General features: G+C 45.7%; 3 protein-coding genes, 5 long non-coding RNA genes and 3 pseudogenes across 17 annotated transcripts, besides 12 other annotated features; 7 read left to right on the forward strand and 4 right to left on the reverse strand.

Moving 5' to 3' along the window:
* Positions 8,338-8,625, forward strand: LOC100996284 (Fc receptor like 4 pseudogene; annotated as a pseudogene).
* LOC105371458 (uncharacterized) lies at positions 9,242-32,346 on the forward strand. Its single transcript, NR_135760.1, has 4 exons — positions 9,242-9,319; positions 12,806-13,066; positions 28,931-29,036; positions 31,744-32,346. It is a non-coding gene; the product is annotated as an uncharacterized LOC105371458 (long non-coding RNA).
* Positions 32,347-62,580: 30,234 nt separating this feature from the next.
* Positions 62,581-69,458, forward strand: LOC105371459 (uncharacterized). The gene is made up of 3 exons (XR_922186.2): positions 62,581-62,668; positions 66,510-66,612; positions 69,334-69,458. It is a non-coding gene; the product is annotated as an uncharacterized LOC105371459 (long non-coding RNA).
* Positions 69,459-76,919: 7,461 nt separating this feature from the next.
* KIRREL1 (kirre like nephrin family adhesion molecule 1) lies at positions 76,920-183,537 on the forward strand. 5 transcript variants are annotated; one of them, XM_047424310.1, is made up of 16 exons: positions 76,920-77,003; positions 157,082-157,278; positions 159,388-159,537; positions 161,266-161,415; positions 167,697-167,854; positions 169,871-170,021; positions 171,030-171,135; positions 171,281-171,429; positions 171,602-171,729; positions 172,729-172,903; positions 172,993-173,093; positions 174,633-174,831; positions 176,614-176,721; positions 176,898-177,037; positions 177,588-177,665; positions 177,919-183,537. In XM_047424310.1, exons 3-16 carry the CDS (start codon positions 159,519-159,521, stop codon positions 178,393-178,395), a joined length of 2,139 nt encoding a protein of 712 aa, XP_047280266.1. In that variant the 5' UTR covers positions 76,920-77,003; positions 157,082-157,278; positions 159,388-159,518; the 3' UTR covers positions 178,396-183,537. The 5 variants fall into 5 exon arrangements, with proteins under 5 accessions (XP_047280266.1, XP_005245362.1, NP_060710.3 ...); XM_005245305.6 differs by lacking the exon at positions 157,082-157,278; NM_018240.7 differs by lacking the exon at positions 157,082-157,278 and having other exon boundaries at positions 172,777-172,903.
* Positions 102,612-103,297: an enhancer, noted in NCBI's record as "OCT4-NANOG-H3K27ac hESC enhancer chr1:157989127-157989812 (GRCh37/hg19 assembly coordinates)". NCBI's record gives its function as "activates a minimal SCP1, AML or CMV promoter by ChIP-STARR-seq in naive H9 embryonic stem cells {active_cell/tissue: H9 hESC(naive)}" and the evidence as "EXISTENCE:reporter gene assay evidence [ECO:0000049][PMID:30033119]".
* Positions 102,834-103,128: an enhancer, noted in NCBI's record as "tiled region #389; HepG2 Activating non-DNase unmatched - State 10:DNaseD". NCBI's record gives its function as "activates a minimal TATA promoter and a strong SV40 promoter by Sharpr-MPRA in HepG2 cells {active_cell/tissue: HepG2}" and the evidence as "EXISTENCE:reporter gene assay evidence [ECO:0000049][PMID:27701403]".
* On the forward strand, positions 108,825-115,373 carry KIRREL1-IT1 (KIRREL1 intronic transcript 1). The gene is made up of 2 exons (NR_145471.1): positions 108,825-108,961; positions 113,992-115,373. It is a non-coding gene; the product is annotated as a KIRREL1 intronic transcript 1 (long non-coding RNA).
* Positions 128,863-129,395: an enhancer, noted in NCBI's record as "OCT4-NANOG hESC enhancer chr1:158015378-158015910 (GRCh37/hg19 assembly coordinates)". NCBI's record gives its function as "activates a minimal SCP1, AML or CMV promoter by ChIP-STARR-seq in primed H9 embryonic stem cells {active_cell/tissue: H9 hESC(primed)}" and the evidence as "EXISTENCE:reporter gene assay evidence [ECO:0000049][PMID:30033119]".
* Positions 139,064-139,638: an enhancer, noted in NCBI's record as "H3K27ac-H3K4me1 hESC enhancer chr1:158025579-158026153 (GRCh37/hg19 assembly coordinates)". NCBI's record gives its function as "activates a minimal SCP1, AML or CMV promoter by ChIP-STARR-seq in primed H9 embryonic stem cells {active_cell/tissue: H9 hESC(primed)}" and the evidence as "EXISTENCE:reporter gene assay evidence [ECO:0000049][PMID:30033119]".
* Positions 176,761-177,960: an enhancer, noted in NCBI's record as "BRD4-independent group 4 enhancer chr1:158063276-158064475 (GRCh37/hg19 assembly coordinates)". NCBI's record gives its function as "activates an origin of replication core promoter dependent on BRD2, P300/CBP, MED14 and CDK7 cofactors, and independent of BRD4, by STARR-seq in HCT116 cells {active_cell/tissue: HCT116}" and the evidence as "EXISTENCE:reporter gene assay evidence [ECO:0000049][PMID:35650434]".
* Positions 198,481-198,530: an enhancer, noted in NCBI's record as "active region_1896". NCBI's record gives its function as "activates an Ori minimal core promoter by ATAC-STARR-seq in GM12878 lymphoblastoid cells {active_cell/tissue: GM12878}" and the evidence as "EXISTENCE:reporter gene assay evidence [ECO:0000049][PMID:35858748]".
* Positions 208,355-208,524: a silencer, noted in NCBI's record as "silent region_1448". NCBI's record gives its function as "represses an Ori minimal core promoter by ATAC-STARR-seq in GM12878 lymphoblastoid cells {active_cell/tissue: GM12878}" and the evidence as "EXISTENCE:reporter gene assay evidence [ECO:0000049][PMID:35858748]".
* On the reverse strand, positions 210,562-211,576 carry SMIM42 (small integral membrane protein 42). The gene has a single exon (NM_001395415.1). The coding sequence runs from the start codon at positions 211,347-211,349 to the stop codon at positions 211,137-211,139; it is 213 nt and encodes a 70-aa protein (NP_001382344.1). The 5' UTR covers positions 211,350-211,576; the 3' UTR covers positions 210,562-211,136.
* Positions 211,577-215,318: 3,742 nt separating this feature from the next.
* Positions 215,319-223,915, reverse strand: LINC01704 (long intergenic non-protein coding RNA 1704). Its single transcript, NR_033946.1, has 3 exons — positions 223,773-223,915; positions 216,390-216,468; positions 215,319-215,931 (listed from the first exon to the last, which is right to left on the reverse strand). It is a non-coding gene; the product is annotated as a long intergenic non-protein coding RNA 1704 (long non-coding RNA).
* An 84-nt stretch (positions 223,916-223,999) lies between these two features.
* On the forward strand, positions 224,000-256,489 carry LOC105371460 (uncharacterized). Its single transcript, XR_922187.3, has 5 exons — positions 224,000-224,272; positions 243,693-243,809; positions 246,037-246,233; positions 247,222-247,400; positions 252,825-256,489. It is a non-coding gene; the product is annotated as an uncharacterized LOC105371460 (long non-coding RNA).
* ELL2P1 (elongation factor for RNA polymerase II 2 pseudogene 1) lies at positions 257,628-261,158 on the reverse strand (annotated as a pseudogene).
* On the forward strand, positions 261,305-269,702 carry CD1D (CD1d molecule). 6 transcript variants are annotated; one of them, NM_001371763.1, is made up of 7 exons: positions 261,305-261,343; positions 264,094-264,437; positions 264,730-264,996; positions 265,307-265,585; positions 266,153-266,431; positions 267,211-267,310; positions 267,404-268,171. In NM_001371763.1, exons 2-7 carry the CDS (start codon positions 264,377-264,379, stop codon positions 267,423-267,425), a joined length of 1,008 nt encoding a protein of 335 aa, NP_001358692.1. In that variant the 5' UTR covers positions 261,305-261,343; positions 264,094-264,376; the 3' UTR covers positions 267,426-268,171. The 6 variants fall into 6 exon arrangements, with proteins under 6 accessions (NP_001358692.1, NP_001757.1, NP_001358691.1 ...); NM_001766.4 differs by lacking the exon at positions 261,305-261,343 and adding an exon at positions 263,222-263,437 and having other exon boundaries at positions 267,404-269,702; NM_001371762.2 differs by lacking the exon at positions 261,305-261,343 and having other exon boundaries at positions 264,170-264,437; positions 267,404-269,702.
* Positions 263,179-263,228: a silencer, noted in NCBI's record as "silent region_1449". NCBI's record gives its function as "represses an Ori minimal core promoter by ATAC-STARR-seq in GM12878 lymphoblastoid cells {active_cell/tissue: GM12878}" and the evidence as "EXISTENCE:reporter gene assay evidence [ECO:0000049][PMID:35858748]".
* Positions 264,641-264,700: an enhancer, noted in NCBI's record as "active region_1897". NCBI's record gives its function as "activates an Ori minimal core promoter by ATAC-STARR-seq in GM12878 lymphoblastoid cells {active_cell/tissue: GM12878}" and the evidence as "EXISTENCE:reporter gene assay evidence [ECO:0000049][PMID:35858748]".
* Positions 268,964-269,477: an enhancer, noted in NCBI's record as "NANOG hESC enhancer chr1:158155479-158155992 (GRCh37/hg19 assembly coordinates)". NCBI's record gives its function as "activates a minimal SCP1, AML or CMV promoter by ChIP-STARR-seq in naive H9 embryonic stem cells {active_cell/tissue: H9 hESC(naive)}" and the evidence as "EXISTENCE:reporter gene assay evidence [ECO:0000049][PMID:30033119]".
* Positions 275,863-276,569: an enhancer, noted in NCBI's record as "OCT4-NANOG-H3K27ac hESC enhancer chr1:158162378-158163084 (GRCh37/hg19 assembly coordinates)". NCBI's record gives its function as "activates a minimal SCP1, AML or CMV promoter by ChIP-STARR-seq in primed H9 embryonic stem cells {active_cell/tissue: H9 hESC(primed)}" and the evidence as "EXISTENCE:reporter gene assay evidence [ECO:0000049][PMID:30033119]".
* Positions 276,570-277,275: an enhancer, noted in NCBI's record as "NANOG-H3K27ac hESC enhancer chr1:158163085-158163790 (GRCh37/hg19 assembly coordinates)". NCBI's record gives its function as "activates a minimal SCP1, AML or CMV promoter by ChIP-STARR-seq in naive and primed H9 embryonic stem cells {active_cell/tissue: H9 hESC(naive and primed)}" and the evidence as "EXISTENCE:reporter gene assay evidence [ECO:0000049][PMID:30033119]".
* On the reverse strand, positions 278,851-279,442 carry RPS10P8 (ribosomal protein S10 pseudogene 8; annotated as a pseudogene).

The raw sequence follows: 284,945 nt of genomic DNA on the forward strand, positions 1-284,945 counted from the left end.
CTGGGTCTGTGCAAAACTCAGTATTTAATCCCCAGAGGCCATAACCTCAGACCTTGTGATGGAATCAGACCAGATTTTAATAATAAAGAACACTGAAAATTACAGTAGCCCAGTGTCTAGTACCACATTACATAGCTTCCTGAAATCTTGACTTCCATATTTCCTTATGGTTCTACCAGTCCTGGGAGAAGGAGACTTTTGTCTTGCCTGAGTTGACTTTTTTATTTGATGGGGGACTAAATCAGCATAATGAAATGCTAGAATGAGGCATTCCCCATATAGATGTTAGGGGTTTTTTTAGAACTATGGGGTCATTTCCCAGACAACTGCAACTTGCTGACATGTTCTGGGGTGGTTTCCCAGACAGCTGGAACATGCTGACATGTTCCCATTTACCCTCCCTGGCAGCAGAAAGATGGCCATGAACACCAGTTTAAATCCTTTAACTTTGTGTTGGGTATCTCTACTCTTGGGAGCAGTGCTTGGGTATTCCCTGTTCCAAAATGACCTCAACTTCCTGGGCAATCAATACATGCACCTGCTTCTGCAGCCTGAATCAGAGTCTTTGTGCTTACACTTGTACATTTTCCTGATCATTCTCAGTTCTGGGGCAAGACAGGAGTTCCTGTTAGTGCAGAGGAACATTAGAAAATTGATGATTTAGGATATTACTAAATAGCAGTCATGAATATGACCCAGTTATAGTGACTAACTGCACCCTGGCTCTCTCCATATGCATGGTAGGCTGATGGCCAGACCTAGCATACAGCTGGGAGATGCCCAGCACGACCATCACCCACCTGCCAAATGTACCACAGATTCTAGGCTGATCCTTCACAGGCTATGCTAGACTTAGAGACACCACCCCACTTCACTGTTTGAAAATCATTCTATGTCAGTATTAACAACCTTTCTATGTCAGTATCAGTGATCAGTCATATGGGGTTCAGGATACCAGTGAGATGCGCCATTGGAGGCCAGAAAGTCTGCCACCCGCAGTACTGCTGGAGGTCCCTTGGGGACCTTTGATTGGAAAAGTAATCTTTCCTAGGACCTCCAGCAGTACTGCGGGTGGCAGACTTTCTGGCCTCCAATGGCGCATCTCACTGGTATCCTGAACCCCACATGACTGATCACTGATACTGACATAGAAATGTTGTTAATACTGACATAGAATGATTTTCAAAGAGCGAAGTGGGGTGGTGTCTCTAGGTCTAACACAGCCTGTGAAAAATCAGCCTAGAATCTGTGGTACATTTGGCAGGTTGGTGATGGTCGTGCTGGGTATCTCCCAGCTGTATGCTAGGTCTGGCCATCAGCCTACCATGCATATGGAGAGAGCCAGGGTGCAGTTAGTGACTATAACTGGGTCATATTCATGACTGCAATTTAATAATATCCTAAATCATCAATTTTCTAATGTATCTCTGCACTAACTAAGTGTTGTTTCACATTTGATTGGATTTGTTGCCTGAAGCTCCACAGTCTCCCCGCTCCAGTAGGAGTGACAGATCTCTTGAACATGGCTCACCACCAAGGGATGTTACCTCAGGACTCTTCCCATTCTGCAGGCAATTTCCTCCAGACTGGAGACATGAAGGAAAGACAGCAGGGCATGCATAAAATTTCTCAAAGGATTGCAAGATTTAAAGTATAAGAAGTCCTGCCTCGGCTAATCTCAGAATCTTCACCCACTAGTGTGTATGTAGTTAGTTATGTGGGTTCCTCTTCTTTTTATTCTTTCAAACCTCTGGGTCTATGGTATCAGAGGACAGAAAACTATTAGATGCCCATTTCAGTGACCACTGCCTGCCCTTCCCCTTTTGCCAAAGGCTTCAGGGATGAGCTCTCCTGCTTTTCCCGGTGTGAGATCTTCCTGTTCTGAGGATATATCAATCCCTGCCCTGACACTTGCCCATTCTCCTGGGTGAACAAATCCTCACTCAACCTGGGAAAGCCCAAAGCTGGGAGGAAGACAACACACCTATGGAGGAAAGGGTATCTGTGGAGTTGAAAGATGTTGGAAGAATCCCTTTACGGCAAACTGAAAGATACTCCAAGATTTCTGATTTCGCCAGTGGGGTGTCCTCTCCAGAGGATGCAGGATGCTCTAGAGAACAGAAGCCATAGCAGATCTGAAATCTGAGAAATCCTATATTCTCAGCTTGGTTAATAAACTGGCAAAAGCTCACCATGTTTCCCCTCATGGCTTAAAATTCTAACATAATTAACAAAGAAAAGAGTCAGCTTTTACCATCCACTGCAAAAGTCATATTTTTCTGGAACCTGTCCTTTGAAAATATAATTGATCATCTCTATCCTGCCTTGTCTTTGCTGCTGTACAGAAATAGGCTAGTGGCTCTTATCTGATTTCCCTGGACCACATCTGAAAGTGTTTGAACCTCCAAAATTGCCTGAAAAAAACCTTTTTACCTTTGTATGTTTGTAGTATTTGAAAGGATAAAGTGTCTGTATATTATAACACAATCTCAAAGGAGCATGTTCAGAATGATGAGCCATGATTCCAGATAGTACCAAATTTGGAGTCCATCTGCTGCTGGACAGACCCATGTCTTATAGTTTAAGCCTTGGTTCTTGTTTGAAATATCCCAGTAAAATCATTTCTTCTCTGCTTCTAGTCCTGCAATTTATTCCCTTCTTGGTCACAGAATCTTGTTCTTTCTCAAACATGCCTTTGACTTAAACCATTTAAATTTCTACTTCTGATTGAAAGCTTTCTGGGAACATTTACTTGTCCACTGTTCTAGAGGGTGAAACAACAAAGGTATTACAAGATAAAATGCATATGGATGTGATTTCTTCAGTACCCTCTCTTCTCGCACTCATGCAGCAAGGCAAGCCTGGAGTGTGTACCTTCATATGTCAACCCTCCTGCTTCTGCTTCCCCACAGACCCCAAATATAAACCCATCAGCAGAGAAAGACTTTACCTGGTAGCCTAGGCAAGTTCTGGTTTGCTTCACCTCTTATGCTCACATCTTTACTCCCGGGGTAGAATGACTGAGGGAGAAGAAGTTTGTCAAGTCATGAAGGTCTACAGATTAGACTAAAAATAGCTACCTGTAGAATTCTGGTCTGAAATTGCTAGTAAAAAAGTGTTAATTTGCAGTGTTTATTATTTGGTCAGTATTCCTTTCTAGAGTGGCTGACTGAAGATAATCAAGGTATTATGTTTGCCTGACCTTAATATCTTATTCTCACCTAAACACCCCACACACTGACAGCATTGGGTGGGAATGGGAAGATTCCAACATGGGAAAATAAAGGCTTTTGCTGGGAAGGAGCTCCTAGCACTGGTGTAATCTCTTTTTCCACATTGAGGACTACACTGGATATTCTGCATTAGAGCCACCCCATCCCACTCCCCCACCACATCCATTCTCCTTCATCCTCTGCTGCTCTGTGCCCTAGGAGCTATGCCCTATGGACTGCATCAACCAGCCTCTCTGGCTTACAATTTGGCTCCATCAATAGGAGGCACCAACGAGGGACCAGACAGCAGGAAGGAGAGAGGTCAAGGTATTTCCCCCCTTCCCACTCTCCCACCACCTGTTGGCTTAGCTTGGTGCCTTATCTCTGGCAGGAGCAATGTCTTCCACAATCGCAATTCCACCTGGTGGCCCCTCCAATTCTCACTGGGCTTTTGTAGCAGTCCTTCCTCTCCTTGCTCCTTCAGCTCTGAAGGTGGTGGCAGCTTTCCACCACGGCTGGTCTCTGGATGGCTCACTGTCTATAGTCTATTATTTAAGTCCTGTCCATATCATTCTAGGTAGTCCTTTCATTAAAGTCATTTTTTATTCATTAGGGTGGATTCTATTTCCAGCCTGATACAAGGGATCTCTTCTAAAATTTAATCTTGAACTTTGGACCTGATCTCTCCTGAGCATGTTAAGGCCCTTTACATCACTGCACTGTAGTTTGGAGCTAAAGCTTCAGGTAGCCATAGGGTGTGCATATTACCTCATCCTTTCTGCATGTATCTGGCTGGAACATCTCATGGGCAGAGGTGACTTGAGTTGGGCAGGATTTGTGTCTTCCTGAGTCCCTGGACCACACACAACACCTCTAATATCATACCAATCCCATCATCATTTCTGACAAATGCCTGCTTGTCTCTTGATGTAGTCTGAGTAGACCTCTGCAGAGCAGCATTGATGTGGTATTGACATGGTGTCACAATATTAGAAATTGTGTAACAAATCATGCATCTTGAATGGTAAAGGGGTTTTCCCTTTGAAACAGACCAAGCAAGTGACTTGAATCTCAGAAGGCCCAGAACTCGGCGTTCTCCACAAAGTCAAAATGAGTTGGAAAGCTTAGATATAGGATAAAGACACTTGACATTTTATGGAGCATTTCTGATCAATACACAAACATCTGAGCAAGTCTGTAAAGGAGAAACAATTTACTTTCTCCTTATCCATGGGAGTGGGGAAAATGCTGATTGACAGAGAGCTTTTCTACTTCCTTTTTTCTATTTTATATAATCCCTACTGAACCACAGGGCCAAATCCTGGCTTCACGGTCCATGCAGACAAACAGCTGCCCTAAGGACCTAAGCTGCACCTGACAGTTGCTGGTAGAACTTCTTGCCTTAGCCCTTATGCTGCTCTGGACACTACTTCTGGTCATTGGTGGGTAGAATGCTAGAGCAGGACTGAGGTGGGCAGAATCACCTGTCCCTGGGCATCCCGGAAGCTATTCTTGAGCACATTCTTTCTGCTGGGATGAGTACGGTGGGCTTCAGCTCCTAACTCCGTAACAACAGATACTATGCAAATGGGTATTGAGCAGAGCAGGGTTCCTAGGAAAAACAAAAAACTATGAATCTCTTTACTAAATATTCATTACTTCTCATTTATTTAACATCCATTTCTGCTTTGATCTCTAGGAAAACTGGAAAATTTATTAAAAGGACATCAAAGAAATTTTCTGTCAGGGTGAATTCTAGTTCCAGCCCACATAAATCCTACTCTGCCCTAACCCCCACTTCCACTCTAAGCTACTACATATCTGGCTGAACTCTTACTTCCCTAGACTTAGATTTCAGAGAGGCTTCAAATCTTGCTAACCGTAGAGGAGATCATGGCTTCTGCTGATAAATATGTCTCTCTTATATGGACTCAAACACAATGTTAGGCCTAGAATAGGAATGGAAGGATAAATGGTATCAGTGAAATATGAGAGGACACTTCCATTTCCTACATGGGCCTTCTGGGCTTCATGTTGCCCCCCAGGCAGGCAATGTATCTCAGACAAAATAGGATACTTTAAAAAGAGAAGATAAGGCCAGGCGCAGTGGCTCACGATTGTAATCCCAGCACTTTGGGAGGCCAAGGCGGGCGGATCATAAGGTCAAGAGATTGAGACCATCCTGGCCAACATGGTGAAGCCTTATCTCTACTAAAAATAGAAAAATTAACCTGGCATGGTGGCGCGTACCTGTAGTCCCAGCTACACTAGAGGCTGAGGCAGGAGAATCGCTTGAACCCAGGAGGCAGAGGTTGCAGTGGGCTCCGTAGGAGCGTTGTTTGTTATTGATGGAAGGAAGAAAGGAAAGAAGGAAGAAGGAGGAAGAGAAGGAGGGGAAAAGAATAGAAGAAATGAGGGAGGTAGGATATAAGGGCAGAAAAAGTGGAGGTGGGGGGAAGAAACAGAAAGAAAGTTGGGGAAAGATAATTGTTGGAAAGTTCTCAAAGGGCTACAACTTTTTAAAGAGAGTAAGAATCCTGGTCCTGTGGTAACCTCTCTGACTCTGTTCCCTCATAGCTCCTGTCACCTTCCAGTCAGGTGAGTGGCTCTTCTCTTTGTTCTTTTAGATCTCTAGGAATCACACTCACTCTGCTAGGTATGAGAGGTACTTCCAGTTCTAGCCTCTTGGCTGTGGGCTGCAGGGATTTGGGCCAGAACTAGGGTGAAATGAGCTGGGGTCCAGTGCTTTACTCACCTCCCTCTAGTCCTGGCCATGGCAGGGACACTCCAGTATCACATTCTTCTCCGCTTTGCCACCTCCCTGCTTGATGGGCAAGAAGACCATGCCCTGACTCTCTCAAGGCAATGAATTATCCCTTTACTATTGAGCCTTGGGACAGAAAAGGAGAAGATAACTGTGAATGGAAAGTATATCATTCTCCTGGTTCTGGCCACAGGTGCTCAAAGGCCCCCACTGGAAGCACTGGAGGCAACGATGGGAAACATATTTATACTAGAGTGGCAACTAGAGAGCTAAGGAGATGCTCTGCATTAAATAAGAATGCCCCTGTATCTTTTACTTGGATTGTAAACTATCAAATACCTAACTTGTTTTTCTTCTTTTTACTGGAATTCTAATATAATACAGAAAGCTTGGTTTCATATTAGACTGGAAAGTTATATTTTCTTCTTTAATCATGTCTATAATCATTCTATAATCACCTATAAGGGAGGTGATGCTTGTGTACCTAGCTTGTAATTTTAAGCAAGAGTGTTTTTAAAGTGGCTGGGGGAGGGTGGTCTCTGGAGCAGTGTCATGAGATCCAGCAAACTCCCTGAAATTATGACAAAATGTGTATATATGCACAATTGTGCCTTCCACTAGGGAATGAGCCTATAAGTAAATGTCAAAAGTTAAAGGCCACCTATCCAGGCAATTATAGTCAAATCCTTGTTCCAGACTCAGTAATAACTGGTGCCAGCATTTCTTATCTATCTCTAGCCCTGTCGTTATTATCAATTTGATTACAAAAATCTTATTCCTCAAATATTTCCTAAATCAAACTGATTGCATCTTCCTCATCTTCACTGAAAATCTTGCCCAGTCTCAATATAAAGGAAGAGAACATTTGGCCTCCAAGAGGGCTTAGCACTGCTTTCTCGTTATCAATACTTATGGCTCCCACTGTCCACACCTACTTTCTATTCTAATGGTAGAACTTTCAAAGTGGTTAAAAGGTGTAGAACAGTTGTCTTTAAACTTATCTGATCACTTGTGCTATTGAGAACAAAAATTTTGAGCATGTACCTCCAATGTATTATACAGACACTGATACAAATCCTACATTGAAATGTTGTGAATGTGCTAAAATATACACAAAACAGAAAACTTTTAAGGTTAAAAAGTGTTTAATATAATCTGGAAGTTCTCAATGCCTTCTCCCCACTTCCTTATGGATCCCATTTTGAGGACTGTGGATGTAGATCTGGTGAGAGGATGGCCTCTCTTCTGAGACAGGACCCTGGGAGCTACCCCTCCTCCATGGTCTCATGGCTAGAGGGATAGGCTGGGAAGACAATCTAAACAACTTTCATGCCCTTTTTCTGTATTCCATTCTTCCCCCATGTATGACACTGTCTTTCATTACACTGAAGTTAATGATTGAAGGTTCAGGCCTTGGGGTTAGGCTTTTTAGCAGAATGACAAACATTTTTCCAAAGGCTTAAATGCCAGGTCTGAACCCAAGCTGTTATTCTCAGTTCTGGAATAACCCCTTTGATACTCATAAATATCTGGAGAGGAGAAGATTTAAGGAATGTTTACAGCTGTACATGACACTGTTCAGAGCAGTTTAACATTTAGTCCTAGTAGCAACCCTATGATACAGTACTACAAATAGCACCTGTAAAGTAGGTAGTATTATTATCTCCATTTTACAGATGAGGAAAGAGAAAGCATCGAGCTGTTAAGTGGCTTGCCCAAGGTAACTCAACACATAGAGCTGGAATATGAACCTGGTCACTCAGGCTCCAGGGTATGTGCTTTTAACCACCTTGCTACACTTCCAATCTCAACTGTGCCAGTGAAGAGTGGTACCAATAATAGCTACCATTTACTGAACCTCTCCAAAGTGAGGGGTACTTGTATCGCATTTCATCTCCATGAGAACTCTGTAAGGTAGACATGATTATTCACATTTTATACTTGAGAAAACTGAGAACCAGAAATAGCAATTGATTTAGCAAGATTGAGATCCAGAGATAGTAACTGAGTCCATCCCCCTAACCCATGCTCTTCCTACCACTCCTGCTGCCCATGTACATCTGGAGATCAGGAGATGATGAGATTTCTGTGGGCTGCGGTCATTCCAGAGGGCAAAAGAATGTGGAGGAAGTGCAGGGTAGGATTGTTATGGAGCATCAAACAGCAAGGTGGTCCTGTGTAATGTTCCTCAGCGTGCTCTCTCGCTATTAAAAACACTCAGGCAAGTGAGGTGGACCCTCTACCCAAACATTTAGTTCCACCAACCCCACTTGCCTTAATGCCCAGCAGGTGATACTGGCTTCCATCCAGCCCTGCCCTCCTTCACAGCTGGCCCCTCCCTGTGGTCTCATTTTTACATAGGGATCCCTGTGTCTGGGGTGCTCCTGGAGACCCAGCCCTCAGGGGGCCAGGCGGTTGAAGGGGAGACGCTGGTCCTTGTCTGCTCCGTGGCTGAAGGCACAGGGGAAACCACGTTCTCCTGGCACCGAAAGGACACGCAGGAGAGTCTGGGGAGGAAAACTCAGCCTTCCCCAAGAGCAGAGTCGGAGCCCCCTGCCATCAGGTAGAGCCATGCAGGAGGATACTACTGTACAGCAGACAACAGCTACGGCCCCGTTCAGAGCACGCTGCTGAATGTCACTGTGAGAGGTGAGCGGCATGGTCTGAATCTGCTAGCCGGCGGCTCCCTGCTGGGGTCAGTTTCCTTCTGTAGCAGCGAGGATGCTCCAAGGTGACGACAAGAAACAGGGCGTGAGGAGGGTAAGAGGCCCTATGGGCACTGTAGTCTTGTGATGGGGGAGGTGGTGGCAGCGGCAGCGGTGGCAGAGAGCTAGAGGAGGGTGAGAAGGTGGACGCGGGGCCATGTATCCCGAGCTCTTCACCAGAGCCCAGCACAGCTCTGCCGGAAGCACCCCTGCAGGGTTAGACCAGCAGGTGCGAGGTGCGACGTGGGAAAGAGTCCAGGGCCGGCGGGGTGCTATGAGGCGAGGACTTCCTGAGCCGAGGACCGGGTGGGTTGTGAGTTGCGACCAGCCTCGCTGACGGACCCTACTACCTCTTTCAGTTCCAGTGTCGCGTCTTCTCCTCAGCTTCATTGCTCCTGGCGCCCTGGCCTTCATTGGCCATGTGGTGGAGCTTCACTGCGAAGACAGGAGAGCGTCTGCACCCATTCTGTTTTGGTGTTACCATGAAAATGTGACTCTGGGGAAAGCCTCAGCACCTTCTGGAGGAGGAGCGTCCTTCAACCTCTCCGTCGCCGCAGAGCATTCTGGGAACTACTCCTGTGAGGCCGACAATGGCTGGGGATCCCAGCGCAGTGAGGTGGTGGCACTCACGGTCACAGGTGGGACATGGCAAACAGCTCCTTCCAGAGAGCTTGTTGCAATTATACCAAGCAATGGCTGGTGCTTCCTTTCCTTCGGAAATTTCTGCTCCTCGAGGAATCAGAGTTCCTCTAGAAAGCGCCTTAATGCTCCAGGGCTCTCCCTGTAATTGGGTTTTTTGTTTGTTTGTTTTGTTTTTTGTTTCGGCTTTTGTTTGTTTGTTTTGAGGCGGAGTCTCGCTCTGTCGCCCAGGCTGGAGTGCAATGGGGCAATCTCGGCTCACTGCAGCCTCTGCCTCCCGGGTTCAAGCTATTCTCCTGCCTCAGCCTCTGGAGTGGCTGGGATTACAGGCACCCACCATTATTCCCAGCTAATTTTTGTATTTTTAGTAGAGACTGGGTTTCGTCATGTTGGCCAGGCTGGTCTCAAACTCCTGATCTCAGGTGATCCACTAGCCTTGGCCTCCCAAAAGTGCTGGGATTACAGGCGTGAGCCACCGCGCCAGGCCTTGTGTAATTGATCTTAACAGCAGCATTGCTGGCGAACCCCTGGTCTCTCCTGTTCCCTTTCACTGAACTAGTAAAACGTGTGAAATAGATACTGGGTATTGGGCACTGTGCTAGGGTCAAGTCAGCGTTGGGAGTCAGGTCGGTAAGGCAAGAAGAAAGGAGGAAGACTTCCCTGAGAAAAATAAGGAAGTATCTTGCACATGCAGAGCTCCAGGGAGGGAGGAGGTACAACTAACCCTTGTAAATACAAGTAGAAAAACCGTGAACAGACTAGATTCTGGGATTTAAAATTTTACTAGAATTATCTCACTTAATCTCCATAACAACTCTCATTTGACAAATGAGGAAATAAAATTTAGATTAAGTAACTTGCCCAAGTTTACATAGCAAATAGGTACAAAGATGGAACTTTAGGCCAGGGCTGCCTGAATCAAGAAACTGTGCTCTTAGCCACAAAGTTAATATATTATGACCGTTCTGTACATTTTTTTCTTCAATCCATTATTGTGGAGAACTGCATTAATAGATGTCCTAATACGGAACAATCCTTGAATTTCCCCTATAAACCCTTCTTAGTCATTGCAGGTAGTAACTACATAACACTTGCTAATATTTTATTTTAAATTTTAGCATTTTGTTTATAAGTGAGTTTTCTTTTCTAAATTCTACTCATCTGGTTTAGGTTTCAGGGATAGGTTAGCCTCATAAGAATAATTTCAGAAGTTTCCATAGTTTCTGTGCTCTGCAACAATTGAAAACAATATTGGAATTATCTGCTACTTAGTCTTTGGAACTAGCCCAAAAACTTTCTGAGCCTGGTGTATTTTTCTCTCCATTGTCAGATCTTTTTTTATTCACTTTTTTCAAATTTTTCACCCTTTTAAAACACAATTTGAATTCTTTCACTCAAAAAGTTGGGCATTTTCTCTAGATTTTCAAATTTGTCACATAATGTTGACCATAGTATTATTTTCTTCTTCTTTTCCTCCTCCTCCTCCTCCTTCTTTTGACGGAGTCGCTCTGTAACCCAGGCTGGAGTGCAGTGGCACAATCTCGGCTCACTACAACCTCCACCTCCTGGGTTCAAGCAGTTCTCCTACCTCAGCCTCCCAAGTAGCTGGGACTACAGGCATGCACCACCACACCCAGCTAATTTTTGTATTTTTAGTAGAGATGGGGTTTCACCATGTTGGTCAGGCTGGTCTGGAACTCCTGAACTCAAGTGATCCACCCGCCTCGGCCTCCAAAAGTGCTAAGATTACAGGCGTGAGCCACCACACCCAGTCAACCACAGTATTTTCATCTAATTTTTTAAAGCCCTCTAGTTTGTGATTGTGTCCTTCTCATTTCTAACTTGTTTGTGTGGTCTCTTTTCTCTTACCAGATTTGCCAGAGGTTCAGCTGTTACATTGCTCTTTTCAAATACCTAGATTTATTTTTATTGTACAAATAGAAAATTGTTTTATCATTCAAATATATTTGGTTTTGGTTTTCTAATTCATTTATTTCTCCTTTACTTTCAGTATATTCTTCCTTCTTTTTATTTTAAGTTTATTTTATGTTGCCTTTTCTTTAATTTCTTACCTGAAATGCTTATTCATTTTTTATCTTTGTTTTCTAATGAATACATTTAAAACTGTATGTTTTCCTCTAAGTACACTTTCACATTATCCTAAAAGTTTTAATGAATATTTTCATTTGTTTAATATCTAAAGTGTGTGTATAATATATGTTTTCATTTGTTTTTCAACCTGGCAAATTATTATAACTATTATAAAATAATTTCTTATGAATAGATTTTTTTCATCCTTTATTTTCTTAGTTTCTCATAAAGTTCTTTGTTATCCTTGTATTTAACATTTTTTCAAAGTGGCCTGTATAAGTTTTACTTTTTGGGAACTTAGTAAGAATTTCTTTATGGTCTAACATATAGTCAATTTATATAAATATTCTATACAGAAAGTGAAAAGAATATGAATTTTCTGTTAGAGGTACACAGTATATATTTTTCTATAAAATTAAGCCAGTTGCTTGATTTATTCATTCTCTGTAGAGTCTTACATATGTCCTGTTTAATCTATTAATTTTTGAGAATAATATTCCCATTATTGTCTATAATTCTGTTAAGTCTACCTTTTCCCAGGGGCTTTGCTGTGATCATAGTAATTGTGTGAGATGGGGCATTTTGGTTGCAAATGACAGAAGTCCCATACAAACTGGCTTGAGGGAAAAAAAAAAGCAAAGTTGGTGAGAGGGGTCAAGAATGGACAAGGCTTTGTGTGCAAGTGGATGCAAGGTCTCTGTCTTTGTTGTCCACCTTCTTTCCTCTGCTTTCTGCCATTAGCTTCATTCTTAGACAGGCAGAGCTGGCCACTGATAACTCTAGGCTTACATCTCTCCTTTCTGCTAGAGATCCTAGAGAAAAGAGTTTCTTTCCAATGACTGTAGCTTAAAACCATAAAAACAAGACAGGCAGATGTTAGAGATTAACCAGTCCGTGTAAATGTGTCCATCCAACTCCTACCACCCCCTTCCCCAGAGAAAATGGGCCTGCCATTGGTGAAGTCATCAGTGTCATACAGAGCAGTTTTTAAAAGGAAAATGCATAACTCAGTTGACCTTAGGCCTTTCCTACTCTAGGCCTCAGTCTCTATCTCTAGGAAAGATCTAATTCTAGCCTTCTCTGTTTCTAAGCTTTTTTGAGCTTGTGAGAACCAAACCATAAGTCTCTATGTCCCCACGTCCCTTTATCGTCAGAGTGGAAGCAAGGGCTCCTTTTTAGGTATCATTGAGTGGGGGGCATTGGTGGGGCGAGATGCTCGTAAAATGGTGATTGGGATAGGGCAGATCTGAAGCTCTGTACTTCCTTATTTTTGCAAGTACCCTAAGCCCACATCACACAACATCACCAACACCAACATCAAACAACCTCTCTTAACACTGGGAGCTGCTTTAAGAGTAAGTTCCTGAGTGTGCTCTTACCTCTTCTGTTTGCAGAGCCCCCGACCAAAGTCCGTTTGATTAATGGTCCTCACCACTGCAAAGGAAGAGTGGAAGTGGAACAGGAAGGTCACTGAGGTACCGTGTGTGATGACAGCTGGGACATGAAGGATGTGGCCGTGGTGTGCCAGGAGCTGGGCTGTTGAGCAGCCAAGCACACACCTGCTGGCATGTTGTATTCAAGAGTGGCAGAAGAGGCCCAACCTGTGTTCATTCAGGTTGCCCTGTGCCATAGGACAGAAGAGGCACTGGCTGAATGTGAGCAAATTGAGACCTTTGACTGTGGGCATGAGGAGGATGCAGGAGCAGTGTGTGGTGTTGGGTAATGGCAGGGCTTGGGGAGTGGTATTTGTGGGCTAGCCCATCTCCAAGATCCTTCCTTGTGCTGCCACTTCCAATTCTCCTTACTACTCACCATTGCCCCCTCCTTCTTCAGAACCACTCAACCACTCTACGCAAAAATGTGCTCAATGCAACACCATTACTTCACTTAAGCTGGTCCAGAGTTAAAGGGCTCTCCTATAATCTATGCTAATATTATTAGACTTTATCTGTCATCTCAAAAGACAAAACACTGGTATTTTTTGTGACTGTGGGTTGAGGCATAATGCTAGGAAAATAATTATAAAATCATAGAATTATACAATTTGAGTGATTTTCATCAAGATCACACTGCTTATATTGTTCTATAATCTCTTCAGCTTTTCTCAGCTCTCTCCCCTAAACAACTCTGCTCATCAAAATGAATCTCTGGATTCTAATAGGGACTAGGAGGAGTTGGAAGAACACAGAGTCTGTCAAGAAAGCCAGGCCACAAGCTGTAAAAGACAGAGCTACCTAAGGGTAGAGGTAAAATGAAGAAATTCTGGGACCACTGCAGGTTCCAAAGCCTCCATAGAGCCTTGACTGGAGTGGAAGCCAGTAAGATTGACTGCTCTCTCTAGCTGCAGCCCCAGCCCCAGGCTCCCATGGAGCCCTCCAGTCCCATGGGCCAGAGCTAATGAGTGGCCTTTCAGAGGTCCTTGGTGAGAAGAAAAGTCTTTAAAACACTAGGCCAATGCTGAGCTTTAGGACCTAGTAAGAACCTGTGACTTGTTCAAGGAAATTGACTCAGTACTGGGCACTAGCAAGGATCCAAGATTTGGAGTCAACTGTTCAGAGCTAGAGGTTTACCTCCCTGACTAGCCAGCCATGTAGGTAGCAAACTTTTCCAAAGCTTATTATCTTTGTCAGAAAAGTGGGATACCATCTAGCCAAATTTCCTCACAGAGTAGGACAAGATCAAGCAAAACACACTCATAAAGACCTCTTGTGGAGCAAAGTCTGGGAAGAAGTCCCTGGGCTGCTTTGGGATGGTCCGGATGAGGGGATCCAGTCTGAGGCTTGGGGCCAGGATCCATCCTTAATCTGGGCCTCTCTTCTCCTGGGAGATCTTATAAGCTTGCCTGAACAGTACTTTACTGGGTCTCCCCACCTTACCACCTCTCCCCCTTTTCTCTATAGCATTCTTGCTTAATACTCTTTGAAGATCTGGAGACTGGGGATCAGCAGGCCCATATCCTCACTGGCCTCACAGGCCTGGAGAGCACCACAACCCCAGATGGACTTTAAGACTTTACTTGTGGCTCCCCCATCCCCTCTGCAGGACTGTAAACACCACTCTCCTGAGCCAGTCTCAGCCCCACCTGCATTAAGGGAAAAACCCAACTCCCAAAGAAGCTGAGCTTAGTGAAATTGTCCCCCACATTGGCATCTTGGCCAAGCAGGCTTTTCTAGTCTTTTCCAGAAGTGCCTGGCTGGGAATCTCAGTTACTGTCTCCTTGGCAGCCTGAGATGGAACAAGCAAGAAATAACCTGAAATGGGCCCTACATCTGGTAGAAATGTGGACATATAAAACAGACAAAATTAAAGAAAATATGGGTATTTAATCTCCTTTCTTTTTTTTTTTTTTTTTTTTTTTGAGACGGAGTCTCGCTATGTTGCCCAGGCTGGAGTGCAGTGTCGCAATCTTGGCTCACTGCAAGCTCCGCCTCCTGGGTTCACACCATTCTCCTGCCTCAGCCTCCTGAGTAGCTGGGACTACAGGCGCCCACCACCACGCCTGGCTAACTTTTTTGTATTTTTAGTAGAGACAGGGTTTCACCATGTTAGCCAGGATGGTCTCGATCTCCTGACCTTGTGATCCACCTGCCTCGGCCTCCCAAAGTGCTGGGATTACAGGAGTGAGCCGCCATGCCCGGCCTTAATCTCCTTTCTTAATGGCTTGGAAATAAACTAGGTTTTAAAAAAGTTATTTTTTCAATTTTTTAAAAATTACAATGGTAAAACACATTGGAAAAAAAGTGGTATAGAAGAAAGAAAATAAAAGTCAGCCAAAATTCTAACACTCAGAAGTAACTGCTGTTAATGTTCTGAAACTTCCTGAAGGTCATATAAGGAATAAAAATAACACTTATATATTCTTCAGTAAAATAATATATAAGCATATATTAACACATATATTTGAATTTATTGTACCATAATCTATATATTATTTTAGTGTTTATTCAATTTAACAATGCAACATTAGCAGACATTCCATAGATATAGAAAATACATACCACATGCACATATATGTATATATGTATGTATGTGTATTTACAAAACTTCCCTCTCAAGAAGATAAATATTGATTCAAAAAGGCCCTTTACTAGCTTTGGGAGTGCAGACTTAAGGGAAGGTAGAAGCCACATGCTTCATGATGCAACACACTCTATGAGTCATCAAAACTCATTTACTGTTTAATCAGAGGTACATGTTGAATTTTTAAAACATCTTCCCAGTGTTATTTTTGTTTCCTTTTAACAATATGGTGGATTACATTAACATCTCCTAATAATAAATAATTGTTTCAACCCTACCTGGCTGTGATGTATATTAACATCCTGCTGAATTCTCTTTGGTAGTATCTTATATAAGACTTTTACACAGATATTTATTTATTTATTATACTTTAAGTTCTAGGGTACATGTGCACAACATGCAGGTTTGTTACGTATGTATACATGTGCCATGTTGGTGTGCTGCACCCATTAACTCATCATTTACATTAGGTTACACAGATATTTATAATGAGGATTTGTCTGTAGCCTTTCATTCTTTCTTTGAAAAACTTTGATATCAATGCTATATTGATTTCTTATTATGTTAAAAGAGTTCTTTATGCTTAAAAACAATTTGAATGCTACTAAATTTTATCAATTCCCTTGAAGATTTTTAAAAAGTTACCATGAGGCTGGCAGCGGTGGCTCACGTCTGTAATCCCAGCATATTGGGAGGCCGAGGTAGGCAGATCACTTCAGATCAGGCATTTGAGACCAGCCTGGCCAACATGGTGAAACCCTGTCTCTACTAAAAATACAAAAATTAGCTGAGTGTGGTGGTGGGTGCCTATAATCCCAGCTACTTGGGAAGCTGAGGCAGGAGAATTGCTTGAACCCAGGAGGCGGAGGTTGCAGTGAGCCAAGATTGCTCCACTGCACTCCAGCCTGGGTGACAGAGTGAGACTCTGTCTCAAAAAAAAAAAAAAAGTTAGTATGGAATCATCTGCCCTGATATGTTTAGAGGTGTGGCTCCCTAACAGTGCTTCAATTTTTTTCATGACTATTATTCTTTTTATTTAACTGTCTCTTCTTACATAAAATTTAGTAATTTATATTTTTCTAGAAAAGTATCCATTCAATGTAGGTGTTCAGATGTATATTTATTCATTGCCACTCCTTTCTTGATTAGGCTATTCAGTGGCATATCAATATGCTTTTCATGGAAAAGCTTTTGAGTTTATTCATATTCCTTATTGTGAGGGTTTTTTTTATTTTACTCATAATGTCTGCCTTCATCTGAATTATTTTGTTCATATTTTTGTAAGTTCTTAAGATTAATACTGGGTTCATTTATTTCCATTTTTTCTTGGTACTCATTCCAACTGTTTCATTAATTTTCCTGAGAACATATTTTAGTCATATCCTTCAGGTTTGGATATGTAGTGTTTTGGTTATTACTATTTTCAGTCTGCAACATCAATTTTATTTTCTTCTTTGATCTCAAAGTTGATTTAAAGGGTATTTTTTATTTTTTATTTTATTTGGTTTTTTTTCTTAACTTTTATTTTAAGTTCAGGGGTATATGTGCAGGTTTGTTATATAGGTAAACTTGTGTCATGGGTGTTTATTGTACAGATTATTTTGTTAGCCAGGTATTAAGTATTATTACCCAGGTATTAAATATTATTTTTCCTGATCCTTATAGAGGGATTTTTTTTTAATTACCTGGTGATAATCTTTTCCCCTAATTTTGTGATTTAAAAAATTCATTGCATTTGTGATTTTTAAACATTTTCTTTGTGACCTAAAATATGGTTAGTTTTTGTAGGTGTTCCATGAGTAGTTAAAAGAAAGTGAATTCTCGGCTGGGCGCAGTGGCTCATGCCTGTAATCCCAGCACTTGGGGAGGCCAAGGCGGGTGGATCACGAGATCAGGAGATCGAGACCATCCTGGCTAATGCAGTGAAAACCCGTCTCTACTAAAAATACAAAAAATTAGCCGGGTGTGGTGGCGGGCACCTATAGTCCCAGCTACTTAGGAGGCTGAGGCAGGAGGCTGAACCTGGGAGGCGGAGCCTGCAGTGAGCTGAGATGGCGCCACTGCACTCCAGCCTGGGCGACAGAGGGAGACTCCGTCTCAAAAAAAAAAAAAAGAAAAGTGAATTCTCTGTTGCTAGGATCTATTGTTCAATATGTATCTATTAGGAACTTATTAATCATATCACTCAAATCATATGCTTCCTTATTTTTTATCCACTGGATCTTCTAGGTCTACGGGTGTCATTTGTTATTATCATTGTGCTCAAGTTTGTTTCTGTTTTTATTTCTGTTTCCTCCAGTCTATGTGTCGGTTATTTTGATGCCAAGATATTCAATTTCAAAGATTTTTGAGGCCTAGAGACTTCTCATATATTTTAACCTCCTCCACTTTCATTTGGTGCTTTTTGCCTTGATATGACTTTGTCCTTTTTTTTTTTTTTTTTTTTAGAGACAGAGTCTCGCTCTGTCACCCAGGCTGGAGAGTGCAGTGGTGTGAACTCGGCTCACTGAAACCTCTGCCTCCTGGGTTCAAGAAATCCTCCCAAGTCAGCCTAGGATTACAGGTATGCACCACCACACCTGGCTAATTTTTTTTTTTTTTTTTTTTTTAGAGATGGGGTTTCACCATGCTGGCCAGGCTGGTCTCAAACTCCTGTTCTCAGGTGATCAGCCTGCCCCAGCCTTCCAAAGTGCTAGAATTACAGGCATGAGCCACCACACTCAGCCTTCCATTCTTTTACTTTTAACTTTCCTGAGTCACTTTCTTTAAGATATGCCCCTTACACGTAATGTAGAGTTGAGTTTTGGTTTTGTACTGAATATAAAATTATTTTATTTTATTAAGCGTGCTTGCCTTTTTATGCTGTGTTATCTGTTCTCTTCTTAATGCTTCGTTTGTTTTTTGTTTGTTTTGTTTTGTTTTACTTACTCTTCATTTTGTAACCTCAGACATAGAGTTAATCCCTCAGTTCATGGCTCACTCACTTTATTGGTCCATATGAATTTTCGCTCTAGTTTATTTATTTCCTTGTGTCTTTACTTACTATTTCCATTTCCCAGCCTCCCAATAACTTCATGATGATACACATACATGTATCATTTTCCTTGAGACTTTTTAATTTACATATGTTATTGGGCATTTTTCTCTTGGCACTATGTTTTGACCCATCTATTTTGTTATGTGTACATCTAGCCCATTGCTCCTAACTTCTGCAAGTTGTTCCACCATGCTTCCCTTATCTAATCCCAGTGAAGGATATCTAGATTGTCCCCAACTTGTTACTACTACAAACACTGACACCTGCTTTTTCATGTCACACCATAGACCTGTGTGAGAATATCTCTGGATATATACCTGAGAGAGTGATTGATGGAAGAAGTAATGCCAAGTGGTCCCCAAAGTTACTAGTGCCCCCAACAGGGCAAGAACATTCCCTAACCCCACATCCCACTCAACCCTTTAGTGTTCTAACTTTACCAATCAGATGAGGATAAAGAGAGATCTCAGAGATCTAATTGGTGTTTTATTTCCATTTTTCTAATTATCAATAGGCATAAGCATCTTTGCATGTGCTTGTTAGCCTTTTGAGTTTCCTCTTCTATGAAATAACCATTTTGTGCCCTTTGCCCATTTTGTTAATATAATTTCTGGTTTTTCCTATTTGGTATATAGGAGCTACTGCTTTTTCTATATAAGTTTCTTGCTTGTTTTAGGCTTTGCAAACATTACCTCCTACTCTACCATCAGTCAACTTTGTCCATAGTGTCTTTTATTGAGCAGATTTAAAAAAAAAAAAATTAAGCTATAGGCCGGGTGCGGTGGCTCACACCTGTAATCCCAGCACTTTGGGAGGCCGAGGTGGGTGGATCACGAAGTCAGGAGTTCAAGACCATCCTGGCCAATCTGATGAAACCCCGTCTCTACTAAAAATACAAAAATTAGCCGGGCGTGGTGGCTCACACCTGTAGTCCCAGCTACTCAGGAGGCTGAGGCAGGAGAATCACTTGAACCCGGGAGGTCGAGATTGCAGTGAGCTGAGATCGTGCCACTGCACTCCAGCCTGGTGACAGAATGAGACTCCGTCTCAAAAAAAAAAAAAAAATTAAACTATAGAACTCATCCAATTTTTGCTTTTAACATATGTTTTTAGAGTTTTGTTTAGTCCCTCTTGACTCCAAAATCGCAAAACTTCCCTTAATTTTATAGTTTTACTTTTTATGCATTGGATCTTTTGGAGTCCAACTTTACATTTGATATTAGGTATAAGTCCAAATTGTTTTCCCTTAGAGTAATCTAGCACCATGTACTAAATAGGCCAGGTCATGCACTCCCCATTATTTTGTGATGTCAACCTTAAGTGTGTGTGTGTGTGTGTGTGTGCACCCAAGGTCTATGATCTCTCTACTCTGTTCCACTGATTTATTTATTTGATCTTGCACATACATTGTACTGACTTAATTGCCCTGGACTTCTGATCTACCTTAATATCTGATAATATAAAACCACTCTTTGTTCTTTTTTATCAAAGTTAACCTGGACTTTCATAGATTTTTATTATTCTATAAAATTTTAGAGTAAGTATATTAAATGGCTAAAAAAAATCCAGGTGAACTTTTTATTGGGATTTTATTACATTTATAGATTAATTTGAAAGAACACAGGGAGAAATTCCTATCACATCCTCCATTCAACTCACTTATTTGGTTTGTGCAAATGACAGGTGTATTTTGAAGAACAGCAATTGCAGTGGCTGCTCCAGATGTGGTTTTGTTTGACAGAGCAAATCATCTTGCTACTAGCACTCACCATGCAGCTTTTGACCTGGAAAATGCCTTTTTTTTAACCTCAATTCCTGTTAATTGAGACCACCAGAAGCATTTACAATACACTTTATTGTCCTAACTTTGAGCTATATCAGCTTTTCAGCCCTCTGTCATAGAATCACAAAGACCTTGATCAGTTTCTCTTCTTCATAGGACATCACACACTCATCCATTAGATCAATGGCATCATACTGATTAGACCAATTGAGCACAAAGCAGCAACTCTAGACATCTGGGTAGGAAATATACATGCCAGAAGGTGGTAAATAAATCCCATTTTGGTGAAATTTCTAGTGGTCCAGGGTTCTTAGACATGTCAAAACATATTTCCCAGGGTGAAGGACACGTTTTGTAGCAAAGCCATGTCCACCTTTGTAGATATCTAGTCTCCTTTTGAAAACTTAACTTCTGACTTGCTACTAAGTCCTAATAGAGACTGAACCCTTGACCATGGGCCACAAAGTTGCATGTGACCTTAGCTGCCTATCATGAAGTGGTGTTATTTGACTTAGTAAACCAACATGTTGGCATGCACAGAAGCACTCCATTATTGTCCCCTGTGGCAAAGAGCAGAGCAAGGGCAAGGTGGAAAATGGATCTGAGGGCAAAGAAGCCCAGGGTCAATGCAACAAGCAAAGAATTTCTCTCCCCTAAATAAAAGAGAATATGTTGGGACAGTGAGGAATGAGAGGGGTGATGGAATAAAGAATCTGTTTCAAATAGAATTCAAGTGAGTTTTACTAGAGAATGCAGATTAATACCTGAAGAACCCTGCATATTTGCCTTTTTCTCCAAGTAAAAGAGGAAACTCAAGTTAAGAAAAACCCCACTTCTGAATGAAGAATGAGCTTGGAGAGGGAAAAGCATAAGTTTCCATGGGAGTTGTGGCATCCCATGAAAAGTGGTCAGGCAGATGGGTCTCCAGACAGAGAAGTGGTCAGGCAAATGGTTCCTGTGGCTAATGTGGAAGCAGAACATCTTCAGGCACATTGAGGGCTGTGCCTTCTTCTCCTATAGACTCAAATTAGAGGAACTTGAAAAAAGTGAACAGATTGATCTCAAGGCCACACAGTCTATCTCTGATGGAGACACCGCAGCTCTGTGATACCTGGAGGCTCGGGTAAGGAGGAAAAGTTATGAACTACTCTGACTTCCTTAAGATGAAAGAAAGAGTTTTTATTTTAGTAAAAAAAAAAAAAAAAAAAAAAAACCTCAGGCTTTGACAAGTCAATCACAGACCCTAGTGACAAACTCAAGTACCACTGCAGGACATCTCAAAATCTCAAAAACTTCTAAACAATGAGGCTCAAAGCTTAGGGCAAGGCTAACTCTCTTCATGGGCCTGGGCTGGAAGAGGGAGTGGACTGGTTTATAGAGAAAGAGGTGCTGACAAGAGAAATCTCTTTGATTAGCACTCTCCCAGATTAGTCTCCTAAAGAGATATGTGAGCCATGGGTCGTTGTGTCCCACGGGCTGTATGGCCCATGTTCTAGTGCTGAGGACACAATGCAATTCTTACCAGAAATTTGAGCTCATTGCCCTGGGAAATGTGTTTGAATCTTCTCTAGAACTTATTCAACCTTCTGTCCCAAAAGCCAGATACTAGTATCCCATGGAGGAGAGCTCAGGGACCAAATTCTTCCAGATATGAGAGACTCAGCTTCATTTTGGCTTATTTAGAAATGGCAGAGCTCTTAGAGCAAAGCTGATGCAAGTCCAAGAGCTTCACAGTCTGGAGACAGAAAAAAATTAAAGGTTCTTTGTGTACTGATGTCAGAGGGAGAACACGAAGGACACAGGGTATAGGAAGAAAGTCAACAACCCCAGATTCAAGTAAATAATGAGTGTCAGAGGGACCTGTCTGCCAGTTTGAGGGCTAAGCAGAAGGGAAGGGAAGGGGACAGATATTTGTTTCTTCTTTTCTATTTTGTTCCTAGAAACAGGGTTCCTCTTGAAAGCAGCTAGGTCCATTAGTCATCCTGGTGTCCTCCATTTCCCAATGATGCAAAGAACTGGGATGGTTATCATGATATTCCATAAATCCCAAGCTTTATAAGGCCTCTACATCTCTATATCCTTCTTCTTCCAGTCGGTAAAACCACCAAATATTTACACTAGGTAATTATGGGGTGCCCATCAGCTAACCATAGAGGTTGTAGGGGAAGTCAGTAGGGTAAGTGAACTGATCTCTTCTGACACAAAGCTGATAAACAACTGGGAAACATGGTCTACAAACCTGGAACAGTGCAAAAGAGAGAGATTAGTATGGGCTGAAGCAGAGAGAAGACAGTGTCAGGGAAATCATTATGCTCGAGATAAGTCTGTACACATGAGAAGAAAGGGGGATTTATGATCTTCGGTAGTGATCTTCAAGTCAGGGTTAATATCCTCCAGTATCCTCCCTCAGAGCTACCCAGTGAGCCCCCAGACACATGCCCTATGGTGTGTCAGGATTTGCCCACCCTAACCTTTCTGAGTTCCCAAAGTGATCTGCATCTGGAGGCCACATGTTCCTGCATGAAGAGGCAGGGATTTTGCCCTCCTCCACAGAAATATGTTCAAAATTGACTCCTATTTTACGTAATGGATTCTGTGATGCGCCACCCAGATCCCCTGTCAGGAATGGACTTATTGTCCCAGCTGCTAGAATTGCTGCCAGCAGATAATCCTATTATAAGCCCTCTTGGGAAAGGCTTTGGCCACTCCATCCAGGGTCATCCTCCCTTTCCAGAGCATTGTATCCAGTGGCTGTCCACACTAGGGTATAAAGGCAGGGCCCCTAAATCTCAACCCAGGACCACTTTGAAAGATCATCCTAGACTCAGGGTGTCTATAGGGTTGGCTGAGACTTTTGTGGAGATGGCATCAAAGCCCAGCTTCTCCTTCTGTACAAAGTTGTTTCCTTCCTTTCGAGAGTTTTTGATACAGAGATCACTCCATAACAGATTTCCTACATGTTCATTTCTATCTCAGCATCCGCCTTCCTGGAAACCCAGCCTGTGATATCTTGTGTTCACTCAGGGGTCCCCGTACTTACATTGACCATGAGTCCCAGCTCATTTCCCTCCCTAGAGTAGGGTGAGTGATTGAATAATGCTCTTCTTTGGCTCCTTGGTGTCTAAGGTCCGAGGGGACACCACATTCTCCTGATACAGAGAAGGCACAGGGAAGGTTTGGAAAAGAGCACTAGACATTCCCAGAGAGTAAACAGATGACCTCTGTTGTGAGTGGGGGTGATGCTGTTCAGCTGCGAACAGCCAAGGCTGTATGTTTAGTGGGCAGGTAAATATCAATATGAGAAGGATATTTACCTTCATTCATCTCAACCAGCAAATCTCAAAGTATGGTCAATATCCCCAGAGGCATCATGAGAATGTTTCAAGGAGGACCCAGAAGCCAACCCTATGGAGAACAATTAGCCACTTTATGTGGCAGAGCCTGGGAGATAATTTGCCAGCTCCATGGTGTTGCTATTGCTTTTGGTGGTGGTGATGATGACGGTACTACAGAGTCCTAGAAGGATAGCCATGAGGGATTTATGGGAACTGAGGATTCAGGACAGGTGTATGGAATGTTGCTTAAAATTCTTCAGAACAGCTCTGGGGGTGATTCTTCTGAACGTAAGATCAGGAATATGGGGATGTTAGATATGAGAATGGGCTGTTTACCTGTTCTAGCCTCCTTGAGTAGATGGATTGATGGGAAGACTGTGGAAGCAGCAGGGGCCTTCTCTGACAGTCCCATTTTCTCTGTCATTTCCAGTGTCTAACTGTCTCCACACTCTCAGAGCTCCTGGGGTCCAGGCTGACATGGGGGAAATGGTGGAGCTTCACTGTGAGGCCTGAAAAGGATCTCCCAATCCTGAGCCACTTTTTTAAATTTTATTTTTACTTTTGGAGACAGAGCCTTGCCCTGTTGCCCAGGCTGGAGTGCAGTGGTGAGGTCTTGGCTCACTGCAACCTCCACCTCCTGGGCTCAAGCGATTCTTGTGCCTCAGCCTCCCAAATAGCTGGGATTACAGGCTCCCGTCACCATGCCAGGCTAACGTTTTGTATTTTAGTAGAGCTGGGTTTTGCCACGTTGCCCAAGGTGGTCTTGAACTCCTGAGCTCAGGCAGTTTACTTGCCACAACCTTCCAAAGTGCTAGGATTGCAGGCGTGAGCCAAGTGCCTGGCCCCTGAACCACACTTATCACAGGGATGTCCCCTTGGGCTCAGCTCCCTCTGGAAGAGGAGCATCCTTCAACCTCTTTCTGAGTACACAGCATTCTGAAAACGTTTCCTGTGAGGCTGATGATGGCCCCAGGACCCAGCACAGTGAGGTGGTGGCACTCTTTGTCACTGATTGGCTGCTCACCTGTCATGGGCCATAAGCCACTGAGCTGAAACATACTTTCCAACCCCATGGTTCAAAACTGCTTTCTGATTCCAGAATATATAACAGTGTTTCTGATGAGCTACCTGCCTGTGGGATATCCAGGAACAGAATTTCTCAGCATGGTAGTTCTACCTTGTGTCCTAACAAAGTTTCCAAAAGGATCCTTTAAGCCTGGGAGGCTGAGGCTGCAGTGGGCTAACTGTGCCACTGCACTCCAGCCTGGATGACCAAGCAAGACGGTCTCAAAAAAAAAGTTTCCCTAGTCATGCTTCCCTATGTCAGTCAGATTTCAATAAAAGAAACAGACCTACTAGGCAATATAAATAATAAGGGATTTATTGTAGGGATTTGGCATTACACAACTGTGAGATATAGTTAAACAGTCTACAGAAGGCTGTTTCTTCTGTGTCTGGTGTGGCAGCCTGAAGTCCACAGGGCAGGCATTTGGGAAAAGCAAGGATAACCTGGAACCTGCAAGAATGAATGGAACCCATGAGCATGAGCTGGAACCTGCATTAGTCTCTCAGCATCTCCAGGTGACAGCCTCAATGATGAGGATGTCCTGCTTATCAATGAGGACAATGAGGATGTCCTCATCAATGATGAGGATGAAGGTGGCACCTTTCACTACTAAGCGAAACATGAATGAGGCCAGGAGTCAGAGAAGCTGAAGAAGACCCTGCAGAAGCTTGAGTCGCTGCAGGCTGCTACCCTATGCCAGCACAGTGAGCACAGTAAGCTCTGAGAGTCAGCTGCAACAGGGCCTTGGGTGTCGAGGACTCTCCAGGAAAAACAAGTACATGGCTGCTACATCACTTCTACCTTCCAAATCTTGCATAAAAATGTCTCTTGTGGCCCATAGTAATTTGGAACCATGCAGGGCAGGGAATTCTAGGAAATGTAGTTCCAGTTTAGCTAAAATGACACAATAAAAGTCCAGCACGCTTCCTATCCTACACTACCGCTACTCATACTTTCATTGGGAGAAAGCACTATGTGATGGCAATATCATGAAATATGGTAGTCAGATAGACTTAGGTTCAAAATACAACTCTGCCAGATATATGTCTTTAGGAAAATTTACAAATCTTGCAGAGCCCCTCAGCTTCCTCTTTGATGACATGGGCATATTAATTCCTATTTTGTTGAATGGGAGATGGACTTAAATGTAAACACATTCCCTTACTAAGTATTTGTTCCCTTTCTTTTCCACAAATTTTTGGCTCTCTCGGAGGGTAGCAAGGATTGAATAATATCTTTATTGCTCGATCCATACCTCATGTCCTTTCCTTCTGACAACTTCTCAGGACTTCACCACATTCTGGGGAACAACAAAAGGAGCACATCCTGTATCACTCAAGACCAAGCCATGGTCTTCTGTGTGCAGTCCTCAAGCCCACCCAAAGAGCCCTTAGAAGTCTGCATCTCATAGGCCTCTGTTCCTTGTGGACTTCCCAATGTGGCTGGGCCTTTGCTGCCCGATGGACTTTCAGAAACTCTGTCTGTTTCCTCTGGCCTTTGGTGGATGGATTTTTCTTTAGATTGTTGGTTCTCCATTTTGCTGCACATTGGAATCACCTGAGGAGTTTTCTGAAGTCCTGATATTGGAGTTCTACTTCCAAATTCTCTAGGAGTCTGGGGTGATGCCGGGACATCAAGATATTTTCCTTCAAATTAACCCTCAGGTTATTACAGTATTCAGACAAACTGAAAACTACAGCCTTAGTCTTACAGGCCCCCTGCATTGATTGCTGCCCCTGTGAAGAAATGTGGCCATGTTCATTATGGTCTTCCTCTCTGCTACTGATATTCCTATTTTCTTTGGATTCCAGAATAAAAATGATGGGTAAATTATGTTTGGTATTTTTTCTAATTGCTAGAGCTGCCATAACAAAGCACCATGGATAGGCTGGCTTAAACAATACAAATTTTTTTTCTTACAATTCTGGAGACTGAAAGTTCAAGGTCAAGATGTTGGCAGGGTTGGTTTTGTGAAAGTTGTCAATATCAAGATGAAGTCACTTAGGTCACCCTAACAAAAAGTCAAGATTTTAGGAACGGAAGGCCTTCACACACACATTTATGATAAGAACTAGCACAAAGACTGTCTGGAGGGCTCTTATGCACACATACCTGTCACAGAGCTTTTGGTAAGGACTTTCTAAACTGCAGCTTGCTACAAGAGTCACAAGGACAGCCAGTGAGATGCACAGGAACACTTGCCTGACACACTGCCTCCACTAATGAACTGGTGTCAGCTCCTGTGATGTACATGTACTCCTCCTTTTGCCTTTAAAAGCCTCCCCTTGCCTCAACCACCTCAAATACGCCCATAGTTTACTATGGCACACGTGTTCCACATTGCAATGCTTCCCCCAACTAAACTTAGTACTTTTAGAGGTCTCTCTATATTTGTTATTTAGGTTGACAGTTTCTTCAGAGGCCTCTCTTTTTGGCTTGTTGATGGTCACCTTCTCCCAGTGTCTTTACATGGTCTTCCCTCTGTGGGTGTCTGTGTCTTAATCTCCTCTTTTTATCAAGATACCAATCATATTGGATTAGGGCCCACCTTAATGACCTCATTTTAACTTAATCACCTCTTTAAAGACCTTATCCCCAAATACAGTTGCATTCTAAGAAAGTGGGGGTTAGGACTTCAACACATGAATTTTGGGAGCATAAAACTCAGCCCATAACAGGCCTCTTCTATTATATCTTCTTTGACCAATTTAAAGCTTTCTCATGAGCACCTAACATCTGACTACAGGAGTCTGATACAGGCCCCATGCTTTCCTTCTCTGCAGTAATTGACTTAGTTTGCATCCTCAATTTTCCTAGTGACTTTTCTCCCTAGCTCCCACAGTCAGGGCTCAATCTCACTCTGACCTCACATTTGCTCCCCATCCTCGGAGCTCTGTCCTCCTTGGACTTCTTTCTCCCTTTGCATTAAGTGCTTCTCAGGACTTTATTCTTCCCTCTAACTTTTCTACTCCCAAGAATCACATCACCATCAAAGCTTTAACTACGGCTTCCAAGAAAATAATTCAAAAATCTGTATCTCCTCTCTGGGCTCCAGGTTGGTTTTTTAAAAACAGCTTTATCGAAGTATATTGACAAATAAAAATTATGTATATTTAAGGTGGGCAACTTGATGTTTTAATATACATGTACATTGTGAAATAATCACCATCAAACAGTAATCAAATGAAAATAGTTAACATATTATGTCACATTTTTTTCTTCTTTTTTTTGTGGTTAGAATACTTAAGAGCTACCCTTTATCAAATTTCAAGTATGCAATACAATTGTTATCCATAGTCACAATGCATGCTGCTTATCAGATCTCCATCCTGAGCTTCAGGTTTAAAAACTTTTCCACTACTAGAGATTTCTGTTCCATGGTTACTTCAACTCAATCCATCTAAAATCAAAAACTTCTTCTTCCACAGAACTAGTTCCTTTCCTCATGTTCTATTTCTGTCATAGATTTCAACATTCTCTCACTTCCCTTTCTTTACTGCCAGTCAGCAAGAACAGCATCTATCATTACCTCCTTATTGTAGGCTCTCATAATTTTCCTTCGTCACATTTCTCCCCACTTTCCTTTACCATTGTCACTCCTGGAAAAGTGTTCTCACCAGCATAGAGGCTGAAGCTCTCTCTCAGGAGATCAGAGAGTAGAGTCTGACTGTGGTCTCGGACACCTCAGAGCTCCCTTGAATAGACCTGCCCTCTTCCTGTGCAAACAGAGAAAGAAACGCTTTCTTAAACAGAACTTTGCTCCTCATAATTCTGCAAGCAAACTGCACCTGAATGGACACCCAAAGGGAAAGCAATATTTTCAGCACTGGTGGAACACTGCTAAACTTCTGCGGGATGTTCAGAACTGACCTATCAACCATAAATCCCTTGCGGCAGTTGTTATTAAACCTCTATTATATAATATGCTTGACATAAGGCATAGTGGGAGAAAGATTAATCAGACATAGTCCTTTACTCTGAGGAAACTGCAGAAATTTGTATGAGACACATATGTAGAGTCCTCTTTGAACAATACATTTACTACTATGATGGAGGTACAGTCTATCATTATAGATGGTAAGTTTTATTGAAGTTCGCTATAGATTGAATGTTTGTGTTTCCCCTGAATTTATATGTTGAAATACTAACCCCTGAAGTGACAGTATCAGGGAATGGGGTCTTCGGAAGGTGTTTAGATCATGAAGGTGGAGCCATCATGAATGGTATTAGTAACTTTATAAAAGAGATCCCACAGAGTTCTCTTCTCCTGTTCACTAGGTAAGGACACAGCAAGAAAATGGTTGTCTATGAACCAGAAAGCAGGCCCTCACCAGACACGGAATCTGCTAGCACCTTGATCTTGGCCTTCTCAGTCTCTGGAACGGTAAGATATAAATGTTTGTTGTATATAAGCTACCCACTTAATGGGAGTTTGTTATAGCAGCCTGAACAGACTAAGACAAGGTTCTACAAAATTACTAAGAATAGCTCTCTTAGGGCTTGCTATGTGCCCACAGTGAACTGTGCAACTTTACAAGCATTATCATATTAATATTTAATCCTCAGAACTACCCTCTAAGGATGATAATGTTCTCTCCCTTTTATAAAGTCAGGAACCTGTTCAAACTCTCCTAACCCAAGATGATGGGGCTGGGGTTCACACTCAGGCCTGTTCCCCACACTGATAACCACTGCTCTCTCTAGCCTCCCCAAAAGGTACATTTTTAATTGGGCAGCTTAAGAAAAGTTCAGTGTATGGCAGACAGGAATAGGATATTACCACTTTGGATGGGCAGGAGAAAAGCCACAGGCATATGAGACATCACAATGTGTTTAGAGATTAGTGAGTAAATTGATATAGAAACACTAGAATGGCTTGAAAGAGACACTGGAACATTGCACCTTGACTGTAAAGGGCACTGAATGCTTCAGCAAGGAGTTATTTTGTTAGTGCCAGGAAGCCTCTGAGGTTGCTTAATCTTATTTTCTGACATTCCTGTTGGTGGGTGTATGAAGGAGCATCTGAAGGGTAAACAAACTGATGAGGAGGTTGGGAACATGGAAGAGAGACTTCCCACACTCCATACTTTTTCCATGCCTAGGCTGGCACTGCAGAGTCCACGAGACCCCATTACAGTCTTCATACACTAACCCACGTTAACCCATGTTTCATCTATGGGAGGAAGGCACCAGCACAACACACACTTGGAAGATTCCCTGACTTGCTGGGCAGTCAGGCATCGGACTCAAACATCAGCACAGTTTTGGGATAGGGCAGCTTTTGGGACAGGGCAGCAAACAGTGGGCACCACAGTCCCCTTTCCATAACCAAGAAGACTCAGAAATCCCAGAGAATTAATTTTTACTTCCTGTATTTAATCAAAGCAATTGACCTATCAGGTGTGTGACAAATCTTTGAAAGAATTGACCTGTTTTTTTTTTTTTTTTTTTTTTTGAGACGGAGTCTCGCTCTGTCGCCCAGGCTGGAGTGCAGTGGCGCGATCTCGGCTCACTGCAAGCTCCGCCTCCCGGGTTCACGCCATTCTCCTGCCTCAGCCTCCCGAGTAGCTGGGACTACAGGCGCCCGCTACCACGCCCGGCTAATTTTTTGTATTTTTAGTAGAGACGGGGTTTCACCTTGTTAGCCAGGATGGTCTCGATCTCCTGACCTCGTGATCCGCCCGCCTCGGCCTCCCAAAGTGCTGGGATTACAGGCGTGAGCCACCGCGCCCGGCCAAGAATTGACCTCTTATATACATCCTTCAAGAGTGAAGGGGAGATACCAGATGTCTTTTCCATAACAAGACTCAACAAGACCATTTTCCTACCTCACTTTTTTTTTTGCACAAATGTCATTGCAGAGCTTTGTTCTGCTTCAGGAGGATGATTCAGAGAGAAGTATGGTTTTCAAGTCAGACAAGGATCAAATCAACCAGAAATTCTGAAAACAGCAGCCATGCTGTCTTTGCCCATTCAAGGTTTTCCATGTGCAACTGATTGTTCACTTGTTATTCAGAAACAGACTGCCAGTCTCACCCTTAGCTGGGCTCTGACAGCCAGGACCCGAGGGTCCTCTATTGTGAAACTGTCCTCCTCCAGCACTTGCCATGGTGGACGGCCCATATGACCATAAGATCTAGTAACTCAGAGCTTCTCAACTGAAGTCACCATGCAAGTAACAATTGTGTTTTGACAGAGAAGGAACAAGGGGGATTCTAGACCAGCTAGCAGGTCCAAAGGGAAGAAGTTTTCATGGGCTCTGAATATTGAAGCTGGAAGGAATCTTAGAGACTAACTTGGTCAAGGATCATCACCTTTGTGGGTAGAAAGACAATACTAACCCCAAAAGCATCATGATAGACCATAAGTCCTACTGATACGTGTGGGGAGGGGACAAGAAAGATGTATCGGGCTTGTGAGTCAGTGGAACCTCCCCATGATTGACCCTTTGAATTGCTAGATGGATCTGAGGGTACTATTATCACCATGGCTACCAGCTTGCAATAGCACCATCAAGGACCCTTCCCTCTCTAGATGAAGAAAGTGAAGGCCAGAGAGATGAATTGACTGTCCCAAGCTCACATTGTTTTGTGGGAGCAGAGCCAACACTAGTCCTGTAACATCCCAAAGTGCTTTCCAGCATTTAGGATACTTTCTAATCAATCATCTGGATTGTAAGCTCCATATAGGTACTGTCACATCTGCCTTCACCACACCATCCCCAGCACCTGACAGAGGTCCTGGAATATAGCAGAATCCCAGCAGATGTTTGTTGACCAACTCTCATATGCCCTTCATGGGAAAAGAATAGTAGCCAGCATTAATGAGAACTTAACATATGACAGGAAGTGTTGAAGGCACTTTATTTGTATTAATTTATTTAACCCTCAGAATAATCCTGAGACAGTGTTTTTATCATCTTTGCCATCTTATATATGAAGACAGTGCAGATCAGGGAACTTCAGTCCATTGCCCAGGTTTACACAGGAAGCAGCAAACCTGTGACTCTAGCCCGGGCAGAATATTCCAGGTCACACTCTCTTAATCACCACAAAATACTGCCTCCTCATTCATCTCTTCTGTGTCCCCAGCCCTAGAAGAGTGCTAACATACTCAGCACTCAATAAATATTCGGAGGATGAAATGACACGCCGGCAGACAAGAACCCACGTCAGCTGCTCTTCCAGCATCAGGCAGTCCTGCCAGAAGCACCATACAGGTGGCTGTTGTTCCAGCTCTGAGTAAGGCAGCCAGGACCCCTCTGGCTGTGAAGAAGGGCTAATTTGGTTCTTCCTGATTGAGGCTAAGTCTTCCTTCATAAGCCCAGTCTTTCAGAGCAAGCCCAGCCTGTTAGTAAGGAGTGCCCTCTGCTGACACAGACACATTCCTGCTGTCTCGATCCCTGGTGTAAATGGAAAGAGACCATCAATGTTGCAGTGTGAGCTGTGAGAATTCAGCCAGTCCCAGCCTGAGCCCTCTGGCTGGGAGGGCTTCACCTTCTATTGCTGCATCCAGATTAATTTTAAGGTCAAACCAGATGGAGATTTGTGGTCACTGAGTGATGAGCACCCTTTAGCCCTGTGTCCAGTTGCCTGTCTACTCTCCAAGCTGAGATTACCCCTCTGCCCTCTTCCTGTTCCTCCCCACTCTAAGATCCATGTTCAAAGTTCCCATATAAATTGTGTCATCTCATTATCCATGCAGGGCCTTTGTTTTCCTGACAACTGAGTTTCTGAGATTCTCTTTCCCACCCCCTTTTCTTCCCAGCTTCTATTCCAGTCTCACTTACTGTCTCAGTGAACATCTTTTGTTTTTCCTGCTGTCAAGGCATCCACTCAGCCTGAGATGGCTCCCAGCTCTCATCCACCCCAGTGGAGCTGCAGCCAGTGTGCAGTAATGATAATGGTTCCTTTAGGGCTAAACTTCCAGAACTGGACCCAAGGAGGAAGGAAGATGTGAGGAAGGCACCAAGTGAGTGAGGACTGAAGGGGTCTCCTAATAACTCTGGCCCTGCTGAGATTCTTAGGACAAGAATAAGGACACGTGATATTGATGTCACTCATCAGAGTTCTGTTGAATTTTTTTTTTTTTTTTTGAGACGGAGTTTCGCTCTGTCACCCAGGCTGGAGTGCAGTGGCATGATCTTGGCTCACTGCATCCTCCACCTCCTGGGTTTAAGCAATTCTCTGCCTTAGCCTCCCCAGCAGCTGTGATTACAGGCAGCTGCCACCACACCAGGCTAATTTTTTTTTAATTTTATTTTAAGTAGAGACGGTGTTTCACCATCTTGGCCAGGCTGATCTTGAACTCTTGACCTCTTGATCCACCTGCCTCGGCCTCCCAAAGTGGTGGGATTACAGGCATGAGCCACTGCACCTGTCCTAATAATTTTTAAAATGCTATAAAAAAGGAATTAATGGTGAAAGGAGAGAAGAATTGGAAAATATAGCAGCTGGGTGCAGTGGCTTACGCCTGTAATCCCAGCACTTTGGGAGGCCAAGGCAGGTAGATTACCTGAGGTCAGGCATTCAAGACCAGACTGACCGACATGGTGACACCCCTTCTCTACTAAATACAAAAAATTAGCTGGGTGTGGTGGTGCATGCCTGTAATCCCAGTGTAATCCCAGCTACTTGGGAGGCTGAGGCAGGAGAATCACTTGAATCTAGGAGGCGGAGGTTGCAGTAAGCCAAGATCGCACCATTGCACTCCAGCCTGGGCAACAAGAGCAAAAATCCATCAAAAAAAGAAAGAGAAGGGGAGGGGAGAGGAGGGGAAACAGAGGGAGGGAGGTAGGGAGGGAGGGAAGGAGGGAAGGAAGGAAGGAAGGAAGGGTCTCCCCAGCAACCGTGGTCCAGATACAGCAGGACTAGTCAATGACTTGTAGACAGGAGACCATGTTTCCATACCTAGACAGGTCCAGCCCCGATCATCCATGTTAGAGGACTGAGGGAAGGAAAAGGGAAGAGCTCCATGAGGCAGAAGCCAAGAAAGAGGTCAGTGGAAGGAGACCTGATGTGTTTTCTAAATCTCTCTACTGATTTCACCCCATTCTTCTCCATCCCCAACCAGGGTGGAGTAGAGAGAGACCCAGATGCCTGTCTGTTCTGCTCCCTATGCCCATCATGACGCCCCATGCCGAACTTCCACTCTAATGGAAGTCAGTGGGACCGACCAGAGGCTACATCCTGGACCACTCTGCTCTGGGACCTTTCAAGATCCAAGACTCATTCTTTTCATACTTTATTTCCAAAGAGGGAACAGATGAAGTTCTCTCAACTTCCCTTTCCTATCTGATCCCTAATATTGTTCACAAATGCTAGTTGTGCTTATCACCATTCTTAGTTTTTAATATTATTTCTCCATCACTAGACTATAGGCAAACCAAGGACAGAAGCTTCCTCTTGTCCTCTCCTATATCACCTGTAACTAGGACAAGATCTGCCTCATTGTAGCTATTCAATAATTGTGGATGGAGATTTGAAATGTTTGCTCAAAAATAAGTTGACCCTTAGGCTGGGCTCTGTGCTGTTCTGGGGGCCCATTCAAGCACACATTCAAAATCACTTGAAGCTGAAGGTCACATCCCCTGGAGACAATCTGCTCAGGGTTGCCCATTCAGCTTTGCCAAAGAGCAGTTGCCGGGCTCTCCTGTGAATGGACCTGCTCAGTTTTCATCCAGCCACAGGAGCTAAGTTGCCTTGTGCATCATCTGCTTAGGACGGGTAACACTCCTGGTCCCTCCTGGAGAGTGTGGAAGGGGCCTTGTGGCAGCCATAATGGTGCACCAGTCAGATCTCCCTTCAAGGAAGACCCTGCTTCAGGAGTGTACTTAGCTATCAGCCTCCAGCTACATCACCTTCAGGATCTGCTGCAATGTTTGAACCAAAGCTAAAGTCTCCCCAGGCAGCCTCGGCCACTGAGCACGGCGGGACAGCAGGGGTACTTTCTGCTCCACATGGCCATTCTCCTAACATAGACTCCTCTACTGGCAAACTCCCTGGAGCTTCCCACTGGGCTGGATGAGACTTCCTCAGAGCTGCATCAGGGTCAAAGTCTCTTCTTTCCCAACCCTCTTGCCTCCCCGTCTCATTTTACAGGCATCAGACCCATATCACTATCTGAAGACTTTCCCTGACTCCTTTTGTTCCCTCTCTCCCATCTTTCAAAATCTCTTGACCTTACAATCTCTTGACCGTCTTTAGTAACTGCTTCCCAGAGGACCTGAACTGATACAAGCCCTCTTTCCATTGTGGCTTTAATGCTGTTGCACTCACACCATTACTGACATGGTTTGTGTGCTGAACCTGTGAGCCACATAGAACCATCTTCTGCTTAAGGATAATGACAGAGAGAAATCACCCTGTCAGCTGAGGTGCTATTTATGTTTCTTCCTAACAGACCATCCAGTGAGATGGAATACAATAGAAAAAAAAGTGAGATAGAACAGTCTAGCAACTCTGGATCTAGGAACCACCACATGTGCTTGCCCCCACCCTTACATGGCTCAAAACTCATTTCTCTTTGTAGCTCTGAGAGCCTTCCTTCTGAAACCAAATGATAGCTTTATGGAAGGTTGATTAAACCTATTGAATGTCATAGCTAAACTTATGAATTAAAATAAAATCTGGCTAGACACTCCTAGCCTTGTCTCTTAAAGCTTCACATGAAATATCTATAAAGTTCCAGGAAAAGACAAACATAATAATGACACTAAAAATGAGGACTTTTAAAAATCAACTATTGTCAGAGGCAAAAGGAATTTCCATGAACTTTAAGGTCATTAGAATTGAACTGAAAAAAGAAAAAAAGAACAGAAGAGAGGGACACCTTGGGTATGTTGGAAAAAACAGAGCAGGTGGCTTATCTGAAAGTAAATAGAAAAGGTCACTTTCCCATCTCCATATCACACTCCCCTCACCCAGTTACAAAATGCTGAATCTATACCAGAGACCTGGACATCCACTTCTACTGTGTGGGAGCTGCCTTCTGAGAAGTGACAGTGAGGCCCACCCACCACCATCATCAATCTTTTCACCAAAAGAACTCTCTTGAAGGCTGACTTCAGATTTCTCTACACTTAGTTTTCAATGGAAAGGATCTAGAGTACTGTGGAAAAAGAGTTATCCCCCAAGAATGTGTGCCCAACCAAATTGCTCCCTTTATGTGGGAAAGAAGGAAAAAAGCAAACATCAGAAATGAAAGGGTTCAGAACATACACCTGTCATGCATCGGCTAATCTTGAAACAAATCACTTGAACATATTCTCCAGTCAATAAGAGAGAAAGCAAAGTTTAAAAGTAGAGAATGGAGATGTCATGGAATGAAAGACTGATGGATCTTCCCTTACTAAAATTAGACTCAAAACCAAGAGAAACAATGGAACAATGTGCTATCAAGTAGCTTTGCCAGCCTGAGGTCAAAGTCCGGCCCTGTATAGTTCCCAAGATTGTCTTCTGCTTTCCTGTAGATTCTATTTTGATTGTGCTTCCCCCTCCCAACGAAAAAAAAAAAAAAAAACAGTTTACAGATAATCTCTTGCCAATTTGATAAAAGACTACATAAAACACTAACTGGGTCTGTTCCAACTTTGATTAGCATGGCCAAACAATTTGTATGGTTGGGATGCCGAGCCAAGATAGTTATTAAACTAAAAATCTTTGTTTTCACCCCCTTTCTTCCATTTCTCAAAGCAGAAGTGCACAAAAGAGCATAATGACTATTTTCATTACTAAAGAATATTATTAATGACTTTCTACATCTTCAAAGCCAATCAGTATAGCCTGAATCATTTTTTAATTAAACAAGACTAATAAACCACCAGGTGGAAAATGCATGTCACTAAAACATTTACGTAAAATCTGCCAACTAAATTTTACGAGTGTTCCTTTGTTAACTATGATTAAAATTCAAGACACATAGTGTGAGATTATGCAAACAGGTAATTTTTGAGGTTTTATGAAAATATACTAAAATGTAACTAGGTTGTTTCTTGGTGTGGAATTCTAAAATGCTACTTTTTCCTTCTTTGTATTTTGTTCTGTATTTATAGGTGTTTTCTCTAATATGCTTGACTAGCTAGTGTATTCATATATATCAACATGTACAATTTTATGTTTACCACATGAGCACAATTAAATTAAATTAAAATTTGTACTGTAAATAGACTGGTAGGAAATATACTGAAATATTAATTTTGCTTATTTTCAGCTGCTGAGACAAGAGTGCTCTGTTTTCCCTACTATTCAGTATTCCCAATATTTCTGTAATTAGCATTTATTATTTTTCTAGTAGGGGAAAAATTTTATTTTAGGACTGGGCGCAGTGACTCACACCTGTAATCAGCACTTTGGGAGGCCAAGGCAGGCAGATCACCTGAGGTCAGGAGTTTGAGACCAGCCTGACCAACATGGCGAAACCCCATCTCTATTGAAAAAAAACAGAAATTAGCCAGGCATGGTGGTGCATGCCTGTAGTCTCTGCTACTCAGGAGACTGAGGCAGGAGAATCACTTGAACCTGGAAGGCGGAGGTTGCAGTGAGCCAAGATTGCACCACTGCACTCCTGCCTGGGTGACAGAGTGAGACTGTGTCTCAAAAAAAAAAAAAAAGTGTTATGGTGGAGGTAAACACAGCACTTTCAAGATCCCAGAGATCAGTCATTGTTCTAAGTAGATATTCAAGATTAACTTCCTGGGTAGATGGCACCTGAACTGAGTATGAGTTGAGTTATCTAGGCAGAGATGCAGAGACAACACTGACCAGAAGTAGAAATTCAGTGCAACAACACAAGACCTAAAACCAGAGACTTGAGTACCGTTGATCCTCCCTCTCCTGGGAGGGAGATAGTCCCAAGAATAGTCCCAAGAATATTCCCAAGAATTTAGAAATGATGGCACCAATACCAGACTTTGGAATGCTCAAAATCATTGCCTTGGGTGTGTTTCTGATTCTTTGACAGCAGGATTTGGAGAAAGAGTCCAGTGAGACTGTCTGCCAGAGACGGTGAGAAAGATCTGCAATGCAACATGTTGCAGCCCAGGGAATGGAGACTTTACTAATTAGACTCCATGTGTAAAGTGATATGAAGTTTTATTCCCATTACTGTAATTGCCAAAGGTGCTGAAGGTTGTGAGAGAAATGGCAATAGTTTGTGTGGGCAGGAAGGGTGACCTATATCTCCCAGGGAACAGAATATAGCCAAAAAAAAAAAGCCACAGGTCTGGAGGGGCGTGTGTGTGTGTGTGTGTGTGTGTGTGTGTGTGATCAGCAAGGGAGAGCCCCACTCTAGGAAGATGTCTAACAGGGAGAGACATACATAGGAGAGCTCAGCGGATGGGGGAAAGGAGAGTTTGTGAAAATTAGAGGAGAGGGAAGGATTTGTTCTGGACCTTCTGCCTGGCAAAGAAGAGAGATTGAAACTAAGAGGAGTGTCTAAGGTGGACTGCACCATAATAAGTATCTCCTGAGTAAACATTTGAAATGCTTTCAGTTAGATTTTTCTACTAGCCTACCATTTCTTTAAATGTGACTTGACGCAGGTATAGCCTTAAAAAGTAATATTCTGGTCATATTTTGTATGGCTGCCTCCTCCCTTTTACCCTAAGGATTTATAGTCTGGGCCAAGAGTACTTCATGGGATTGCATACAGTGGTTCACACCTGTAATCCCAGTACTTTGAGAGGCCAAGATGGGAGGATCGCTGGAGTCCAGGAGTTTGAGACCAGTCTGGGCAACATAGCAAGACCCTGACTCTACAAAAAAATTAAAAAAAATTAGTCAGCCATGGTAGCACATGCCTGTAATCTCAGCTACTCTGGAGGCTGAGGTGGGAGGATTGCTTGAGCCCAGGAGTTTGAGGCTGCAGTGAGCCATGATCACACCACTGCACTCCAGCCTGGATGACAGAGTGAGCCTCTGTCTCAAGAAAAACCCCCAAAAAACCAGTCCTTCATGAGGTCATATGACTGTCAGGCATAGTGATCTGTGAAGGCCTAACTCAGTGAACAGGAAGATGTGGAAAGCAAGCCCAATTTGCAAGTTACAACCCAGTCAATCTGACTGAGTTGTAATTATGTGCACAACTGTTCCTGGGCTGCCTGCCATTATATAAGGGTGGCTAATGTGCTTCAGGTTAAACAAACATTTATTGAGAACCTGCTGAATGCCCCACACTGGGTCTTGTTCAGGCCTCTGATCAATAGGCCATGAACACACTCAGAGCCCATGAGGTGCCAACTCTAGAGGTATTCCTGGTAAAAAGGAAGGTTAACAAATTCGCCATCCCTCAAAGGTCCCTTCTGGGAACCTATTTGTCCTAATCCTAGCCTTTCTCTCTGCATTCTGTTGACAAAAGGGGTTTCTGGAAAAGTGTCCTAGGGGAAAGGATCACATCTTATAATGTTTTGCTTACTTAAAAACCAATGAGTTAGTGCACAAGAATATAAGATAGATGTTCAGTATAGTGTTATCTATAATTGGGATGAATTGGAAACAGTTAAATGTTCATTAATAGGGGGCTAATTCAGTAGATCATCATACATGCACATGGTGATATATATAGTGGAAATACTGAACCATTTCGAAAAGTTTGTGCTGCTTGAGTAAAAAGATCTACCCCACTGCCACGGAACACAGGCATACTCAAGTTCCCCAACCTTTCTTAAGACACCCAGTGAAAATAAGGAAATACAAAATCATAAAGAGGAAGCATTGCTTGCTGTTCTAGGCAGTACTAAAATCTCTAGTTTAAGAAATGATCATGGGCCGGGGGCAGCGGCTCATGCCTGTAATCCCAGCACTCTGGGAGGCCAAGGCGGGCCAATCACCTGAGGTCAGGAGTTCGAGACCAGGCTGGCCAACATAGTGAAACCCCATCTCTACTAAAAATACAAAAATTAGCCGGGCGCCATGGCACACGCCTGTAATCCCAGCTACTCGGGAGGCTGAGGCAGGAGAATCAATGGAACCCAGGAGGCAGAGGTTGCAGTGAGCCAAGATCATGCCATTGCACTCCAGCCTGGGAGACAGAGTAAGACTCTGTCTAAAAAACAAACAAAAAAAAAACAAAAAAAGGAAGAAGAAGAAGAAGAAGGAGGAGGAGGAGGAGGAGGAGAAGAAGAAGAGGAGGAGGAGGAGGAAAAGGTCATGAACACAAGAGAACAAAAAGAAGTAATAAGTGAGGAAAAATGAGATACATTTTTTTAAATGAGGTAGAGGTAGATCTCCATACAGTGACAAAAAAATATGCCTGAGATACAGTAGTTTGCTTAGAAAGAAAAGCAAATGGTAGAACAATATGCATATAATAATCTTATTTGCTTAATACAATTATATATGGAGACTGTCTTTACATTTCAGTTTGAATGCCAAAGCTGAAAAGAGTAGGTAGTAAATCCCCCTACATTCTAAAGAAAAGTACAAAACACCCCTTGTTGAATTTATGAAAAGAGGACAAAACCTGTCCTGCAGCCCTTACCCAGTTCCAACCCCCACCTTATAGGGGAGGCTATAAATTTAAAGGGACGTTTAGGTTACTCATGTGAGTAGAGTCGTGTGAAGGGAAGGGGAAGTAGGGGGCTTCTCTGCATCTTAAACCACACAGAGGGAAGTCCCAAAAGAATCACTGCCTGAGACTGGAGGTGCCTACAGGAATAGAGGCTGGTTACTTTCTCCTCAACTGCAGCAACCTACAGCTCACCTGGGTGCACCACTGCACAACTAGGGGAGAGTTCTGGGCAAATGACAGCTGCCTACTTACCTTTGGCTGGAGCCACACATGATAGAAGGTGGGAAGAGAGGGGTCGGCCGATGGGTAAGCTGTACTCCTACCATTTGGTAGGTCAAAGATGCCTGAATTTCCCGAGAGCCAAGTGGATGTTGTGGGAAGTAGCAACACTAAAGCTGTTTTGATGAGATTCAACCCAAGAAGGCTGCCTGCTTGGAGATGGGACACCACCAGTAAGTGGCTGTAGATTGTACCTGTAGGGGCTGGACTTGAGGAAGGGTTACAAGAGGTCAGCCAGGAGGAAACAGCAATTAGAAGACTCCAGGTGATAGACCTCCCAAGAACTTGCTGCCATCCTAGAGGGTGTGTAGGTCAACCACCAAGCAAAGAGAGAGCTACAGAGGGCAGCCCCTAAATAAAAAGAGCTTTATGTATCTTTCTCTGCCCTAAGTGGGAGGAGATAGAAGGAGAATGAGCGACCCCACAGCTTTCCCACTACAGGTTTCTGAGCCACAGTTCAGGCCTAAGATTGGGGGATGAGAGGAGCTTTGAAATGGATGTGAGATTCAAGTTTTAAATTGAACTGGACTGCACTATTTTTCCAATGCCTAGAAATGGCCAGAAAGCTATTGTGTCTGCTCAAGCCAGTCCTCAGGGGCAAGTCAGAGGGATTCTATGTAACATGATGGATAGCAGGAGCAGAGGTAAGAGAAAAATAAAGTGGTTTCTTCTTTCAAGTTCAGCCCCATCCAGTAAACCAGTAGACATATAAAATAACGATTTTTCTATCTCTACAAAAGAGTTCAAGAGAGAAACAAACAGAAATGAGTGGATATCTCTGCAACGAGGAGGGATAAATGGACAGAGACCTTTACTTTTCAGGTTTTTTGTCCTGTATTATTTCAATGTTTCATAACAAGCTTGTATTACTTTTATAACTAAAAGAATTAATTTTCTTAAAATGTGGGTGTTAACCACATGTCAAGCCCAGAATCCTGTAGTGTTTCCCTCAGTTAGTGAGTTTTAGGAGAAGACAGTTTGCTCAATGATGTGCTGGTAAATGCGCTGCAGGGTGAGACAGTATGGTGATTTGTAGTGTCTGCTGATATTTCCATGGCATAAAGACTCCCACCACGATTGATTTCAAGCTACCAACAGTTTGACAAGTGGCTCACAAAATTCCTGGATATTCAGCAGCTTAACAGCTGGCTTGCCAAATTCCTGGATATTTAACCATTGGCTTTACCAGCTGTAGCACACCAGAAAAGCATTGTGTGGGAGGCAGTGGCCAGAGCCCTTTCTCTGGCAACTCATATCCAGACTCTGTTAATTACCAGCTGACTGACAGGCCAGCCTCTGCCCAGGAGTAATGAAGGGTCACCTGTTTCAACAGCAGAATGTCAGGGCATTCCGGCAGGCCAGCCCTGTGACCCAGCAAGCTGCTCATCTGGGCCAAGTGGAAGGTTCCGGGAGGGTTGGAAGGACAGAAACAGGCAGAAGAATGTGTCAGAAGAGACAGAGGAGAAGGGCAAAACCAAACCTCAGACGTCAGTGACCTTCTGCAGCTGCAGAGCCCCTTCCACAGCAAGAAGTAAAACAACGTGGGAAAGTGACAAAGTCAAATATTCTTCAGCACACCAATAATTAGAAAAAAATCTAATTATGACTGTAATGACTATAACTACAATGTATTGAATGCTCACTCTGGGTATGTGTTTGTGCTAAAACACTTTACGTCAAGTTCTTCATTTACTCCTCATAGCCATCGCACAAGGTAAACACTTTCATTTTTCCACTTTACAGCAAAAAACACAGCGACCTAATCAGATTAAACAACTTACCCAAGAGCATCAAGCTAGTTTCCGGTAAAACTGTGATTCAACCTGATGTTTTACTCCAAAAGAAAGCTAGATTTCTTTACAGTTTCACTAAGTGAGGCAAAGTCCCCCAACAGTAAACTGGGATCCACCTGTGGATGTTACGATCCGACCTGAAAACATTTAGGTTTACTTGTCACCTCCGTAGCTTCATATAGGAAGGAGGTGTTTGTTCTGGCTGCACCTGCTTGAGGGGCTAGAGTAGAGGTCCTTCCTGAATTGGCTGTATGAGCTTTGGACATAACATTTCATCTCCCCTAGTCTCAGCCTTTCACTATAAAAATAGGTAATTAAGTTAATAATCTCTAAGAATGACAGACCCACATGTAGACAGGCCCATTTTTTTCTGTTAGTCCAAATATCTAGAAAGCCTGGGAAATGAGAAACTTCTTTATGTAACAGCCCTTCCACACATGTGCATTACTAGGTTCTAGCCACTATTCTCAAAGGTATTGAGGATATAAGTCTTTTTATACAAAAAGTTGAGTTCTTCAGGAACCAGGAGATAGAAATAAACCAGTGGAGGAAATTAGCAATCCCACACATATATTGTGTGCTGGATATTGCACAAAGTCTAGGAAAACCACTCAGAAGTCAGACTGCTGCAACAAGAAAGATAAGGTTGACAGGGTGCGGTGGCTCACAGCTATAATCTCAGCACTTTGGGAAGTCAAGTCAGAATTGCTTGAGCCCAGTGGTTCAATACCAGTTTGGGCAACATAGTGAGACCTTGTCTCTCCAAAAACAAACAAAATTAGCCTGGTGTGGTGGTGTGCGCCTGTAGTCCTAGCTGCTTGGGAGGCTGAGGTGGAAGGATCACTTGAGCCCGGGAAGTTGAGACTACAACGAGCAGAGATCACGTCACTGCATTCCAGCCTAGGTGCTGAGTGAGACCTTGTTAAAAAAAAAAAAAAAAAGAAAAGGAAAGAAAAAAGAAAAGAGAAGGGAAGGGAAGGGAAAGGAAGAGAAAAGAAGAAAAGAGAAAAGAAAAGAAAAGAACAGAAAAGAAAAGAAAAAAGAAAAGAGAAAGGTAAGGCCAGTGGAATCAGGCTGACCTGGGTGGAATCTTGACTCTGTCGCTGTGTAACTCTGGGCTGGTCATCTCTGAACTGTTTTGCTATAAGTCAGTAAATGATAGCTATGCTTATTATGAAAAAATAATGTCCTATTTTATCAAGATTCCACAGGCACAGTTGTTCAGGAATGGGAAGAACCTATATGGCCACTTCAATGGGGTCAGAAAGTAGTGAAGCTCCTGGGAGGAGGTAAAATAGTGTCATTTACAGGACTCAGCAACACCTATACATTGCACAGGTCTGGGCACCTAGAGGTTCCAGAGCCCCTTGGGAGAAGGAGGAAAGAAGAGGATATCACTGTCAGGCTTTCTGGGGCTCCACCGAGTTAAACACACATTAGAACCCCTGATGCTCCAGCTAGCTGAACAGGTGGGGAGTCTGCCCTAGATACACCCTTAAGTTTTGAGAATAACAAAGCTAGACAAAACACAATGCAAGCTTCCAGACCTTCACAGTCCTCTGTTCAGTACTCCAAACCTCAGAGCCCTGAGACTCATGGTGTCTAGGGTCTTCATATTATATCCACCCCTGTCTAACCTCCGAGGAGAAGGCCTAAATTTTTTCAGGGCTTTTTCCTCCCTCTTTATCAAAAGCTACTCATTGGCTCCTCATCCTCGCTCTCAGGAAAGCAACACTAGGGAATATACTCTCATCAGGGTGGCACATCAAAGAACTGTGGGATCTCCCTTGCTGCCTCCCACCTAGAGGTTAGAAAGCTTCCCTGGGAGCTGGAAGTTCTCACATGACAGAGTTCTAGACCATGAAAGCAAAGGAGATGTCTGCTAGGGATTTTCTGGAAAATCTTTTGCTTTCTTGACATAAGTAACAGGAGCATTTGATGCCAACTCCTTCCTTCTTTCTGCCTTTAATAGTTGTGTGACACCTGGAGTTGCAGTAGCTATCTTGTGGCCTCAGGTGGCGGTCGTGAGGATCAAGATGCTAAAGATGATGAAGATGATGTTGGAGCCTGGGTCCTTGTTTATGCTGTTGAGATGACATAGACTGCCTGTGTCTGAAATGGTTGTGCATAAACAATAAATGCTCTTTTGTCAAAAGCTAATGTTAGCTGAGTATTCTATTTCTTGCAACCAAAAGCATTTCCAAGGGATAAAATTGGGTAGGCTAGTGATTGAAACATGGAGTATTAGAGAAAAAGAGGCTTAGAGCCAGGGAAACCAACTTGTCCTATTTTGCCCAGGTAGTGATACAGGTAGTGATCAAGACATTGGACCATAAGCCAGATTCCTGACTCTAAATCCAAGGCTTTGTAGTCATGTTGCAAAGCCATGTAAATGTATTGTCCTTCCCAGGAAACAAAATTACCAAAATTGGCCAGGCACGGTGGCTCACGCCTGTAATCCCAGCATATTGGGAGGCCGAGGCAGGTGGATCACCTGAAGTCAGGAGTTCAAGACCAGCCTGGCCAACATGGCAAAACCCTGTCTCTACTAAAAATACAAAAATTAGCTGGGTATGGTGGTGAGCACCTGTAATCCCAATTACTAGGGAGGCTGAGACAGGAGAATCTCTTGAACCCGGGAGGCAAAGATTACAGTGAGCCAAGATCATGTCTTTGCACTCCAGCCTGGATGACAATAGCTAAACTCCATCTAAAAAAAAAAAAATTATCAAAATTACCCCGTTCCATTTGAAGGCATGTGACTCCCTGCGGCTCCTAATTGGAATCTGCTCCATTCTGGCATACAGGACATGGCTTCTGTGACGCTGATGCATTTAGAGGAATGTGGCAAAGCCGTGCCTGTGAAGAGCAAAGCTGGAGGGAGCAAGACCACCTCCTGGCTTCTGGAACGCTGGGACTGTGTCAGAGCCTTCATTCAGGAGGTGTTGTAGCGCATGTGATGATTGGCTGCCAGTATATTCATGTTAATATAGGTCAGTAGTCCCAGGACATGAGGGGACAATGAATCAGCCCGCTCCCTTTCATGGTTTCAGATTCAACAAACGCTTACTCAGGCTGACTGTGAGTTGAACACTGGGGCTGGTGGTTTCACTCATGTTATCTCACTTAATTTTCAAAATAGATGTGTGAGGCAGACACGACTGTATTATGCCCACTTTACAGATGAAGAAGAATTCCCTGAAGACACACAGCTTGGTAACTCCAAAGTCAAAGTCCTCTGTTCTTTCTATTTTATGTGTGTATTTTTCCCTTCTGTATGACCTTCCCTTCCTTTATGCTCAGTCCCCTTGGCCATTCCCCCTCTCTGCACTCTTCTCCTGGCTCCCATTCACCAATCTGCTTCTCCTGCCTTGAGCCTTGCTGACACAGGAGAGCAGATGCCAACTGCTGGCTGTGGCTGTGCCTGTAATATGTGACTCTTAGCCATATGAACCAGACTCTGGGTGACCTCACAGAGAGACACTGAAGCTAGGGTTTGCGTGGAGAGAAGAAAGTGAGATCTCTCCTAAGCACTGACTTTAATATTTCACACTCTGGCATGAGATGAGTCAGAGCTTTCAGATGCCCTTGCAGTACATTCCCGGCTCAATAGCCACACCCCCAAAGTATGATATCATTCATCCACACTAATCTGTGGATTGATAAACCACACTGATACTCGGTTTCCGCATCTGTCAAATGAGGTGGGATTATTTACTGCACATGTCACTATGGGAGAGTACGTAACAGAAACCAGTCAGCAAGATCACCCTCATTCTCTGGAATAAAGGGATAGTAGGCTGGGCATGACAGCTCATGCCTACAGTCCCAGCACTTTGGGAGGCTGAGGCAGGAGAATCACCTTAGCCTAGGAATTCGAGACCAGCCTGGGTTACATAGCAAAACCCCGTCTGTACAAAAATATTTTTTATATTAGCCAGGCATGACACCTGTAGTCCCAGGTGTCATGGGACTGAGCTCGGAGGTCAAGCCTGCAGTGAGCTGTGATTGTGCCACTACACTCCCACCTGGATGACAGAGTGCTCTCTCATAGATAGATAGATAGATAGATAGATAGATAGATAGATAGATAGATAGAATTTTATTCCTAGTAGCCTCTTCCTACAGGCTTTCCAGGAGCTCCTGCCACCTCCATAGGACAGGCAGGGAGGTCTTCAGTGCTTCTGTTTGTGATCAAAGCCAAAGGGCACCATGCCCACTGCCTCAGACCTCCCCCAGCTCTCTGACCTACCCTGGGAGGGTCTGGTTTGACACTCTGTGGGGACTTCACCCCTTGGGAATCAACCGTCTTTTCCCTTTTGTAATCCATTTTCTTCTCAAAGATAGTTATCTGTACCTGCTTCCTTTTATTTTATTTTATTTTTCCTCCAGGAACCTATCATATTAGCCACCTGCCTACAGGAGAGAGTGAAAGGGATTGGATTTAGGAGGGAGAGGTGGACGGTATGTGGAAGTAAGAGAGAGACATGGTAAAGAAAATCCCAGGCCAGGCTGTGGCTCACGCCTGTAACCCCAGCGCTTTGGGAGGCCGAGTCGGGCTATCTTTTGAGCTCAGGAGTTCAAGATCATCCTGGCCAACATGGTGAAACCCCGTCTCTACTAAAATTACAAAAATTAGCCGGGTGTGGTGGCGTGCACCTGCACTCCCAGCTACTGAGGAGGCTGAGGTTGGAGAATCGCTTGAACCCGGAGGCGGAGGTTGCAGTGAGCCGAGATCGTGCCACTGCACTCCAGCCTGGGCGACAGAGGGAGGCTCTGTCTCAAAAAATAAATAAATAAAATAAAATAGAAAGAAAATCCCGCCCTGGCAGTTAGGGCAGCGGGTGCCTCCTGCCAGCAGATGGCAGCACCACACCACAGAACCACAAAACCTGATGAGCACTGAGCGGAGAGAAGGGGAGAAGCAACCCAAAGTGTAGGATGTTTGGAGTGGGAGTGCAGAGTTGACAGAGAAGCTGTAACAGGAATGCACAGCAGAAGAGCCAGCAGGGAGACTGCCAGATGCAGGGTCTAGACTCCAGAGTTCCATCCTGGGATGGAGTCTGCAGGATCTGGTCCATCCATGCTAGCATCCAGTCCTTATTTCACCTGCTATTTGGATGACTTTGGACAAGCCATTTCTCTGCCGTGAGCCTTAATTTTCTCACCTGTAAAAGGAAGCTGTCTCATCAGCTCAGGCTGCAGTAACAGAACGCCACAGGCCAGGTGGCTTAAACAACAGAAACTTATTGCCTTATGGTTCTGAAGGCTGGAAGTCCAAGATTAGGGTACCAGCATGTTAGGTTCTGGTTCCTCTCTTCCTGGGTTGCAGGCAGCTGCCTTCCTGTTATGTCCTCACATGGCCTTTCCTTTGTGCGCGTGAAAGGCAAAAGAAGGAGAGAGAGAGTGAGAGAGAGAGAGAGAGATCTGATGTCTATTCTCTTCTTATAAGGACACCAGTCCTGTAAGGATTAAGGCTCTACCCCTATGAGCTCAGTTCACCTTAATTAACTCTTTAAAGGCTCTGTGTCCAAATAGTCACACTGGGGTTAGGGCTTCAACATATAGATTTAGGGAGGACACAATTCAGTCAGTAATAGAAACTCACAAGAATACCTACTTGACAAGGTTGTTATGGGAGCACATAAAAACGTGTGAATAAGGTAACAAACCATATGGCTCTGACCACTCTACGCAGTGATTAGAAACCTGTTTCAAATTCCCTGAGACCTAGGGAAGAACAGAGCACTGTGCTTAGGAACAACCTTGTTTCTATCTTTTCTCATCTCCCAACTCACCTCAGGCAAGCCCAGGCTTTCCCTTCCTGGAATACAAGTTGCTCAGTATCCTATGCTTCTTCTTGACCATTATAGCAAAACTGCTTGAGACTAGACTTTAGGAAGGATTTCCTGGTGGGCAAGACAGTAAATTATCTCCTGTGTCTTCCCATTGGAGATCTAAAAACTCCAATGGGAAGAGGAAGCCATCTTGCTAAATCTTTCTACCATCTGGGCAACAATTGGTATTGATACAAAGGTAGAAGACCTTATTTAACTGGACTAAACCTCAAGAAGTCAAGCTAATCTCCTTAAACTAGAGGTCTGGGAAACACATTTGGAATCTGTAGGGTCTTCCTGGAAGGTTATGGGCAAGTCAGGTGTGGCTTGGGATGGATCTTCAATAAGAGGGTGGGGCTTGGTGCTTGCACCTGGATTTCCTTTCCCCCTTAACTTGACTCCTCTCTGGTGAGCAGGCCCAAATGCACTCCTCCTCCATCCCAACATAAGTGCCTCTCTCCACTTATGGTATCAGTTAGACTCTTGAGGAACCTTAGAGATGTGATCACCTGCTTCCACTGTCTTTGGGGCCTGGGGAACATGTGGGACAGAGAAGAGAGGCCATGGTGTGATGCTGAGGAAGTCAGCCTGACAGCCATCTTCATGAGCATCCTCCTATTATCACCATCATCAACAACAGCCCATGTTCATTTAACTCACTGTGGGAAAGGCTCTGGGCTAACTTTCATGGGACCATGTTCACTGGGGTCTGAGTCCTGGTGCTGAAGGAGCACCTAGTCTAGCCAGGGGAGCCGGCTAATCAATGGCATGTGTAATGTGCTTCATGTGTGCATGGTACTTTGCAAGTTTTCAAGAACTTCATGGAGGTCGTGAACGTAGCTGAAGTAGTGTAAGAAGGCTTCATGCAGAGATGGGCTTTGAGCTGAAAGCTGAATATTAAGTAGCAGTTAGACAAAAGAAGAGAAGGGCAGGCAGGCAGGAGGAGTGCCACGAGCAAATTCTTGGGGAGCGGGGGAGATATGTGAGATATCAGCCCCCGTGGCGCTGCTGAGATAAGTAATGAGTGATAAGACTGGGAAGGAATGGGGACAGTTCCTGGAGGATCTTGAATGTCAGGCTGGGGCATTCAGATTTCCCCACTAGGCCCCGGAGAGCTAGTGAAGCTGGAGTCTGTCCTCGCTCTGCCTGGAGCTAAGACCTAGCATTTTCAGACCATTCTCTTAATACCTATTTCCTTCCCTCACTGTCTCCCCAAAGGTTAGACTGGGGACTAAAATCCTCCTGTGCTGTAACATCAAGCTGACTTAGAGCAGACGGCCTTTCTACTGGGGCCTGCATCCAGAGGCCTCCACTTCCCCTCCCCTCCCCGGCCTTCACATTCCAATTCCCCGGCTGCGAACTCATGTGAGATCATAAGTCACAGTACCATAAACCACTCCAGAGTGTGTAATAAGTGAATTATTTACCAATGACCCTGGCTAAATGTTCACAGGGATAAATGATTAAGCCGCAGATCTGTCAAAAAGTTCCCATAAATAAGTAATTCTGTGCCGCCTTAATGGGCTTTGTAAATTACTCATTCATGCCACTGCTGGATCACTCTCTGGGGTAAATTCCTCACACCTGCTGATTTACTGCTGAGGTCTGCACACGGTGATACAAATTCTGCTAGCCAGCTGGGCAGACACCCCAGGTGCCAACCCACCTGGCTGAGCCCCCAGGGATGAGGATACCAGAAACAAAAAGTCTCCCGCGTCATCTGACAAAAATGTGGGGTCCAAGGTGGGCTGACCTTCTGGGCCACTTGGAGTTTGTCCTGCAGGGCAACACTGCAGTGTCAGAATCCTTCTCCTACAGGCATCCATTCAGTGAGCATGTACTTAGCATGTCCTGTGTCCTAGGCTCTGTGTTAGATGCTTAGACCCCAAAGACACAGAAGTGTGCTCCAATGGGCTTGGTCACGGGAATGAAAGAAGACTGGACATACAGTGTAACTGATGCCATAGCAGAGTGCTACTTGAGCCCACTGGGGGAATATCCAGGACAGCTGGAGAAATTGAGGAGATGGCAAAATATGGGGTTTGAGTTTCACTTTGTGCTAAAAAAGCCTCACTCCAATTCAGTCAAGATGGGCTGAGCCCTGTTGCTATGATAGTGAACAGCCCTACAATTTCAGTGGCTTACAACCACAAAGGTTTATTTCTCATTATGCAATCTGGAGGGTCAGTTGAGGGCTCTGTTCAACCCCATCATCATCCTCCCCCTAGGACCTGGGCTGATAGCACAACATCACCTAGGTTATTGCCAGTCGCTGTGACCAAGGGAAAAGAGAACATGGCAGAGCATAACTTGGTTCCTAAAACTTCTGGCCAGAAGTGACACTTCCACTCACATTTTATTGGCCAGACAAAGTCCCATAGTCATGCTTTAACTCAACTGAGACAGAAAATTCTAACCTGGGGAAAGAGAGAAAAAAAAAAGGATTTGTGAACAATCTTAATGACTACTCCACATGCAAATTCTGGTCCTGTGAATCTAGGAACTGCTGTGGACTGAATGCATGCATTCCCCAAAACTTTATTTGCTGAAGCCCTAATCCCCAATGTAATGGTATTTAGAGGTGGTGCCTTTGGGAGGTGATTAGGTCATAAGGGTGCATCCCTCATGAATGGGATTAGTGCCCTAAAATACACAAAAGAGATTCTCTCTCTCTCTCTCTCTCCACCATGTGAGGACACAGCAAGAGATCCAGCAAGAAGCTCAGAACCCATCTGCTGAAGCACAGAAGAGGGGTTCAGGACCCATCTGTTGAAGCTCAGAGAGTGGCTCAGGACCCCATCTGCTGAAGCTTAGAGAGCGGCTCAGGACCCCATCTTCTGAAGCTCAGAGAGGGGCTCAGGACCCCATCTGCTGAAGCTCAGAGAGGGGCTCAGGATCCCATCTTCTGAAGCTCAGAAGAGCGGCTCAGGACCCCATCTTCTGAAGCTCAGAAGAGCGGCTCAGGACACCATCTTCTGAAGCTCAGAGAGCGGCTCAGGACCCCATCTGCTGAAGCTCAGAGAGCGGCTCAGGACCCCATCTTCTGAAGCTCAGAAGAGCGGCTCAGGACCCCATCTGCTGGCACCCTGATTTTGGACTTTCAGTATCCAAAACTGTGAGAGATACATTTCTGATTTTTAAGCCATCCTGTCTATGGTATTTGTCATAGCAACCCAATCTAACCAAGAATCTAGTGTATATCTGTGGGCAGGTTCCTAAACTTATCTTTCGTTTTCTTCAGCTATGGAACGGGGTAAGAATAATAAGAACAACCTCTTAGAGGATTAAATGTGGTAATCTGTGTAATGCACTGAGCACCATGTCTGGCACATAGTAAGTGCTCAATCGCTCTGTTGGCCTTTGTTATTACCATTATTATTATCATTAGGTGTGACAGCAGCAGTAGTATCCTGTAGAAGTGGACCTCTGAAGTTGAGTATTGAAGAGCAGGTCACACCCACAAACACGTATGCACACTCACCTTTACTGGTTAACCTGGTCTGAGGTAACAACATCCTCTCCAATATCCCCTCTCCATCACCACCACCGACATCTTTAGTCAGAAGCAGGTGGCAGTGATGGACATTGCAGCAGGCCTGAGCTGCCACCATCTTCTCTCTTCTCTACACACATGGAGCGTTTGCCTCGCTCAGGTCACTCACCCACCTCAGGCCTCAGTTACTTCACTACAAAACCGGAGCAATAATACTATTTAATGACCCGAGAGCTGGGCCAGAGAGTCCTTCAACTTCCCCTTCCGTGCCAACGCCTTTGATTCTTTTCTCCAACTGTCATCACCCCCACTCCTTGTAGCCTTCCTGGACCATATCCCTGAACTGGTCCTACATGACTCATGGCCTGGGTTCCAGGTGGCCTGGAAAGAAGGGGAGGAGCTTCAGATGTGGCCTGAGTTTCCTCTGCCTCCCCAGAGGCCAAACAGACATCTGTTCCTGTGGCTGTCACGTCAGCACAAAATGTGTGCCAAGGGAACAGCAGGAAGAAGAGTGTGTAAATCGGCTGGTTTTCTGTGTGTGTTTCAAACTGCCTTGTAGAGGCACAGAGCCATTGTTGGGAGGAGATCCCTGAACGGTTGTTGACCACTGAGGCGCCCACCCTCCTTCATCAGCTTGCACAGGGGACTGTGAGGCTTAATAAGCTGATTGTCATTTAGATTATCAAGGGTACAATTCTGGGCCCACAGGTCACAGCTCTGCCTGCTCTGCCTGAGCAAGCCTGAGGAGGCTGGGAAGCTTTATGTTCCACTCTAGAAAAGAAGACATGATTTCCCATCTTTCATAATCAAACCAACTCATACTTATTCACAGCTTGGCAGGCTTTCAGCACTGTGTGAGCATCAGTCAACTCTTCATTCGATTCATTCCCTGGCAAGCCTCTGCCATGAGCAAGAGGCAGGTCCTAAGACATGTTTACTGTGCAGTCTGTGCCTTCTAGAATCGTACAGACTATTAGGGGAGATAAGACAGAGGTGCTGCAAAAAGATTGTGTAAAACAACAGGTATTGAATGTGGTGAGGGTCAATTGAAAAACAACAGCTCTCTGATGACAATCAGCAGACAAAGAAAAGACTTGTTACATCAGAAGCTTTCCTTACCCACTTTCCAGCCTGGTGGATGTGGTCTTAGCCTTGGATATGGCAGATGCTTTAGAAAGAGGTCAGGGTTCTGACCACTGAATCAGGGTGAACTGGACAGCTATGGAGGTGAGAAGAGTGCAGTAGGAGAGAGTAAGGATGATACTCACCGTGTAGGTCTGTGAGCCAGTTCGACTGTTTCTAGCACATTTATAGAAGCAAGGAGAGCTGGCCTGGTGGGACAGAGCATAAAGATGGGGAAACTGTGAGGCTTTTTGCTCCTCTCTTGTAAGATTTCTGATATTAAAATCAAAACAAATATTCATTGCAAACCTATTTATATGTGTCATGCACTGGGTTAGGGACTTTCATTCTGTTATTTAATTTTCTCCTCACCGCAGCCCTTTGGATATGTTTTACAATTCCTACTTCCCAGATTATTAAATTGAGGCTCAAAGAAGGAAATGATTCATACACTGGTTAAGTGTTGAGCCAGAATATACAGCCAGGTCTTCTAAAACCTGCCTCCAAATTTCCTCCCCTTGACCATCCTCCACTAGGTGGCCATAGTGAGCCACTTGAAACACCAAATCCCATCATATTGTTCCTTAGCCTACAATCCTGCAGTGGCTCCTGGTGTTGCCAGGACAAAGTCAAAACCCTGGGTATGGCATACAAGACCTTCTACATCCAGCTAATTACATTTTCAATCTCATATTCCATCTAATCCCTGCCTCACTGTCTGCACCCAATGATAAGAAATGCTATCATTTATTGAGCATCTACGATGTGCCAGACACTGTCCCAAGCACTTCACGTGAATTGATTTGTTTCCTTCTCATGACAACCCTATGAGGCAGACACTATGATATTCCCCACTTTATGACTGGGGAAACTGATTCACCTAGTGGTTTAGTAATGTGCCCAAGGTCACATATCTTGCAGAGAGTCTGGGAGTCACACCCAGGCAGTTCAGCTCTTGAAAAGAAATGCTGCTCTCTTTGTGATTTCCACACACAACAAGCTGTTTCAAGCTTCCATGATTTGATTTATATTCTCCCTTCTACTTGAAATACCATTCCCTTCTTTCTTCCCCTGGATAAAAATCACTTATCTTTCAAGACTTGGTTTAGGACTTATCTTTTCAAAGTATTTCTGTTAGTCCATTTCACATGGCTGTAAAGGAATGCCTGAGGCTGGGTAATATATAAAGAAAAGAGGCATATTTTGATTCATGGTTCTGCAGGCTGTATAAGAAGCATGTTACTGGCATCTGCTCCTGGTAAGACCCCAGGAACCTTCCAATCATGGTGGAAAGTAAAGGGGAAGTCAGTGTATCACATGGCAAGAGAAGGAGCAAGAGAGAGAGGGGAGATAGTGCCAGGCTTTTTTAAACAACCAGGTCTCATGTGAACTCACAGAGTGAGAACTCACTCATTGCCACAAGGACAGTATCATGCCATTGATGAAGGATCTGCCTTCATGACTGAAACACCTCCCACCAGGCCCACCTTCAACATTATAGGTCACATTTCACCATGAGATTTGGAGGGGACAGAACATCCAAATCATATCTTTCAGACCCTGGCTCCCTAAATTTCATGGTTTTCTCACATTGCAAAATACAACCATCTTTTCCCAATAGTCCCCAAAAGTCTTAGCTCATTCTAGCATCCACTCAATCAAAAGTCCAAAGTCTCATCTGAGACTCAAGGCAGGTTCCTTCTATTTATGAGTCTGTAAAACCAAAAACAACCTATTTACTTCCAAGATACAATGGTGATACCAGTATTGGGTAAACATTCCACTCTGAAAGGGAGATACCAGCCAAAAGAAAGGGACAACAGGCACCATGGAGTCTGAAACCCAGCAGGGCAATCCTTACCTCTTAAAGCTCCAAAACAATCTTTGACTCCATGTCCTGCATCCTGTGCACATTGATGCAAGAAGTGGGCTCTCAAGGCCTTGGACAGCTCCACCCCTGTGGTTTTACAGGGTGCAGCCCCTGTGGCTGCTCTCACAGGTTGGAGTTAAGTGTCTGTGGCTTTTTCAGATTCAGGGTGCATGCTGCCAGTGGCTCTCCCATTCATGGGTCTAGAGGACAGCGGCCTCCTTCCCACAGCTCCACTAGCCAGTGCCCTAATGCAAACTCTGTGTGGGGGCTCCAATCCCACATTTCCCCTTGGCACTGTCCTAGTAAAGTCTCTCTGTGGGGGTTCTGTCCCTGTGACAGGCTTCTGCCTGGGCACACAGGCTTTCTAATACATCCTCTGGAATCTAGGCGGGAGCTGGCAAAACTCCTTCATTCTTGCATTTTGCACACCTGCAGGCTTAACACCATGTGGAAGCTACCAAGTCTTATAGTGACACCCTCCAAAGCAGCAGCCTGAGCTGCATCTTGGCCCCTTTGAGCCAAGGCTGCAGCTTGAGTGACTAGGATGTGGGGAGCTGTATCCTCAGGCTACACAGAGTAGCAGGGCCCTGCACCTGGTGTCCAAAACCATTCTTTCCTCCTAGGCCTCTTGGCCTGTGATGGGAGGGCCTGCCTTAAAGATTTCAGAAATGCCTTTGAGACCTTTTTCCCATTGTCTTGGATATTAGCACTTGATTCCCTTTTAGTCATGCTAATCCCTCTAGCAAGTGCTTGCTCCACAGCCAGCTTGTGTTCCTCTTCTGAAAATGCTCTTTCCTTCTCTACCATCCAGGGTTGTAAGTTTGCAGAAGTTTTATGCTCTGCTTCCCTTTTAATTATAACTTCTAATTTTAAGTCATTATTTTGTTCTCACATCTGATAATAGGCTGTTAGAAGCAGCCATGTGCATCTTGAATGCTTTGCTGCTTAGAAATTCTGCCAGATACCCTAGGTCATCAGTCTTAAGTTCAACCTTCCCTAGCTCCTGGGCCCAGACACAATGCAGCCAAGTTCTTTAAGGCATAACAAGGATGACCTTTGTTCTAATTCTCAATAAATTCCTTATCCCCATGAGACCTCATCAGCCTGGCCTTCACTGGCCATATTTCTATCAGCATTTTGGTCAAAACCACTTAACAAATCTCTAAGAAGTTCCAAATCCCTCTCATCTTCCTGTCTTCTTCTTAGCCCTCAAGCTCTTCCAACCTCTGCCTGTTACCCAGTTCCAAAACTGCTTCCACATTTTCAGGTATCTTTATAGCAATGTCCTACTTTTTGGTACCAATTTTTTTGTTAGTCCATTTTCCATTGCTATGAAGAAATACCTGAGGCTGGGTAATTCATAAAGAAAAGAGGTGTCTTTTGGCTCACAGTTCTGTAGGCTGTATAAGAAACATGGTGGCAGCAACTGCTCCTGGTAAGGCCTCGAGAATCTTCCAATCATGGTGGAAGGCAAAGTGGGAGCCAGTGTATCACATGGCAAGAAAGGGAGCAAGATAGAAGGGAGGAGGTGCCGGGTTCTTTGAAACAACCAGATGTCAGGTAAACTAATAGAATGAGAGCTCACTCATTACTGCAAGGACAGCACCAAGACATTCATGAGGGATCCATTCCCAAGACTCAAACACCTCCCACTAGGCCCACCTCCAACATTTCTTTCTTTCTTTTTTTTTTTTTTTTTGAGACAGAGTCTTGCCCTGTCACCCAGGCTGGAGTACAGTGGCATGATCTTGGCTCACTGCAACTTCCACCTCTTGGGTTCAAGTGATTCTCCTCCCTCAGCCTCCTGAGTAGTTGGGACTACAGGCACACGCCACCATGCCCAGCTAATTTTTTTGTATTTTTAGTAGAGATGGGATTTCACCATGTTGCCTAGGCTGGTCTAGATCCCTCAACCTTGTGATCTGCCTGACTCAGCCTCCCAAAGTGCTGGGGTTACAGGCATGAGCCACCACACCCGGCCTCTAACATTTCAACATAAGATTCCGATGGAGCAAAACATCCAAATTAGGCTAGAGTTTCAATTCTCTCTGGGGTGCATTGGTACAGACCCCTGTAAACAGCTCTATGTCATCTCTTCTGCCCATGGGTCTGTCTCCCGCTAGACTTAATGGCAACTTGAGAACAGACCATACCATATTCATCCTTATTTCTCCAATCTTAAAGAAAAAATCTTGACCCCACTTCCCTCTGTAGTTACCACCCATTTATTTCCTTCTTTATACAGCATAATGTCTCACACCATTGTCCATACTCATTGTTCCTCATGTGTTTCCTCACATTCTTTTTTGAACCCACTTCAGGCAGGCCTTAGCCCCCACTACCCCACCAGGAAGGTTGCAGTCTTTGACACAGCTGACCACTCTTTCCCCCTTGAAATTCTTTATCTCCTTGGTTTCCAGGACACCACCCTCCCCTGAGTTTGTCTCCACTCTCCTTCAATGTCTCCTTTGCTGGTTCCTTCTTGTTTCCCTGACCTCTAAAGATTGGAGCGCCCCCAATTTCAATCTCTGGACCTCTTCTCTTTTCTTATCCACACTCACTCACATCTTAGGTGATCTCATTCAGTCTCATGGCTTTAAATACCATCTATATGCTAATGACTCCCAAATTTATAACTTCTGCTCAGAATATTCTTTCCTGAATTCTACATTCTGTTATCCAACTATATAGTAGCACTCTCCACTAGGGTGTCTAAGAGATACCTGAAACTTAACATGTCAAAAAACAAGTTCCTGTTCTTTCCTCATGCCCCTCACCTGCTCCTACTGCTTTCTTTTCTGTCGCAACAGATGACACTGCCTTCATCCTTCCAGTTGTGCAGGCTGAGATCCCAGGCATCATCCTCGACTTTGCTCTTCCCATACCTCATGTCTAATCATCAATAAATCATGTCCATACTGTCTTCAAGAGAAATCCAGACCCCAGCTCTCATCCTAACCCAAGCCACTCTTCACGGATGGTTGAGCAGTCCCCCCCATGGCTCTCTGCCTTTGCCCCTTTCCCTTTGCCCTCTATCCTTGACATGGCAGCCAAAGTGTTCCTGTAAAAGCATAAGTCAGGCCATATCGTGATCATCCCTCTGCTCAAACCTTCCATTGGTAGCACATCTTATTGATATTAAAAGCCCAGAGTCGGCTGGGAGCAGTGGCTCACTCCTATAATCCCAGCACTTTGGGAGGCCGAGGCAGGTGGATGACCTGAGGTCAGGAGTTAAAGACTAGCCTGGCCAACATGGTGAAACCCCGTCTCTACTACAAATACAAAAATTAGCCAGGTGTAGTGACATGTGCCTGTAATCCCAGCTATTCAGGAGGTTGAGGCATGAGAATCGCTTGAACCCAGGGGGCGGAGGTTGCATGAGTGGAGATGGTGCCACTGCACTCCAGCCTGGGCAACAGAGCGAGATTTCATCTTAAAAAAAAAAAAAAAAGAAAAAAAGAAAGAAAGAAAAAGAAAAGCCCAGATCTCTACAGTGACCTCTATGGCTGCTAATTGCCGTTCTAACCACTGCCTTTCTGATCATTTACTATTCTCCTCACCCTCTGGGCTTGAGACATCTCCTGGTCTTTGCTGTTACTCAAACACATTAAATGTGCTCCTACTTCACAGACTTCACATTTGCTGTGGCCTCTCTAGAATACTTTCTCCAGATTTCTGGATGTCTAACTCCCTCACGTCCTTTAAGTTGTTATTAAATGTCACCTTTTCAGTGAGGCTTTTCCTGGTAAACCCTTCCCACCTCCCAATATGTTCTTTCCCCACTTTCTTCTTAGTCCCCTTAGTACTTAATATTACCTAACATAGTATGCATTTTACTTATTTATAATATTAACTGTTTATTTCCCTTTCATAAAGTCAGAGATTTGGGGGATTCTGCTTTTATCACTGCTGTTTCTTCCGTGCCTAGCACAATACTGAGCACGTAGTAGGCACTCAATAAGTGAATGAATGAATGAATCTTTGTGGCTTTACACGTACCTCCTTTGTAAACATTTGTTGAACTGAACAAATTCTCCAAAGTCCACCACAGAGTGGTGTTTCTTTATTGGCAGCAAGCACTGCAAATTTTCCAAGCATCAGACGCTACTCCATTCACATGTAAATACAGAAACATAGCCCCTAGCCAGAGAGAAATTGCTTCTGTGTTCTCTCTTATATGTTGATTGCCTAGGCCTCTGTCCCATCCATCAGAGAGAAGAACAGACAGTTGACTGGAATGTGGTTCACTTACAAATAGAAGAAATGACTGGAAAACCAGCTACTTGATGAGCAAAGTTCTGGAAAATGCTCTGTTCAGAAGGAGAGAGGCAGTTTCTTGCTCACCTGGGAGGAAATTTTTGGTTTATTGTGTTTCTCTCCAAAGTTATAGCTTTCCAATCCTGCCAGAAGCCACCAAGGGAGCACTGCCTTTCAGAGTGGGGCTTCCAATTCTGAAAAATTAATTTTAAATAGAGACACATTACACCTCCCCACAGAACACTTAGCAAGAAAGTGCTACTTAGACTGGGCTTGGCTGCCAAGACTGCTCAAGCTGGGGTACTGATGGTAGGTGGCTCTTTGTCCCCTAGCCCATCCCCATAGGCCCAGCCCTGGCCTGGCTCCCAGCTCCTCCTCCCTTCCTGAATGTATACCCACAGTTCTGCCTTCTCTTTTGCCCCTCATCAGTGATTTAAATTCCACGAACATTTATTAAATGTCTGCTTTTTTGCCTTGCACTGTGCTAGGTACAGGGAAAGAGTACGAAGCAGAATGAATGTTTCATCATTTCATTCATTAGCACTGAAAAAGATACATTTTAGAGGCTGGGCATAGTAGCTCATGCCTGTAATCCCAGCACATTGGGAGGCCAAGGCGGGAGGATCACTTAAGGTCAGGGGTTCGAGACCAGCCTAGCCAAGAGAGTGAAACTCCATCTCTACTAAAAATACAAAAATTATCCGGGTGTGGTAGTGCCCACCTGTAGTCCCAGCTACTTGGGAGGCTGAGACAGGAGAACCTGGGAGGTGGAGGTTGCAGTGAGCTGAGATCATATCACCACTTCCCCTTTCTCCCTACATAATGAGTTCTAGACCACCGGGCTACTTATTGCCTACCTCCCCTCTCCCCATTACCATATTCCAGCTTCCACATCTTTCTTTCTGCCCAAATTTTTGACCTACAAAACTGTGAGCAAGTAAATGTATATTGTTTTAAGCTGTTATATTTGTGACATTTTGTTACACAGCAGTGATAACTACTACAAACAGGAAAAAAAAATTGGCCTTTAAGGTTTACTTCTAATCTTAGCCCTTTAACTCAGTGATATCACCAGTCCCAGAGATCTTGAACCAGTAAAGCAGTATCCAAGAAATGTGCCTGGTCTGAGTTTCCGTAGGATCTTTTTCATATAGAAGACTCCTCAGAGCAGAGCAGCCATATCTTTCCCATCAATTTGAAACACCCAATGCCAGAGACCACATCTCCTGTACTTTTGGATCCTTTCTGCTGTCCCTTCTGCCTTCCCCTCAGGCCCTGATATTTCCCAGGTGTTAGGAAGCCTTGGTGGATTAAAGTTTTCAAGATACTCCTCTTAAGAGGACAGGCATAGGAAACAACCCAAGTGTCTGTCTATCGGGGATTGTTTAAATAAATCATTTTACATCCACATATTGAAATACTATGCAGTTATTACAGAAAAAAAGTGAAGCCATCTGTATAGATATGGGGAAACCTCCTGGATATATGGTTAAGTGAAAAATGCAAAGGGTAAATCAGTGAATACTAGCATTTGTATAAGAAAGGAGGAATATACATATATGCATTTGCATGGGCTTCTATTTGCATAAAGAAACACTGGGAAGACACAGCAGAAGCTAATTAAACCTACTCCCTGTAAGGGGTGGGGTTGGAGAAGAAACGGGGCAGGTGGAGGTGGTAAGAAGAAGACTCCTCTATGTTTTCAGTTTTGTGTCATTTTTTGGAAACTTTGAACTAGTCAAAATATATTATTTAAAGGCACTGAAACACTGGGGGCGGGAGGGGGACGGGAAGAGATTTCTAAAGGACCAAAGAAACTGAAGAGCTATGATTCTACAATAGGCAGCCCCCACATCACAGAGTAAGAAGCCAGAGGCCAGCTTTGCTCTTAGGAGCAGGAAGTTGGTAACCCTATGTGCTAGGTTATACTTGCCAGCTTACTTGGGCCTGTGTGGCCAGGTAGTTCTGAGAGGGCCTGAATGTGGAGGGAAAAGTGGAAAAGGTGTTAGGGTGTGTTGGTGCATGTCACAGCATCCAGTCTAAGGAAATCCTATGACCTGCAGGATTTGGTGGCAGAATGTCTAGACATATAAGGCGTTATGGGCTGAATTGGGTCTCCCAGAATTCATATGTTGAAGTCCTAACCCCAGTATCTCAGAATTGACTATATTTGGGGATAGAGTCTTTAAGTTAAAATGAGGTCATTAAAGTGGGTCCTAATCTAACTGATGTTCTTATAAGAAGAGGAAATTAGGACACAGGTATGCATAGAGGGAAGAACGTGTGAGGACACAGCGAGAAGAGGCTGTCTATAAGTCAAGGAGGCCTCAGAAGGAACTAGCCCTGCCAACACCTTGACCTGGAACTTCCAGCCTCCAGAGCTAGGGGAAAATCAACTTTTTTGTTTGTTTGTTTGTTTTTGTTTTTTTGAGACAGAGTCTTGCTCTGTCACCCAGGCTGGTGTGCAATGACATGCGTGAGCCGCGCCTGGCCCCGAGCTCCTCTTTTCAAAGCACCCACCCTTTTCATTTTGTCACAGGATCCCCTGAGCTGTGCTTCCCCAGTGCCATCCCAATACCACCCACCTCTGTCCTCCAAGCTCACCCCTTTCCTAGCAGAGCAATTTCCACTGCCTTCCAGTTCCCTTCTGCATTATAATAATTTTCTAGGGCTATGAGAACAAAGTAGCACAAACTGGGTAGCTTAAACAACAGTAGTGGCTGGGCGTGGTGGCTCATGCCTGTAATCCCAGCAATTTGGGAGGCCAAGGCAGGTGGATCACCTGAGGTCAGGAGTTCAAGACCAGCCTGGCCAACGTGGTGAAACCCCTGTCTCTACTAAACATACAAAAAATTAGCTGGGCATGGTGGTGGGTGCGTGTAATCCCTGCTACTTGGGAGGCTGAGGCAGGACAATTACTTGAACCCTGGAGGTGGAGGTTGCAGTGAGCTGAGATGGCGCCACTGCACTCCAGCCTGGCGACAGAGGGAGACTTCGTCTCAAGAAAAAAAAAAAAAAAGAGGAGCTAGGAACTTTGTGTATGAAGGGGGGTTGCAGAAGACAGAAAGTTTCATTTCTCTCCCTTAAAATCTCATTTTCCCCTGGGCCAGCCCATTTTCCCCAGGGCCACACTCTCAATGTGCCTCTGTTCTGTTCAGGGAGCAGAAGGTTTGGCTCCAAGGAGAGTGTAGAACTGCCCCCGCCCCTCCCCGCCATCTGACAGCCCATTGTGTCCACAGAGTTGGGTGGAGTGATTCCGAGGGGAAAAATTCCCTCCTGCTCCGGGAAGTCCACTGGGTCCCCCGGCTCCTCGGTGCTAACTGGGGGCAAGGGGTGGGCGGCTCTGAGGCTGGAGAGGGGCAACAGTCTGGGGGCTGCAGGCCAGGGATTTGCAGCGGCCTCAGCTGGCGGGGCCTCCTCCCCTGCTTTCGCCACCCGGCGCCTCGCCCCTCGACCCCGCGGCAGCTGGGCCCGGGCGCTCTGCTTCCCTCGGCCCTTTGTGGCTCTAGTTTATTTTCCAGTTAATGAAATGGGAGACTGAGTCCCTGCCGCTGCCCCTGGAGACGCCGGAGTTCTGAAGGCATCTCCTCCGCGAGACTCCAGCCTGCTTCCCTGTCCCCTTCCGCCGCCCCAGGCTGCCGTTGGGTCACACCTGCCGAGCATCCGCTCCACACAGGGCCTCAGTCCGCCGGCAGGGAGCGACTGCGATAGGGCCTGGGCCGAGGCCGGTGTTTGCTGGTGTGGGAGGGAAAGCCCTGCGGCCTGGAGGTCTAACTCTGCCATTTGCCCGCTGTGCATCGCCCAGCAAGTCACTCAACACCTCTGAGCCTTTGCTGCACCCTCTGTAAGACATGCCTAGTAAGTGGGACATTGCTCTTCCTTCTGGAGTCAGGGAAGATGAGGGAGACAGATAGAGGAAACAAGCTTTGCAGCCTCCCAGCTGAATAACCGTGGGCAAGTTACCTAGCATTTCTGGGACTTCAGTTCCTTCACATGTAAAATGGAGACAACATAGTCATAGAGGAGTAAATGAGAGAACTCATGTAAAGCCTTGGGACAGTGCTGATGCATAGCAAACTGTCAGGAAAGGTGAAACCATTGTTGTTATTGTAGTTATTATTATTATTATTATTCAACACTACCTTAATAAAATACCAATGCTGGCCGGGCGCGGTGGCTCAAGCCTGTAATCCCAGCACTCTGGGAGGCCGAGGCGGGCAGATCACGAGGTCAGGAGATTGAGACCATCCTGGCTAACACGATGAAATCCCATCTCTACTAAAAACACAAAAAATTAGCTGGGCGTGGTGGCACGCACCTGTAATCCCAGCTACTCGAGAGGCTGAGGCAGGAGAATCGCTTGAACTTGGGAGGCAGAGGTTGCAGTGAGCCGAGATTGCACTCCAGCCTGGGCGACAGAGTGAGACTCCATCAAAAAAAAAAAAAGAAAAAAACAAACAAAAAAACCCAATGCTGTGGACAAAGTTGAATCCAATTTTATGGGGCCTGAAACTTACACTGGTTGGAGGGAGGGTCTCCCATAAAGGAAAAAAAGATAAAAGTATAAATGCAAAATTAGATACATACTTGAAAATTTATTTTTAAAATGCGAAGAGGAATCATAACAAGTTGCAAATTAAAGAGTTGGCAAATCAAAAATCATTTAGAATCCAGAAAAATAACATAGTAATTTATATTAATTAACTGCCTAGCACATTTACATAGTATTTTTTTACTTTTTCTGGCAGCATGCTCTTTGATGGATTCTTCATAATGATTTTGTCATTTTTTTATAGAGAGAGCAGAAAGATAATTTAGTTTTCCTCTAGCATGTTTGATGAAAATTTTTATTATTATTATTATTGATAGTATGTAAAAATGTGTTTCAACGTTAAAATTTTGTGAGGCCGGGCGCGGTGGCTCACACCTGTAATCCCAGCACTTTGGGAGGCCAAGGCGGGCAGATCATGACGTCAGGAGTTCAAGTCCAACTTGGCGAACATGGTGAACCCCATCTCTACTAAAAATACAAAAAAAATTAGCCAGGTGTGATGACACACACCTGTAATCCCAGCTACTGGGGAGTCTGAGGCAGGAGTATCACTTGAACCCAGGAAGCAGAGGTTGCCATGAGCCAAGATCATGCCACTGCACTCCAGCCTGGGCGACAGAGCAAGACTCCATTTAGAGAAAAATAAATAAACAAATAAATAAAAATTGCTCTTGGTAATACCACATATAATTTTAGGGTAGGCCAGGAATGGTGGCTCACACCTGCAATCCCAGAATTTTGGGAGGCTGAGGCGGGAGGATCACTTGAGCCCAGTAGTTTAAGGCTGCAGTGAACTGTGATTGTGCCGCTGCGCTCTATCCTGGACAATAGCAAGACTCTGTTTCTATTAAGAAAAAAAGAAATTAGGATTGTCAGATTTGAAAAAGAAAGCTATGCAAATTTTTTTTCATAATAGAGCTGTAAGATTTCAGGACAGTTCAGTCTTTCTTTTGTAGTAACTAATCTTAAATACTTGTTATAAAGGATAATAGTCAGTCAGTTTGTCCTAGATGTAGTGGTCTATTATGAAGTTTATGAATGTTATTTTTATCAACCCACCAAGAAATTTAGAACTTTTTGCAGTGTATTCCTATGAATTACTCTTCTTCATTAATTGAATTATTAAACAATCCAAGATCTTATTAGAAATCTATCTCTTCCTCTTACTGCAGTATCTCTTTGAGGATAATCTGAGTTTTATGTTACAATTCACTTCTTAATGTCAGAATAATTTCTATCTAACAATTTTATATAAAAATCAATGGGGAACATTTTTGTATGGTATGTTTATAATTGTATATCCCACCTTATTAAACATATTCCTGAGGGGAAAAACTTCCATTTTGATAAAGCACCAGTGAGAACCCAATCCACTGCTTGCAATGTTACATGACTAGTGATTAGGAGAATTTTCCATGGACTGGCTTCTGGCTTCATACAGTTCAAATACTACTTCCAGGTCCAGGCACTAGAGGACATGTTCTTGCTACCATGACCCTCAGGTTCTGAATCTTTATGTCATGATGATACCTGAATCAGTCAGCTCAATGGCTGTAGGAATATTCCTGGAAGCCATTCCTATACCAGAAGTTAGCAACAACTATACATGCAGGTGATCATGGGCCACATCACATACCCCTTTAATCAAACCTAAATGTAGGCTGGGCGAAGTGGCTCAAGCCAGCATTTTGGGAGACCGAGATGGGTGGATCACTTGAGGTCAGGAATTCAAGACCAGCTTGGCCAACATGGTGAAACCCCGTCTCTACTAAAAATACAAAAATTAGCCAGGTATGGTGGCACACTCCTGTAATCCCAGCTACTTGGAGAATTGCTTGGAGAATCCCAGCTACAGGAGAATTGCTTGAACCTGGCAAGTGGAGGTTGCAGTGAGCCGAGATCGCACCATTGCACTCCAGCCTGGGCAACAAGAGCAAAACTCTGTCAAAGAAAGAAAGAAAGAAAGAAAGAGAGAGAGAGAGAGGGAGGAAGGAAGGAAGGAAGGAAGGAAGGAAGGAAGGAAGGAAGGAAGGAAGGAAGGAAGGAAGGAAGGAAGAAAAAAAACCTAAATGTATTTTCAACTCAATTTCCACTTAGGCAGACCCCCAAAACACCCATGGTTCCTTCCCCACCTAATATGAGGGGAGGGGGGGCAGAGAGAAAATTATAATGGAAAGAGACATCAGACTTAATGAACTGTAGTTACAATATCTTACTCTTGCATCTTTTATGCAGAACCACGTGAACATACTAGCAGGGTGCCTCCCAGGGCCTTAGGAGGGCCCTGAATGAGTGAGCTTCATTAACTTTATGATAAGTCTGCCTCCGGTTGTAGACTCCATAATTTCAAGGGCTGTAGAGGTCTCTCTAGTACACCTCCAAAATGCCTCCTTATCAAGTATAAGGGTGTCTATAATTACACTGTCAGAAATGTATTCCCTTGGTTACAGCATTGTGCCAATGCTAGCTCTCTTATAAAATACGCTTTGGTAGGGGGTATGAGGGGAGGCAGGATAGGGAGTTCCTCACATTTTAGTATGAATGCATTCACCAGGAGATGTTTAGAACTGTAGGAGAATTCTCACGGTTGTAGAATAAAGTATCAAGAAAGAGAGACCGTATCACCAAAGGCAAACTTTCTTTACTTCACATTTTGTGTGTAAAGTGGATGTGCTGCGTCCTACAGCCAAATATGGGATTACAAGTGGCCTATGTGAGGAGATAGAGTGAAAGAGAACCCATCTAGCATACAGCATTATTTTTAGTCACTTTTCAATTATGAGCAATAATAGAAAATAATTATTAATAGTATTAATAGCAATTTCTCAACAAAATCACTTTGCTTGGTAAGTATTTTGGATTTTATTGAGTGCTTTAAGCTGCGTGTTGGTGACTTAGTTCAGGCTGAATTGGAGAGACATAATTTTTCTAACTTCCTTTGGCTTGCTTCCCCCGCTGCCCTCTGTCCACACTGCCCAACCTCAGCTTAAGAGATCCTGACTCAGGGACCAGCCTAGCTGAACTCTCCCTACACCTACCCCATCCACCTTGGGTGATTTCCAGGCCACACTTTCCATGAGCTGAGCACTTGGTGATGTGTTTGTGAGAAGGAGAATCTCAGTCCACCTTGCTTCTCTCTCCATTTAGACTCTAAACAGAGGTAGGGGTAAAATCATCTAAGAAAATCCAGGGTCAGAGGAGTGGAGACTGAAGAGGAGAGCCCTTGTTGTGAGCAGCGAGCGGCTGGCAGGTGAGTGTTTATCTCTCTCTGAGCTGACTCTGAGCTTTCTTTTCCCTATGTAAATGAAGCAAGGGAGGTGAAGGCCCCCAGAATACAGACAGGGCCTGGGCTGCCTTTTTCATAGCAGTCATTCTCTGAAAAGTTTCTTCAAAAACTCCACTTTGATAACCCCAGTGCCTGAGCGAGCCGCATTGGAACTCTCTGTGAAGAGGCAGGCTCTCAGCTGGCTGTGTGCAGTGTCTTTGAGAAGAGAATACAAACCCTGGGATATTGGATAGAAATTAGGCTGTGGAACACACAGCCCAAGGTCTCCAGGAATAGAAGAAACATGATGGAGTTTGACACACTGGGTGAGCATCCTGTGGTCACATTCACATACTGTGTGCCTTTGGGCAAGCTGCTTAACCTCTCTCTGCCACAATTCCCCTATACAGAAGTGGGAATGATAATGCCTATCTTGTCATTGTGAAGATTGAAACTAATGCCCATAGCATGTTCAGCATAGTGTCAGACATGTTGGAGATGCTCAAGGAGGACTGGGTTGGCAGGAGGGACAGATATTTGGTTGAAAAAATGTGCCCTGAGCTTCCTCCCTGTGACAGGTCCTGAGCAAACCCTTAGGGAGGAACTAAGATGTGTGGGGAAGGCTTTCAAAGTTTAAGGAGGAAACAAGCTATGTAAATACATGACTGTAATAGTAAACAGGTGGCCTCCAGGAGTGGAGAGTCAGTGGCTTTGGAAAGAGAGAACTAAAAGTCATGCCCTCACATCAGGCAGCTCAGGGAGAATGTCGTGTCTGGGTTGGGACTTGAAGGAGGAGTTTTGACCAGAGATTATGGTAGAAAAATACATCACGTAAAGGGGAAAGCATGAACAAAGAAGTAAGGGAGTAAAAACCTGAAGACTTCAGAGAAGAACTAATACGTTGGAGATTAGGATCCATGTGACATACGTGAATAAAGCTGGAAGGTAACAAAGCTGTCCATGAAGCTAGAAGGTAAGTTAAGGCCAGAGGGTTTGCGTGTCTTGAATGCGCAGCTTAAACGTTCAGAATTCTCCAAAAAGCAAAGAACCATTGCACGTTGTTGAATACATATTTTGGAGGAATGGCTCCGCTTTTCAGAGTAGCCAAGTATCCCCAGAGCAGGTGCCTGGCCCAGCCATCCTGTTTCATCAGAAGAACAAGGAATGTGGCCACCACTGAACAGGGAAATGAGGGAGGGCAGGCAGGGAGAAGTACTAGTGAGTTACACCGTTATAAATACACTTTAGGGCTGTGTGAGTTGGCCATAAATCGCTGCACTGTGCTCAGGTGATGTCACCCGACGCTCGGCTGTATTTATAGCTTTGTTCACTGTTCCCTGGGATTTTTTTTCTTGGCACATTCGAGGTAATATGTGTCTCGCCCCCACACACTCATCCTGAACAACAGAAGATAAACTTTTATGCCACTTCTGCTCATCTTCTCCCAGCTCCTTGGAAGGATGATTTCCTGGACTTACCAAGTGCCTGCTTAGTTGGGAATATCCTCTTGCAGTTCAATTGCTAGCCCCCTGGCTTTGTACTCTGAAATGGAGCTCAGCCTCCTCTCTACTCCAGTAAATCCTTTGTGGAACTCAGAATCAGAAATATCTCCCTTTTTGCCAGGCACTCTGGTAACAACAGTGAACAACACCAGTACAGGCTCTACCTGCACAGGGCTTATGATCAAGCATGGAAAACAGACATTGAATACTTAATTAGAAGGGAGATGAATGTTACTAGTGGAAATAGAAGGTGCTTGAAGGCAATAACAAGGTGATCTAGCTTGTCTGGAGGAATTAGAGAGGCTTCCATGGAGAAGTGACATTTAGTGTGAGGTCTGAGGGATGAGTAGGACTTAGCTTAAGGGGCGAGGTTGGGATAGACCCTGGGCGGAAAGAACATTGCAGGCAAGAGAACCCCATGTGCCGAGACCCCAAACAATGAGAGAAATATGGCCAGTCCCTAGAACTTAGAGAAGCCAGGTGGAGTTGGAGTGTAAAGGATAAGAAGGGGAGTGGAGAGCAGTGGGGTTGGGAGGGAAGGCCAACGTACCCCAGGCAGGCTCTAGGAACCAACGGGAAGGTGCTGTATCTGATCCTAAGGGCAATGAGAGCCCCAATCAGTTTTAAGCAGGAGAGTAATGTGGTCAAATTTGAGCTGGAGAAAAATTATTAGGCTTGGGCTCATGCAGAAAGGCCTTGCTGGTGTTGAGGCAGGAGATAATACACATGGAGCAGGCTGGTGACAATGAAGATGGATGCAAATTAGGCCACTACCTGAGAAAGCCAATCCACAGGATTTGGAGACTGTTTGAATGTGAATGGGGATGGAGAAAGTATGTACTCGCAGATGTCTGGTCTGAACAATAGGATGGAGGTTGGTGCCATTCTTGAAAGAGGACTGCTGAAGGAGTAGCCAGGGTTGGTTGTTGCTTCATTTTGTTTTTTACTTGGGGGACAACATTTTCCTCTGAATTTGCTTTCCTCTGGATCTATTCCCAAAGCCTAGACTAGGGCTTTGCATGAGGAGGACCTATGGATGGGGGAAGCATTGAGGCTCATGGCTAAGGGCTAGTAGAAAAGGGGAAACTGCCAATGCCTGCAAGAGGTGACTTGGTACCAGGACCTGTTTGCTGGCTGTATCTTGGAAGCTGGAACAGAAGCACTGGAGAGATAGTAAACCAACATTCTCCATCTGTCCATTTAGGAAATGCCACCTGAGCCAGCAGCCAGACCCTGCCTGGCAGGTACCACGAGGCCTGTTCCCTGGCACAGAAGCCAGAAAGCCAGTGGAAGTAGAGAGGAGTTCCATTGTCCTGGAGCTTGGCTGTCACAGGTAGGAAGGCACCAAGTCAGGTGAAAGGAGTGGGAGTCAGAAAATTGGTCCCCAACTCTGGACCTGGGGAAGAATCTTGGCTCTGGTTCCTTGAGAGGAAATGAGCCAAAGTTTCCAGAAGTAGTTCTCAAACACAGAGAATTTACAGAATACCCTATGGGCCCTGATGGAACCCACTAAAAGGCATCCCCAGGGAATATCTCATAACTCAATATTAGAGACAAAGAATATTACAGTACCATGGGGGCATCAGAGTTAGCAGGAAATTGAGGCCAGAGAGGGGAGCTATCTAATCTAAAGCCACACTCAGACTCTAAAGATCCTGAATCTCCATTTCTAGGAAACTTTTCTTGATGCCTGCAAGCTGAGTTGAGTAACTTCTGTTTTGCACTAAAAAAAAAAGCATTTTTCTATATGCACTTCCCACCTCTGTTGTAATTATCTGTCTGTATTTACCACTAGACAATGAGCTTTTGGAAAACAAGGGGGTGTGCTTCATTCTTCTTTATATCCCACGTGCTTCACCCAGTGCCTGGCAGAGAGTGAGCTTTTAATACATGTTTGTGGGATGAATAGACGAATGAATTGGGTGAATGGTCTAATTACTTAATTAATCTCAACCAAAACCCTTAGCAAATCTCTACTGGGGGTTATAACGGTTGGAGTGACATTGTTAAGAGTTGTGCTTTAAGTTAACGGGCTCTCTTATAGTTAAGGTTAAGTAAACTTAGCCCTTATATTTCCGCTCATATGAACCTTATTTAATTTCACTCTTCAACTGCCATGATGTTCAGTGTCCTTAATAGAACTTCAGGCCATAATCCTAGCTGCAAACTCAATCTCATCTCTAGCTTGGATGAAAACATAAACCATAACCCTCTAAACCAGTTCTGATACTAAATGAATCTAATGAATGGGTGGTTTTAGGTGTTCAAGGAAGCACTGGGGAATGTTAAAGGCCAAGAAACTCTGGGCTTGGGGACAGAATCCAAGAAAACTAAAACCAAGAGCCAAAGGAAGATGAGAGACTTCTCCCTTTTCCTCAGTATCCCTTGCTTCCTGCTCACTTTATTCTCTGATTTCCAGACCCCTTACAGAAGACTACAGCCACATAATGGTCAGAGCCGTTTAGGTATCAGGAGTGTCTTTGCTGATAAAAGCATTTGGAATGAGACTGGGGTGCAAGGGTGGGAAAGATGGAGTTAGTGAGATACATAGGTGAATCCTGGCCTGAGAGGCCTGGGTTCTAGTCCCAGGTCTACTGTGCCTTCCCTTGCGACCTTTGACAGACCATTTTGCCACTCTAAGGGAAATGAACTTCATGCTGTCTCCAGTTGTGCAGCTTCCCATTTGAGTTATTAATTCATTATTACTGTCTCCATTTTTTCCAAAAAGTCTATTTCCCACTGCCCTCCCCCCCACACACGTACCCACTCCCCATCTCAACGCCTCTGCGCAGAGTTGCTGAATGCTAACACTCTTCTTTTTTCTGAACAGGTCTCCTGAACCAGGCTACTCATTGGAAGCAGGGATCTTCCAATCCCCGTGACTCAGGCAATGAGACATCCATTAAGCCTAATAAGAGATAACTGGTTCATTTAGTACAAATTGCCCTCCCCCCGACACTTCCCCTGCCCTATTGGAGCTGGAATATGAAGCAATGGAAGGGGAAGGGCTGAAAATGGGTGGTGTGGAATGGATCCCAGTCATTCGCAGGCAATGCTGGCACACGGTGGATATATACACCGGGAACCCGTCTTTGCCAAGGTCATTCTTTCTAAGCCCCTGCCTCTGAGCAACTTCAACCCACCCAAAACATTTCTCCCTAAATATTTTGGATACTTCTCAGTAGACAGTCCTTTATGGTGGCTAGCCTCTGGTCTTTCTCCTTCAATAGCAGCACTGCTTCCTAAGTGTCCTCTGACACCCATGCCCCATCCATGGAGCCTGACCTCCTTCGTCTACCATCTTCCCCTTCTGTAGGAGGCCTAAGATGGCCACTTAACCCCACTGCTGTCCAGGGTACCTAGTTTCTGTTGCGTGTCTTACTGGCATCCTCATGTCTTAATGTATCAGGGATCTGGGCTTCCTTGGAATATCTTCTTTGCTCTGCACAGATGTCAGAGAGGGTGAACAACTATCATTTCAACTGCTGAGACCCCTGTTCCTTGGCAAGATATCAAGCATAGGTGGCAAAACTGAGATGAGGAAACGCCAGTCCCCAGGCCCAGAATTCTTCTTCACTTTTTTTACAGGGCCAGATACTCTTTACAGAGAGGCCAGCCTAGCTGGACCCAGGCTCAAGGCCCCCTGGCCACTAAGGAGAGGTCTGGGGTACTTAGACTGATGCTGTCTTTCCTCTTGCCCCACTCTCCCCTCAGATTGCAGATTAAAGACTTTTTCCACTGCCATATGGCGGTCCCCTGCCCCTGCCCTTTTTCTTGTACATCTCAAAAGCTGGGCAACTTAAGGAAAAGGAGCAGAAGAGAAATAAACTGGTATAATAGCAGGAAATCTCAAGGCTGAATATCTGGAAGGACTTATGCAGTACCTGGGCTGTGAGATACAAAAGTGGAGAAGGGATGAAGAGCCCCCTTTGCTGGGAGGACTTTGGAAGAAGGGGTACATCTCTCACTCTCACTGCTCTGGGCTATAGTCTGCAGCAGGGGAAGAGACAAGGTGACCTCTGGTGATCCCTTGCCCTTGGGGACTCAAGGTTTCCTTTAAGGTCAGGATTATTTTCCAAGCTGAGAATAAGGATCTCACCCTTTCTCTCCTCTGTCTCTGGTAAGCAGCAGGGACACAATACTCCACCTCTCTAGGGGGGAAAAGGACAATTTATAGAATTGTTCTGCTGTTCTTAGCCCTCATTGAGACAAAGAATTCATTTCTGTCTCTCAAGGTGGCTTCTCCTGCTTATGGTCATAAATTGCCTTCCTGCTCACTCCCTGACCTCTTGATCTTTTTGCTTTTGTGCTAAAAAAAATTATTAATATTTCTCTTAACTCCATATATAACCTTTGGCTGTTTCTCTCCTTTATTCTAGGTGAAGTAGCATCCTTAGGGATTACTTCCTCCGCCTTCGCGCCTGCCTGCTTCTGTTGGGGCAGGGCTCTGTGCATGAGGATGAAGACAAATCTACAGGAGGAAGATTCAAAAGATCTCTGTTTGGGGAAGCTCTAAAACTGAAAAATAATCACAGCTAACATTTACTGAGCATATGCTGCATGCCTAGTATTGTTCTAAGGGCTGTATGGATATGAACTCAATCCTCACAACTACCCCATAATGTAACTACTATTATTATCCCTGTTTTCATATGAAAAAAACAAGAACTAGAGAGGTTAGCTACATAAAATGTCCAAGGTCACACAGAAAGGAAGGGAAAGAACCTAGATTTGAATCCCTGTCTGGTTTCAGGGCCCATGTGCTTTGCTGTCAACTACTCTGCAAGGTACCTCTCTGATAGGGAGGGACTTACCCAGCTTTCGCTCTACCCTCAGGGAGCTCCAGAATGGTGTGACATGCATATTCCTTGCCCCTCAAGAATCCCCAAGTTTGATAGGGGAGGCAGATATCCTGTCCTAGGAAGATATGTCCAGTCTGATGGAAAAGACACAAGCTTTATCTTTGGATCATCTGACTAATACTAGGGACTCAGCCCCAGGATGTCTACAGTTTGATGAGTTATGTTATTAGATTCTAAGAGACTCAGTTAATTCGACTAGACAAAATTGTGAGCCTTAGTGTTAAAGAGACGAGGATGGAGCAAAGTTAGGGCAGCTTAATTGGGGTTGCCCCAGGAGGGGAGGGTGATACAAGATTGGCAATAAGCAGAAGAAATGCTAGTGGAGATAAGAGGGCAGGACACTTGTGTGGTGTGCAGACTTGCTGAAGACAATGTCTGGAAAGCAGGGGTTTGCTTAGTTTAGCAGCTCTCTACCTTGGCTGTCTACTAGAATCACCTGGAGCTATGTCTAAAAATACTGATGCTTGAACTTCACCCCAGAACAATTAATCTTTAGGGATGAGGGCATGGCACTGGTGTTTTTAAACAGCCCTCAGGGCAGGGCATGGTGGCTCATGCCTGTAACCACAGCACTTTGGGAGGCTGAGGCGGGTGGATCACCTGAGATCAGGAGTTCGAGACCAGCTTGGCCAACATGGCGAAATGCTGTCTCTACTAAAAATACAAAAACTACCCAGGCATGGTGGCACACACCTGTAATCCCAGCTACTTGGGAGGCTGTGGCAGGAGAATCACTTGAACCCGGGAGGCGGAGGTTACAGTGAGCTGAGATCATGCCACGGCACTCCAGCCCAGGTGACAGATCTAAACTCCATCTCAAAAAATTAAAAAATAATAATAATAAAATTAAAGGCCCTCAGGAGGTGCTATGCACAACTGGTGTTGAGGACCACTGGCTGGGGATGAGGTCTATGGTGTCTTAAGCTCTGAGATCTGGGATGCTGGATGACTTATGTGGAAGAAATTCTAGAGACATGAGTTTGCTATGAACTGAGCTGGTGAAGATTTGGAATTAAAGGAAAGGGGGAGGGAAAAGAAAAGCTAAAGGACCAGAGGAGACAGGCCAGATTGTTGTTTTCGCTGTTAGTGAGCTAGAGAAACTTGGTTCCTCTGTTTCTAGGCTTTTGAGGCAAAATAAAAGGCCCACAAAAATCCAAAAGGTCTGATAACCCAGTCCCTTCTCATAAAAAGAATAGCTATCAAGCCTGATATCAGACATGGAGATTAGGCAGGAAACACTGAGCTAAGAATATTCCCTTCCTTCGATTAAAGACCTTTTTTTTTAAATTAATGCTCTCCTAGGCCGAGTGTGGTGGCTCACACCTGTAACCCCAGTACTTTGGGAGGCCGAGGCAGGCAAATCACTTGAGGTCAGCAGTTCAAGACCAGCCTGGCCAACATGGTGAAACCCCATCTCTACTAAAAATACAGAAATTAGCTGGGCATGGTGGCGGGTGCCTGTAATCCCAGCTACTCAAGAGGCTGAGGCAGGAGAATCGCTTGAACCCAGGAGATGGAGGTTGCAGTGAGCCAAGATCATGCCACTACACTCCAGCCTGGGTGACAGAGTGCAACTCCTTCAAAAAAAAAAAAGAAAGAAAAGAAAAGAAAAGAAAACACACACACACCAAAAATAATACTTTCCTAAGTCAGGGTCACCCTCGCCTTCCCCTCCATACACCATCATGTGGAGTGGAAAGGAGAAAAGGCTGTCTCGCTGACATGTCCGGAGCTCCCTACCTCAGGGTTTTTGCCTTTGCTGCTACCATCTTCCTGCTGCATTCTTCCCTCAGACGCCTGAGCAGCTAAACCCTCAGTTCCTTCAGGTCTGTGCCCAAATGTGGCTGTAGCAGAACAGCTTTCTTTGATTACCTGTAAGAACAGTAATTCCTCCCTCTCTCCCTCTCCCTAATCTTTTATCCTGCTTTATTTGTCCCCCATAGCATTTACCATAACCTAGTATATTTCATATTTTTTTCTACTGCCTCTGACTTTCCTCCAGAATGGAACATTAAAGGGAAAGACTTTGTCCTTTTTTTTTTATTATTATTGTCTCCCCAAAGCCTAGAATGGTGACTGGAAAATAGCAGTCTGGAGCTGAAAAAATATCTGTGGAATGTATGATTAATGAATGAACAAATGAAAAGCCTTATGTGTCTGTGTGTTGGTGTCTTTCTGTGTACGTTTGGGATTGCAGTCCTATTTCTCTGGCCAAAGTATGGCTCTATTCTTAAGCTGTGCTTGCCTGTGTTTTGGAATATATGAAGAATTCTCTGGGTCTGTGCATATGGGGCTTCTGCATATGAGCTTGGGTGTTTTCCTGCCTTTCTCTGTCTTCTAATTGTGTGTGGATGCGTCTGGACCACAGGCTGGTGTTAGTATCTGCGGAGGAAAGAGGAGCTGTGGCCGCTACACATCAACAGAGGGCACCAGAGAGCCACGCACCTACTTTCAGGGGCAGAAATTGAGAAAACTTGGCGGGGAGTGTTAGAGACCCAGGAGATCTGGGATCTGGGAGGAAAGAAGTGGAGACCTCTTTGGACCAACACATTACTGTAAAATTGTGCAATTCCAGCAACTTCTCTGTCCATTCCCTAGGGTCCAGACCTCTGGCTACCCGAGCAATCCTGTGAGCAGAAGTATCTGGTCAGGGGTGAGAAGAGGAGCTGGTTGCCAAACTGGGCCCTTAAGAAAGTGGAGATCCCTCCTGAATGCTCTCATGATTCTCAGGAATTCCCTTCCTTCCTAGTTCCTCCATGTCCCTACCCCAAAAGATCTCAAACTCCAGCGTGCTTAGAGATCTGACTGGTGGCTGTCTTCTCCTCTGGCTTGCATTCAGGGAGGTGAGGCCAGGTCTTGGCCCTTCAAAGCCATCCAGTTGGCTACCTTCTCCTTCGGGATGGGTGGAAGGCTAAGATGAACAAAGGAAGGGTCAACTGTGCCTCTTCCAGGCCGCTGAGTCCTCCAACGCCTAGCTGTGCTCAACCTTGACTGGGTGAAGCCAAGGCAGGGCCTCAAGGCAGGTCCAAGAGGCAGCTCCCATTCTCCAGTTCTGGGTTTTATAGGTGGGGAGAGGCATGTATGCCCCTCCCTTATCCAAGCATTCATTAGTCAATTGAGAATTCTTAATTTGGGGAATCTAGGGGCTAGACTTTGGGTGTGGAATTTAAAAAGAAAGGTCTTTATGTTTATTTAACTCCCTGCCCCCCACCCCACTCCTAGACACACACACGGAAACACACACACACACACACACACACACACACTCCCCATCACATCCTCTGAGCTAGAGGCTGATGTCCCTCAGCCCATGTTCCTCCTCCACTGCTTAGTTCCATAGCCCGCGACCAAGATTGCGTCTATAAATAGGAGGGGGTGGGGTGGCCAGGGGTCCCGTCGTGCCTGCCCCAGAACCCACGACGGTCACATTTTTCACCCCCTTTTGCCTTTGCCCTCAATTCCTTTCCCTCTTTGCTCTCCTTCCATCTCAGTTCCAGCGAGGGGGGTATGTGTGTGCGCGCGTTGTGGGGGGGCAGGGGGAGGGCTCGTGGAGGGAGGCGCCGTCGGAGGGAGAGTAGACGTCAGGCGGAGGGAGGGAGGCAGGCAGGCAGGGAGGCAGGGAGGGAGAGAGGGAAGGAAGAGAAGGGGAGAGAAAGGGGGAGCAAAGACCGAAAGAGACCCAGAGAGATACAGCTTGAGAGGAGAAATAATTAAAGGGGGAGGGCGACCAGGAGGAGAAAAAGGTCTGGGAGGAAAGAGAGATAAAGAGAATCGGAGGGCAGGGAAATGAGTTTGTGCGCGTGAGTGTGCGCGCGCGCGTGTGTGTGTGCAGGGGCGGGCGCGGGCGGGCGGGGGGCGGGCTCCCGGGCTCCCGGGCTCCCCTCCTCCCCAGCCCGCTCCTCTGGCTCGCTCGCCAACTCCGGGCCCCAGCCGCGGGCGGGCGCACGGCGGGCGGACAGCATGCTGAGCCTCCTCGTCTGGATCCTCACTCTCTCCGATACTTTCTCCCAAGGTAAGGGCCCCCAGCCCACCCCCGGACGCTCGGCTTCCCCCCGGGGCCGGGGCACTGCTTCCCCGGTGGGAGAGTGCTGGAGTGCCCCGCGGCCCGCGGCCAGTCCCCGGGTCCGGACGCCACGAGGCGGGGGCTCGGTCCGGGCGCAGAGCCCTGGGGGAGGGGGCGCGGAGTAACGAGGGGCTGGGGAGAATGAGTTTGCCGTTGATTTGCCCAAGTTGTTTCCTCTGGCTGCGCGGGAGAACCGAGCAATGGGGCCGCGAGGGCTGGAGGTCCGAGTAAAACGGGGAACCGAACGCTTTCTCTTGAGCTTCTGGCAGCCCTACCGACCCTCGCCCTCTGAGGCCGGGGTTCCGGACGCCTGAGTCCAGCCTAAGGGCAAGGCTGGGAAGAGGGTGGGATTTCGGATTTCGGGCGAGGGGGTGAGCGAAAAGCTGGGTCCCACCTCCCGAAGATGTTGCCAAGGGGATCCCCCTACTCCAGCCCAGCCCCTCGGGGGTCTGAGTCTGAATCACGGCTCCAGCCTGCCTGGGGCTGCCCCCTCTAGAGGAAGGGAGGGGTGTCTCGGCGCCTCTAGTGGGGATTTGGAACCCCTGCCCACGGAGGCTCTGGGTGGAGAGTGGAGTTCCACATACAGCTTCAGGCCCGCTTGATACAGAGGGGGGGAACTCACGGGGGCGGGGGCAGAGGCGGTGGGGGGAGGGGGCTGACACTCTACTTGGGCTCAGGAAAGTGTTGCTGTCTGGGGCTTATTTGACACTGGCAGGGGAGAGGCTGGGAGGTGAGGGAGGTGGTTGGGAGAGATGAGGATGTCAGTGTATCCTGGGCAGGGCTGGGGTTGGGGGAGGGAAGAGGGCTGAGGGAACCAAGGGTCCAGACTGCAGCAGGGACTGGGGTCTGTGGGAGTTGGTTCTTGCCTCCCAGGTCTGACTCTAAGGAAGACTGAATCCTGCTGAACTCCTTCCCTCCCCAAAAATGGAGCTGACACACAGAAATTGACACACAAACACCGTAAAACACTCACAGACACTGAGACAGACTACTCACCTACTGAGAGAGAGACATCCCCACAAACATCCCCCACACTGAGACAGACACATATACACAAAGACACGGAGACATCTGAGGAAGACAGATTCCTCCCCCAGATCGGCACACACTCACGCATTCATCCACCCGAACGTTACAACTATACACAGTACATGTATGCAGGCGTTTACAAGGACAGGACACACGCTCTCACAGAAACCAACCCTCTAGCAAACAAAGAAACTTGAACAGACATTCATATGGGCAGACACCTATGGAGATGTACAGACTGCAGATGGAGGAGGTGTCCTCTTTTAGGGGGTGTCTGGGAATGGATCTGGGTAGAACAGCCTCAGGCATTATTGCCCTGCTTTCTGTTCCCTTCCTGCGTTTGTAGGTGGTGTGTTATGCTGGACCTTTCCTCTCCTTGTCGGGTCTCTTCCCAGTTCCGAAGGCAAAGCCTGGCTGAGTTGGTGGGGGCACGTCTTGATTCATTTCTCCCCACAGGGCACCCATGCCAGCCCCCCAGCACACACTATGATATGGGAAGGGCACACATCTGTGGTGTGAGCCAGGAGTGGGAGGTGGTGCTAGGGGAAAGGAGGAGGCCTGGCCCTGGGGTTGGCAGGCCAGGCCAGCCACTTGGCAGAAAGTTGGGAAGATGACTTAAGTTCTGACTTTGTTCAGCCAGGCTGTTGGTGTCGGGGAGGAAGGGGGTGGGCCATGGTGGTGGTGGAGGGGGGTCATGTTGGTGGTGGAGGAGGCCCCTGGGTCAGTATTGGTCTATGTTGGGGGCAAGCTTATGTCTGTCCCTTTCTTACAGCCCTTACATGTCAGCATCATGGATACAAATGAGTGTTAAGGAACAAAAGCAGCAGTTAGCAAACAGGAGAGACATGTGGATTGAATTGGGGACAGAAAGAATTGTGTGTTGTGTGCCTTTCTCTCTTTGGAAAGGAGCGAGTGGCTAGGGAATGCTGAGCTCCCACTTCTCTGCTCCAACAGGGGTGAAAGCAGGACCTGGTGAAAGTGTCTGGGGTTGGGGGAGAGGATACCAGAGAAAAGAAAGGGAGAGACTAGACAGGAGGGGAGGGGAAATCACTAGTGAGTGTTGGGGGAAGCTTGGCAAGGGACTGGGGAGGAGGCAGAGAGGGAAGGAGTAGGGGTCTGGGGAGACTGGGACACACATGGGGGTGGAGAGCTTGGCAGGACCCCCTTTCCTTAGCCTCCATCCTCAGAAAGGAGCTCTAGGTCAGGGACTGGGGCAGTGAGAGAGGAAACGGAGGGGGGCGCTACAAAAGGGAGGAGGAATGATGGTGGGGGAATAGGGATGGGGGAGTAGGTGTCAGCAGGAAGCCATAGAATTGAGGGGAGCAGAGAGGAGAGGGGAAGGGGAGATTCAGCCTAGGCTGAGAAATAAAAATCGCATTTTAAAGAATTTCAATGGGCTTCATCAATCTTCATTTTTCACTAAATAATTTTCTGTATCTTATCTAAATGAAAACCATTATCCTTCCCCCCGTTTCCATCATGCGCCGGCTCCACAGACTGATTGCGCCGAAAATTGAAATATTTATTCATTTTCTGGGAGATTTTCTCGCTCCCTAGTCTCGGGGAGGAGAAATTGAAAAAGAAAGATTATAGCTAATCAGAGCAATGTGGGATGACAGGCCGGCTCGGGGAGGGAGCTGCCTCCGTGGGGGGGATGGATGTGGGGGCAGGAGAAAAATAAGCCCACCCAGCCCCCAGAGCTCCCCCTGGCATTCCTGCCACAGCTTTTGAGGGGAGTAAAGGGTAAAGGGAGGAGGCCCGAGGGCCTCCTAAATTCCCAGGATTCAACTCCCTGAGTACAGCTGAATCCTGGCAGAGAACAGCAGGTCTGGAGAGTAACTGGACTCTCCCCTTTCGGTGCTACACATAGACACATATACACACTTTAGATGTCCCACTTCTGCCCAGAGCAGGGCGCTGAGGTTGGGGAAGAGTCAGGGGAGACATGGCAGAAACCAGGACACTGGGTTCCTCTCTTTGACCTTGACTGAACTCCACTTTCTGCCTTCTACTCACTTAGACCCAAAGGGAGGGTGTGAACCAAGTACTCAGTGCCTCAGCCCTGGGCCCCAGAGCACCTGGTCAGGAGGAGGAGGAGGAGGCATCCAGGCCTTCTCGCCTCTGCTCCTTCCCACAGCTGAGTGGTTGGTTGTTCTGGCTCTGCCTTTGGCGCTCCAGTGAGATGGGAGGAGGAAGCCCCACCTCTGCCCCCCTAGGACCTCTTTACACCCTTACAAGGACTAAGTCTTAATTTCTTTTATCCTATAGTTTCTGGTGGTAAGTGCCCCTTAAATATCTGATCAATTGATTGATTTGATGAGCGCGCTGCAGTGCTGGAAAGAGGCAGCATTCGATGGCGATTAAATCACAGACTCGCATCCAGCTCCCACCTCCACCATTTGGTAGTCGTAAGCTTGAACAAGTCATGTACATTCCCTGTGCCTCAGCATGCTCTTCCAGAAGTGAGGATGGAAGTAATACCTCATAGGGTTGTGGTGGCACTTGAATATGTTAATCCATGTAACGTACATGGAACAGTGTCTGGCACAGCGAGAAGTGCTCAGTAAATGCTTGCTATCTTGGCTTTGAGGTGAGACATAGATAGACAGGCAGTCAAGTTGTCTGCGCTTCCTTTTCTTCTCCCTATGATTCTTTGTGGGGTGTGTGTGTGTGTGTGTGTGTTTTCTAGCTCCAGCTCCCCAGATTCTTGGTCCTGGGCTTCAGTAAGTGCCTTCTTTGTATCTCTCATGGAAAGAACTATGTTGTGGCAGACCCAGAAGGGGAAACTGACCCCCTCCTTGGAGACCTCAGAAAAGATCTGGGGAAGGGATTTGAGGAGAGAGAGCAAAAGTGGAAGAGGTTGGCACTTGAGTGAGAAGGAACCAGAGCTCTTGTGTGAAATGAGGAGGGACACTAGCCCCGAGGTGGCAGCATTTCAGAGTCTGGAAATAATATGGATCATTTATTGAGCCCTGTGTAACTACTTCATATGCATTATCTAATTTAATCTATGCTACAGCCCCCTGAGATTGGCTGTGTAAATTATCCCCATTTCATGGATGAGAAACTGAGATTTATTTATTTATTTTTTTAGATAGGGTCTTGCTCTGCTGCCCAGGCTAGGGTGCAGTGGTGTGATTATGGCTCACTGCAACCTCCTCCTAGGCTCAAGCCATTCTCCTACCTCAGCCTCCTAAGTAGCTAGGACCACACACACCTGGCTAATTTTCTTTTTTTTCTTTTGGAGAGATGGGTCTTGCTAGGTTGCACAAGCTAGTCTCAAACTCCAAGGCTCAACCGCTTCTTACATCTCGGCTTCCCAAAGTGCCGGGATTATAGGTGTGAGCCACTGTACCTGGCCAAGAAACTGAGGTTTAGATACATTAAGTATCTTATTGGTAGTTGTAGGAACCAGTGGATCCCACAGCCTGCACCCTTCTCCTTTGCCAGATCCTACATGCCAGCAGAGACTGATGCTGGACTGGGACAGGGATTTTCCTGGTCCATAGCAGAATGAGAACTAGGAAGAAAAGGGAGTGAGTATTTCATAAAGGTAAACTCATTCAAATTTAAAAAACAATCCTTTATTCTGAGATTCTGTCCTACATTTTTTGGTGTTAAATTGTTTTTCTTTGATGATATGATAAATCTAGTAAATGACTTTTTTCAAGGACTTGGCAAATAAAAAGGTTTGTTTCTAATATTAAACACAGCCTTGTTACAGGTCCATGAACTACAAATTTGGGAATTATTCTTGTTCCATGCAAGGCTGACTCCTGGAGAGGCCCAGAGCCATACAGAGGCAAAAGAAGCACTGAGAAGGGGTCTAGGGGATAATCCTGAGACCAGGATCTCCCCAAGTGTCAGCTTCCAAATTTGTCTGGTCCCTGGTAGTCTGGTAGGATTGGAGGCTAGGGTCTTAGATGGCTTGTTCTAACCCGCCTGGGGAGGCTTTCAACCCTCCTTCTTAGCCTGTGCCCTGGGGAACTGCCTGGCCTTGGGTGGTGAAAAGTGATTGTAGGAGGTGAACTCCATACCAAAGCATCAAAATTACCTTTTATTGAATTCCTACAGTGTGCTTTTCAGGTTAATGTTACTCCCATTTTATAGATGAAGAAACCACAGTTGAGAGTTTAAGTAACTTGCTGAAGGGCATACCTGAGGTGTTAGACCCCAGATTCAACCCCTCTTTTGTCTCCCTCCTAAGCGCCATGAGTGCCCTTCAGCCTGCCTAGAAGAGCCACACCCTGCCTTTCTTAGAGTTAAGGCAGCTGTGGAAGGACAGGAGGGAAGCCTAGGCCTTTTTTCCTCTCCTGGTGCCTCACTCAGCTCAGCCCCCTTCCCTAGTTCTCAGCCCAGAAATTCCAAGGACACATCTATCTCCCTGCCTTGCTTTGATGATCATTTGTGAAGCAAAACTTAGATGTCAGGATACATGTTTTAATCAGTGGGGCTGGGACCAGTAAATAATGCCCCTTGTCAGAAGGAGGTTTGGAAAGCCTCAATCCTTTTCCTCCCACGTTTAGAGTCTTTTATCTTTGTACCTGTATGGTGCTTGGCAATTTTAGCAACTTTTCACATGTACCATTTGATAGAGAGATACACTCATCCTATGGTGTAGGCAGGAGAGTTGTTTCTCCATTTAATAGATGAGAAAACAGAGACCTAGAGAAGTTAAATAAATTGCAAAGGGGTGGCAGTTGGTATGGAGGGAAGGGATGGGGACAAATTCCTTAATCTCCCCAATTTCTGGGAGATGTTTCCATCTGAGGCTAGAGACATTTCTCTTCATATGTCCAGAGATGAGAAAGTTATGCCCCTTCCCGACCTACCAGTTCCTGTCTGGTTTCTTCCCAGGGCCTCTGGACCAGTTTACTTGGCAATCTCCTGGAGGGTTCTTTGACCTGGAAAAGGATGGGGGTGTGGGGGTGGGTTGTCAGCAGTAGAGGAGAAAGAGGCTGTCATGTCCTTGATCCTCAAATGTGAAACCAGGGAGGAGGAAGAGGCAATTTCAGAAATCAGGAAAAATAATGGGCTCTCTCAGAGTGGGGGAGAAATCCGTTCACTTTTGTGAAGGGCAATTTTGTATTTTACATGCATTAGTAACTAATTCAATACTGACATAATTGTTGAAGTTAGGTGTTATCCCCATTTTACAGATGGACAAACAGGGATCCAAAGAAGTTAAGCAGATTGTCCAAGATGATCCAGCTAGTAAGTGACAGAGCCAGAACTAGAACCCAAGCAGGAAAGATGGGGTGGGGGCTGAGGATAATTCCTAGAAGGAAGACTGCACACCTACCTGTTCTGCATTACTGCTGCATGCAAGCGTGTGGATGCAATCTCACTGCATGCATATGCATATGCATATGTATTCACACATGCCTTCATAGTGCAGCTATACATGCACCCACTTCTTATCCCCATCCCCATACACATCTGGACAGATATCTCTCATCTTTACCCAAGCCTTTTCAGTCACCAGAGCACTAGTGTGCAACAGTAGTACATTTTTGTGAGTCATTTTTCTTCCAGCCATAGCAGCCCTCCTGTGTCTTTAAAGGCACTACTTTTTGCCTTGCCTTGCATGCCCTGCATCCTCTCTGATAGATGCACAAACTGTGAAGTTATGAAAGTTGAGAAAGAAGCTTGGGGTTCCTCATTCTGTAACACTGGTCCCTCTCCATTCTGTAGCTCCAGCTCTTATACCTTCCTACGTCTGATTGTCAGACAATGCGAACCTAATTAAGTTCTTGGAGCATCCAGGATAAAAGCTGCTGTAGCTCGCAGACATCACTGAAGTATGACACTTTTGTTTTTTCTTTCTATCCCACTTACTCTCCCTCTATCAGCTGACTCCAAGCTCCCAGCTTGTCCTTCCCTCCATATTTAATTTATTCAGCCACTTTTATTAACCTCTGTTGTCTCCAGGGGCTGCAGTCCTCATCCCTCTCTGCCCTCCTTGAGCCCATTTAACAAAATAGGCATCGTATTGAAATAAATGAGCCTTGCAGCCAGTCAACCTCCTCAGGATTAAGGGTCTTAAATCCAGGGGTAGAAATCTCCAGAACTCTCTAGCAAATTCCATTAGTTTCCCAGGAGAGAATGCTGCCGCTTCATTCCTTTTGCAATCTGGCTCTGGAAGGTGATGGGAGACTCACCCAGAATGCTGTGGGTCTTGGGTTTTGAGGCAGGGAAGGGATAACAGGAACCCGAGTGTCTGGAGGTGTACTCTGTGCCCAGCAGGTTTATCCCAGGAAGCTGTCCCATCCTAGGTCCGCTTCAGAATCGACTAGGCCATTGGATGCCTTTTCTTTTTGCCCCTTCTTTCCTTCTGAGGCAGTCTGAGGAATATATCTTCACTGAAAGATGTGTGGAAAGAGGAAGGACTTTTGTTCCTTCATTCAGCGGAAGAGAATTGTGTGCTTACTGTGTGCTGGGCTCCAGTGTTGCAAAGTGAATAATGTACTAGATCTCTGCCCTTGAAGGTCTCACTTTGTGATTTCAGTGCAAATTACTTAATCTCAGTAGGCCTCAGTTCTCTCTTTCACCAAATCAGGAGAATTATTTTTTTAATCATCAACTGTACATTATTATATGCAAAACATACTGGTAGGCATTATGTGGACCAAAAAATATGACAGCAGGTGGTCCTTCCCTTTTAAGAAACTAAGATATACACACATGAAGACTGCTGGTGGTGCAAGGTGTGGAGTCATTGGTGCCGTGATAGCAGTGTGCAGGTCAGAGCTAGAGAGTCCAGAGAAGGGACTTTGCTGTGGGCTGAAGTGACCAGGAAGGGCTCCGTGGAGGAAGTGGGGCCCAAGGATGGACAGGACATGGATGTGGCAGGAAGAGGGAGAGCCTTACCAGATGGGCCAGACTTCCGGAACCAAGATGTTGCTGGTGGGATGTGTGGCGGACACTGAGGCCAGTTGGACTGAGGATTTGGGTTGGTTTGGGAGAAACAGATGAGATGATCCAGAACGGCAGAATGGGGACAGACCAGAGGAGGCCTGGAAAAGCCAGGCCAAAGACTTCTTGCAAAGACTCCCCTGTAAGAACTGGGGAGCAATGGATTTCTGTTTTTTAAGCAGACAAAGGGTGTGTTAAAAACAGGTATAATCCCCATCTCACTTCTCACCAAAGCCTCCCCTCCTCTTAAACACCTCTTCTACTGGAGACACTATGGAAATTTATAACCCCTCCAATTAAAAACATGAAAAAAACAGATAACCAAGGTTTGGCCAGGCAGAAGTGAGCAGAAAACCTTAGAGAAATACCAGCTCTGCCTTGGGAAGTCTCAGATCTGTGACTTGAGCCAGAGAGACTTCGGAAGGATGAGGAAATCTTTTCCTCTGAGAATACTTCAGTATAAGATAAAGATGCCTGGAGGCAGAGTTCAACGGCAGTAACTGCGAGGAGAGCTCTGCAGCCTGACTCTGAGGCCAGGCTCTTTGTTACCTGTCCCCCCCAAGCTTGGGCCATGTCTACACTGCCCAGAGTCAAGGGGAGCCATCTGGTTCCATCAGAGGGCCCATCCGGGTTTAGTCCCTTCAGGGTCAATTCTGGGCCATTTCCACTGGTCTGTGGCCTTAGATACATGTGCATTTAGGAGCTGAGCCTAAAGATTCTTAAAACCTCTGCTAGGAAGTGAGCTCTGGTTTTTCAAATGGAGTCCTTTGAAGAGGGTCCCACCAGGGGGGGTGAGAGCATGTGTTCAACTTATGAGCATTGTTTTTTTAAATGGCTGTGCTGGGCCTAGGCCTGGGAATGAAAAGGTAGGTAAGATTTAGTCCCTGTTCTTGAGGCACTCTCAGTATGGTGTGGGAGATGGATGTATAAACACATATTGACAATTTTATAAGATAAAGGTTGTGAGAGAGGTATGTGAAAAATGCTGAAGCCTAACCGTCCAGTGAGGGGGAGTGGAGCAGGGAGCAGGGGCAGGGAGGGGGCCACAGATGTGAGGCTCAGGGGCTGCGGGGCCTCTGGAATGTGGTGCCACGAGATATCCAAGCTCTGGACAATCCCCGATTGTACCCCCTGCTCCGGATGGAAGGAGCCGAGGAATCCGAAGGAGTGAACCCTGGTCCCTCCCAAGGATTATGATTTCCAGGAACAAAGGCAGTTTATATAAAGCACACTTCCCCCAAATCGAATCTCCCAACCTCTTGTGTCCAGTTCCGTACTCTCCACCCCCCACTCCCACCCAACAGAGCTGATTTCTAAATTAACTTTGTCCTTGTAATCAGCTTAGCTGAGTTTTTTTTATTATTATTATTTTTCCTCCTCCTTCCTGAATTCTCCCAGGAACAGCCCGGGGCCTTGCTCGCTCCATTACCCAGCATTGTCAAGCCATGAGTTGCTTTTAACTGCTTCTTCCCATTCGATTCGCTTAACTGGGAGGTTATTAAAAGGAAAGGAGCAGAGATGGGCAGGCAGGGCAGAGGAGGAGAGAACATAGTAGAGAGAGAAGGCATTTCAAAGGAGCAGAAACCCAAGGCTAGGCAGGCTGGCAGAATGAAGCCTCTGAGAGAAGTTGAAGTTTTCATCTCTACTCCTGAGTCATCCAGAAGGACATTTCATCGAGACAGTGGGACTCCTGGGTTTTAATCCAAAACCTTGAGGAATTGACTTGCTCCTCTTTGTCTCAGTCCTCCCCACCACTCCCCACTCTCCCTGGAAATCTACCAGCTTGACACTGTGGGATGGGATGGGGGACTCCCAGAGGTCCCACACTCCCCTTGATGCCTGACCCTCCCACACACACACACTCGTGGCTGGCTGTGCTGCCAGCGCCAGAACCCTCCAGCATTCACCCCCGGGGCAGCTACATTGTGGTTGATGTTGGATCCCAGACTGACGTGCCTATCACACAGCACACATCTGGGAAGTCTCCCTTCACCAGGCAGTGGGCGAAGTGAGAATGCAAACTCATTTTAATGTCAGTTTGAGCCAAATATAATTAGAAAGGAAAATCTCTGACTTTGAAAAAAAAAAAAAATCTAATGCATTTCAAAGCCAAGTTGAAATGACTTCTGGATTATCTGCACCGCTGCCACTCTCCATTTATGCAGAAAATCGAGAGGGGAGCCTGTAAAGTCTGTGCCTGAGGGATTTAGTTTGCACACATTGCCTTTGGTTTCATGCCAGGGTCATGTTTTAAGACTGGCCTTTTTCAACACAACCCGGTTCCTGGAATTGGGAAGCACCTAGAGTGACCTCCTCACCAGGGGGCCTGTGGCAGAGTCAGCCTCTTTCTCAGAGGGGCTGCTTCTGTGTGATCATGACCAAGTCACTTACTTGGAGCCTCAGTTTTCTCATCTATAAAATGCAAATGATTACGTCTATCTTCTAGGGTTGTTGTGAGGATTGAATGAGAGGACCTATATTAAGGAACAGTATCTGAAATACAATAAGTACTCAATAAATTATAGTTGTTATTAATATTGCACAGTCCTTGCTTTTTACAGTTTAGTCCAAGGCAGATCTTGAAAAAACAGACAATAGAAATGAGAGATGAACAAAGAATAGGCCAAATACAGATCAGACTGTTAACTGGGCCAAGGAGGGTGACCAGTGATGTAGGTAATCCTTGAGCTCTGTTCTCTGGGGTTCAGTGCAGTGGGAGCTTTAGGAGGCAGCACAGTGTAATGGAAAGCACTCTGGTTTAGAATTAGGTCTGTGTCTTGGATCTGGAAACTGAATGCTGTTTTGCCCTTTATGAGTCTCAGTTTCCTTATCTGTAAAACAGAGTGATAGCACCCACTTTCCTCTTTTGTAAGTCCTGGAAAAGCACTCTCAGGACGGTGTACAGTAAGCTTAACCATCATTTTAAACCCTGTCTTTCAGCCAGGCATGGTGGCTCATACCTGTAATCCCAGCACTTTGGGAGGTCCAGGTGGGCGCATCACTTTACATCAGGTGTTTGAGACCAGCCTGGACAACATGGTGAAACACCGTCTCTACTAAAAATACAAAAATTAGCCAGGCTTGGTGATGTGCACCTGTAGTCCCAGCTACTCTGGAGGCTGAGGTGGGAGGATCACTTGAACCCAGGAGGCGGAGGTTGCAGTGAGTGGAGATGGTGCCACTGCACTCCAGCCTGGGCCACAGAGCAAGACTCTGTCTCAAAAATAAATAAATTAATTTTAAAAACCCCTTTCTTTCCAGGTTTCAACCCAGTGTGTTAGAACAATGATTCTCAAACTTTAACATGCTTACAAAACATCTGGGGATCTTGTTAAAATGCAGATTCTGACTCACAAAGTCTGGGGTCAGATGGAAGTTCTGTATTTGCACCAAGCTCTCGGGTGATGCTGATGCTGCTTGTCCTAGGACCACACCTTGAGGTGTTAGGGGATGCTTTCCTTGGGGAAATAGATCTTCAACGTTCTAATGAGAATCAAAAGAAAATAGAATTCATTTAACTGAATTCAGTTTTCAGCCAGCTTAGTTGTATAACAGCCCTGATGGATCATTGATTTGGGAGCATTGATATGTTTGTTTTCAGGAAGCAGCTGGTGGGACAAGAGAGTGCACAGAGCTTGCCAGCACGCCCATCCTTAGCCCCAAGATTGTCTTATCTAAGCCCCTCCCTGCCACCTCACTAGCTCCATGCCACCCACCCCACCCTGCCAAGTCTTCACTCAGGCTGCCAGCTGTGGAGTTGAAAAGCAACCTGCTGGTGTGCTGGTGGAAACTCATCCATATCGGAGCCAGTCATTTCCACTTTTTTTTTTTTTAATGAAAAAAGTCCTCATAATTCATCTCTCAATGGGAGATGTGGGGGAAAGAATTTTGACAGAGCTTCTGGTCTGGGCCTTGACCCTGTTGGCTTTGGCTTAAAAACTGGGTCATGAGCAAGTTGCATGATTTGGGAAGGAAGGTAGGTCATAGACTTAATTGGGTGCATGATTTGGGGGAGCAGTGGGGAACTGTCTTCCGGGCAGGTCAGCATCTCACACTCACATAGACCTCATAATTGTTCAACCCACATGATGAGCGAACTCACTCTCTCCCTCCCTTCTCTGCGCGCAGAACCCCAGGCTGTAGAGGGAGATCCACAGGCCAGAGGAGAGAGACTGCCTGCCTTCAGGGTTCCCTGGTTCTGTGAGAGAAGCCTGGTCCTTATACTTAGGGAATCCTGTCCACTGGGGGAAACAGGATCTCCCATTAATTTTCCTTCACCTGCTCTTCTCTCCCAGAAAATCAACACACATTTAGCTATCTGCAAGTGTGAATGAGAACACAGGCAAAGTACAGATGGGGCGAGATCAATAGATTGGGCTTCTTGGAACACAGAACCTGTGGTGAGAAATGAAAGTGGAGTGATGATTCCTTAAGAACCTCAAAATGGACTCTCAAAATGTCTCTCTTTAGGTTGGACTAATTTGAACCAACCCAGAGACATCAATGTTTGTCCTTTTTCTGAAGAGAAAGGAATTCATTAGTACTCTCTGCTCACTCACTTTGATTTCAAATACTCCCTGGCAAGCAGGAAGTTCTTCTTTGTGTCTAGCCTGAACCTTCCCTGCTCCTGCATGGAAATTGTCTGATTGGGTATTGTAACTGAACACGTCTCCAGTCTTCTCTGTGTCTGGATAAATAACATTTTCCACAACAGGTTTATTTTCTCATACTTCAAGGCAAAGCTCCTTGTAATAGAGAAGCAAGCCCAGAGAGGTCATAGGCGAGACTGCCTCCTGGGCCCCGCGTGAGCCCAAGAAGTTTATCTTGTTAGGGGTCAGATTTGCTTTCCAGCAAACCACCAAGGCTGTCCTCCTACAGTATCCCCAGCCAGGACCAGGAGAATGATGTTCACAAGAACCTGGCTGAGTCACTGTGCCCTTACCTGTCTAGTGTCCCCTTCTCAGCCGCTCAGAGCAGCTGGGGGCTGGAGGACTCTGGTGTCCTTCCCATCATTTCTAGCCGATGGCCTGAGGGACCCTCCTCCTCTCTCCACGGGAGCCAGGCTGAGAGCAGTGCTGACATCTGCTGCTGAAGCCAGCATGTAGGAAAGTGGGCATGGGGGTGATGGCAGAGGTGGGCCTGCCTCACAGCCAGGGCCAGTTTTAGCTTAGGAGCAGGAATGTTTTCCTCTTGGAATCACTCAGAAGTGTCCTTGTCCCGCCTTGCCAGGGTGGATCCCAAGAGATAGCAGTGTAAGCAGAGAGAGGAGGGGATGGGGTCTGTGGGATGGGGTGCCTGCCTTTGGGGATCTCCTAGTCTGATGAAGGAGTGTGGGCATTTTCCTGGGATACTGAACCGTATAAGTGCAAACTCAACTGTAAACTTGAACTTGAGGCAGGAGACTTGGTTTCTGTTACCAGCTAGCTAACTATAATGGGGGGACATGGGTTCCCATCTTCCCCAGTGTATAAACACCTATAAAGATCATTTAAATAAGGGAAGATTTTGGACCCTGTTGTGCATCTGCACAGAAGAAGATAGAAAGAGACACTGGAGCTGGGTCATCAGCGAGGGACGTTTCCTCAGAAGGGGTGGAGGGAAGGGAACCTGGGCCCAGGTGGAAGGAGGACACCAGGTGGAGCCCATGAGAGAAGTGAAGACGATTCTTATAGGGGGTCTAATAGAATGGGGTGGGGCCGGAAGGAGGTCGCCCAGTGAGGGCTATGTGGGCTGGAGGGTCTGGAGGCTGAGAGCTGCGGTATGGCTTTGTCAAATGTGGTCCCTGCAGCATTCACACTGGCCAGGTGACATGCTTTGCACACACACAGGCAGAGCCCCCCGACACCTCAGGAGAGGACTGGGGTGGAATGTAAGCCCTCTGAAGAAGAAGAGCTCGTGTGTCTGGGGGGAGAGTGCAGCATGGGCAGCCTGTCCTGGAGTTAAACCGGGCTTCAGCTTGGAGCCTGCTTGTGGGCAGCCTGGGTTTGCTTGAGGATAGTGCACCCTTTAAGGGTAGGAGGGTAGGACAACTATGGCCCGGAGTCCTGGAAGTGCAGCTAGCCCTGCAGCTGGCCATCCACCAGCAGCCCCTGTGCCCTCGCTTCTCTCTGCCCCCGAGCCGGATGCTCCCCGCTCCTGCTGTCCTTCCCTGTCTGTTGGTCTGTCACTCTGCAGGAGTGAAGTGCGCCCTGCTCCTGAAGCATTTGGAGCTTGATAATTTGTGGATTATAGCTAACTCTCGATAAAGATTCCCCTAATTGCTTGGCTCACCTCAGGTTCTATCATCAAAGCAAAGCCGGGAGGCCCCCCTCTCGCCCTCCTTTTCTTTTTATTATCTCTTAATTAATCATTCTGGCTTTCACACTTAGCAGATAATTACAGTCTCCTGGGCACGCAGCTCATTTTCATAACCTCCTGCTCCTAGCCGGCAGCGAGGGGGGTGGGGAGGAAGAGGGAGAGAAGGGGAGAGTGGGAAGAGACATGTTGGAGGAAGGGGGCGGGGCGCAGTGAGAAGAAAGGGACACTTGGGGTGGTAAGGCAGCCTGGGAGCCAGAACCCCTGGGCTGCCCAGCAGGCCCCAGGGGTCTCTGCCAGAAGGCAGGAGGCTGTGCCCCTTGGGGAGGCCTCACCTGGTCCACAGTGCTGGCTGCTGGCACAGGCTTTATCCCCGGAGCTCCCCTGGCCTGCCCTAGGGGTACAGCAGGAGATGTGTATAGGTTGGTGGCCAGAAAGCTTAGTGAAGAGCAGGAGATAGTCCCCAGTGAGGTTCAGTCAACCGTGTGCTGGGAAGTCGAGAATCGCTGTGATAGGGAAAGGAAGGGCAGGGCCACCATCACAACAGGACCTGGACCCTGGCCTGGGAACTTTTCTGTTTGTGGGGAGCAGGACACCTCTCCTGAGGCTTGAGCCCCTGGAAATGACCAGGGAATGATCACTCAGTAGTAGGATCAGATGAAGAGAGAAAGGGCTCACCTTTACTCAGCACCATGTGGGAGCTGCGCCAGGTGTTTCACAGTGTGCTCATCATGCCCGTTTTAGAGATGAAGAAAACCATGGCTCAGAGAGCGCCTGTCATTTGTTCGAGTCACAACAAATTAAATCCAGGTCTGTCTGGTTAGTTGTAAAGGTCATGTTCGTACCACCCAATGGCCCTGTCTCCATGGGGTCAGCACAGGACAGGATGTAATGGAAAAAGGGAGGGAGGGGACACCATTCCTGCTGGGCCCTCCCCTCTGGACCCAGCAGATGGTCAGCTCTGCTGTCACCTCGGGGCTTTCCTTGGGCTTTCATCCCAGAGATAAACAGAAAGGACACCCGTCCAGATGATGAATTGAGAGGCCCAAGAGACAGAAACCTTTGCCCGTGAGTTGGACACACAGTTGGACCAGGGGACCCTAATCTCTAGTGTGTCTCGTGTCTGTCCCTCGTTCCTGTTCCTCAGCAGTTCTTTGTGCCCCAAGCTTCTTCAGGTCCCCGAGAAGCGGATGGGGGACATGGAAAAGTCCTTCTTTCCCTGGACATATTGAATTTTCTTTCATGACCCTAGTCCAGTGTGCCTGGTTTTTAGAATTAAATGAGGTGGATCCTACTTCTTTGCCATTAACTAGCAGTGAGATCCTGGAATATAAACTTTGAGTCTCAATTTCTTCATTGGTAAATGGGAATCTTGAAAAGACTGGTGACAGTATATGCAAAACAGAGCCTCTGACCCATGATAGGTGCTTAACAAATGGTGGCTGTTGTTACTACTACCATTATTATTACCACCATACATGAAAGCACCTGGCTTAGCAGACAGCACATAAAGCAAGTTAGTTTCTTAACAAGTTTGTGAGGGAGGGAGGGTCCTTTTGTTCTACTTCCTCGAAAAAGGAGGGAAGGCACACAATTTCTACCTTGTGCTGCTTCTAGGGTGTGCTATTGAGAAAAGTCATGGCAGCCTGTTCTGGTATAATTCTTCTTTCCACAAATAAATTGCCTGTTCAAGCTGGGGCTGCTTCTGGCTGAAAGCTCATTGGCACCCAGCTCCAAGCAAGGCTGATCTTGCCTCTGCCGCCTGCCAGACCTCAGATTGCCCACCTCAAGCCTGTGTGCCAAAGGGTTAAACATAGCGAGTTAAACATAAAAGGGTTAAACATATCACATGGCTTGCAACTTCTGACTCAGCTTCTGGTTTCCTGGGCATTACAATAGGAACATCTATATTCAGGAGGCAGTATGGAAAGAGCACTGGATTGCAGGTCTAGATGTGGATTTTAGCCCCATTTGTGCCTCTACTGGAGAGACCTTACTCAGTGACCTGGGCCTATTTTCTTATCATAAAATGAGAAGGTTAATTTCCAAGATTCTTTCTGGCTGCACAGTTTTCCAACTCCTTCCTATCCGGTAAGAGTTCATGAAAAGGACTGGCTCTTCCCAAATGAGGCCCTGGATCTCTCTGATTTGGTTTATAAGCCAAGGCCAGAGGTACTGATTTCAGAGGGCCAGAGCAGGGGTATCCCAGGAGCAGCGTTTGCTCAGGAACCAGGGTGGAAGCAAACATTTCATGCATCTTCAGATCTGGTCTGAACTTGGGGTAAGGAGAGCAGGAGTCCCCACCATAAACACACACACACACACACACACACACACACACACACCCCACACAGTCCTGAGAATGTCACACACATGCATACACACACACACACACACACACACACACACACACACACACACACACACACACACACACACACACTGTCCTGAGAATGTCCCAGCCTGCCCTGGAAGGTGGGGACCTGGACCAACGGTGTGGGTGCTTGTGTATGCATGTTGATAAGAGTTTCTCCCCGAAGAAACATGCTCTGGCTTTGCCCTGAACTTTAGCTTTGGTCTATGAAAAGGTTTTGCTGAATCTTGTGGGAACATAAACATTCGGCAGATTTCTTTCCCTGAAAGCTATTTCTTCTCTTTTTCTGGGAACTTTTGCCAGCAAGATCAAGGGCCCTCCACCCTTCCCTCCTCCCTCCCCTTTGCCTGAGACACCCAACCCCCTTTCTCCTCCTCTCCTAAATGAAAACAAAGTTAACTGGTGTGTACTGGGAATCATTTCAGAGCAAACTGGGCCAGAAGAAAGGAGTAAAGCAAACAGATAGCTCTCCCAAGAGGAGAAATTATAAGAAGGGAAGGGAGGAGAGAGAGAGAGAAAATAAGCCAATGGCATCAGTGGTGAAAAGTGAATTCCAGACATTTAAAATTCTTTTGGTTTTAATCATCTCAGAGGCTGACCAGAGCTGAGCTGTGGGGGCAGGGAAAAAATGAAAACCAGGGCCCTCTACTTGGAGCGGGCTGGAATCTCAGATTGTCTGCAAAGACCGACAGCCTTCCTATGCAAGCTGCTCACTCTTCTCAGCCCAGGCCCTCATGACCTCCTGTGTCTGACTGCAGATGGTTTACCGCCTCCGGAGAGCCCATCCTGACTAACCCTCTCTTTTTATCTCACTTTACACTCGGTTTTCAAGCACTGACCTTTCAGTTTTCCAACCGGATTGCAAGTTCCCCAAGGCCCTGGATTATGTTTTGTTAAAAGCAAAACTAACAAACGACAAACCAAAGCCTCTTTCATAATTATGCCTTGGTCCCCTGCGTGAGGGTTGGACCCTCGGAGAAGCCCCAAGGCCTCTTCCTCATCTGTAAAATGGGCTGAAGAGCTGAGCCCAGCCTTGAAGAGACTCTAGAAGGAACCGGAAGCTGGGAGAAGCCTAGCGGCTGGTGCCTCCTCTGTGCTGTGCTCTATTGGGCACTTCAGGATTCTCTCAAGGCTGCCCTGTGGGAGGGGTTGGAGGCATTTCGCTGAGGCCTAGGGGAAGTAGAGGGTCTTATTGTCCCCTTTCTCAGGGGTAGGTCTGGTTGGCAGTGGGTGAAGCTCCTGGACACAGGTGGCTGGGAGATGGGATGGGGGATTCCAGGCTCTCTCCTTCCCTGGGCCACAGTGGGTTTTAAGGTGAAGGAGGGAACCAGGAAATCTTGCCAGCTGTGGAGAGGTGATTGGTGGGAGGACCGGAGGGCAGCAGTGGGGGAAGGAGCCTGGAGGAGAAGCAGGAGGCCAGGCAGTGGCCACGAGGACGTAGTCACACGCAGAAGCCTCCTTTCCCTGGACCGGGTCCCCTCTGTGGTCAGCATCTTTCTTCTTTCTGAGCTCCCTCCCCCAGCTCTTCCCCCTCAATGTTGAGCTCTCAGTTTCTTTCTCCATCTGGAGGCAGCTCTCTTCATTCTCATGACCACCAGCTGTTTCTCCCACTTTCCCCCTCCCACTTTCCCTCAAACTTTGATTCCTGGGCCTTTGGACTTAGGTCTGTTTTTCATAGTGTATCTCCCACCCCTGCTTCCCTTCCCCAATAAGATTAAAAAATGTAGAGCTTGAGGGTAGATTAGAGTTGACCTTAGAATAGGAGTCAGGTGACCTGGATTTTAATCTCAACTCGTCTTATTGGACTGCTTTCTCTTGGGCAAGACATGTGCTTTTTTGGGGCCTTGGTTTATTCAGTAGTAAAATGAGGAGCTCCGTAAATGATGCCTGAGGCCAGATGCTTTTCACCTTCTGGAAAAAAGAGCAAGATCTGGAGTTCAGACTGCTCAGATTCAAGGACCTGTCACCTCCTACCCGTGTGACCTTGTGCAAGTCACTTCACCTCTTTGTAGGAGAACAGTGGCATCTGCTTCATGGAATGATGATAAAGACTGCATTAAATTACCTGCATAGAATGTGTGGCTTGGTACCTGAGACACTGTAAGCCAGTGGTATAAGTTAGCTCTTATTGTTAAATACTAACCTTTTTTTTGGTGTGGTGTAATAAAAAGAGTCCTGGATTTGTAATCAGGGACCTGAGTTCACATTCCATCTTCCTTTCCAATTGTCTGTGTGACCTTGTGCAAGTCTGTTTCCCTAATGCTTTATAACATGGAATTCATAAGTCCTGTTTTGCCCCTCACTGGGAGTTGTGAATATAAGTTAATGTAAAGTCTATAGGGGCAAGGGCCTTCTTTGTCTCAGCCTCCCATTACCCGCCTAGTGCATGGGCACTCAACAAATGTGAGATAAATGATAGTGTAAGTTACTAATCTATGAACAAAGAAACTGAGTCCCAGAATGGGGAAATGACTTGCTTAAGCTGGACACAGCTAACCCTTTGTTGTGGGGGCTGTCCTGTACATTGGAGGATGTTTAGCTTCATTCCTGGCCTCTACCTACTGGAAGCCAGTAGCACCCCAGTCTCCAGGTGTGACAATTTAAAATGTCTTCAGACATTTCCAGATGTCACCTGGGAAGTAAAATTGCCCCAAGTGAGAACCACTGAGCTAACCAGAGGAAAAGCTAGAACTGGAAATGAAGTCTTCTGACTCCCCTTCCATAGCTTTTTCTAAAATGCCACACTGCTGTCCATTTCTCCCTTTATCCCATACCCCATAAAATTTAGAGAGAGAGGTTTATGTTGTTGAGGATGAAGTAAAGTATTTTGTCTTCTAGCCCATTTCAGAGATAATTTCCACATAAGCTGCGACTGACCTGTCTGTCCTGGGTTAGGGCTAAGGAAGGAGGCAGGTGGCAAAGAGAGTCACCTGGGCAGTCCACTAAGCAGAGTGGACGGAGGACCTGACTTCCCCTAGAAGCATGCCATGTTTGTGATGAGGATTCCTGGACGATCTACCACATCTCCACCCCGAGCAGATAAAAGCAGACTCCTTGTGATGCCAGACAGAACTGTTTTGGGTTTCAGGTGCCTACGGCTCCCCGTTTCTTCTCACCTTGCATACCCCACCCCATGCCCCACAGTAGCTCTGAGAGGACCTAGGGCATCGTAGAGTACAGTTTGAAAATTACAGATTTATTCCAACCCTTGAATGTTACAAATGAAAACCAAGACTCAGAGGGTAAGTGACTCGCTGCCCCACAGCAGTGACCAGAGCCACAAGTTCCACCTTAGTCCCCTGCCCTTGCTCCGCAACCAAGGTGTGTGTACACCTCCCGCCGACTAGAAAACTGCCACTTCATCTAGGCTGTCTCCACGGACCTCCCTGCCTCCCCTACCATTCCCCACTGCACAGACAAAAATGTCCTTTCTGGGGTGGGGGTGGGAGTAGGGGTGGTGACTTAAGGAGCTTACTGTCCATTAATTGCTAGAGGAAGGTGGTGGTCCCTGGAGGATTTTAGGTGACACTGCTCCTGGGACTGTCAGCAGATCCCCCACCTTCCCTAGAGATGCCCTTGTTTTTCAACCTCTGCCCCCATCCCTCCTAAGGGGCCTATTCTTGCTGTCATGGCAACCAGGGGATTAGGACCAGTTTGGAAGCCCAAAGATATGGGAGAGGGCTTAGTAAGAAGGCAGGTGGAAGGAGGAAATGAGAGAATGAGGTGATGATAAAAAAACAGAGCTACGTGGGGGAAGTGGAGGGCAACGAGGAAGGTAAAGGGAAGGGGGAGATGAGAGAGACCTCACTAGAGTAAGAGAGAAAAAGGAGGGAGGAGGGGGAGGGAAGAGAGAGAGAGAAACCTCAACTTTTATTTAAAATCAGAGAGCAGTTGTAAGCCTGGAGTTGTTGCCATGGCAACAGCAAAGAAAAGAAGATAGAGAGCTTGTGAAGCCATGAAAACCCAATAGGGGTAAATGTTTAAAGCCAGGAACAAAAACCATTCAGAGATAATTAAGTAACCGGCCGCAGGTTCCATACTCCTGCCCATTGTCCGGGACTCTGCCTGAGATCCTAGCCTCCTTCCCGTCTTGCCTTCTTCTCCCACCCTTTACTCCTTCCCCTCACTCACAAGGATTTCAAAGCAGCAGCCAGGGAACACCCGACCACCCTCCCTGTAATCTTCTTTCCTTTAGCGAGGGACTGACCTGCTTACTCCGGTCCCAGTCCCTTAGACCGACACTGGGCGAGCTTTCTCTCCTTCACTATTAAGAGAAATATAGTCTTTATGGGGGGGGGGGGGCGGGGGGAAGGAGGTTTTAGTCAGATAAATGGAAGAACTTCTTGACGCTGAATTGCTACATGGATAACTAAGTTGTGGACTTTTCTTTCCTTCCTTGGATACGACAGGCAAGGCCCACCTCTGTGTTAACTGCGGCCCTCTAGATCTCTGAATTGCTAGGATTCTTGGGGTCTTCCTCGGAAGGGGAGGTGCGTTCTCCTCCTTCCGGTGCTTTACTGGGACTATTTAACTGTGTTTAATGCTACCACTAATTCCTCTTTGAATGCTTCTTAGGATTTTTCCAGCAGGCTTAATCTTCCCAAGCCTCAGGATGGCCACAAGCTAAGCTGATACTTTGGGGGTTAGGTGTACTCTGAAGAAATTTTTTTTTATTGCCAAAGTACTCTTTTGTTTTTTAAATGAGTTTCATAAAGTCACCTTACTCCTACCCCAGACATCACAACAGCTGGCTGGCCCCTCACCCCATCTCCTTAGGGAAATAATCTTTTGAGTCCTGCCATACCTTCAGTGTCTCCTAAGAAACTGTGAGTATCAGAGAGGGCTGTGATGTCCTTTTCTTCCTCTCATCTCTGATGCAGTTCTGAACTGGGGGCCAAAATAGCTAAGTAGGAAGAGTCCTGTTTTGCACCTGCAGCACTCCCTCGCTCCTGCCCGCTGTTATCACCCACCTCCAGTCCCTTCCTGCAGATACTCTCAATGTTATCCTCAGACTAAGCCAGACCATTGGAGAGTTGGGAACCAAGATGGAATGGTTTTGGCCCCTTAAAGAATTGCTTTTACTGAACTGAGCATTTGGTGCTGTGCCACCAGCCCTCACTGAGGAATGCTTTAAGGAACAGCCCTGTGAGACTCCTTACTGCATTTATGGTAGGAATGTTGTCCAGGACATGGTTCAACACATCACAGTGTCCTTTTATGAGGATCCACAGGAGAAAGTTCCAGAGCTACTTTACCTAAGCTTCTGGTTCATTTTTTTATGGTTACTGTAAATTGTATCATGAATTTTGAAATTTTCCTCTTTGCACTGACTGCTTGGAAGCTCAGAGCTAGACCTTGTAGTTCATCTCTGATGAGGCACTTAGGATCTTATGGCATATATTTAGTATATTAGTTTTACCCCAACCTCAATTTATTTCTCTTGTTTTTAGTCTCTTTCCCTGCTTCCCTAATCTCCACCATCCCCATCCCAGTGTCTAGTTTCTTCTCTTATTTTTAATATCATTGACCGAATCTATGTATGCTGCTTCAGATTTTCTATGAAACAAGTAAACTAATTGAGTTAAGATCTATAAAACATAGAGCATAGTGCCTGACAAATATTAAGAAAGCAGGCTGGGTGCGGCGGCTCAAGCCTGTAATCCCAGCACTTTGGGAGGCTGAGGTGGGTGGATCACAAGGTTAGGAGTTTGAGACCAGCCTGGCCAACATGGTGAAACCCCATCTCTACTAAAAATACAAAAATTAGACAGGTGTAGTGGCGTCTGCCTGTAGTCCCAGCTACTCAGGAGGCCGAGGGAGGAGAATGTTGTGAACCCTGTAGGCAGAGCTTGCAGTGAGCCGAGATCGTGCCACTGTACTCTAGACTGGGGGACAGAGCGAGACTCTGTCTCAAAAAAAAAAAAGAAAGCAAAGAAAATGTCAACTACTATTTTAAGTAAACAAATAATACAAATTGTTTCTAATCTTTATTTTAGAGATGTTGCAAATATGGACCAGAGACTGCAGAAAGCTAGCCAGATCAAAGGCCAGCAGTTAAAGGCAGTAACTATAGTTAACTCCCAGTTGACCCAATAGAAGGAAGAGCCTTGACCCGAGTAACACCCAGCCACTGATTTTTTTTTAATCTTTTCTTTTTAACTTTGGGATGCATCATGGTGATAATAATGATGATAAATAATCAGATTTGCCTTGCTTATTAGAGTTGACTTGGTCTGCTATTTAAATGAGTTTCTAATTCCCTGCTCACACCAGACTGACAACCGAAACCTTCTGGGTGGCAAAGGGAATCAGCCTGCCTGGGATTAAGATTTTTCCATGGTTAATCTCCAAAGTGAGGAACCTACGTGTGAGTAATTGAGAGCTGACAGCATTTCGTTGGATCAGTTTTGCCTAGTCAGACAGGGAGAGGGCTAAGCCTTGGAAAGACAATAGGGTAAGACAAGAGGAAGTTGACAGAGTGTGACTTCTATCCATTTCTCAGCCTTGCTTGCACAACCTGCCCTAGCTCAGGTGAAGTTGGCCCTGCATTCTTTGTCTCTTATTTGCTCATTTCCAACAAACCTTTCATTTGGTCCAAGGGTAAAAAGAAAAAGAAAAAAGTCGCCATGACATCTCTGTTTTGTTCAACCCCACATTCACGGAGCATTTACTATATGTTAGGCACTGTTAGGTGCTCTGGATGTGTCAAGTCCCTGCGAGCTCCCTTTCCTGCGGAGGGCAGGTTCCAGTGGAGACACTCATCATTGCACGCACGGCCCAGGAAATGGGCATCTCCCTGGGCAAGTTCTCCTCATTTTCCTCCTTTCCTGCTTCCTCCTGCGTTTCTCAAGGGCTCTCTTCCTCTCACTCTTCTCTGTCATTCCCTCAAGGTCTTTCTAGCCCTTCTTAGTTTTCTCTCCTACCCTCTTTACCTTTCCCTCCTTTTTAAGATCCTTCTTTTCCTTTTACATTTTCAAGGGCTTTCTCTCTTTTTTTTTTCCTATTAAAATACATTTTTTGCCTAGCGCAGTGGCTCACGCCTTTAATCCCAGCACTTTGGGAAGCTGAGGAGGGCGGATCACTTGAGGACAGGAGTTTGAGACCAGTCTGGCCAACATGGTGAAATCTTGTCTCTATTAAAAATAATACAAATTAGCTAGGCATGGTGGTGGCGCCTGTAATCCCAGCTACTTGGGAGGCTGAGGCAGGAGAATCGCTTGAACCCAGGAGGAGGAGGTTGCAGTGAGCCGAGATTGCGCTACTGCACTCCAGACTGGGTGACAGAGTGAGACTCTGTCTCAAAAAAACAAAAATAATAAAAAATAAATTTCTGAGAAAGAAAATAGTTTCTTTTTTTTTCTATTTTTCTGTTTTTTTTAAACCTCTTTCCTAATTACTTACAAGGAAAAAAAAGAAGGCAGCCCTCCCTCTCAATCTCTCAGTTCTTTTGCTTAGAAGACAAAAGATCCTTCAGAATTAGAGAGGAAGAGGGGAAAAGAAAAAAAAAAAGATTCCAGTTAAAAATCTTAAAAATCTTCATCAGGGTCAAAAACCTGACAGAAAAGCTTTGTTTGAAGGGAATGTGAAGGGGGAGGAGGAGGGAACTGGCAACCGGCAACTCTCAACCTCAAAAGGCAAAATATCTTGAGAGTTGAAGGAAATCTGGAGATAGTGAACACTCCCATTGAAGTAGTGGAATAGCTTTGATTTCCTTTTTAGCCAGAGAGTCTTGTCCTTTTGAGGCTGGTGGAATATGCTGAGAGGAAGAATTGGGGGGGTGGGAAGCAGGAAACTGCCATTTTAATTTCACCCTGGGTCAGAATTGTCAGGAGTTAGGGTGACTGCAAAGAAGCCCTAGGCCTGAAGCCTCAGGCTCTGGTGTGCCGCACCACACCACAGGTCCCAGCCTAATACTTCCCAGAAAGGGAATGAAGCAGGGAGTAGGCAGAGTCAGGGGGCAGGGGAAGGGCTGTGGGAACTGATGTAGAGGGCTGGTGATGGTGAAGCTGGTGAAGCCCCGGGAGAGACCTGTGGGCAGGTAGGAGGCAGCTCATAGCATGGCCATGGAGCCAGGAGGCATCAGAGCGTGAGATGGTGCCAACCTGGGAATGCAGTGTGGCCTGTAGGGAAGCAAGGTTCTAATTGGTCAGCTGCTCTAGGACTTTGAGGAGAAAAGACTCAGAGATGTCCCTTGATTGGAGGAAGGGCGAAAGCAAAAAGTAGCATGGGGCATTATTGAAAGGGTGTCAAGAATGGGACTGCTAGAATGAGGAAGCAAACATAAAGCTGGACACCCAGACAAGGAGGAGCCCTGGAAAAAGAGGGGAAGGGTAAAGAGGGGGCCTCCTTCCCTGGAGGCCATCTGATGAGGGTCGATGGGCCAGTTTGAGAACCATTTGTGGCAAGCGTTTAAATCCCAGGCTGCTTTTTGCCCCAGTACCTGGTATCCAGCCATCGATTGATGTGCTACGAGAGAAGATGAACCAATTTTATTATTAGCCTGAACAAAACATAATTAGGAGGAGAAATTTGCTTCTGCTGTTGCAGTTGCTGCAGCAAAGAAGTTACATAAGGTTCATTCGGATGACTTGGGAACACCTTCCCTACTTCCCTATTCCTGTTCCCGTTTCTCTGGCTTGAACCAAGTAAATAGAGGTCCAGAGCCTCCACTCTGCCCTCTAGAAATTCCCAAGACAGAAATGTGCTCAAGGAGCAGATCTAAGACCCTCAGCCTATAGCGGACACGGAACAAGGGCACAAATCGAATAAGTCAGTGCATTGTCATGATGAACATGTGGACAAAGGCAAGAAAAGGGAGAAGGGACAAGAGAGAGGAGCAGACTGGAGGAGAAGGAATAAAGAGCTGAGGCATAGCTCTGCTCCTGTGATGTTAGAGGAAGGGAAGGTGGAAAAAAAAGGCATTGAATTATTCTCAGACAATTTCAGAAGGACCAGATGGATTCTGGAAGGAATTAACTCTGTTATGTCCTGTACTAGTATCATTACTACACTCTAAGATGGGCAAACGAAAGGATTTGGAGCATTTTGGCAGATACTCTTTGGGTGATTGAGAGGGGGAGGTAGGAGGGCATGGCTGTTGGGGTGACTATATGGGGGTCGCATTTGGGCTGAAAGTTAAGGCCACAGACACATCCCAGGCTGAGCTCCACACTGACCCCCTTAGACTGAGGCTTTCACTCAGGGCACTTAACTTGGGTGGAGGGAGGCAGGAGTGGAAACTCCAGGCCTAATTGCTAGGTCTCTCTCAGCTCTTCCAGGGAGCACGGGGCAGGAAATTCCTCAAATTCCAGGCTTGTAGGATCATTGCTGAGCTTAACCGCAGAGCAAGAGAAAGAGGCAGGAGAGGCAGAGAACTGCCTTCTCTCCATCTTTTTTTCCCTTGCAATTTTAAAGCTGCAGCAAATCAGAAGGGTTTGGAGGGGCTGATGGCTATGAGAGAGGCCCCAAGCATAACACCCCCGACCCCGGTAAAGAAAGTCCCAAGTCTGGGAATCCCAGAGAAATTAGTCCTGAATTGAGTAAGTTTGAAGTCAAAAATAGACTGCTGTGGCCCGGGATAAGCATTTTTCCCAGGGTGAATTTTTTTAGTTCTTCAGAATAGCCAGTGGAAAGGAAGTTGCTTTAGGAGCAAGAACTGTCTTGCTGAAATAAATGATGGCTGTGCAGGGAGCACATTGGAAGGGGTCTTGGGGTGGACAGAATTTCCTTTTGCTCTAAGGGTGAAACCAGTCAGGTCTCTCTCTTTCTGAGCTCTCCTCCCAGAGCACCTGGTCAGGATATCCCAGTCATCACCTCCGGGAAGATGATGTTCCCTGGATAGCCCATACATTTTCTCACCTCCATACCTAGCTAACACTGCTGCATCAGTCCCAATGACCCCACTTCCCATCCTTTACTCTCTGAGATCTGGATTTGCCTTCAAGATGCACCCCCCATGCCACTTTCTTAAGGTAGTCTTCTCAACTCCCCCCAAAGAATGAACTATTATTTTTGGGGGGCTTCCAAAGCAAATTGCTTTGAAATTCCAAAAGATCATACATTCTGTTTTAATCATAGTGGGTTGTTAAGCTCCTGCACTAGACTATAATGCTACTTGTGGATAGGGACTATGATTTGTTTATATCTGTAACTTCCGTCTCTTGCCTCTTTTCCCCAGCATAGAGCAGAATGACTGCCATACAGTAAATCAAAAAAAAAAAAAAAAAAAAAAGCCGTTGAGTGAATATCCCAGTTATTTGAGTGTGGATTATCCACTTGGTAGATCCCTATAATTAATGTTTAACTCAAAGTCTAGTTTCTCTTCCAGCTCAGCTCCTGGTACTATCACGTAATATGTGCTCAGAGAATGCAAACAGTTTTTAAATATTATCTTCAGTACGACATAATTAGGTGCTGCTAAAAATTCATTATCATGCTTTCCAAAGCCAAAAAGAAATAACTTTTGTATTATCCACTCCACTGCTCTTCCTCAGTGGTGTGGATAACTGAGACATAAACGTTTTCATCATAATTGATGATGGGACCACCTTACAGGGCCGCTGGATTTATTGGGTGCCAGGAGGAAGAAGCAGTGGCCCATATCTTCTGTAATTCTTTCTTCTCCAGTTGCTAAGCTCCTTGGATTTGCACAGAGCACTTAGAGTTGATGGTCCCACCCTCAGCAGCAACCTAAAAATGGCCAATGTGGGCTGGCATTGAGGAAGTATCTCGACCAAAACCTCAAAAATTCACAGTAAAAAATGCCGTATCCTAGGGCTCTTAATTTTTTTCTTGGTGGAATCATAAAATCCTTTTGGTTGTTCTTCAGACCTATTTGTCCCTCTTTTGTTATCAGAATTATTTTCTGGTGACCCGGAGAGATTCTTTCACTGCACTATATTGCAGATTCTCCACCAAAAAAGCAGAACTCAGCTGGCTGCATGATGCCAAAATGACTCCTTGCTTTGGCTAATTCAGTCAGCTGGTGAAAGTATCGTGGTATTATGGAAGGAGCCCTGTTTGAGGCATTACCCTCATCTTAGTTTCATTCCTGATTCTGCTACTAATAAGCTGTGTGACTTTGAACAGGTTGCTTAACCTCTCTGGGCTTTGGTAATCATAATCCCTAACATGTGGAAGTTGGGCTAGGTAAAAGCAGAGGCTCTTTTTAGCTATAACTCTATGTGTAAGTCTGTAATTGAGGTTAAGAAGAAATGTGCATATACATGACTTTTGACTGAATACTATTTACTTTCTATAACAGGTTACAGGATATATATAAAATTATGTTTTCAGTCTCCCTCCCTTTCCTGGGAAAGACTGAATAGGCCCTAGAGGTTCTGGGGGTGTGGCAGCTGTGGTGGGCTTTACAAAAGGGGTTTTTTTGGTTCCTTCTGTTCACTTGTAAGGTTTCAAAGAAAATTGTGCCTATACTTATCAGGATATATGTAAGCAACTGCAGAGAAATGCCATGTAACCTGAGGTGTTAAGTACTGAAGGGACAGGAAATAATACTGGGTGTGGTTATGGATAGTGCTAGTTTGGCCAGGCTTCCTTAAAGAGGTAAATCTGGAGCAGGGCTCAGCAGGAGGAGACATGGCATGGATTGTAAGGGGAGAAAGAAATCCACTCCAGGTGTGTGGGTGGGTGCGGTTGGGGTGGGGCTCGGTGGGTAGTTATTAAAGCTTTATGCACCTGGATTCCTAGTAGGCAGCTATTTTGGGTTCTGGAGAAGTGGGTCAACATAATGAAGTTTGGGAGGCTGCATTCTGATTTCTGGGCACATAAACCTGGGGAAGGCATGAAGCAAGGAGGATGCTGAAGGGCCATTATCATCCAAATGAGACCAGTGGGATGTAAAGGATAAGAGCATTATAAGTATCCCAAAAAAGAGAATCTCAGAATTATTTCTATTTGAGCATTTAACTTGTGCTAAACACCTACTATGTTCTGGGATGTCCGTTCTGGAAAGGACCTTAGAGGTAATCTGTTCTATGAATTATGAAACTGAAGATCAGAGAAGGGATGCAAACTGCCCAGTGCCACCCAGCGGATTCTGACAGAAGCAGAACTAGAAGCCCTGATTCCTTACTCCCACCCTACTGTTCTTCTTGCTACAGCTAAAAAACACCCATATTCTTTGACTTCACTTTCCCTATTGAATTTACATCTAGTGCCAAAGGGGCACCACTGGGAACACCCAGGACCCCTACTATAGATGTGCTTCCCACTATGGTTAAAAGTTAGGACTTGTCCCAGATCCTTTGCCAGCTGCTGAAATCCAGGCCCTGAGATTTAAACTCCCCAAACAGCCTCCAGAACAGATTGCATAATAACTTAATCGGAAGGGCGGGAGAGAGGGTCCAAGTGTTCAGGCAAGTACCACTCTGCCAGCTCCTCTCCACATCTGCATCTGTGGGCCTTCTGCTAAAGTGCCAGCGCCCTAGCCTGTTTCCAGCCTCTTCCTCCCACACACCTGCACACCCGCACACTCTTACCTGTGTATACTCAGTCTGGGTGCAAATGAAGAGAGACCTGGGGTTAGGTCCAGGAGCAACTAGAGTGACCACCCTGGGTGATGTGAGGGTCCACGGGTGTCTTCTGAAGTTCTTTTTGGAGGCCTATGTGGCCCCTGTTTTCTCCTCTCCACAGGTTTTGGCTGCAGCCATGAAGCAGGCCAAACAAATGCAAAGGTCATGGCCTGGAAGGTTATGCCTTTTTCTTCGGGCCTTGGAAAGGGCAAAAAGTGCAAGTTGTGTCCCTAGGCATCATTCCAGGCCCCATTTTCCTTTGGGAGTGGTGGGGAGTGGCAGGAGAGAGCTGGCCCCCAGTGGACTGGGCCATGCCTTATCATTCTTGTCTACAAAAAAACTCCCTCACCCTCTTATTGATGGTGAGGGCTCTGTAGTTTTAGACGGTCAATAGTATGTTTTCATTTCAGTTAGTTTCAATTCAGCAAGCATTTATTGAGTGCCAGGCACTGTTCAGTGCTGAGGAAACAGAGATGAATACAATATGGTTACTTGCCTTCCAGTTAAGTAAATTTTCACTTAAGAACAATAATACCAGTCTCAAATATAGCAAAGAGACAGACTACAAGGGAAAGTATTTTGGAGTGAGCATAAGAGGCATAATTACAGGAATCCCCACACCAGACAGGACCATCTATTCTCCATTCTCCGTTTAAAAGGCAGCTGGGTACCATGGAAAGAGCACAAGTAGGGGGACCGGGAGACTTGTGTGTCTTCTACCAGCCTTGCCATTAATATCCTGGGTGCACCGGGAAAATCATTTTACTGCTCTAACATTCAGTGTCCTAACTCTAAATTGAGACAGGATTAAATAATTTCTTAGATCTCTTCCAGCTTTAAGATGGAGTCAATCCAGGACGGCTTCCTGAAAGAAGTACAATTTCAGGAACTGTTTGGAAAGTGGAAAGAAAACGTTAAGTTATTGTGCTGCGAAAGGTGTCCTGTTGTCAAATATCTTGGTAAAATGGAGATAGGAATGTGTGGTAGTGGGAGGGGATGGAAGAGACACAGGGTTTTTATTGTTGTTGTTGTCGTTGTTTTCTTTTGACGAAGTCTCGCTCTGTCACCCAGGCTGGAGTGCAGTGGCATGATCTCGGCTAACCACAACCTCTGCCTCCCGGGTTCAAGTGATTCTCTTGCCTTAGCCTCTCAAGTAGCTGGGATTGTAGGTGCATGCCACTGCACCTGGCTAATTTTTTGTATTTTTGGTAGAGACGGGGTTTCACCATGTTGGCCAGGCTAGTCTCGAACTCCTGACCTCAGGTAATCCACCCACCTGGGCCTCCCAGAGTGCTAGGATTACAGGCGTGAGCCACTGCGCCCGGCCTGGTTTTGTTGTTGTTGTTGTATTTTTTTTTTTTTTTTTTTTTTTTTTGAGACAGAGTATTGCTCTGTCTCTCAGGCTGGAGTGGAGTGGTGCGATCTCTGCTCACTGCAACCTCCACCTCCTGGGTTCCAGCTATTTTCCTGCCTCGACCTCCCTAGTAGCTGGGACTATAGGTGTGTGCCACCACACTCGGCTAATTTTTGTATTTTTAGTAGAGACAGGGTTTCACCATGATGGCCAGGCTGGTCTCGAACTCCTGACTTCAGGTGATCCACCCACCTCCGCCTCCCAAAGTGCTCCAATTACAGGTGTGAGCCACTGCACCCGGCTGAGACACAGGGTTTTGAACAGGTATTGTTAACAGGTAGTGTAGGAAGTGGTAGACCCAGAGGATGAGGGTGGGAAGGCCCTTGGATCCAACTGTAGAATGCCATACCTGAAAACATAACGGTTTATAGAGGAGAACTTGAAACAGATCTGGCAAAGGGGATCGTGGTGTTTTCCCTGTGTCCCTTCCCCGACCCAGTTCCCCAGGGTCCACCCTGACCTCAGAATTGAAGCAGCTCAGCACCAGTGGCATTTTTAGAAGGAAGGGAGGGGTGCGGAAAAACCAAATTAAGTAACTCCTTGGAGGTGGGCACTTCTTGCCCTAAGCTGAGGAAACCAGACCAAAAAAAGAGATCCTCCCTTCCGATTTCTTCAGCCACCACTGTGAGCAGCCCAAGTGTGGCTGGCAGACATCCTGTCCCCGAGGGACCCATGGACACTCAAAGCCTGTTCCTTTGTAGCCGCCTCCTCTGTGTGGAGAAAGCATCTTCCATTTTCTTCTGACCCTGCAAACTGACCTGTCACTGGGTCTCACATTCTGGACTAATGCGTGGATTGAATGCAGGGGAGCGCTTTGGATGAGAAAAGTCAGATGGGTCCTCCTCAAGTTCCCCCCATTCTCTCTTCCCACCGGGAAAGGGAAAGAATGCATGCACAGATTTCTTTCAGGGTGGCGGAGACACCGAGTGGAGCAATGACAGGCCCTGTTAGGCCCAGGAATGAAGAGGAATGGAGTAAGAAAAGGGGAAAGAGAAAACTCGGGGAAACGACAGAGAAAGGGGAGCTGGGAATAAGCAGAGCAGAGGCCAGAGGTGAAGCAAAAGGGCAGGAGAAGCAAGGAACTGAAGACTCTGAGGAGGGACAAAGGCTAAGGGTGCCCCAGGGAGAAGGGCATCGGAGACAGGATCTGAGAAAGGAAACAAAGGAGAGAGATGGGGGTGGGGGACGGCCAAAAAATGGTCTAGAGAGGAAGGAAGAAGGAAAAGTCCAGAAGGAAAAACAGCCAGAGAAAGAAGAGAGAGAGGAGAGAAGATAAACAGAGCAAGACGAGGCCAGGCGGGAAGAGATGCAGCCAAGAGCAGCACCGAAGAGGAGAAGCAGAGGCCAGAGGGTGAGAAGATGGGAGAGGAAATGGGAGCAAAGGAGATGGAGAGGAGAGGGCAAGCAGAAGAGGCAGAACCCGGGGAGGGAGCCACAGAAGAGGCACGCATGGCTGGTTTAATGAGCCACTCTTCTTTCCCACTCCCCAGGAGAGGCTGCTGCTAATTATGCCTTCATCCTCCTGGGCAGGAGGAGGTCAGGATGTCTGAAGAAATGCCCTCCCCCAGCAGAAGGGCTGGGGGAGGTGGCGTGAAGGGAGGATGGGCTGGGGCAGGGGCAAGTAGGAGTGCTGAGCTGGCAGGACAGCAGATGGGACCCCTGCCCTGGTTCCTGCAGGCCTCTCTCCCTGCCAGTCCTGGTGGGGTGGTGGGAGGGGGCACACCTATTTGACTTGGCACTCTGGCACTGCCTTCCTCTTGACTAAGTCATAAGAAGGCCAAAGGCTGAGTGAGAAGCAGAGAAGGAGCTGCAGGCTGGGGTTTCTACTCCCCAGCACCTCCATGGGGCCTTTTTCTTTGCCCTGTATTTCTGTCTGGTACTGATGCTTTGCCCTCTGAATCTCAGAGGCACAGAAAGCACACCAGGGGTAGGTGGAATTCCAGCCTCTGGCCGGTGTGGCTTCTTCCCTCTTCCTGTCCTGCCAGGTAATGTATAGAAGCTAGGTCTAGTATATCTTCACTGTAGACTTGCTTATCTGGGCTCACTGACTGGACATCCTCTAGGCCCCGTGGAGGACCCACCACTGTTAACCTAATGAGAACATGCAGGAGATGGGGACAGCATACTTAGAGAAATACAAGGGAATGGGACGCTATGTGGAAAAGTGGAAACAACATGGTTTTGAAGGGAGACATACTTGGTTATCATCCCAGCTATATCACTTACTAGGTCTTGGGCAAATGTCCAAGCATCAGTTGCTTTATTAGCTAACCAAGTGCCAGATACCCTTAAAAGTGATATATTACTTTATGTGATCTTCCCAATGATCCTATGAGGTAGATATTTTATCATCCCCATTTTACAGAACAGGAATCGGAGTCACAGAGAAGTAACTTGTCCAGTCTCACAGCTAAGATGTGACAGAGCAGCTGGGATTGGAGTCAGACAGTCTGGCCTGGAGACTATGCTCCTAATCTCCATGCTCCAAAGCTGAATGAAAAAAAGCAAACTGTTTTTCCTCTGCTCTGCACCCCCCCACCCCCTACAACAGTCAACACAGAAGACTTCTGTGACCAAATGTGTGGGGTTTTCCCTGCACTTCCAGCAAGCAATCAGTCTTCCAGTAAGCAAGCAATCCTTTAGCAGACTTGGGCTGGGTGTCCTTCAATTCAACTCTGACACTATCTACCTGGAGATAGCATCAGATCCCCCAGGTTGAGGGCTCAGTCCCACAAGACTGTCCCCCACTTCCAATATCAATCGCAAGCCCCGCATTGTTTTACCTGCGCTTCTGACTGGCTGGCTACAAATTGGGGTTCCCAAGACCCCATCCTGAGGTTTTATTCCTTTTCTCTAGTGGCTCAAAGAGGTAGGAAACACATTTACTGGTTTTTCATAAAAGGATAGTAGAAAGGATATAGATAAAGAGAGGCACAGAGCAAGGCACGTGGGAAGGAATGTGGAGCTTCCATGCCTTCTCTGGGCGTGCTACCCTCCAGGAACCTCCCTGTGTTCAGCTACCTGGAAGATCTCGGAATCCTGTCCTTTTGGGGTTTATGAAGGCTTCATTACATAGGCATGATTAATGAAACCATTGGTCACTGGTGATCAACTTAACCTTCAGCCCCTCTTCCCTCCCTAGAGGTTGGGGTATGGAGCTGAAGGTTTCAACCCTCTAATCCTGCCTTGGTTTGTCTGGTGAACACCTCTCATACTGAAGCCACCAAGGGGCTGCCAGCCACCAGTCAATTCATTAGCATACAGAAAGACACTTATCGCTTGGGAGATTCCAAGGACTTTAGGAGTATATGCCAAGAGCCAGGACCAAATATGTATTTCACAATATCACAAAAGTCTTTCTCAGAAATGAGGATAATACACAGGTGTGTGGGGAAAATTAGATCAGCTGAAAGCACTTGGCGCATAGTAGGTCCTCAATATGTTTGTGTTGTCTCAGAGCAAAGCAGTAGATGTTAAATTGCCTTGTGAGTAGCATAGCCAGGAAGCTCCCAGCAACAAATTACTTCTTATTAGGGTGCTTGGAAAAGGATTGACCTTCAGGAAGAATTAATAGGATTTCAGTCTTAGGGATAGTGCAGGGGCAGCCCCAGGGAAGGAATGATAGAGACCACTTCAAAAAAGACCCACGCTCCCACCTCCCCATTATACTTCCCTGCAGGTTTTAATAATGCTATTTCTCATCACCTCCCTACACAACTCCTCCTCCGCTCTCCCACCCTACCATGTCCCTGAGGTAGGGTCTGCTCATTCCTGCCCCCAGGCTTGGAACATGCCACTGTCTCTGCCGGAATGCCGTCTCTCTCCACAACTAACCTTGACCTTCATCTTCTGCCAAAGCAGCTGCAGTGGTCTGCAGGAACTGAGACTTTATTAGCCTTGTCTGCCTGCGCAGGGGCTGTTGGGCACCTGGGTCCTCAGGGTGTACCTTTGCATGGTAATTTGCACTAGTTGGTCTGCCCTTGAATAAACCCTCCCTAATGTTGGGGAGTGTGTAGCTGTGTGATGTGTCCCATCCAGAATGGCTAGAGAAGGGTTAATGCAACTTAAATGAAATTTAGGGAGAATTTGGGTTGCTTCTTTCCTCTTTAGTTGTTCCCAAAGCTGGATGCAAATTCTGCTTTTAATTGTAGCAACTAGCTTTTGCAAGGATCTCTGGAGTATTCATTCCATTTGCGATGATATACCAGGCCTTTGCAAGGCATAGGGGCCATAGTTTCCACTGAGGCTGGAAAGCCCAGGAGGCATTTTCCTGGGATGCTTCCACATCTTAGGGATTTGCTCAGTTGTTATTTTTTCAATTATTTTTTCTATTTTTTTAACTTATGTAACTGAAAACTACATAGCACTTCTCAGTTTACTAGGGATTTCACAGTCTCTTTATTTAATTTTCACTACAGTCTTGTGAAGTAGGTATTATTATGTCCATTTCATAGGTGCACAAGCTAATAACTGAGAGGCTAATTCTCTTGCCCTGGGTCTTGGTAGAACCAGATAAAGTCAGGATGCAGAACTTGACCTTCTCCAGGTATTAGTGTACATTCCACTGCACAACACTGTCTGGTGAAAATTCCCCTACCTAGAGGGCTCATATCCCTTTAAGTTGAAATAAATGACCTTTATCTTTGTGGTCATCTGTTCAAACCTTTATTAAACACATAATTGCGTCTGGCTCAGTGTGGATGTAGTATAAAGAGATACGTATGGTCCAGCCCCTGCCTTTGGGGCCTGCAGTCTAAGCCAGAGGCATTGACATGGAAAAACCTGTACAGGGCATGTACAGCAGAATGAAAACAATAACCTATCGTGAATCAACAGCAAAGTATTTACAAGACTGTGCAAGGCAAGGGTAAGCGCATTCAGGCATAAGACAGAAGGAATAACTCTTGCCAAGGTGCCTGGGCAGATCTCCACAGTGCTAGACCACAGAGTGCATCTTCAATAGCTGCCCTAATTCTCTCTCCCTATTGCTGTAACAAAAACCTGTGTGTGTGTGTGTGTGTGTGTGTGTGTGCACGTGCGCGCGCATGCACACATGCATGCATGTGCATATATGCACGTATGTATAATGCACATAAAATATGTATAATTTTAAAATATTATTCTTCAGGCTGCCAATGTACAATTGGGTTGGTTAGAAGGTGAATAGTTATGGGAGTCTTATATTTAGATAATGATGGGGAAACTTTTAGCCCTCCTGTAGCAGTATAGTGAAATTTATTCTCCTCCGATGTACATCTAGTTTATCTCTTAACACTGAGCCTTTATGAGATGGAATGAGCACCTGTAATATAGGAGAGAGAGAGAGAGAAGCAAATAGCAACTCTGAAATCAGAGAGATACGAACTTTAATCCTAGACCTGCTAATGTTCAGACACAATTGTGACATTGCACAATTTATCTGAGCTTACTGAGTCTCAGTTGCCTCACATGCAATTGGGAAAATTATCTCTACCTTGCAGGGCTGTTCAGAGAATTAAGTGAGATAGTATAAGTAAAGCACTCTATAACCTGATGGCTTAATGTATTTTTGTTAAATTTTTAATTTTATATTTTTAGTAGGTAATGTACGTAGTACAAAATATAAAAACTACAAGAAAAATAGTGAAAATAACTCTCTCCCATCATTATCTTCTAGCTACCATTTCTCTTAACCTTAAGTATTTTGGTCCTTACAAAATCCCTGTGTATAAGGCAGGTCAGGGTTTTTGATTTTTATTTCTCAGGTATGGAAATTGAAGCCCAGAGAGATTAAATGGTTACCTGAAGTTACCCACATGAAAGTGGTGGGACTAGAACCCACATCTTCCTGTTAGTACCCCAGCTTGTTGTATTTCATGTTTCACACTAGAAGATGTGGTCAGAGATGGACCCCAGGCTGCTGAATTTTGTGACTTTGGGACCATAAACTCTTTTGAGAATCTTATGGAAGTTATGGATCCTTTCTTTCTCACCCTCACATACACATGCCATTCAGACTTGCATATATTTTAGATGGTTTCTCAAACACTAGAATTTCAAAAGTCTAAACCATCCCAATACCTTTATATCATCACCAGGGTTTTAGCTCTATAGGACTTCTCTGGAGAGCAGTGGAGTGTGCTCAGTGACCTGCAAACCGAACCTGCTCCCCAGGGAGCCCAAAGTTCTGGAGTCAGAAGATCTGGGTTCTACTCCAGGCCGTCGCATATCTTAGCTTTGTGACCTTGAGTGAGTCCTTCAATTTCTCTGACCTTAATTTTCTTTGTCTGTTAAATGGGGTTGGTATTCTCTGTCCCCAGGAGCTGTGAACTAACATTTATAAAGTCATTTTGCAAATTGTGAAATTACAAACAAATCTAATATATTATTTCTCCCTGCTAGGCCTGGAGCAGGTGAGAAAACCAGAAAGAAGTAGTCTCATACCTGGAATTTCATCCAGTAGCTGGAGTACCTGTCCTATGTGGTAGAGGCTGTCCAGCCATGCACCCCCTCTCTGGATTTGGTACCCAGAGTCAAGATCCCCAGGAGTAGGTGTGAGTGCTGACTCATGTTGCACTGAACATCCCATCATCAAATCCCAGCTCCATCTGCTCATCCTGGTCCAAAGTGGACGATAATCCCATTGTTAAGACATGTCTCATTAAGACTTCTCTAAGATGGAGCCAGCAAACAGCCCAGTAGCATCGAGGCTGCTGCCTGGGAAAGAGTCCCCTCCTCTCCCCTGTTCATTAATGATTATGGGAGGTTTTATTCCCCCCAACAAAAGTGTTAATTAGACATCATCGGAACAGGGATATTACACAAATGAATTAAACTCAAACCAATCAACAAGCTGGCTCTGTGCTTCAGGTCCCCCGAACGAAAAGGGAATTGAAGGCTGTAATGGGAAACAAACGGTAAGATGTCTTTCCTAATATCAAATAATAACTAGGAAGGCTGCCTTTGCTTCTAGAACTTGTCTTCTTATTCTTTTCTTTCTCCCCTCCACTAAACACACACACGCGCGTGCACACACACACATGCACACACACGCACTGCCATGAGGCTTGGAGAGTTAGGGTTCCATTCTTGTGACTGAAACTGAAACTGGCTGGGACTGCCCAGTGGTACTTCTCAGGTGCCCTCTAGGCTCAGGGGCCAAGTGGGATGGAAGGAGTCAGAAGAGCCCAGTTCCAGTCCCTCTCTGTCACTCACCACCTTCCTCATCAGAGAATAGTGTGTGTAATGCTCAGGAGTTCACAGGGATGCAGTAGGTACTCAATACTTACCTGCTGTGTCCAAATGGCTGGGCGACTTCTGGAAGCATTCTGTGCCCTGGCAGCAAATTCCTGAGGCTGATTGACCCCTGTGGGGAGAGTGGGAAGAACTGGAGGGAAAAGAGTTTTAGTCCTTGTATTTTGAGGGATCCCAGTTGCTTGGAGGGATAGATAAAGAAGATTGAAAAGTCTTCTAAAAATGGACAGATGAAGCCAGTGCAATGGCTCATACCTGTAATCCCAGCACTTTGGGAGGCAGAGGCAGGAGGAGCACTTGACCCCCAAAATTTGAGACTAGCCTGGGCAACAGGGTTAGAAACCATTTCTACAAAAGAAAAACAATTAGCCTGGTGTGGTGGTGCATACCCTTGGCCCCAGCTACTTGAGAGGCCAAGGTGGAAGGATTGCTTGAGCCTAGGTGGCTGAGCCTGCGGCTGTGATCACACAACTGCACTCCAGCCTGGGCAACAGAGCCAGATCCTATAAATGAGAAAAAGAAAAGAAAAGAAAAACAAACAAACAAACACACTTGCAAATGAGAACAAGATAGGACAAAATTAAGTATTAAGAATTTAATGTATGATGGGAACTGGGGACTGGTGTCCATGGGGGAAACTAGATCAGGGTTGAGAAGTCAGGGGCAGGGATTCTCATGGCTTCCACAGGGCTGGGAGATGGCTGGAGAGGATAAGGAGGAGCTGGGCCTGTCTGGCTGAAGCAGGAAGTTCAGGCTTGGGAGCAGGGAGATGAGGTTGGGGTAATGAGAGGCTGGCTGTGTGTTGACTCCCTGAAGGCAGGGCTGACTTTCCTCTAGCGTCTCAATCTCAGGAACATAGTAGGTGCTTGAATGCCTGTATGAAGTTGGCTTCTGTGCAAATAAATGGGCTGTAAGGGAACTTGTCTCTGGAATTAGTAGGAGTCAGAAGGCAACTGAAGGCAGAATTTAAAAACTATTTTTCTTGGGAACAGGATGCAGAGGGTGGAAGTGTGGAAAAGGAAGTCCATTCAAAGGTCTCCCTGCAGGTCTGAGAAGAGATGAGCTCTGGATATCCCTTCCTTTAACTCCAGGTGTGTCCCAGGCGTAAGAACCGCCCCCCACCTCCCACCTTTCACTGCTTGTCCCCAGCCTCCTTATAAATCATTCCCAGCCTGTGATGGGGAATCCCCACTTTCTTTTTCTTTTTTCTTTTTCTTTTTGAGATGGAGTCTTGTTCTGTTGCCCAGGATGGAGTGCAATGGCACAATCTCGGCTCACTGCAACCTCCACTTCCCGCGTTCAAGCAATTCTCCTGTCTCAGCCTCCCGAGTAGCTGAGACCACAGGCATGTGCCACCACAACTGGCTAATTTTTGTATTTTTAGTAGAGACGCGGTTTCACCATGTTGGCCAGGCAGGTCTCGAACTCCTGACCTCAAGTGATCTGCCCGCCTCAGCCTCCCAAAGTGCTGGGATTACAGGCCTGAGCCACTGCGCCCGGCCGGGATCCTCACTTTCTTCTTTTTGAGACGGAGTTTCGCTGTTGTCACCCAGGCTGGAGTGCAATGGCGCGATCTTGCTGCAACCTCTGCCTCCCAGGTTCAAGCGATTCTCCTGCCTCAGCCTCCCCAGTAGCTGGGATCACAGGCGCCCACCACCATGCCCAGCTAATTTTTGTATTTTTGGTAAAGACGGGGTTTCACCATGTTGACCAGGCTGGTCTCAGACTCCTGACCTCAGGTGATCCACTCGCCTCGGCCTCCCAAAGCTCTGGGATTACAGGCGTGAGCCACCGTGCTAGGCCCCGACTCACATTTGAGAGTACCCCCACCACTATCCCCATGCCTCACCTTTAAAGGAAACATCGGGGCTTTCCATGAGTGGCCGCCTTCCCTTTCGAGGAGCACCTTGCAGTTCTGGGCTGGATGGTGACTTTTTGGCATCAGTGCTCCACAGTGCCTTCTCTTCCTTGCTTTGCAGCTCATTTTATTGCTCCTCATGCTCCCACTGCCCCAATCAGGTTGTTTGATCCTTGTCTCAAAGCCTACTGCTGCAGAGAGTCCTCTTTCTTGTTTCGCCCTTGACTACATATCATGGAGCTAACATTTCAAAGATAGAAAATGAAGTTTTCGGCCGGGCATGGTGACTCACATCTGTAATCCCAGCACTTTGGGAGGCCAAGGCAGGTGGATCACCTGAGATCAGGAGTTAAGACCAGCCTGGCCAACATGGTGAAACCCCGTCTGTACTAAAAATACAAAAATTAGCCAGGCATGGTGGCACGTGCCTGTAATCCCAGCTACTGGGGGGCTGAGGCAGGAGAATTGCTTGAACCTGGGAGGCAGAGGTTGCAGTGAGCGGAGATTCTGCCACTGCACTCCAGCCTGGGCAACAAAATGAACTCCATCGGAAAAAAAAAAAGAAGGCTGGGCGCGGTGGCTCACGCCTGTAATCCCAGCACTTTGGGAGGCCGAGGCGGGCGGATCACGAGGTCAGGAAATCGAGACCATCTGGACTAACACGGTGTAACCCCGTCTCTAGTAAAAATACAAAAAATTAGCTGGGCTTGGTGGCGGGCGCCTGTAATCCCAGCTACTCAGGAGGCTGAGGGAGAATGGCGTGAATCCAGGAGGCGGAGCTTGCAGTGAGCCGAGATAGCGCCAATGCAGTCAGGCCTGGGAGAAAGAGCTAGACTCCGTCTCAAAAAAAAAAAAAAAAAGAAAAAAAGAAAATGAAATTTTTCTTTATCCTTCTCCTCTTTGATTTTAGATGCCTCAGTTTCCCATAGATTCCCCTTTCCCAATTTTCATTCCATTTTATATCCAAGTACTTGGCATTCTTTATATCTCTGAAACCCAAGCTTCAATAGGATTCTGAGCATGACCAAAATGGAAGGGTGTTGTTTTCTAGTCTCTGTTATCCAGTTACCTGGACCTTTTACTTTGTAATGTGACTTAGTGAAAGTGTGTATTAGGAGTCAGATGTGGGTTCAAGTTCAGAATCTCCTCTCGCCAGCTGTGAGACCTTAAGAAAGATATGAAACTGAGATTCAGCTTCCTAGGGCTGAGTTTTTTGTGGCTGAAGAAGTTAAATGAATATAAAAGTGATTTTTGAATTGTAAGCTGTTCATAAAACATAAGGGATTGTTATTTCTTGCTAATTCCATCTTAGCGCAGTTACTTAGGCAATAGGGGTTGAGGGACGGGAGACCCTGGTGATCCACAACTTCGGTAGCTAGGGTAGACATATTTTTGGATAATGTGGGGCCGTCTAGTTATTACTGAAAAATCACACGTTTATTTCTCATGCTACCAGATATAAATGTGTACTTTTTTTATTGAAGAAATTGAGGCAAGCTAGAAAAAAAATTTTTAAATTCTCTCTATATTTTCTATTTAACAAACATCTTTACTGAACTGGTTGTGTGTGTGTTCATGTGTGTATATGTGTGTGTATTTATTTTTGCCATTGTTCTGTTTTTCTTACCTCCTTTTCTTCCACCTCTTTGGGTATGTATTTTATCTTGGAATCTGGGAATTGAAGCAGGAACTGGTAGGAGCCATTCCCTTTGCCCCCTGGCTAGGTAGCTATTCAGGCTCCCTCTCTGCCTCTTTTAAGAGATCAATTACTTACCATCCGTCAGTTTCTTTTATCTTTTGGAAGGAAACCTGTTTAGAACAGCCCCCTTGGGACTAGGGCCCCAGGCAGCGAGTGTAGTAGAGAAGTGAGGTCCAGATGCTGTATGCTGATGTAAAGTTGCGACTGCCCTCATGGAGCCTGACAGCAAGGACTGCAGAGTTTTTTCCCCATCTCTGGCATCTTTCCTCCATCAGCAGAGGGTCCAGGGTATCAGGATAATGACAAGACCTTGCCCTGAACAGTAGAAGGGTAAATACAAAGAAAGGAGAGAAATCAAGGGGGAGACAATTCATATATAATGAGCACCTATTCTGCACAAGACACTGCTAGATATTCTACTTACTGTTGACCTATTTATTTTAATTCTCATGGAGCCCTGTTAAATAAGAATTACTCACCCTATGTTCTGGATGAGGTGTTAAGGCTCAGAGAAGTGAAGGTGGAGCTGGGATTCAAACCCAGGCCTGTCTGACCCCAAATCCTAGTATTTTTTTTACCAGTCCATGATCTGTCGGGGCTTTAAAGAACCACTTTGATGGAGACAGGCCATGCCCCTGCTATGTGGAGACCATGTGGTTAATAACAGTGATTGGATGTTTGGGTGATTTTAGCCACAGTCTATGTCCTAGTAGCAGTAGTGTCAATAATTTGGGAGGAACATACCTTTGCCCCTTAGAAAGGCATTTTACTACCCCAAAGTCCCAGAAACCTACAGAGCCCTACAGAACTACACAGAGCCAGGGGGAACTGGTATTTCCAGGGGTGGATTTATGCATTGACAGAGTTTACCATCATCCTTCAATTCTCAACAAATGCAGAGAACCAGAGTGTGGACAGATACTTTTCCTAAACCAACAGTCAAAACCCAGGGATACTGGGGATTACTAAAAGTGTTGTAGTTTGTTTGTGTTTTGATATAGAAGGGACCTTGGGCCTTGACATTACAATGCAAGTAGACTACGGTGCAAATGGCGCCCCCTGGAGCACAGAATTAGAATACAGAATTTCCATTTATTTATTCATTTATTCATTTCTTTATTTATTACTGTTCCAGACTTATTTTCTGGTTGTAACTTATTCAGATAAATACTGCAACGAACTTGTAGCACCAATTGGACAGATCAGCTGGAGGTGCTGGGCAGTGATAGACAGTTTAGGTGGCTTAGGGAGCTAAACTAACGTGGAGAATATGCAGCTTTTTTGCAGACTGAGTAATAAGGGGACATGCATGATGCTTAGGTAACAGAAAGCAGTCCACTATGTAACCTGTATTTACAAATGCGGAAAGGACATGGAGAATGAGAGCAATTCGAGAGGGCTTCTAGACCTTTCCAGGTTTTGGCAGGACCTTCAAGGAGAGCGGCAAGGTTCACGGAGGAGGATGGTGTAAGTTCTCTCAAAGCAGTCACAACCCGGGAAAGAGAGGCGCTTGATGGAGGAGATAAACATCCATGGACCGCGATGCTTGGTGCAGTCTCGGTCAGCTCACTGGGTCTGATGTCCTCCAGTCTACAGTGAAGGGCTTGGGCTGGATTATACCTGAGGCCTCCTGATGCTTATGGTTTTCATCTTTTCTGGCCTGAAGTAGGGGATAGAGAGGGCAGTTTGGGGTGGACAGCAAGCTGTCTGGAGAAGAAAGACTGGGAGAGCAGATGAATGAGGGCCGTTAGACAGGAGTGAGGACGGCCGATAGCTGGGCTGTGGGCTTTAATCAGCCAGAGGAGCCTTGGCGGGCAGGTCTGGAGTGAACCACCCGGAGTCTTGGACTTCGATGGAGCCTGAGATGGGACAGTCTCAGCTGGGCCCTTCAGGGCCTCCCGTGTCTCCTTTGGTTCTCCTATGTTAAAGAAATCCCAGAGGCTGCTGTGGGCCCATGGGTGTCATGCAGCAGCGAGTCCAGATTTGGAGTCCTGGACACCTGGGTTCTAGTCCCACTGCTGCCACGACTAGCACTGGACCTTGGCCTAGTTGCTTCATCCCTCTGGGCTTGTTGAAAGGGGTCAATCGGCCGGGCGCCGTGGCTCACGCCCATAATCCCAGCACTTTGGGAGGCTGAGGCTGGTGGATCACAAGGTCAGGACTTCAAGATCAGCCTGGCCAATATGGTGAAATCCTGTCTCTACTAAAAATACAAAAATTAGCTGGGCGTGGTGGCACATGCCTGTAGTCCCAGCTGCTCGGGAGGCTGACGCAGGAGAATCACTTGAACCTGCGAGGCAGAGGTTGCAGTAAGCTGAGATTGCGCCACTGCACTCCAGCCTGGCGACAAAGCAAGACTCTGGCAAAAAAAAAAAAAAAAAAAAAAAGGAAGGGGTCAATCACACCTACTTCTCAGGGGTCGTGAGCATTAAGTGAATCAATGTCTATAAAATGGTTAGCAGCATGCCTGGCTTATATACGTGTTCAATAAATGACCATTATTTTAATTATTATTAGCTATCAAGTCCCATCTCTCCTTCCAAACCCTGATTGTAGCTCCCTCCTCCAGCAAGCATCCTCTGATTAAGCTCACAGGTCTCCAGTTGCTCGTACACACTGCACCCAGGCTCTTGCAGCCTCACTTTGGGGTTTCCAGGTAGCAGTTGGCTTGTTGTCCTGAGTGTCCTAGGAACATGGTCTTTAGAGTGGGGACCTGTCTCCTTTCCTCCCCAGATTCCTTACTGCCCATTGCAGATTTTGGCCCTCAGGGCACTGGGCTGAGCCCAGGGTGCCTGGCTGATGGACTTCCTGCGACTCATAACTATTTCCTCACCAGGAAACACCCCCAGGCCCAGTGTCAGCTAGACTCGGGGCAGGACCAGCCTGCCAGCGGCTCAATGGCTCTAGCTAAGTTAGGGTCTGGCTCTGTGCCCACGACCTTCCTGGGGAGCTCGTCTCAGGCCTGCCACCCATCTGCCTGGCTGATGAGGGAGGAAGGCCAGCTATTTCTTCCTGCTGGAGGAATAGAGGTCCGTGTGGTGACTCCATCCGTTCTCCTCATGTGTGAGCTGAGTCCTGTGCATTCATCCGTTTAGTTCTCAATTCAGCAAATGTTTATTGAGTCTTCCACTCTGTGCCCCGCACTGCTCTGGTCCCTGGGGACCTGGTAGGGGTCACTGTAATGAGGCTTTGCTCTCACAGCTGCAGGGGGTCAGTCAGTGGTGGTGGGAGGGGGCAGAGGACAATAGCAAGTAAACAAGAACATATGGACTGTGAATGAGTGTTATGATGTTAAAGATGAAGCAGAGTGGCATGAAAAAATCTGGTGTCTTCCAGTCCTTTTACAGGTGGCTCTTCCTCTTTTTTTTTTTTTTTTTTTTTTTTGGAGGCAGGGTCTCTTTATGTTGTCTGGGCTGGTCTTAAACTCCTGGCCTCAAGTGATTCTTGCCTTGGCCCCCCCAAAACACTGAGATTACAGACGTGATCTACTGTGTCTAGCCATTCTCTTCCTCTTTTAAGGAATGCTTCCTAGTGTGTGGTAGGAGTGATTATTCTTAGCCCTGGGAGATCTCACAAACTGACGACTGAACAAAAATAGGGTTCCAAAGGGTCTGAGGAGACGTGAAAAATTCTGTGTCATGTCAAAGAAACAGTAGACTTGCCCACTAGGGGCTTTGTTTTGTTCACGGCTGTAACTTCAGAATCCAGAAGAGTGGTACGTAGTAGGTCTTCAATAAACATTGATTGGCTCCAGAGGGCTAAACGAGGATGAATGGATGTGAACGATACAGAAAGGCAGAGTTCCACAGACTATAAAGAACAGCTTTTTAATAGCTGTAGCTGTCAGCAGATAGAGAGGGCTGCTTCATGAGGCAGTAAGCCCTGCAGCCCGAGAGGGTTCAGGAAGAGCCAGGCTGACCACATGCTGGGCACGCTGGACCGGAGACTTCTGATTGAGAGGAAGGTTGGACAAGGTGACCGCCATTATCCTTTCCAACACTGAGGCTCTGCCATTTCAGCACCACCCCTTCCCAGGCCCAGCCTGCCTATGATTTTGCATCATAAATGCCTGGACTTTGCTGACAATGCCTATGTCTTGCTTGCCATAGAATTGTCCACGAAGAGGAGCCCTGACTGCTCAGCAGTAAAAGGGAAAATCACTTGGAAATGTACTTCCCTTTACTGACCCTGCAGCTCTGTCCTCATTTTATTTTTCTGTATCAAATTGCCAACAGTAAAATTGCTGGATGCATGGCATGTGCTGTTTGCTTCCTTTATGGCCCCTCATTCCCACCATTTGGCCAGTAGAGAAAACAATTAGTGGTATTGGCTCGAGTCTCAAGCTGGAGGACACAAAAGCAGCAAAGGCTGAGCGGGATGTGAGAGCTGGGCAAGCTGGGGTGACCAGAGCCGGGATGCGCCTGCACTCACATTACCGTATGTCTAGAACCTCCCACCCCACACTTACTCATCAAGCCAGCTTTTTCCCCAATCATGCCAATTGTTCCTGAACCTACTGTCCTGCAGGGACCTCTTTGCTTGAGCTCAGTTCTTTCCTTTTCCTCCCCACTCCTTCATGTCTCCTATCAGGCCTGTGATGTAAATACAGTCTGGTCATGTATTGATTGTCTATTTCTAGGTCTTCTTTCCAAATGGCCTAGATGTTGCTACCTGTGTTGGTGTGTTGGTCTCAGAGGGAGGTCCCAGAAGGGAGAGAGCTTGTCTGTCTTGTTCTTTATAGGGAACTGCTCTTGCCACCTCTGGGCGTTGTTGTTATGTTTTTCAGTTTGTTTTGATGTGTTTGGTTTTTTGTTTTTTGGCAACCATGCCATCTCCTTGTGGGCTGTTGATCTACTCATAAAGCAGAGCTCTGAGGAGAGGAGAGAGTTGATGCACAAGGGGTTCTCCAGTGGAAAGCATGAGACTGGGCCTCCCTTGCGTATTTTTCCTTTGCACAAATTGTTGCTTTCCTTCATTATTGCTCATGTCTAGGGGCATAACATAATCCTCAGTTTGTTCATTCATTCATTCACTCATGCATTCACTCACTTGTTTGTTCAATTAACCACAGTTATTGAGACCCTTATGTAAGACCATTCCTGGGCTTGACCTCCAGGATGTAGATATAAGTAAGAACCAGCCTCTGACCATACATCTAACTGGGGAAAGAGACATGTGGGCTGAGAAATGCCATAAAGCATAGCAAGCAAGTCCCATAATAGAGGTCAGAGACATGGAAAAGAAAAAAACTGTGACTTTAGAGTCAGACAGACCAGGGTTGAAATTCTGACCCCAGGTTTTATTGTTTTTATACCTACTCCAGCAAAGGTTTGATGGAATGATAACATCTATCTTCCAAGATTGTTGTGAGGGAGAATTAAATTAGATAATGCATAGTCAGCACTCTATAAATATGGATTCTTCCTCTCCATTGTCTAGGAGAATACAAAAGGAGTTACTCACTTTGCCTAGGCAAGTTAGGAGGGCTTCACAGTGGAGGTGGTTTTTGAGCTTGATTTTATAACACAGAGCAGTTTTCAGGTGAAAATGGAGGGGAAAAACATTTCAGAAAATGGGAACAGGCATTTCCTTAATATCAACCCTAGTAATGAAAAGGCTGGTCTATTCAGAGGAGGAGGGCTGGAGCGTGTGCTAAGATGGTGGTTGGTGGGGGGCTGAAGATAAGATGGAAAAGAAGTTGGGAACCTGGTTATGAAGGGCCTTGGGTGACCAGCTAAGGATTTTGAACTTTATTATCAACAACAAGGAAATAATGGAGGTTTGTAAGCAGTAAGTGATGTGAATCAATCTTGTGTTTTAGGATAACTCTAGGGGTAGGGGGAGCTGGGCATGTGTGGAAGTAGGAATGGAACAGAGGAGAGAGAGCAGGTAGATGTGCATCCAGGAGAAACTACAACCAGTCAAGCAACAAATGTTTATTGAGCAGCTATTATGTGCCAGGCACTCCACTGAGCATTTGGAATACAAAGATGAATTGAATAGGATCCCTGGGATAGACAGATAAATAGGGAACACAATAAACTGTGGTAAGTTGTGCTAGAGGGGAGAACAGGTCCTGTAGAGGCCTTGGGGAGGGTCAGCTAATAAAAGATGCTGTGGACAGGCCACTCATTTATCCGCATAGGTGTGCATACATCTCACAACTCCCGTGTGCCACTCACAGACAACTTCGTAAGGTGGTCCTGGTCTTGAAGTTATCCAGGAGAGAAAGATAGGTTTGAACCAAGGGAGAGACAATTCAGGAGGGGAATCATTTAATTCAAAAAGTATTCTGGAGTTGGAATTGACAATAGATTTGAGATAAGGATTAAGGGAGAGGAAGGGATCCAGGCTCATAACAGTCCCTCTGAAGGTGCTGAGGCTTGAGTGTCTAAGGAGAAAGGAAAACCAGCAGAGCAGCTAATGGGAATGACCAGAAACCTGAGGGACCCCTGCCCTCTGAGCCTCACTTCTCCTTATCTTAGAACCTAACCCAGAGGGAATCACTTCTCTCCACCCTCGCTTGGGCTTTCCCACCTCTCTCTTGAGATTCCTATCTCAGTCCTCTCCCAAAAGAACCAGGTTCAAATCTCAGCTCCCTTACCTACTGTGTGCGTGATGGTGAACAAGTCTCCCCTCTGGTTTGTGCGGTGGGAGAATGGGGGTGCTTGGTACTCTAAAACCCTAGGCTGATGCTAGGACATTAACTTTCATCATTGCAGGCAGCAGGTTGACTTGGATGGAGTGGAAGGGCATGGATTTGGTGAGCTAGAGATGGCGAGGAGGGTTAGGCAGTTGGTCTGGTTCAGAGATTTCTTTCTGGGGAAGGAGGTGAGAGGAACAAATTGGACCTCAGAAGTTCAAGGGCCTTCACAGGAACTCAGAGAACTTGCTACATTGCCTGAGCACTTCTGGAGCTCAGAGAACTTGTTCAGAGAACACTGTTACATTGCCCGAGCACTTCCAGAGCTCTCGATGTCACAGGAGGCTTGGAGGGAGGGACAAGAGAGGAAGAGAGCTCCTCCAACACCAGAATGGAGGTGGGCCCAGGGCCATGAGTAGCTGCGTCGTGTGGGTCTTCTCCAGGGTGTGTGTGTGTGTGTGTGTGTGTGTGTGTGTGTGTGTGTGACTCAGACCTGGTAACTAAATAAGGTTTCCAGGTGAACGTGCAGGTAAGGGGGGCCCGGCCTAGATGCTCCCGGCACCAGTTGAGAGTGACCTTTGTGCCCTCCTATTGCTTCAGTTTTCACTGGGAGGCAGCTAAGATATTTGGAAGAATCTTTAACATGAGCCCAAAAGTATTTGCTTCTTTGGTTATGCTATTACCTCATTCTCTGTTACCTGAGCCTCAGTTTCCACATGCGTAATATGGGATACCAGTCCCTCCCTTGCAGAGCTATTATGAGATGAGGTGAGATTATGGAAGCAGAGCTCCACACTGCTGTAACACTAGCTAGTGTTTACAGAAGCCAGGCACTGGTCTATGTACTTTACAGATGCATGTTGCCTCATTAAAACCTTCACAACAACCTGAGGTAGGTACGACTATTCCCCAGTTTTGCAGATGAGAAAATGGATGCAGATTGGCTGTTCTCTGGCCTGTGCTCTTAACCACCTGCTGCACCCTCTGTGATGTTATTACTATGCCTTATAAATTAGCTTTGCCGGCTGGGCACGGTGGCTCACTCCTGTAATCCAAGCACTTTGGGAGGCCAAGGTGGGAGGATCATGAGGTCAGGAGATCGAGACCATCCTGGCTAACACGGTGAAACCCCGTCTCTACTAAAAAAAAAAAAAAAAAAATACAAAAAAATTAGCCGGGCGTGGTGGCAGGCACCTGTAGTCCCAGCTACTGGGGAGGCTGAGGCAGGAGAATGGTGTGAACCTGGGAGACGGAGCTTGCAGTGAGCGGAGATTGCACCACTGCACTCCAGCCTGGGCAACAGAGCGAGACTCCATCTCAAAAAAAAAAAAAAAAAGATTAGCTTTGCCCTTCATCATGAGGGTGGGGGCACTCCAACACCTACTGCGAGGAAGCAGTGCTGGAGAGAGGGAGAAGCTGCTTGCAGAGTGGACTGTGAGATCCACACTGGGAGAGGCTACAGATGGGAAAAGAGAGTGGATGGAAAGCTCCTGAAAACTGAAAATGGTGACATAGGCATGGGATATTTTTGCCCCAGCCAGCACCTCATTCCCCCCTTATGGAAAGAGTGGCGTAAGAATCCTGACCCCACCCCTCCTCCATTCCTGCTCAGATGTGCTCAGCCCTCTCTTGGCCCGGCTGCACGCCTCCCTTCCCCCAACCTGTGGCCTCCACCCCAGGCGGGATCAGATATGGTCTTTGTCTTTCTGCCTGGCTGCTCCCTTTCAGGGGATAAAGGCCTCTGTGTCTGGGAACACTGATAGTTCAGGGGAGTTTGAGGGACAGCTTGGGAAGTCTGACAGGACTCCCTAAATAAACGCCTTTCCTCTCCACCCAGTGGCCATATCTCCCCATTACCTTCCCCTAGGCTGGGTACCCCATTACCATGAGTTCTAGGGGCTGTGGAGAAGGCCTCTGCTTTCTTGGGCCCCTGCTTAGGGGGAAAGAGGAAAACAGAAGAAAATGTGCCTTCCTGGGGCACAATGAGACACTGGGGGTGGGGGTGCGGCAGTGGTGGGCTGTGCCATGGCAGGGAGCCGTGAACAGCAGCATCTCTGTGAGAGATGCTTTGACGCCACAAAGGACCCCATGTTTAACCCTATTTTTCCAGCTTCACCCTGCAAATTACTAGCTTTGTGACATTAGGCAAATTACTTAATTTCTCTTAGCCTCCACATTTCCATCTGTAAAATGGGGTTAATAATAGGTATCTTAATGGTAGATGTTGAGGATTCAGTGAGGCAATCCACATAAAAGAACAAGCTCGGTGTTTTGGACATTCATTCATTCTTTTAGATGTGAACTGGATGCCAACCGCATACCAGGGACTGTGCTGCATGCCAGGTCTGCAAAAGTGAGCAGCTGGACATGGCCCCTGCCTTTGTGAAAAAAAGCAATCTCTGCAAGGCATGGTGGGTGCCAGATGTAAGAAGCATTACATAAAAGGCAGCTGTAAAAAAGTGGCAGAAGGAGGTGAGCCCCCTTCTGTCTGCCTCCAGAGCCAGGTCAGGCTTAATGCAAGGTCCTGCATCTGGGAGGGGACAGTCATCTGTACTGACTGGGAGGTCCATGCCCAGAGAGAGCTTCCATCCTCTCTGGACACTCACTTTAATGAGAAGCGGACAAACTGGACTTCCCTAATGGAGGACAGTGGTGAAGCTTCCAAAAATTATAACAGATTTATTTATTTATTCAATGTTTTTAAAGTATTAGGCATTTTTTGTTTGTTTGCTTGTTTGTTTGTTTGTTTTGAGACAGTCTTGCTCTGTCACCCAGGCTGGAGTGCAGTGGCACGAACTCGGCTTACTGCAACCTTTGTCTCCCGGATTCAAGCGATTCTCATACCTCAGCCTCCTGAGTAAATAGGATTACAGGCATGCGCCACCATGCCCAGCTAATTTTCGCATTTTTAGTAGAGATGGGGTTTAGCCATGTTGGCCAGGCTGGTCTCGAACTCCTGGCCTCAAGTGATCCGCTCATCCCAAAGTGCCAGGCCCTTTTTCCAAGTGCTGAGGATACAGCAATTAACACAAAGAAAAAAGAAAATCTCTACCCTCATGGACCTTATATGGCTTCTGTCAGAGAGAGGGACAATAAGCTAATTAATAGGTAAAATATTAGTTAGTTGGATATTGATAAAATGGAAAATAATTAAGCAAGGGAAGGGGAATCCGGAGTCTGGTGGGGCAGTGGTCCAATTTTAAGTAGTGCAGTGAGTAAAGAACTTACTCAGAAGGTGATAACAAGAAAAGATGTGAAGGAGTTCAGGGAGTAGGCACATTAAGGGGAAGAAGCATTCCAGGCAGAGGGAACAGCAGAGGCAGAGGTCCTGAGGGGAAAATGCACCTGGTGTGTTTGAGGAAAAGCCAGTGTGGATGGAGGGAGGTGAGCAGGGGAACTGGTGATAGAAGTGAGGAGTGTGCCTGCACATGTGCACAAATCATGAGGGGCTACAACACTGCCATACCTTCCCCTAGGCTGGGTACCCCATTACCATGAGTTCTAGGGGCTGTGGGAACGCCCAGAATCCACAGGTTAGGTAAGGGCACAGTCCCCAACAAGGACTGCCCTCGTTTCAGATGTCAGCTTCAAATTTGGGAGTCCCCAGGCCACCTGGACTTCTGACCAAGTAACTACAAATTCAGTGGTTCCCACAACCCCTTTGGGATCAATAATTTGACAGAATGACTCTCAGGACTCAGGAAAGTGCTATACTATTACAGTTTTATTACACAGGATATAAATCTGGATGAACCAAATGAAGAGACACACAGGACCAGCTGTGAGAGGGTCCCAAGCATGGAGCTTCCGTGCCCTCTCCCTGTGGAATCAAGACGTTTCACCCACCCTGCACATCAATGTGTGTACCAACCAGGAGGTTCCATGACTCTAGGAGTCCAGAGTTTTTATTGTAGTTTTATTATCAAATCATTTTGGCATGTGATTGAATTCAGTCTCCAACCTCCCTCTCCTCTCTGGAAGCTGGTGTCATGTGGCTCAGTGCCCTAACCTTCTAATCACGTGGTTGATCTTTCCAGCATCCTCAGCCCCAATCCAGAGTCACCTCATTAGCATAAACCCCAGTGTGCAATGAATAACAAAGACATTCTTATCACTTGGGAAGTTCCACGAGTTTAAAACTTCTGTCCCAGGAATGTGGACCAAGGCCAGAAAAATTCTTCCTTATTGGACCAGAGCCTTGAAGGAATCACAGGACTTAGGCTTTTACTTTGAATGAAATGGGAAGTCACTGGTAGATTTTGAGCACAGGAGTGACATGGTATAATTCATGTTTTAACAGAATTGCTTTGGGTACTGTGTCAAGAATAGATGGTGTGAAGGAAGGGCAGGAGCAGAGAGACCCATTAAGCAGCTACTGCAGTAATCCAGGCACAAGATGATAGCTTGGGCACCATTGGCATGCCTAGAGTCCACAAAAAGTGGTCCATTTCTGGGATTATTGGGAAATGAGAACCAGCAGGACTTCCTTATGGATTGGACGAAGGGTGAGAGGGAAAGATCAGTCAAAGATGACATTGAGGCTTTGTCTTACGGACCTGGAGGAATGAAGCTGGCTTTGACTGAGAAGACCAAGTTTGGGGGTGGAAGATCGGGAGCTCAGTTTTGGACACATTAAGTATGAGAGGCCAATGAGACAGCCAAGTGGGGGTGTCCAGTAAGAAGTTTGAGCGATGCCACTGCAGCTGGAGGGAAAGGTCTGAGCTGGGATAGAACATCAAGTTAGAGATGATGTTTAAAGCTGTGCAACTGGTTGAATTTAACAAGGGAGCGAACCAAGAGGGAGGGGAGGGCCAGTCAGGACCCTTCAACAAGAAGAGGAGGAGGAGGTTGTGGAGCAGGCAAGAGAGGAGGAGGAAACCCAAAAGACTGTGGGGTCCTGCAAGACCAGGTGGGGAAGGTCTTTGAGGAGGGAGGGATCATCTGTAACAAGTGTGCTGATCCATTAAGCAAGATGAGGACGAAGATGAGGGCCAGTGTTGGATTTAGCAACTTGTAGGTCATTGGTAACTCAGCACTAAAAGTTCTGGTGTGAGTTCATGAGTGAATGGGAGGAGAAGGATTGTGTGTACTACTATGCTTCAGTGCTTTTGCTATAAAGGAGAGCAGAGCATGGAGGGGGTTGCTGGGCACAGGGTCAACAGAGAGGTTTTAAGAGAGGAGAGAATGCAGCCCCTTTGTATGCAGATGCCTGTGGAAACAACAGGTTAAGAAACTAGGGATGTTTGGTCATGAGAAGAGGAGACTCCAGGGATATGTCATAACTCTCCTCACGTGCTTAAAGGAGTGTCATATGGAAGAGAATTAGATTCATTTTATGTGACTCCATAGAGAAGAACTAGGACCAATGGCTACAAGCTACAAAGAGGAGGATTGTAGCACAGCCTAAATAAGAATTTTGTGCATCCATGTATTTGCTCATTCAGGAAGTCAGTATTGAATGCCTGCTGCATGTCTGACACTGGCCTAGGCACCAGGGGTCGTCATGATGAAGATTCAGCCCTTTCTGGCTAATGGAAGAGAGCAACACAGACAAACAATGATTGTGCCATGTGGAAAGTGCTGACAAGGCCCCTGTGTCTGACTGGGGTGGGGAATGGGGGTTCAGGGGAAGGTCAGGCTGGGTGGAGAAGTCATCATTGTTGGCTGAGGATATTCCACCTTCTGATAACCGAGAGCCTATTTGGCCTAAATAAATGAGACTTAAAAAGGCACTTGAACCTCAGTTATCAGGTCCATTTTCTGGATGGCTAGGCCATGTAGATGCAGCCTTCATAAAAATGATACCTGATATATGGGCGGTGCTTTATCATTTACAGAGAACTTCTAATCCTCCCCACAGCCTGCCAGGATCATTCTGTTGTCCCTGTTTTCTAGTTGGGTTAACCAAGGCTCAGAGCAGTGAGCCTTGCCTAAGGTCACTTCATTATTATAAAGATGGAGCTGGGGCCAGAACCCGGTTCATGAGTCCCTGGTCCAATGAACACACCCTCCCAGAGCTGTGAAATGCTGACTATAATTTGCCGTCTCCCTTCTCTGACCCATGCACAAAAGTACTTTGGGGCCAGGATTTGGGTCTCAGCTGAAACATTTCCTAACCTCATGCCCCTTCTCCTGATTTCTTGAAGCTTTCCCCAGTCTGGTTTCTGCAAAAGAATCTGCTCTGATGAAGCCAGAAACTTTTCCACCCTCTGCCTGGGGCTTTCTCCCCTGCTCTTTCTCTCTGGTTCCAACCTTTCTCTTTTGCCTGATCTTACATCACATTCTCTTACTTTAAGAAGATCTCTGGACCTCATCGTGGTCTAAAATTGTTAGAGTCTTCATACTTTCTAGGCCAGCAGTCCCTGGGTTCCTCTGATGTTGGTGAGACCTATTGCGTCCAAAAAATTAGGGGAGTTGGATATCTAAACACTGTAAATAAGAAGGATGGAAGGAAGAAGGATAGGGCAAGAATAATAGTGATTATTAAAACTTACATCAGGCTTACTACCTATGAAGAATTATTTATGTTATCTCCATTTTACAATTGAGGAAACTGAGGCACAGAGCACTAAAGCAGGTTGCTCCAGGTTGAGTAGCAGAGCTGGTTACCAAGTGGCCATGCTTAGCTGCTGTGCTCCACTGCTTCCCTTAAGAAGGAAAGGAGGAGAGAAACAAGACTAGGAAAGGCGTTTTTTCAGCATGATTGTTTTGAGCCAGCAGTGTGCTGAAGCTGTGGGGGAAGAAATAGATCTAGTCCTTGCCCACAGTGAACTCACAGCTACAGAATTACAGAACATCAAAGTTGGAAGAGACCGTGGAGATGTCATCCAAATTGGGACACAGGGAGGTGAAGTGAAACACCTACGAAGGAAAAGGGAACGCATACTTTTGCACACATACAAAAATAGCATAAAACATACAAGTCAGCGGTTCAAGGCAGGCCATTAACAACTGAAGTTGAGCACCTGTTACAGTAAATACATGTCTGGATGCTGCAGCAGGAGTGAAGTAAAGTCCTTGCCCTCCAGCTGAGGGGAAATTGCGAGAGTAGGAAATAGGATGACATTGACCGAGAGAGTGTAAAGTATTTAAAGTGTTTGAACAATAACAAGCAGTCCAATTTGGTAGGAGTTGAGCTCACTTCTGAGAGAGAATTGAAAGGTAAGGTGGAGATGCTAAGGGAGGTAGTACAAACTGAGCTCAGAGAGTCCAGAGAAGCAGTCAGGTGGGGCTTATCGGGAAAGGCTTTCTGGAAGAGGGAGCATTTGGGTTGCACTAAAGAAGAAAAACTTGCATTTGCAAGTGTGGAGACAGAACGAATAAGGTATTTGTAGAAGGTGGTGTGGGAAGTAGAAAATGAGGCAATTAACTTTTGGATTCAGTTCAATTCTGCAAATGTAAGTTGAGTGTTTACTAGGAGCCAGACATCCTTGGTCAGTATAAAAATGAATTTAAAAAGTAGTGCCTATCTTCAAGGAGCTTATAGTTCAGAGCTTCACAGAGTTAGAGGATGCACAAGTACTATGGGAATTCAGGCAGGGCCCTTGGCTCAGACTGAGGGTTTAAGGGAGGTTCTGGGGCCCTAAGCTGGAACTGTGTCTTGATGGATGGAGAGGAGTGAGTCAAGTGACGGGAGCACAGGAGCATCCTGAGGGGGTGCACCCGCACTGAGAGGATGGTTTGGCGTGTGCACACGCCTCTGAGAGTCTGGGATTTCTAGAAGGTAAAGTGCACGTTGACCAGGGTCTAACCGAATTTGAACTTCATCTGAAGTCAATGGAGAGCCATTGAAAGGTTTTTCATAGGGCAATGTTATCATTAGATTTGTGTTTCAGAAAGATCATTCTGGCAACTTTGTTGGGAATGGACTTAAGAGAAGCAGGCTGGTGACAGGGGAAGCAATTAGGAAGTTATTGCAGTAGTCCAGGGGAGTGAGGATAAAGACCTTAAGCAAAGCGACAGGGTGGAGAGGAAGGGATAGAATCCAGACCTATTTAGGAGGGATATTTAGTGGTGCCTGCTATGAGGTAGGAGAAGAAAGTCTGGGATGAGCCCCAGGTTTAAATGAGGGTAGGGAGGTAGTGGGGTCGGTGAGCAGAAAGACTACAGAAATGCAGCTGAAAAGACCCGTATTACAGCAACCATGGACCCTCAGTGAATTGGGGAGGGTCATCAGAGCCAGAATCCACAAGTTTTGTGGACTGAGCTGGTCTTCAAGTGATGGTGAGCAATTCCTGGAAATCCCTGGATGAGGACCAAGGACTTGGCAGTTTTTCAGGTTTAAAGTAAAAAATCAGTGTCTGGAAGTGGAGACTGGAGGAGAGAGGTGTGTGTGTGTGCACATGCCTGTGAGATGTGGTTAGAGATTATCTACAACATTTGGCGAGGAATTTCTGGGTTCCAGGGACTACAGCACTTCTGAAGTCCCAGGTGGCAGTACTGCCTCACCCCGACAGCCTCCTAGCGTGAACATAGACTCAATCCAATTCTCCCCATCCCAGAGTTCTGCAGGGGGTTAAGGAAATTTCCTTGACTCCTTGATTTAATCCAATCCTCTTATTTCACAGATGAAATACCTGAGGCCCAGAGAGGTGAAGTGAATTCCCCAAGGTCACACAGCTGGTCAACAGTAAAGCCAGAATTGTAACTCTGGTCTCTGTGGACTTATAATGAGGTGCTATTTTCACTCCCCCCTTTCCTCCCATTCACTATAAACATCCCTCGAACATTAAACATTGGAAATTTCCTTGACCCCTTGCAGAACTGTGGGATGGGGGAATTAGAATGTGCCCATTAAAGCCAGAAGCCACTTGTTTAAGGGACCACTGAGCACTGCAGTACAATGTGTTCAGTGTTCCAGGGACCTTAACCATGAATGGGAACTGGGGAGGAAAATGGGGAGTGGAGATGGCACCTGATTAGAAGTCCAGAGAGACCACAGAGTTATCCTTCTGGCTTTACTACTGACCAGCTGTGTGACCTCAGGAGATTCACTTCATCTCTCTGGGCCTCAGGTATTTCATCTGTGAAATAAGAGAATTGGATTAAATTATCTCATGTAGATTTCTTCCAGGTCTCAAATTCCATTATTCTGAAAAATGCAGTCAGATATTTGCTCTAAGATTAGTCTATTTGATCCGTCCCGGTCTCACTATCTACACTTTACCAAAATCCTACTTTTTCTGGATTCTTGAAAACTTAAGAGCAGGAAGTTCTTCTTCATGTCTACCTTCGGTTTCTCCTGCTTCAGCATAAACCTTACTGGGGAGAAAAGACATCTGTCCACTGTTGCTCAGAACGAAGTTCCCCTCCTCATACTTCAGTGCTGGCTGCATTGAATCAACTGTTCTGATGGTGGACGTGGTGCATGGAGGCCGAGAAGCACATGGGCAGCCCAGTGTAGTTGCAAGGTTTGCTCACACTCAGTGCATACTCGGTGCCTTCCCCTGTCCCCTTGCCTTTGTGCCTGTGCTTATGCTGTTCCCTGGAAGATCTTCCTTTCCTTCCTGTGGTCTTTCCTGAAGCAAGGGCAGATACAAGAACCCTGACTCCCAGATCCTACTTCTAGTTCTATCATCTATAATGACAGATGATCAGTTATTCTTATTAGTGGTTCATGGTCACACAATGAACACCTATAGACGACAGAAGTGGCATTATTGAAATAATAACAGTGGCTAATATTTTAAAATACTTGCTACATATATATTTCATTTAGTCAACACTACCAGTAACCAGCATGTAGCCGCATCAACATCAACACTAGAGTAACTCACTATATTTAACTTCTTGTTTCCTCCTTTTTGTAGAGACATAGTGAATGGATACCTGCTCTCTTCTCCCTTCCACTCTCTTCCTTCTTCCAATTTAATTCCCCTCTCTTGCTTACTCTTTTCCTGGGAAAAATGCAAGAGTAATTTTTCTAAAATCTTCTCTTCAGTGGGTCCCCATCATCTACAAGATGAAGTTCATACTCCTTGGAATGACCTTGGATGGCCACCAGGCCACTTGCCATTGACTTCTGCCTCCCCATCACCACACCCTTCTTCTCCAGGATTCCTGTAAATGCCTTCACCTCCTCTTTGGTTACCCAAACTGAAAATGACCTCCCTTCCTCTCAGCTTCCACCTTCTCCTAATCATTAAATCCTGTTGATTCTACCCCTTCATTTATTTCATACCTATTCCATTTCTCTTTATCCACTGTCTTAGTTTTATATCCTTATAATTTTTCTCCAGGAGCAGTACAGCAGCTCCCTGCTGTACCTACCCTCCCTCTAACTACTGGCAGAGTGTTCTGCCTTATCACTTCTCTTAACTACTCTGATAAAATCCAAACTCCTGATCCAGCATATAAAACTCTACATGATCTGGCCCCAACCTACCTCCCTTACCCCATCTCTCTTCCCTCTCTTCTCTTGAACTCTAGTTAATCAGAACCAGTTGCATATGCAGCAGTCCACAAACATACATGGCCCCTGAGCCCTTGCTAACATTTATCTCCTGCCTGGAGGAACTGTCCCGCTCCCAGCCAACCCACCCAACATTCCCCTTACCTGCTTGGTGAACACCTATTATATTTCAAATCTTAGTCTAAGTGATATCTCCTCTATGAAGACTACCTGACCACCAAGCTTCCTTACTTTTATCATTGTACCTTGTATTAGTCCATTTTGTGTTGCTATAAAGGAATACTGGAGGCTGGATAATTTATAAAGAAAAGAGATTTATACAGGGCGCGGTGGCTCACGCCTGTAATCCCAGCACTTTGGGAGGCCAAGGCAGGTGGATCACGACGTCAGGAGATCGAGACCATCCTGGCTAACACACTGAAACCCCATCTCTACTAAAAATACAAAAAAAAAAAAAATAGCCGGGCGTGGTGGCGGGTGCCTGTAGTCCCAGCAACTCCAGAGGATAAGGCAGGAGAATGGCATGAACCCGGGAGGCTGAGCTTGCAGTGAGCCGAGATAGCGCCACTGCACTCCAGCCTGGGCGACAGAGCAAGATTCCATTTCAAAAAAAAAGAGAGAGAGATTTATTTGGCTCACGGTTCTGCAGGCACCAATATCCACTCAGCTTCTGGTGAGGCCTCAGGAAGCTTTTACTCATGGCAGAAGGCAGAGAGGGGAGCTGGTGTGTCACATGGCGAGAGAGGGAGCAAGAGAGAGAGGAGGAGGTGCCAGCTCCTTTAAACAACCAGCTCATGTGTGAACTAACAGAGAGAGAACTCACTCATTACCCTGGGGAGGGCACCAAATCATTCATGGAGATCTGCCCCCATTACCCAAACACCTCCCACTAGGCCTACCTCCAACAATGGGGATCACATTTCCACACAAGATTTGGAGGGGACAAACTTCCAAACCATATCACACCTATAACTGCATGTTGTGTTTATGTGTGTAAGTCTGTACTCACCTCTACGTTCCTTGAGAGCAGGAGGCATGTGGGATTCTACTTCCTGTCTCCATCCCCCAGTACAGCACCTGACACACAGTAGGGTGCAGGTGCATTAAATATTGAGTGGGTAAATGAATGAATGACATTCAAGATTTGGCACAATCTGGTCAGAGTCTAGCTGTCCTATCTTTCATAAACAATAAAAATGCAGCATCTTAAGGTTGCCATGCACAAGTAGCTTGCAAGTGTATTTAAGGGGATTATCACTTTTAATCCTTACAACCCTGCCCTTCCACAAATACCCAGTGACTCAGCCACACCAGACTCTTCCCCAGACACACCACAGGCTTCTCTGCTCATGTCCTTTCTGTTCTTTGTGCCCAGAATCCCTTTACTCCCACATTTCCTGGTTTGAGGCTTAATTTTGCCCTTTACAGAGACCCTTTTCAGATTCACCCTCTCCTCTTTTCCCATTGTTGGAATTGATCATTTTCCTCCTAAACACCAGAGCTGATGATTGACCTGAGCCTCATATTTAGCTGAAGCTATTTCATGTAAATTCCTCAAGGACAAGGCTATTCCTTATTAATCCCTTATTCTATGGGACTGAGCATAAACTCTGGCACATAGTAGGTCCCCAATGCTTGTTTGCTAGTTAGAATAGAATGGAATTGAGCTGAATTGATTGTTTAGGTTTCAGAGTTCTTCCAGTTTTTGCTGGAACCACAGGACAGAAGGAATCAAGAAAGTGGTGGGGATGGGCCGTGTGCAGTGGCTCACACCTGTAATCCCAGCACTTTGGGAAGCTGAGGCGGGTGGATCACGAGGTCAGGAGTTCCAGACCAGCCTGACCAACTTGGTGAAACTTCATCTCTACTAAAAATAAAAAAATTAGCCAGGTGTGTGGTGGTGTGTGCCTGTAATCCTAGCTACTCAGGAGGCTGAGGCAGGAGAATTGCTTGAAGCTGGGAGGCGGGGTTTGCAGTGAGCTGAGATCGTGTCACTGCATTCCAGTCTCGGTGACAGAGCAAGACTCCATCTCAAAAAAAAAAAAAAAAAAAAAAAAAGAGAAGAAAAAGAAAGTGGTGGGGATGGGTTGAGACTGAGGGTGGGTGAGGGCAGGACCAAAGGGGAGGCTGCTTAACCATGATGGGATCTCTTTCATAGAAGTTATATAAACAAAATTTCTTGCCAACAAGTTGCCTGTGGATATTTATGGAACCATCATCATTACTATTATTTAATTTTTTATTATCCCAAACAGCATGCTGAGCTTTGAGTAAAGTGCTGATGGCCAACCTATGCCTGTACCAGGAACTTGTAAGGACATTTTCTCAAAATGGTTCTCCAAGCCCTGTCCCTGTCCTCAAATAACTCACACCATCTTGAGATTTGGAAGGCATCTTCCATGTCTTCTGTCCAACCATTCACTTTACAGATGGGGAAACAGGGCCTACAGCTGTGTGCCTCACCCACGGTCTCCCTGGCAGTAAGTGGCAGAGCTGGAGTTCAGATCCAGTTCTGATTTCCAGCTGATACGTTTTGTTGCTCGCTCTACTAAAACCTGCCTCTACCAAATTGTCATTAGAATTCCTCATATTCTATCTCCCTCAATTCTGTTCAATTCAACAAATATTTATTTTATCAAGTACCTACTCCTGCAGAGAGACCTGTGCTGGGGGATGTTGAGACAATAGAGCGACAGGGAAGATGGAAGTTCCTGATCTTGACAAGTTTACTACCTACACTGTGGGTGGAGGTGGGAGGTGACTGGGCGGTGCATTTTTATTGAGCACGGCACCAAGCATCTTCAGACTCATTTCTTTGGGCTTTCTTGCTTCTTCCTTTTTTGGGCCATCCACCATCAATCACCATTTTACCATGGATGAAACTGGGACTTAGTGAGGCTGCACTGGCACCTGATTGACACTAAGCACCTGCACTTGGGACTCTGCTGCCTGCCTTCCCCCTGAATGAATGAGAACAAAGAAGCCTGGGGTTGCCTAGCTTATTCTTGGCCCACCTGAAGAAGGTGGGAGCATGGAAAGAGATTAAACCAAGGAAGGGGAGGCGGCCTCCCCAGAGCTCCTAGAGCCTGACTTTCGCTGTCATGATTAACAGCTGTTTGCATCTTGCCAGCTCCACTTTCTTTGGTCCCTCTGGCCCCCTCCACTCCCTTCTGGTAGAAACACGGGTTAAGTCCTTTACTTTTGCAGCTCTCACCAAGCAGGGGATTTGAGAGAGATCAGCTGGCAGGTGTGGGGGACTCGAATATGGGATATCTTTGTTAAGAAACAGGTGAATTATGTATCAGTAGCCTCAGTTTCCCCAACCTCATGGGCAAGAGTGGCGGCCCCACTTCCTGTGCCCTGGCCGATGTCCAAGTGCCATGTCAGGAATGCCAACATGTCATGAATTTGTGTGCCTTGCAAATGCTTTATTGGCATCTCGTGGTGTTGAAAGTCATGTAATTATGAGCAGAATTTATATGTCGCCAGGGCTGCCTAGGCGCCCTCCCTGCGTCTCCTTCCGGGCACTGCAAATATTGAAGGCTGGCTTAGAAAAGAATCAAACCTACCCACCTTGATATCTATGCACCCTGTAGATAAGGTTTTAATTGAAAATCGGTTCATCTGTTCCCCATGCCTAATTACAAGGTGCCTGCACTGCCAATGGAGCATAAGGACAGGAGTCCAGCACCCTCCAGGAAGGCCTGGGGTTGTGGTCCCACATGGGGACAGCAGTAACTTTGGCAGCTTTACCTCTTCCGCATCTACCACCTGAGGACTTCTGGTTTCTTACCCATGAGCAGGCACTGGTGTTTGCAGGGAGGACACTCCCTCAGCCCCATCCCCCTCCCTCTCTGGCTGGTGCTTCTGCAGTGAGGACAGGATGCAGCTCACTGCCTGCTTCCTCCCTTCTGCCCTGCCAGGGATACACTCCTCGCCCCCCCTCATCCTGCCCTCTCCTTTCCTTTCAGCCCAAATGGGCAAAACCAGTCTCTGTTTGTCAACACCATTCCCTTTCACCTCTGGGCTTGCCTGGAGGCCACTCGCCCTCTTCCAGGGCGCTCTTTCCCCATCCTGCTTTGTACCCTCCTCTCCCGAGAAGCCCCTGCAGTGGTGATGACAGATCTTCTGCCCTTGTGTCTGTCTCCCAAGGACTTGCCTTTCGCGTCAGGCTGGAGCATCCACCACCATCTGCAATTCCTCCTCACAGGGCAGGGCAAGGTTCTGCACCTGGGGAGTGATCAGCAGGGGTCTAGGGGTGAGGGAGCAGGCCAAAGAGCCCCCAAAGGCTGATGCTCATGACCAGGAGAGGCAGGGGTCAGGTTGGCTGTCTTGCCTGGTTGGGGCTTAGGAAAAAGAGGAGCACCCAGCACCTGCCCCAGGTGTGTGCCTATGGCCTTCACCCTCAACCACCTCTCCCTTGGCCCTGGTCACGTGTCACTGCTGTCACATTTGGCTCCAACAATAATTCCCCTGCTTGGAGAGCAGGAGGAAGAAATTCATTTTCCAGCTCCAGCCGGGCGGCTGTGAAATATGATTTCTAAAGTGTTAATAATGCATCACGTTTAGATAGCACTTTACATCTTCCAGAGCAGCTGGCTGGGCGGGGGTGCTGGCAGCCTGGGCTTGGAGCTATGGGGCTCACTCCTGGGTTTCATTTCTGAACTTCTCATGTGGAACATGTGCCTACTCCTTGGTGCCTTAGTTTCTCCTTCTAAAACAGGGAAGGAGTCATTCAGTCTTTGCCTTCTGCCAGGATATGGAGGTGCCATATCCCAGCATCTTTGCCACTCCCATCTCCTTCTTCCAAACCTTCATTTATCTTTTTTTCATCTTCTCCTAGGAGGACCCCAGCATTCCTTCCTTCGTTCATTCATCAAACCCTAATGAAGTGCCTGTTGTGTGCCAGGACCTGAGGTGCAGAGATGTTACTGCCTTTGGGGGCTCTCAGGAGTAGATGGGATAGAGGTGTGAGTCCCTGCCCCCAGCACTGTGGCCTAACACGAAGAGAGCTGAGGGTTGACACCTCCACTCAGCTTTATTTGGGGTTTGGGGACACGTGGGATGGTCTCTGCAGGATGCCAGAGCTTCCAGGAAATCCCAGCCAGCTCTTTCTGTTATCCCAGAAAGGAAGCCCTGCCTTGTCTTTGGTGGTCTGCTCAGAGCCACTAACCCTTTAGGGCCCTTGACTTCCTAAGACCTGGAATCTTTCTCAGTCCTCTCTCCTGTGCCTTCATTTGTGTGCAAGATAAGTACTCCTGTCTTTTAATTTGTCTCCAGGGCTTTTCACAGACATAGAATATTCCTCTCTATTCATGCCACTGAGCTCTTTCCCACCGTCACCTAAAGGCTTGGGAACTGTTTCTCCATTAGTCAGTTCATATCCATAGCCACTGCTTCCAGGAAGGCCTCCTAGGATGATCTGAGGAAAAGAAAAGATGTGTAATATTTTTTTGGGGTCGCCCCAGGTTTCCCGATTGCTCCCACTCAAAAGGCAGTTGCTCTTGAAATGCCAGAGTACCCAGGTACTCCACTCTTTGCAGCAGTTGGTCCCCTGAAAAGTATATGGAAATTCTGCTTTTGTAGGTAAAATAATATTAATTTCCAAGAGACCTGGATTTCTAGTTTCTAGCAGTCCCGGTTCTGCCACCAACTGTCTGCAGTGTCTTTGGACCTCAGTGTCCTTATCTGGAAAACGAGGCCATTGAAAAGGTAGTACCTAGGGGCTTTCTCTAACCTTCTTTGATGACACTGCTACTTCAAACAAATCCTTGGTGAATTATTAGGTAAAGAGAAGAAGCCCTTTGATAAGCATGTAATTGCCTTCCAGTTGATTGATTTCACTGGGTGAGTTGGGGGCTTGCGATTTTCTGGAGGGGAAGCTTGGCTGTGCTCAGTAATGTCCTCATAGATTGCTTGTATCTTCAGCTGCGTCTGTGGCCTGCGGGTCTGGTCCAGAGTGGAAGCTCCCAGAGGGCCAGGCCTCGGGTTCTGTAATTCTGTTGGCACTTTGTCCTGCACCACCACTGACTCAAAGCTTTGTGGTGCCTGGGATGAGGAAGACACTTCCTTCCTGCCCTCAGCCCCTCTGACTCCTCTAACTTCCTAGGAAGACAATTCCTCACCAAGTTTTCCCAACAGGTTGCGCTGCTGCTGCTGTTCAGCTGACACCATAGCTGACGAGTTATTAAAAATCCTTCATTATTATTCTGTGCTGTCTCTCCCTCCTCCCTCCCTGCCCTGCCCCAGGCTTCCAAGGCCCATGGCTGTCACTGAGAAATGCCTGGAGGCCCCTAGCCAAGAGCTGAGGCAAGCTTTTCCACCCCCTCCCTCAAAGTGACCCCCATGGATGTTGGCAGCCAGCCAGAAGCAATGGGTCTCACCCAGGGTTAGGAATTCTGACACCTAGGTTTCTGATCCTGCTTTCTGCAGGTCTCGGGGAGCTAGTGCAGGTACTTTGCAGCTCAAAGGTCTTTATAGCAAGAAATAGTTGGAAGCCAGAGAGGGATTTTCAGTCCCTCGGGGATCTTGGTTAGGGAGACATCTCTTAGGTATGCACATTGCAGACGACATCTGGGACCCGATGCTTCATCCCCTGGGGAGAGAGTGACAGGCCAACTCCATCATCCCATTCCTGAGCTGGGGGTCCAAACCCAGCTCATCCATCACCCATCCTGATAATCAGATTTGGCTGCGGCAAGAACAGAACATAATACTGAGCTCCTCTCCCAGACGCCGCAGCCGACATGTCCTGAGAGATGTGGAGGGCCTTGCTCTTTGGAGATGCAGAGAGGGAGTGGCAGGACCCGGAGGGAGAGATCCCTGCTCCTGAGTTGTGGGGCAGATAGGAAGTGTCTACAGAGCAGTTCCACACCCTACACAGCACCCTTCCCACTGCATGTTTCCCATGGGCACCCAATAGAGCACTCCTGCACCCTGTGTCTGGGCAAGGGATCCCAGGGTCAGCGCTGTGGGTGGGAAGATGTTTTGGTTCTGCCTTCCAAACTGGAGTCCTTTCACTTACTCCCTGTCAGATTTCTCTCTGCAGGAACGTGCCTCTTCAGATCTAACTCATTCTATTGTTGTCTAAAGCATCAAGTCCCTTTTTCCGGAGCCTCACAGCCTTGGCCCAGCCCTCAAACCCACGTTCAGCCCCAGTTTCTAGCACCCAGCCTCTGGGACAAGAATAGGACTGTAGGGGAGAACGCTCTGGGTGTCTGGGTTAGAGACAAGGGTAAGCATCCACAATTAGCTTGAGAATTCAGGGGCCAACATGTCCACCCTGGCTTGGCCTCCAGGTTGAGTTGACACTTTTGTTTGTCTCTACCTTTGTTTGCCTAGATGAATTCTAACTGAGGGCCCTCATCTCTCCAGAGGTGGGGGCAGAAAAAAACTGGGATTAGAGTTAGGCGAAATGAGATTGGGGTTAGGAAAGTGGCCTTTAGGATTAGGGTAGGGAATACTCACCTGGGGTGTGGGATTTACTAGTGCTCAGTATGAGCATCAGGGTAGGCAGGGGTGGGGGCTCAGGCTTGAAGCAGCGATTACTGTTAAGGATAGAGGTAAAGTTTGGCTTATTATGTTCTTATTTATTCAATAAGCACCTATTGATCACTTATGCTGTACCTGGCTCTGAGGGGACTTGAGATGCTGTGCCTCTTCAAGAGCTCATGTTCTAGTTAGGATTTGGGGTTAGAGTGATTGCTAGGATTAGGTATGGATTGGAATTAGTGTTGAGGTGGACATTGGGTTCGGGGTTACTGTTTGGGGTTAGGGTTGAAGTGGGAATACGTTTAGATTATATGTAAACATACAGGTTGGTGTGAGGTTTCTGTGAAAGTTCCTTCCTCCAAGTCTCTGCTCCTTAATTCTCTCCTCCTACTGCTTACCCAACCTTGTCTGTGCTGTCTAAGGCTTCCTGGACTTACTGGAATCCGTTTAATGACAGCGACCATCTGCCACCCCTGCTGGTGATCAGCCCCTTCCCCTTTCCTCTCTGCTCCTCCTTCGCCTTTCCCAGCAGGGAGTCTGCATCCTGCATTCCTGGGCAGGGTTCTGATGACATCTGTCCTCTTTCACAGCTCACATTCTGGGGATCTCTGACCTTTGCCCCTCCTTCTCAATCTCCCTGTCTGTAGCCACCAGGATGAGCCAATTTCACCCATTCCCACCCTCGTTCCCTTCTACTATTGCCCTGCACAGCTTAAGGCCCTCACACTTCTATCTTTCATGCATGGGACCCTTCTGTCTTTAGCTGAGTTCTGCTTATTACTCTCTCTCTCCTCCTTTGCTCCCTTTCCCATGTCCTTCCAGAAGTCCCCTGGTCTCTTACTTCAATCTGCCTGTTCCGCCTCCACTGAGACTTTCTGCTGCGCCTTCCTCCTCCTTTAACTCCCTTATGAGAGGACTCTCGACCCATTCCTCCAACAGCCTCTGCTTGCCTCTTGGGCTGGAGAAATTTCTTTTCATCTCCCCTCATCAGTCATATGGGGCAGATCCCTCAGAATTCCTGCTCTTCCTGGCAGCCCAGCCAGGAGCAAGTGATTTTGTAGGAAGAGTCATTTCCATGCAATACAAGGTATTGAGGAATGCTGGAGTCGGGGCTTGAAGCAGGGAAGTGTCCTTCCGCTCTCATCTTATTCCAGGGTGAAACAGCATGACTCCGGTGCCGTCTCCTAGCCCAGAGTTTAGGGCACATTTAGGGGGTGGCTGGATGAAATACCCAAATTTCAAGAGTGGTTTGGGAAGGAAGTTCCAGAACTACCTGAGCAGAGGTTAAACTGCTCCTGTCCCCACCTTCCATTTCAGAGAATTCTGCCTGTAAACCCACTGAGGGCTGAGTTTCCGGAGGCTTCCCTGTGCCCTGCTCTGTCCTCTACCTCTTCCTTGTTCTTGGAGCCCTCCTGTGCCCCCCTGAGAACCTAACCCCCCATCCATCCATCCATCAGAGGTTTGTGAGCTTGATTGATTCTGATATCAGGAAGCAAAGGCTGCTCGTTGGAATGCATGGCACCCTGTCCCTCTTGCTGGGAGTAAATCGAGAGGGAATATTGCCTGGTCCAGGAAATGAGGTGCTAAATTTGTTGTGAGATAGGTGTCACAAGCAATCAAAACGAGCCTTTCTGCATCCAGCCCTGGACAACTAAATGAGAAATCATTAGGTTATTGCAGAGACCAGGGACAACAGAGGCGGAGGGATGAGAGATCCCCTCCCTATTCCTTGGGGGTGGGCAACACAGGGAGATCAAAAAGGGAAAGGAAGACTCAGAGATGGAGTGAAAGAGTGTGAGAGAAGAGGCAGGCTGCTTTCTCAAGGTTTCTCCTACACCTGGATGTGGGGTATCCTCTTTGCCACAGCTGCATCCAGCTCCTCTCTAGGCAGTTTTGTGTGAAGCTTTAGTGGACACCTTCATCAGTCACATGTTTCTGGCCTCTCCTCTGGCTGGCATCTAGGGTGGTTCTGAGGCTGAGATGTACTGACACAGGACAGAGAGACAAGTGAGCAGAGTTGGGTGCCCCCAGATCAGCAGAATTTGGGGTGAGTAGAAAAGCTGAGACAGGCTCATGTGGGAGGCTGATGAGGGCACAGTTCAGGGTGGCTGGTTTTTGTAGGATGGGAAAGGAAACTGAATATCTCCTTTATAGCCCCTCTGGGAAGACTGCCTGGAGGACGGGGATTTGAAGGTTGCATAGCAGGCTGTGGATGGATGTAGGTCTGCTAGGAGATGGTGGAGTGGCTGGCATGTGGACAAGTAGGTTGCTCTCTCTTTCTGCTAATACTTGCCTCCTTCATGGAAATGAGGGCACAGAGCTGCCCTGGTGTTCACATGCTTTGGGGTCCCAGGAACAGTCATCAGTGTGCATGCCCTAAAGAGAAAGTTTCTCCATGTGCCCACACCACAGACTTGCAATTGGTCACTAAAATCATGTCCCCCACCAATATCCTGTAAATTTCTGAGAGTGGTAAGATGAGTGGTTTTGGCTTCCCTGGCCTCTGCTCTTGGAGCATTTGTTTTCTGCCTGACAAGGAAACTCAGTCAGGCAGAGCAGGGAAGAACAAGGGCTCCAGCGTCATCAACCCTGAAGTTCTACCTCTGGATGCTCCCTCCTCTATGCAAGCCTCTGCCTATTGACTGCTGCCATATTGAGACCTGCTCCTACAGCTCTTAATTATGGAGCCTCCACTCCAGGCTTCCTCAGCTCCCTGCAGCAAATTAACATTCTGTGCCCCCTGTACGTGTAGAATGAACCGAGTTAGATGGATCGATTCAGCAGCCGGTTGGAACTGCTTTTACTTTACGCAGAATTGATCCAGATGACCCCAACCTGGGGATTCTAGGAGCGCCTTTGCAGGAAATATTTTTAATGGAGATTAATTGGAAAACTCTAGCATGTCCTGCTTATGTGCAGAAAGTGCCTCGTTCTCCCTTTTGGTGGCTGTATACCAACACTAGTATGTTGACGTGTGGTAACACACTCACGCTTACCTAGACAGGTGAATGCAAACAAGGACACATGTGTCCCCCCTTGCACGCAGATACAAAACACACTGACATCACCATAGGCAGCCTCTTCCTTTCTGATTCTTCTCAAGCCTGTCCCCAAACATTATCAGGCTGACACACATGGCCCTGTGCAGCTTAGATGTGCCACAGCTTCCACTTTCGTCTTTCTGAATCTGGACCTCTTTCTTTGTCTATGTCCATTCTCTCCATAGCCCAGAAGTTTCTGGAGTGCAGAGCCAGAGAAATGTCCAGAAAGAGAAGGCATTAGATTTTTAAAGATGCCTGATCATGATTCCAATTTATTTATGTGCCTGAAACCCAGCCACTTCCAATTGCTCACTGGACTTTTATGTTTCTGTGTCTTGGCTCATGCTGTTCCCTTTGTGTGAAATACTCTTCTCCCAGTTCTCTGGCTGTCGAAATATTTCTTGTCTTCAAGGCTCAATGCCATTCTGGCCGATAAATGTGCATTTATTGAATACCTACTCTGTGGCAAGCAAGACCACCTATGTCCAACTTACGAGGCTATAGTAAGGGCCCAGAGCTATAAAAGGCTAACATGAGTCTCAGCCCAAGGGAAGACCAGTTTGGAAGTCAGATAAGAAAAAAATGCAATGTATTTGTTCATTCAACAAACATCAATTAAGATATTCATTCAACAAGCATCTATTAAGGCTGTAAGCTCCTGAGTGGAATAAGACCCCCATGTCCATGCCCTCAGGAGTATTCAGATTGCATGGGTTCCCACATCATTGCCCCCCATCAAGTCGGCCCTGATTTCATCTCATCAGCATGGGCTACCACTGCATGACACTGGTAGTCTTTCAGCACTTATTTGTTAACTAATTTGTCTCCCTTGATAGAATGTGATGAGCAGGCAACTTCCCATTTTCCAGCTTGCCCATCCCATCAAGCACACTGTTTGGCTTCCAGGAGAGCTGTGCTCAACATACCAGCCAGGCTGAACTGTTTCTAGGATCCTAAAAGGCCTCACTTTCCCAACTTCACACTGCTGTCTATGCCCTCTGCCTTCCCAGGACAGTTTCTTCTCCCTTCTCTCTCTGCTTACCAGGAAAACTCCTACTCATCCCTCGGATCTTGTCAAAGACATCACTTCCTACAGGATTCGTTCCTGCACCTCAGGTACTTTCCTCCATGTTGCCCCATCATGGCCGCTGTCGCACTGTATGGACTTGGTGCTTGGGTATGTCTACCAGACTTGAAGCTGGATGATGGCAGGACTAGGTCTGTCGTGTTCACCTTTGTATTCCAGGGTCCAGGACAGTGTACAGTATGGTAGGCATTCAATAAGTATTTATTACATGAATAGATGTATGTTGAATTAAGTTTATTTTCTCTGGAGGGTGGTGTTTTATACATTCATCCTTAATTCAGATAAGCAAATAATAAGCTTTTACTGAGCACCTATGGTGTGTGTGGATGATGCACGACTAAGATTACATTTATTGCCTCAAGAAGTTTGCCATCTATTCGTCTGGAAAAGGAGCCAAAATAAAAAAAGTTATAGCTGCAGACTAGACTCCAGGTCTGAATCCATATGATTATGTTCAAGTCCCATTACCAAGTCTTTGGCGTCATGGTTAACTGCCATGGGGAAAAGGTTTTACTTATACCTTTGACTTCCATCCTAGACTGTTTTTTGACCTGTTCTTCCCCCTTCAGATGGCCCTGTTTAAAGAATTCCTTCCTTTAAACTTTGAGTCCACCCTAATTGACCTGTTACAAATTGATTATTTGATGGGTGTAAGTCCAAAGTAAGAAGAAAATTTATGGTGTGTAAATAGAATTCTAAAGCATCAGAGTTGAAAGGAATCCTAAATATTACCTAGAGCCCTCCGGAGCATTGCTGCCAGGTGGCCATCCAGCCTTATCTTGAACACCTCTAGTGATGGGAAGCCTCTGCTATGTGCTATTAGAAAATTTTATGTGAATAACAATATCTATTCCTTGGGATCTACAACTGTTAATGTCTATCCTAGGGCTTGTATGGAAGGGGCAGTGATGGGGTCTGGGGACACACCTGTGTTATGGGCATGTCTAGTGTCTGCCAAGCCAGCCTTTCTTAGAGGCACTAGTGGAGAGCCAGGGAGGGTTGATGTCTACAGCATTCATCAGAGCCCCATACCTTCCCGTATTAGTTGCTCACCTGGCTCATAGACTCAGATGGTTCATCTGGAAATTCCAGCCTCTGGAAGGAGAATAATGTCTAACACCTAAACCTGCTGGTCTTTTTTTTTTTTTTTTTTTAATTTTGAAGTGGGAAAGAGGGGCAAGAGTTGGGGGGTGGGAGGTGAGGAGGCATAGAAATGTAATAAAGCTTTTAAAATTAGAAACAGAGAGGGGTCCTTCAGAGTGCTTGCCTGGTATCAGAAGATCTGGATTTACTTCTGGTTCTTTGGTTTCAGGGTCAAGGAGAGAATGCCCTCCTCACTGTTGCCCAGCTCTTTGTGGATTTCTGAGTTGAGGCTGTTTATTCAGGAGACTGTTCCTAAAAGTGCCAGGAGACCTCTAGAGAGGGTCTGGGACAAGCCTGCATTTCTTCCTGGGCTTCCAGCCTGTTGCGGGGACCCAGGCACCATTCTGGCTCTTCTCAGATTGTGCTTAGAAGCTCTGTTGGTAACAGTGGTAACTAAGAATGCTGAAGTAAGCAGTGGGAGGTTTTCAGAGCAGAACTTGCACTTGCCTTAATTATGGAGCCTGTAGGGAGGTGTCGTGCCCAGAGGGGATGGCTTTACTAAAAGAAGGGAATAGGGTTAGACTCCAGGAAAAATTTTGTGCCTGCCCAGGAAAAGGCAGGATGGCAAGAGATGAAGGAGTAATTGACCTCTCTTCTAGGAGGTGAGGTTAGAGAACCCCTTGAGGACGCCTGCAGAAGGGAGGTGAGCTGTGAGCCAGCCTTGGTTTGTGGGGAGACACAAAGGCCCTGTCCTCTGTTGCCTTCTGTGTTACCTCATATATAGCCCACCTCATTCTCTTCTCTCCCTCCTTGGCTAATCCTTTCAAAGCTCCCTTCCATTTCCCAAAGACGTCATTCCTTTTCTTCAACCTAGAAGCTCAAGACCTTCAGATGAGGCCAGAGGGTGGGAATCGCAGCCCGGATTTCTGCCTGTGAGACCCCACTGTCTCTGCCGCCTGCCCTCTTTCCCCTCAGCTTTCTCCAGTTTCTTCTCTCTTGTTCTTTTGTCCTTCTTATTTTCGTTCTCATTTTCCTCTCCCAGATGGTCTCCTTACTTTATTTCTTGATTCTCACTTCTCATTTTTTATCAAATTTCCCAACCTTCTTTTCCATAACTCCTCTCTCATCACCTTTTTTTTTTTGTTTCTTCTTTCAGTGAAGGAGGGTTTCCAGGAAGAGCCTCTTCTTGCCCCACCATCAGTGCAGGAAGAGTAGGCTTTGGGATGTGCCCTGCCTCTAGAGAGGGGCCCTCTGTCATTGTGAGGCTAGTGCCAAAGCCACCGGGAATTTGGAGACATGCCAACTCCACATCCCTCCCTCCCTCCCTGACCCTCAGCTCCTTCAAAATAAAGAATGTTGGAGTGGCGACCATCAAGGCCTTTCCTACCTACCTCCAGTCATCATTCTAATTCAGTTCTCTTCTCTTCCCCTTGCTTGTCTCTCTGTCCTGTCCTCTGTTTCTTTCATACCATAGTGTCCTCTTAGCACCTTTCTTCCTCACCTGACCTTAAAACAATCTTTAACAGCCTCTTGCTTACTTTTCCCACAACTAGCTTTCTCTTTTATCTCCTTTGCTCTCTATTTCTGCCTATGACTCTTTCTTGTCATCTTTTTTCTCTTCCCAGTCTGACTTTGCACATTGAGGCATCTCCTTCAGTGTCCTGCGTCTCAGTTTCCTTCCCTCCCACTGTGTGGACCCTGGGAATTGCTGGAAAGCCAAGCCTTGGACCCTGCCTCCATGTGCTCCTGTAGGTCAGGGAGGCAGGTGCAGGGCCTGGATGGAGAGGACAGAGGCTCCCCGTCCCTTTCTGCTTTCCCACCCCAGCTTCTGGTGCCTTTCTCCATCTCTTGCAGCCTTCTCTGGCCCTGGCCTAGTTTCTGCTCTCTCGCCTCCTTCCCGCTCTGTCTTTTGCTCTCCTTCCTCTTAGCCTCCTATCTGAACTAAGTCCCTACCTGCCACCTGCCTCCTGTCTCCCCTACCTCCCTTCCCTTGCCCACTAAAGCCAGATTAAAATTCAGGTTTTCAGCAGAACCATCCATCAGCCCTACCACCCCCTTTCTGCTCCCACCTGTCTGTCATACCTGCTATAGCCAACACATTTAGGCTCCCCATGCCATTGTCCTTCCCATAAAACATTCTCAGGAGCCCTTGCCAGGGTACATTTGCATAGAGCTGTCCTACTAGGTCTGGCGCAGGTGCCCTGAGCTGGAGGTTCAAATGGGGCAGGTGGGAGTGTTTCCAGCATCACTTCCAGCCTTTTCCATGTAGAGCTCAAAGTCCTGTGAGTGGGCCTGGGCTGGCAGGTCGCTTCAGGGATCTCAGCTGCCTGATCTCTATCCTCCTTGCACCACCATGAGCCCTAATGGAAGGGATGTGAGAAACTCTGATGGGAGCTTCTAATGGGAAAGGAAAGGATGGCCTCTCTTCTCCTATGCCGGATACCTCATCTGGGTCCTCAGCCTCTGTCTTAGTGACACACACCCACAGACCTCCCTCCACATCCCTGCAGGATGAGGGAGGAAACGCCCCAGGGAGGAAATGCCAAGATGGGCCCAGGTACACTAGTTCCTCCCAGCAGTCGGTGCTGAGTCCTTAAGTGTCCTCAAGGTTTGACCGAGGCCCCAGGTCAGCAGGAGGCAGGGTTGCAGTCTGAGGACATTAGAGATGGGAAGGCCCTTGGGGGCCAAGTGAATCTTCTCCTCCCTTTTACAGGCTAAGGAGCCTGAGACCCAAATAAGTGAAATGAGCTCTCCAAGTCACACAGCAGGTTGGTGGCAGAGCCAGGACCAGACAAGCCCACGTCTCCTAACTTCTGGCTTAGAGTACTTCTGTCCCTTCCTGGCAGGACTGTGCTGGGCTGATCCCGCTTGCATTTTTCAGGGCTCTGTTCCTGCCTCTTGAGGTGACTAATCCACAGGCCCAGAACAGTAAGCCTTCTTGCCCTGTCACTGTAAGCACCAGCCAGCCCCTCCAGCCAGCCGCTGCAGCTGGCCTCTGTGGTCTGCTCAGATGCAAGGAAACCAGGCCAGACCATGGTCACTTGTAAAATCCCATCTGGTCCCTGGAAAGATTCCCCTACGGCTGTCCCTACCATACCCCCAGCCTTAGAGACGGACAGAAGGGAGGCGGTGGCCAAGCTGCTTGGATGAGGGAGGAGAGATTGATTCTTCTGTCCATGGCTTTGGCTTCCTGGGATGAGAAAGGACCAGCAGTGGGAAGGCGGTAAAGGTGGATTCAGTCTGGGCATTTGAGGCTCCTACTGTTCAGTGTCTTTTTCACTGCAAACTGTGAAATGAAGCCAGAGAGCTTTGGTCGGCAGAGACAGGAGGTGATAATAGTCCTTAAATGTTTAGAAACTTGTCTTTGGGGAATGCCGTTTGTCATTTCTCTCTCTTCGTCTGATGTCCATATCACCTGACATCTACGTGTAGTCATTCCTCTGAGATTATCCACTGAGAGCAAGGCAATGGAGTTTTCTGACCTCTGATGCCTCATCTGTCAAAGGAGGGGGTTAAGGGTCTCTAAAGTCAGTCACATCAAAATTTGACATTTTAGGATTCTAGGCTGGGCTGTGTATAAGGCAAAATCAACAGACCCAGACCCCTCATCCGCAGTAGCTGGGCAGGCACAGAGCTTTACTCTGGGGAGCCTCTGCCTGCCTCCATGGCCCTTGCCAGGTTTCTTTCTCTGGATCTGTCCTCACCCTGCCCAGCCCCAGCTCAGCACTCCCCTCCCTTCCTCCCTCCTTCTTGCCTTCTCTTCTCCTCTATCAGAAGTGCCAATCTCTCCCTTTCTTCTCTCCTTCGCCCTTCGATGGCCCAGCCTAGAGAATTGAAATCCTCTTTCTCTGAGAGAACCCAATGTGAGGGGACCTCTCTGGCTGTTGTATTTTTCATAGAGCAAGAAGGGAATGACTGGGGTTGGGGGGAAAAGAGTCCTGCGGGGGTGGGGAGAGCCAAGATGTGAGAGCAGAGAGGGAGGGAGAGTGGAGTGTGGAGAGATTTAGTTCCATCTGAAAGCTGTCGGTGCGAATCAGAGGCTTCCCTTTGAACCAGCAGCACGATCTGGAGTGGAGAGCGTGGGGACTGCTCTGGCCCAGGGGGTTCATTACTGCTCGTTTGATAAATCCGGGGAGACAGGGCCTGTCCTCCACCACCCCCTACTTCTGCCGCCTGGTCCCCTGGCATCTCATGTGCTTGGCCCCATTCCCTCTCTGGTTCCGGGCTGGCCTGGCAGCCCAGGCTCTGGGAACATGACCATCAGGGCACGTGTGCAGAGACACGGAAGCAGACGGGCATCCATGGGTGCAGAGACAAGTACTTGAATGTGGGAGGGGTGTGTGTGCGCATGTGCTTGCTGGTAAATGCATGCGCTTGTGTGTTATGGTACATGTGTCCCTATAAGAAGTGTATGACGTACTTGTGTGTGTGTGTGTGTGTGTGTGTGTGTGTGTGTGTGTGTGAATCTAAGCATTTCCAGCCCCTCTAGGATAGATTTAGAGGTCACTTCCTAGTTCTTTGTCAAAAATGGGATTCGACCTTGTTGTCCTCCCGGTCTTTGCAGGAGCAGGAAGTGTGTTCACACACAGAGACTGGCCTAGCTCTGGACCCCAGTGCCCTGATGAGGATGGAGCAGGGAGCTGGAGAACAGGGATAGTCGCCCCAGGAGGATCAGTGTTAAGAGGGAGAGAGTGCTCCAGGTGAGGGGACAGTATTAAGGGGAGGTGGAGAAACCCCTGGGGACTGGTTTTGCACAGTGACCTGAATCTGAGCTGGGAGGTTCCAAGAGAAGACAGCAGTGGCCAGGCTGCTGAGATGGCATTCCAAGGGAGCCAGTGGCCTGGCTCCTTGCTGTGCTCTCTGTCCGATACTTACCAGCTGTGTGACTAGACGGAAGTTTCTTGATGTCCCTGAGCCTTAGCTTTTTTTATTAAGGATAGTAATTGTGCCTACCTTATTGGGTTGTTGTGTATAAAAGTGGCAGTGGATTAGTGAGCTGCACAGAACAGTCATTGGCCCTTTATAAGCAGGGGCTACTTCTGCTGGTAGCCACTGGTGGCCTGAAGGTTGGTGCTTTATGAATCACCAAAACCTCTCTGGATGCTGTTGACAGTCGTTCCAGCCTTGGCTACCGCTCCTCCCTTCGTGTAGGGACATCTAGACCAAGTCTTCTATGTTGGTGGCAGTGTGTGGGGCAAGTCCTGCGTGGCTATAAAGTGCTGGCCAGCCCAGAGCTGAAGAGTGCAGCCTCCCAGGAGGTAAACAGGGTTAAGATGGGAGTGTAAGCTGTAGGGCAGGAAGAAGGAGTGGTAGATGGCAGAACTTAACTGATAGTTCTCTTCTGGGTAGAGGTCATGAATCTCGTCCATTCTGGAGAGACACCCGGGATATCCCTGTAGCAGAAAATACCTGAGTTCACATCCCATCTCTGCCACTTAACAGCTGTACCTTAAGCACCCTCAGCCTTATTTCCCTTTTCTATAAAACAGAGATAATAATAGTGGATTATTATGCAGAAACAGTGTCTACAAGGCATCTGCCTCGGTGCCTGGCACATAGTTGGCATCTTATAATTGGGAGTGTTTATTATTAAGGAACATTGCTGGGGTTGAAGGGTCAAGGAAGATAAATCAAAGCATCTCTGTTATCCAGGGGCTCCCAAGAGTGTGGGGGAGACAGAAACACACACATATGGGTAACTTTTAATCCAAGGCAGGCTGTGATAAAGTGTTATAACCAGAGGCCCCAACAATGCAGTAAGAGAAGAGGGAGGGAATGATTCCCAGTCTGAGGCTAGAGGGGCTTTGCCTTATGGGGTGTGTGTGGTGAGGGTTGTGGGCTAACCTGAAAGGACGGATGTCTGAGAGAGAGGCAGAGAGGATGCTGGTGGGCGATTAGGGTTACCTCACCTCTCACCTTGCCTCACCTGGGGAAGAAGCACAGAGCTGCCACGCCAAATTCCCTATTGCTCTCCTAATTTCTCCCCAGGGTCCCTCTGTGCTCCTCTCACCCCTCAAGACTCTGATCTCCTCCACCTAATTAGACTATTCACCTGCCTGCAAACCCTGGCTGGGCCTTCTCGTAATTTCCTATCCAGTGAGAAAAACGGAGTGTCCAACCCTGGGGCAGGAGATGGGGTGCTGCCAGGGCCCCCAGCTCCCCTCCCACCTCTGTCTTTCTCCTGGTCTCCATCTCTCTGCCTTCCTTCCCCCCTGCTTTGCCTCGGGTTTCTATTACTCCATGGGTGTCTTTGTCTCACTGGCTCCTCCTGGCACTTTTCTCTCTGGATTTCTGTCGGCCCGGCCTGCGTCTTTTCCACGCTGGGCTCTTTCCTACAGAGCTCGCCTCTTCCCTTCTCACTCTAGTCTCCTTTCCCTCCTCGCTCTCCCTCTGCCTCTGCGTGGGTGTCTGTCTTTGTCTCTGTTTCTCAGCGTTGTCTACGCCTCTGTCAGCCTTCTGGGTACGTGTGAGTGCGTGTGAGTATGTGTGAGTGTGCGTGCCCTGGCACACAGGTATGCTGCTCAGTTTTTCTCTGCCTGTCTTCACAATGACTGCTTAAGAGCTCACCACAGCTGTGATGGTGTCTGAAGGCAGGGAGGGAGCAAGATCAAAGCAGATGGGAATACACTTAAAACATACGCGCAGAATCTCACTGGCTGGCCCCAGACTGGAGCTGCCAGAATTTGACCCAGCAATGGTCTGTTTTCACTGTATGTCTGTGGTCAGGACCTTCCTGGTTCCCCTCCCACCTGGCCCCCGGGAGGCCACCTTCCCACCCCACATAGAGCAGTTTCCTTGTGTTTCTGTTTGGCACTGGTTTTATTTCCTGGAAGGGGGCGCAGGCATAGGGACGGGATTGAAATGTCATCCTCAGTCCAGGGCAGGCTCTGCTCTGTGGCGTGGATGGTGGACGGCCAGGCAACCAGGACCTGAGAGGCAGGTGTGCACACAAATGTGTGCCTAGGACACTTGCTAGGCCACTTGTCCTGGGTTTTTAGTGGCTTCTTGACACTCAAGGGCAAACCAACACCTCATCCCCCTTTTACATTGTAATGCTACTGGGTCCCCTCTCCCCTTCCTGCTAACTGATCAGCCATGCCCTGTCCGAGGCCTGCACCTCACTGCTCACTTTCTAGGCTTTCTCCTCTGCTCTCCCACATCCCCCTCGCCACCACCATATGTCAGAACCGTCCAGAGCCTGTTTCCCTTGCCCTTCCCTTCTCTGCTCCACATTCTCTTTTTCAGGGAGCTTCCCAGGACCGACTCCAAGTTCCACCCAGCATTGTTCCTCCTCTCACTGAGAGGAGGGTGCTGTCCTCTTCACCTGCCCAGCCTGTCTCTACCTCGGTGGAAGTCTGTGAGCCTTCTGGGGTCAGGGGCATGCTCTGCCTCCTTTTCTGGATGGTGGTTTCACAGGCAGGACTGTGGACTCGGATTTGCTCACTCTCACTCCCTCAGTCAACAGACATATTTGGAACACCCGTAGTGTGCCAGGCAGCAGGCCCTGCACCTGGTGATGGGCTTGACTATAAGTGGCACAGTCCAGACTCCTGGAGTTGCCCCTGGGGTAACAGCAGGGATGGGGTGGCCAGTGCAGTGTGGGCCCTACTACAGCAGAAGTGAGACGTGAGTAGGAAGACCTTGAGGGAACTACACGAAAGTCACGGGAGACTTCCCAGAGGAGGTGACTGTTTGAATCCCGAGGGAGCAGGGGGAGCAGTGTCCACCCCAGGGAAAGGCCTGTGCAAGGGCATGAAGAGGTGACAAAGGCCTCCTCTCAGTGAGAGGAGGAACAATGCTGGGTGGAACTTGGAGTCGGTCCTGGGAAGCTCCCTGAAAAAGAGAATGTGGAGCAGAGAAGGGAAGGGCAAGGGAAACAGGCTCTGGACAGTTCTGACATGTGGTGGCGAGGGGGATGTGGGAGAGCAGAGGAGAAAGCCTAGAAAGTGAGCAGTGAGGTGCAGGCCTCGGACAGGGCATGGCTGATCAGTTAGCAGGAAGGAAGGGGAGAGGGGACCCAGTAGCATTACAATGTAAAAGGGGGATGAGGTGTTGGTTTGCCCTTGAGTGTCAAGAAGCCACTAAAAACCCAGGACAAGTGGCCTAGCATCTGGGTACAGATCAGAGAGAACAGGACTTGGTGAAGGGAGACTTGGGGCGTTCCTGTAATCATAAGCCAGGTCGGCATAACCCAGGGGCATCTGAACTATATTTGGGATTCTATGTTGGCTGCAGGGGCTGTTTTGGGACCAGAAAACATTGCCAGTGGCTTTAGTAGGCCCAGGGTCTAGGCTGCCTTTCCATCCAATTAAATTCCCGAGATGTCTTTACTTCCCCTCCTTTCTGGACTCTCTGCAAGGTTATTACTTCCATGCCCCTGTGTCTGGACTGAATTGCTTCAGTCAGGCCTAAATCAAGAGGAAACTTCAAAACTGCCAGAAAGTCAGATACCACCTTCTTTGTCATGTTCCTATTCAGGTTTCCAGTTGTCCCTCTAATTGTCTAACTGTTCAGGAGAAATAATGATCATAGCTGCCATTTAGTGCATACAGGCAAGGGACTGTACCACGCATAGCATACACCTCATCTCATTTTACTTTGACAGCAATCCAGAAATAGACATTAACATTCCCCAGTTTACCAGGCAGGAAAATGAAGCTTAGCAAATAACTTGGCCAAGGTCACTGGGTGAGAAAGCCACACAGGCAATATATAAACCACAGTCTGTCTCCTAAACCTGTCCTCTTAGTATTTGGGCACAGAGGGATTTGGCGTTCCTCAGTCCAGGCTTGTCATTGTACAGGTGAGCAAATGGGGGCCCATATGAGGAATTGACACACCCAAGGTCACACCACTCCTCATCTCCACAAGACCCCCGTTTCCTGATTCTTACTTCAAGTGCTTCCCATCTCCATCTTGCCGCAGGGTCAGCTGCTTCTTCATTCCAAGTGGACAAGGAGCCAGCTGCTCACTGTCCTTGAGAGACTTCAGCGAGAGACCAGGGTGTCCAGGCTCCATGCAGGAAAGCCATGCGTATAAATTCCACCTCTGAGCCAGGGCTCACCAGCAAGCCCACTCTTAAGCCCTTGACTTGGGCTCCAGGGGCCATGGGAAGGAGAAACGTGAGTGTGGAGAGTTTGCAGCATATAGCTGCACTAGAGAAATGCGCAAGGATATGAATAAATTTGAATAATAATGAGGACAATGCTTGAATTAATAATGTTGGCTGCTCACCTGACCCACCCCTCCCCCAGGATCTCAGCACCTGCCACCCTGATCACTCAAAAGGGATTATCCTTTAGAAGACATGAATGAAAGGTCAGGTCAGCAGACTTGAGGAGCCACTCATGGAGTATGGGAGAGGGAGCCTGTTTCTAACTTCCTGGCCCCTGCAGACCCAAAGACCTAAATTTGCACACTTAATCAAGAGTAAAGAGTCTGCCTCATGCTAGATCACATTCTGGTTATCAGTCCACTCTAGGCCCCAGCTACCTCTTTTTCAGACCCCTTTGTGTGCAACAACCAGTGGGGATGGATGTCGGATGTTCAGGAGATTCAGATGGGGGAGAGAGCTTGGCCCTCTGCCTTAGAGGAGATGTTGGCATTCTGCTGGAACAGATAGGGCAAATGTCCTCACCTACTAGTTGCCCTCTACCCTGTGACAAACAAAATCATGGACATTACCCCTGATCATTTGAGAGAGGAAACCCCGTACATAGTGATAACAGCAGGGCCGAGTGACGCGACCGGTTATATTTGCCCAAGAGGCCAAGGAATTGGGCTAGGAGGGCTTCCTGGAAGAGGGACATGTAGAGCAGGTTTGAGGAAAAAAGGAGAAATGGGGCTGGTGAAGAGAAAGGAAGGAAGGGGATGAGACTAGGATCCCACTTCTGTGGTGGCTTAGAGGGACATCTTGGAGTGGCGAGGGGTGAGTTAAGTTTGCTTACACACAGGAGTGATGATGGGGCAGATAAATTTTAGAAAGCTCTGTTAGGAAAAGGTCAGATTTGGGGATTGTGGCCTCTGCAGATTCATGAGCTGTGGAGGGAAAGAAGAAGGAGGAGGCCGTGACTTTTGGGGAGAGCCGATTTCAGTTACCTGGTATGACAGGTTGGGAGCATGGCAAGGAAGTCCCAGAACTCTCCTTTGCTGTCCTTCAGTCACTCCCTTGTCCCCCTTCTCCTTTCCCCACAACTTGGCAAAGGAACCTGAGCCCCATAGCTCACATAGCTCTGCAAGGAGCCTAGGCCTGCCCCACCACTGGGGCCGACCAGTGCTGGTTGGAGCCAGTGGGTGGGAGTGGTGGGGGAGAAAAAACCCGCAATGCAATTCCCTGCTCCATTTAGGCTCCACAATTAAAGGCAATTACTCTGCAGTTCTCTAATCAAATGCTCCCGGCCGAGCTGCCAGCCGGGCAGCCATGTGTAGCTCCCACAGCCGGAGGGAGAGTGGAACAAAGTCACGTGGCCTCTCAGCTCCCACAGTGAAGGAGGCGGGGTGTGTGCAGGTGTGTTCATGTGTACACACTTAGGCCCCCCTGCACTTGGGAGCGAAGGATGAACACACAGAGCAGGGCACATGTGCCAAGAAGTGGGTTCAGAGCTACTTTGTTTTGGATACACTTTCCACCCAGGAAGCTTCTATACACACATGTGGACATGCTGGCTTTATAGTATCTACCCTGATGTATTCGTGGAGGAATTGTACCTGGCATAGTTGCACATGAGTGTTGGTTCACATTGACTCCCATCAGCTCACATGACACGCGTCTAAGTAGGAGTCATTAATGTGGGGGTGGGCTGGGGCAATGGGTAGTAGAGGAACAGCTAGGACCTGGATGCAGGGGCTCAGGTTCTAATCCCAGCTCTGCCATTAACTTGCCCTTGAGTAAGTTACTGTCCTCCCTGGAAGTCAGGGTCCTCCTCTGTAAAATGAGAGGGTTGGACTAGACCCATTTTTAAGGCCCTTCTGTAACAGTGCACTATTTTCTGTGATTGCTGAGCACTTCAGCTCCTGAAATCCATTCCCATGGGTCTCAGAGGGAGGAAGGAATAAAGGGTAAGGACGTGGCATCTTGAAACAAAGGGGTTGAGGCTGAAGGGGGGCAGGGACCGGAGAGTCCCCATCCCCAACTGGAGGCTCTCCCTCCTTCCAGCTGCATGGTGAGGGGGACCTCTTAGAGGAGCCCCTCTCCTTACTCATCTTACCCAGTGCTGGCTTTGGCTTTGCAGGGACCCAGACCCGCTTCAGCCAGGAGCCAGCTGACCAGACGGTGGTGGCTGGACAGCGGGCCGTGCTCCCCTGTGTGCTGCTCAACTACTCTGGAATTGTGCAATGGACCAAGGACGGGCTGGCCCTGGGCATGGGCCAGGGCCTCAAAGGTGAGTGCCTGGCTACCCAACGTCCAAACTGTCCCATCTTCTCCGCCATTCCCCACTTCCAGCATAGATTCCTGGACTCACCATCCCTTAGTTCCCTCACCACCCTCCTCTGTGCCACAGCCTCCCCTCTGTCTCTGCTACTGAGCTCCATTTCTACAGCTTTCCCACCCTGCAGCTCTACCTTTCCTCCCACTGAGGACTGACTTGAGGAAGGCAGTACGAAGCCTGAGAGGTCAAGGGAAACCAAGAGACCTTTATATAAGAGAGTTTCAGGCAGACACAGACCCTGTGAGGGGAGCTGCAGGCAGACAGCTGTCTAGCAGGAGGTGCTGGGAGACTCCAGAGTCTGCAGCAAGGGTAGGAGAGGGCACAGGCAACTTCTGTGTCCCGCAAGTGTCTCATGCCGGCCTGGCTCGGCTCCAGCCTCTCTCCTCCCCGCTGCCCAGGCGATGTCTGCTCAGAGGCCAAAAACTCATTTTAATATCAGCCTGAGCATTCATTTATTTATTCATTCAACAAGCCTTTATTAAGCACTGGCTATGTAGCTGGTGCTGAAGCAAACATAATGAGTCAGTCAAACACAAAAAAACCAACTTCCTATATTCTAAAGCAAGTAAAGAGACCTTTGGAAAGGCTGCCTGGCAGAGTGGACACCTGGGTTCTAGTCCTGCCTCCGCCAGCTGGGTGACCTTAGGAAAGCCACTTCACCTCTCTGGACCTTCATTTACTGTGTGAAGCAGGCATAGTGGTTGCAGGCCGGTCTGCCTTAGAAGTGCATTTGTGAGTTTTGAGCCAAATGGGAGAAGAGATTTGTAAAAACATATTTTAGCTTTAAAGCACTGTAAAGAAGTAAGTATGGGTGTGGGGGATGGGCTGTATATTTTTATTCTTATAATTGTTGAGGGAGTTGAGATTATTTGCTGTGAGTTCCATGTGTTAGTACAGGTAGAGGAAATTCGTCTGTGTAGAGCAATCCATATAAGGGAAAGAGATGGGTCTGGTAGATCTATTGATGATAGAAAGAGAAAGAAACTGGGAGAGAGAGTGAGATCAATAGATATGGAGTGAGAAGAATCGATAGCCTCTGGACAGAGGGAGATCATGGGAAGGAGCTGATGGTGGGAATGTGAGGGGAGGCTGGGAAGCAAGAAGCGGGTGGGGGAGCCTGGAGGAAGGAGGGCAAGGCCCACTGCCTCAGCCACTGCTTCTGCAGGAAACCAGGACTCTTTGGTTTAGGAGCTCCTCTGGGGAGCCAGCGGTCCCCTGCCTCATCCTTCCTCCCTGGGCCTGCCTTGGGCTTCCCTCTGCCTTATGAGTCCTGCAGAGGTGCTCCCATGAGCTCATGTCTGTGCTGCGATGCCCTATATTTCCTGGCGCCCACACACTCGCTCTCCCTCTCTCCCCCTCTCCTTTGCTCCCTGCTGTGTGCCTTTTTCTCTCCTCTTTCTCCCCTATTATTATGAGAGGCATTTGTCTGCAAACAGCCTTGGAGATTTCATCTGCTCCTGCTAGCCTCCCTGCTTCAGCTGCCCTCCTGTCTGCTCCTCCAGCTGTATGGCTCCCAGCCTCGCCGTGAGGTGTCGTGGCATCAGGTGTCTGTGTCTGGGGCCTCACCTTCTCACCTGTCAGTGGTGTCCCAGGAGAGGGCAGAGGGAGGAGTACTGGTGTGGGATGGCTGAGGATGTGTCCTTGTTTCAAGGTTGGGCCTCATTCTTTCTGTTTCTGCAGCCTGGCCACGGTACCGGGTTGTGGGCTCCGCAGACGCTGGGCAGTACAACCTGGAGATCACAGATGCTGAGCTCTCTGACGACGCCTCTTACGAGTGCCAGGCCACGGAGGCCGCCCTGCGCTCTCGGCGGGCCAAACTCACCGTGCTCAGTAAGGACCCCAATACCCTTCAGTACTTCGAGGCCCTGTCTCTCTGTATCCTGGCAGTCTCTCCCACTCTCCAGTTCCCTCTTTAATTTCCCAGCTTCTCCCTCTCTGTTACTGGCCTTATCCCTGCCCTAATGCTCAAGTCCAGGTAGAAGAAAGTAAACCAGGCATGTGGGAGACGTGGGGTGCTGGCGGGACGTGAGCTGTGTGAGGCCCAGCATCCTCTCTGCCGCAGCCAGTGCCTCGGCCACTCAGGGACAGGGCCTTCTGCCTTTTAGAAACAAGGCTGTGGAGACAAGAAGCAGGGACGTATGGAGTGATGGAGACCCGGGCCCTCCTTTCCCAGCTGTCCTGGCTGGCAGGCTTGTTGGTGAGGGGGCGTCTCCCTTCCACTTTCCTCTCAGCTGCCTCGGAGACCCCAAACGGCCCCCGTGCCCCTCCTTCCACCTCACCCTAGCCTCACACAACCCTTCTTCCCTCAGCTGCCTCCTTTCCTCCCTCAGTGCTCACCCTTCCTCTCAAATTCACCTGGGGGCCTCCTCCAGGAACAGGGGAATAGGACTGGAAGGAATGGGCCTTGAGGCTGAAAACTGGGGTGAGGGGTGGGAGGGATGGGGTCCTGCTGTGTCTGGATGGCTGCTGGCTCTTGGAAGCCCTGCAGCTCTTGGAAGCCCTGCGCCAGCCAGGCAGCCACCCACTGGGGGACCGAGCAGATGTCCCTCTATGGTAACCCCCGAGGCCATTTGCATAATGAGGGGACTCTCTCCTGCAGCAGTGCCACAGAACCGGAAGGAGGCCAGCTTCAGCACACCCCTTGCCCCCCCTCACCCACTCAGCCCCCAGCCTCTCTCCAAGCCTCACTCTTGCAATACCTCTGAATCTGCCAGTCTTCCTGTTCTCTCCAGCCCTGTTGTCTCACTGGGCCTCTGCCTCTGTTGTGCTTTCTGTCTTGGGCTTGGACTCTGTCCATCTGTGACTCTCTTTCTTCCCTATTTACATTGACTCTGTCCCTTTTTTTTCTGCCTCCATTTGATATGTTTTGCCCCTCTTCCTTTCCTTCCTTCTAACTTGAAATCACTGAATTTGCGGGGAGCCCCCAAGATGGATGGGAGAAAGGAGAGAGGAGCTGAGATGAGGGAGTTTGGGTACAAGGAAGGTTTTCTGTTGTTTGTTTGGTTGGTTGGTTGATTGGTTGGTGTTTTTTGAGACAGAGTCTCTGTCACCCAGGCTGGAGTGCAGTGGCATGATCTCGGCTCACTGTAATCTCCACCTCCCGGGTTCAAGGGATTCTTGTGCCTAAGCCTCCTGAGTGGCTGAGATTACAGGTGCCCGCCACCATGCCTGGTTAATTTTTGTATTTTTTAGTAGAGACGGTGTTTCACCATGTTGGCCAGGCTGGTCTCGAAATCCTTACCTCAGGTGATCCACTCATCTTGGCCTCCCAAAGTTCTGGGATTACAGGCATGGGCCACTGTGCCCAGCCTGTTGTTTTGTTTTTTGTTTTTGCAAGGAGGGAGGTGAGAACATAACAAGTCCTCAGAGCATAGTGGAAAGAGAGAGTCCTAGACTGCTGGTGGTTAGGAGACCTGGGCACTTTGGCCATTTTGGCATCATGATCCTAAAGAGGTGACAACCTCTGGGCATGAGTTTTCTCATCAGTAACATGGCATAATGACACCAGCCTTTTCTTAGCAACTGCTGCTTTGCTTCATGGAGACTTGTAAACTGTGAAGGTCTGGGCGAATGTGAGATGTCAGAATAAGTGAGGACTGGAGGGACCCAACAGCCAATTTCATTGGATGTAAAGGCCCTGAAGGACCAGGATTCAAGGCTGCTGGATGATTTGCTTTTCCTCTCTAGGACTAAAATGGAAAGAATTAGCAAGGAGCAGGAATGAGGTTAGACAGCAAAAATTAGACGGTGATCTTGAATGCCAAGACATCATCTTTCATCCCTCACTGAGGTGTGTCAGCCCCATGCTCAACCAAGTATTCCGAGGAACCGTGAGACTCTTAGGAAACCTTCTTCTTTCTTTTTTCCTCCCTAACTGCCTCTATCTTAGGCCCTAGAAGGTGCTACTGCTGCCCTGGAGTACTCGCTTCCTAATGAGTGGACCTTGATACTCTTCTTTCTGCTACCTTATCACAGAGATAGAGAGAGATGAAGAAAGGCCAGCTAAGCTACTAAGTGTTGCAGTAACAATGTCTTATAATGGCACCCAGTGGCTTGGTTCAATCCAGGAAGAACCTGGAAAAGGAGAATATCAAGGGGAACCCTAGATGGAAGAGTGCCTTGTTTAAAAGCTTGCAGGCCAATGAAGGAGAGCTACATAGCAGGAGAGCCGACTGGCTTGTTTCGAGGGCATGGTGGGTATTGAAGGTATGGTCCTTGCTGGCCTGCCTGGGTGACTTGGGTGGATGAGAGAACAGGGAGAGACCCCAGGAGTAACTTTAAGCTGAAAGAGAGACAGGGACGGTTAGTGCAGCTGGAGGGGCTTTACACGCCTGGGCAAACACCTGGGCATGGTGTCTCCTCGGGGCTCTACCCATCCAGGATCTTCCTCCCGGGTGTGGCAGCAACATGTGACCTTAGAGGGGCCTGAGCAGACCAGGAGGCCCTTCTCCCTTCACTCTTTCCTCTCCTTGTCTTTCTCTTAAATTCTCAAACACCCTGCCACCTGCAGCACACGGAGGCAATAAGAAGGCATGACACTTCCTGCATCCCTTCCTGCGTACCTGCTTACCCACAGCCTTTGCTCATGGCAGCTGGGGGACCCAGAGACTAGGCAGGGCAGAAATGAGGAGTGGGCTGTGCCCAGTGCCTGGTATCAGCCTCCCTGCATGATGTCAGCCTTATAGACTCCTCTCCTCCCCAGCCATCCCCCTCAGCAGCCCCCCAGCTCCCCAGGCCAGGGGCCCTCTTCACAAAATGGCCTCTGTCATTCTTCCTTAGGGTAGGACTTTGAAAAGAAGCCTCCCACTCCCCCGCAGATGCAGACATAACATAGATATACAGACCTCCAAAACCATGGTGATGAGCATGACTTCTGGGTCAGGCAAGCCTGGTCCACATCCTAGCTCTGCCCTCTAACTCACTCTCCTGTCTCTGAGCACATTTGTTTATCCTCTTCGAGCCTCCGTTCCTTATCTGTAAATTGGGGTTAATATATTTACCATGAAAGGAATAATGAAATATACTTTGTGGTAGGGATTAAATGAAGTCATATACAGGAGGCACTTTGGCTGACACAAGGTGAACGTTCACTGAGTGGCAGAAGTTATTGTCGATCCCACCACCATTTACAGTTGGCTTCACCTTCTTGATTTTGTTTTGCAAAATCAGGGGAGTAGGTGTCCATTGTATTTTTGAAGTTTTATAAACAAGGAGACTGAGGCTTTTTTGACCACAGACTCAGGGGCACATGAGTTTGGGGAGGCACATGAGCATATTGATATACAGATTTAAGTCACAAACCATAAAAACTTGCTTATAAACACATGCACACATGGACACATGCCCTTTAACAGCTGGCTCAGCAGGCACCTTAACAGCTTTATTGTCATTTGTCCCATATATGAGGGACGAGCTCATATATGAGGGATGAGCTCACGGAGGATGGGCAGAGAGTTTGGAAAATTCAGAGAAAGGTAGACTGCTGGCAGAGGTGACAGATGGGTAGTCTTTGCATGAACAAAGGGGCAGGAGGCATTCCCAGGGTAGAGGAAGCTGATGCCTTCCCAGCGGAGGGGCTTCACACACCCGGGCACACACCTGGGCATGTTGTCTGCTCGGGGCTCTGCCCATCCAGGATCTTCCTCCTGGGTGTGGCAGCAACATGTGACTTTAGAGGGGCCTGAGCAGACCAGGAGGCCCTGAGCAGCAGCTCTTTATTCATTTCTCTCCACCTTTCTCTACTTTTCAAGCTGCTCCCCATCCCCATCCTCAAACCTGTCCCCATCTGGCATTGGAACCAGATACACCACAGAACAAGGAGGAAGAGCCAGGGATTCAGAGGATAATTAGCCAGGCAGGAGTTGGAGCCACTGCTACTCTCGTCCAGGCAGTAAGGCTAATACATTCCATACCTCACACATGCCCTGCACATCATAGTCTATGTATAGTATCTCATCTGACCTTCATGAGGCTCTAGTGAGTATGGTTATGTCTTGGTTTCTTCTCTGATGAAGAAACTGAGACTCAGTGATTTTAGGAACTCATCCGAGATCACACAGCAGGTAAACAAAGGTGCCAGGATTTGAAACCAGGCAGTCTGAATCTAAGTTTTATTCTTTTTCCACTATACCACTAGGCACACATGAGTTGAACAGAATGCTAAGACAGGTTTCGAGTAGTTTCTACTGGAAACCCCAGCATAGAGACCTTCATTGTGTAAATTCTAGAACAGCCCTGTCCACCACTGGGCACCGTGGGTCTCCCAAGATCTCCTCTTGAGTGTTCCCTCTGCACACTCCTCTCGAGTGTTCCCTCTGGACCCTCCTCTGGGTCTTTCTTGTCTTTCCCAGAAAGAAGCAAACAAAATCTTTTATCGGTGGAGCACGCTGGCTCATGCTTGTAATCCCAGCACTTTGGGAAGCTGAGGTAGGAGGACTGCTTGAGCCCAGGAGTTTCAGACCAGCCTGGGCAACATAGCGAAACCTCGTCTCTACAAAAAATAGAAATTAGCCAAGCATGATGGTGTGTACCTGTAGTTTCTGATACTTGGGAAGCCGAGGTGGGAGGATTGCTTGAGCCCAGGAGTTCCTTTCTCATTTATGGTTGATGAACACTGGGGGGACCAGAAAAATTATAATCAAAATCCTTCTGCCTTTATTTCATCAGTATCCATTCATTAATTCAGCAAATATCCCTGAGCACCTGTGATCACCCAAGCCCTGGGCTAGACATTGAAGTGTTGATGGTATATCAGAAGCAGCCGCTACCCTCAGGGAACTTACAGTCTGGTTTGTCTTAGAAGCCTATGGAGATAGGGGAGGGAGAGCCCCCCTTGTTTGCAACATCATACATCGGTCAATTGAATTCTTTAAACATTTAGCAAGAGCCTACTTGGTCACATTCTAGGCACTGGTGACCATATAAATATTAGTGAGACAGGGTTGCTGTTTTTCCAGGGGATCACAGTTTTGGTTGGGGCAGGGTTCGATAACTGTTATAAGTAAACAAAATCCAAGGCGCTAAGAGCTCTGAGTGACTGGTGGGGGCCACCATGGTGGGGGTGGGCTACAGCATGGAAAGCCTTGTGCATCAACTGGGATTTGAACAGGATAGGAAGCACTTCAATAGAAGCTGTGGGAGAAGGGCATGCCATATGGAAAGCACTGCAATGCAGGTCTTGGCTTGAGGACCCTGAACAGGAGGCCGAAATGCTTGGAACTTATGCCCTAGGCAGTTGTAGCCATTGAAGGTGCTTGAGCAGGGGAGTGGCACATACTTAGCTGTGCTGAAGGGAAAAATAACCTGCTAGCAGTGTGACATGGAGGTTACTGTAATAGGCCAGCCCATCTGTCTGCTCCAGGGCAGAGGAGCAGACAGGAGGAAGGATGGGAGAAGTGCTATGGAGGTAGCCACCTTTCCGAGCCAGACTCCCAAGACTATGAGCTGTACTCAGGGCCTGAGATAGCCCAGCCCTTTCTTAAGTTTGAGGCTTCCATCTGTAGTGTGCAGCTCTGAGCAACTGTAGGGGTATGGAGCCAGGCACAGTGGTTCACGCCTGTAATCCCAGCACTTTGGGAGGCTGAGGCAGGTGGATCACCTGAGAGGTCAGGAGTTCGAGACCAGTCTGGCCAACATGGTGAAACCCCTACTCTCTACTAAAAATACAAAAATTAGCTGGGAGCAGTGGTGGGCGCCTATAATCCCAGCTACTTGGGAGGCTGGGGCAGGAGAATCGCTTGAACCCAGGAGGTGGAGGTTACAGTGAGCTGAGATGGCACCACTGCACTCCAGCCTGGGCGACAGAGTGACACTCCATCTCAAAAACAAACAAACAAACAAACAATAAACCAGTAGGGGCATGGAGTACCAGAAAATATTATAGGCCAGGAAAGAAAAGCAGACAAGGACTGGGAAAGATGTGTGAGCTGAGGACCTAGAGGAAGCCACCACAAGAGCAATGAAGACAGTGGTTGTAGATTAGGGGGTAGGGTGGTACCGCCTACCTAGAGGCGCACATGCAGGTGGAAGGATGCTTCCAGAGGCAGGAGTTTTGGTCTTCAGGGAAGTGTTAGCCACACCCTGCACTGACTTTGCTCTGCTTTCTCCCACAGTCCCCCCAGAGGACACCAGGATTGACGGAGGCCCTGTGATTCTACTGCAGGCAGGCACCCCCCACAACCTCACATGCCGGGCCTTCAATGCGAAGCCTGCTGCCACCATCATCTGGTTCCGGGACGGGACGCAGCAGGAGGGCGCTGTGGCCAGCACGGTGAGCTCCAGCCAGCTCCCCCAGCTCCTCCTGGGCCTAGCCCAGCTCACCTCTCCTTTCCCACAGGGGTTTCACCACAGACTCAGGAGCACACAGACATGAGAGGGGTCTTAGAGGTCATCTGGTTCAACCCTCTCATTCTACAGTTGGGAAAATTGAAACCCAGAGAAGAGAAATGAATTCCTAGGTTTACTGTGTCATTCAGTAGCTGAACAGAGACTAATAGTAATAATAAGTTGCCATGGATTAAGCACCTACTGTGTGCCAGACACCGTGCATGCTAAACACTTTATGGACAGTCTCTCTTAATCTTCATAGGAGTCCCATAAAGGAGGCATTATTTCCAACTCACAAAGGAGGAAACTTGCGCTCAGAGAGGTTGAGTGACTTGTCCAAGGTCACACAGCTGGCACAGAGCGGGGGTTTGTACCTGGGTCTGACTGTGCTTTCTCTCCACTGATCACTTCTACCTCTTTCCTTCAGCGTCTGGTTGTCAGATTATTCCAGTCATCACAACAAAGAGGCTGGGGAAGCAGAGATCCTTGTATACATTTTATAGATGAGGAAGCCATGAAAGATATCAAGTGACTTGCCCAGGATTACATAGCAAAGCGGACAGTACAGCTGGAATTCAAAGCCAGATTTCCTGGTTGGGGTTACCCTGCCAGTTGTGGGTAAACATATGTGTATTCAGCCCTTTGCTGGTGCTGCAGGAGCACTTCTCAGTGTGGAGACAGAGATGTTCCCATGCTCCTCAGCAAGCAATCCCAGGAATACCTGGCTTCTGGCTTCAGTTCTGCCCTTAACACACTGTGTGACCTTGGATAATTCGCTTCACTTTTTTCTGGCCTTAGTTTCTCATTTGACAAATGATAATTCAGCCTCAGTGGTACTTAACCTTTTCACAACCAAAAACTGTGATTTTTCTTCATCAGGGCTACATGTTTTTAGATATTTTGGCAACCAAACAAGTTGGTTTGTTAATATCCATTTGTCATCTACCCCCATTTTTCATATTCATTAAAGACAATGGAGCTTCAAAGCAGCACAAGGGAGCCAGTGTTATTGCACTGGCCCTCAACTGGGCCTGTCCAGCAAAGCTGCATGCATGGTGGTCAAACAACGGGGTCTTACTTTGATTAATAATATGGCTTCCCTCAGGCAGTTTGCAATATAGAAAACAGATCAAGGGTTCCTGTGACCATATTTAGGGACCCCTGGCTGTCACTGAGCAAGTGTAAGACTTCGAGCCTGTGAGTCCCTTCCCTGCCCTCAAGGAGTTTACAGTTTAGCAGAAGAAACCCAACCCTGAAACACGCACACATGGTGCCTACAAGCAAGGTTGGATGTGTCTAGAGCTGTGAGCAGGACACACTGACTATAAGGGCATAAATTCAGTCTGGGAGAGAGTTCTGAGGGCTGGGCTGGCTGAAGAAGGCTTTCCAGAAGAGAAGGGATTTGCGCTGGACTCACAAAGAGTGAACTCTAATATAAACTGTGGCCTTAATAATAATATATTAGTTTCGGTCCATCAGTTGTAACAGACTTATCACTCTAATGCAAGGTGTTAAGGTGTTAGTAATGGGGGAAAGTGTAAGGTCGGGGAGGAGGGTATATGGAAACTCCCTGTACTTTCTGCTCAATTTTTCTGTAAACTTAAAACTGCTCCAAAAGATAGTCTGTGATGTGGGCATGATGGCACACTCCTGTAGTCGCTGCTACTCAGAAGGCTCAGGCAGGAGGATTGCTTGAGTCCAAGCTTTGGAGGCCAGCCTGGGCAACATAGCAAGACCCTAAAAATATATAACTTTTAATTAAAAGATAATTAGTAGTCTATTGATTAAACACACACACACACACACACACACACAAGGGAAGAGGTTGTGGGAGTGAAGGGGATTGAGCTTTAAGTTAAAGTACCCCTCCAGCCCAAGCCCATCTCTGAGTGAGGTCAACTTAAGAGCAGAGGAGGGGGCTTTTAGCTTAACCATATCTCCCACCCTTGTCATGTTCCAGGAATTGCTGAAGGATGGGAAGAGGGAGACCACCGTGAGCCAACTGCTTATTAACCCCACGGACCTGGACATAGGGCGTGTCTTCACTTGCCGAAGCATGAACGAAGCCATCCCTAGTGGCAAGGAGACTTCCATCGAGCTGGATGTGCACCGTGAGTGGGCTGGGGGGAGCAGTCTGGAGCAGGGGGGTGGAAGAAGGGGTGTGTTTGAGAAGCACACTCTTAGTTTGAGAAACACAAACTAAGAGTCCCCCTATGGTCCCCAGGACAAACGCTTGCCTTCTTCACATCTTTCATTCCCTGGATTGAACCATGGGGACTAAGGGCTGGTAGAGCATTGGCTGTGGAGTCAGGCAGTCCCCAGGTCTAAACCAGCCTGTTATTAGTCAATGGTTTACACTCTCTGGGCCTCGGTTTCCAGTTCTGTATACTGTATATTGCAAAAGATAAAATACTGGCCTACAGTCCCTTATTCAAACTAAAAGTGGTTCGATGGTGCAGCCTGAACCAAGGCTCTTCATAGTCTTTTATTTAATTTAGTCTTAAGTTTCACTGCAGATGTATTCATATGTGTGACTATGGGATGTGGCCCAGATGCTGCTGGGGATCTTACACAGTAAACGCTCTATGCACAACCATTGCCTTTCTAAATGTGAAAAATTCTAAATTCTGAAATGCATCTAGTCCTAAGGGTTTCAAATAAGGGATTGTGGACCTGGACCTGCTTCCTGGGGTTGTGAGCATTAAATGAGATATAGCAGAAGAGCATCTAGCATGGAGTATTCTTACCTGGTAGGTGTGTAATAAATTGTCTCTCCCCAGGGAACCATGGGGGTGTGGGCAGCAACTGGGGATGCCCACACCCCATCCTTTTTAGTGAGCCAAGCAAGCTCACACTGACGCCTAGTGGCCACAGTGGGTCATTAGTCCATTGAGTTATTTGTCCCTTTGGTGCCTTCATTGGTGGTCACCCTAGCAGGCCCCCTAGAGGCTCCATGTGCAAAAGGTGAGGAAGACAGTGTGTTAACTGGAGCCGATACACTGCAACCTCAAATTCCTAGATCCCCGCCAGAGTGGTCAGGTCTGAATGTACGTGTTAGGGAGGGAAAAAGAAACTCAAGGGACAGAAAAGACCCTGACTCCCTGTGCTCTACTTTGCAGACCCTCCTACAGTGACCCTGTCCATTGAGCCACAGACGGTGCAGGAGGGTGAGCGTGTTGTCTTTACCTGCCAGGCCACAGCCAACCCCGAGATCTTGGGCTACAGGTGAGGGGGTCAGAGGCTGGGAGCGCTCTGGGGAGTGATAAGGAAGAGTTCGGGGTTAGAGGCTGTACTGGGGAGGCCAGGTGTCATGGATGTAGTTGAGAGGGTCTGAGGCCTGATCCCACCTCTGTGTTGCCTCCTCCCCTAGGTGGGCCAAAGGGGGTTTCTTGATTGAAGACGCCCACGAGAGTCGCTATGAGACAAATGTGGATTATTCCTTTTTCACGGAGCCTGTGTCTTGTGAGGTTCACAACAAAGTGGGAAGCACCAATGTCAGCACTTTAGTAAATGTCCACTGTGAGTAGCTGGGAGGGCAGGGACGGGGACAGAGAGCAGGGGCCCCCAAAGGGCCTTGGACAGAGTCGGGGACTGCTCCATGAATGGGGAGGTAGCAGGGCAGGAGGAAGATTGATTGGAGTTAACCCCATGAGCTTGAGACCCTAACGAGTGGCTTCTTTCTCCCTCACAGTTGCTCCCCGGATTGTAGTTGACCCCAAACCCACAACCACAGACATTGGCTCTGATGTGACCCTTACCTGTGTCTGGGTTGGGAATCCCCCCCTCACTCTCACCTGGACCAAAAAGGACTCAAATATGGTAAGACTCTTACTGCCTGTTCTTTTTTTTTTTTTTTTTTTTTTTTTTGAGACGGAGTCTCGCTCTGTCGCCCAGGCTGGAGTGCAGTGGCGCGATCTCGGCTCACTGCAAGCTCCGCCTCCCGGGTTCACGCCATTCTCCTGCCTCAGCCTCCCGAGTAGCTGGGACTACAGGCGCCCGCTACCACGCCCGGCTAATTTTTTGTATTTTTAGTAGAGACGGGGTTTCACCTTGTTAGCCAGGATGGTCTCGATCTCCTGACCTCGTGATCCGCCCGCCTCGGCCTCCCAAAGTGCTGGGATTACAGGCGTGAGCCACCGCGCCCGGCCTTACTGCGTGTTCTGAATGCTGGGAGGAAGGGGTGCGGCCACAGATGGGAGTAGATGGGGGGCTGCAGCATTATCTTTGAACCTGGGCTATTTCTAGGGTCTTGGGATTTGGAGGAGAAAGTGCTTACGGTTATCCCCACATCTTCTCACAGGAAAGCCCAGTTCAGAAGCACTGGGGGGACAAACTCACCTGTGCACGGGAAGCAGGGTGGGGTGGGAGGAAGGGAGAGGGCCTGGGGCGGGCCTACTGCAGTGGTAAAGGTCTGGTAAATAATGCTGCACAGGGAGGTGGGGAAGCTGAGGCGATTCACTAAAGAAGGCTGGAGTCTACAGCTCTGCAGAGACCCCCATTAGACCATTTGGGCCAGAACTACAGGAAGAAGAATTTCAGAGTAAAACGTCCTATGTCATTTGGCAATGAAAACACTAGAACAGATCATCAGAAGAGGCTGCGTCCTCCTAAAATGATTGCAGCCTTCACCTGCCCTCTCTGGCCTCCACCCCATCCCTGCCCACACCTGCAGAGATGGTGTGTTTACGTGCCAACCTGTGTAGAGTCAGAGCATGGACCAAAATGGACTCGGGAACCCCATTTCCCTTCTGGGAATTCACTTGTGGCCCTTCCTGCTTTCTTTCCGATGCCTCCGATGTGGGGCCCTCATGGACCTAGGGGCCCAGGCCTCCTGGCTCCCCACCCGAGGCTGCTCTCTCTGCCCAGGTCCTGAGTAACAGCAACCAGCTGCTGCTGAAGTCGGTGACTCAGGCAGACGCTGGCACCTACACCTGCCGGGCCATCGTGCCTCGAATCGGAGTGGCTGAGCGGGAGGTGCCGCTCTATGTGAACGGTGAGTGAGTGGCCTGAGAGGCAGCCGGGCCTGGGCGGGCTGGTACTGCAGTTTTTAACTGGTTCTGACTTGTGTCTTCTTGCTTGCAGGGCCCCCCATCATCTCCAGTGAGGCAGTGCAGTATGCTGTGAGGGGTGACGGTGGCAAGGTGGAGTGTTTCATTGGGAGCACACCACCCCCAGACCGCATAGTGAGTGGCGGACCTGCCTGCGGACAGCCAGCCCTCCCTGCTTCTTTGCCCAGGCCCAGCCTCCTCTCACTTCTGCTGGTTTTGCTCCTTCAACTTCCCTGTCCCGTTTCCATCCTCGAATCTTCTGCTTTCTGTCCCTCTGTCCCTTTACCTGCTCAAATCCCACCTCCTCCCTTACTTGTTATGTGTCCCTGAGCAGATCACTTAATGTTTTGAACCTCGGTTTATTCATCTATAAAACAGGGCCAGTAACTCCTACCTAATAGGGTTGCTGTGAGAAGTCATGGCAGCAACAGGTGTGAGATGCCTAGGCCAGCACTTGATTCATGTTAGTTCCCCACTCTCTCCCCTGGGCTAACACTTCCCCTCTTTTCTCCCTCATCTGCCTGTCATTGACCTCCTGCTCTTTTCTTTGCTCCCTCCCCTTCCCTGTCTCCTCCTCTGGCTCTTGCCATCTCTCTCCCTTCCCATCAGTTCTCCTACCTGCCTGGCCCACTCTTCTCTCCCTCCTCCTGCCTTCCTCCTACCAGCCCCTTGCCTTGCCACTCTCCTCCCTCCTTTCTCCTCTCCCCCACACCATGAGCCATTAATTCCTTCCGTGACTATTAACTGTCAAACCCCTCATCACATTTAATGACCATTTGGCTAACTCCAGGGCTGCCCAGGGACACTTCATTACCACGGCCGCCCGGGCAGCAGGCGGCTGGCCTCCCGGGGGGCTTTCCTTGCAGATCTAGGAGGATTGATCCCTGGAAAGGAGCCAGTTCTCGGCTGCTCCCCCTCCCTTAGGCTCCACTCTGAGGAAGGGGCCACTCAGGGGAATGGTCCGGCTGAGAAGTCAGGGATGGAGGGGTCCAGGAATACCCCGTTGTGGGTTCTGCCTATTATAAGTCTGTGGATCAGTCTCAGAGCCAGCCAGGCAGGTCGTGTGGGTTGGTTAAAGGTACGCCTAAAGATTGAGTTATGCTTAGTTAGAATCACAGACTATCAGAGCTGGAAGAAATCTTGAGCATTGTCTAGCCCTAGCCTGGTTCTGTCATTGTATAGATGAAGAAAATAAGGCCTAGAAAGGGACAGGGAGGCCACACAGGGGCTTGATGGGGAGAGGAGCCCAGCGTTCTTGAGGACAAATGCAGAACTTTTTCTACAACATCTGGGAGGATTCCCAGTGTCGGTTCAATGGATCCGCTGCATCCACATCACATGGGATCATGATGAAAATAGAGATTCTCCTCCTCCCTGGAGATTCCTATTTAGGACATAAGTCCCAAATATCTACATTTGAAAGAATCTCCCTAGGTAAATCTGATGTCAGCCATGCTTGGGAGCCACTGCTTCTCCTTGAGTGGAGTGTCAGTGCCGAGGGTGTGAGGTAGCAGGTGTGACTTAGGTTTGTTACAGGGAGGTGTTAGGCTGGGCTTGTGGGGCACACATGGCACATAGGGGTGAGGGTGCCTTGAGGGTGGATCAGGGGACACGTGGGCATGGGCTTCTGCCCCCTGCCCCTTTCTTACCTTCTTCCTTCCCTCTCCACCACAGGCATGGGCCTGGAAGGAGAACTTCTTGGAGGTGGGGACCCTGGAACGCTATACAGTGGAGAGGACCAACTCAGGCAGTGGGGTGCTATCCACGCTCACCATCAACAATGTCATGGAGGCCGACTTTCAGACTCACTACAACTGCACCGCCTGGAACAGCTTCGGGCCAGGCACAGCCATCATCCAGCTGGAAGAGCGAGGTGACTGGTAGTGCTGCCTGCCAGCTGGGGTGCAGAGCAGCCTGAGGATTCTGCTCCTTCTTTTCTCCAGGGGCAGGGCTCAGCTGCTCCCCTTCCCTTGGGCTCTGCTCTGAGGGAGGGGACACACAGAGGGATGTCCTGGCTGAGAGGTCAGGAGTGAAGGGGTTTGGGGCTACTCCCCTCTGATTCCTGCCTATTGTAAGAGTCTGTGCATCAGAGGGAAAGAACTCTCTGGGGCCTTCCCTCCAGAACCTGGCCTCCATGCTCAACTGGGGAAATGCCCTCACTTCGTTAAAGTGTACTGAGCATTTGCTATGTGCCAGGCTCTGCCCCAGGGGCTGCAGAAAGAGCTGTGAACAAGACACAGTCCCTGACCTCAAGAAACTTTCGGTGTAGTGGAGGAGGGACTTACAGAGTGGTAGTAAATTAATTCGGATGGAGAAGAATCATATGAACTGCAAAAGGGAATAACACGCCCATCTCATTGGGTGGACGTGAGGATTAAATTAGAGAATATTTACAAAATGCCTGGCATACAATAGGTGTTCAGTAAGTATGGGTTCCCCTACCTCTTCAAGAATTGTCACTCTGATAGCAGAAAAGTGTTCTCTCCTTTAAGGCACTTCTCACATGATAAAAGAGGTATTCCTTTGACTTTTTTGGAAGCTACCAAGTCCAAGGAGGAAAAGATAGCATTTTTTTGTTGTTGTTTTATTTTTTGAGAACTAACCATTTGACATAGGAGATGGAGAACCACATGGAAAATGACAGCATCCCATCACTTCAGTCTTTTTTTTTTTTTTTTTTTTGAGATGGAGTCTTGCTCTGTCGCCCAGGCTGGAGTGCAGTGGTGCGATCTTGGCTCATTGCAACCTGTGCCTTCCGGGTTCAAATGAGTCTCCTACCTCAACCTCCCGAGTAGCTGGGACTACAGGCACCCGCCACTACGCCCGGCTAATTTTTTGTATTTTTAGTGGAGACGGGTTTTCACCGTGTTAGCCAAGATGGTCTCGATCTCCTGACCTCATGATTCACCCACCTCGGCCTCCCAAAGTGCTGGGATTACAGGCATGAGCCACCATGCCCGGCCTATCACTTCAGTCTTAACTAAGGATGCCAGCAAGGGGGTTGGGGGTGGGGAAGAATGGAGTAGATACAGTAACGTGGGGCTCCACAGGGAAAGATCTCAGAGGGGAAGAGCTATAAGCAGGATCTGGATTCAACTAGGGCTGCTAGGAAGACAGAGAAGGCTGGAAGCAGGATTCCTGAGCTCTTCCTCAGCTCTGGGAAGCAGAGGAAACCAAGGAAAACTGTTGGAGCCCTGAGTAGATAGGTGAACATTCGGCAGTCACAGTGGTATTATGGATGGCACAGTGGTGAAAGATGTCGGAACACGGGTGGCAGATTGGAGAGTTTGGAGACAGCTGACCTCAAAGAAGAGCGAGGGGCCAAGCATCATAGTCAGGTGGGCTGAAGGACAGGGATCGACAGACAACCAAGACCAGGGGCAAACTCCTGCCCCAGCTGCAGGGATGAGACATGACCATGATCTCCATTCTGATGGAGCTGGAGCACAGACCAAAATCCAACCACAATGCAGACCTTCCTCTCTAATCCAACCTTGACTTAAACCTAACACTGTCCCCAGGCTCAGTCAAAACTTAGCCCTGTACACAAGCCAAGGTTGCCTCTGTGGCTGTGGCCTAGCCTTTAGCCAGCACTGAGCTTAGCTCCCAGTATAACTCCAGCCTCACCCCTCCACCTTTCCTTCCCCATCGAAAGAGGTGTTACCTGTGGGCATCATAGCTGGGGCCACCATCGGCGCGAGCATCCTGCTCATCTTCTTCTTCATCGCCTTGGTATTCTTCCTCTACCGGCGCCGCAAAGGCAGTGAGTATGGGCCCTGTGCAGCCCACAGCCTTCCCCTGGCTCTTCCAGGGCCATGACAGGCAGTGCTTGGGGTGGATGGGAGGTTGGCCCTTGAGCTCCAGCCCAGAGGGAGCCAGAAGCAGCCGCTGCAGAGACCAGCAGGAAGCACTTGTTCCAGGCTGCCTCTCCCGTCCCAGGTCGCAAAGACGTGACCCTGAGGAAGCTGGATATCAAGGTGGAGACAGTGAACCGAGAGCCACTTACGATGCATTCTGACCGGGAGGATGACACCGCCAGCGTCTCCACAGCAACCCGGGTCATGAAGGCCATCTACTCGGTGAGGGTCCTGCTCCTCTCTGGCCTCCTGCCTTCTCCACCCTCTGAGGACCAGCTCCATCCCAGATCTCTAATAACCGCGGTCATTCTCTCCTTCCTCAGTCGGTCTTCCCTGGTCCTGCCACACACACTCTCCCACACTCACACACATTCTCTCACACACGCCCCAGGCTAGTTTCCTCCAGCAGAGGATAGGCAGCTGGGATTGTCCAAAGACTTCCTTTGCCCCACAGTGTGTGAAAGTTGGAAGCCCCCAGAGGCTTTCTGGTCCATCTGCCTCATTGCTGAGATGAGGAAACAGCCCTGGAGAGGGGCAGTGACATATACAAGGTCACATTACATGTTAGCAACCAAACTAGTGCTCGAACCAAGGTCTCTGGCCTCTTCCCACCACATCCCAGAGCCTCTGCTGAGAGGACCAGAACTCAAGTCTGCCCTTGACCTCAGACCCCACCCATGAGCAGGTGGCCTCTGAGCGTGGGGAGGGGTTGGTGAGGGGCGAAAAGAGCAGGGCTTCCGTCTGCTGACGTCCCACTCCTGCTGCTCCACAGTCGTTTAAGGATGATGTGGATCTGAAGCAGGACCTGCGCTGCGACACCATCGACACCCGGGAGGAGTATGAGATGAAGGTGGGAAAGGGGGAAGGGGCCAGGGCATGAGGGCTGGTGGGCCAGTGGGTTTCTGAGGTCCTGTAGCGGGGAGGTGAGGTGAGGACAGACTTGGGGAGGAGTGGTTGGGAGGGTTTTTGAAGGAGCAGAGGAGGTGGAATGCTAGATGGGGACATAGGGAGAGCTGGAGGAAGAGGCCCAGAAAGCCATGGTGAGACTTGATCCCCACCCAAGAGGGAACACTGCCTCCATCCTCTTCTCTCATTGCCCCCAGGACCCCACCAATGGCTACTACAACGTGCGTGCCCATGAAGACCGCCCGTCTTCCAGGGCAGTGCTCTATGCTGACTACCGTGCCCCTGGCCCTGCCCGCTTCGACGGCCGCCCCTCATCCCGTCTCTCCCACTCCAGCGGCTATGCCCAGCTCAACACCTATAGCCGGGGCCCTGCCTCTGACTATGGCCCTGAGCCCACACCCCCTGGCCCTGCTGCCCCAGCTGGCACTGACACAACCAGCCAGCTGTCCTACGAGAACTATGAGAAGTTCAACTCCCATCCCTTCCCTGGGGCAGCTGGGTACCCCACCTACCGACTGGGCTACCCCCAGGCCCCACCCTCTGGCCTGGAGCGGACCCCATATGAGGCGTATGACCCCATTGGCAAGTACGCCACAGCCACTCGATTCTCCTACACCTCCCAGCACTCGGACTACGGCCAGCGATTCCAGCAGCGCATGCAGACTCACGTGTAGGGGCCAGAGCCTGGCTGGGGCATCTCTGCGGGGCAGAGGAGAAGGCTTTCACAGCTGTTCCCTGATATTCAGGGGCATTGCTCATTGCTCCCTTCTCGGACCAGCCTTCTTCCTCCCACCATGGCAGGTGGGGAGCAGGTCTCCCAGAAACACCCCGTCCCGAGGATGGTGCTCTGTGCATGCCCCAGCCTCCTGGGCCTGCCCTTCCCTCTTCTTCGGGAGGATGTGTCTCTTCTGACCTGCACTCTTGCCTGACCCTAGAATGGGGACAGGGAAAGTGAAGGTTAGGGAAAGCAGAGGGGGGCACTTTTTAGCATTCCCTTTCTATCCCACCCCTCTGATCTCCCATAAGTGGAAATGGGGGTACCCAGGGATGGGCAGGCTTTGGCCTAGGGACATGAAGTATGGGAGTGGGTGGCTGTGGCACAGACAGGTGGAAAACGGGATAGCCTGGCCAGTCCCTCTGTTGTCTGCATTCGTGCCCTGGGTGCCTCTCTCCTTCCTCAGGGTACTGCAGAAGGGAGCGAACAGGGTACTGTTCGCTCTTGTCTACAGAACAGCCCTGGCACTGCATTCAAATCCAGTCTTCATTCAGCTGGGATCAAAATGCCAGTCACCTTGGCTACCCACTGTGGACAGCTGTCTGTCAGCATGCAGAGGGATCCAGGAATCCCCCCGGCAGCACGGCCCGCTTTCCTTCTCCTCCATGCTGGGCCAGCCAGATAAGTCAGGGTCCTGGTGGAGAAAGAAAGGCTAGGACCATGTCCTCATTGACCCAGATACTGCTGTGTGCTGCACAGCAGTGAACCAACACTAGAGGGAGCCACACAAGCCTCCTCTCCCCAGTCTGCCCCACTTCCTGGCTTTAACTCTTGAGCTGGTTTGGGGAGTGGTGAGGTAGGGGTGGGGGTGCTGTAGGCTCTTTTTCAAAGAAAACAAAAAACAATGAAAACCTCATTTGGGAAGAAAAGCTGTAGGGATTCCCCCACCCAAATACAAGTCCCAGTGGAAAGGAAAGGTAGTACCTATTCTTCTCCATGGGGTTCCTAACACCCTCCATTACTCTTTCAGTCTCCAAGCACTTTGAATCCATTTTTAAACATTCAGGTTGCCAGACCTGTCACACAGTGGACTCTGATAGGGTTACGGAGGGGGCCTGGCTCTCAGTCTCTACTCTCCTATGTCCCATCAGTTGGTTGGAGGCCACCTTCCAGGGGGTATGGGAGACAGGTTTTGGTTTTTAAGTGTCTTTTTTTTTTTTCTTGGACCAATCAGATTCCTTCTTCCACTTTCAGTGCCTTGAGTGTCAAGCTTTGGATGACCGACCCTATGTGGGCGGTTGTGTGGGGAGTGGGTACTTGTGAGCCTCGGACACACTGTTAAGTGTTACAGTGTTAGGAGAGAGATGGGTGAGGGGACCTGGAGAGGTAAGGGGCCTGGAAATGGCCCTGACAGAGAACTTGTGCTGACCGGGAGAAGGTGGTGCGGAAGGGCACCGCAGGCATTACACAGGCCATTTCTCCTCCTCCATGTGCACGCACATCCAACACACACCTTCCATGTGACTGCTTCTCAGCCACCACTTTCTGACCAAAGAGAACAGGCGCTCCAAGGAGAACCTGTACCCCTGCCCCAGCCTCGCCTTCCTAAAAAGCAGTGTCTGGAGTTGGCTGTTTCCCGCCTCCCCAGCTGCATGTCCAGCCCAGTGGGAGACAGGGCCTCTGGTGCAGTTCCCAAAATGTTCCTCGCCCTTTCTCCGTGGTCACCATTCATAATTCATGTTCGCTTTAATGAGTTACATGCTTATCAGCCACAGGCCATTACCACCCTTATGGATGGGTCTGGGGGGCGACATTCCTGGCCAACCCCTTGTAGGAAGGACCAGATAATACCCAGGAAGCAAGTAGCTCTAATTTTAACTTCACAGGAAGTCTGTGCATCCTCCTTCATTTCAGCAGGGAAAACTCCTGTGGAGTGGGCCCTATCTGGGGCATTTACAGGCTTCCAGCTGTATTCCATCCCTGGAAGCTGATACCTTTCTATAGAGTCCTTTTATGAGAGCTCAGTGGGAAGGTCTGTCAAGAAATTCAGGTTCTTGTACAGACAAATTCATGCAAATTTCTATTATTTTCACAAAAACCAGAAACCATGGGGGAATCCAAAGACTTGAAGTCTAAAGATGGTGGCTTTTAAAACATGCATATTCCAAAAAGAATTCATTTTTGTTTTGGGTTTGGCTAGATTCTCTTATTTATCCCCTTTTAGCTTAAGTATTAGTTTCATTCTACTGAAATGATGGAGAGAGGGCCTAAGGTTACTAGGTAATTGAGCTGATGGTGCAGGGAGAATTGTTGAGAAAGGAAGCCTAGTTTCCAGAAGCCTGACACAGAGCTACTTCACTGTCCTCTACTCCTTAACAAGGTAACTGGAGCCTCTTGGGTGTCAAACAAGCACCCTGGAAGGCACAGGGAAGCATCAGCAACCAAGGTAGTCTCTGCCCTCTGTAACTTACGTGTTGGTGCATCAGAATCTGAATTGGAACCTACCTGATGGGCCCAGTGGAATAGCTTTTCTGGGGAGTGGAAGGCGTCCTTGATCACAGAGCTTTGCTGTCGAATCCTGGAGTCCTGCAACATGGTGATGCCTCAGTAGTTGGTGATCCTGATCACCTTTGGTGGCTTGTTTTAGTGGAAAGAGCAAGGGACTAAAGGTCAGGAGACCCAGGACCCAGTCCTGAAGCTGCAAAGGTTAGATCTCGGCCTAACTTTCTGTTCATTGCCCCCAATTTGTCTGGCCTGTAAAATGAAGGGGGAGGGTTGCATAAACCTAAAACTATTCTGGTTTTGTTATACCCATAGGGTTGGGGGTAGGGATGGGACTGCCCATTGCTGGCAAGGAACTGGGAACAGTAGCAAGCATGGTGAGGGCTGGAGAGCTGGCTGGGGGGGTTCTCTCCTGTTCAAAGAAGCTTTCACCATGGGCTTCATTATCTTGTCAGAAGTGAATTAGTTTCCACCAGGGACCCCTTTATCCCAAACAGCAACACAAAATACACCCTAAACCTCAGAGTAAAATTGATGTGGGGCTATCCTTTGGCTATCGGGTCATCTGTGCTGCTCCCCACTCATTTCTGATGGGTTTGCAAAGGTGCCTTTTGCCAGGGCAGGACATAGTATGCACATAGGGATATTGTTATGTGCCTAGGTTTCAGGCACTCCTTCTGTAGGGGAAAATGGGAGGAGCCTTCCTCCACCCTGATCCTTAGGAACATTCCTCTGGCCCAGGGACAGCTTGTTCTTCTCACCAAACAGGTGAAGCCTGCAGTCCAAGGTGCCTGGAGCCAGAGGTCGGGGAGTAAGCACAGCTGCCCCTGCCTGAGAAGGAGCAGCTTGCAAGGGGAGCCGGTGGAGGGAAAGGGGTACAACAGCTTTGGAATACATTCTGGATCTTGAGGAGGATCTTGTGATTTTGGCTGAGCCACGGTCACTTCCCTCGTGAAGGACCCGCCCTATATCCTAAATTCTGGATCCCTCAAAGTCCAGCCACAGAGTTTGCATGAAGCAAAAAGCCTAGTAAGTGAGAAAGGAAAGGGGCCAGGGATGGGAGCAGTGCTGTGCTGTTATCACTGTCTTGCTTGGAATGAAAACATCTGAGCACCCTGTCTTCAAGCGGTACGCTCTCCCCTTATTCCAGCAGGGCTACTTTCCTCTTCACTCTGATGAGGGGAGCTTTATCTGCTTTCAAAATGGAGCACGTCGCACTGGAGTTTCGTGCCCTCTCGTTAACCTGTCAGGAGCCACAGGGCTCCATAAAACGGAATCAGTGTCTCAATATACATGACCTATGTTCATAGCAATGTTCAGCCATTTGGGTTTGAAGAAAACCACATTAAAGCCAAGACCCGTTTGGAGCGAACTGCCTTGTTCTTTGCTGTGTGGAAGGTTCTGTCCCTACTGCTGAACTCCAGTTCCTCCCCAAGCACCCTGGCCTCAGAAATCCTGGCTTCCCCAAGTTAGTGCTGTCTGACCTGAGCCAGGCCACTGCTTGGTGCCTCTACAGGCCACTGTGCATGTTGAGAATTGCCCAAAAGGATTAGTGAAGCTCCTGACCCTGGCGAGGCCATAATGAACACTGAAGTGCACAGGCCAAGGGATGTAATTGAAAGGCATTTATTTTTGTGAAGATGCTGTAAAATTAGCATTTAAATATCCCATTCCCTTCTCTTGGCCTCCTCCTATCCCCCTATGGTATTTCTCCTCCTCTCCTCAAGGCCAGGCTTTTTGTGAAAGGCATTGGCTCATCTTTGTCAGCGTGGTCCTGACGTTCACCTCTGGGCTGCTGGAGAGGACTGAGAGATGTGTGGTTTGGTAGGAAGGGGGTGTGTGTGGGGGTTAGTGGGGAATCCCATTTTTTTGCATCACTGTGAGGTAGCTTCAGGCCCTGTCCCTGGAGAAATAATTGCTGCGCAGAAGTCACAGGCCATACTGGGCAGTTCTGGTACAAACCTGCCCTTATTAATAATAACAATAATAATAATAACTCCATTTGCATAGAACTGTCACTCATTCCTGCCAGTCTGCTGTCCCTACCCTGGTTTTTTGCTGGCCCCAACCACTGGCCTTGTTGAGTATCGATGGGCCCTGAGCTCTTCTGTTTGCTTTTGGAGCTCTTCAGATGCTGTCCCCCCTGAGAATACCCTAACTCTGGGGAAAGAGCAGCCAAAATCCCAATACAGTAAAACTCCACACAATCTTGTTAGCAACAGTGACCCAGAAAATTTTGAGAAGTCCAATTTCACCAGAAGAGGCCCAGGGCTCCCTGTGGTCACATTTTCTACCCAGCCATTCTTGGCATTGCAACCTCCATTTCTAGCTCCTGTTGAATTTTCTCCACCCAGACCCCAAAAATAAATGGATCCATGATGATAATTAAGAGAAGAGAAAAAAAGATATTATTTTTGTTAGGACAAACCATTGTAGGTTTTTAGCAATGTGTATCTGTGTGTCCCTCACACCTTTTCCTATTCTACTTTTTTTTCCTTTTTTTAAAAATATTATGTACTATATTTTTAGTCTCAAACACACTATATATTATATATATTTAATTTTTTTATATATATAAATATAAATGTTTTAAAAAGTACCATGTTTTGTGTTATTTAATGCATTAACGGCTAGTTACTTAAAAGCCTGCCTGGCTTTGGGTGTTAGTCCTGGTTTGGGGAAAAAACAGGTTTGGATTGAAATTGCAGAAGCAATGTTTGTGCCACCTCCAGGCCGTGGGGCAAAAACGTATTCTCTAGTTTGCCACTTGTGCAGAACCCTGAGGCCAATTATGGCAGTTCAGGGACAAACAGCTGGAGGCTTCTGCTATTGGAAAACAGCATCCAAATGTTCTGTGCCAAATCGCATTATGGGAATGGGAAAAGGGGAGACTTTTGAATCTGAGATCTAGATCCCAAAGGAATTGGGACAAGTGTGTAAGAATGGCTGGTTTTGTTTATTTAAAACGCTGTGGTTTGGGTAAAAAGCAAAGTTACAAGGTCTCCAACCTTTTGAACTTGTAGTGAAGCAGAATGAAAAAACAGATGGTGCAGCAGTGCACACACACAGAGGCCATCCTGCTGAGAAATCCTAAATTCTCTGAGTTGAGTTCCCAAGGGTTTCAGTTTGCTCATTTCTCAGGAGTGTTTGCAGATACCTGAAATAGTTTTCAGATAATGTTTTGTTTTATTTTGTTTTGGACTTTTATTTTGTTTTGTTGTAGAGGCTATGTTGCCCAGGCTGGTCTTGAACTCCTGAGTTCAAGTAATCCACCCACGTCGGCCTCTGGAGTCGCTGGGATTACAGGTGTGATCCACTGTGCTTGGCCCAGATAATGTTTTTTAAAGCTATAAATCATTAGAGAAATAGGGTTTATTGTTTTCTTCATCCAGTTAACAACGAAGCAAACTCAAGACAGTTTACCGTAGCCTTTTTTGTACACAAGGGACACCCAACATAGTCAGAGAGGAAGACAGGATGTAAGAGCTGAAAAAATACTTTCGAAATAATGCAACCCATTTCCAAGAGGGCTAGAAGTCACGGCACAGGAGCTGCAGCTGAGGAAGGGTGCAAGGTGCCATGGGGCCTGGGGTTTGGAGGCATGTAGCCAGGACCAAGAACCTATAGGTAGCCCAAGGTGAATCCAATCCAGATGGGAATGAGAGGCCGACGTACAGGTATATTTGGAGGCTGCATTGAGGTAAGTTGCACTGGCATAGGTAAAAATGGCATTGATAGAATACAAAAGCAAACAGAAAAGAGTAGGGAAAAAAGACCAGGAGAGGAAGCAAAGTTGTGCAAATGTGGAGGCACAGGTGAATACTATTAGGCCAAGTGGTGCTGGGGCGCTTCCTATGTTATGTGTCCACCTGGGATACATTTATTCATCTCCACATCCCCAGACCCCAGCACAGGGCCAGCAGGTTCTTTGGGACGAGTCTGTATAGGGCACTACATAAGGCCCCAAGGGCCTAAACCAACTCTCAGCCACAAGAAAGGCCACAGGACTTTGTCCCTGTGTATTAGGCCTCTTTCTGTGATGGGAGCCCCAGCCCCTCTAAGTCACCTCCAGCCTGAGGATAAGTAATAATGACACAGCCCCTTTATCATCTGGCTTTGCAAAGTTGTAAAAGCCACCCCCTCATTGTGAGGCATTTGTGTCACAACAGGAGCTATTGGCCCAGGCATAAACACACTCCTGTGTGAGTTCAAATTTCTCCATGAGATGACCCCACATCTTTCACTTACTTCACAACCCTCCCTTTCACTTACCCTACATTTCAACACAGTTAAATGGAATTATGCCTTGTTTGTGGTATGCCCCTGAACTTTCCTCCCTCTGTGCTTTTGTCCAAGCTCTTTTCTCTGCCTGGAGTCCCTTTACTTTCCCATTTCTAAGTTTTACTTATCTTCAAGGCCCAGCCCAAAGGCCATCTCCTACAGGAAGCCTTGCCTGACTCATTACTCACCTTCTATTCCTCTCTGGAAGTCTCGTGGGTTAGCTATTATGTCACTGATCTCATCTCATTTATAGCCCTTCTGCTTTGATAACAGGATGTTGTGTATGACACATTAGCACTTTCCTCCTAAAAGAAGGTCACTGAGAGGCAGAGAGCATGTATCATTTATTTTAGTATCCATCACCCAACAGAGTGCATGTAGTTTCTCAGCATGTGCTGGAGGAATGCAGGTATGGAGGGAAGGAAAGAGGGAGGAGAAGCAAACCATAAACACAATACATAAAAGGAATTTATCCTAGGGGAGTTTTTCATGTGCATCTGTGTGAAGAGACCACTAAACAGGCTTTGTGTGAGCAACATGGCTGTTTATTTCACCTGGGTGCAGGCAGGCTGAGTCCTAAAAGAGAGTCAGCAAAGGGTGGTGGATTATCATTAGTTCTTACAGGTTTTGGGATAGGCAGTGAAGTTAAGAGCAATGTTTTGCGGGCAGGGGTGGATCTCACAAAGTACATTCTCAAGGGTGGGGAGAATTACAAAGAACCTTCTTAAGGGTGGGGGAGATTAAAAAGTACCTTCTTAAGGGTGGGGGAGATTACAAAGTACATTGATCAGTTAGGGTGGGGCAGAAACAAATCACAATGGTGGAATGTCAGCAGTTAAGGCTATTTTTACTTCTTTTGTTGATCTTCAGTTACTTCAGGCCATCTGGATGTATACGTGCAAGTTACAGGGGATGCGATGGCTTGGCTTGGGCTCAGAGGCCTGACAGAGTTCATGCTTGATAAAGTAGTATAGCATGGTGATTAAAAGCATGGACCTTCAAGTCGGTCTACCAAGCCGATAGACATGACCAGTACTTATTCATATTGAATTCTCTGAGTTCCCTGGCTGTTAGACAAGGCCAAGCTGACTATAAACAGAAGTGGCATGTCACTTCCAGACCAAAGCATTTAATTGCTCGTGTGAGATCCTCCAGCATTGTCTTCCTCTGCCCTAGCGACAGGAGCCCATTTATTCCAAATGGTATGGCTTTGTCATAGTGGAATCTGTCTGGCTGGGTCCCGAGCCCTTTAGCCAACCCATGGTGAATATGTAGTTTGAGGGAGAAATGAATCTTTGTTAAGATATTGAAATTTTGTGGTTGTTTGTTACTGCAACACAGTATATCCTATCCTGATTAGTACAGGTAGTGCTAAAACCCTGCCTTCTCCATTTGCTCCTTGGGTGAGTTACTTTACCTCTCTGCATGTCTCTTTTCTCCTCTGTGAAGTGGACTAGTAATAGTTACTATCCCATGGAAAATGCTTAGCAGAGTTCTTAGCAAGTGAATACCCAGTAAAGGTGAGCTTTTGTTAGCCTAGAGAAAGGGAAGCAGTGGCCATCTGTCCCTTTCCCTCCTTTGCCTCTTCCTTAGAGACATCAGGAAAGATGTCTCCGTTTGCCCAAGGGGTATGGAAAGAACAAGGATTTTGGAATGGGAAGATCTAGCTTAAAATCCCAGCAAAGCCTCCTGTAACTGCAATGCATGGCAGGTCAGCACACCTTTTTGAGCTACCATTTCTTTATATTTAAAATGGTGTAAAAACTCAATGAGATGAGATAGACAAAAGCCTTTTGTAAATTGCTAAATGCTATTCAAATGTGAGTTGATTACTTTGGTCTATTAACTCTCTGAAGCATATTACCGCCCTCCCACCCCACCCGCCTCACTCTGTAGCATCCCACGCCACACACCTCCCTGCCACAAACACAACATGAACGCTGCTCTAGCAGTGACCTGATATTAGGAGAATGTGCCCATCCAGCTGGGCATGATAGAGCCCATGTTGCCAGTCCCCAGGGTTCTAAAACCAAAAGACCAGCTCTTTGTAAAGCAGGAACCTGGGGGAGGAGAAAGATCACTTCATTGGCACTCACTTTCCCATTTCCTTTACTCATTGTAATTAGCTACACAGAGGCAACCTCCCGGGGAGAGCAGAGCCATCAGCTCCCCAAATTGAACCAGGGAGCTTTGTCTTTTTGTTCCTTTCCATATAATACTGCTCTCCTGGTGGTCGCTATGCAAACACATCCTGCATTCATTTGCAAACTGGGGAATATTTCATATTTTGAGGATCAGATTAATGTTCTACCTCCCCAAAAGAGACACTGGTTGGGACTTCTAGTCTAACAGTATCCTGTCAGCACTCCTAGCAAAGGGTCTGGCTCCCAGAATCATGTGATCGCCTGAGGGATGACCAAAACCTTGCTTTTCTCAGAGCCTCTATGATTCCCTCACTAAAATAGATCATTAACAGTGGATAATCGAATCTCAAAAATTGAAGGCACCTCTGGGGTCACCTGGCCCTGTTATGGACCTGAAGCAGAAGCCCCAATTCAGCTTCAGAGACAAATGGGCTCTGCATCAAGACCAACAGGGGACCAGAAAGCAGGGTGACTCTTTATGGGGGCTGGACTTTGGGATCTGAATGTTCGATTCCCCTGAGCTTCTGCAGGCACCAACTCTGTGCCTTTGGGGAAACCATTTGCCTTCTCTGGGCCTCGGTTTTCTCAACCATAAAAATCTTTCATTCATGCAAAAAATATTTATTGAATATTTTCCATGTGTCTGAAACTACATCAAAACCTGGGGATACAGCAGGAAACAAAACAACATCCCTGCTTTCATGGAACTGCGCACCTAAAAGGAAGAAGCTGAGGCAAAATTAATACACATGGAAAGTTTATCTGAGCCAAGCTTGAGGATTGCAACCCGGGAGCATAGATGCAAGTTGCCCTGAATATACACTCCAATTAGCAGCAGTTACAAGTGGATTTTTAATGGCAAAAAAAGCTGACAGGGAGTGGACTGCTACAAAGTTTTTTGTCAGGAATTCTTAATGGTTTACAGAAATAACATTGGTTAGTGATTGGCTGTAAATTGTTAAACTATACGACGTGGGTTATAGTGTTGTGTATGGCATTATTAGGTTAATTTATAGCTACTTGTGGCAAAAGTAAGCAGTCTCAAGAGATGAATACATAGCTCAAAGGGAAGAGTGAGGCATGATTGTGATCTCTTTTAATGTCTCTCTAGGTCTGGTAATTAAAAGGACTTGCATTCCTCAAATGAAAGTTCTTTTCTTTTCTCAGAACTTACACTGTAATGATGGGAGATAGACAATGAACAAACAAATGAATGTCAGAGAGAAGTCAGGAGAGACACAGGGCTGGGTAGAGTGGGACACTGGGAAGAGAGATGTGCTATTTTATGTTGGATGGTCAAAGAGAGTGTCCAGGATAAAAGGACAGGTAGGCTGGGTTTATATCTAGGGAAAGAATATACTAGTCTGAGGGAAGAGCACCTGCAGAGACCTTAGGCAGAAATGAGTTAGAGAGTCAATGGCCAGCAAGGAATGTGGCTAGGGGAGCAGTACGAGCAGAGGGTGGCGAGAAATCCGGAGAGGGTGAGATGGAACAGATCCTGTGAGAACTGCAGGCCATTGAAAGGGCTTTGGAAATTACTGTGAGATGAGAGGTGGTAGTAAATCACGCCATATGAACTGTTTTTATGGGTCAAAAATGGGTGAACAGCAGCAATTTTATATGGTTCAACCTAATACATGTAAACGTACAGTACTGTTGATTTATTATTACCCCCTTTAAAAAACAAGCCTTTCTATTATGTTGGCAGGATTAATTGAAAGGCATTTCTTCCTCCTATTGAGGCTGAGCGGGCCTCTTTATTATTTTTACCCAGTGGCTGTAGCTCTGCCTTCAGGACAGTGCTGTCTGGGTAGTCTCCCACCCCCCTCTCCCTCTCCATGCAGTTCTTTTGATATTGAAATGTAGTTGTCCTGATGTCATGTCTCTTCTAAGAAGTTTCTTTTCTCAGTTAAATATTTCCGATTCTTCAAACCCTTTCTCTTAGGATATGGTTTTTGGATTCTTCCCGTTGTGCTCACCCTTTCTTCGGGGTGAGCTCTGAACACACATTAAGAAATTCAGCGTCTCCCACTTCAACCTACCAGTCTGAGGGAGAGTTCCCCATCTCAGCCCATTAAGATCCTCTATGTTCCTTCACCTCCTAATCTTCCGTAAATATAGACACTGAATTCTGGCTTTTCCCCAGGAGGGAGTTGTGGCCCCTCTACCTCCCAAAGGTCCTGATACATCCCTCCACTGAAGTAGGAGATGGTGCCAGATTCTCAGGCAGAAATCCCAGGGAGATGAAATAAGAGGGGTTCCCAGGCCCAGCAGCTCAGCTATGGCCATGCCAGGCACTACAACCTAGATTCTCCTGGGGTATCCCAAGACTTAATGTGCTCTATGTATTGGGTCTACTTGTAATTTTTTAACAACACGGTCAGCATCACAATGACCCAGATCCTTTCTGCTCTCAGAATCCAGATCTGTTTTCTCTTTGGTTTTTAAATCAAAACATGAGTTCTAGTCTAAACTCCACTTATTAGCCATTTGACTTTGGACAAGTTACTGGAAATTTCTGGGTCTTAGCTTTCTTATCCATAAAATGAGAATAATGATACTACCACACTAGCAGAAGGAGGCGCTAGCAGAGACGGGTATTGAGCATGTAACCCAAATCCTACCACTGCACAAGGCCTCCATTGCTTTCCCCAAGTCCAAGGGTCCATCAGCTCTCCCTCGACTCCTACAGTGGCTAAGTGGTCTCTGCTTCCAGTCTTTGTGCCCCAGGGGTCTCTTCTCCACAGCAGGGCATTGGTAGCAATCCCCTACCTATTGTTAGTTTCATTATCGATACTAAAATTCATTAGGTTTTGTCTTAGTCTGTTTGAGCTGCTATAACAAAATACCAGAAGCTAGGTGTCTTATAAACAGTAGAAATTACTTCTCACAGTTCTGGAAGCTGCAAAGTCCAAGACACTGATGGCAGCATCAGTGTTTTCACATGGTGGAAGAGACATGGCAGCTCTATAGGGCCACTTTTTTTGTTGTTGTTTGAGATGGAGTCTCGCTCTGTCACCAGGCTGGAGTGCAGTGGCACGATCTCAGCTCACTGCAGCCTCTGCCTCCCGGGTTCAAGCGATTCTCCTGCCTCAGCCTCCCGAGTAGCTGGGATTACAGGTGTGCACCACCATTCCCAGCTAATTTTTGTATTTTTAGTAGAGACGGGGTTTCACCATGTTGGCCAGGATGGTCTCAGTCTCTTGACCTTGTGATCCACCCACCTTGGCCTCCCAAAGTGCCGGGATTACAGGCGTGAGCCACCGCGTATAGGGCCTCTTTTATAAGAGCACTAATCCTATTCACGAGGGCTCCGACCTCATGACCTATTCATCTCCCAAAAGGCCTCTCCAAATACCATCACCTTGGAGTTAGGATTTCAACATAGAAACTTTGGGCAGACACAAGCATTCAAACCATAGAAGGCTTTAACAACAATAAAATACAACCTTTTTGTATGACAACAACAGAGTAATCCTTTTAAAATGTAAATCACATCACATCACTCCTCTGCTTCAGACCTTATGGTTTCCTATCCCACTTAGAATAAAATCCATACTTCTTTCATTTCCTGTAAGCCCTACCTTAGCTGGCCCCTGCCCACCTTCTCTCCATTCTTACTTTGTCACCTGCCATTCCAGCTTCACTGACCTTGCTGTCTGTGACATTCTATCATGGGATAAAATGCCAAACCCTCTTATGGAGATGCTCAGGTTGGGGGCTTGCAATAGGGAAAGAGTTAATATTTAATAAGTGAGCCAGGCATTTTCATATATGTGATTACATGCAATTTTCAGTATAATGGGCCTCTGAAGTTAGACCTTACAGGGAATTCCCCTATCCTCCATCCCCAGTACCCAGTGAGCCAGCTAGAAGAAAAGCTCAGCAAATAAACCTGAGAGGCTTCCAGCCTCAGGGCCCCTGAAGCTCCAACTTTCTCCTCCTCATAACCTAAAGGGCTATTAACAGTCTCTTCACTTATTAACACAATTTTTTTTGTAGACTGTCCCTTAGGTCTTGGCTACATGCCAAAAAAAAAAGCTTGAAATCCCAGATCCTCCTTTTAAAAGGACAGCCCCTCATCAGGGTACGAAAAGAAAAACAGACCTCATTGTTCAAGAATCAGTCTCTTTCTGATGGGAGGACACAGACCCTCACCTTTGGGCACGGGTTCCTCTTGCATTTAAAATCTTCAGAGGGGTAAAAGATCTTAAAGGCAAGTGTAGACCCACTGGGATTTTGGTAGACTGAAGAGAAAAAACAAACTAGTATTCAAGTTTAGGCCAATGGGCTGGTTACGCATGTCTAATTCAGGCGTGTGGGGTCCATCAATAACACTGAAGCACTCTCAGGGCAGGGAAACACCTGCATGTCTTTTTATCTGTAACAAATTGGGGGTCTGAAATTTAAAGGACTAGAATTACATTTTTAAAAGGGAATTGGATCAGTGATTTCTAATTTCTCTCTAAACACTAACATGTAGGATTCCATGATTCTGGTCTCTTTCAGGGATGTCAAAGTGGTGGCAACTAAGCCACTTGAATTTTCAGAAAAGTTCAATTCCAAATGTCCTGCACCAATTTTCCATTCAGAACTCAGTTTCTGTATCTACAGTGTTGATGGCAAATCAGTGGCAAGAGCAAGGATCTAGATCTTTTGGCACTAAGGCTTTCCCTCCACAGCTTGATTTCTTCATAACACGGATTAGTCTGTTCTCATACTGCTATAAAGAAATACCTGTGCCTGGGTAATTTATAAAGAAAAGAGATTTAATTGGCTCATGGTTCTACAGGCTAGCTTCTGCTCTGCTTCTGGGGAGGCCTCAGGAAACTTACAATCATAGCAGAAGGTGAAGGGGAAGCAGGTATGTCTTACATGGCTGGAGCAGGAGGAAGCAAGAGAGGGGAAAGTGCCACACACTTTTAAACAACCAGATCTCGTGAGAACTCACTGTCATAAGAACAGCCCCCAGGGGGAAATCCACCCACATGATCCAATCACCTCCCACCAGGTCACACCTCCAACACTGGGGATTACAATTCAACCTCAGATTTGGGCGGCGACACAGATCCAAACTTTATCATTTGGTACTGACTTTGTGCAATATCTCTTGACTGTTTTTGAGCCTCCATAACTGTCTTTTAAAAAGACAACTAGGCTCATTCTTTTTTCTTTCTTTTTTTTTTTGAGACATGGTCTTGCTCTGTCACCCAGGCTGGAGTGCTGTGGCACTATCATGGCTCTCTCACTGCAGCCTCGGCTCCCTGGGCCCAGGTGATCCTCCCACTTTAGCCCCCTGAGTACATGGGACTACAGGTATGTGCCACCATGCCCGGCTTGGCTCATTCTTTAGACTCAAATCAGGCATTATCTCCTATCTCCTCACAGAAGGTCTGTGCCCCACCATGCCAAATTAAGTGTCCCTCCTTTGTCGTCTCATAGTGCCACTCCCTATGGCCTCATGTGCCTCTGTTATTGTTTTTATACCCAGCACAGCTTACTAAGTTATTCACAATTTAAAGAGGAGTTGTAGTGCCAGCTGTCATCTACATCATGAAGTCATGCCCGTTTTTTTAAAAAAAATCTTGGCTGGGTGCAGTGGCTCACAGCTGTAATCCCAACACTTTGGGAGCCTGAGGTGGGCAGATCACTTGAGGTCAGGTGTTTAAGACCAGCCTGTACAACATGGTGAAACCCTGTCTCTACTAAAATACAAGAATCAGCCCAGCATAGTGGCATGCCTGTAATCCCAGCTACTGGGGAGGCTGTGGCAGGAGAATTGCTTGAAACTGGGAGGCAAAGTTTGCACTGAGCTGAAATAGTGCCACTGTACTCCAGCCTGGGCGACAGAGTGAGACTTCGCCTCAAAAAAAAAAAAAAAATTCCTGTTTAAAAGAAAGAAGAAAATGCCCTACAGCTAAGGCCCAATTTCTCTCCTTCCCTCCACATCTAAGCTTTTGGAAAGCCATTGTCTTTACTTGCTCATTTCATTTTCTCCCTTCTCAACACAGTACAATCTGCCTTCTGCTCATCTCAACCTTCCCAAAAAGATATTGTTCCAGTGGTCAAATTCAATGGTCACTTTTCAGTTATGTTCTTCTGTTATGGAATTTTTTAAACTTTTTTTTTTTTTTTTTTGAGACGGACTCTGGCTCTGTCACCCAGGCTGGAGTGCAGTGGCGTGATCTTGGCTCACTGCAACCTCCGCCTCCCAGGTTCAAGCAATTCTCCTGCCTCAGCCTCCTGAGTAGCTGGGATTGCAGGTGCATGCCACCACACCCAGCTAATTTTTGTATTTTTAGTAGAAACGGGGTCCCACCATGTTGGCCAGGATGGTCTGGAACTCCTGACCTCGTGATCTGCCTGCCTTGGCCTCCCAAAGTGCTGGGATTACAGGCGTGAGCCACCGTGCACAGCTAAACAAATTTTAAATCACAACTTTCATACAGATATAAAATGAACACGTCAAAAACTGCATTTGATCCATTAATTAATGAGGGTTCCAGTAACATATTCCAGCTGATTTCAAAGGAAAATTCAAAGTATCACGCTTATATAGGTCAACCAGGAATTTTGAAATGAATTTACAAATAGTCATAAAACTGGTTTATCCACAGGGCACTAATCAATTGCATTCCAGTAGACACAACTAATTAGCATTTATTTGGGCAAAAATAATCTGCATTATTATCAGTTTCTCCAACTTAAAGAGTTGTAAAATAGCTCATAGACAATGTAAGGCAGAGATAACCCTGATGGGTAAATTAGACCGGACACTCAATAATCTTTTTTGGTCCATTTTAAAGTCTTTCCTGACAATTTTTCCTGAGACTTCCTTGACCTATCTTCAGCATTTCACACTAATTACCATTCCTTCAAACTCCTCTTTTGCTCTGTGGTATCACCTCAGATTCTCCCCTCACCTCTCTATCCATCCTTAGCAGAAGTGGACTCCTCTTTTTCTGTCTGTCTCTCTCTTTTTTGTTTTTTTTGAGATGGATTTTCACTCCTGTTTCCCAGGCTGGAGTGCAATGGCACGGTCTTGGCTCACTGCAACCTCTGCCTCCCAGGTTCAAGAAATTCTCGTGCCTCAGCCTCCTGAGTAGCTGGGATTATAGGCATGTGCCACCATGCCTGGCTAATTTTTGTATTTTTAGTAGAGATGGGGCTTCACCATGTTGGTCACACTGGTCTTGAACTCCTGACTTCAGGTGATCCAACTGCCTTGGCCTCCCAAAGAGCTGAGATTACAGGTGTGAAACACCGCACTCAGCCAGTCTATCTCTTAAATATAAATATTTTCCAGTGTTTTCTCCTGGGCTCTCTCTCCTTGTACTCACACTTTTGAGGGTAATCTCATCTATTTTTTTGTCTTCAAACCACCGAAATCATGCTGATAACTCTTAAACTTCTATCTCCAGCACAGCTTCCTTCTGAGCTCAGAACCACATTTAATTTTTTTATATCCCTGCAGTACCTCAAAACAACATGCCTTACCTACAAAACACACTTTTTCTTCCCTGGGGTGGTATGACCTTTTACCCAGGTCCTTTGTTTTCTGTTTTTTGTTTTTTTTTTTTAAGAGACAGGGTCTTGTTCTGTCACCAAAGCTGGAGTGCAGTGGCCATTACAGCTCATGGCAGCCTCAAGTGAGCTCATGGCAGTCTCAAGTGATCCTCTAACCTCAGCCTCCTGAGTAGCTGGGAATGCAGGCCTGAGCCACCATGCTCGGCTAATTTTTGTTTTTTAGAGACAGGGTCTTGCTATGTTGCCCAGGTTGGTGTTAAACTCTTGGTCTCAAATGATTCTCCTACTTCAGCTTCCCAAAGTGTTGGGATTACAGGTGTGAGCCACCATGACCACATATCCTTAATCTAAACTCTTCGCAGCAGGCTTATTTCTTTCCCCTTCCTCACCCCTCATGTCCAATCAGTCACCTTCTGGTACCTGCCAATTCTGTCTTCTCGCTCACACTTCAGCCTGGCTGCTTCTCTCCATTTCTATTATGGCTGCCTTGGTTCAGGCTTTCTTCACTTCTCGTCTGGATTAATACCAGAACCTCCTATCTGATCTTTCTGTCTCCAGCCTGACCCCATGTAATCCGTACTTGACTCTGCTGCTTCTGAAATAATCCTAAAACGCAAATCTGATATGATACTCTCATCTCTGAAATCATTCCATGGCTCTCTGTCAAGGTCGGGATAAAATTAAGCCCACTAACAAGTTGGTTGAAGGCCTCCTTAAACTGACCTCAGTACCCCTTTCTGTGGCCTCACCTCTTGTTGAATCCCTTCATAGGGTTTTAGGAAGCCACCTGAGTCTACTTATAGTTCTCCATGATAGGGCCCATGCCATTTCTTGCCTTTCTCAGCTCCTTGGAATGGATCCTCGAAACACTTTTATCCACCCCCATTTATCTCTTCCTGACTCATGATCATCCTACAAAACTATATTGGGCTTCACCTCCTCCCAGATTTCCTTCTCTCCTGCTCCTGTCCGGATTGTCGGCTTGGCCTAGGTGCTACCGCCATCCTTGCACCCAAGTCACACACAAGTTTGTGGTTGTTGGCTTATCTCAGGAACAGCTGTGGTCCCTTGCTTTTCTCTTTCTATGCACTCAGCATACTGGGTTGTCACTGTCTACTTGCCTGGCTTCCTTATGAGAGTAGGAGCTCCTTGAAGGCAGGCACTGGGCTCAATATATACCCCTCTCTGCCCTCTTCAATGTTCTCCTTCTACACAGTTCCTGAGAATGTCTAAATCTCCTGAGGAGGCTTCACCCAAAGACCCTCAACCGTATATAGTATCTTAGGGGAGACCAGGAATTGCAAGAAGGGTATAATCGTAGGTGGAGGAGACAAACCTGCGATGTGTTGGTGATTCGAGAGGCTAGGTTCTTCTTTTAAAACTCATTCATTCATGCATTCGGTACTGGACACCGTGCTAAGTCTCTGGGGTATGGACAGAAGTAAATTATGGTTTCTGTCCTTTAGGAATGTGTAGTCCAATAGCAGAGACGTACCTGTATGCAAATAACTATAAACGTGATGTCATCGCTAAATACTAGGAGTCTGAACAAAGTGCTATCTTAGCAGGAAGAGGAAGCGATTACTTCTGATGGTCGAATTCAAAGTGAGGAGACTGTAACTTCCGAGAAGGATGAGAAGGGCAGCCGGCTTTTTCTCATGAAGAAAGGCATCCCGGGCAAAGGCACCGAGCTCTTGGTGTGGTTCTCCTGGGATAAGCCCACAGTCACAAACTTGTGCAGGAATGGGGGTACCGGGAAGCAGCCCGGTGTTCCAAGCCTTTTGAGATTCTCCGGACCTGCGCGCCGCCCGCTCGGCAGGGGGCTCGGCAGGCGCGGGCGGCGGGTGGGGGCGGGAGGCTCTGCCCGCTCGGTGGCTGCCGCGGCCTCCTCCGCGCTGCTCTCCACGCCTGGCTTATTATGCACGAGGCAGGCAATTTGCCTTCCTCCCCGGGGACCCATCTCGGAGACAAGAAGGTAGTTTGTTCTCTGTAATGGCTTCTGCTGGAGTGCGGCGGGGCCCAGGCGCGAGCGGGGGCACGGGCGGGGAGTTGGCAGCGAAGGATGCGCCCGGCGCCCCCCGGCGGCCGCCCGGAGCCCGAGGTCGGCGCGGGAGGAGCGCTGACTCCGCGGGCCGAGCCCTCCCCTGCCCTCCTCTGCTCCTCCGTAACTCCTGAGCTGTGGCCTGCCTTTCTGCTGCCTCCACGTCCCTACTCTTCCTTTCTGCCACCCCGTTTGCTTCTTAAAGGTTGTCCTTTGTTTCTGCCATTTCCCCTGTCTTTCAGCTTCATATTCGTTGGGTGCCCCCATCCATTTCTCCACATCACTCTCTTCTTAGTGCTGGGGACCTGGGGGTGAGGAAGGAGGCAGGAGGGATACAGGGATGACTAAAATAGGCATCTCTTCCTTCACGGAACTCAGCCTGGCGGAAACTTAGCTGGCTCCCTGCCTGTCCTAGGCCATCTCTCCTTTTCCTTCTTGTCTCTTCATCGTCTGTTTCTCAGTCGACCCTGGCCTCTGTCCCTATGCCCACAGAAAGACACCCCCATCACCCCTCCCATCGTTTCCGGGTGATGAAGATTGTCTGAGACAGATTCCTAGAATGAACAACCTTGTCTCCTGAGGTCTCGCCCGTTGCCTCCTCATTCACCAGAAATGTTTCCTTCCCTGAAGCAGAGAGAGAGAGAGAGAGACAGAGAGAGACAGAGATCCAAAGACAGCCAAGCCGGGCCAACATCTTCTGGGGAGTTCTTTGGAGTGTGGGGTGACTGATGCATCCAGTTGGCCGGTTGACTATCTTCCCAACTGTAAGATTCCCAGAATGGCTCAGAAAGAAGCTGAGGAGTGCACACAAACATTTAAAAAATTGGCCAGTCGTGGTAGCTCACGCTTGTAATTCCAGCACTTTGGGAGGCCGAGGCAGGCAGATCATGAGGTCAGGAGTTCGAGACCAGCTTGGCCAACACAGTGAAACCCCATCTCTACTAAAAATACAAAAATTAGCCAGGCATGGTGGCAGGCACCTGTAGTTCCAGCTACTTGGGAGGATGAGGCAGGAGAATCGCTTGAACCTGGGAAGCAGAGGTTGTAGTGAGCCGAAATCATGCCATTGCACTCCAGCATGGGCAACAGAGCAAGACTCCGTCTCAAAAAAAAAAAAAAAAAAGTAAAAAATTTAAAAAATTTAAAAAGGGGGCCAAGGGCCGGGCACAGTGGCTCACTCCTGTCATCCCAACACATTTGGGAGGCCGAGGCTGGCAGATAATCTGAGGTGAGGAGTTCGAGACCAGCCTAGCCAACATGGAGAAACCCCATCTCTACTAAAAGTACAAACATTAGCCGGGCGTGGTGGCAGGCACCTGTAATCCCAGCTACTCTGGAGGCTGAAGTAGGAGAATCACTTGAACTCGAGAGGTGGAGGTTGCAGTGAGTTGAGACTGCACTCTAGCCTGAGTGACAGAGCGAGACTCTATCTCAAAAAATGAACAAATAAATGAAAATTAAAAAGAACTGAGGATACCTGGCCTGTCTCCCAGGGGTCCTGTGTAGAATTATTCCCAGCTCTCACCCCCACCCATACCCTCACCATAACACCAGGCCATGGATGATGTGTCCGTGCAGATGTCTGTATAGAGGTGTATGAGCACTGAACGGAGTGAGTGGTGGCATGCCATTTACATACAGATGACTGAGCTGTGGGCCCTTGGTTACTTACCTCATCTCTCGAGTCTCAGTTCTCTTTTCTGTAAAATAAGGAGGTTGTATTCCATGGACTCAGAAGTCTACAACTGTGTTAATCTATGACTATGTTAGGGGTAGAGACCAAGGAGAATATCCCAACAAGAGAGTGTCCTCTGTGTCTTTGTGGACTTAGGAAGGTTCTCTATAGAAGAGAGTGGCTGAGTAGGCCGGGGGTAGGAAAGGAAAAGGAGCAGGTAAGGCTTGGGGTAGGTGTGTATCTAACAGATCTGGGCAAGAGGGGTTGGGCTGGAATGTCAGGGGAGCCACAAGAAGAATATGGAGACTGGGCTGGGCGTTGATGTCCAGAGCTTCAGGACACCCCAGAGGTGACATGCTCAATGCGGAAGAAGTCGAAAGGCTCTCAGGGAGCAAGGAGCTGGGAGGGAGTGTCAGGCAGAATCAGAAGGACCTGTGCTGGTTGGAAGAAAGACATCTGAGGAGCAGTGACCAGGCCAAGACTTGACCAGGGACCACTAGACCAGGAGCCTCCGGGACACATGGCTTTCAATGTAGGGAAGAGCTGTATTGTGGGGGACCTTGTCCTCCTGTGCTGAATCTCCTCCAAACCTGTTGACATGTGAGGACCCTGTTCCTTGAGGTTTGCTGGAATTTTCAATAGTACAGGGGGTGTCCTCCAAAGAACTTGTGGGTTTATCCTCAAGGTATCCATGTCCTTTATCCCTTTTTAGGAGTGCAAAAGTGGCTCCTCACTGAAAGGCCGGCAGTCCCCAGGTATGTAGGTTTGGGTGGGGGCACGTGTGTGCACAGTGACATCTGTGTTAGCGAATGGGCATATGTGTGGACTCGGCTGTGCCTGGATGGGAATTTGTGGGTGGGGGCCTGTGCAGGAATGGAGTTGCTGCTGAGGCTGAGTGGGGCTTGGGAACACCTGTGAAAGCTCAGCCCTTAGCTCTGGGGAAAGAGGGAGGAGCCAAGAGAAGACACAGGACCACAGCGAGAGAAGTGTTTCAAAGGGAGCCGGCCCAGGCAAGAGAGGAGAACGAATGGGCCCGACAAGGAGCTAGAATCTTTCCTCAGTTACAGATCTTAACGAGAACAAAGGAGCAGGGAGGAGGCACGGCAGAGAGGGAGAGAGAGGAGGGTGAGCAGAAGCCAAATGGAGAAGGAGGACAGAGTGGGGAGGGAGAGCAGGAAGGACAGGGCCAGAGGAGATTGGTCCAAGGAGAGGCCTGGTCAGTTCAGCTGTGGTTGTGAACCTGGTCTGTGCTGGGGGGGGCCTGCAGCTGGGGAAGGAGGAACCCATCCCTGCCCTTATGTCCAGGGGTTCTGTAGGGAACCGCATACAACCCCAGGTAATTTCACCATGAGCTGAAGGTCGGTGTGTGGGGTTGTGAGAGCAGAGATGTGTTGCTAATCTTGCCTGGGGTTTCAGAGAAAGCCGGAGGGGAGGATGAGCGAGAGACTGAGATACATTATATAGATATAGTGAGAGAGGGAGTCTGGCAGGGAGCAATCTATTTTGAGGGACTAGAAGAGGCCAAGCTCTGGGCTAAAGAAAATGGCCCAAGAGATAAGTATTGATCACAAAGCCTCCTCACTGAAGCTCTCCCTGACCCCCTCAGTGGATGACATCAATCACTCCTGCCTTGGTGGCTCCTCCCAGAGGACTCTTACATATTCAGCTCTTCTTTTTGATGATACAGACTAAATTATGTCATGCCCAGTGCCAGGCATTCCGTTGGTGCTTAACAGATGCTCCATGAATAAATGAGTAAATGAAGTAGTATGCCTTGCACCCAGGAAGAGCCCTCCCTCCAAGGAAGATGGTATTTTTTCCACTTAATTGATGAGGAAGCTGAGGCTGTCCTTCAGCTTTGGGAGGATTTAAAACTAAAACCTTAGCATCCCTGGGCTCCTGGAACAGTCTGTTTTTCTAAAAAAAAAAAAAAAAAAAAAGCTGAATATGCTTATAGGCTTGATTTATTTTTATTAGCTTCTATGTTGGTCAACATAAAATAATTATAAATTAAAAATTACTGTGAAGGCCTGGCACAGTGGCTCACGCCTGTAATCCCAGCACTTTGGGAGGCCGAAGCGGGCGGATCACCTGAGGTCAGGAGTTGGAGACCAGCTTGGCCAACATGGTGAAACCTCATCTCTACTAAAAATACAAAAATTAGCCAGGCGTGGTGCCACGCGACTGTAATCCTAACTACTCTGGAGGCTGAGGCAGGAGAATCACTTGAGTCCAGGAGGCAGAGGTTGCAGTGAGCCAAGATCCACCACTGCACTCCAGCCTGGGTGACAGAGTGAGACTCTGTCTCAAAAAAAAAAAAAAAAAAAAGAAAGAAAAAAAATTACAGTGAAAATTACTACCATTTAAATTTCTGTTTTAAAAGGTAGATTTGGAGGCTGTATATACCATCTTTCAGGTTTTCGCCCAGGAACATTTTTAAAAAATCTTACAAGGCAACAATAACAAAAATGGGGAGGATCAGGGAGAAGAGAGTAGGAGTGGAAAGAGTCTGGGCAGGAATCTAGGGCATGAGAGAAACCCGGTGAGAAACTAGAATTCTGTCAGCTCCTAGATCAGAACCAGGAGCGGGGTTGGTCTCCTCCACCCTCTGCACTGCTTCTCCCCCAGGGGGAGCTGCAGAGAATCCCGTGCCGGGGCAGCGCAGCCCTGAGTGGTCTGTTTCTGGTTCTGGCTTCCCACAAAGCAAACAATTTTGAACCAGGCACCAGCGCCCCCTGCATCTGTCATCCTTTAAGGGAGCCACTACTCAGTCCTGAGAAGTGTTTGTGCCTCAGTTAGAGCTCGCCCCAGTTCTTCCCGGCTCCTTAGTCTGCCCCAGCTTGCTGCCAGCTTGGCCCAGCCCCTCCCCTCTCGCAGTTCAGCACCCGCTGCCTTCCATATCCCCCACCCCCAGCCCCAACACACGCAGTCTGGAGGTTGCCATACTAGGAGAAGGGTAAGGCAGGGCACAATTTGTCTTCGTGTAATTATCTGTCAGGTACAGCTTGTGAAACCTCAGCCACCTCCCTGCAACCATGCAGGAAAATAAATTACACACGAGCACGCAGAGACACGGCGGCACCATCTTCCCCTGGGCCCCCAGCGAGCTTGGGGGAAAAAATTCTGCTCAGCCGAGCCCAGGGTGCTGATACCTGCACTGGAGTCGGCCACCCATCTTCCCCTCTTCGAGACCCTGCCGCTGAAGCTTTCATCTTTCAGCGTGTTCCTTGCTGTGGAGGAGGGGAAGTCCATCTGGCTTCTAAGAAGTCATGAATGCCCAGAGAGAAAGAAAACAAACCCTTGGCTATTTCTGATTAGAGTTGTTGGAGGTGGGAGAGAGGCCTTAGGATTGCCTATAATTTCTAAAATGGACTGTAATGCAGCTACACATGCAATATACTGAGTCCCTGCTCTGTGATAGTGATAGTGATGACAGCCACTTTTTAGGAGCCAGCCTGTGGGTCCCAGGCACCACGCTGAGCGCTTTACACATGCTTTCTTGTTGGACCCACACAATAAAACCCTGTGGAATGGATGTTTATCCTCATTGTGGTGATGAGGACTTGGAGGCTCAGAGACGTCGACTGACTTGCTCCCAGTCACACAGCTGGTTGTACCTAACTCGCAGTCCAATTTTTCACCATTAGCAGATGGGGCTCTATGGGGGAGTGGTGGGGGGTGGAGGTGGTGGTGAATGGGAGGCGGGGCCCTTGACTGCAGAGTGGGAGGGGGTGGGCTGGGGTAGCTGTTGCTCACTTCCTTGTGAGCTTCAGTTTCTTCTCTTGAGATCTTTTTGGATCTTTGTGAGAATTAAACGAAATAACAACTCTTGGTACTTATTGGAGCTCAATAAATTAGGTGACTCATCCTTCAGACCTCCGTTGCCCCACTGCACAGAGAGGAGCTTGGTGCTGGGAGCTTGGTTGGTCCCTGAGGACTCAGAGGAGCATTTTGGGTTAGGGGGTCCTGACTTTTTCTGTGTCCAGGCCCCCTTTGGCAGTCTGGTGAAGCCTGTGGACTCCTTACAGTGTTTCCAAATACAGAAGCTGAAATATATAGGATTACAAAGGAAGCCAATCTTACTGAAATACGTTATTGAAAGCATCAAAAAACAAATTTGTGACATAGTAATCTACTGCCTTCTTTAATAATGCATTCAATAACCAGATCTAGTGGCAGACCTAATAACTACTATAATTTCCAAGTTGTGATGAGTATAAACAATATTTCAAGAGACTACAACAACTGATAGAATATGGAAACATTTTGATTTCTATTAGTGACAGAGACACAGGTATTGCTAATACTATTGGGGCTTGTAATAAACATCTACTAAGTTCACTCAGAGGTTAGTGAAAATCTAGTCATCCTCCCATCCAAGTACTAAGAACCCTCAAAACGTATCCATGGATCCCAGGTTAAGAGTAGAAGTAACTGGTTGAAATCCATGTTAATGTAAATTTTTAAAGTACAAGCTAGAGGTATTTTTTAAAGGAATAGATAATTGGGGAGATCAAGTAAAGCCTTTCTTCAGACAGAGGGGATTTGACAGTATGAGTGCCTACCTTTTGCTTTGTTCTACCCCAAAGAGATTTTTGGAATATACAGGGCATTTTTATGGACCTGGGACCATTTTTATGGACCAGGCTGGTGAACTGTTCAAGAGCCCTAAGGGGTAAGCATTGGAAGCAGGGCTCAAACCCTTCAGTGCCCCTGACCCCGATCCTCTGTGAGCTCTGCCTCCCTGGGCAGGGTGTCTCAGGTCCCCCTCTTCCTCTGCCCACACGGTTGAGCCCTGCTCCCCTACTCCTGCACGCTGTGCGGTTCCTCCTGTGTGGCTCACTGTGACACAGCTGTGAGGAAACCTTGCTTGAGATATTTGTCTGGGTGGCAGTGGGGAGCCAGCCTCAGAGGAGCTGTGGCAGCCCCTTCAAGCTGCAGAGAAAGGCAGGGTTACCATTCATTTGGGACCAAAAAAACAGTGGCATTTACTGGGGATGAGGGAGTGGGGGTCAGAGGCCCTCTTGGTTCTCCTCTGGCAGATTGGGTAAATTGGGTTGAACAAAGCCACTCCCGCAGTTCAGCACCTGCTGCCTTCCAGCTGTGCTTCCAGTGACCAGAGCTGCCCACATGATCTCACTGGGAATTGAGGTGGTGTCTTCTGGGGTCAGACAGTGGAAAGAATGCAAACCTTAGACTCAGCAGATCTGGCTGCACCTCTGACTTGCTTTGAAACCTTCAGCAGGTTACTTTACTTCTCTCAGCCTGTTCTTGTAGAAAGAAGACTAGCTTCCTCTCAGTATTCTTAGGAGGACTTGGGATAATGTAGGTAAAATCATTTTTAAACTCTAAAGTGTTAAATAGGCACTCATTAACAGGAAAGTACAATTTTTCCCAAATCACATTTGTATGGCTGTCTTCTAGAACCATTTCACTCAGATTGAGCATTAATTGAATCAAGGAGACCAACTAAACTCCAAGGAACATGCTCTTGCTAAATCACTGCTCCTTTCTGAACCCAAGCCAGGCATATTGTTTTTTCTGCATATATTAAAAAGGATCTACCGATGTATGAAAAGGATGTAACTATTTAGCTTTTGCTGCCTGAGACAGTTACAGTAAGAAATACTGAAGGGCACTTTAGACTTCACAAAGATCCTTTCTGTCTCTTTCCTTAGCTCCTTACAATCCTATGAGATGTGTGTATTTCTTTTTTCCTCTCCATTTTACACAGGAGGAAACTGAAGCTCACTTACACAGGGAATTAGTGACCAGGTCAGTCTAGGAGTCCATCTTCTGACTCCTTCCAGTATCTAATTAGAATTAAGACAGACTCATTCGGCTGGGGGGCGTTGGCTCATGCCTGTAATCCCAGCACTTTGGGAGGCCGAGGCGGGTGGATCACTTGAGGTTAGGAGTTTGAGACCAGCCTGGCCAACATGGTGAAACCCTGTCTCTACCAAAAATGCCAAAAATTAGCCTGGCATGGTAGCACATGCCTGTAATCCCAGCTACTCAAGAGTCTGAGGCAGGAGAATCGCTTGAACCCGGGAGGTAAATGTTGCAGTGAGCCGAGATCGCACCACTGCACTTCAGCCTGGGCAACAGAACGAGACTCCATCTCAAAAAAAAAAAAAAAAAAAAAAAAAAGACAGCCTCATTCGGGAGATTCGGGGGGTGGAGGTAGCAGTGTTTAAAAAAAAAAAAGCCTAGGCAGGCATTACAATATGAAAATCATTCTTGCTTAAAGGAAGACTGGTAACTGGGACTCTGCATGGATGTGTCCCCTATTCCCCTATTCTTGGTGTTTATCATCCCCATGGCCGGGTCAGCTGCCCCTGTTTACTCATGGTTGGAAAATGTCACAGCTCCTAAAACAGCTGTTTAAGGGACACATCATCTGAAGCGACTTTTCCTGTTCTGGAAGTGCCCATTTTAAGAGCTTAATTTGGTTTTTGTCCTGAGCCCACTCTGCTGTTCTATTTGTGTGGGGTTTCTGCCCTCAGGTGGTGAGAGAGGTGAGCTACAGGTGCGCTAACAGGTTCTGGGAACTCAGCTGTTGCCGATGGGCACCTTACTGTGATGTGTCTAGTTGGACTTGTCACTCACTGTGTGGTGCTCTTGACACAGGGGTCTTCCCCAGGTACAGATGGGACCTTGTGTACCCAGATCTTGGCTTCCGGCAGGAAAGCATCTTTGTACTCCACAAAGTTTTGTTTCCCAGACACTAGATCTTGACTGAATGCCAGAGAAAGCCAAGAACTGCTCTGAGCTGATGTTGGAGAAAGCAGTGTTTCAAAAACCTTGCCTAGGCATTTTATATGAGGTGTCTTTTTAAAGCCTCAACTATCCTGTGAAGTAAGTGTTGTGTCCATTTTACAGATAGAGATGGATAAGATAAGGAAATTTAAACTAAAGAGTTTAAATCAGTGGTTCTCAAACTTTTTAAGTCTGCCTTTACAATCTTAAAAATTATGGAGGATCCCAGGCCAGGCGTGGTGGCTTACGCCTGTAATCACAGCACTTTGGGAGGCTGGGCGGGTGGATCATGAGGTCAGGAGTTCGAGACCAGCCTGTCCAATATGGTGAAACCTCGTCTCTACTAAAAAATACAAAAATTAGCCAGGCGTGGTGGCACGCACCTGTGGTCCCAGCTACTTGGGAGGCTGAGGCAGGAGAATCACTTGAACCCAGGAGGCAGAGGTTGCAGTGAGCTGAGATCACGCCACTGCACTCCAGCCTGGGCAACAGAGTGATACTCCATCTCAAAAAAAAAAAAAAAAATTATGGAGGACCCCAAGGAACTTCAGTTTGTTAGAAACTAACACTAAACTTTTAAAAAATACTTATTTTATGTAAAAATAACTATGATAAACTTATTATATATTAACAGAAATAACATATTTGGAAAGAAGAATAACAGTGTTTTACATGTTTGCAAATCTCTTTAAAATGCAACATGTAGTCTTTCAAAAGCTCTTCTGTACACTCATGAAAGAGAGTGAAAAACATATTAATATTTTTATTAAAATAGTTTCCATTTCATGGATCCCTTGAAAGGGTCTTGGGGTATCCTTAGGGATCCCAGAACCATACATTGAGAACCACTGGCTTAGGTAATTTGCTGTGGATGCACAGCTGGTATGAATGAAGGGTGGAGCCAGCATTCCACTCCCAGTTTCTCTGAAACACACCTCCACACTCAGGCCTCCCCCACTTACCCCTGGGCACCAGAGGCCTGTGTAAAGTGAGAGTGAAGTTCCGGGTGGGCCAAGGAGCTTCTGGCTCTGGCACTCCATGAGTCTGTCTGGATGATGGCAGCTCTGGGCAGTGCTGATTCTATGGCTGCTGCCCCTGCCCACTTAGGGAATCCACAGTTTTTGAGCTTCAGTGGGCTGGAACAGTTAGAGAGCATCTCTCAATCGCTTGAGAAGACAGCTCTGTGACTCCCAAACTTTTCTAGGTTTCTCACCCCACCCCCAATTTGTGGCATCACCTGTTTCAGCTACTGACCCAGCCAGCTGATGCTCCAAGTTAGGAAGATGGGAGTCAGCAAAGGTCCTTATTGGTATCGCCTGCTTTTTGACAAAGTTCTGAAGATGGACCCCTTTGAATTCAACTTCTACCTCTCCACACACACTCTTAAAAAACTGTTGAACAGGCTGGGCGCCATGTCTCATTCTTGTAATCCCAGCACTTTGGGGGACAAGGTGGGTGGATCTCCTGAGATCAGGAGTTCAAGACCAGCCTGGCCAACATGGCAAAACCCCATCTGTACTAAAAATACAAAAATTAACCAGGCGTTTTGGTGCACGCCTGTAATCCCAGCTACTTGGGAGGCTGAGGCATTAGAATCACTGGAACCCAGGAGGCGGAGGTTGCGTGAGCCCAGATGGCACCACTGTACTCCAGCCCGGGCAACAGAGTGAGACTCTGTCTCAAAAAACAAAAACAAAACAAAACAAAAAACAAAAAACTGAGCAGAGAAATATTTACAAAAGGGCAGTTCAGGTGGAAAATATAAACAGGCAAAGTCAGAGAAACAGGAAAGAACCAGGAACTATGGAACATTTTATGATAAAACTATAGCATTTTAACTTATCTTCTTGACTTAATTTCTCCCTATTTCTTACCAAAGGGTAATTAGGGAACTTTGGAAAGTTTTTGATAAAACTTTGGAAACCTTTATGATAAAACTATAGCATTGTAGCCTATCTTCTTAATTTTTCCCTATTCCTATTCATCAACCATGCCAGATTAACCTTGAGTGTTTATTTCATGTGTCACTTTCCTTCCCTGGCTCCCTCTAGCTTGAAATTGAACACCTTAGCCTGATATTCAAGGTCTCTACCATAGGCGAGTGCTATTTTCTCACCTGACTCCCCATTGTTTCCCTGCATGCGTCATGCAGCTGGCTCACTGCCCCCCTGTCATGCCTCATGAATTCCCTTCCACTCTTAAGTCTATGCTAGCTGTTTCCCTAACATTGCAGCTGCTTCTGGATGCTTTCCCTAGCCCACAAGGACCCTTCAGGCTTTAGAATGCCAACACCCCATCCTTGGCCTGTCTCAGAAACCACCTGTGGCTGCTGTTAGTCCAAGGGAAGCCCTTAGCCACATCTGGAACTAAAGCTCCTCAAAGAAGGGATTAACATCTCATTGCTCTTCACCACCTTCTCTCTGCCACCCATTGCTCACTGGCTGCTTTATGATGGTCAGTGCTTGTTGACTTGATGCCTACAGGTGCAGGAGCTGGAGCTGCCGACAGACCTCTTGGAGGGTGTTGGAGAAAAGCCATAGGAGGTAAGGGAGGCAGACACAAGGCACCCCTGGCAGAGCATCTCCCTAAAGAGAATACTATAAATTAATGCCAGCAGCATTTTAGAGCAAAATGATTTCTGATAGAGAAAGAAGAGCTTCCTCGAAGCTGAAAATGTCTTATTCCATGATGAATGCAGGGAGCAGCATGGGAGAGGAAAAGAATTCAGGCTCTGCTATGAGCCTTTGAACAGATAACCAGCCTCCCTGATGCTCCGAGCCTCAATTTTCCTTGTATAGGAGGGATAATGCCCTTTTCACAGCATAGCTAGGTAGCAAAAAGATACCATATGTTAAGAACCAGTGTATAATTGATGCTCAATATATAACACATGTTTTTAAAATTCTGAAATTTCCAACCCTGGAGAACTTCTGGAAAAGAGATTCCCATTATTGTGGATGACTTGATTATAGGCCTTTATGGAGGTGGAGGGAGGGACTGACTATCCAGCTGAGTCCCTTTGCCTTTGCGGGTGCTACAAGGACCAGGTTTGCTGATGTTTTGCTGCCATCTGATGGCCATAAGCTTACAGTGCAGCCTGGCCGGTTTGTCCTTAAGTCTGAATAATAGAAACAGAAGAATGTAGGCGGGGCTTGAGGAGTTTGGGGAGTAACTAAATCCTGGAGGATGGAAGGAAATGGCTTTGAGTTCCATGGGAGGAGGGGAACTTTGAGTCTCTGGGAAGTGTGAAACAATCTGGGCCAGGAGTCTTTTTTTTTGTTTTGTTTTTGTTTTTGTTTGAGACGGAGTCTTGCTCTGTTGCCAGGCTGGAGTGCAGCGGTGCGATTTCGGCTCACTGCAACCTCCGCCTCCCGGGTTCAAGAGATTCTCCTGCCTCAGCCTCCAGAGTAGCTGGGATTACAGGCATGCACCACCACGCCCAGCTAATTTTTGTATTTTTAGTAGAGACTGGGTTTCACCATGTTGGCCAGGATGGTCTCAATCTCCTGACCTCATGATCCACCCACCTCGGCCTCCCAGAGTGCTGGGATTACAGGCATGAGCCACCGCGCCCGCCTGGCCAGGAGTCTTTTAATACATGCACCTAACTAGTAAGTGCAGAAATGCACCAGCTGGAAGGAGCCTTAGAGATCTATCCCCATCCCCCCTCCACAGCTCAGTCACCAGTGATTACTGCCCACCAGGGTTCTGTGAGATACAGTCCCACCTATGTCTCCAGCCTCATAATGCTTTATTTTTGTGTTCAATTTCTGTGTTCCAGAACTGCTGACCATCTTTCTATCCCATTGACTGCTCCCTTCACAGGCCTTGGCCGGTGCTGTCTCTCTATCCGGGGGGCCTGGCCCTTCTTTTGCCCCTCACCTGTTTCTCATTCACTCACCCTTCAGTTCTCAGCCCAAGCATTACTTCCTCAGGTAAACTTTCTCTGTCTAGGTCAGATTCCTTTCATATATACTCTCATAAAGCCAGATTCCTTTTTCAGAGCACTTTTCTCCATTTATAATTAAAAAATCATGTATGCGGTTATTTCGTTAACATCTGTCTCTCTCACTGTGCTGTATGGGCTCTAGGAGAGAGAAGATGGGCACCTTTCTGCTATTCTTGTATCCCAGCATCCAGGACAGGGTCTGGTACACAGTGAGAGCTCAGTAAATATCTGCTGGGTGAATAGAGGCATCTGCATGATAGGAAAGAAAGATTTGAAGAGTGTTAGGAGTGCTGAAGATCTTTCTGCCAATTCTAAGACATGCACAGACCTTTGGTGGAACTCCTCCCCAACAAGGAAAGGCATGGAACCCATGCCCACTCATGTCAAGACACCACTCCCCATCCCACCCCTAGCATGCACTATTTTCCAAGCACACCATGCTTGGGAGGAATGCTGGTGGCTTTTAATAAAGAGGGCCTCAGCTGTCAGAGGCAACCGGGCTATGTCTTTCTCAGTCATGAGGCTTTTCAGTTTCATCTGCCAGCTACTTGGTGGTTTGTTTCTGCCAAAGCTGGTCAACCACAGAAACAAACACCCACCGCCACCATTGGCAACAGGCACTCCAGGAGGCAGGTGAGAGCCCTCACTGGGGTGGACTCCCCTTGGGTCTGGTAGCAACCCTAGCCTCTCTACAGCACCAAAGGACCAAGCTTCCAAATTTCTATGGGCTAAAGTGGGGGTGAAAGAGTGACCCATGCTTTGAGATGCAGAGTGCATGGCCACATACCCCGAGTGACTTATTCTTCCAGTGGCCAAACACAGTTCCATGATTGTAAGCAATGGAGGAAAGGTTTAGAGGGAAGGGGCCCTGGTTTAAGACTTCCAGAGTCAAATGCATGTGAGGGTTGAAGCAAGAGGACACCTGATATGATGCTTCTAAAAGGAAGGGTTAACAATAGACTGGGCAAAGAGGTTCTTCTCCTAGAAAAATATTCATTCATTTCAGGCAAGTAGTAAAATTCTCCCTAGGGTTACCCAAACCGAATTGAATAAGAGTTTGGTTTTTCAAAAAAACTGCCTCTTTAATTTGGATTTCATTTGAAAAAGGAGTTAACTTGCTCCAAATTCTGAAAGGACAAAAAAAGAAAAAGAAAAATTATCATTTTAGGATATGATATTTTAAAATTTTGTCAACCCACTAAGTTGGAGGGTGAGAGAGGAGAGAAAAATGTATGGTACTTCAAATCATTTCTTAATAAAAAAAATACATTTTACTCCCAGCATTAAGTGAAGAGGAGGAAAGAGTGTACCTACAATTCAGCAGAGAGTGAGCCATTTCATTTTAAGGATCTTCTGGAAATGAGCTTCCAGAATAGCTTCATTATATAACTTGAGATGCTGTGAGCTCCCAATAATTTCAATATCCCACAGTCAGCACATGCCCAATTTATAGAGGAAAATTTAGGCTTTGTAATCAATTTTTACTTTTCCATGTACTTGTTTCTTTCCTCTGTTAGTGCAGAAATCAAGAGCCATTTACTATTTCAGTCTTGAAGATCCACAAAAAAAAAAAAAAAAAAAAAGACATTCAAACTCAGAAGCTGGGACAAGCCAAAGAACCGCAGGAGGAGTGCATTATAAGAGGGATGGTGGCAGAGGAAGGAAATGAGGCCTGGGGGGACATCTGGCAATGGAGGAACAGGGTGGCTAAAGCAGCTCTGGCTCCCCTGGCTCTGGGCTCTGAGACAGCTCCAGTGGCCGTGCCTCTCTTGTACAATCAGGTCTTCACCTCAGTGGAGTCCCCACCAAGAGATCCAGATCTTTATGGCAGCCATGTTGCCTCCTTTCTTGGGTGTGTCTCTCTGTTCTTGTTGCTTTTGTCTTTGGTTACTTTCCAGACCAGGATGAGTAGAGTGACCAGAGTCATCAGGGGTGTAAAGAAGAAGAGAACATTTACCAGGCAAGCAGGATTAGATATGGCAGTGGTGAGTGTACCCTTGTCCCATAAGAAAGCTGGAAGTTGTGGGGAGGACATAAGCTTCCAAAAAGAGCTGAGATAGGTACGTGGTGCAAGCCGACTGCCCACACCACCAAGAGAATTGGGCTTGCTCTTGTTGTATCCTAGGAGTGGATATGGTACAGCGACCAAACATCTACTGATTCCATTCTTCACATGGGGCTATTCTCCTTTGGATGTAATGGAGAAGGCATAGACGTTTGCTCAGCAAGGCCAAACAACTGCTTCCAATACAAACACAGATGATAGTTCCGTTAGCAAAACTTCTGCATGGTCGGTGGGGCTTCTGAGGCTTTGTGATGTCACTGGAGGGTGAGACTAGGGCCTGAGCCAAAGGTTCCAGGCTGGAAACCTGTGCTCTCTGAGCACCATCTCCCCTCACGTATGGCCTCCAGATTGAAAAGGGGGTTCCCCAGTTGCCTGTGATGATGCCCCTTCAGTTCTCTTTTATTCTTTTTTTTTGTCCTCTTTTTAAAAACCTTTTGGATTTAAAATAATTTTAGACATACAGGAAGTTGCAAAGATACTTAAAAAGGGTCCTGTGTACTCTTCACTTAATATTGCCCTATAGTACACAATCAAAACCAGTGAATTGACATTGGTACAATGTGTAGTCTATGCCGTTTTATCATACCTGTAGATTCTTGCAGCCACCGCTGCAATCAAGATAACAGAACTATTTTATCACCACAAAGATCTGGCCGGGCCCAGTGGCTCATGCCTGTAATCCCAGCACTTTGGCAGGCGGAGGTGGGTGGATCACCTGAGGTCAGGAGTTTGAGACCCGTCTGGCCAACATGGTGAAACCCCATCTCTACTAAAAATACAAAAAAATTAGCCGGACGTGGTGGCAGGCGCCTGTAATCCCAGCTACTCGGAAGGCTGAGGCAGGGGAATTGCTTGAACCAGGGAGGTGGAGGTTGCAGTGAGCCAAGATGGCGCCACTGCACTACTGGGCAACAGAGTGAGACTCCGTTTCAAAAAAAAAAAAAAGATCAGCTGATGTCCATATTCTATCACTTCAATACAAAAGTAGAAACCTTACCTTCTTGTAAGTCCCTTGTTTTTTCCACTTATGATATAATTGTATTAAATATTTCATCTATATACATTGAGATCCACATTCAGGCCATGTTATACTTTTTGCTTCAGCCATCAAACAATTTAGAAAACTTAAGAAGATAAGGAAGTCTGTGTATTTACACAATTTAAAGTTATTCAGCTTGGGTCATTTCTTTTTTTATTTATTTTTTTTTTTTTATGAAGTCTCGTTCTTCTCCCCCAGGCTGGAGTGCGATGGCGCAATCTTGGCTCACTGCAACCTCCACCTCCCGGATTCAAGGGATTCTCCTGCCTCAGCCTGCCAAGTAGCTGGGATTACAAGCATCCGCCACCACGCCCAGTTAATTTTTGTATTTTTAGTAGAGACAGGGTTTCATCATGTTGGCCAGGCTGGTCTTGAACTCCTGACCTCAAGTGATCCACCCACCTCGGCCTCCCAAAGTGCTGGGATTACAGGTGTGAGCCACCGCACCGAGCTTGGGTCATTTCTACAGTTCTGTTTTCAAGTTCATGGATTCTTTCTTCTGTCCCCTTTGTTCTGCCATTGAACTCATCCAATGGATTTTTTTTACTTTGGTGGTTATATTTTTCAGTTCTAAAATTTCCATTTAGCTTCTATTCAATAAGATTTTCTATTTTTTGTGCCAAGAGTATTCATATCTTTGTCAGATAATTCCAATATCTGTGTCATCTCGGTGTTGCCATCTGCTGATTTTTTTTTTCATTCAAGTTGAGATTTTCCTGGTTCTTGGTGTGATGTGTGATTTTTTAATTGTACACTGGACATTTTGGGTGTTATGAGACTCTGGATCTTACTTAAATCTTCTGTTTTAGCAGGCTTCCTCTGACACCATGCCTGTTAAGGGAGGGAGTTTCATTTTGCTAATGCCAAGCAAGGGTGAAGGTCCAGGTTCTCCACTCAGCCTCCTTTGACTACCCAGAGTGGAGAAAAAGGTGCTTTACTGGTGGATATGGGATTCCAGACTTCCCAGATGGCCTCCTCTGACTTCATCCTGGCAGAGTTGGAAGGGTGCCTTGTTACTGCTGCTGGATAGAGAGCTCGTTACCTCTGGATAGGGATGAAAGTCCCAGCTCCCCACTCCATATTCTCTGATAACACCCTGGTGAGGGGTGGAGTCTGGGGAGGGTACCTCCTTACAGCTAATTAAAGGTGGAAGTTTAGGCTCCCCACTTGGCCTTTGCTAACAGGGGTGGTGGTAGGGCTGTGATATTTTTCCATGGTGTTTGGCTAGAGTAGGAAAGTTATTCTCTAAAAGTTTCTGCCTTGCTGAATTGCCTTCCTAGTGCTTTGGCTAAAGAGAACAAGCAGGCTTTTCTTGGGACCTTATTTTGTGCATGCTCTTTGGCATTTCTGGGCTGCTTCTCTAGCACCTAGTTCAGGATTTGCGAGGCAAAAAGAAAATCCACAAACTCACTGCCATTCAATTCTTGGGTTCCAAAATCAAGGTTCCAAGGTTGCTAGTCAGTCTGCTTCTTTTTCTGCACCTTTCTGTCTTTTTATGTTAGTTTTATATATAATGTCCAAGGGCTTTAGCTGTGTTTAGTTTAGCAGGAGGAATGGGAAGAAGTGAATCTACTCCAAGTGCATCCACTCTTCTTTGTGTAGAACCCCTTGGTGCTATACCAAGGGTCAGGCAAATGATGGCAGTGCGGGAGTTACAGGAATTGAAGTCCAAGGACTCAGATCAGAGTCTGGGCACTAGTACTTTACATGCTAGTGACCTTGGTTAGGTCATTTAGTGTCTCTGAGCCTCCATTTACTCATCTGAAATGGAATTATAGTGATAATACCAAATTTATAGGTTTTTATGAGAATAAAATGAGCTGATAAATGCATAATAACTTTCAAACCATAAAATTCCATACAAGTGTAAGTTATTTTAAATACGATCTAGGATGGAGGTGAAGGGAAGTGAACAGGGGGTTTCTGGAAAAAATAAGGTAGTTCAACTTTTCTCAAGTCAGTTCTCTCACTCTCTTATAAACATGCAAAGATCTATAAGTAAATTGCCCCCCACCCCCAGTTCCAAGGTATCTATGTCAATTCCCTAGAGCATGGGAATGTCAAAAGATGTGATTAAATTAAGGATCTCGAGAGGAGAAGTTTATCCTGGATGATCCAAGTGGGGCCTAAATATAATCACATATATCCTTCTAAGAGAAAGGAGAAAGGAGTTTTGAGAGAGACAGAACACAAAGGAGAAGGAGACAGAGCAGAGAGAGAGACACGGCCACAAGCCAAGTAATGACAACAGTCACCAAAAACTGGGAGGGGCAAGGAGTGGATCCTCCCCTATAGCCTCTGGAGGGAGCCTGGTATTTATATCTTGATTTCAGACTTTTAGCCTTCAGAGCTGTGAGAGAATGAATTTCTGTTGCCTTGAACCACCAAATTTGTGGTAATCTATTATGGCAGCCCCAGGAAGTTAATACGGGAACCTTAGAGAGGTCATCTATTCCCACTCCTTCACCTAATAGATGAGGAAACTGAGGCATAAAGAAGGGAAGTGACTAAAGTCACACAATTTTTGGCACACTAACAGGGTCTTGCTCTGTTGCCCAGGCTGGAGTGCAGTGGCATGGCCTCAACCTTCTAGGTTCAGTTGATCCTCCCACCTCAGCTTCCCTTGTAGGTGGGACTACAGGCGCATGCCACCATACCTACAGCTAGCACCACCACACCCAGCTGTTTTTGTTTTGTTTTGTTTTGTATTTTTTGCAGAGACAGAGTTTCACCATGTTGCCCAGGCTGTTCTCAAACTCCTGGGCTCAAGCTATCTGCCCACTTCAGCCTCCCAAAGTGTTGGTATTACAGGCATTAGCCACTGTGCCCAGCCTGTGTCTTCTTTTTAAAACATCTTTATTGAGATATATAATTCACATACCACACAGTTCACTCATTTGAAGTGTACAATTCGATGTTTTTTTATTATATCCAGGGGATTATTAAAACATCGCTATAATCTTATTTTGGAATATTTTCACCACCTACCCCAAGAAACCCCATACTTGTCAGCAGTTTTGTCTGAGTCCTTTCTGGTTCCCTGTTTCAGGCATATTGGTTTCTTCTCCCCAACCAGACTTGGCTTCGCAGTGCCTTGTCTTTTGTATTCCTCTCTCATTGCCTAGTCAGCTGCTTCCCATGAGGCCATGGTTTGACTGGTTGCCCCAAACTCCCTTTACACGAGGAGTTCATCATTCTTTCTGGCTGGCACTGAAGATTCTTTGATGGGGCTCTGGCCCTGGTAGTTGGACTGCTGACCTGTGGGAAAACCCCACAACACATCATCCGCTGAACCAACCCTCAAAGGCATCAAGGTTGACTTGTTCTTCATTTATGTCTAAAGAGAAAGAGTCTGGAAACTGAGTCACACTGAAGGGCCAGACAGCTTTGGCTCCCTCTAGTATCTTCAGAGCAAGCTCCACTGGCTCACCTACCACTCCACTGAGGAAAAGCTGACCACTGGTGAGGGCTGGCTGGCACCTCTGGATGACCTAGAGGGCTGTATCTGGAAGCCTAAGTAGAAAAAAAGAAATAGAACATGCCATTGGGGGAACACTTTCTCTACATTGCTGGTGTTTTCTTTCTTGGGGCAGAAACCCTATTAAACAAACACTCCTGGCCTCTCTAGGCTCTGGCTGTCACTCTTGGCCCCAGGATGCAGAAAGCACCCCATGCACCTGCTGCTTTCTGTACATTTCCCAGGGCTATGTCCCCAGGAGTGAGAGACCTGTGTTTTCCATCGATAATTATGTTGGGTGGTGAGTCAGTCCACCATGTTTTTTTTCAATCAGTTATAAAGGTGAGTTTTGCTATCTGCCTCATTTCTTTGTCTCCGCTGGTCCAAAACTTGGATGAGAAAAAGAGACACGTTTTATATTAAGGTGGAAAATGGAGACATTACGTACCAACCACTTAAACCTCAAATACCTGAGTCCTCCATGGACTCTGAACCAGGCCCTGAGTTTTCTCACCTTGATGATGGCAACAGAGTTCCAAGAGCGTCCCAGCTTCCAGTGTCTCTCATCCCTTGAGAGCATTTAATTTACATTTCTAATGTGGAAGAGAAGAGATTAAAGTTTACCGAACCTCCACTAAGATGATTTCCTAGGTGCTTTGACATGGTGTTTTATTTATAACAACAACTCTGAGAGATAGTAACAGCAATAATTTACTGCATTCTTTCTTTCTTTTCTCTTTTTTTTTTTTTTTTTTGAGATGGAGTTTCACTCTTGTTGCCCAGGCTGGAGTGCAATGACACGATCTCAGCTCACTGCAACCTCTGCTGTGCTGGTTCAAGTGATTCTCCTGCCTCAGCCTCCTGAGTAGCTGGGATTACAGGTGCCTGCCACCACTCCCGACCAGTTTTTTTAAAAAATTATATTTATTTATTATTATTATTATTTTTTGAGACGGAGTCTCGCTCTGTCACCCAGGCTGGAGTTCAGTGGCACGATCTCGGCTCACTGCAAGCTCCGCCTCCCGGGTTCACGCCATTCTCCTGCCTCAGCCTTCCCAGTAGCTGGGACTACAGGAGGCTGCCACCATGCCCGGCTAATTTTTTTGTATTTTTAGTAGAGATGGGGTTTTGCCGTGTTAGCCAGGATGGTCTCCATCTCCTGATCTCGTGATCCACCCATCTCGGCCTCCCAAAGTGCTGGGATTACAGGCGTGAGCCACCGCACCCGGCCTCCCGACCAGTTTTTGTATTTTTAGTAGAGAAGGGGTTTCATCATGTTGGTCAGGCTGTTCTCGAACTTCTGACCGTAGGCGATCCACCTGCCTCGGCTTCCCAAAGTGTTGGGATTACAGGTGTGAGCCACTGGCATTATTTCTTTTCTTATGCTAGCTACTGGGCTGTTATACCTGCATCAGCTCGCTTTGTCCTTTTGGCTAATTGAGGCTCAATGAGACTGAGTAATTTGCTCAAGTTCATGCAGAAATTAGTGCTAGAATCAAGAATTTAGTTTATGATTAAAAAAATTTTTCCAGCACAGTGCTTTTTTTATTCTCATGCTTCTTCTGTTGTAGTACTGTTCATGTATCTCTGAGAAATCTAGAGTCATTAGCTTTTTTCTAATTTTTATTTAAAAAATTTTTAAAGTAAAAATAATATATTTTTAAGGTATGCAACATAGTTTTTTTATATACATAGTGAAATGAGTACCACCGTCAAACAAATTAACATGTCCACTTCCTCACATACTTATCTTTCCTTTTTTTTTTTTTAAGTGGTAAGAGCCCATGAAATCTACTCTCTTAGCAACTTCCCAGTTTATAGTACAGTATTATTAATTATCACCAATGTATATCTTGTGCCATTGCAAACTCATTCTTAGGGGCTTGTAGTGCCTTCTACTAATTACCTGTTCAATTACTCCAGCCAGTGGTTTGTGTTTTTTTGGTTGTTTTTGTTTGCTTGTTTTTTGAGACAGAGTCTCGCTCTGTCGCCTAGGCTGAAGTGCAGTGGCGTGATCTCGGCTCACTGCAACCCCCACCTCCCGGATTCAAGCTATTCTCCTGCCTTAGCCTTCTGGGTATCTGGGACAACAGGTGTGCACCACCACGCCTGGCTAATTTTTGTATTTTTAGCAGAGATGGGGTTTCACCATGTTGGCCAGGCTGGCCTTGAACTCCTGACCTCAAGTGATCCACCCACCTCAGCCTCCCAAAGTGCTGGGATTACAGGCGTGAGCCACCGCACTGGGCCACAGCCAGTGTTTTCACTTGACTGCCACATACCTCTTTGCCCTGCCCTCTTTCCTTTTTCTATCTCAGAAGAATTCCTCCCACCTGGGACACCTTCCCTTCCTGTTCTTAAAGACAAAACTTAAAGAACAGGAAGGGAGGTGTCCCAGGTGGGAGCAATGAAGAAGTCAATGAAGACTGAGAAGGTGCTACTTTCTGATCACCCTAAATCAATGTTCTCCCAGTCCACAAGGCTGTTCATTTGTTCTTTCATTAATTCATTAATTTATTTATCCCAAAACATGTATTGAGCTTGCTTTTTTAAAAAAATTAATTAATTAATTTTTTTTGTTGTTGTTGTTGCCAAGGAGAAAGAGCCAGGAGCTCTGGAAGAAGCAATGATAAATCAGAGGTGAAATTTTGGGGAGCTTACATAATAGTATATGGCTGGGTTGTCAGGTTGAGGCAGGGATGATATCATAATCCTTCACTAGTGTAGGAACACTTGAGGATTAAGGCAGGCAAACAAATATGTAATGAATGCTACATTTTAAAAATTATTGCCAGCTGCGTGTACATTATCTCACTTAATGTCCAGCGTGTCCCTCCTTCTGGCTGTGTTCTGGGTCCCATCCCTTTGGCCTAAGGGATTCTTGCTTTCTCTCTTTCAGAGTCTCTTTCTCTCTCTCTTTCTCTCTTTCCTATGTTTGTAATGTCTTTCTTTCTGATAGCTCTTTCTCCTCAGCATAGAAATGTTTATTTATTTATTTATATATAAATTTTTATGATACTTTAAGTTTTAGGGTACATGTGCACAACGTGCACGTTTGTTGCATATGTATACATGTGCCATGTTGGTGTGCTGCACCCAGTAACTCGTCATTTAACATTAGGTATATCTCCTAATGCTATCCCTCCCCCCTCCCCCCACCCCACAACAGGCCCTGGTGTGTGATGTCCCCCTTCCTGTGTCCAAGTGTTCTCATTGTTTAATTCCTACCTATGAGTGAGAACATGCAGTGTTTGGTTTTTTGTCCTTGGGATAGTTTGCTGAGAATGATGGTTTCCAGTTTCATCCATGTCCCTACAAAGGACATGAACTCATCATTTTTTATGGCTGCATAGTATTCCATGGTGTATATGTGCCACATTTTCTTAATCCAGTCTATCATTGTTGGACATTTGGGTTGGTTCCAAGTCTTTGCTATTGCGAATAGTGCCTCAATAAACATACGTGTGCATGTGTCTTTATAGTAGCATGATTTATAATCCTCTGGGTATATACCCAGTAATGGGATGGCTGGGTCAAATGGTATTTCTAGTTCTAGATCCCTGAGGAATCGCCACACTGTCTTCCACAATGGTTGAACTAGTTTACAGTCCCACCAACAGTGTAAAAGTGTTCCTATTTCTCCACATCCTCTCCAGCACCTGTTGTTTCCTGACTTTTTAATGATTGCCATTCTAACTGGTGTGAGATGGTATCTCACTGTGGTTTTGATTTGCATTTCTCTGATGGCCAGTGATGATGAGCACTTTTTCATGTGTCTGTTGGCTGCATAAATGTCTTCTTTTGAGAAGTGTCTGTTCATATCCTTCGCCCACTTGTTGATGGGGTTGTTTGTTTTTTTCTTGTAAATTTGTTGGAGTTCATTGTAGATTCTGGATATTAGCCCTTTGTCAGATGAGTAGATTGCAAAAATTTTCTCCCATTCTGTAGGTTGCCTGTTCACTCCGATGGTAATTTCTTTTGCTGTGCAGAAGCTCTTTAGTTTAATTAGATACCAATTGTCAATTTTGGCTTTTGTTGCCATTGCTTTTGGTGTTTTAGACATGAAGTCCTTGCCCATGCCTATGTCCTGAATGGTATTGCCTAGGTTTTCTTCTAGGGTTTTTATGGTTTTAGGTCTAATATTTAAGTCTTTAATCCATCTTGAATTAATTTTTGTATAAGGTATAAGGAAGGAATCTAGTTTCAGCTTTCTACATATGGCTAGCCAGTTTTCCCAGCACCTTTATTGTAATAATATTTTTGAGCACTTACTATATGCCAGGCAGAGATACCATATGTGGTTAGTTGAGTAATAACCCCCCAAAGATGTCCACATCCTAGTCCCCAGAATCTGTGAATAAGTTACCTCATATAATAAAAGGGACTCTGCTGATATGATTAGGGATCCTGAAATGAGGAGACTGTCCTGGATTATTTGGGTAGGCCCAATGAATTCACAAGGGTTCTTAAAAAAAATCAGACATAAAGCAATGTGACAACAGAAGCAGAGAGAGGGAAGGGGTAGTGGGAGAGAGAGAGACAGACAGAGAGAGAGAGATTGGAAAATGGTAAACTGCTGGCTTTGAAGACTGATGAAGGGATGCAAACCAAGGAATATAAGAAGACTCTAGAAGCTGGAAAAAGAAAGGAAATAGATTCTCCCCTAGAGTCTCCCCGAGAAATGCATCCCTGCCAACCCATTTTAGAACTCCTGATCTCCAGAACCATAAGGCAGTAAATTTGTATTATTTTAAGTCAATAAGTTTGTAATAATTTGTTACAGCAGCAATAGGAAACTAATACACCATGCTAAGTCTCTCTTATTTAAAAACCAAACCAAACCAAACCAAAACACTGAACAGCAACTCCCTTGCTCCTGTGTTCTCTCCTACTTTCCATCAAAGCCAAGCTTCCTGAAAAGTGCTGCCTCCATCCCCTCCCTTCCACATGCTCTGAAACCCACTTTGATTTTTCTTCCATCCTCACCACTCAATTTTTCCCAGGGCCAACAACAAACAACTTCATCCCATATATAAGAGCACTTTCCAATTCTACCTTGACATAGCAGAATTGATCAATTCCTCATTCTCTAAACCTCTTTCTCCTCTTCGCTTCAGGGGTGGCATGCCCACACAATTTTTCTCCTATTTCAGCTCCTCCTCTGCCTCCTGCCTCCAGTTCTCCTTCTGTGTGTTTGGTGTTTCCCTAGTGTCCACCCTCAGTCTTTTTCACTTTTGAGATCCTCTCTGGGTTATCTCGCCCATTCTCATGATCTCAATGACAGCCTATGTTCCAATGGCTCTCTAACATATATCTCTACTCAGATTTCACTCCTAACTCCAGACTCATATAGGGAACTTCCCATTGTCTTGTCTAGTTGAATCTTCCCACAAGCATCTGTAACCCATCACACCCAAACCCACCCTGATTATCTTCTCATTCAAATCTGCTTCTCCTCCATACCCTACCTCTAAAACAAAGAACCTGGGATTCATGACTGCTCTTTCTTCGTGACTCTCTGCACTGATTCAATTTCAATGTCCTGTCAATTCCACTTCTGAGACACCCCCCATACCCATCTCTTCCTCCTTATCCTCATTGCTTCTACCTTAGTTCAAGCTTTCACTTCCTGGTCCTCATCAGTTCTTGCCTGGGTCACCACAACAGTTTACCAATGGTCTTCTTACTTCTAGTAGTCTTATTCTGTTATCATCCATACTATTCAATGTTAATGGAATAATACACATAAATAAGTCAGGCCACTTCTCTCCTCAAAATCCATCATTTGGGTCCCTGTTGCCTTTAATATAAGTCCAGATGCCACCATAGGGCTTATAAACTCTACATTCATGACATGCTTTTCTGTCCACTGCCTAGTCTGTTTTCCTGTCCTTCTTTCTCGGGCATCTTATATTCCTTTACAAAAGACACTTTACATCAATAGCAAGTTCCAGGTAATGAAGTGGTGAAGAGCAGTGACTCTGGACTCAAACTTTCTGGTTTGAGTCTTGGCTTCATCACTTGTTAAGAAAACTGCAAGTTTGTTCAATTTATGTAGTTAGCCCTTCCACGCCTCAGTTTCCTCATATATGAAAGGGGGCATAGGCCCTATTTCAAAGATTTGTGGTTGAGCTCTTAATGTAGCACCCATCCCAGGATAAGTGCTCAGCAAGGGCTTATGTCTATGATCGCCTGGCTTCTGTACCTGGTGTTCACTCTGTCTGCAATTCTGCATCACCTCCCTCCACCCTTCTCTGCTCGGTCACCCCAACTTTAAGACTAAGCCAGTGTTGTTTTCCTTGGGAAGCTTCCCCTGACCTCCTCCACTTTCTGGCCATAAATGTATAACCCTATCATAGTGCTTAGTGCTGAAACTGTTTCCGTCTTCTCACTAGATCGTGAGCAACTTGAGAGCAGGAATTAAATCTTTAAGTATCCACAGAAACTTGCATATAAATATTCCTCACTATATATTCATTGGGTGAACAGATGAGTGCAATATTCTAGATTAATTAATGTTTTATTTAATCCTGGAACTTTTTTTTTTAGACAAAAATGCTGCCCCTATTTTAAAGAACAAAATAGATAACCCAGGGTAGATAATATGGGGAGAATTTTATGTCTGGAGCTACTTCCTGGGAATGATATTCTGTTTCACCCCAGGGTTCTGAAGGCCAAGAGGCATTTTTTTTCTGGGGCACAACTGTTGCTTTCTGTTCCATTGTGGAGGTGTGGAGAAGAAGAGAAAGAGAAGGAATGACAGGCCCTAGCCCCTGAGAACTCTACCTTAGTGTCCAAGCATAGGAATATCCTTACTTTGGGGAAGTTTTCATCACTCACTGTGTCCCTAGTAGCATGAAGGGCCCCAGCTGGATGTACATTAAAGCCCTCTCAGCCCTTCCAGGTCAGTTAATATTAATAGTATTTTGTTGAACAAATAAATGGTGGAATGTTGCATCCAAAGGCTGTTGTGTAGTAGTAGAAGAAGCCATAATTTCCCTTTCATTATAGTCAGTTGGTGGGAAGGGAGCTCCTACTGGCTGAGTCAGGCTTTTTTTTTTTTTTTTTTTTTTAAGATGGAGTCTTGCTCTGTCACCAGGCTGAAGTGCGGTGGCACAATCTCCAGTCACTGCAACCTCCACCCCCCAGTTTCCAGCGATTCTGTTGCCTTAGCCTCCCGAGTAGGTGGGACTACAGGCGTACACCACCATGCCTAGGTAATTTTTGTATTTTTAGTAGAGACGGGGTTTCACCATGTTGACCAGGATGGTCTCGATATCTTACCTTGTGATCCGCCCGCCTCGGCCTCCCAAAGTGCTGGGATTACAGGTGTGAGCCACCCCACCCGCCCGAGTCAGGCTTTTAATTAACCAAGAAAAGCCTTGTGAGGAATGGAGCAAAAAGTTCAGGATAATACACCATCCTTAGCTGTCTCATAGTTTTCTCTTTTGCAAGCCTTTACAGGATGGGGTTGACCAAATAAATCTGATTTATAGAAGTGCAGATTCAAACATAGCCCTTGAGATATTCAAATATTTTTCTGCAAACATAATCTGATATGTGCAGCAGGAATAAAGGGCAGTGGCTCTCGAGGAGGAGGGAGCTGCAGGGATGGTGGTGTTATCAATAGGAGTCCAGGCTTTTTCCAAACACACACAAGCTCCCTCTTCCTCAAAACCATAAAAAAAATTCGTTCACAAGTTTAGTCAACTAATATTGTGTGCCTTTTGTACACAAGGTATTTTGGGTGCAAACATGAACAAAACGGGCTCACACTGTCTCAGCCCTCACGGGGCTTAGTCTAGTCTGGGAAGACAGACTAATTTGAAACATAATTGGGAAGCGCTGTGATGAGGAAGGCACAGGGAGCTTTGGAAGCAGAAGATTAGTCTCCTACCTTAGGCCTGGCAGTGTCTGGACTCCTTCCTGATAGTGGTGCTATCTACACTGAGACCTAAAGAATGAGGAGGAGCTAGCCACAGAAAGATGGGGAAAAGAGAGAAAGGGTTGAGGTGAGTGACAGGTGTGCTGGGCAAAGGAAACAGCATCTGTGTAGCAGAATGTTATGTATCTGGAACCCTGGAATTGTCAATTATGACCTCAAACTGAGGACAAACAGGAGCATTCACATAACTATGAAGCAGGACTAATCACCAATCCCACCATGGGCAGGACAGCAGAGATCGTCACTATGCTAACTGCCAGGAATAGGAATCCACACACTTCCGCCCACTGCATCCTGGCCTGAAGTGCTACCAGTGTCTGTTGGAGACACGCTCACATGCAACAAGTAATGTGAAGTGGCTTTAGTATAATACAGACAGGCAGCAAGGGACAAAAGAAGCCTAGGATCCATTGTGAGGCAGTCCTCAAGGCTCAAGACAGCTGTCTGGGAAGGTTGGAGTCTTGACTGTACATGCCCCCCACACAACACAGCTGAGAGGCCCTGAAAGGCAATTCCTCCTGAGTTACATATCTCAGGGGTCATGTGATTCACTGGGCAAAGCTGAGAAGGGTATCCTGCTTCTAGAGGAGAGAGGAATAAAGCCTGGGCTGTCCCAGGCAGCTTCTCTCTAGCTCCAGATGTTACTTTTTCTAGGAGGGACAGAAACGAGGCTTGGGCTGTTTCAGGCAGTTACTGCCTATTTTGGGTTTGTTTGTTTGAGAAGGTGTCTTGCTCTGTTGCCTAAGCTGGAGTGCAATGGTATGATCTCAGCTCACTGCAACCTCCGCCTCCTGGGTTCAAGCTATTCTCCTGCCTCAGCCTCCCGAATAGCTGGGATTACAAGTGCCTGCCACCATACCTGGCTAATTTTTGTATTTTTAGTAGAAACAGGGTTTTACCATGTTGGCCAGGCTGGTCTCGAACTCCTGATCTCAAGTGATCTGCCTTCCTCGGCCTCCCAAAGTGCTAGGGTTACAGGCATGAACCACCATGCCAGGCCTATTTTGGGTATTACGTTTTCAGCATATTCTACAGTTTTTTTGAGAACTGCAAGCAAGAAAGGGGGTGAGAATTAGGTCAGTCCAAGGCCCCCTGGAGGACTGTCCTGCGGTCACCCCCCACCAACCCAGATATCCCTCTTAGCAAAGCTAGTGCATTTCGTACGTCCACAGACTTCCCCAGATCTGGAGGTAGAGGTTTGCCTTGTCAGGCCGATGTGACACCTTCACTGACACAATCTTGGTGCAACATCACTGAGTGAGCCAGAGTACATTTTATTAGGCCCAGGAGTATTATAACCACAAGCAGGGTGGCTGTACCTGCCTGAGCAGTGACCTACCCAAGGTTCCAGTGATCCAGATAAGAATTCATTAAAGAGGCCAAAGAAGGATTCTTCAGTTGTCCCCACTGTCTGCAGCAAGGTGGGGCTGCATTCGGATCTCCCCTACCTGTGTCTCCACAATAACTATCTATCTATCTATCTATCTATCTAGAGCAGGAAGTGTTGGCAATGACATTCCTCCTGACTGGTCTGAAAGGAAGCCTAGAAGAATTCTGTTGTCCAAAACAACTTTCTTGAATAAGTTGAAGGATATCTGCTGGGCTGCTATGGCAGGGGCGGGGGCAGGGGCAGGGTCAGTGGAAGAAACAATATCTTTCATGGTCAGGGACAGATTTTTTTTTTTTTTCAGCTCTGACTCCTATGTATGGTACCAAAGCTCTCATAAAGGACATAATTCCAGAGTCAGCTCCTCCTCCTAGCAGGTCCCTAGGTAGCCTGGTGTACAAGTTTAGGCTGCTGGCCCAACAGTTCATCTCACCCCAAGGAGTGCTGTCTAGGGGCAACTCCAGCAGGCCCAATGTATGGAATCCCCTCATCCATCAGCTTTTCAGGCATGACATTGCCCCTCCCATATTTGGGTCACCTCCAGCTGCCCTCAGAGAAAGATGTAGCCCTCGGGTGCACACAGCATCCATTCCCGTTTCATTGTTCAGTGACCTGTTCATAGTACGTAGGCATTGGCATGCACCAGCTAGGCCTCATTAATCACATAGTTGTATGAGCTGAGTTCTCCCATTCGATATTGCTCATGAAGCCCTACACAAAGGACTAGCATTTGTTCAGTCCTTGTTTTTGTCATCACTGCTGGGACATTTCTGATCCAAGTAGTCAAAGGACTATGTTGCGTCAAAGCAGCAGCCCACCAAGGTTTTGTTAGATGTGGTTGTGACACTTTGAGTCAGTTAAGTTGTAACAGGCACCTCTAGCCCCCTCTTAAGTGGCAAGTGCCAGATCCTCACTCAGTAACCAGGGCTTGGATTCTGTTAGTGTACGTTGTGGCTTTAGGAATGCTGGTGTACTTTACCATTGGCAGGATGAGAGGGTCTGTGTGGTCTGCAACAGAACAAAGTCTGGGATGGAGGATCCAGCACTTAGTCAGGCAACCTGCAGTGGTCACAGCTTGGGAATGCCTAATGAAAGTGTTATGCTCCAGGCTTCTACTGCCATGTCCTCATGGAAGAAGTAGATTGACAGGTTACTTCCCCTTCCCCTTCCCTGAGGTCCAGGTAGTTCCTGCCTAACAGATAGGGGTTGGGCTGAGGTGGTGTAGTGATCCAGTCTGTCCCAGTTCCCAAGCTACCACCTCTGTAGGCACCATTACCCTTGTTGCTTGACCCAGGCCTTGCAGCCTCAGTTATCTAGCCCATGTAGGGAAATTACGTTGGGTACAAATTTGACATCTGATAACACTACCCACCTGACTGGAAAGATCAGACATTCCCAGTGCCAGTAGAGGAACCCTAACACCTGGTACTCCTTGATTCTGTCTCCCACTCCTGTAGTATCCCATAGAAGGGAGGCAGCAGGGGAAGTATCACCTGAAGATTAGAGTTGGGGAGGCCCTGTTCAGGGTGCCAAAATGGCCTGAATCTCGAACTTACCTCCAGAATATGCACTCTTAAGGGAAAACAGAAGAAGAATGGTTGGGAATACTGAGATTAGGATTTTCCAGGCATAGCCTAATCAGGTGGTTGCCTGGTTCACCTCCATCTCCACCAAGCTCAGTGTTTTCCCAACATGTGCTGCAGTGCCATGTTTCTTTTGCATTGGAGTGTAGAATTTAGTGTCCATTCTGCTCTAGTCAGATGCAGGTATTCCACACCAGCAGGCTGTCTTGATGTCCTTTTTTCATTGCTGTCTGAGCCAGCTAGCGATTCCAGTGTTCAATAGCTCCATTGGCCTGCACATAACAGGGTGCATGGAAAGTCCATGATACTCCCTAAGAGTGTGCCCATCACGTTCCCTGGGCAGTGAAGGATGTTCCTTGGTCAGAGTAAAGTCCCATGAAGTGTCCAAAAATATGACATAATTTCCTCTCAAGGGGCTCTATGGTAGTCCCAGCATTCACATGAGTGACATATATGTCTCCCTTCCAAGCAGCAAGCTGCTGCCATAGTCCTATTCCCCATACAAGGAATCCATTAATAGTCCAGTCACTTAGTTGCCATTCCTCTGACTGAATGGCTAAGTTGTTGGCAACAGCCCATAAATTTGTGAAAATATAGCAAGATACGATGGTAGAGGTGGCCTGGATGGCCATCATCATTTCCTGTAGTTTGACCCATTGGGCAGAACATTCATGTTCAGTCTCAGTCAATATATGACCATCCCTTGGCCAGATGGCAGCCACAACCTCGTGGACCTGTCTTCTTGTTTTACAGCTCCGTCAGTAAACCTGCCATGCCATCAGTAGGCAAGTCTCTGAGTCTTGGGCCCTGGATGGCCTCAGAGGGAGCCAAGCCAGCCATTCTGGAGCATTCAGTATGGCTAGCTTTGCTCCTTCTGATAAGCCAGCCATTTGTTTATGGAGCATACTGGTCCCCTGGGGTCCTGGCTGGGCTCAATCTTGAATGTACCATTTATATTTGATAACTGATATCTGTCATGCACATCCAATTGTATAGTTGGGGTTTGTGAGCCCTCAAGTGGGAATGGCCACTTCAGGTTACAGTGTCACATGTGTCCTTCAGGCTGTAAGATGTTCAGTCCCCAAGAGTGCCCAATAGCAAGCAAGGGGTTGAATTCAGAACAGACGTATCTGGTGGCTGCCTCAGGCAACTTATGTGTTTATTTATTTATTTATTTATTTTTTGAGACAAAGTCTCGCTCTGTTGCCCAGGCCGGAGTGCAGTGGTGCGATCTCAGTTCACTGCAACCTCTGCCTCCTGGGTTCAAGTGATTCTCCTGCCTCAGCCTCCTGAGTAGCTGGGACTACAGGCACACACCACCACACCCGGCTAATTTTTGTATTTTTAGTAGAGACGGTGTTTCACCATGTTGGCCAGGATGGTCTCTATCTCCTGACCTCATGATTCATCCGCCTCGGCCTCCCAAAGTGCTGGGATTACAGGCGTGAGCCACCATGCCTGGCACAACTTATGTGTTTAAAATGAGAGGCTGGTATAACCCAATGGCAGTTTTCTGTTGGCACAGACTCCAGTCAGCAGGCATGGGGGTTGTGGACCTCTAACTCCATTAAGCTAGCAGGCTGTCAAGGTTTTAAAGTCAATGCCTGGGCCACAGCTTTTTGAATGGCTTCCAAGGCCTGCCATTGCAAAGGGCTCTTTGTTCAAAGTGGGGAATTTGTTGGTCACTTTGACTAAGGGGGCCAGAAGGACACTTAGGTAAGGTACATACTGTTGTCAGTATCCAAAGAGGTTGACCAGCTGTTGGGCCTCCTTTTTATTAGTGGATGCTATGAGGGTTAAACATTTTTGCTTGACTTTATCTGGGATACTTCTTTGGCTTCCAGCCCAGATGGCCTTGGCATTCAGCCTGGGACAGTCCATTGTGAGTCTCCATGCCCCAAAGGCATTTCTGACTGGCCAAATTGGGCAGTTACACTGTGAAAGCATAGCTTATAACATTTTTATCTGTAGCAAGTTTTGAATTAGCTAAGTAATGTCCTGTTCTCCATTTAATATGTAATACTGCTTTTTTTTTTTAGTAACCCAATGGGTCCTGAGTAGCTTAGGTGGCAGGCAGGAGTGCCTATACCCCACTGTTAATGGCTTGAACTCTTAGCTGTGAAAGGACATACCCCCTCAGGCAGTGGTGATATTTTGTTCCAGAAGCAGCCAAAATGTCAGTGCCTACAATACACTTAGTGATGGAATCATGATCACTGGCACCTGAAATGGCCCAAAGGGCCCCACCCACAAGCAGATAAGCACCACAAGCAAATAGGTACCATGAGCTACCATATTCATTTCCAAACTTCCTGATGTCATCAGTTTAACTTTTTTTCCCCTAAGGGGACCTGGAAATATTGTAATGTGGGCCCCAGGGCACAAGAACCCCAGAAAAGTCTGAATCCTTCTCCTTCCCCCTTTTATCCTGACAGGAGTATGGAGCCATTGGTACTCAGTGGGGACCCAGAGACCTTGGCTCCATTTCTAACTGCACCATTCAGCCTGAGACATTTGGGTCTGCAGTGTCCTTTATCAAACACACCGCCCAGGCTGCGTAAGACTTCCCTGGCCTTCCTCCATATCCATCCTTTAGATAGGCGGTCTCCCCATCTGTGAAGACCCACCCTGTGTGTGTTGGTTCCCTCTCAGATGTTCCAGGGACTGTCTGAGGACCTCTTTCCCATTCTCTCTCAAGTGCCTCAGGGTCCATCAGAATACCCACTTCCCAAGCTCTCTGGCCTGGGAATGAGCGATTACGTAAGTGCCCAACACCCAGGGAATTGTACACTGCTCTATCCTGTTTCTACATTCCATACCCTCTCCTCGGTCTATGCAGCCAGCTCACTCCCATCTGCAGGGGAGGTGGGGAGACTATGTTTCGCTTATCATCCTTCCCTCCCCATGACTCATCCAGCTGCATGTCCCGTCAGTTCCTGAATGCCCAGGCTGACATCTCTGCCTTGGGTCAGATACAGGGGGATATCACCGTCCCACTTCACCAGAAAGCCATGGTTCTGTCAGATCAGACCCTGCTCATAGCATCAATTTTGTGAGGCAGGTTCACTAATAACCAATCCCAAGAGAAGACTCCCACTACAAGCAGGACAGCAGAGATCGACACTATGCCAATCGACAGAAATAGGAGCCCACACACTTCTGCCCACTACATCCTGGCCTGAAGGTCTACCAATGTCTGCTGGAGATACACTCACATGCAACAAATTTTGTGAGGTGGGATTATTACTTACAGGCAAGCAGCAAGGGAAAAAAGAAGCCTAGGATCCATTGTGAGGCAGCCCTCAAGGCTCAAGGAAGCTTCCTGGGCAGGATTGAGTGTTGCCCGTACATGCCCCATGTGCACCACAAGTGAGGGGCCCCAAAAGGCAGCCCACTATGAGTTATATACCTCAGGGGTCATGTGACTCACTGGACAAAGCTGGGAAGGGCATCCTGCTTCCAGGGGAGAGAGGTACAAAGCCTGGGCTGTCCCTGGCACCTCCTCTCTAACTCCAGATGTTACATTCCCTAGGAGGGACAGGAACAAGGAGGCCCAGTCTATTTCAAGCGGTTCCTTCCTTTCTCAGGATATTGTATTCCCAGCACATTTTACAGTTTTTCTTGAGAATAACAAGCAAGAAAGAGAGGAGAACTGGGTTTGTCCAAGGCCACTTGGAATATATTGTCCTGCGCTAACATCCTAGAGGTGCCATTAAAAGTGGAAAGTTAGTTCTGCTACCCCGAACCATACTACAGCTCCCCATCCTTAACATCTCCTAGATTTAAAACCATCCCCTAGAAGATAATATGGAGGTAAAAAGAGAAAGGGCACTGATGGAGTCGTGTGTACCCAGCCACGGAAATGAGTGATGTGACTTTTGTTCTCACCTCCTCCAAGTGAGGGGTCTCCAAGAGAATCACTCATAGAAATTGGTGGGCTGGCAAGAAGAGACTGTTATCTCAATCTCTGGTTGGATATCTGCTGATGAGCTTGTTGATCTGTACTCTGTGATCACTAGAGCAGGGAGAGAAGGATGACAGGGAAAGAGCTATCACTCTTACCACTTGGTTTAGCAAGGATGTGTGAGTCAAATGAACAGTGTGGAAATCGGTGTGAGTTTACTGTGAGTTAAATGAACAGTGTGAAACTCAACAGGGTGTGGGCCATCTTGCCGGTTCTCCTTCCAAGAGAATTGGCTGCCAAGCCAGGGAACCTAGTTATACCACCAAGAGCAGGGCTGAGGGGTTGTGGGAAGTAGTTATGAGGCAGGAGAATAGGGTCTGAAGGCAAGGAACCTAAGGCGGTTTCATGCCGACTTCCTTAGAACTAAATTGAAAGGAAAGCCTTAACTTTCCACGCCTAAGTAACAAAAGGACCAGAAGCTGCTCCCTTTAAAAACTCCTACCTTTTCTGCAGGGCAGATGGGAAACTGAAAGTACCTCTGATTGGTTGCTTTTTGCAATCAATCAGATGTTTGCATAGGAGTGTAACTTTGTAACTTCACTTCAGCCTCTGATTGGTTGTTTTCCACAACCAATCAGACTGATTGTGGGCCACCACTTCATTTACATGGGGTGAACACCAAGTGGCCGATGGGAAACCTCTAGGGGGTATTTGGACCCAAGAAAATGCTGCATCAGAGCCCTTGAGCCTCTGCTCAGCCTGCTCCCACACTGTGGAGTGTACTTCCACTTTCAATAAATCTCTGCTTTTGTTCCTTCTTTCCTTGCTTTGCTGTGCGTTTTGTCCAATCCTTTGTTGAAAACGCCAAAAATCTGGACAACTTGCAGTCAAGACCCTCTACCAGTAACAGTTTTAAGCTGCAGCAGATCTCCCATCAAGGAATTGTGTACTGGGGAGAGCTCCCAGGGAACTAACCCATGTGCCTATTAAGAACTAGCATTTGGGTACCTTCCAAATGGAAGGTATTCGTGACCAATCAGCCTTCAACTGAGAGGTGGAGAGAACCAACAGACAATTGCAATTAAATGCCCAGTTAGGCAAAATGACTTTTGGCCCTCACTTCCCAGCCCTCCCTGATTTTTCCTCAGGGTCCCAACACAATAAGTATTTTTGGGAAAGGCAGACTTCTATTAAAGGACAGAATACACCACTTCCCCAAACCAAGCTCCACTGCTCAAGTCTGGCTGGTGCTGAGGGGAAGGAAGGAAGTTTTGCAAATCTCACTGCAAAACTTGAAATGAGATGTAAGATTTTAAGTGGACTGCATTAGACTGGACTTCTAATAATTAAGTAAACAGAAAACTACAGAATCCGTCAGGGCTGGAAGAACTGAGAGTATGGTTGAAGGCACTGGTTAAAACCTCATTGAGAATATGTTCAGCAGAGTTCAGAATGTTCATTAAGTTGTTTCTACATGCAAAAAGTCTTTGAAGTAAGAGGCAGCCTGGTTTGTTAAACTGATAGTTTCTGAAGATGACTGGAACACAGAGGGAGAGAAGGAAGTCTGGAAGACTAGGAAGAAGTCAGGCAATGACAGCCTTGTTAAGGTGTTCGGACTTTATTCTGTGGGCCAAGAGAAGCCATGAAATATTTTAATGATCAAATTTGCATCTTAGAATGATCCCACAGCCGGTAGGGTAGGGACTAGAAACAGGGAAATCATTTAAGCAAGAGAAAATGGTATGGCAGTGGAGATAGAGAAATGGCAGTGTGGATGGAGAAAAGTGGGAAGATATGTAGGTGGAGAACTGTCAGGAATTGCTTACTGATGAGACGTGGGCTCGAGGGAAAGGCGAAGGAAGCTTCTCTTTCCCTACCTCTCCTTCCAACTGGCCCTAGAATTGCTGTCCGGTTTCCAGTCCCTGCTCACACTTCATTCAATGGTGGAGGAATGCCCAGCTGCTGTCCCATGGGGGTCTGGAGGTCTATGGGCACCAACAGTACCATTTCCACAGTCTTTCCAGCAGCGATAGGAGGCAGGCTGTGCCTCGAGTGTCATCTGGTTTGGAGGCCGAGGTCCCCACGTTTAAGTGACTTGCTTAAGACCCCACAGCTGGTTTGTTACAGAGTCCAAATTTCACTCTCAGCTTTAGGGCTCTTTTAATAACACTTCATTGCTGCATCCCGAAGTTAAGCAAAAGAAACAAAATAAAGATAAAAAGGAAAGCACTGTTCCAAATGCATAGCCTGGAGCATAGCAAAATATGTAATTAAAGACCCGCGCCTGATGTCGGGGAGCCTCGATGTGCGCATGCGTCCCAGGCTGAGGCCGCCGGAAGAGGTCAGGCGGTTCGCCGGCGTTCCAAGTTGGAGGCCAGCCCAGGACAAGGAGGGGAAGTGCGCATGTGCTCCAAATCATTTCCCGGCCGAGGAAATTGGCTAAGACCGTTAGCTGGTGGGAATCGGAAGAGAATGGGTCACTCGGGCTGTGCGCGGGGCACTATGGGTGTTGTAGTTTTTGCAGGGTGGTAGCAGTTTGTTCTTTTAAGAGGAAATCTTCGCGACTAGTTGAGTCACGAAGATTTTTGAGAAAATCATTTGAGAAAAAGTTGCTTGCACGGGGGAATCGAGTGTGGACTAGCTACGTGGGTGTGGCTTAATTCTGCTGTTTCTCTTTTGGATGAGACATTGAATGAAGTGTGAGCAGGGACTGGAAACCCGACAGCATTTCTAGGGTCACTTTCTGCCTTGCCTTCGTTAACGCTCAGTTCCTCCCACATCTTTGGCTTCCCTCTATAATACCTACAGATTCCCTTTATTATTTCATACTAGCTCCGACTAGTCTTAAATACTCTGTTTCTGTCCTCTTTCTCACACGCAGTTCCTGGAATCTTCATCCTTCTCTCCCTCGTGAGTACCTTTTCTTGTTTTTGTCCTAGACAGGGCTCCTCTAACACTCTGCCCTTGCCCCAGGAGTCACGCCAAGGACCCTAAGAAAAGGATCCCACAGTAAATGTTTTTAGGCACGAGCAGATCGGAACCATCCTACTTCATTTCACTTATTTCTGCTTCTCTTCCGATCCTTGTCTCTTCTGGTTCCACCTCTATGTTCTACCTCTCTGTAGCCTCTTTGCTTCTTTGAAGTCTGGTGGCCTTAGATAGGAACTCTCAGACCTGCCATTTTGTCTCTGGCCTCCACAGCCTGTCATTTAACAGAGGACCTAACCCTGGGTTGACTTCTAGGTCAGAGAGTGGGAAGTGAAACAAATTGGAAAAAGAGAGGAAACTGATGTATTAGGTTTGAAGAAGTCGTCAGGGAGATATATGGTGAAAGAGGGGGAAGAGAGAGTAAAACTTCTTGTGCCCTCAAAAACTCTTTAGTGCTGGCTGTGTGCAGAGGTCTGTGAGCTCTGTGGTGGGGATGCATTAGTTAGAATCTTAGATGCTGAGAGTTCAGTTGTAGAGAACACAGATATACAGGTGAGCAACATTGCAGAATGACATCGATTTATCTTTTACCTTTCTGTGTGTGCTTCTGCTCCTTCCCATACCTACCCCAGCTAATTCCAAAGTATTTTGCTTCTTCACATCTTTCTCTGTTATACACTCCACTTCCCATTCTTAAGGCCCCCTTCCCTTTGTTCTGACCCAAGCTATTTCTTTTGTATATCATGTTAAAGTCATATTTTAGTCTAGCTCTCAAAAACACCATGGTTGTATTTTCAAAGAACTTCCAGAATCTGCTTATTATCTCTTTCAAAGCATGAAATATGCAATAAAACCAATACTATTTTTCATTTAAAAAATATGTAGAGTAATAGTTGAAAGTGGAGAGTGATAATGGATGAATGAAAGTTGACCAGAACCCAGGAGTTTGAGACCAGCCTGAGCAAAATGGTGAAACCCCATCTATACAAAAAATACAAAAACTAGCCAGACATGGTGGTGACTGGACCTGTGGTCCCAGCTACTCGGGAGGCTGAGGTGGGAGGATCGCTTGAGTCTGGGAGGTCAAGACTGCAGAGAGAGCCATAATCATGCTACTGCACTCCAGCCTTGGCGACAGAGTGAGATACTGTCTCCAAAAAAAAAAAAAAAAAGAGAAAGAAGGAAGGAAGGAAGTTGGAAATTTGGCTATACCTCATTTTGGTTTTCTTCCTTTGTTTTGAATTCTCAAAAATGTTGGATTCCCATAATACTAATATACATTTGAGACATGTATTTTTTTTTCTTTTTTTACTCAGGTTTGGTTAGCAGGACATTTCCAGGGTATCACAGTATACTGAAATATTACAAGAAAGGTCCATAAATGCTGTACATCCTCCAATCTGTAAATTGTTCAGCAACAGGAAGACAGTGAAAGATAGACGGCAACTCACCAAGAAGAATATGTCAGTGATTTCCCCTAAGATGTGATTGTTCCACAGAAGCATTCTTCAGGGGAGTGGGTCTGTGCAGGCAGTAAGTGGGAAGATCTTCACTTAGTGTGCCGTCCTTCCTCAGCTTCAAGAGAATCCACTTGAAGGAGAAGTCCCATATATTATGTCCAATGCTGTGAAGCATCTTTTGGTGCCTTCATTTCATCCAACACCAAAATCCTCAATGGTGAAGAAATCTATAAATGTAGTATTGACCTTGAGAAAAAGTTGAGCACAACTGCGCCCTCATGCAGCACTGGAGAAACCTATACATGTAAAGAAGGACAGTTTTCATTTGACTCTCAGAGCTGATTGTATATTGGCAAACATATTTTTCTGCCATTGCTTAGGGATAAGAAATCTAACAGAAACATCAAATAAAATACTGAAGAGAGAAAAAAAACACTTTTTTTTTTAAGGCCTTCTAGAAGGGGCAATTGAGCATACTCCACATATGTTGGCTAGTTTACCAGGAAAAAATAAAAGGAGCCAATTTGAGCAGTGGACTCTAGGTGACAGTTCTGTTTGGGCTGATGAAATCGATCAGCCATGAATACTCTGTCAATGTCTCCCACTACGATTCTCTTGCCATTTTTTTTTTTACCCAACCTCCACTATTTGGCCTAAACATCACCTCTGTCAGTCTCAGAGTTACACTCTCCCTCCTGTATTCTCAAATTTTCACATAGTTGTATGTGTGATTATAACATCATGGTTTCAGCTGGTTTCATCCTCTGGTCCGTTTACCCACCTCTTTTGATCATCGCCTTTTGTCTGGGCCATAAGTGAAAGTAAAAAGGACATTAGGTGAGTAGGAAAGGAGATTTGTTCACAATGCCTTTCACCTTGGCATTTGCCTTGGCTTCTGACCTTCTTTACTCTGGGATGCTTTTCGTGACCTCTCACACCCCATGATGGGTTAAGGGGTCTTTCCTCAAGTTGGTTTGCCCCGACTTTAGTACTTAATTATGCTGTATTATGTCAGGCTTAGGTGTATATCCACCTTACTAGTTGTAATCTCCATGCAGACATGGAATATGTCCTATTCAGCATTGTGTTCCTAGTACCTGGCATACAGTCAGTATGAGTAGATGAGTGAATGTAAAGCTCTTGTTTTTGCTAAACCCCTTTAAACCTTCTTGCTTCCCTCTTCCCCGTCATTTTTTCACAGCTCTGTGCTTCCCGTCCCCCATTAGTCCCCATCATTTTTCCACAGATCTGAGTTTTTCCCCCACCATTTATGTTCATACATTTTGCTTAGTTAAACCCAGCTTGCTCGTCACTGGCTACATGGAAAGGTGCTGGATATGGATGATTGCTTTTAGTATCAAAATCTGTCGGAAGTGTCTATATATTTTTCTTCCAGCCTTAGGCTTATTTTATGAAATTAAAATAAATATGAAGACTCTGTAGGTCTTGAGTTAGTATCACTTGAAAATGGAATTTCTCTGAATATTCTCTGAATAGAATAGTTTCTTGCTTGTTGCTGATATTGAATTGTAGGCCATTTTTGTAAGGATGATCAACTCTGAGTCATCCTTACATCCTGTGAAGAGAATAGACTTGTGAAGAGGCTCATCTTTCTTTAGTTTGGGAGTAGTGTTTTCATTTGATTATATTTAATGTTGGGAATTCATACTACTTCCTAGCATATCACGACACCACAATGTGAAGTCCCCATTTAGGAGGCACTAGAAATCTTCCTCATTTCACTGCCTGTTCAATTTCTGCCACCCTTTAAGCTATATTAATTATGACATGTCTTCCCGGATAGATGTAGGTGCCCTGGAGCAAGGCACACCAAAAAACCACTCCTTGTTCCTCTGCCTAATTCATTGTAAAAGCATATTCTTTATGATGGCCTCAATATTGCCAGTATTTTCTCTTTTCATATTAATGTCTGAAAAATGGCTCTGGGATTCAGAAGCTGGAATTTAGATTCTTTGTCACTAAATAGTTTCCCTCTGTTCATTTCATTTTCACTTGAATTCCCTCATATTGGGAATTCCCTGGGGTTACACACCAACCTTCCTTTGACTCTCCCCAGGTGGCTCATACAACTCTATTTGAGGAAAAGATTGTTGGGAAAAGAAACTGTACAGCAGAAGGGGAAGCAAGAAAGGGAAGAACAATTTTACTCAAAATGGTACTTCTGAGTTTAGTTTTCTTTTCAGAGATGCTATGAAGTCAAGCGTACATTTTTCCTTTTGCCAGTTATTCATTTGTTTTATCCTCTTTCTTTTGGGTCTAAGGATTCTTTCTAGGCCCAGTGAAAACTTTTCCTAGATGATGTGTCCATTTGAAACATAGCATGTGCAGAGAATCCTGATAAGGTGCAAGAACGCGATCAGGATTGTTGTGAACAAGCTTTGGCAGGGGGAGGGGTGTGTGTGTTGGAAGCAGTGTGCAGGGGGAGATGTAGAAGGTCAGCTTCGGTTCCCTTTTTTTTTCCGATCAAAATGAATATGAGGAGGATGTTTAGTCCATTAGGAGAGTCTAGAGAGGAAAGGAATAAGGGAGGGTGAGGGAGAGGTAGAAGGGACTACAAGGAGGTCCATTTTACCTGGACTGTGTATTTACTGTACCTGGGGAGCATTACTGAAATGTACAAAGTTGCCTGTTAGGAAAGGGGTCCTGGCTGGTCTCCCTCCCACTGGAGGCACTTTGACCACAATTTTATAGATTGTGAAACAAATAACTTGTTCAAAATCTCACTGCTGTTAGTGACGGAGGAGATGAAAGAACCAAGGTTTGAGCGTTGTTTGACTAAAAAGCTCTTACTCTTTTCCTTATGTTCTGTTGGCTAAGGTATGGTGGGGTTAGGGTGGGGTGGAGTCACTGGCATTTCTGGTACATTCCTGGAGTTCCTCATTAGTAGGGAGGGGTTGTTGGGATGCAGATGTGAACATGGACATGCTAAATGAGGACAAATTATACTGCTGTCTCCTGTCCTTTTTCTTCTTGTGTTGTGACCCTTGATCACTCAGTCAGACATACCAGTGGTTACATACTCACACTACAGCACCTTGACAGCATGGACAAACATCGAGGCAAGGGAGGCATATTTGGGCAGAGTGGGAAATGATCTTGGTCCTTGGGAGTCTTTGGGGATTCTGCTGCTTTTCCTCAAGTACCCCATTTTTTTCTGATCATTTGTGTGTTTGGGGTGAGGTGGCTGGTGCCTAAATAGGCTGGTGCCTAAATAAGATGGGATATAGTGTTCTGGAACCTATGACTTCATCTGCTGCTTGATGTAGGCAGATCTACTCAGGAAATTCCCCCTTCACCTTCATTGAATCTATATTTTCATCCTCAAAATCCTGGACTACCTCCTTCTCTTTCCACTAAGAGTCTTTGCAGACAGTCTACTGGGATGGTTAAAGAGAATCAGCCAGCAGCTTGACTTGTTTCATTTGGTTCTTGGGTGAGCAAACCCCACAGGAAACCCACTCTTTCTCTTGACTTCATAGCGACGTGGAACAGACTTGCTTGCTCTGCTTTATCAGGCTTGGGTGATTGATTATAAATTGAGGTCTCTTACCCTTGGATTATGACAGCAATATATGTATATTATAGACATTTCAGAAAAATCATAAAATTATGAAACAAAAGTCACCTGTTTTTATCTTTACCTAGAGAAAACACTGTTAACATTTTAGAAATTGTTAACATTTTAGAAATTTCCCTTCCAATAGTTTTATCTGCACATATATAAAAATATATTAATATATACAGCTACATTTAATAAGATGTAAATTAAAAAGTTTAAACAAGGCTGGGGAGAAGGAACCAAAGTGTTCCTAATAGTTGTCTTCTTTTAGTGCTTTTTTCCTTATATAAACACTTAACATCAAATGGGACTGATAAAACAGGGTTGTAAAAATTGTAAAGCTACACTATAGATAGAATAGTAGAGCTTCAATAAGTAGAGCACAATTGCCTTAAGGCAGCACTGTTGTCCATGGTTATGTTTCCTGTACCTATTGCTGGGTGGCTGATGGGAGTGTCTTATCAGTCTGGCACAGGATGGGCAGCAACAGTCAAGGAATGAAGCCAGACATTGTTGAGTCAGGCCTGAGGGTTGAGTGAGGCTATGCACAATATGATTAGTCCCAAATTTAGAAGTTAGAATGGCTATAGAATATATAGCACTATCTAAGAGAAGTATAATGCAAGCCATGTGTGTAACTGAAATTTTTCTAGTAGCTATATTAAAAAGGTAAAAAGAACGAGGTACAATTTTATTTTTATTTTTTTAGACAGGATCTCACTGGGTTGCATAGGCTGGTCTCAAACTCCTGGACTCAGGCTCAAGTAATACTTGCCTCAGCCTCACGAAATTCTGGAATTACAGGTATGGGCCATTGTGCCTGGCAATAATTAATTTTAATAATATATTTAACCCAGCATATCCAAACTAATTTCTACATGTAATCAGTAGTTTAAAAATTATTAATGAGGGCCAGGTGCGGTAGCTAATGCCTGTAATCCCAGCAATTTGGCAGGCTGAGGCAGGCGGATCACAAGGTCAGGAGTTCGAGACCAGCCTGACCAATATGGTGAAACCCTGTCTCTAATAAAAATACAAAAAAAATTAGCTGGCCGTGGTGGCATGCGCCTGTAGTCCCAGCTACTCAGGAGGCTGAGGCAGAAGAATCTCTTGAACCTGGGAGGCGGAGGTTGCAGTGAGTGGAGATTGTGCCACTGCACTCCAGCCTGGATGTCAAGAGCAAGACTCCATCTCAAAAAAAAAAAAATTATTAATGAGGTGTCTTACATTACTTTATATATGTAAGTTTTCAAAATCTGCTATGTATTCTACACTTACAACACATGTCAATGCAGGCTAGCCATATTCCTGGTGCCAATGGCTGCCATATTTGATAATGCAGATCTGAAGAAAGTTGTACAAGTGGCTAATGGCTATGATATTGAGTAGTGCAAATCTAAAGAAAGTTGAAGTTTGTAGTGGAAAAAGGGATAGTGTAAGTGGTTTGGCACTAAGGTTGTGAATCATGTAAAGATGTTGCATATCTTTTAATGTGCTGCCAAAGTAGGAAGCATGAATTGTGCTTGTGAAAGGAAAATATCTTGGACCCCAAAATCACTAAGGGAAACTCCAGCTGGAAGCTGCTTAGGGCAAACCCGCCTCCCATTCTATTCAAAGTTACCCCTCTGCTCACTAAGATAGATGCATATCTGATTTGCCTCCTTTGGAAAGGCTAATCAGAAACTCAAAATGTAACTGTGTCTCACCTGTCTGTGACCTGGAAGCTCCTTCCCGACTTCAGTCTTCCGGACTTTGCTTCAAGTTGTCCCGCCTTTCCAGAGTGAACCAATGTACTTCTTACACATATTGATTGATGTCTTATGTCTCCCTAAAATGTATAAAACCAATCTGTGCCCTGACCATTTGGGGCACATGTCATCAGGACTTCCTGAGGCTGTGTTATGGGCGTGTGTCCTCAACCTTGGCAAAATAAGCTTTCTAAATTAACTGAGACTTGTCTAAGATTTTCTGGGTTCGCAGGCTTGTGATTTACAATGGACCATAAGGTGTAGGAATAAATAATTTGAGACAGTGTTGATGGCAGGCACAAACTGAGTGGCTTAAAACAATGAAATTTCTCAAATTTACAGTTCTAGAGGTAAGAAGTCTGAAATGAGTCTCACTGTGCTAAAATCAAGGCATCAGTAGGACATGTTGTCACAGGGTGAACCTCAAAACTGGGGCTCAGCCTGGGAGGCCACATGGCTTCTTGGCTTCACACAGAAAAGAATTCAAGATTGAGCCAACAGAGTAAAGTGAAAGCAAATTTAGTAAAAAGTAATGGAATAAAAAGTGTGGCTACCCCATAGGCAGAGTAGCCCTGAGAGCTGCTGGTTGGCTATTTCCACGGTTATTTTTGATCATAGCTAAACAAGAGGTGGACTCTTTATGAATTTTCTGGGAAAGGAAAGGGGCACGGAATTCCTGGAATGAGGGTTCCCTCCGTTTTTCGACCATATCTTTCCACCATAACTTTGGGATGTTGCCTGGCATTTGTAAACTGTCTTGGCAGCTGGTGGGAGTGTCTTTTAGCATGCGGATACATTATAATTAACATATAATGAGGAGTGAGGATGACTAGAGGCCGCTTTCGTCACCATCTTGGTTCTGGCTGATTTTGGCTGGCTTCTTTACTGTATGTTGTTTTATCAGTGGGGTCATTGTGACCTGTGTCTTAAAAACCAAGTCCTGCTGAACTCCTATTTCAATGTGATTGTTACCAAGTTAGTGAAGAGGAGATTTGGGTCAGGGAGGTATGGCAGGGAACCCGATCCCACAGGCCTTGTGGGCCATTGTAAGGGCTCTGAGTGAGATCTGAGCCACTGGAAGGGCCTCAGCATATGAATAATGTGATGTGACACATTTAGTTTCTTTTTTTTAATTATTTTTTGAGACAAGGTCTCACTCTGTCACCCAGGCTGGAGGGTAGTGGCATGATCATAGCTCACTGCAGCCTCAATCTACCCAGATTAAACAGTCCTCTTGCCTCAGCCTCCTGAGTAGCTGGGACCAAAGACACGCATCACCATGCCCAGCTAATTTTTAAATTTTTTGTAGAGATAGTGTTTTGCTTTGTTACCCAGGCTGGTCTTGAACTGCTGGGCTCAAGTGATCCTCCCGCTCAGCCTCCCAAAATGCTAAGATTACAGGCATGAACCCTATGTGTGACCTGACATATTTTAAAAGGCTCTCTCTGTGTTACGATTAAGAACTGTAGGATGCAAAGGTAGGGCAGAGAGGGAGACCAGTGAGGAAGCTCTTGTAATAGCCTGAGTGAAAACAAGAAAAAGGAAACCTGGTGATAGGGGCCCAGGTAGTTGTAGTAGAGGTGGTGAGCGGTGGTAGCATGTTGTTGGATATATTTTAAAGGTGGATTTGATAGATTTCCTCATGGGATGGATGTGAGCTGGAGAAAAGAAAGGAGGACATAACGATTCTGTTTTTTGCTTCAACAACTGTAGGAAAGGAGGTGCCAGTGATTAAGAAGAGAAAACTGGTATAGGGTAGGCCTGGCTCCTCTCCAGCGCATAATAATGTAGTAAATATGTGCACCACTGTGATCAATCCAAGTACCACAACTCTGTGAGGGGGCATTAATGGACTCCATTTTCCAATGAGGAAATTCAGATTCAGGAAGGTAGGGGTCTTGTGCAAGTTAACACAGCCAGTATAAATTAAATTTGGTGCTGAAACAAGGACTTGCTGGCTGGTCCTGTAGTTCTCACAAGCTCTCAGGCTTGCCTCAGCTTTTCACAGTTGATAGCACCACAATAAAGACACAAACAGGCCTCTAATGTCCTCTTATTGTTCATGACCTGACCTAACTACTTTATTTTACTTATCTATTTATTTATTTGGAGATGGAGTTTCACTCTTGTTGCCCAGGCTGGAGTGCAATGGTGCGATCTCAGCTCATTGCAACCTCTGTCTCCTGGATTCAAGCAATTCTCCTGCCTCAGCCTCCCGAGTAGCTGGGATTACAGGCATGTACCACCACGCCCGGCTAATTTTGTATTTTTAGTAGAGACGGGGTTTTGGCATGTTGGTCAGGCTGGTCTAGAACTCCTGACCGCAGGTGACCCACCTGCCTTGGCCTCCCAAAGTGCTGGGATTACAGGTGTGAGCCACCTCACCCGGCAGACCCAACTACTTTAGCTCCTCCCACATATCTTACCAATTTGCTGCAAATTATCTTTTCTCACCTTGTGATTCATAGTCCCTTCTGGCCCCCTCAGACCTGATTCTAGGCACTACTTGCCAGATAATAATCTTTTACCTTGTCATGGTTTCTTACATATGCTTCTTTGGAATCTACTGGGGTTTCTTGATTGGTAACTGGATATTTTAAAACACAGACTTAATAGGGAGCATGTGTCTCTGCTTTTACAGTTTGCATGTATAATTCAAATCTGGGTTTTTATATTCATATACAGCCTTGGGAAAAGTTTTTTAAAAAGATTAGTTTGTATACATATTTTATTCATATAGCAATTTTGCTGGGTCTGAGCTTTGAATGAGGGTGATATCTTTATGATCATTTTAGCTTCTCATAGATTTAACTTGACAGTATAAAGCTTAAAAAATCAGGCAGTTACCAAACAATTATATTAGGTGATAATTCTTAACTACAGAAAAAGATGAATCGCTAGGTTTTTTTTATATGGAATTTTTTCTCTACAGATGAGTATTTGCTACCAGATAGTTAGCAACTTGGCAGAGAAGCAATAAGGTAACACAACCCAAAGAGAAGATAAAACTTTGCAATTGGAGGTGAATCTGAAAGGCAAGCTAGAATAGCCTGAAATAGCAATGTGAATCTGAAACTAACATTTGATATTCATTAGGTTAATTTTCACTGAACTTCCTGAGATATACTCTTTATTCAATGAGATAAACTTGTGCAATTTTTGACTTATGAATAGTTGAATGCAATTATTACTTGGCGTTTAAGACCAATAATTACATTATTACTTGGTCTTAAACACCAAGTAATAATTGCATTCAACTATTCCTTAATTCAATAATGCTAGGCACTATTCTGAGTGTTGGAAGATATAGCAGTGGACAAAACTGATAAAACATCTCTGCCTTCATGAAGACTAATGAGGAGACATGTGCCCAGTGACAAAGTTTAGAGTCAAGAACAGGTGAGTCCGGGGAAAGAATAGGACTTGTTTGACTGTGGTTGGGATTCTGTGGTGGAAAGCTTTAAAGAAATGGTGAGGGACAGGGAGGCAGTTAAAATGAGAGTTCTGGGGGTGAGACAGGATGTCAAGATGGAAGGTCCCCAGCCTCTGGAGTAGAGCTCAGGCTAAGCACTTCCTCTTCCCAGGGGAAAAAGAACTTAAGATCTAGTCAGTGGAAAACAACTTAAGATTTACTCAGTGTTCATTAGGTATTTATTGCATTTTAAAAAGTTAATTTTTTTCTTCATGCCCAGAGAACTTATTTTATACAAATTTTTGTTTTATGAAGGACTTAAACAGAATTTTTTATCAAAGACTGCTGAAAGATTGAATTGTAGAAATATTGGAGGCTAGTTGTGTTATAGTGTGAGGGAGCTGTTTAAAGATACCAAATACAGGGTGGGGATAAATGAATACTTTTTTGAATGGAAAATAATAGATTTTTTGTGCTCTTAGTTGTCAGAAGAACACAGGATTTTCAATACAGATTAGTTCCGTGATCTTTCCCCTTCTTTGAAAGAAGCAGCAAAAAACATGCAGGGCAAGTCATGACACAGAAGGCATTGGTGTTGTGTCAGTGCTTCTTCAATAATTTTGCCAGGTGCCCCAAGTTCATAGATTACATTAAATTCTTTCAGTATTCAGTTGGAAAAGAGAGGGGTTTCAAATGGAAGAAAATTCTTACAAAACTTTATAGGTTAAAGTAAGTTATAGTGCAAAGCAAGCCTTTAAATAGAGAAATATAAAGCCAACATAATTTGGAAGAAAATAATGCAAGCTATTGTTAGCATTAGATTAAAAAAACATGAAGTACTAACAATAATATTTAAAAAACAAAAGCCTCTACATTTAAAAAAATCTCCAAAGGCTAATTGTACATAGACAAGATTATAGCTGTAATCTATGAAGTCATGCAATTTTAAAGTAAGGACTCAAAATTACACAGGCTACCTTGTTCAAAGTTACCAGCCACATACCAGGACAGGAATGAATCTCAGATTCATTACAGCTGATTTTCTGGAGACGCTTAATTTTAAGCTGCCGCAGCTGAAACAATGCCAGAAACCATTAGGAATTACATGTCTTGAAAGCCAAACAATAAACATAGTTTTATTATTGGGCAAATCCATGCTTAAACAAAGTAAGGACAGCAGAGCTAGAAAGAGAAAGGAGGCAGGATCTTGGTAGAAGATTGACTAGCCCTAAAAGAAGGGGAGGGAATTTTTATATATTTATTTGGGGAGCTAGATAAAAGGAATTGACCTGCTGAGCACAGGCTTAAAAGATTTTGAATTTTTAGCATCTAAAGATGAATACTAAGAAAAACGAGGGTACAGATGATTAGTGTATAAAACCAAGAAGAATATGGACCAAGCCTGGAATATTTTTAAGGGAGTATTTGCATTCTGAGGATTTCTAACCTAAGTGAGAACCATGTGACTAAGTCTTTGGCTCTCAATAGCTATTGGCTCATCTGGGCAACTCCTCTCATACTTCCATTGAAGCCAAAGTGTATTAGGTCCACAGTTTAACATATTTTAAAAGTAGGGCTTAATTAGAAAACATTTACTGAGTACTTGAGATGTGCCTGACCCTGTGCTTAGCACTGAAGATATTGAGATAAATGGAGAAGTCTCCATACTCCAGGAACTCACAGACTAGTTAGGGAGACAGGATGGTAGATAGTGGCAGTGTGATGAGAGCTGTAATAGAGGCATGCACATGATTCTATGGAAAAACAGAACTATCACTTAGCTCAGATTGGGTGAGGACTGGGGTTGATGAGAGAGGTTCCTGGATTAAATGGCGTGAGACTGATGAGTGACTTGAAATTAGCCTGCAGATGGGAATGGGTAGGTTGGAGAAGCTGGAATGTGTTACTAAGAGAAATTGGATTAAGACTCAGCTAAAAAATACCAAGTATCTACTATGTTCCAGGTGATTTATACACATTATCTAATCTCTTACATAAGACTCATATGAGATTCTGATTTCATAAATGAGAAAGCTGAGGCTCAAAGAGATTAAATGGCTTGCCCATAAAGTGGAAAAAAAAAACATGTTTTAAAGTCCTCTTTTAGTCCACAGTGTCTCCACTTTTAAAAAAGATATAGTTAAAGCTAATCTTCTAGCCCAATTTCTCTTAGTGTCACTGTGAAAAATAAAACTCTGTCATTATTGTTTGCAGGGATGTCTGGCCTCACTTTGGATAATCTGGACCTTTTCTGCTGCAAGCATACCACTAGATAGAAAAGAGGACCTGTGAAACATCTTCTCCACATTTCCCTTCCCTAGTGGGAAGCTTATTGTTTCAGAGTCAAGAACTTGGTTCCAGGCTACAGTCCCATGGCTACCATTCTCTAACTGTTACTTTGCACTTCTAAGGTGTGTTTTTTTAAAATATGATTAATAATGGTGCCTAACTTGTCAGGCTGTTGTGAGAATCAAAAGAGAAAAATAAATGTAAACTGCTTAATGTATTGCTGGCACATAGAAACTGCTCGAGAAATATTGGCGATTAAAGTGTTATACACTTTAAAGTGAACAGGCAAATTCACTTCCCTAAACTCAAGTTTCACTCATTGATTTGAACCTTGGTTGACATTTCATCTTCTCTGAAGCCTACACTGTGGATGTAGGCTGTGGATGAAACAGAAACTGACCACAGGGGTCAGGGCCAGGGCTCTGCCAGAGAAGCCAGCTAGATAGAAACTCAATTTTGATGCCACTGTGGAATACTATAGGCACATTTCTATTTGAGATGTGGGTGACTACCTAGTCAAGAGCTGAGAGAGGGATGAGACAATGAAGTAAAGAAGTGGAGGGAAAAAGAATGTGGAGAGGGAAGGAGAAATGGGATGACCTGGCTGGATACAGATGCAGATGAAGGGCAGATAGAAAGAGAGAAGAATGAGATAGGTAAATGAGAGTGGAAGAGGGATAGGGAGAGAGAGAAGAAGGAGTAGGAGGAGGAAGAAGAGGAAGAAGAAGAGGAGAAGGAGGAGGAGGAAGAGGAGGACGAGGATGAGAGTGTGATGGGGGAGAAGGAATCCAGAGGAATGAAAGATCCAAGAGATAAGGCAACATACAGTTTTTAAAAAATCTCTGCAGGTGTAGCTAGGTGTCTATTACATGAAACTTACTCTTCAGAGGCATTTGCTTTGTAAATTTGTGAGTCATGGAGTAGAAAAAGGAAGTTGACAAAATGACAAGTGCTTCCTTTCTCTCCTTGAAATAAAAATTGGAGTTTCTGAGAAGGCACCCATTAAAACCAGTTTTTCTCCATTTTTTGGGTTCTCTATGAGCTTTGTTCCATTTCACTGGTGGTTATTGTCCTGATATGTCTTAGATTTCCATCTTATTTGAACCATAGATCATGAAAGGTGAGCCCATGAAATTAAACTTTTGTTAAAAAGTGGAAGAACTTCAGAATTGGAAGACCCCCGTCCATGCAGTAATCTCTTCAACAGCATATTTGGCAGATGATCATCCAGGTCCAGTATGGATATCACTACTGGCAGAGTTCACAAAAATCAGACCATCCTTTATTGGGTAAGTCTAACAGCTATACAATTTTCAGTTGCACTAAAGTTTGCCTTTTGATAACTTTCACACATTGAGCTTAATGTCACTAACCAAAGCAACTGAAAAGTGATTTCCCATTTCTTCCTGACAGATCTTTAAATATTGGCTAGTCTTTTAAATTGTTCTTCCTTTTGATGATTTAAGACCTTTCCTCATTCTGTAGGGCCTCTTCTAGGAAGGTTGTAATTGTAAATGTTCTTCTTCAGTCAAAGTGCTCAAAACAATACAATATGAAACATCATAGTGGACAATTCATGGCAACAAGGCAGAGTAAGATAATAGAGACTGCCCACCCATCCCAATGCATACTTCAAAGACTTGTAAATACTGAGTGAAATGTAATCTAAAGATTTAAAACAACACAGCTGAGCTCAAGGGAGCCTTCCTATAACAAAGAGAAGTATTAAATAGTGAGCAGACAGAGCAGCAGCTCACGGTGTCTTGGTACTGGTTTTGCCTAGGTGCTGGGGACTGAGTTTCTAATGTCCATGAAGGGACAGAAGACTTTACCTTGGGATAGTGGGAGGTGACACTCTGCAAAAGAGGTCCCCTAAAACTATATCCTCTAATAAGTGTAAAGTCTATTACAAAGGGACAAAAAACCTTTGCCCACTGGTCCTGGGAAGTGATGAGAAAAATTGCTAGGGCTCTGGGTTAATGAAAAAGAAAAAAAAAAAAAAGGATCTGGGAGAAATGAAAACCCCAGGCCTGTAATATGCACTGGTTTGGGGGCCTCAGTATTTTGTTGTTTTCATACGGCGTGAACCAAAAGCTGAGAAACACAAGAACAGGTCCAGAGCCATTGTCATTCCTAGGGCCCTGGCAGAAGCAATTGCAAAGTAGTTCTACATGGACTTTTTCATAACCTAAAGGATGGTACTTCCACAAGGGAAGATAATGATAAAACATTAATAAAAATATCTATGAAGATGAGGACACAATAGAAAGCACAAGTTACATTGGGAAAAAGAGTCAACAGATACAACAAGATAATTCACATCCCAATAATTAAGGGTAATAAAGCAATATGAAAGAGGTAAGTATGCTTAAAATGTTTATTGACCAAAAGAAAGGAACAGAAACCATAGTGAAAAAGAAGACAGTATGATAAAAATAACAGAAAGATGTTTAAAAAATCATATTTTCAAGAAGTGAAAAATATTGACAAATCAATGGACAAGTTAAAAATAAATAACAGATCAGGGATAGTTGATGGTAAATTTAACAAAGTAGAAGATAGCTCTGAAGAAACTACTCAAAAATGCATTGAGTGATTATCCTAGTCCATTTTTTTGTTGCTATAACAGAATGCTTGAGACTGTCAAATTTATACAGAAAAGAGGTTTATTTAGCTCACTGTTCTACAGTGTGGGAAGTTCAAAATTGGGTGGCTGCATCTGAGCTTCTGGTGAGTGCTTTGTGCTGGGTCAAAACATGGTGGAGAAATGGAAGGGGAACTGGGCATGTGCAAAAATGGGCAAAACATGATAGGCAACCTTGCCTTATATGAACCTCCTCTTGCAGGAACGAATCTATTTCCACGAGAACTAACCTAGTCTCATCAGAAAGACATGAATCCATCTTAATGATTTTATAATTCTAAAATTATGTCTTAAAGGTGCTACCTAAAAACACTGCCACATTGGGGACCAAGTCTCAACATGAGTTTTGGTGGGGACAAGCCATATTCAACCCATAGCAGAGATAAACATAAGGAAATTATACAGTGAAGCTAAAGAGACATAGAGGATAAGATGGCAAAGCAACCATTAAAACAATGAGAAAATCACAAAACTAAAGAAAATTTTGGGGTTTAATTCTAAAAAGTACAACTACTCTTGGGTTAATATATGAAAACATTTTTGGTTGGGGTCATTACAAACAAGGTAGTTGTGAACATTCTTGTGCATATCTCCTGACACACGTAGACATGCATTTATGTATGTACTCAGGAGTGGAATTGCTAGGTCAGACTTCAAATAAACAATCTAATGATGCACCTTAGAGAACTACAAAAGCAAGAACAAACCAAAGTCAAAATTAGTAGAAGGAAAGAAATAGTAATAATCGGAGCAGAAATAAATGAAATTGAGACTAAAAATCGTACAAAAATCAATGAAATGAAAAGTTTTCTTTTAAAACGTTAAACAAAATTGGCAAAACTTTAGCTAGACTAACTATGAAAAAAAGAAAATACCCAAATAAATAAAATCAGAGGTGTGAAATTGCTAGGTCAAATCTAGACTAGATTGCTGTTTGATATATATATAGTTTCTATTTCAGTTTATGGTGTATAGTAGGTCTCTATCCACTGTGGATCTACAGAAGTGGTGTGAGACTCTTTGATCCAATTTTAGATTCTCTGACTCTGCTATATGACCTTAGCCTATAGGGCACATTTCTTCTTTGGTTACCTGTAGAACATATAAAGAGTATATCTACAGTGTTCATAGCTCCCTAGGCTTCTATTTTATCCAGCAATGCTTGCTATGCTTTTGATATTGTCATGTTACCCCAAATACTGTGTCTACATGCAGAAACATTCTCCACATATCCTCCCCCTACAAACATGCTTGCACTCACTATCTATATGTTTTAGTTTTGATTCTCCTAGGAAAGGAAGTTTCCTGTTTCTTCAGGGCTGAAGCTCTGCTTTCCCTCACTCTATCCTACTTCCTTCATCTCAAAAATATGTATTGAGTGCCTAAATTCTCCCAGGAACTATTCTAGGTGCCGAAGACTGCAGTGAACAAAACCAAGAAAGTTTCCTGTAGAGTCTTTTTTTTTTTTTTTTTTTTTTTTTTTTTTTTTTTGAGACGGAGTCTCACTCAGTCACCCAGGCTGGAGTGCAGTGGCGAGATCTCGGCTCACTGCAAGCTCCACCTCCCGGGTTCACGCCATTCTCCTGCCTCAGCCTCCCCAGTAGCTGGGACTACAGGCACCCGCCACCACGCCTGGCTAATATTTTGTATTTTTAGTAGAGACGGGGTTTCACCGTGTTAGCCAGGATGGTCTCGATCTCCTAACCTCATGATCCGCCTGCCTCAGCCTCCCAAAGTGCTGGGATTACAGGCTGAGCCACTGTGCCCAGCTTCTTGTAGAGTCTATACCAGGATTAAATAAGAAAATGGCTATAAAGCACTTACAATAGTTGCAGATGTAGGATATATGCTTGGAAATTTATCTGTTTAACAAATGTTTATTGAGTTCTTCTTCTTTTTTTTTTTTTTTTTGAGGTGGAGTCTTGCTTTGTCACCCACGCTGGAGGGCATTGGTGCGTTCTCTGCTCACTGCAACCTCCATCTCTCAGGTTCAAGCAATTCTCCTGCCTCAGCCTCCCGAGTAGCTGGGATTATAGGCACATGCCACCAGCTTGGTTAATTTTTGTATTTTTAGTAGAGACAGGGTTTCACCATATTGGCCAGGCTGGTCTCAAACTCCTGACCTCTGGTGATCTATCTGCCTCAGCCACCCAAAGTGCTGGGATTATAGGCGTGAGGCACCATGCCTGGAAGAGTATCTATAATGTTCTAATCAGTGTAGTAGGCACTGGGACCAGAGTATTAAGACCAGAGGCAAGAGATCAGTAAATAAACATGCAACATAAATGAGCCACTTAATTTCAGATAGTGATATGGGTGTATAATTCACATAAATCAGTGAGAGCAAACAAAAAGTAGTTTGGAGATCAATGGGAAAGTTTTATTTTAGAAACTTAAATCAAGCCAGCCAACTGAACAGTATGGCTAGGAGTAAAAAAAGAATCAAAATGTAATGCTGGTCGTTAAAAGAGAACTAAGCAAATCAACATATGGCAATCAGAACCAATCAGAATACAATCTAGAGAGACAGGGGACTTTGATGCCAGACAGCTAATCAGGAGTAAGCAGGTTGCACCTATTATTCCTCTCACTAATAAAATGAAAAAAAAATACACTGCCCTCATATTACTTGGGCTTCTTATACCTTAACTATTCAATGACAATTTGTATCTGTAGCTATTTTTACTCAAATCATTTGTAATTCTTTGATTCTAGTTCTGTCTTCCTCCCATCCAAGAAATTCTTATGCTCTCCTCCAGCTGTGATGGCCCAGGATTATAGAATACCAAAAGAAAAGAAACCACACCATTCATATCACTGACACACCTCCTCAGAGGGGAAGGTGCAACCTCAGAATGCAGCTATGAGGAATAAAATATGCTGGACCAGGAGTTAGAAGATCAAAATTCCAGTTCCATCCCCAAATCATTAACTGTGTGCTGCTTTGGATTTGTTTCTCTTTGATTTAGTTTCCTCATTTACAAATTAAGAATAGTAATCCCTGTCTCTCATAGTTGCTGTGGGGATTAAACAAAATGGTATATGTGAAAGGTCTTTGGAAACTAAAACTACTTTAAAAGTGAAGGAAGTGATTAGTAGTCTAAGGGCATAGATCACAGCCAGTCCCTGGGAAAAGCAGAAAGTACAGTGGATTGAGTTTGCTCCCACCCTGGGCTTTTTCTTAAAATGTTTTTAACAGCTTTATTGAGATATCATTAACATATACAAATTGTATATGTTTAAGGCATAGAATTTGGTATTTTGATATTTGTATACATTGTGTTAAATTAAATTTGACCTAAAGCTGCCTCTGTATGTAGTGAAGTATAACCTAACTTAATATGTAAACAAACAGCAACACAACTTAACAGTATACTCTTATGACAAGTAACCAGCAGGGCGTGGTGGCTTATGCCTGTTATTCCAGCACTTTGGGAGGCTGAGGCGGGTGGATCACTTGTGATCAGGAGTTCTAGACCATCCTAGACAATATGTTGAAACCCCATCTCTACTAAAAAATGCAAAAACAGTTAGCCGGGCATGGTGGTGCATGCTTGTAGTCCCAGCTACTTGGGAGGCTGAAGTGGGAGGTGGAGGTTGCAGTGAACTGAGGTTGTGCCACTGCACTCCAGCCTAGGTGACAGATCAAGACTCTGTCTCAAAAAAAAAAACAAAAAAAAATAAGCAAACAAGTAACCAAGCCTCAGCCAATCATAGCAGCCAATTATAGGCTGCAAACTGCTCAAACATGTTGAAATAAGGCAAATGCAGAGCTGTAACCAATCAGGCTATTTATGTATGTAATTTCCTTTTTCTTTCTATAAATACTGCCTGTCAATGTTGCTGGGTGGAGCTCTCTCAATCTTCAGTGGTTCAGGGTGCTGCCCAATTCATGAATCATTTCCTTGCTCAAATAAACTCTGCTAAATTTAATTTGTCTAAAGATTTTCTTTTAATAGATTGGTGTAAGAAGTGGGATCTGAAGTAGATGTCTAGTAACCAACAGGAGCACTGAGTTACCAAGTAAAGGTACTTACTAGCATTCAATGTGCCCATTGATCTCTCATAGCAACTGGGATCTGGATAAGTTCTTTCCCAGTTTCAACCTCCGTGGAACTGTGTTGTGTCCTCTTCAACTTTATTTGAGGAATTTTTACTGAACTGGATCCAGGATCAGATTGTGTCTGATAACTAACTAGATTGGTTCCAGTTAGAGACCTCGGGTACGTACCTTTTGAAATGAGTTCCTCCAAATCTAAGAAGCCTAGGACTCCATTTTTTGGGACAATAGCTAATGTTTTATACAAAAATTATGAGCTCTGAACCTGTGCATTTTTGGAAAAAACTGGTTAATTTTACTAAGAACAACTTAGAATTACAGTCATCACAATGTGGAAGTTTTAACCTAGTTAAAAATATTCACTTATGAGGTGCATTAGGAAAGAAAGGATCCAAAATGCCAAAAAAGAAAGGTGATACATTCTTTAATTGGTGCATAGAAGTATCTAAACATTTAAATTAAATCAAAGTTTGCCTCTTTAAAAGTTTCCTTAAAAAAGACAAATGAAAACAAATCTTAAAAGTCTTTTTAATAATTATTAGTCAAAAGCTTTAGCCATCTGTGCTGGAAATCTTGTTCTATGGTCTAGAAAAACAATTTGAGCCCAGATACTCTTTAATAAATTAGTGAGTTTGCATTATTGTACCTGACACATGGCTAAAATTTTTGAATAAAAGCTCTAAGGTCTTTTTCTGTCTAGATGTTTATGTATGTGATGGAATTATTTATATGTTTTTCTAAAAATTGAGCATTAATATAAAAATACATTGATACAAAACTAGAACTTGGTCCACCTGTTAAAACAACACAACTTTTTTGCAGTATTTATCTGCTCTGAATAGGAAATTGGGAAAGGTCTTCCTTTACCTTTTGCGTAATTGGCCCAAAAAACAAAGATTCCATGTTTTACCAAGATAATTTCCTTTGCTTTATGTTGTCTTTTTCAGGTTTTTGATTACTTAAGAACGCTGAGACTTCTCTACTAAAAGAGCTCAGGTTTTTCTATAACTATGTAACTTTCTATATTTGTCTTTGAAGTCTTTTAATATTACCTTGGTTAAATAAATGAATTGTTCACAGTGACCTGTGATCCTATTTTGATCAAATATTTTAACTCTTTGATATTTTTGATAAACTTCTAAAATCAAATTCTAAATTAATTCTTTTTCTGGACCTCAAATAAACTTTGGTATTTTCAAGATGAACTTTTGGAACTTTTCAAAGGAATACCTCTCCTGATAAAAAGAGAGATACTAAAATAACTGGGCTTATTTGACATATTAAATTATATGGGAAGCATTGTCAAATAATAAAAGTAATGCCAAATTTTCTTTGAGCCCTATTTGCATAGATATGTTATTGATGTGTTTCAGAAACTGTATAAAGTTTATAGAAATCTAATAGTCCTAGTATAACTCTAACAGTTATAATTCTAGTTATTATCTTAAAATGTTTTATGCAACAGAAATAACCAAAACACTTTGTCAATTGAATCATTATTATAATGAACTGTCATCATATCTTTAACCATGGACATTTCAGGTCTTGTCATTTACAGGTGGTTAATTGTTTACTCTGATACTTTCCTAACTATAAGCCTAAAGTGTTTCATCTTCATGGAGATTAATGAAAAATACTCTAACAAGTACAGGTTTCTGATAACTTCAAGATCATACCATTGGACTGGGCAAGAACTCCCAGAACTTTAGTGGAGCAAGTGACTGGTTCACAAAACTAACCCAATATCAGGCAGAACAAGAATTAATTAAATACCAAGGAAATGACCTGGCGGATTTTCCTACTAAGTCAGCCAGTACTGAAATTATTAAGATATGCAATTTGAATGAACTCCAAAAAGATTGAGTTAAGTCAAATTACCTATGATAACTTATTTAACAAACAATGCTATGCACCTGGATGGCTACCTGCTTCTTCCTGAGTCCTTAAAGTTTCCATTATCAAAAGCTCTGCACTCCATGACTTATCATGGAAGAGATAAAAGGATCCAAATTGTGAAAAAATATTGATGGGGCGACTCTTCTAAAAGTGCTAAATGTTTGGCTTGTCAAACCCATAATTCTGATAAGACAATCAAAAGTTTAGGTGGTGTATTTTTACCATTTGAGGGATCACTTGAACTTTCACAGGTAGACTGTGAATTTCGATTTCTACCCTTAATGAGGTGTCATAATGTTCTTGTAATACTTTGCATGTTTTCTGATTGTATAAAAGCTTTCCCATGTAGAAAAGCTGATGCTATGATGATAGTTAAGAAGTTATTAGTGGCTGGGCATAGTAGCTCATACCCATAATCCCAGCACTTTGGGAGGCTGAAGCAGGAAGATTGCTTGAGGCCAGGAGTTCAAGATCAGCCTGCAGCCTGAGCAAACATATAACTAATTCTCTTCTAATCTTAGCCAGCTTGATCACACATAAAATTCCTTTCACAAGATTCATCTTCCACAAACCTTCTACAACTTTTTCATTCATTCACTTTTTGTCCTATACTTTTACTCCTCTCATTTTAGAACAACAAACCATTCTAGTTTAAAACAAGATACTGAGAGCTCATCTCTACAAAAACAAAAAAAATTAGTCAGGCATGGTAGCATGACCTGTAGTCCCAGCTACTCTGGTGGCTGAGGTGGGAGTATTGCCTGATCCTGAGCCCAGGATTTCAGTGCTGCAGTGAGTTACAATTGTGCCACTACACTCAAGCCTGGGCAGCAGAACCAAACCCCCATGTCTAAAAAAAAAAGGACAAAAGAAAAAGAAAGAGAAAAAGAAGTTATTAGAAAATGTGTTCCCTTTATGGGGCATCCCTGGAAAAATATCCAGCAACAGAGGAACCCACTTTACTGATCAAATTATAAGTCAGTCAAATAAGATATTTCAAACACGATGGTATTAGGTACGGCTAACTGAATTGATTGAATTGCTTTATTCAAAGATGTTACCAGTTGATGGCAATTAGATCCACTACCACTGGAAAACATACATTGATCTCTTATAAAAGAGTTACTGAAATACCTATGCCCTTAATAATGGAAACTCAGGTATTGGCCCCTCTTATAAACTCTGACATGGCTGAATAGTGCCAGGCTTTAATGCATTATCCCAAAGCATATTTTCACCAGCTAAAAGAAACCCGTTGTGGCCTGTCAAATGATGATAATCAGATCTTTCACAGTCTAAAACTCAGAAATTGGGTCTTTTGGAAGTGACACCTGGGAAAGACTGCTCTTGACCTCTAGTGGAAGGGGACAATACCAAGTTTTCTGCAGCAAACTTCGGGGCCTTAAGTATTGGATCCACATCTCTCAGCTCAAAGTGGGCCCTCAAGACTCCTGAAACTGTACACCTATTAGAGATCTTAAGGTGAAACTGACTACAGAAGATTTGGCCATAAGCAGATGGCATTCTAGATGCGGACAGCTCTCCCAAGATTGATGATCAAGACTTCTCTGGTATCACAAAAGTCTTGTCTTTTTCATTGTGTTTCTTTTTATTCTAATCTCTTCTCTTTTCTTACAGGAAAATCCATGGGACCATAATCTGTGAATGGCTTTAGTGAAGGCTTATGCTCTAGCAAGAAACCAGAGCAATTTTGGGGTGTGTGGACTAATGCCCCCAAATGATAAAACAATTCCATTAATGCCAGTGCCTCTTTGTTTTCCCAGCGAGAGTCCACCTGAAATCTCAAAGGAAGAATGGAAAGCTATCCCTGATATTCTAGCATCACTGTTATTTGGCTTCCTGCACTCAATGGAAACAATACCCTAACCTTTCCAATAATTAACCTAATTACTACCAAGTATATGAAATCTATCCAAGTGATGCCTGCAGAAGGGATATTGTGCCTCCAAGTATTGCAAACTCAAGACCTGGGGACTACCTATGTGGGTAAGAGTAATTGCTTATATGATCTTACTAGATTAAATGTAGTGAGGTGTCTTTCCACTAAACGTGTTTATGTACCCTTACAGTATGCTATAAAAGGACCACAAAAAGGTCAGTTTCCCACTGGACCTTGTTCAGGAGCTATGCTCACTTATGGGCAGATAAATTTATTAATAACTTGACCTCTGCTCAAACACCACTAGGTATTTTTCACCTCATTTTCAGCCCCTGAGATCCTATATTGGGTCTATGGAGAAATTGTGTACTCTGTTGTACATTGCCTCCTTGCTGGCTTGGATCTTTCTGTTTGGTCTTGCTCACTCCTGCCTTCCAAAAAGCTCTGCCTGGAATTACCCATGGTACTCACAGGCCAAAGAGGTCAATAACTGAAATTAGAACCAACCTCAAAACAGATGAAGATCAGTTATTTTCTGTGGAGGAAAGGTTCCAATAAAGTTCCTGGGGGCTCACTGTTGGCAGCAGTGGGGTACTAGTTGTATGGAGTTTGAAACCAATCTGTTCAAGTTGGGGAAAAATCTTGCATTTGGAGCCAGTGAGACCTCCAGGGTTGCAGACACTTTCTAAAACATTTTTGTTTAACTAAACACTTAATGAAACATCTTATAGCCTTAGATCTCCTTTATGCCCCTATTGGGCATTGTATGTGGTGTTGAACAAAACTGAATGTTGCACTTGTCTTTTCTCTGATTTTACTACTATCTGACACTTACTTAAAAAGGTAGCTAATATTGCTGTTCCTCTAGATGCTGCCACCAAATACATTAAGGAATTTTTTTTTGTTTAGGGGAAAGACACATAATGTATTTACAGGAGCAGCTAACAATTGGTTTGCAGGCATCCTTCATAGTGGATGGCAAACTTGGCTATTACAAGGTTTTCTTTTTTTTTTTTCACAACAAAGTTATTTATTTGTTTTTCTGGATGCTGGAGACAAACATCTTTATTAAAGACACTACCAAAATTTTGGCAAACATTTCAAAACAGATTTGTAAACATAATGCTTCCCTTTTCAACTGGCAGCACTTTGAAAAGACAATACAATAAGACAATGCAAATTGAATCAGTATTAGTTCAAAATCCTTATATTTTTGACCACATAACTTATGTTCCCACATGATAAAACAAGTGACAGTTTAAATCAACGTCAACACATAAACTGCATGAAATGAAAGTTTGTGCTGCTTGATGAATCACAGTATGTTATGGTTAAATATATCCACTCTTTTTTATATTCCTGGCACCAGGATGAAAAAAAAATCTTTAAGTATACATCTTATGTAGGTAATAGCTTCTTTGCATATCTCTCTTCAAAAAATACTTTACAGCAGTATATAAATAGGTTACCTACACATTTAATTTTATAATTTTGTCCCAAAACTATAGATCTGTTTCATTTTCATGACATATCAATTTTTGCCCAACATTAATAAAGCTGACAAACTCGTTGAAATGGAAATGCTTTTGTCTTCCACAACAAAAGTTGCAATTTGATAGAAAAAACAAAACAAAACAAAAAAACACCCTACAGTAACACTCGTCAGTTGTTTAACCTGAGCGTTTGGCCTACTAGGAGTAGCAGCTTTTTTCCTTCATGCACGCTCACATCCACACCGCCTCTGCACACATACAGATTGAGCACACACTTCCAGATGCTGGTAGGCCAAAATATGCTTCCCATTGCTCTAATCAAGTGGGAAACAGTGTAGCTAGTGATTAACCACACTATATACACAACTAGCAAATACCTTAAGGCAACCATTGCAATGGGGGGTTAACTTGCAGGGTGGATTTAATGTTCTAGATCAAGTCAGCCTGTATATACATATGTGTATGTGAATCTATACACGTACACCTTTCTATTTTTTAACCCTCCAAGACAATGTTTATTTTTTTAATTTTGTGCAAATTTCTAAATATCCTACCATTTAAGGCAAAGAGTTTGCATTAAGAAAGGTCAGAAAATAGGCTTACGTTTATTCAAAAGCATCTCACCTTGCACACTACTGTTGTTGTTTTTTAAACACATACAACTTTTAAGTGTGGACACTGGATCCCCAATATCTAAAAAATTATTTCTAATAACAAACACAAGTTTTTGAGGAAAAAATGATTTGAAATATAGACAATGGATCCCCAATTCCTAAAAAATTATTTCCATTAACAAACACAAGTCTCGGTGGTGGGGTGGTGGGGAGAACCAGAAAGAGCAGCTTTGAAATGCAGGGAAGCAAAGTAAAATGGAAAAGAAAAAGTAACTGAAGTTTACTAATACTGAAACTTTCAACAGCCAAAGTTTCACCTTTTTAGAATCTAGAGCAACTCATTTGGAATTTTAAATAAATAAGCTTAAGTTTATTCACATGTTCTGGTCCAAGCAGAGTTCTAGGGCCATGACTCTGCCTGCTGTTGGTCAAATTCGCCTAGTAGCCTTTTGATGTGAGCCAGCTTGTTATGAAGATATTCACATCTGTATTTTTCTTCATGGTAATTGGGACTAGACTGCTTTATCTTCCGATATTCTTGTAAGACTTCTTCATGAACATTCTGATACTCTTTTGAGCCTGGAGAAAGGCGCTTTCTTTGTGCATCTAGTTTGATAAATCTTCTAGCTACAGTCTCCATCCTGGCATGCAAAGCTCTGTACTCATCATACTCTGCACTGACGTCATCTTTATAATTCCGGCGTTGCTCATAGGAGATGATAGCAATATATTTTATCAAATAATCTGGGAGTTCAATTGCTGAAGGTTCCATGGAGGCAGTGCAATCCTCTTTAGCTCCTCCACTGGAATTTGGACTGGAGTTATTTAGCTTGGCAATTTCCTCTTCTCTCTTAAGATCTTTCTCCTTTTCCTCAATAGTCTCAATGTCGTGCTTTTTTATTTGGTCCTTTTCCTTATGTTTTTTAGACTTCTTTTTGGACTTTTTGTGAGACACTGAATGGTTTTCTTCCATAGGCTTTGGACACTTTAATAGAACTGAACCAGGGGGTAAGGTTTCCAGAGAAGTCCTAGAGGTATACTTGTCTTGTTGGTTCTCATAGATACTATTGTTTTGACTAAAACTGTCAACAGGTAGGTCTTGAGCCCCCGGCCTTCTGGAGTGCTAGGGGAATTGGAGTTAGAATTTACAATCTGAGGAGGATGTGAAACCGGCAGATGGGTTGAAGGCAAGCGGTGGAGGGGTGGGGATGGCAGCAGCTGCAGGGGGCAGAGGGAGGCCTGCAGCAGATTTTTCACTGGTGGGATTCAAATGACCATTTAGTGTTGGTGGTACTCTGCTCGTCAGGTGAGATATTCGGGCTTTTTTATCCATTAAATGATCAATAAACTCTGAATCCAAAAGCCGTGTCTGAGGAGAAGATACAGCGTTTCTACTAGAACATACTGGAGATTCTGAACGGCTGGTGCCTGCAGCATTCTGAGATGGATTTAGTTTTCTAGAGAGCATTGACTCCAATGACCAAGTGTCTATTTCACTGTATCCAGGCCAGTCTCTCTGAAGCTCTTTAAAAACATAATCCTTTGAAGTATACGAGAGGTCCTTAGGATTCAGATTGGCTACCTGTTGCAGAATTGCTCCCAGGGAGTTCCTGTCTTTTTGATTGACACCATCTTTCTGGAGTCTAGCAAGTAGCTCCGGTTTCTTGTAGGCCTTCAGGGCCAGTAAGTGAACCACCCTGTCCCTGTATGGCTTCTGAGAGACGCTGCTGCTGCTGTGTGTCTATCGAATTGGATTTGCAGGGTTCATGGGGGTTGACCTTTTCCTCTCAGGAACTGTATCTGAAACAGCTTGAGGTGCTTTCCGAATTTGCACTCTTTTCCCTACATATGGTCCACCGGGTTTGATAACTTCTGTGCTTCGGTTGCGGGATTCCTCCTCTGCCTGGGTCGTTCTTTCTCGTGTCATCTGATCCGAGTCGTTTGTTGCACACACTGTAATTTTATCTTGTATAAATCCCAGGCAATTGAGCTGGGAGGCTCCAGAGCTGGAGAATGTTTGCTGGACGCAGTCAAAGCTGCCCTGAGGGTTGTCTTTGCCCACATTTGACAAATAAAAGTTAAAGTTATGAACTTCATTGAGGGGATCATTTTTGGGAATTTTGACAAGCTCCTGGAGTCTTTGGAACTGAATTGAAGGTCGAAAAGAAATTAAATTCTTGTGGCTCTGGTAAGTCTGGAGCGCCTGGATCGCCGACTCGGTGAGCTTCACATGCAGTACGGTGATGTTGTCCTGCCCCAGCCGTCCGCACGAGAGCCCATAGCGCTGCCCCGCGACCCCCCCACCCCCGACATCTTAAACTCCCAGAGGTGCCGCCGCCGCCAGTCCAGCTCCAGCCTCCACTGCGGCCGCAGCTGCTTGGGCTTCTGCAGCCGCCGCCACTGCTAGGGCCATCCCGCTGCTGGCGTACTGTCATATACTGCGCGGAGCCAGACCTCGGACTGCCATCGCCGCCACCTGCCCCACCCTCTGGCCCCGCGCCCCGCCCCAGGCTAGTCTCATTGGTCTAGTTCCCTCAGAACCGTCCTCATCGGCCGCCCTCCACTTTCACGGGGGCGGGGCCCAAAGTCGCTGGAGTTTTGCTCCTGGGACTGGACGTCCGAGAGGTAAGAGAGCTATCACAAGGTTTTCTAATCCTTATGTTTCTTTTAGTGGATCTCCAGGTTACTGTGGTTTGTATTATCAGGCTACTTACAAAAATGAATACCTCTTTAAATCAGGCCATTTTACAGCAAACTACGGTCCTTGATCACCATTATGCTCTGAATAAAGACTATGAGCAATTGCACTTGAATGCTGTTAAACTTTATTGACTGAACTTTGAATTGTTTGATTTTGATCAGGTTGGCTTGTGGAAAGTGCTATTAAGAAGAGTTCTTTAGTTCGTTGGTATTATCCTCCTGATAGCTATTATAAAAGTTTCCCTGATGTGTCCTCTCAAGAATCTTAAATTCTCATATGCAGCTATCCTTTGTACATTAAATGGTCTCCTTATGGTTAGGATAACAAAAACATGAAGAAAGCATATAAGATTCCAACTAATTTGACGTTGTGAATTGTGAATTCTGAACTGAAACCAAGTAAGTCCCTTATGATCAGGCTCCAAGGTTTTGGTCAGCCTCTCAAAATTGAGAGGCTGAAACCCTTTGACCAAAATTAACACATTTGCCCCTTCCCTCCAGCTCCTGGAAACCACTACCCTAACTCTGTTTCCATAAAATAGTAAACTATTTTAGAGTCCACATATAAGTGAGATCATGTAGTACCCACCGTGGGCTTATTTTAAGGCTCTGAGTAAATCACCATCTCTCTGTGCTAGGGTATTCTGAGTCAGTCTTGTTATAAAATATTTTGTTTAGGTAACATATTGCAAAACGTTTCATAATTCAATGGTTCCTTTCCCAGAAAAAAAGCAGTGAAAGTTCCAATAGCCAAAAAGTGTCTAACTCAACTGACCTTTGGGAAAAAATATCCGTATAATTCCAGATAGTCCTAACTTCTGAAGGTAATATAGCCTGGCCTCTGTTGATAAACAAACAAAAACAAAAAAACCACACACACACACACAAACCAGCTTCTTGTCTTTAAGTGTGCAAGAATGTTAGCACTTAAAATTTTTAAGATACACAAAAACTAAACAGAACTGTTCAAGTTTTTAAAGGGAGCTTGGAAATTTGAAGAAAGTAAAGTTAAAAATATTGCCCCATGAGTCATATAATTATTTTTCTTTTTATTTCTCATAGCTTCCCTCCTATCCATTATTTAGGCAATTTTGTATCCAAATTTAATAATTTAACACCTTATTTGTTACAAGAACACGTTACTATGTTATTTTAAGCTTTTTTGGGCAAATTACACATAATTAGATAGGCTGGGTTAGGGCTGTCTACAAGATCCCAGCCTAGAGTGTGGTGCAGTAGCCTATTTTCTCTAGGACTCTTGCTGCAACAGGATATGGGAGAAGGGAAACATTAACGTTAGCAGAATGGGAGGAATCAGATTATGGAGACATGATCCTTGCCTTCTGGCACCTCTCCAGCTGATTTAGAAGAGGACACAGAGGGAGACAGACATATGGCCATTTCTATAATTATAAACTCTGCTACATGCTGAGAGGATGGCTTCTCAAAGCCAGTTAGTGTACAAGCAGTGGAGGTTGGGACTGCCCTACTTCTCCTGCCTAGGGTCACACAGTCTGGCAGATCTGGAAAGACTTCCCTGAGAAAGTGACCTTGGAACTGATACCTTAGTGGAAATAACTAGGCATTGGGAGGGGGTGAGGTGAGGAGAAGGTCAAGAGCTTTCATGTAGAGGGAACTTTGTGCAGAGACCTTAGTCAGGAAGAGGTTTTGCATAGTGGAGGAACTGAAAGCTAACAGCCAGGCTACAGTACAGAGCAAATGATGCTGGGGTGTGAGGTGATGTCAAAAGGTAGACACCAGGGCTAGAGGGCGCATAATCTTGCAGGCCGTGCTAATGATTTTGTTTTCTACCCAAGAATGCTACTTCAGGAGATCAGTCAAAAGGTTAGGGTGATGGTGACGGTGGAAATATAGAAAAAGGAATTTATTCAAGAGGTATTCAAAAAGAAGTGAAATAGAGATGAGTTGGAGATAGATTGGATAAAAAGAGTGAGGGAGAGGGAGGTGTCAGGCTGCAGCCCAGGTTCTGAGTTGCCAAAGAGGAGTCTTTTCCTCCAGGTGAGCTAAGGCTTAGAACCACGATTTTTGGTCACTTTTTCTTATTTTCAGTGTGAGAAGTGGCGAGTTGGCTGTCCAGGTACACACTGTCATCTTACACTTACTGTTTAAGACAGAGGCGCATATTTGGAAAGTGAATGAGTCAGGAGCCAGAGGAGAAGGTATGCCGGCAGAGCCTAGGGCGGAGAGGAGGAAGAGAGTCTGGGGGCGCGTCCCCAAAAAGGAGACAGGGAAGACAGAGCAGAGGCCGGGGAGGGGAGAGCAAGGACCATGACAGGAGGAAAGAGAGGCTAGGGAACACTGAGGTGGAGGAATCCTGGGATATGACAGTTGTAAAGAATTGTAGCCAACCTAATCCAGTTCTCTCAATGTGCAACTGAGGAAATTAATTTTCATGCGTTTACTTTATTGTAAATGTGGTACTTGCACTTGAGAAATTTTGGAAAACATAAAGATGTAAAGCAAATTAAGATCACTCATAGTCTTTCCACCTAGAGACATGTACTGCTAAAGCAAGGACTTTGATCCTTTTTTCCCTTTGCATTTTTACCATGGTTGGAATTGTAACACAGACACAACCTTATGTCCTGCTTCCAAAACATAAATAATGGTTGTAAAGCGTCCCACACGTTGACCCAAAGTCTCCTTTGAAACAGGAAATTGAGACACGCCGGTTGTGAAACCTACTGAAGTGAGCGGCGGCGCCAGGATTCCTGGGACCCCGACCTCTTTGCAGCTCGCACAGCTAAGGGCGAGGGCGCCCTTCGGCAGAAGCAGCAAACCGCCGGCAAGCCCAGCGAGGAGGGCTGCCGGGGTCTGGGCTTGGGAATTGGCTGGCACCCAGCGGAAAGGGACGTGAGCTGAGCGGCGGGGGAGAAGAGTGCGCAGGTCAGAGGGCGGCGCGCAGCGGCGCTCCGCGAGGTCCCCACGCCGGGCGATATGGGGTGCCTGCTGTTTCTGCTGCTCTGGGCGCTCCTCCAGGCTTGGGGAAGCGCTGAAGGTGGGTGGAACGAGGGCGCTTGAGTGCACTCGCGGGAGGGCGGAGAGAGGGAGCTGGGTAGGGACGGGGAGGGCAACGCCTGATGGGGACTGGTGAGACCCGGGACGCACTGGCGCGATCTAGGTAGAAAACTCGCTGCTCCCTGGCTCCGGGGAGAGGCAGCGCGGCACAGAGTTCGCTGGCATCAGCCGCCTCCTGAAGCTCATCTCCTCTTGTTTCTTTCTTCCTTCTCTTTATGCTGGCTGCTCTCCCGGCCACTTGCTACACGCCTCCAATCTTCATTCTCTCCCAGTCCCGCAAAGGCTTTTCCCCCTCCGCTGCCTCCAGATCTCGTCCTTCGCCAATAGCAGCTGGACGCGCACCGACGGCTTGGCGTGGCTGGGGGAGCTGCAGACGCACAGCTGGAGCAACGACTCGGACACCGTCCGCTCTCTGAAGCCTTGGTCCCAGGGCACGTTCAGCGACCAGCAGTGGGAGACGCTGCAGCATATATTTCGGGTTTATCGAAGCAGCTTCACCAGGGACGTGAAGGAATTCGCCAAAATGCTACGCTTATCCTGTGAGCTGAGGGATAGGATCCTGGGCCGGTACCCAAGGGGAGAGAATGGCCACAGAAACTCAACTGGGAGACTGTGGCACCACCTGATGAGATTCTCTGCTCTGTCCACCCTCTTCTGATTTCCCTTCTACCTGGAGATGTCCCAGGCTTTGACTCCTCAAAGTGTCCCTCGTTCCTGCCTACTCCAGGTCACTTACTTTCCTTTCCCTGAAGTCTGGGTCCCCATTATAACCTGCACATCAATTTCTTCTCTTTCATCTCTCCCAGTCTTTTAAACCCTTCTTTGATCTTTCTCCATTCCTCTCCACAGATCCCTTGGAGCTCCAGGTGTCCGCTGGCTGTGAGGTGCACCCTGGGAACGCCTCAAATAACTTCTTCCATGTAGCATTTCAAGGAAAAGATATCCTGAGTTTCCAAGGAACTTCTTGGGAGCCAACCCAAGAGGCCCCACTTTGGGTAAACTTGGCCATTCAAGTGCTCAACCAGGACAAGTGGACGAGGGAAACAGTGCAGTGGCTCCTTAATGGCACCTGCCCCCAATTTGTCAGTGGCCTCCTTGAGTCAGGGAAGTCGGAACTGAAGAAGCAAGGTCAGCCTGCCTTCCTTACTCCCTGCATTCCACTTCAGGGCTCCAAACGGGCTTTTCCATTCCAGGGTTCTCATCCCTTTGAGCATTCAAAGAAGAGGAAGGCCCAGGAGGGGCTGGATAAGGGGTGAGGGTATTTATTCATTTCACAGACATCAACTGAGCACCTCTTGGGTTCTATGAATTCAATTAATGAACAACTGGGGGTGAAAGGTGTCAGGCAGTTAGTTAGGATCCCTGCTTGGTAGGGGGATGTTAATTAATGCAATGCTTGAAATAGGCTACATATGTTACTTCAAAACAAAGGGTGTTATAGGGGAACAGACAAGGGGCATTCATAGGAGGCTGGGACCAGAGAAGAAGAAGGAGTATCAGGGCAGGCTCCCTGAAGAAGGTGGGACAAATGGATTGAAAGTTGTGGGAGACTTCATTTCCAGAAGTGAACATGTCAGGGGCATACAGGAAGGAGGGAAATAAAGACCTGAAAGTCAAAAAGGATGATATGAGGCCTGGAGCCTCTAATGCAGAGTTTTCACTTTAAGATCCCCCCCATTCCCTTGTTGGATACAGTGAAGCCCAAGGCCTGGCTGTCCCGTGGCCCCAGTCCTGGCCCTGGCCGTCTGCTGCTGGTGTGCCATGTCTCAGGATTCTACCCAAAGCCTGTATGGGTGAAGTGGATGCGGGGTGAGCAGGAGCAGCAGGGCACTCAGCCAGGGGACATCCTGCCCAATGCTGACGAGACATGGTATCTCCGAGCAACCCTGGATGTGGTGGCTGGGGAGGCAGCTGGCCTGTCCTGTCGGGTGAAGCACAGCAGTCTAGAGGGCCAGGACATCGTCCTCTACTGGGGTGAGAAAAAGCTGGGCCCAAGCTGGAAATGGCAGGAGGTGGTCCTCAGGCATAGAGGGAGGCACTGGGGTGGGATGTGGCTTGATATACCCAGGTTAGAGGAGTTTCAGAGATGAGGCCCCCAGTAAAAGGATAGAGAGAGGGGTTCCAGACACAGGAAGGAGGGAAATAAAGACCTGAAAGTCTAAAAGGATTGAAATAGTGCTCTCTATATACAAGAAGAAACAAGACTACAAAACTCAGGGATCCAGAAGTAGGCAGCGAATAAACAATCCCAGGACGATTCATTCCTTGGCTTAAAGGGAGCCAGGCCTTTGGGAAGGCAGGTTAGCAAAGATAGCTTGGTTGGTTGAGTGCTCCCTGTGTAGGGGCCAATGAATCTGCATATAATATCTCATCTCATCATTCACAGTTTTCTTTGAAGCAAGTACTGCTCTTTTCGTTATATAGATGAGGAAATGAAGGCGGAGATAGGTTAACTGCCCGGAGCCACATAGAAAGTGGACGGGCTGGATTTAGATTCAGGTCTGCCTTGCTACAAAGCTGTTGCCCTTTCCCTCTATGCTACACTAGCAAATGTCAAAGTGGGCTGAATTTGGGATGCCCAGGCACTGAAAACAAGATGGGGAATCTAAACTTATGAGGAATAGAAATTGGGGTTTTAAGTGGAGGAGGAAATAAGAAGCACCTGGTACCCTCACACATGCCTAGACCAGGGGATTGGATATATGTAGAGAGGGGTCCTGTGCTGAGAGACAGCCTATGTTCCTCCAGAGCAGGTGGGAGCTACACCTCCATGGGCTTGATTGCCTTGGCAGTCCTGGCGTGCTTGCTGTTCCTCCTCATTGTGGGCTTTACCTCCCGGTTTAAGAGGCAAACGTAAGTCTCCCCTTTCCCTTTCCTCAACCTCTCTCCCCTTCATTCCTGGCTTCCCTTTTCCTTAATGGTCTTTCCCTTTCTATTCTCTCACAGTTCCTATCAGGGCGTCCTGTGACTCGCCTTGCCACATCTGTGTCTCTGGAACCCAGGACCTCTGGACCTCAGGTTCCTAAGACTTCAGTCCTGGTCTGCTCAGGAATTGAAGATGTAAGGAATTGAAGATAGGAGAGATACCTTGAAAAAGTAGAGAACAGTCATGAGGCAGCTTTCATCACACCCTTTTAACATTTATCTAAAAGAATTTAAATTCTTTTTCAAAAATTACACTACAAGTTTATAAGCCCAAATGGCTCTGTGAAATCAGAAGTGCAAAGGTGTGCAAACTTGTATCTGAAGACCTACCAGGGACAAGCAGGTAAGAGCTGATGTGAGTGTGTGTGATGGGATCTGTAAGGAACTGGAACACACATGTCCTATCCAAAGGAATCAGCTGCAGCTGCTTGTTGTCAAGTATAAAGTCAGGACCTGGCTTGGCTTTAACCGTTTTTCAAGAAAACTGGAAATCTGGATTTTCAGCGAACATGCCTGATTTTAAAAGGTTGACTCAAGTTTTTACAAAATACTATGTGGGACACCTCAAATACATACCTACTGACTGATGACAAACCCAGGAGTTTGTGTGTCTTTTATAAAAAGTTTGCCCTGGATGTCATATTGGCAGTTGGAGGACACAGTTTCTATTGTAAATTTGGATTTACGACTGAAGAAGGACATTTTCTCTTTAAAAGAAAGTTAGGTTATAAGAAACAGAGGCGTCTCACATTTTTACTTGGTGTAATTAATAAACGAAGATAAATCATAGTGTATGTGTATTATGTTGAAAAAAACTACTCTGAGTAAGGATATTTCTCTCAAATGGTCATCACTTTTTTTCCTTGGAGGAAGATTGTCATGAAGGCATCCCTTCCTTCCCAAAACGACAACGGCAACAACAACAGTCTCCTTTACTTACAGCTATTAAAAGAGACAATGTAGGGAAAGGGCCAACACCACTTGGGCAAGCATGAGCTGCAGCGATGATGGTGATGGTAGCCCAGCCATGCTGTGTTCTTATCTTAGAGAGGACAGAGCAGGAAACTTACAGGGGTAGCAGACCTTTCTGATGCCAAAGAAATAAGGAGGCCAAAATCATGTTTGCCTAGCTGGGAGGTAAATCTCTTGGCAGTCAGGGTCCCTGAACACCCAGAAAAAATAAGTGAGACTTAACGGTTGGAGAGTGTTTGCTTGAGAAAAGTAACATTTCACACTCTCTATACTAGACTTGCACATATGAATTTAGGATGTGCGTGAAGATTCTGCTAGCTTCAACATATCCCAAAGCACTTGGATATGCCTATAATCCAAGTGCTTTGGGAGGCTGAGATAGGAGGATTGTTTAAGGCCAGGCATTTGAAATCAGCCTGGGCAACATAGTGAGACCCTGTCTCTACAAAAAATTAAAAAACTAGCCACCCATGGTGGTGAGCGCCTGTAGTCCTAGCTACTCTGGAGGCTGAGGTGGGAGGATCCCTTGAGCCCATGAATTCCAGGTTAGTGTGAGCTGTGATTGTGTCACTACAGTGTAAGGATGACAGAGGGAGACCCTGTCTTAAAAAAAAATTATGCTAGCTTTTAAATCAATGGTTCCCAAATTGTAGTAACCTGACCAACAGCCTCAGCAGGACCTGGGAACTTGTTATAAATGCAAATTGTTTTGGGCCTCATCCTATACCCGCTGAATGAGAAACTCTGAGTCTGGAAGCAGGCTCAATAGTCAAGCCCCCTGGTGATTCTGATGCTTAGCTAAAGTTAGAGAACCACTGTTCTTAGACATTGTGCAATGTTATACAACAACTTCCTCAAAGTGCTAAGTGAAAAGGACATTGGCCTGGCGTTAGTCAGGGAAGGCGTCCTGGAGGGAGGGGAATTTGAAGCAGAGCTTTGAAAAACAAAGGCAGTGAGGTGAACCAGCAAGTGCACTGGCTGAGGGGACTGGAGTTCTAGCCTCTGAACCAGTTTCCTCCTGTGCCAAAGGAGGATAATAATTATCTATTATTGATTATCTCCTAGACTTGTGGAGTTCAAGTGTGTAATGCCTTAAAAGATGTGGAGGCTGTTGCTGTGTTTGGTACCACATTGCCCACCCTCACGTGGCGCTCTTCAGCTTAGGTTCCTCTAGCAGTGTCAAGTTTGTGAACCAACCCCACTGGCCTTCTGCATTCTGAGGGCACGTGTGTTAAAGTCTCTACTGATGTCCTTTTGGAAATGCCTCTGCATGAATTTATGGTAGCTCTGACTCATCTTTAAACAATTTTAATTTATTTAGAAAATAAAGGCTTATCTCTCCAGGAAATTTTTTCTTCCTTCAAATAAATACTCAGTTCCAAATATCTCAGAGAATCCTGAGAATTCATTTTAGAACATGTTAATACTCTTTTTATGAGTATCATGTTTCTTACTGAGTGTTGTGCTGATTGTGAATTTATTACCACTCTGCTCCAAATTCATTCTTCATAATAGGCTCAGTGACAATGAACAGAGTTCCTTTAAAAAGTCAGCACATTGTTAAGCTTTTTCAGTAAAGGGCCCCGGAGGGACACAGCAGGAGGAAGGGGCTCTCCTGCAGCTTCCAGCTACTGCGTGGTGGGTCAATGAAGTGGGTGGGAAGACATCCTGTGTGGCGCTGCCTGTGGTCCCTGCCCCTCCAAGTACCCCATTCTATCTGCAGACCCTCGCATCTCCTGTGCTTAATCCACCCACTGCCTGGAGGTTTCCACTGAGCAGTACTTCCTCTGCAAGCCCCTGCCTCAAGCCAGGAGGGTTTCTTCCAGCTTATCTAGCTACTTCAGGCCAGCTTTGGCCTGGGTAAACCTGTGAATGTCTCTGCTACCCAAGGTATGGGACTGAACCATACCTTCTCCAATAAGATCTGCGCCCCAGCCTTGGGGAGGAGTCACACTTCCGAGTTGCTCTTCTTTGGATATTCTCCTTCCACCCTAGGGTTTTTTGCTGAGTTTTCTTACATATTATAATTATTTTCTTATTATGTTTAATAATTCTGTTAAACTTCCTCTGTTAAACTCATGGTGGAGTTTCTATTTCCTGATTGGACTCAGGAGGATACATGTGTCTTCTCAGCTATACACAGAAATCTGTGAACTTTCCAAAGCTACTACTTGAATTTGCTTTTTGCTCATGAGTCTATGGCATGGAGTTGGTTTGCTTTGCTTTGCGGTGTAGCTCTTTCTTTAAGAGCTGAGAATGGATGTTCTTTTTTTGCCAAAACCATCCTCGGAAGTGCCTGCTCCACTTTTTTTTTTTTTTCTTCAATTATTTATTTATTTATTTATTTTAGATGGCATCTTGCTCTGTCGCCCAGGCTGGAATGCAGTGGCGTGGTCTCGGCTCACTGCAACCTCCACCTCCTGGGTTCAAGTGATTCTCCTGCCTCAGCCTCCCAAGTAGCTGGGATTACAGGCGCACACTACCACACTCAGCTAATTTTTGTATTTTTGGTAGAGATGAGGTTTCACCATGTTGGCCAGGCTGGTCTCGAACTCCTGACCTCGTGATCCACCCACCTCAGCCTCCCATAGTGCTGGGATTACAGGCATGAGCCACCACACCCAGCCTCGACATTTATTATAGGTTCGAGGGATACATGTTTAAGTTTGTCACAAAGGTATATTGTGTGATGCTGAGGTTTGGAGCACAAATGAATCCGTCTCCCAGATAGTGAGCATAGTACCCAATAGGTAGTTTTTCAGCTCTTGTCCCCATTCCTCCCTCCCCATTCTTGTGCTCCGCAGTGTCTATTGTTCTCATCTTTATGTCCATGTGTACTCAGTGTTTAGCTCCCACTTATAAGTGAAAACGTGTGGTATTTAGTTTTTTGTTCCTGCGTTAGTTCGTTTAGGATAATGGCCTCCAGCTGCCTCCATGTTGCTGCAAAGGACATGATTTCAGTCTTTTTAATGGTTGCCTAGTATTCCATGGTGTATATGTACCACATTTTCTTTATCCAATCTGGAGTTGATGCTGCCCCACTCTTAGTGTATCCTCTCCTCTCATTCCCTGGGGTCTCTGTTGCTTAGGGTAACTGTAATTGAGAGGGTGTACTTAATAATTAAGCAGGATGACAGGTGTAAACTGAGACTGGCTCAGACAAACTTTGCTCATTTATTCTTTTCTATTTGTGCTGTGCAGTTGCTTAAACTGGCTCTTCTTCCTTTGTGGTCTGGACCCTATTCTCAGGCCACATATGTCTTCTCACTTCTCACTCCCTGTGATGTGATTTGAAAATTGCCTCTAGGTGGAAAGGCAGGGAATAATTAAAGACTCACCTAGATTATTTTCCCATACTCAGTATCACAACACTCACTTTCTGTTTTTCTCAATGTCTGAAAACACTTGTTTAATATATTTTGATGAGTTTCTACATGTTTTTTGTTGTAGGACAATCTCTCTCTCTCTCTCTTTTTTCTGGAGATAGGCTCTTGCTCTGTTACTCAGGCTAGAGTACAGTGGCAGAATCAAAGCTCACAGCAGCCTCGAACTCCTGGGCTCAAGAGAGCCTTCCGCTTCAGCAGAGGATAATATTTTGACATTTTAACATATGTATTTATTTCTTTTCTTACATTTTTCCTCTTTTCTCCTCCTTGTCTATGCAAGATATTTACACATTTCTCTTTGCCTCAGGGGAAGAATGTGGCAAGATAGAAAACAGAAATAGCTTCCCAGTCATTCTGTGTTATTTCCAGCAGCACTATCAGGGAGGGGACAAAAACCCAGAGAGAACGACTATAAGGTTCTGCTGGACAACAGGTCACGGGTAGCCTTAGCAAAACACCCATACCTGTAATTGTGGCACAGAAATATCAGAAAGGATACTGTGTCTTAAAAGGCTGTGCAGAAAGTGATATGTTTATTTCAGGGATAATCAGTATGGCTTAACAAATGAGTGTCAGTGAGTATAAGGTTAGAATTCTACGGATTGGGGGCAGAAATCAGGAAAAACTAAAATTACATGTTTTCTACCACTGGACCAATGATGCTCAGAGTTAGAAATTATGTTAACTAATGGAAAATAAAGAGATATCCAACATATTGTCTAAGATTCACATGTATTACCTGTGGGATTTGTGTGGGATTACCAAGAATTATTTTACAGAACATGTCTATCTCCTGGATAAATCATAACCTCTAGCACTGGAGCCAGTACATTTTGAGACAATTGCTGTGACTGTGTGGGGACATTTATTTGAAGTCTGGAGATGGACTTAGAATTTAATACTGATTCCTGAAATTTCTGTGGACTATAGTAAACACAGTTTGCAAGATGACTATAGTATGATCAATAGCCCATAGTGGACACACGGTGATTGGAAGATGAAAAAAACAGGATAAAACCAGTCTTGTTAGAATTTTCTGAGAAGATTAAATTCTGTTAGTTTCAGAAAAATAACTAGAAATGAAGGAAAGTGGAAAGTTACATAAATGGCCTGTATTTCAGACTCTACATTTCAACAATAGTAACAATAGTAACACAGCTATCACAGCAACATCAGCTTCTTGGTAAGAGATGGGCACGGGCCTGGAGAAATTTCCACTGAAAAATGTGAATCTGGCTCATAGGGAACAGTTTTGGGTAGGTGTAAAATCGTATTGCCTTATAGACCTTCAAAGAACTGAAGCTCATAAAGGAGAAACAGAAGTGAAGTTGGTTTCTCACCACCATGATCAAAAGAAACTTGACACAGTTAATGTCATGTTGGTGGTATAATTCTAGACCAAGTGAGGTAGTTAAAAAATGTGGTGGTTGAAATAGCCTACTGACTTTGCAGCCTTTGGGGAGCCAAGCAAAAGCAGCCTTCTATTGGGCCTGAGAGCTGGCTGTTAAGGCAAAGGGACCATCATGTCACCCACGCATGGAAAAGGAATAGATACACTTAGCTCTTTTCACTGATGATGTCACCATATACCTGGAAAACCCAAGCAACCTTATTTGGAAAAACAAATACTAGAATTTATAAGGGAATTTCAGCAGGTAAAAAAGATGAATATATGAAAATCAAAGCTATTTTTCCTGTTAACAATAACCAAGTAGAAATGTAAATGGGAAATAATAGTCTATTAATAGTCCATTAAAAAAAGACAAGAATTTTAAAGACTTAAGAATACCTTTCACAAGAATATTGTCGACCCATATGAAAAAGAGTATAGAGACCTCTGAAAGACAATAAACATGTTCTGAATTTATGAAAAGCCATGCTATAGTCTTAGTTTAGAACATTTAATATAGTTAAATATTAATTATCTCTTCAAATTTGTAAATTAAATAAAATTCTAAGTAGTATTAAAATGACCCCAACATATAAAAAATAGTACAAATGGGGAGTCTGCCATAATAGATATTAAAACCCAGAGCCAATGTCATCAAAACATCATGGTAATAAAATAGAAGTTGACAAATAGAAGAATAGAGGAATAGAATAGAAAGCTAAGAAATAGATCTCAGTATATATGGAAATTTATGTATGAGATGCTATTGCATATTACTGCAAAGAATAATTAATGGATGGACTTCCTATTCATGTAGAAAAAAACTAATTGGAACTTTGCCTCATAGAATAACCATAAATAAACTCCAGATGTATTAAAGACGTGGAAGTTTTGAATATTTTTAATCAAAACAGAAATACAGAAACTATAAATAAAATATAGATATACTAACAAATAAAAAGTTTTTAAGGCAATAGATGGCATAAACCAACTATAGATTGGGAAAATATCTATATTACAAATGACAGATAGTGTTAGTTAATATTAATAATGAGCATAGTCACTCACAAATTTATAAGAATAAGTTCAACATTCAGATAATAAATGGGCAAAGACTATGAAAAGATAACTCATGAAGAAAAATTTAACATTGCCAACATAACAAAGATAACTATTCTCATTAGTAGTCACAGAAGAATCATGAGATATCCATTCTAACTTATCAAATTGATAACAATGAAGGAGGATAATATATTATTTTTTTAACAGCTTTTTGAAAGCTTTTTGGCAAAAATCTCTTTACATGAAAAATTAATGGGCCCTTGAACTCAAAAATTCTACTTTTGGGAACATATTTTATTAAAATGAAAGCACCAGTGTTTGAGGATATATGTACAAGATGATAGTTGCAGCCCTTTATGTATATATGTGTATATTTTGTAGTGGCCAAAAACTGAAAATAGACATTAATTAGGAATAGGTGCAGTTGCTTAAAGCAAAAACAGCCCCCCAAAAAAGAGACTTAAACAAGTAAAAGTCTTAAACGAGACTTCTATTATCCTACAGAATAGAAGTCCAGACATAAGCACTCAAAGGCTAGCTTCCTGAGGTTAATAGGGACCCGGCTTTGTCGAGCTCATTGCTCTGTTACTCGTTGTTATGCCCCATGTTAAATGCTAAAGTGTGATCCATCACAAGAGTTTTCTGGGTAGCAGGATGGAGGAAGAAAAAAGGACACCGCCTTTATCCCCACTTTTAAAGTGAATTAACAGAAGTAGGATACATGAACACAAGCCTTCTTCTACTGTCTTGATAAGAAGCATTCATGCGACCACATCTACATGCCAGTGAGGCTGGGATATCTAGTATTTAATCTAGTGAGAATACGCCTAACTAAAAATCAGGTTTTGTTGCTAATGAATTTGATGAGGCAACTTGCAGTTTCTGTCACAGGCAAACCATGGAACAAGGGGCAATCATTGAAAGAAATGAGTTAGATATATTAACTTTGACTTGAAAGAACTAGAACAACTTTACTAAGTTTTGAGAATCTGTAAACCAATTTATTTCTCTTACATTTTCTTTTGTTTATTCACAAAAATTATATATAATTAATATGCTTGTCTAAAAAAGTTCAAAAGACCACTTGAAAAGTTAAAACACAAAGAGATAAAAATATTGTGTTGGTTTATTTGACAGTTTTTTTCTTTTCTTAGTGGTACATAAAATATTTGCATAATTACAATTGGTTACATCTTAGCATGATGAAATATGATACCATAATTTAAATTAATATGAAAGTATGATAAAACATTAAGACAATAGATACCATATGACTCTGATAATACCTCCGTTTACTTTCCTAAAATTTTACAAAATTTTTACTCTTGGTTATCTGTTGCGGGAAGTCAGGGACCCCAAACGGAGGGACCGGCTGAAGCCATGACAGAAGAATGTGGATTGTGAAGATTTTATGGACATTTATTAGTTCCCCAAATTAATACTTTTGTAATTTCTTATGCCTGTCTTTACTGCAATCTCTAAACATAAATTGTAAAGATTTCATGGACACTTATCACTTCCCCAATCAATATCCTTGTGATTTCCTATGCCTGTCTTTGCTTTAATCTCTTAATCCTGTCAGCCGAGAAGGATGTATATCGTCTCAGGACCCTGTAATAATTGCGTTAACTACACAAATTGTACAGCATGTGTGTTTGAGCAATATGAAATGTGGGCACCCTGAAAAAAGAATAGGATAACAGCAATTGTTCAGAGAATAAGAGAGATAACCTTAAACTCTGACTGCCGGTGAGCCGGGCAGAACAGAGCCATATTTCTCTTCTTTCAAAAGCAAATGGGAGAAATATCGCTGAATTCTTTTTCTCAGCATGGAACGTCCCTGAGAAAGAGAATGCGCACCTAGGGGTAGGTCTCTGAACTGGCCCCCCCGGGGCGTATCTGTCTCTTTTGGTCGAGATTGCAGAGGTGAAATAAACTCCAGTCTCCCACAGCACTCCCAGGCTTATTAGGAAGAGGAAATTCCCGCCTAATAAATTTTGGTCAGACCGGTTGATCTCAAAACGCTGTCTCCTGATAAGATGTTATCAATGACAATGGTGCCTGAAACTTCATTAGCAATTTTAATTTTGCCTCCATCCTGTGGTCCTGTGATCTCGCCCTGCCTCCACTTGCCTTGTGATATTCTATTACCCTGTTAAGTACTTGATGTCTGTCACCCACACCTATTCGTATACTCCCTCCCCTTTTGAAACTCCCTGATAAAAACTTGCTGGTTTTTGTGGCTTGTGGGGCATCACGGATCCTACCAACGTGTGATGTCTCCCCCGGATGCCCAGCTTTAAAATTTCTCTCTTTTGTACTCTGTCCCTTTATTTCTCAAGCCAGCCGACGCTTAGGAAAATAGAAATGAACCTACGTGATTATTGGGGCAGGTCCCCCGATAGTTATCACCTCAAAAGAATAGGTAAAATATATATTTTTTTCCTTTGGAGACAGAGTCTCACTCTGTCCTCCAGGCTGGAGTACAGTGGTGCAGTCTCGGCTCACTGCAACTTCTGTCTCCTAGGTTCAAGGTTCAAGCGATTCTCCTGTCTCAGCCCCCCAAGTAGCTGGGATTACAGGCGCCCGCCACCACGCCTGGCTAATTTTTGTATTTTTTTTCATAAAGATGGGGTTTGGCTATGTTGACCAGGCTGGTCTTGAACTCCTGACCTCAGGTGATCTGCCCACCTTGGCCTCCCAAAGTGCTGAGATTACAGGCGTGAGTCGCTGTGCCTGGCCGATAAGTAAAATCTTAACGCATGGCTTTGTGCTACCACAGCACATCTTCCTGACTTCTGGTATCTAACTCCCTGGAGACCATTTTTTGGGCTCTACTCCTCACCCTCCTGGAATCTATTAATTCTTTGTTAGCTCCCCTGATCAGTGTGCTGGCTCTCTTGCTCCAAAATCTATTAATGAATTGCAGGTCATTCAAGGGCTTTTCAAAATGGAGGAAAAATAGTTTATTTTGTAGAGATACCATTTTCTCTTTTCTTTTCCAAATTATTGGAATCTAGGTGAAGAAATGCTTCATCTAAAATGCAGGGTCGTGGATGCTATGAATTGGTTTGCTGAAACTGGAAAGGTAAAAGTACATTTCTCAGACTACTTTTCATTTTCAGTTTTGGATGTATATTTGGTTTTAACATTTAGATGCAGTCTTGGGACATTTTTAGGCAGGCTTTTAACTACAAATGCACTTTTCTTTAGCAGATATAGAGTTATTCAACAGCTCTGATTAAATGAATAAACACCTTGAAAAACACAGACTACCAAAGTTCACTCAAAAAGAAACAGATGGCCAGGCGCGGTGGCTCACGCCTGTAATCACAACACTTTGGGAGGCCGAGGCGGGTGGATCACAAGGTCAGGAGTTCAAGACCAGCCTGGCCAAGATGGTGAAACCCTGTCTCTACTAAAAATATAAAAATTAGCCAGGCACAGTGGCTGGCGTCTGTAGTCCCAGCTACTCGGGAGGCTGAGGCAGGAGAATCGCTTGGACCTGGGGGGTGGAGGTTGCAATGAGCCAAGATTGTACCACTGCATTCCAGCCTGAGTGACAAAGTGGGACTCTGTCTCAAAAAAAAAAAAAAAAAAAAAAAAAAGAAATAGATAATCTGAATAACTTTTTCTGATATTGATAATTTGTATTGTTCCTCTTTCTCCACAGATTAATCAGGCTAGAGGTTTGTTGGTTTTATTAATCTTTTCATTGATTTCTTTCTTCTGTTTAATTTGGGTTTAGTTTGTTCTTTCCCCCCTAGCTTTTAAAGATAAAAGCTGAAGCTGTTGATTTGACATCTTTATCCATTTCTTTAAAAAATAATTAATAGCTAGTTTAATTAGTGACACAAAGAAAATAAATTGTGCCTCTTCAGCAGATAAGTCCTGATGACAAAAATCATGTAACATACATATGATTAAAAATTCAAACAAATGCTGACAGAAAAGAAAATTAGTATCCCTTCCTCTCCGCTTCCCATTGTCCCTCTCATAAAGAATAACCTCTCCTATTTACTTTTTAAAAAATTCTTAAGTTGATACATAATAATTGTATGTATTTATGGGGTGCATGGGATATTTTGATACATGTATACATGTGTAATGATCAAATCAGAGTGTTTAACATACCCATCATCTCAAACATTTACCATTTCTTTGCGCTTGGTAACATTTCAAATCTTTTCTTCCAGCTATTTTGAAATATACAATATGTTAACTATAGTTACCCTGCTATAGTATTGAACACCAAACTTATTCCTTCTATCTAACTGTATGTTTTTATGCATTAATATGGCCACACCACATTTTCTTTATTCATTTATCCATTGATGGACTTAGATTGATTCCATATGTTGGCTATTGTGACTAGTGCTATTGTTTTCCATAATAGCTATACTAATTTACATTCCCATCAACAATGTATAAGAGTTCCATTTTCTACACAACTTCGCCAGCATTTGTTATGGTTTTTTTTTTTGATAGTAGTCATTTTAACTGGAGTAAGGTGATATCTCATTGTAGTTTTGATTTGCATTTCCTTGATGGCTAGTGATGTTGAACATTTTTTGATATACCTGTTGGTCATTTGTATGTCTTCTTTTGGGAAATTTCTATTCATATCCTGTGCCGAGTTTTTAATGAGATTTTTTTTTTTAATTTTTTTTGGCTGTAAGTTTATTTAATGCAAAATAATCCTCTCCAACTTTACTGAGGTGGCTGACCACCTCCACAACCAAATCTGCCTCTAAACTGGAATTCCGTCTCTGACCCAGCCCCAGCCTCAGCCTCAGCCTTCCTGTCGGCATCAGGGGGCACAGCAATCTGCCTGTAGGTATCTCTGTCGGCTTCCCCTCTTGTGAGTCTTGCAGGTCGCTCACCCTTCAGACCTTTAGGCTGAGGCCTGCCAGTCTCAGAATGGCTGCGGCGTAGGGTGGCAGGCACAATCTCTGGGGCATATGAAGGTAATCACGGAGATACTGGATGCCCTCATTGGTAAGGTAGCAGTAGAGATGTCTCCAGGCAAACTGTACCTTCACTTAGCCTCGGGACTTGAGAGGCTGCATGGCCTTCATGACATGATGGTTGGGCACATTCTTGTCTGCCAGCTCCAGGTGCTTAGGCATGTGGACATCCTTCTTGGCCACCATGACTCTCTCCTTAAAAAGGAGTTCATAAATGGGAATCCAGTTCTTCTTAGGCATCAATATCTCGGCGGCTGTAGGGTAGGGGTCTGGGGCTGGAAAGCCCGCCCTCCGTCCCTTCCTTCCTTCCTTCCTTTTGCTGTTGTTTGAATTTCTTGTATTTTGTGGATATTAGGCCCTTACCAAATGAATAATTTGGAAATATTTTCTCCCATTCTGCAGATTGTCACTTCACTCTGTTGATTGTTTCCTTTGCTGACCAAATAAAGCTTTTTAGTTTAAGATAGTCCCATTTGTCTTTGTTTTTGTTGCCTGTGCTTTTGGGGTCTTAGCCATAAAATCTTTGCCTAAACAATGTCCTGAAGCATTTCCCCTGTGTTTTCTTCTGGTGGTTTTATAGTTTCAGGTCTTACATTTAAGTCTTTATTCTGTTTTGATTTGATTTTTGTATATGGTGAGAGATAGGAATCTAGTCTTATTCTTCTGCATGTGGATAGCAAGTTTTCACAGCACCATATTTTATTTTATTTTAGTGCATCATACTGTACTTGATTTATTGACATTAGTTAGTGATTTATTGGACAAAGGCCAAACCTTTTGTTTCTTATTAAGCACCTTCCACAGTACAAACTGTCATGAATAATATCTGTACAACTTAACAGTTTCAGTAGCTGTTCAGATACAAATTGATTTCAAACAGATAACTGGCAAACATAATTAAAGTCACAGTTAGACTACCCAAGTCTATAAACTTGGGTATAAAACTTGGCTATAAAACATTAGTATATCAGTAATTTACAGTGTTCAATTATGGTTGGTAAAATTAAGTTGGAGTATGGCTGGGAATTACTATTATAATCCCAGAAAGTCAGAAGTTTTTAGACACCAAAGCATCCTGCTATAAATTAGTAGGCACAATTTAAAGGTTGTATGCATATTCAAAGGCCATGATCTCTCGAGGAACTTGTATATTAAAAATGCAAAACAACAAAAAATATATTCATTCAGAAAGAATTTCCTTCTCCCCTCCCCCATTACTTCCCCTGGGCTCTCCTAACCTATCTGATATTAAAGCTGTAAGATAAGGCATGAATAAAGTTAAATGACTTTCACATCCACCTTAGAAATGAAGGCTTAGTTTTTACGCTTTGAGACTCAACTTTTCAAAAGCAGAAATTAACTTAGTAAAATGTGAGAGGAGAAGATGTACTTTTAAAATAAGGAAAATAAAAAATGAAAAAGCAAAGCCAACCCAACAACCAAATCACATACACACACATTGATCCCACACTGTTTTCAATACAAAGGACAAAGTAGAGCCCAATGACCTTCCAAATAGTAGTAGAGCCAGCTCCATTTATTGAACAGCATGTCCTGTCCCTAATGTATGTTCTTGTGCCTTTGTCAAAAATCGGTTGGCTGTGAATGTGGACTTATTTCTAGTTTCTCTCTCCTGGTCCGTGTGTCTGTTTTTATACAAATACTAGGACGTTTGCTTCCTACGGCTTTGTAGTATATTTTGAAGTCAGGTGGCGTGACGGGCCTCCAACTTTGTTCTGTCTGCTCAGTATTGCTTTGGCTATTTGGGGTCTTTTGTGGTTCCACACAAATTTTAGGATTGTTTTCTCTATTTCTGTGAAGACTGTCATTGGCATTTTGATAGCAGTTACATTGAATCTATATTTTGCTTTGGGTAGTATGGATATTTTAACAATATAATTCTTCCATTCCTTGCAGATGGGATGTTTTTTCCATTTGTTTGTGTCATCTTCAATTTCTTTCAATAATGTTTTGCAGTTTTCCTTAGATATCTTTCACTCCCCTGGTTAAATTCATTCCTAGGTATTTTATTTTTTTGTAGCTATTATAAATGGGATTGCTTTCTTGATTTCTTTTTCAGCTACCATGTTGTTGGTGTATAGAAATGCTTCTGACTTTTGCATGTTGACTGATTTTGTATCTTGCAACTTTACTGTGTTGATCAGTTCTGAGAGTTTTTGGTGGAGTCTCTACATTTTTCTAGATATAAGATCATGTAATCTTCAAAGAGGGGGCAATTAGACTTCCTCTTTTCTAATTCGGAAAACCTTTATTTCTTTCTCTTGCCTGATTGCTTTAGACAGAACTTCTAGCACTGTGTTGAATAAGAGTGGTGAAAGAGAGCATATTTGTTTTGTTCCAGTTCTTGGAAGAAAGGCATTCAGCTTCTCCCCATTCAGTATAATGTTAGCTGTGGGTTTGTCATATATGGCCTTTGTTATGTGGAAATATGTTCCTTCTATGCCTAATTTGTTGCCAGTATTTATTATGAAGGGATATTGAATTTTATCAAATGCTTTTTCTGCATCTATGGAGATGATCATATGGTTTTTTTTGTTTTTTATTCTGTTGATGTGATGTATCACATTTATTGATTAGCATATGTTTTATGTAGCAGGAGCTCCTGGGCTCATGATAGAATGATGGAATTTTAGATCACATGGAATTTTAAACATAATTACATTTTATAATCCTTTCAACCTAGAAGGAGATAATTATGAGAAAGATTAGATCAGTTATGAACAAAATAAAGAAACCATAATTTTCTTTGCAATTTGGCTATGATTTAAACACAACATACAATTTTCTGTGTAGCGTGTGAAAGGATGTGGAACACATTTGCTCCTATGGTAACATAAAAAAACCCCCACCCCTCAGATGTTATAAAACTCTTACTCATTTATGAAACTACTGAAGAATGGTAGTTGCAAGAAAAGTCCAGAAGGACTAATTTTCAGAGAGGGGAGCCCTTTGTGAGTGACCGTTAAGCAGTGGCAGTTTGTGGAGGCAAAGGCGGAGAAGAAAGCCTGCCAAAGACTGAGATAGATGAGCTGTTGGCACTTTGGTGGCCAGGCAGGGACACTGGAGTCTAGAAGACTCCCAAATGCAGCAATAATATACTTAACTCAGAAATGCTTTCTGGCGTCCCATTCCCATTTTACTGAGAATAGGGTGAGGCTAAAAAGCAGAAACAGGCCGGGCGCGGTGGCTCACGCCTGTAATCCCAGCATTTTGGGAGGCAGAGGCGGGCGGATCACGAGGTCAAGAGATCAAGACCATCCTGGCTAACACGGTGAAACCCCATCTCTACTAAAAATACAAAAAAAAAAAAAAAAAAAAAAAAAATTAGCCAGGCGTGGTGGCGGGCGCCTGTAGTCCCAGCTACTGGGGAGGCTGAGGCAGGAGAACGGCGTGAACCCGGGAGCCGGAGCTTGCAGTGAGCCCGCACCGCGCCACTGCACACTCCAGCCTGGGTGACAGAGCGAGACTCCGTCTCAAAAAAAAAAAAAAAAAAAAAAGGAAAAAAGCAGAAACAACTTTCTAGTCTTACGTATTCTTGTGGTGCCTGGGAACAGAGTTCTGCTCCTACTGATTCAAAAGGTAAAACGCAGGTCCAAGACACACTAGGCTCCAGGATTGAACATTGATAAGATCAAAGACATTAGGCTTTGGAGGCCGGGCGCAGTGGCTCATGCCTGTAATCCCAGCACTTAGGGAGGCGAGGCGGGCGGATAACAAGGTCAGGAGTTCGAGACCAGCCTCACCAATATGGTGAAACCCCATCTCTACTAAAAAATACAAAAATTACCCGGGCATGGTAGCGGGCACCTGTAATCCCAGATATTCAGGAGGCTGAGGCAGGAGAATCACTTGAACCTGGGAGGCGGAGGTTGTAGTGAGCCGAGATCGCACCATCGCACTCTAGTCTGGGCAATAAGAGCGAAACTCCGTCTAAAAAAAAAAAAAAGAAAGAAAAAAGAAATTAGGCTTTGGTAGAATCAGCTGTGGCATCAGGAGGAAAGCCTAACCAGTGATGAATTCAATCTTAAAAATTGCTGCTTAGTTCAAGATTAACCCGATACTCAGTGAAATATGAATAATCACTTTCCTACTTTGGCAGCCACACATAGAAGAGATTGCGCATGCCCGGAAATAAAAACAAAGCAAAAGAGTTGCGTAAGTCAGTCTTCACTGTTATCCATGTACTACGTTCAGTATACCATAAAACATGACCACAGATGTAAATACTGTGTTCAGTATGACATAAAACATGACCACAGATGTAAAAAAAAGGGACCCATAAGAAAATCAACAAATCAAAAGCAACAAATTCACAGATAACCCAGACATTGGAACTGACAGAAAAGGATTTTAAAAACTAGTATTATAAATATATTTGGGAAATTATAAGATAAAATGAATGGATGAATATATGAAGAATCTTGTAAAATAAATAAAAATTAGAAAAGAAACTCATAGAATGAATTCTGAAAAACAAAAACATACCTGGTGGCCTTAACAGTAGAACAAGCAATGCAGAAGGAAGAGTCAATTGTCTTGAAGAAAGGTCAATAGAAATCATCCAAAATAAGACATAGAGAAAAAATACTGAAATATTTATAAATCTATACAGTGTCTACAACTTTTTAAAATAATAATTAGACTCGGGCAGAAATAATCTTTTAAGAAATAATGACCAAATTTTCCCTAAATTGAAAAATATTAATCTATAAGTTCAGAAATCCTAGTGAATTTCAAACAGAATAAATACAAAGAAACTATGCCATGGCATGTCATAGTCAAACTGCTGACAGAGCAAAGCATAGAGAAACTTTTCAGCATAGATAAGCTGCTGAAAACCAATGATAAGATAATTTTAAAAACAACCATGAAAAAAGACAGCACATCCAGGGGAACAATGGGAAGAATGGCAATTGACTTCTTACTAGAAATGGAAGCCAGAGAAGAGGGAATAAAACACATCTTTAAATTACTAAGAACAAACAAGCAAGAAGAAACAACCCATCAACTTAGAATTCTACTTGCAGCAAAAATATCCTTTACAAATAAAAGTGAAATAAAGACATTTTGAAAATGAAAATGAAAGTGCAGGGAATTTGTTGCCTGTAGACCTACTAAGAAATGCTAAAAGAAGTCTGTCAAGATGAAGAGAAATAATACAAGTTATAAACTCAGATATAAAAGAAGGATGGAAAAGAATTGAAAATAGTAAATAAGTGGAATACTTTATAATAATAAATAAATTAATCAGTTCACAAAGAAGAAATAAAAATTATAAATGGCAATGCACTTAATAATAACATTTCAAAATTAATGATAAATAGATTAATAAAAACAAAGTAAAAATTAAATCACAAACATGGTTGGAGATTTTTAACACACTTTCTTTCAGCAACTGATAAACTGAACAGAAATCAATAAAGATATAGAAGATTTGAACAATACTACCAATCAATATGGCCTGATATACACCTATTGAACATTACATCTAATAACTTCTGAATATATGTGTTCTTTTCCTGCACACATAGGACATTTACCATGGTAGACCACATGCTGAGCCATAAAAAAGTCTAAATAAACATGAAAGAACTGAAATCACTGAGTATGTTCTCTGATCACAATGGAATTGAATTTAGAATCAATAACAATAAGAAATCTAAAAAATACTCAAATATTTAAAAATTAAGCAACACAATTCTAAATATTTCATGGATTAGTAAAGAATTCAAAAAAGAAATTAGAAAACATTTTTAAATAAATGA

This window comes from Homo sapiens, chromosome 1, assembly GCF_000001405.40.
Source record: "Homo sapiens chromosome 1, GRCh38.p14 Primary Assembly".
Classification (NCBI taxonomy): domain Eukaryota; kingdom Metazoa; phylum Chordata; class Mammalia; order Primates; family Hominidae; genus Homo; species Homo sapiens.

What these genes read in the sequence shown, in the direction of transcription:
- KIRREL1 (XM_005245305.6), top strand. Translation starts at nt 76,952, where the DNA reads ATGCTGAGCCTCCTCGTCTGGATCCTCACTCTCTCCGATACTTTCTCC. An exon ending in CACTTTAGTAAATGTCCACT is followed by an intron (nt 171,430 to 171,601) that starts GTGAGTAGCTGG and finishes TCTCCCTCACAG; the next exon opens with TTGCTCCCCGGATTGTAGTT. An exon ending in CCAAAAAGGACTCAAATATG is followed by an intron (nt 171,730 to 172,728) that starts GTAAGACTCTTA and finishes TCATGGACCTAG; the next exon opens with GGGCCCAGGCCTCCTGGCTC.
- SMIM42 (NM_001395415.1), bottom strand. Translation starts at nt 211,349, where the DNA reads ATGTCCTCCCCACAACTTCCAGCTTTCTTATGGGACAAGGGTACACTC.
- CD1D (NM_001371763.1), top strand. Translation starts at nt 264,377, where the DNA reads ATGGGGTGCCTGCTGTTTCTGCTGCTCTGGGCGCTCCTCCAGGCTTGG. An exon ending in GGACATCGTCCTCTACTGGG is followed by an intron (nt 266,432 to 267,210) that starts GTGAGAAAAAGC and finishes CCTCCAGAGCAG; the next exon opens with GTGGGAGCTACACCTCCATG. An exon ending in TCCCGGTTTAAGAGGCAAAC is followed by an intron (nt 267,311 to 267,403) that starts GTAAGTCTCCCC and finishes ATTCTCTCACAG; the next exon opens with TTCCTATCAGGGCGTCCTGT.